Source organism: Rhipicephalus microplus, chromosome 8, assembly GCF_043290135.1.
Source record: "Rhipicephalus microplus isolate Deutch F79 chromosome 8, USDA_Rmic, whole genome shotgun sequence".
NCBI classification, from domain to species: domain Eukaryota; kingdom Metazoa; phylum Arthropoda; class Arachnida; order Ixodida; family Ixodidae; genus Rhipicephalus; species Rhipicephalus microplus.
In genome coordinates, this window is record NC_134707.1 from 77,014,701 (window position 1) to 77,303,058 (window position 288,358).

Below are 288,358 nucleotides of genomic sequence, written 5' to 3' on the forward strand. Positions count from 1 at the left end.
TTGCTCGCCTTTTTCAGCACCGCTAGCTTTTCGGTGAAGTCTTGAAGATACAAGATAATCAGCCTATTCGAGCCTGATCTTCCAAGCCTATGAATCCGGGCAACAGAAGTGCATTTAACGCCGAGCTTGGTGTGAAACGTTTCAGAGACGACTTTCTTTTTAAGATCAGATTCAGTTTCTTCCGGCTGTTCTGGGATACCAAAAACAATCAAGTTTGAACGTCTGCCTCGATCTTCAAGATCCGTTAGCTTTCGGGCCTGGCATTCATTGAGTTTGTGTAGACCTTAAGAAGGTTGGCCAGGTCATCTAATTTTGAATTTTTAGTTTTCATTTCAGCCACATGGGTCTCGATTTCTAAAAGACGCCGTGTGCTCTGCTAACATGTTTTCCGTTTTAGTTGTAAGGTCTGCTACCTCACTACGGAGAGCTTTTTGACCCTCTAAAAGTTTAGACAGCATGTCTTGGTTGGTAGGTCCGGGGTTTTGTTCGACATCACCACAAAGTAGTAACCGAAGTGCACAAAAACAATCGTATGCAATTTTACGACACTGCCGTGGGCACGGCATAACAACCAAACAGCGGCAATCGCTTCAAAATGAGCTGTGCGCCTACTAACCTGCACAAGGCAGAGGAAACGTTTAGCCATGTTTTCATGGATTTCGCCGTGCCCACTAAGGGAGGGTGGGTTCCAGGTGTCTTTAAGTAGTCGATGATCGGATGACGTCACATACCAAGCACTGCCAGGCGGCAGCAGCTTCGGGATGACGTCACATGGTTCTACATGCACATGCACATGCATGCGCCTGCGCGAAAGAACATGTATCCGCTTTAAATACCTTTTCTTATTATTAAACCTTCAGTTGTGAGAACAAGCGCTGTCCTTGTCAGCCTATTCTGTCTGTCCGTTTTTTTAGAGCGCTTCAACAAAATTTTAAAAGTCTCATATGACGCCCACGTACTCTAATTTTAGCAGCACCAAGAGCAGTGCAGCAGAGCAGTTTAACATTTGGGAAAACAGTTTCAAGTTTTTGTTTTAGGACAGGCAGGCAGGAAAAGAACTTCAGTTGATCCAGAGACGATGCTCACTCCCCCTTATAGGGAACATCGGCGGTCCGCACTCACAACGGGACGGGGATATTCATCTTCTGCACCATGTCATGGGCTCTCTGAATAGCCTGTCGCTGGTCTTCCTTCTCGACGCTTGTGAGAAGAGATTGCTGGTCCTCCTCCGTTGAAGGAGACCCGGGGCTCTTGCTCATGGCAGGACATGGCCACAGAATGTGTTGCAACGTGCAACGCGGGTTATCACAGCGAGGGCAGCCTGGCTGTATATCATTAATTTATTTAGAGCACTTAAGGAGATAAGTGTATGCCTAAGTCTGTAGTTCACGTAACGTGATAGACTGAGCTTTGTTTAAAGTTGGATGCGGGAGCGGTAACTTCCGCCGTTCCAAGAAGATTATCTGCTTCCCGACACACGTTGGCCGACACATCCAGGAACCACGCTTAATGCCAGTGAGTGTGCGCACTCCCGGGCGCGAGACTTTTCGTTCCACGCCGGGAAGAACCACTCGGGGGCAGAGGACATGCTTTTGTATTACCGAGATCCGCGCCTAACTTTTCAAGAAACATGTTTCAGGAGACATAGTTTACGATCGAAAAGCACATGAACAAACGCTATCAGTATAGGTATTCAAGGGTAAATTTGAAGTCACACCAATGTACTTGTAAAAGCTTACTTGTTGTGGTGGTGAAGACCCTAATATACAAATATACGCCATCGGATTTCATTGACGAGTTACTAGACGGCAGACACATTTGTTCGTGTTGAGACACATTTCCCACTTTTTACACCATTCTTGTATATTGCACAGGCTAGTGTTCATATCGCTGTAATCGTTAGTCAACCTGATTGATTTGAATGTGCAGAGACAATCATCTGTAAACAATTTGATATCTACACCAAGGCTGATTGCATCAGGAATGTCATTACTATATAATAGAATAAACAGAGGACCTCACACGCCAACCTGTGGTGCGCTGAAAGTGACAGGAAAACAGCCCGAAAGTTGGCCCTTTACATCAACGTATCGTTTCTGGCTGCTTAGATACACGGAAATCTAAGAAACAAATATTTCTGGTTTATTTATGTTTCTACGTTTGAAAATCAGTTTACTACGAAGAACTTTATTGAAAGATTTACAGAAATATAAGAAGAAAATTTGTATCCTACCCTGTCTGTCAATGGTTAATGCAAGGGAATGAAACATTGTTACGAGTTGAGCTTCAATGGACAATCCTTTTCGAAAGCCTACCACCTCCTTGTTTTCGAAAGTATCCACGTGACTGGTACACAGTAGAAAGTCTATTACAAACAAATACTTTTAAAACTTATACTGGAAAGAAGTCACGTCGCAAAAGTGAAGGCAGATATCCGCCATCTTACGCAAGGCGATGTACAAGTCAGCGTGCAGAGAAGAAAGAAATGTGTTTTTTTTTCATCTGTAATGGGACACATGACTAAGAAATCTTAGCGCCACAGAACGGAAACAAAAGAAAGAAACGTAGACAACACGAGCGCTAACTTCAAACCAAGTTTATTAGGAAACAATTGAAACAATTGAATTATTGAAAGGCACACCGACATCCCACTTGGCATTACATTGCCGTCAGTGTGGCTGTACTCCAATGTTCGATCAAACAGCTGTGCTATTCCGTCACAGAGAGCAGTTAACCCGAGAATTAGTTGAGGCCTGCTTCATCCGAAAACGTGGCGAGAAGTGCGTGAGTCATCCGTCTGTACTCCTTCACGATAAAGAATTTTCATTCCTAATGAGCACGTTTTCATAGTTTCACCGAGGTAAGCATGCGCAGTTGGTGTTACATTTTTCGTTTGTAGGGTTTTTCGGGGGGCTGTTAAGTTTTTCTAAGTTTTCTTGGTTCCATTTACACATGCGCGTTTACCTGTTTATTTCCTGATATTACATTTTTTGTTTTTGTATGACGTTGTATAACAATATATGTGTAAAAAAGTAGGCGTGAGATTTCTGTGATTTGAGTTCGTATATATTCATGTGTGTTTCCTAATAAACTTGGTTTGAAGTTAGCGCTCGTGTTGTCTACGTTTCTTTCTTTTGTTTCCGTTCTGTGGCGCTAAGATTTCTTAGTCATGCATCGTTACCAACCTGCCCAACTCGCCGCACTCATCTGTAATGGGACTTTAATATTTCTAGATTTTCTGACTAAACGGACGTCTTTCTCTTCATTATTTTCATAAAATAAACTTGAAAACGTTGTTAACTTTATTTACAGATGTACAAAAAGGAGAGTTTGGCACCTATCAATTAATCACTTGAAATAACATCTAGCATTCGCCGTCCCTCAATGACAGAGGCTCTATTGGAAGGCTCCAGAAATTCAGACCATCTGGTGACATTTACGCCATGACAACGCCCAGCACACGGACCTCCAGCATTTTCTTTTCGTCGATGTGTAAACACTGAGGCCGACATACAAGCCGTGACCTCAAAGTCAGCAGTCGAACATCATAAGCATTGCGCCAAACATCATCACTTACCAGTTCTCATTCGGATATATTAGTTTTGTTCGAAACAGCCGTGAGCGTGTGTCTACCACTGCCACCATCCATCAATATAACAACAAAAAGTAAGAACGTGAAGCGACGCTGTGGGGGAGTACTGACAGAATAAGAAGGAAAATTAGCAAGGTATAGAGCGCCACTGTATCGCGATGGAAGGTTTGCTTACCCTTCATTGAGGAAACGAAATCCGAGCGCTGTACAATTCAGCTTTACCTAAAGGCAAGCGAAACACTTCTCCACACCATCTGTAGCAGTTGTGTAACGGGTCGTTTTCATGAAATAAAGCCTTGTACAACCCGGGATAGGAAAAGAAAATGTGCAGCATGGGGGGGGGGGGGGAGCTTTAAATCTTGATGTCAACTTATGCTACAGTTTCGGAGAGGATGTTTCAGGTATGTTTTATATGGGTGACTTTTGAAGGAACTTCAACGTCAGGATCGGAGAAACATATTAATACAGATCTTCAAAATGTCTGAAATCTGGAGATGGTGATTCTGGTATACAATGTGTTCTATACGTAGCCAAGTTTGAAAATATGCCAACACTCTCTATGATGACGCGACGAAATGCATGTTGTTTTGCATCATACAATGTAGGCGCAAGATTTTCTGGAAAAAAAGTGCACACCTCTTTGCAAAACGGCATATTACACAGTCTATCACTTGATATCTACTCAGTATATTTCTTTGTGGCTTACTACAGATTCCCACGCTATACTAGAAAGTTCCACGTGACATGGCCGCTTCCGCGCTGTATATATGGCTGCGCACCCAAACGTTCCCTGCGAAAAAAACCACAATATTTTACCGGGTGTGCTGGCTTAGCAGGGCGATGGTGATGGATGAGTGGTGACGCACGTTTCTCTAGTGGTAACGCAAGCGATAACCGTTCCATCCGTTCATTGTTGTCATGAATTGTAGCGAGAGAATTGTGCCGTTTGTACGTGAAGCTGCAAAAAGAAGGGAAGCTGTAAAAAGTTAGAATTCTATCAAACTTCGTGTTCATGAAAGAGCGACATTATTGTTGACTATGTCATAATTTTTTCCGAGGTTGTATGAGCAGAAGCTCTAGAATGAGTGAAATAAAAGCTTGTCTTGCTCCACCCCCGCGAGCGCGCTGAAAGTGTAGGCGAGGAAACATACGTCATCTTCGTTTCCTCTGGCCCGCAGCAAGTGTTTTTTTTTCTTATCTTCAACCAAGGCCTCTATGACTAACCCATGACATGACGTTGCCCGAACTAATCGAAGAGACCACGCTTCAGCAGTATTGCTGTTGCAGATGACGTGCAATATTGTGAATGACGTAATTGTGTTCTTTTGGCGTCTCAAGAAGCGCGGCGGCCACAGCCACTCTTTTTTCACCAAAAAGTGCTATTAGTGTTCACTTTTGAGAACTCTCACATCGCTTTTCTTATTCAGCAGGGATCAAACTGTTCTTACATGCTCCGGTGTCATTTTTTTTAGAAAAGTGCTCGATCTTTCCTTTAAGGAGTGCTATAACTATGGTGCGCATAGGTGTGCGAAAGGGCATGTCACGTGGCATTTATATGCGAAGCATTTGTTAGGAAAATACGAAATATTTCAGTGTTTCTATCTATCTATCTATCTATCTATCTATCTATCTATCTATCTATCTATCTATCTATCTATCTATCTATCTATCTATCTATCTATCTATCTATCTATCTATCTATCTATCTATCTATCTATCTATCTATCTATCTATCTATCTATCTATCTATCTATCTATCTATCTATCTATCTATCTATCTATCTATCTATCTATCTATCTATCTAGCCACCTATTCCATCGTGCTCTTGTGATCGACTCCTTAATTTTGCGTAGACCAAAATTAGTATGGAGGGTAAGAGAGTTTGACGAATGTGTTTGACTGGTTACGACATGAGTAACAATAAAACCCCGTCGCGTACGCTACCAAACCTTTTCGTCTAGCCACGTGCGGCAAATACCCAGATACAAAGGGCCGTGCTATGTGCGTATGCGCCACAGGTAACTCAAAAGTTAACCCAGGAATGGAGACAACAGACATTTGTTACTTAAATTCTAGAGTGGTAAGAACGACTGAAACAGGCTGCTTTAACGCATTGAACGCAAAAAATAAATGTTGTGTGCCAGCAGAAATCGCACCCAAGCATTCTGCGTAGCAATACCACAGAGCCACGCCAACTCTCGAAACTACTTTCGAATGAGATTCCAAGCAGGCGTGATGCTGGAGAAACTTCAATTGTGTTTTCAGCACGTGTGTGATATTTACGTATACAAATATCACATATATATTCCTAGGTGTCCCGTCGGGTTGACGTCAATCGTACGCCCCGCCGCGGTGGTCTAGTGGCTAAGGTACTCGGCTGCTGACCCGCAGGTTGCGGGTTCGTATATCGGCTGTGGCGGCTGCATTTCCAATGGAGGAAAAAATATTGCAGGCCCGTGTGCTCAGATTTTGGCGCACGTTAAAGAACCCCAGTGGTCGAAATTTCCGGAGCCCTCTACTACGGCGTCTTTCATACTGATATGGTGGTTTTGGGACGTTAAACCCCACATATCAATCAAACGTCAATCGTACACTAGTTTAAGCATCAGTCGCTGTAGTTGGTTTGCGTAGCACAATCTAGGTCTACTGTCCTTGCAAGCTTATGCGCCAGAGATCAGCTAAACGCGATTGGTAATACCCCTGTTGTTGTTGTTTGAATCGTTACGCAAATATAAGCACCTGATTAGATAAACCATATGTGACTGCTCAACACATGTCGTCGTCGGGTACATTCGATAATATGTTAAGCGTTATTTCATAACGTTGATCTCCTGAAAAGAAAAACACGCGATAGCCACAAAGTGACTGATTGTCAGTCGACGAATCAGTGTTATTCCTCAGTGTTGTCCTAAATAACCCGTGACATAGACAACTCACGCTTTTAATAGAGTGCCGAGTGGTGTACAGCTATGTACAATGTTTCTTGGTCATATAACTGGTAGTTGTGCTGAGTTGTGAATATCATTCCGCTTTCATTATTGCTGCTTTGTGGCATCAGATACAGGGAAGACAGGCTAAAGTTTGCGCAGCGCCATTGGCCACCCAAGATAGAGCACCGGTCGCTCGAACAGGCCATGCTTTCTGGGTTTTCCCATTGCGCGCCCGGAAAACGTGTTGCTTGAGGTGCTTATCCAACACCACCTAGACTTTTTTTCAGGCCTCCGCAAGCCTACGTGACGTCATCAGTGTGAGATCTGCTTGGAAGCTGGATTCACTCAAATGACCGGCACACGTTCGCGTTTTGTCGTTCCGCGGCCCAGTTGCATTTGTAGCATTTTTTTTTCTCAGAGATTTACACCCAGAAGCAGGCCCACGGCCAGGGGGGAGGGGGTGAGGAGGCCCCCTCACCACCCCACGAAATCCGGATGGAGGGGGCTGTTTTACTGAGAATAAATAGTGAAAATAGGGGTTTGTCAAGGACTTCAACAGGTGCCCCCGCACCCGAAAATTAATTTTTTGGCTACGGGCCTGCCTAGAAAGAATTTTTGTTAGCAACAGGTGTAAATGTTATAGACCCCGAAAACTTTTTGATATTTACACCTATATTTACAATTGTAGCAGAACCTTGTGATGAGCTCATCGTGCAATGGAGAAGTTCACACCTAGCAGCAGAGCAGTGGTAACGGGAAATGAAAATAAGTCTACTGGCTATAATACCACACGTGAGAAAGTGTGCCTCAGTGAGTTATGATTATACTGAAGTAAGGCGCGTTATTGGACTCGTTGGTTTATGTAAAGTTTTTGAAGGCATTGGAGGGTCTATTTTGCATTTCAGTAAATGGACCTGAAGATTTGTGTAAAAACAAGACTGCATGTTTTACTATATAAAATGCTTTTAAAAACAAACCAACAATGATATAAAACCATTGAACGAGGATTCATGCGAAGTTTTTCACATATGATATTTTCATAAAAAGTAAAATAAAGCAAACATGACATTACCTGTAAAATCTTTTCAACACTTAGTTGACTTATTTTCAGTAGATGTAATTGAACACACACGAAATGGGTTAGATATAATCTATTTAAATCTTCCAATGATTGTTCCACATAACAGCTCAAGTGCCAAAAGAAAGGCAATGTTCACAGCAAAAGGAAAAATGTGACAATACTTTAAAAAATTGTGGAGATAAAGCTTTTAACATTTTTAAAATGATCTTGTAGAAGGTGTTGAAACTCGGAGCTCAAACGATTTGGCTTTATAAACACAAACGACACATCATCAGTCATGTGCGAGAGATTACGCCTGGAGTGTCTTCAGTTTCCGTTTAGCGGCTTTGGCTTCAGACAGCTTGTTATTTTCTCGTTTGCAAAGGTTGTTTAACAAAGTGTTGGCTGCTGCACTAAGTATGTACCCCATCACTACATGTGGCGTATGGCCATTGTCACAAACATCAAAGTCTTCATTCCACTCAAGGAAGATTGTTGTCATTGAAACAAGCAGTTTTTTCTGCTTTTCGCAGGCATAAAATTTGGCTGCGTGTTTTTCACTTGTCAGTTTCTCGAGAACAATATTCATCATCAGTACGGCGTTCACAACGACGGCTTGGGGAAACTTAAGTCCACCTCTTGTGATACTCGTTATGAGCTCGTCTGCCTCAGTTATAAGAGTCCTACTCTCAACAACTAGATTCTCTTTACAGAATGCACATTTAAGCTTCTTGAGTGCAGCATGTGCGCAATAACCAGCGACATAAGTTGTAGCTGGAAGTGTGTGCTGCTTTGCAGCAATGTCCTCTTCTCCAACTACAATCTGGAATTGCTTTAAAGCATCACGAAATTCATCAGTGGAGGCACATAGAGGAATCTCGTCACTCTCTGGCAGCTCGAGGACCTTCTGCAGCCTCAATTTGTGCTCCGCTTCATACATATGTCGTACGGAGATATGGTACTGTGCGCCACTTAACTGTCGGTACCTGCCAAACCTGTCTTCAAGGCAGTCAGACTGGAATTTCCCAAGTAAGACGTACCTGAATCCAAGCTTTTCAAGGCAGTAGCCTGTCACCTGAACAAGAGCAAGAGACGTGTGACGCAATGAATTGTGCGTCTTATGACTGAAATGACCAGTGTCATGCTTGAGGCTTTTTCAGTAGTCGAGCCAACTGACTATTTTGTTCAAAAACTCAACTTGGGGGCAACAAACTGCCTCTATGGGCTCTTGTAAGTCATCTCGAAGGTGCCTCCCTTTATCCGGCGTCTTAACATTCACTATGCGCCACCACATTACGACAGTGCTGATAAAATCGGCTGTGCTTTTGGCATGCTGCAGTTCTGCTGCTTGTGCACTGTTGAGAGCTGCGATTGTGAAACTGTTGAACATCTTGAGAACAAGTTTTATGTTTTGTCGCTCTAAGTTCGAAAGTTTCAGTGCCTTCAAAGACAATGTTGGAGCAAGTCCTACAAGCTCGTTTCTTTCTCTCTCATGGAGCTCTAGCAGCGTGTTGAATGAACCTGTTAGCACACACGGCTTGTCAGGTAGTCCATTGATGTCTAGAAAAAACATACATTTACCACTGTTACGCTGGTTAAGCCAATTGTTTCGTATGCATTTTAAAACATGAACAGCATCTAAAATAAAAAACAGTGGTCTTGATTGGTCTGATGGATGCTTGTAGACCGTATCAACTTTCTGTGGCTCTGAAAAAAATGACATTGCCTTCCCATTGATGGAGTTGTTGTCTGAAACAACCGCGATTACTCGAGAGCCTGTTGCCTCCAGCCCATTAATGAGCTCACGAAGAAATTGATGCAGCTGTATTGCATCTATTTTCACCACTGGAAGGATGTGCACTACGTCTTTGCTTGACGACAGGAGGCTTTGAATCATAAACACATATGCAGTTCTTGCTGCGTTTTGACTGTTTGTGGCCATTCCTACTAGACCACCACCTTTGTACTCAATGTAGGGCTGCAGAGGAATTTCGTCCATGACAAGCGTCACAGTTTTTTTTGTGGTCATCCATTCCTACGGCCAGCTTCTTTGCATACGACAGAAATAAAGCATCTTGTTGCTCAGAGCATGGGTTCACACCGTATGACCCACAAACACGTCTAATTGTGTCGGGATGTGGAAGTTTCAACTTTGATGTGGACCTAATACATCTGTACGCATGTGGAGATATTGTGAACACAAGGCTAGCAAATACCAGCAAGTCCACAGGGTATCTCGAAGTTTTGCTCAGTAAAATGCCGACTTGCTGTTTTACGAACTTGACAACTTCCACTTGCCACTCATGTGGGAAACTTTGTGACGCTAGTTCATCCAGTGTTTCCACTGTCTTCTTCATAACAATCTGCAAGCATTCTTCGCTGTCGGAGAAGCTTCCTGCCAAACTTTGCACAGCAATAAGGACCTTGTCGATTTCCCGCAGATCACACAAATAAACAGGAAGCACGAGGTTCCCAAGCTTGTTAAGCTGCACGTCACCAACGAACACTTTCACAATCAAATCAGCTGACACTGTCACAGAAAAACGCACAGTTGGAGCTCCTTGAGAATCGAAGTTTAGGAAGAGGACTTTGTCCCGAGTAACAAGTTTTGTCCAGAAGGTGTTTGTCTGGAAACTTGTCAGAGCGGTGAGCAAGTCTTCAAAAGTACTGATGTTATTCTTTTTCTTCTCTTATTCGTGAGCTTCAACGGACTGCCTTATTGCCTTCTGTAGCGATTCTCCTTCTAGACGAAGCCGCTTCTCTTCAGGGCCTTCCCGGACAACAGTAATGGGACGAGAAAGATACGAAGGGCAGTTTGGAAATAGGCTCGGAATAGCACCAGACTTGAGTCGTCTCAGCTGAAGAGGAACTTCAAGTACTCGTCCGGTTGTCTCATGTTGATAGGTCGACGTGGTCAAAAAATCACTTGTATGAAAGTGCTTCTCGTACACCTGAAAAAAAAGAAAAATGAAACAGAGCTTATAGCACAAAAATCAAGCAAGAAAAAGTTAGCGTACATTCGTCAACTACATATCAGAAAATGTGGCTGTATTATTAGGCATTATCATAGTAGCAATGCCTTGTTAGGCGACCCAACAGGCGAGCACTGTTTATTAAATCTAACATTTGATCAGGCGCTGCAGTCCGTTTAGAGCGACTCGGGCCATTAGCTAGGCGTGAGATTGAGAGGAAAGTACCTGTTTGTCAAGACTGGTCGTGCGAAAACAAAAATTAGGCAAACAGCACGGTTAGTAATACTGCGTGTCTCATGTCCTTCGTAAAATATGCTGCAAGTCTCCCGAACGCATAGCTCACAAATAATGAAAATTGAAAGGTTTTTCGTTGCATAGCTGAGTGAGTTTACACATACGTACCACAGTGTACTTTGTGGGCGCAAAATCCTTGCGAGGGATCGCTCTCGTCCATGCGGTTTTTCGGTCGGCGTCCATCGGAAACCGATAGACGCGCGCTTTAGGTCCATGAGCATAGTTAGAGTTGCACCCCGGTGCACAGCAGCATCCAGGCATATTGCGTAGTTTGCCCAACCATGCTCACACAGCACAAGAGAAAGAAAGAACAGCGTGAGCGGTAACAAAATGCAACTAGCCTACAACCACAACAGCCAGCAGAGCGAGCGAGCACGTAAGATCAATGTGGCCAGACGCACTGTCATGCGCTGCCAACTTCGCTCGGTTGTGCACAAAAATGTTTAAAGCGTGAATAAATCAAGTAAATAAGTACATCATTTGAAAGATAGAATATTGCTAAGGTTTTTTTTGTTAGACAGTAGGTAATAATTTCCTACAGTTTGCCTACTGAAAACTTGTTTCGAAGCAAAAACGATTGTCTGTCTATTTGGCGAACAGAAGCCGCAAGCCATTCCGACATCATCCAGTCGAGCGTTGCTTTCTCACAGATCTCACAGCAGTGACGTCACGCTGACGAGACGGAGGCTTGCCGAGGCCTTGAAAAAAAATCTAGGTGGTGTTGGCTTATCTCGCGTGTAGCACGCTGGGGGCTCCACTCCTTCGTCATCCTGAAAAGCCGGCTCAGTGTCAATAGATTTTCGGTGGGTTCTCACCGAGAATTTAACGTACAGGTCTTGCAGACAACACTCGCCGGTAAGTTAGCATGCTGAGGTAATGCGATGCTAGGATCGAAGTCATGAGTTCGATTCCCGCATACGCCAGCAGCATTTTCACGGGATCGATCGCAGTAACAATGCGCTCAGATTTTGGTGCAAGAATGAAAGGCAGAGCGTAACGGTGTTGAATAATTCACGTGTACGTTGATAGGACGCTTATCTAGACAGAAGAGACGCTCGGTGTGTGTGCACTCTCTGTTCATTGTCGTCGCGCCTTATACCTCAAATAGATTGAGGTGCGTGTTAAAAAATAAAAAAAAAACCCTACGGTGGCCACAATCAATTTGGAGTTTCACACCACGGCGGGCCTCCTCATGATATGATGGTTTTCGCACATGGAACATTATTTGCATGCGCCCAAGTTGCGGGCGATATACAGCTGCTGCTATGAAAGCGAGATGAATAAAGAACCAAGGTAGATATAAAATTTTTCATATTTTCGCAATATTCAATGACGTTATCAGGGGCAAATCTCGGCGTAACTAAGAAGAAGCTCGATTCTTGTGGGTATTGTTTGATATGACGAAAACATTGCGAGCTATCAAAAAAAAAATATCAACATTCGAATCAGTGAACATGCTGCGTGATGAGACGTGAATATTATTCGAAATGAAACATGCGCAGCAAGAAACATGCAGGGTCGAAGTGGATATATAATACTTCTTTGTGGGCATTTTTATACTTTCAAAAGACCTGCGAAAAATCCAAGGTGTCATTTAACCTATGATACAACCTTGATAACATCCGATGAAAACCTCGGCAAAAGTGAAACTCTTATGAAACTGAACAGTCCACATTGAAATGGTGTCATACAGTCAACAGAGAAGCCGTAAGTTTAGTCTCTTCACACTGACCTCCTGATAAGTTTACAGCTGCGTGAAGAAGTTAGCATTCCATCAATCGAAATTTGAACGCTATATACAAATGCACGTGAAAACGTGGTGGTGGTTTGCCGACAGCTCCGAAAAGACACCAATGCCGCAGCAAATGCGCAATTTTTACAGGCAACATACAGATAGAATTCGCGCCGACACCTCACCTTTAATGTGATAGAAAGGCGGCTGTTCACCATCGACATGCGCATAGCGTGCATTCACTCAAGGACATCGTGTTTGACTTGCTTGCTCCCGCAAAGGTTGTCAATGAATCGATCTCAGTTCTGATAAGATTCACAGCGTGAAAACGCTTTTAGAACCTTTTCAAACTTTCGGAGCGAATCACAGGTGACGTTAGATAGATAGATATGATAGATATGTGGGGTTTAACGTCCCAAAACCACCATATGATTATGAGAGACGCCGTAGTGGAGGGCTCCGGAAATTTCGACCACCTGGGGTTCTTTAACGTGCACCCAAATCTGAGCACACGGGCCTACAACATTTCCGCCTCCATCGGAAATGCAGCCTCCGCAGCCGGGATTCGAACCCGCGACCTGCGGGTCAGCAGCCGAGTACCTTAGCCACTAGACCGCCACGGCGGGGCCACAGGTGACGTTGCACGTGCAGTGCGACCAGACAACAGCGCGTGAACAGCGCATGGACGTGCTGAGACAGTGCAGGCAGAAGTCGGGAGCGGGGTACCGAACGACCGGTTTCCGCTACAAAGGCGGCCAAACGAGCGCGGCGCAGCGACTCATGGCCGAGGTTGGGAGGTACGTAGCCCGAAGTTGTCAAAGACGCTTTCTGGGCATGTCCCCGTGCTGATTGTTCGTTGTATTCAGCATACGAAATCCATCATAGAGCATATCGAGCCCCGTACTATGTACTTTATACTATGTACTTTCGGGCTGGCGGCCAGACACGAGGATGGTGCTGGACAAAACCACCGTGGTGGTCAGGTGGTTGTGGTGTTGGATGATTGACCTGCAGGCCACTTGTTGTAGTGAATGGTGAGTGCGATGTCTGGGGCGTCATTTTCGGTTTCACGTGCTAAATTAAACAGACTTCATCACCCCGCTGTAATCACCGCTCACCGCCATTCAGAAATTTCAAAGTGAGTTGACTACTCGTAGGAAGTACTTGAATTCGCCCGTTTGACTCAGCCACTTACTTTCACTGGTTCAGAAGTTATTTGTTTTAATTTCTTTACTAGCTGTCAGAATTGAGGTTTGTGCGCATCTGAAAACGCCTTCTGTCGCAGTAAAAATAACACCGCTGGTAGCACGCAAATACCTCTTCCTGAATTTTTTTTCAATAGTTTATCTGTTTTCTGGAACAGCCTGCATGCTTATTCTGATAATTTACAAAAAAATAGTAGTGATTGTTTTGTCTTCGAAAAGAGGGACCTCTCCATTTCAAAGAAAACTTGTAACAACAGGCTCATTAGGTTGAGTTGGTACTGGAAGAAAAAAAAAGAGTTGTGTACCATGTTCTGGAGGAAAACAGCGACAAATTAATCGAAGGTGATTGTCGTCTAGGTATTAAATTAAACAGAATCAAGACAAAACGCGTTTTGTTAAGACGCAATCAAAAGCATGCGCGCAAAATACTCAGCGCAGTAGTCAGCGAGGCTTGTGGTTAGTCCATCAAAAGAGGTACATAAAGGTTAGCAATGCATATTATTGGTCATGAGGCAAGTAATAGTGATATATAAGTATTCGAAGGACAGGTTGCTACGACACTTTCTCGGGAGTTTGCTGTCGTGTTAGGTTCTGAAATTTTTCTTTTCCTTTCTTCTGTGCCTGCTTGTTCTTTCTTCTCTGTGCTTTTTTATTTCATTTTTATCTCTGTTTTTTCTGACTTCGTTCTCTGCCTCTGTATTCACTTCTCTTTCTTGCTTTTGCTGCCTTCATCATCTCTCTCTTTATCTCTCACTTCCTTTCATTGCATATTCTTTTTTACGTGTGCATTGGTTTCTTTCGGTTTCTCTATTTCTAAATATTTCTTTAGCATGCCTCACTGTCTTCCCTCCTCTTCACCGCCAGATCTCTCCAGCTTGCACTAACTTCCCTCTCCCATCCTCTAAACACACTCTACTTTACAAGTCCATATTATGCATTGCTACGATGTCTGTATATTCAAGTTGTTAGGACGCCCGCCTCCGAATTGAGAGTTGGAAGGTTTGAATTACGCCTAATGAATGATACCTTTTTCGACAACAACAGCTCGTTTTCTACTCCTTTATATCTACTTCCTTCACTATTTCTCATTTTCTTTGAAACTGTACTTGTCCTGTCACCTATCTGGGCGCGCCTGACAAATAACGGCACGTGTTCTGGAAGAGAAGCAAAAGTGGAAGGTGTATAAAGATGCAATGCAGAGAGGGCATGTGAAATAAAAAAAATGATTATCCTGTTTCCTAATGAAAAATTACGTCACACTTTAACCGCTTGGCTGTTAGAATGTGCGCAAGTGGATATGTGTACATTTTGCCACGTTCCATTTCTCAAGTTTTGGGATCACCCCAAAACACTACACAGTTCTCAGCGCAAAATGCTCGTGCAGTTTTCGAGAAGCTTCCGGACTTTAGTAGGTCATTTCGATAAGATCACGCCCACTCTGCGAACTGTACAGATTATTCTGGAACCTGCGCCACCACCAGCGATAACGCTAGAACATTCGATGGCAAAAGTATTAATGCCGACGCACCTCGGCGCTTTTGAGTGGTTGATCGACAGCCGACGGTATCTGTGCAAGGCTGCTTTTGTAATCGGACTTTCCGTTTGCCGGGCACAGGTTCGCCCAAATTAACAGTTAAATCCCACCATAAAGTCTCCTGTCTTCGACCACGTCAAGACCCCGTGACATCTGGTGGAGGTGCTGCTTCTTTCATGTACCGAACGCCCCCGTCAAGCCGTGAACCCAGCCCACGTCGCGTACAAGACACCGACGCCAACCAGGAGCAGCGAACAAGCCGCCGACAGCAAAGGCTACCACCGGAGTACGGGCTTCTACATGACAAGGCGCGCAAGTCAAGGCCATGACCGCGACTGCAGCGACAATGACAACCGCAGCGTCCCCGCCCACGATGGTCATGCATCAACCCAGGGAACCAACAATTTTCAATGGGTCAGCGTTCGAAGACCCGGAGTCCTGGCTAGAAACCTGTGACCGTGTGGCCGCCCTCAACCACTGGGACCATGACGAAAAGCTCCGTCGTGTGTTCTTCTATTTGGAAGACACCGCAAGGACCTGGCTCGAAAATCGGGAGTCCACGCTCCGGACGTGAGATGTTTTCTGTGGCGCAATCCTGCGAACGTTCGCGAGCGTCGCTCGCAAAAAGAGGGCCGCTGCTTTATTAGAGACCCGGGTTCCGCTACCAAATGAAAATGTCGCCAATTTCACAGAAGAAATGACCCGACTATCCTGTCACGCTCACCCACACATGCCTTAGGAGAAGAAAGTTCGTTTCCTCATGCGAGGGGTCAAACAGGAGCTCTTCACGAGACTGATACTGCACAAAAGCTTTCTGTACTGGTGTGTCCCCGCAAATATTGTAACGCGCCCTTATTTGCGTATCTAAGTGTAGGCGATTTCAATCCACACAAACCCTCAGCGCCACTCACTGCTGTGTGCACAGGTTTCGGCAGGTACGGAATTGTTTCTGCTTGTTCTGTTAAGATTACCAACAGGACGAGACTAAATAATTTTAGTCCAGAACTTAAGTGAGCTAAAGTAATAACACTTGAAGGACAAGTTGCTTTTGTGTAAAACACCACGCGTTCAACCTATTGCGACATTATCGTTGACCGACTGTCTTGCTTGCCGCTTTAGCTGAACGTTCAGTTTCCTCCTTTGTTGATGCATATTCGTGCGAAAAAGCGTTTCGTTGTTACCGGCTACGAACAAAGGATCTGGTGAATGGACCCAACCCTTAATAATTCTATTGCTTACAAAAAAACAGAAAACCAAGCCCACAGCTTGAGGAATACAACAAGGGCTTTTTACGGCAATGGGTTAGCCATGGTTTTGAATTGAAACGAATGTACGCACACTTGCCCAATCAGAGAGCCATGGTGGAAAGGACAGCCACCGCAAAGACGACCATATTGTACTCGGTCACAGTCATTATGGTGCAGCCCTAGGAGCCACCGACGTTCAGTAAGTCGTCGTTTGCAAACGAAGAACTGTAGCTGGAGACGTATGAAGAAGTAGCAACCTTCAGGAATCGAAACGTTGAAGACGGCTGCATACGATGGCGTCACGTGCACTTCCAACTGGCAGACATTGTGGGGATGTCGTTTGAAAACCCGGGATACATCGTTTAAACCTGGTATATTTTTGGACGACATTTCTAAACACCGTCGCGTTCAAGACTTGTAGTGGAGAGTTTTAGAGCCCACAACTATGGCTTTCCTGATAACCATGACTTGGTTTCTTGACGTAACCCTGCCATTTCAAAGGTGAAGCACCTTAAGTCCCGCGTTGTAGTAGCCATTGCAAGTACTTAAAAGGCTCACTAGATGGCACTGTGGTGCTTGCTCCACTAGTACTAGGTTTGATGACTAGATGGTGCTTCGGCACTCGCTCTACTTCGATGCATGCTCTCGTGGGATAGGAGACCACGTGCGCTCTTGCATCAAAATGCGTTCGCTCTTGGCGCGCTTCCTGTTTCGCTGGCAGTCTGTGTGTTTCGAGTATAAAAGACGAAGGTAAAGCAACGGAGCGGAGGGCTCGGAAGACGGCTGCAGCGCGTGCTCACCGTCTTTACTTCATGATTGACTGTGCAAGATTTACGGAAGATTCACGGTTTACCGATGTGCCTCCGAAGCTTCGCCCACTCATCATCGTTCACTCAGTTGATATGTTGGGATTTTTTTTCCTATTTACATGGTCGTTTCATAGCAAATGTCTAGTCAGCACCTGTGGTTGACAAGCGGAGCAGGCTGCCGTATGTTGCCGTCATCGTTGGACGTAAACCAGATAAAACAGCTTATACGTTAGCCCTCTGTATTCTGCGTTCATGCCAAACAATGGTCTTTTTTTATTTTAGTTCTTCGAGAGCCCTGATGGTGATATTGAAGGATGCAGTAGGGATCATCAGGATGCTCTCTACTGCTCAACTGAAGGAGAGGTGACGGAGCATCATCATTTGCTAATATATAAGGAAATATTTCAGTTTAAGACATTTAGGAACGTTTTGAAAATTACCTTGATTTTAAATTAATGATCTTTAAAACTATTTGAATGTTCTTGGTTGTTTTATAGCAAAATAGCGGCGTTCTAAAGGCGACGTGTCACTAAAGACTAACCAATTTCTTAAATTTACTGCTACACCCCGCTACGACAATCCATTTGGCCCGCAGTGCATCAAGCATCGTCTAAGGAAAGCATGTCCCGCATTGTATGTCGACAACTTGAAGCCACGGCCCCATTCGTGCCTCACGGCGGCTCTGGAAAAGACAATGGTCTTACGGTTTTAGTAATAAAGCCTGTTGGACATAGTGACGGAGCGTATAAACAGATATTTATCGCAGCTTTCACTACTGCAAGTTTTTCCATTTCAGGTTTCTGTATAGGTGTTTCGAAAATGCATGCCGCACTAATATTTCCCTTTATGTCGCTTTGAGCTTATTTGACGTCACGCAGTAAACGAGGTTCCTACATGTTAGTTCCATCCCAATGCGACCGCTAGGATCTGTATTGCTCACGCAGCTTTTTGGTCAGCAACTGACCCTCTGAGACGCTGGGTGATAGCTGTAAATAGGAGGCCCCCAAGATTGGGCTGCTATGATCTCTCAAAAAGAGTGTGGAGAAAACAATGAGTGTAACAAGCACAATTAGTAGGTGAAATCTGCAATTCTTTAATCAACTCTTTCTTTATGCATTCATTCCAGCTAGTTTTTTTGTTGATTTTCAGATTTTCGCAGATCAATATCCCAATTCATACTTGTGGTCTGTCAATTCCCGATGACAAGGAAAAGAAAAAGAGTCCTGTGAGGTTAATGACATGGTAGGTTTTTGCTATCATCCTGAAATTTTCATTTCACAAGTTTTGTAAGACAGTTGGTTGGTTGGTTGATTTGTTCCAAAATTATTTGTGGTCCTGCAAGGCGCACGTTACACGCATCGGGCGACCGCCACGTTGGAACCGTTAGGCCAAGCCTTTCGGCCGCTCCACCGGCCTGCTGGACGGCCCAAAGTGTGTCGGCCAGGAGCGAGCTGTGTAGGACCACCTTGTAAGACAGTTGCCCAGTAAAATTTAATTTGTACTATAACTTGAGAAGTCGCGTATCATTTTCAGTAGTACTGCAGAAATCTTGTGTTGCATCTGTTACTTCTTTTACAAAAGATTTGGTTCTCACCAGAGAAACGTCTAGTTCCTGATGTAGTGCTGTCACGTTCATAAGTAGTAAAAATAAAAATGTTATTGGGCTACGCATGGATATCTCTTGAACAACAGACACAGCGGTGACTTACAGACAATTACCACCATCATCATTAACACACTACATCCGAGAGCTTAGGAAGGTAAGCATTGAAATAAACACCATAATGTCACATTTGAAAAAAAGGCATATAATTTAGATTTGTCGATGTTAACGCTAATCAAGTTTATCTAGCAAATCAATGAGGGTTCAGTCAGTACAAATGAAGACCAAGGTTGCTATGTTTCTCCTCAGCATGAAACTCGTTTAAAATATCACCCAGTGAAACATTCGTGATATTTGTATGGCAGTGGTGCAAAAACGTAAAAAAAAACACCTTGGAAAAATGACAATTGGTCTGCTACAATCACATCCACTGTGCAAAATAATTAAACAACATAGTCATCACGTACATAAACGTAGTGAAGAAATCGACAATTGTTTTCAATGAGGGTTGTGACCAGCAGTTTGAATTTTACATGCCGCCATTGTACATATATTTTCTGCTGTAGATAGCAAAGAAGCCCCTACTGCTCTAGCAATCAAGCGCACTTGTTCTTGAATAATTTAAAGATGATAAAAAAAGAGCCATGAATAATCTCTGTGGAAAGGTTGCACTAGAACCAAGTAGGAATACTGGACATGGCATAGCAAGAACTACACTGGGTCCCCAAAGATGAAGTGCTCACGCGTGTGAGACTTGAGAGGAGCCGATGGCTTAACCTACTGCGCATTTGGGGCAATGATGCCCCAAATGCGGACACAAGCGGCCTACTTGTGAACACTTGATGGTGCTGCTCCCAGTCTGAGAGGCACGAACACTTCAACTCGGGGACTCTAATAATCCGCCTTCGAGGGTCTGAAGTAACGAGATGAAGCAGCAGGAATGTAAAAAAACAGTTATTACATTGAGAAAAAAAATGGACTGGTATATACCAACACAGGGAACAGACGGGGCCAGGAGGTGTTCATGAACGGGAGGAGCATTTCCCCCGGTCGTGAAGCAGTAACCTTTCTAACTGCATAAGAAGTATTAACAAATGTAATGGTGTGTCTACCATTCACCCGATGAAAACATCAGAACAGCAACAACCATGATCGCACGCCGCTCTCAAGCTTTCTCTCTTCCCAGCCCTCACCGGGCGTTTCGTAATGTTCCAAGCATGTGCTACATACCAATCGGTAAAAAAAAAACCTGCTAGACTTACGAGTGCAAAATCTAGCAACGCCATACAACATGCTGAGCGGTTGTAAAGGCTTTGCTCTCACGGTAAAAGCTTGTCATAGCTGCTGCAAGCTCAGTGCTGGAAGGGCTCAATAAAGCTATCAATACGGACAAACCGCCAAAGCTGCTTAGGTTGAAAGTGGCGCTACTGACGCAAAGCGTCATTGGGGCGAAGGTATCTGAAATTCTGCGCGAAAAATTGTTTCATTCTCGAACCATTAACCTAAGAGTACTAGCAAACGAAAGTAGCACCGTCAGTTCCCTCTTAGACGTTTGTATATACTTCTCCACTATAAGCTTTGTCCATCAAAAATGGTTTCCCGCAATATTTATTATTGGAGGCCTTCAAAATTTACTTCAATTCAAGCGATGCTGCAGCCACATGGTGATGTCGGGTGAGGTATGGCAACGTGACGCCATCATTCAGCGTGCCGTAATGTGACGTCATAGTGGCGTCCCTATTTTCACAATCAGTGAGGTTAGAATTATTTCATTGGGTGACGTCATTTCATAATGATGTTTGGTCACTTGGAATAAAGGTGATGGTAACTTCGAGTTTAACGAAGCAACTAAAGGCATCGACTTAAAATAGTTGATGCCTTCATTCGATTTGTTCAGTGTCGAGTGAAATGAAGAAAGAATGATCTGTGTTGTCATTATACCGTGTGCTTATCTTGGCGATGTGGGATTGTATTTAAGGATAATTAATTATTACTTACCCGCATTGCAAACTTTTTACAGCCTTATATGCTCATATGACTAAGAAACGTGTTACTGTAATTATGAAAGATTACCAGCATATACATATTGACGCGTGTGTACTGGTGGACCAAAACGACAATAAGGGGATTTGGCGGACACCAGGTAGTGGAGCTCTGGCTGATAGAAGATAAAGAAGGCGATCGTGCCGTTCGGCTGCTGAGAGTCGCTGTGTCAACGTTCATCTGCCTTTGGTTCGCGCTGCACCGCGACACTGGTGGAGGTGCTGGGTAGGTATTGCCTCCTCGTCAGAAGTACGGTATTCGTAAAAGTGAGAACGGGCTCCATGGAAAGAGGCGTCCTCCCGGCGTGGTATGTATTCTTCGTTCGCACGTCGATCGTCAGACCATGTTCGAAGCTGGCGGAACGAATCATTGCGGTGCCAGCAATGACGGGCAATATGACCTGCGCCTCCGCAGTTAAAGCATAGTGGACGTCGATCGATTGTGCGCCATGCGTCTGTTCTTCGGAGCGGTGGACGTCTGAGCCTCCCTTCTTGCGACGATGTCCATGGTGCTGCTGTGGACGCCTGGTGGTACGTCGGTTGGCTTGGCGGTCGGCTCAGGGTCTGCTCTTGCCGCGGTGACCAAGGGGCCGTCGGCACTGGGTGATATGGCGGCGATGTACAAGATGGTGAACGTCGCAGAGCATCGGCATAGCTCATGGGACGGTGCTCGTCACCAGGACCAGCGGTAGAAAAGGCGTGGCGGATTTCGTCGCGTACCAGTTCAGCGACGGACGCAACGGGGGTTTGAGCAACTGGATTCCGGAACTTTTGAAGTTCTTCGCGAACTATCTCCCTAATGAGGTCTCGCAGGGAGCTTTGATCCTCAGGTATGGCGGCAGCATTGATTGGGGCGCTGCTAGACATTCGATGATACTGCCTGCATCGTTGATGGAGCGCCCGCTCGATAGCCGTAGCCTCCTTGATGAAGTCAGCTACGGTACTTGGAGGGTGGCGCAGTAGCCCGGCGAAAAGTTGCTCCTTAACGCCGCGCATGAGGTAGCTCAACTTCCTATCTTCGCTCATGTTCGGGTCAGCTCGACGAAAAAGACGAGTCATATCTTCAGCAAACATAGTAACGCTTTCATTGGGTTTTTGAACCCGTAGCTCCAACAGCTGCTGCGCACGGTCGCGTCGATCGACATTGGTGAACGTATCGACAAGCTGTTGTCGGAAGTCGCCCCAAGTTAACAGACTGGCTTCTCTGTTCTCATACCAAATTTTCGCACCACCGTGAAGGTAGAAATAGGCGCGCGAGAGCTTTTCTTGTTCAGGCCACAGATTAATCTTGGCGACACGCTCGTAGTGCTCAAGCCAGTCGTCCACGTCCTCATGGGCGCCGCCACTAAAGTGATAGGGAACCAGCGGTTGAAAGATGGTTACCTGTGAAGGCTGTGTTGGCAGGGGGCCTTGGGGCGCCGGTTGCGGACTGGCGTTGGCCATATGGAGAGGTAATCGGCACTTGCGAGGTTCCGTAGAAGGCGTGAACTCTGGAGCGAGGCCTATCAGCCGCCGACTGAACCGGTGCACGGGAGTTGCAATGGGTGACAATGCGTCCGAGCTAGATGAACGGCTCCCAGTGGGAGTATGGAGCATTGGAGTATGGGGACAATATGATTGAGGGATTAGACACTTTTTTAATTGCACCTACGGGGTAAACTACTAAAGCTCGCAGGAGAGTACGCCTAGTCATCGAGCAAGGACGTTAAACATTGTTATAGCTGTGAAAGACCATTACACATTGGTCAAGCTTTCTTATACCAATGTGCCTTAAATATCCAAATACTTCTTTAAGCACACGCTTCACTTTCTTGTTACAACGATTCTAACGACAAAAGGATCAACCAGTTATTTTTCTCTTTCCTCGTATTTTCGTCATCGGCAATAGCTGTGTGTACCTATCTGTGATTATTTATAATAACCGCTATCTCTACTTTGCTTCATTTCAGTCAGCCATTATTTGTTTGGCCTTTGGTTAACTCATGAAGGCAGTTACGGAGATCTGCAAGATATGCACTCTATTTTAAAAAGCAGTGCCTGCAAGTGGGAAGAAAAATTTGCACAGGCTGCATTGACATCTGTATCGCTTGGACGATAAATTGCGCTTCTTGTAGTGCGAGAGTACTCTAATGGCAATTGATCCTGAATGGTGTACGGCAGTTTTTTTCACGTCCTTTACAAGAGTACCAGGAACATCGACACTATATCTATCGAACAACACGTACAGAAACAACTTTTTGTTAAGTCTTGATGCATCAATTTTCGGCGTTCTAGTCTGCCATGTGAAGAGAAATAAAAAAATGAATTGAATTCAATGAAATGTGGCATAATATTTTGGTAACGCCAGATGGACATTGACCAGGCAGACCAGTTTGCCAGGCCGCCATGGCAGTTGTTGTAAGGCGAGCACGCCCAGTGACATTTCACGGTATGCCGCTGCTGCCTTTATTTTCTTTCTTTATTTGTTTCTTTCTGTACCAGTACAGAAAATGGAGCGAAGGCAAAATGCTGAATGCCTGACCAAGGCCCTTTGCTCCAAATACAGTGAAGCAAACAGGCTGTCATAAGAATTTTGCGGGATACAGAAAAAATACAAAAACATACAAAATACAAAAGGTACATGTGCAAATACTGTAACACACACAACAGTAATAAAGTGTTATTTCTAGTAAACAAATATATACATAACCATCGCAATGTTTTAAATACCAGTTAGATATAAGTTGCAAGTTCTCATAGCTATTGCAAAAGATATACAAAAATAACAATATACACAAGGAGGCACAGGAAAAACAACACACACATAAAAAGCATCAGATACTACTGAGCCAAGAAGGACACATAGAACGATAGTCAAGAAAATTCAATGTTGTTTTCAATCAGTGCCATCCTGATTGTATGCTTAGAGACTGTACAACTTATATCTAGAAGGCTGTCGATTTTGTTTAAAAACGCGGGTATCTGAAAAGATGAGTGTTGTCGTCTGTAGATCGTTCGAGTCTTCGGAGTCATTCTAGCCTAAGTACGAAAATTGTACAGAGAACCACGAGAATCGAGCGAATGATAGAGTCTATTGCGTTTTATGCACTGAAATAACGTAAAATAGTAAATCTGGCTTGCTTTGAGCATGCGATATTTCGAAAACAGGGGTTCTGTCCGCAAGTCAGGTATAGGGCCACAAAAATCTTCAAAGATTCTCAGAACCCTCTTTTGTAGAATAACCAATTTAGCATAGTTCATTAGTGTTGTAGTCTCCCACATAAGCGCGCAGTAAGAAAGTCGTGAGTAGAAGAGAGTATAATAAAGGATCTTTTTTAGCCACAGTGGTATGAAAAAATTTAACCTGTATAAGCAGCCAATACTTTTACTTAGTTCTGACTTTAACTTTGCTATATGCTCATTTCAAGATAAGTGTTCTTGAAACCAGACACCTAGGAATTTCTGGCTGTTAACTTGTACTAATATGTGGTCCTGGTAGGTAATAGTCATATTAAAATTTCTTGGTTTATTATCGGGGGCAAACAGCATGTACTCGGTCTTATTTGCGTTTAAGCACAACTTAGTAAGTTTTAACCATGACGAGAGTCTATTAAAAAACATTCACGTTCCCTTCATGGTCGACAAGTGAACAACCCTCAAAAAATGTTTGTGTCGTCCGCGTAGTTTGGGGCAATCTGGAATGTGGCAAAGATCATTGATATAAATTATAAACTGGAGGGGACTCAGAATGGATCCCTGCGGCACTCCTTTCTTGACCACGACGTAATCTGATTGCACGTTATTTATGCTCACAAATAGGTATCAATTTGCTAAATCGCTTTTCAATAGGTCGAGTGCAATTACTCGTATACCACATGAGCTTAATTTATGCAAGAGGATGTCATGGCATATGGTATCAAACGCTTTACGCAGATTTATGAATAGCCCAACTGTATGTAATTTTTTCTCAAAATTCCCTATTATGTGATCTTTTATGTGAAGTAACGCAAGCTCTGCAGAGATGTGTTTCTTTTTTGAAGCCAAATTGCGCATTATTTATAACACTGTATTGAAAAACTTCCTGGAGCTGCTTGTTCAATGTACTTTCGTAAACTTTCGATTGAACAGGTAGCACTGATATGGACCGATAGTTGGTCATGTCTTTCGGATTGCCGCCTCTAAAGATAGGACATACGCGAGTAATTTTCAGCTTATATAGGAAAATGCCCGTGGTGAAAGAAAGGGAGCAGATAACACAGCGGCCACGTGTTTTATCGGCACAGGTTTTATTTCGTCGTACCCTGCTGCACATTTGTTTTTTTTTATATTCCTAATACTTTTTTCAACTTCAGTGCATGTGACAAGGGTTAACACGATTGTATGGGCAATACTATAATTATTTGACAACAGATGTAGAACCTCACCATCGATGTCATCTTGGGTGTCACAGCATGTCACGAAATACTTGCTGAATGCTGTTGCTGCATTACCATTACTAAGCACACCCGCTTCTGTCTCTATGGAAGTTACATTGCTGCGAGGTTTGGGACCCAGCAGGTCTCTGACCTCATCCCAGATTTTCCTTGGGTCATTGCTTATTCTGCTGAAAACATCTGCGTAATAGATTATCTTGGTTTGTTTCAACTCATAATTAGGTTGATTTCTGTACTTCTTGTATTCCTTTAGCATATTCATGTCGCGGGACTTGACAAGCACATAGAACATGCGGTGTTTCTTCTTTATTTTTTTATGCAAGGCATTGGAAATGCATGGTTTTCTTATTTTTTGCTGTGTTATTTCTTCAGAACCTTCGGAAGCGCAATATCGTAACTTTGTTCTAGTTTTCCAAAGAATATCTAATACGCATCGTTTGGGTCTCCTACCTGAAGCACACGCTCCCAATCCTTTTCAAATATTGTTGACAAAATAACTCCAGCGTATGATCATTGATTTAACGGAATAACATCTTTTCATTATTATTAGCTTGATAGCGATCACTTGATATAGGAAAGGCTAAAAAATGGGCAGATGATCGCTTATTTCTAAGGAACGTGTCCCAGCGACACACGACAAAGAGCATACGATCGTGATGCAGATATCAAGCAGAGTAGTCGTTTCAGCCGTCACTAGCATGGCTTTTGTGATAACGTTTTCACAAGCAAAGTAGTTCATAACCTCTGTTAGCTGTCGAGCTGAGGCATCCAGTGAAAGCATGACGACGTTTACGTCACCCATGATCGCTAAATCTAAACCCGAATGGCAGGAATAATTCAGCAAATTTTCAATCGACTCCAGAAATGCTGGCTTGCTACCTGTGGGTGGCCTGTAGACCACGGTTATAAGTGCCCTAGACAGGCGCATCATTAAGCATTCAATGTTTTTGTTCACACGGGAAAATTGAGGAATAACTTCATGGTTAATTGTATCCTTGACGTAAATGGCCACACCACCTCCTTGTCCTTCAGTACGCACAAGGCCATTATATGTATAACCTTGAATATAAGGAGGATCTTCGCCAGTCGTTAGCCAGGTTTCCGAAAACATCAGTACATCAAAAGCAAAAGAAAGCCGAGAGAAATCCAGCTGATCTTTTTTATTACGTATGCTGCGTACGTTCCTATTAAACAATGTTAATCGTTTGTGAGCGTCGTGCAGCAGTGATTGGAAAGAGTCAGGCTCATAATAGCACACTCTTGCCATTTTAGTAGTGTTTCGGCAACATAATAACCCCTAATACAGTTGTCATTAATCTAATCAGCGACAGCTGTACTGTCACTGACAGTCTCTGCTGTCATTTTACTTAGATCGTTGGTAGTGGCTATTCTGAGCACCTGCGAACTTTCGTTTCGACGATCGAATACCTTCCCATTTGTTGTCCAGACAAACTTCCACTTCATCTTCCTTTTACGTTGTATTGCGGCCCCAAGCAGTTGTTTGCCATTCCTTGTCAAGTGTTCATTTACGTACACTGGGGATGACACTTGACTTCCCAGTACCACACTGTCGTTTTAGGTTTCTTTTCCTTGCTTAGCAAGGCATTCCGTTTAGTTCTTCTCGCAAAGCGAACAACTATGTTGCTTACATCATGCCGAGAAGTGGGCACTCTATGGCATGTGTCAACATCATCCTCAGAAATTTCTTCATGCACAATAACTCCAATTTTATTAACAGCCTCGAATGGTTCTATATCAGCGGGAACGCCCTTGATTTCCTAGTTATTGGAACGCTGGTACTGCTTGACCTCTTCGACCCTGCTCCGCAGTTTGGCATGTTTCACATTTAGCTCCTCGTTTTCTTTCAGTATCTGACTGAGGCCCTCTTTGAGGTCGTTTATTTCTTTCAAACTGTCCTTAATCTCTCAGAGCTCTTTTCTTATTCCGCGGCGTAGGTCGTCGATGGCCTTTGCCGTGTCACGCGAATCCTTCGCCATCGTACGGTGGGAACAAATTATATGCAATGCACTCAGGCAGAGCTGTAATAAATAAAAAAAAACAAAAAACAAAGAACTATGTCCGGCGGCAGTGCACAAAGGTAAGGATAAAATAGCGGCTACAATATTGCCGAGCACGTTTATCTCACCTGCAAAAAGGTGTGTCTTTTAGTGCGTATTTCCAACGTGCACTGCTGCCGGACTGCAGAAGATGCGATGTTCCCGCAGGCTTTATCTCTCAGAGGGACACGATTGCCCTCTGGTGACGACGTTATTGCAATGACGAGATCTTGCAGTCTTGATTACAGAGCGGGCGACAGTTGTCCGCCGGGTCGTCGATTTCTTTGGTTGCAGTGATGTCACAGAGTTGCGCAGATGCTCGCAAGAAGTGCCTGCAAAAAGGTGTATCTTTTAGTGCGTAGTTCTAACGTGCACTGCTGCCGGACTGCCCAATGACCCCGCCGAAGACGCAGCGCTGCCCCGTGGCCTCCGCTTCTAGCGCACATAGCTATACCGTGGAGTTACGGCACAGCTTCGTGACCCCTAAAGGTATTGAAGGATTCTGGTAATAAAATCTTAAGCTAAACGTCCCAAAACGGCGATATGGTAATGAAGGATGCCGTAGTGGAGAGCTCCGGAAGTTTCGACCACCTGGAGTTCCTTCACGCGCATTTAAAACTAAGTACACAGGCATCAAACATTTACGCCTCCATCGGAAATGCAGCAGCTGCATTCAGGATTTGATCCCGTGACATTACGGTTAGCAGTCAAGCGCCATGCCCTTAAGACCACCATGGCAGGGTCATGGTGTTAGTTCCGCGCACGTGGAAAAGTCAGTGTAAGCGGAGATTCAACGTTCTCAGGAATGCTTGTACCCCAAGCAGATGTCGCCAACCCACTTTGCACGTGCACGTTATGTCTTCACGCTGGCGTGGCGCATCGTGATCTGAGGGAGAGTTTTCTCAAGCTTACGGCATTATCTATAGAAGACAAGGTTGGCAAGTGACGAGGCAGTGACATACAAAGATTGATAAACCGAATCAAGAAAGAATAAAAAAAAACAGGTGAGTGAAAACAGGCTGAGAATTTAGCGACCGTTAAGTAACCAGCATGCGGCCATTCAGATGAGGAACAGACATGGTAGTTGGAAGAAACAGACTGGTAGAGCATGGAGCACACCTACAACCGCCCAGTCCGGCAGTACATGTTAATTGAGAGGTCTTCTTTCTCTCGCGCGAGCGCCTCGTACTGCTTCATTATTCGTCTAGGGACCCTAGTGAGAGTTCTCGCTACTTACAAATTTTAACATTGCCATCGTTCTTTTTTCAACATCAATCTGCGAGCAGGCCGAATGAGACCGATTGCCAGTCATCATATCTGTGGATTGCAGCAAGGCCCGTCGCACATGTGTCAGTGACGTGCTCATAGTACAGACGCTGCAAAGAGTTTTGCTGGCTATTTCTACGCAAAAATAAAATGAATTCCTGGGAGCCACCCTCACACACAATCTGCATTGCAGATTGACCTTTCTTCGGCAGTGTATAGGATGCATTCGAAAACATAGAACATTGTTCACATACATCATGCCATTAGTGTTGGCTACTTGGTGTATTAGTGTGCACTGCAAAAGGTCTAGTGCAATCCTTCGAAGCTTCTCAGCCACATCGGACCTTTAAATAGATATATAGATTGTTGCCAGTTTGGCAACATCATTCAACGCCCACGTTTTACCCACTCCTAGGTACGAAAGTAGGTACGTCTATGCATATTTATGCCTCGTCAGGTCCTTCACGTTGTACGGTTAACCTTTTAAAAACTGTCAATCAATCTCCGGCATGGGGATGCCCTTAATCTTAGCCACTGCATTGACAAGAAATACTGGTCGCAGCAAACGCTGCGAGAGAGATACTTTCATGCATGTGTGTAGGCAAGCGTCACGCAATAAAGCATGCCGCATTTCCTGCAAATAAGAACGCTTGTATTCCTTTGTAAGCTTACTTTGCTTCACTTGGGCATTCATCTGGCTTGTAGGAGCACAAAATTTCATGACCTTTCAATCATTGTGTAAATCTGACATATCTGTACAGAGATTCATGCCTCTGAATAATCATTTTTGTGTTTTCACGTTTAAATTCACGCACACAGTTCTAAATATTTCGGTTGAATCAGCGTAGTGTACAGCCAATCTTTACACAGCCGCGGTAGTGTAGTGGCTAAGGCTATCGCCAGCGGACCCACCGGTCACGGGAAGAAGTTCCGGCTGCGGCGCCTGCATGTTTGGTGGAGGTGAAAATGCTGAAGGTCCGTGAGCTCAGATTTGGCTAGTGCATGTTAAAAAACCGTAGGCGGTCGAAACTTCCGGAGCCCTCCACTACCGCGTCTCTCACAATGATATTGTGGTTTTGGGACATTAAATCCCACATATCAGTCAACCATAAGATTTGGCTATACGTTAAAAACTTTCAGGGGGTTGAAATTTCCGGAGCCCATCACTGTGTCTCTCGTAATAACGTGCTGGTTTTGAGACGTTAAACCTCACATATCAATCAATTGAAGTCCGCATTGATGACAGTGGTTACGGAATAGGCGCTGTGTTGGCTCGGTGACAACATGGGCAGAACCACGTGATAATTTATGTATATGTGGGGTTTAACGTCACAAAACTACCATATGATTATGAGAGACGCTGGAGCGGAGGGCTCCGGCAACTTCGACTACCTAGAGTTCATTAACGTGCCCCTAAATCTCAGCACACGGGCCTACAACATTTCCACCTCCATCGAAAATGCAGCAGCCGCACCCCTGATTCGATCACGCGACCTTCGGGTCAGCAGCCGAGTACCTTAGCCACTAGACCACCATGGTGGGGCAGAACCACGTGACAGCTTGTGCGAGCAGCATGGTGTCCCCCTCGAAGCAGAATTATTCAATTATGCAGCATGAATGCCTAACGCGGGTGAGGGGCCATGAAATTTCGCCTTCACTTATACGTCCAACCAATTATACTTCTCACCGATCACCAACTCTTTGCTGGCTCACCTCTCCTAAAGATCCCACAAGTTGTCTCGCTGGCTGAGAACTCCGCCGCTAAGAGTTTCTTACACCGTTCTGAATGAGTCAGGAAGACTGTACTAAGATGTGGATTGCCTGTCACATTACCCTGTGGCCGACTGGGACTCTACAAGCACTGATTTTGTTGACTACATCCTTTCCATCTTCAAGCTGCTTCATCTCGCTGACGAGTAGAGTCGCGACCGGTTATCAGCCGCCTAATACAACATCTCAAATCTTCATCGTGTTGCGCTTCTGTTCACATGTTTAACTTACATGATCACACCCTATACCATCGTAACTCATCGCCCACCGGTCATGATTTACTTCTGGTCATACCGAAGCACTAGCGCTCCACAGTCCTCCGCGAGCTCTATGACGCGCCTACTACGGGTCGCCTTGGTGTCTGTCGCACATATGACCGTGTGCGCCACCGCTTCTACTGGCCTGGCCTTTCGCGCTCAAGACGTCATTAAGTCAACGCCTGTGAAATTCGCCAGTGTCGCCAGAATCTATCTAGACCCCGTGCCGGGTATCTTCAGCTCATCGACATATCATCGGAGCCCTTCTTCCGTGTCAATTTGGACCTTCTTGGTTCCTTCACAACATCCGCCTCCGGAAACAAGTGGGCCATGGTTGCTACAAATTACGCGACCCGCTGTGCAGTTACACGAGCCATGCCAACAAGCTGCGCTAAGGACGTCGAAGATTGTCTACTAGACGATCTCATTTCAGCGCACGCAGCCCTGCGTCAACTGCTGACAGACCAAGGCCATGTGTTCCTTACTAAAGTGGTGACGATATCCTGCGTTCCTGCTTCACCCAACATAAGCTCACGGCATCGTACCCGCCAGACAAACGGGCTTACAGGACGCTTAAACCGAACCCTGACGGACATGCTATCCTAATACACCAACCATCGTGACTGAGAACTTGAACTATCCTACGTTACGTTCGCGTACAATGCCTCCCGGCATGACACTGCTGGGTTACTCGCCATTTAACTTTTTTTTGACGCGAACTTGCATTGCCGTTGGATACCTTCCTGCCGGTCACTGTATTTGACAATATGTCCTATGAGCTCATCTTATCTGAGCTAAATGACGTTGGTTGTGGGCAAAAGATAATGACTACGTTCGTTCTTTCCTAACCTCTCGCACTGCTACAATAGGCCTAGGAAATGCACCCTGAGATCTGTTTCCTGTGCCCAATAAAGGCACACCACAAGGGGCAATACTATCGCTTCTTCTTTTCAATATCGGCATGAGACGCTTAGCAAAACACTAGACGGCGTTTCAGGGCTAGGGTACGCATTCTATGTGGATGATATTACTCTATGGGCCAACAGCGGCTCTTTTGGACAAAAAGAGTAAATCCTACAAGACTCAGTGACCGCTGTTGACGACTTCGCTTATCAAAGCAGAATGAGCTGTGCTCCCGGTAAATGTGAATTTACTAGAATGCGAGGCAGAGTCCACCACATTCACGAGCTGGTCAACCTCTTTCTAGGAGACCACAAGATAAAAGAGGTACAGAAAATGCGAGTCCTCGGACTTTGGCTACAAAGCAACAAACGAGTGGGCCGCACAATCAAAACTCTCAGAACAACGGTGAAGCAGATCTCCCGTATGATTTATAAAGTCCACTATCACCGAAGAGGTTTCAAGGAAGCTGAGACGCTCCAGCTGGTTCAGGCTCTTGTCATCAGTCGGCTGACATATTCCTTTCCAGGAGATCAATAAAACTGGTTGAAAGGCCCTAGATGCGTTGATCTGAACATCGTACAAGGCGGCTCTTGGCCTATACCACTTGGAACGTCCACAGAACATCGCGAAGGCCTCGGTTTACAGAATTTATATGAGTAGTTACGCACAGTGGGGCTCATTTGTCAACAAGAACGGCTTACCTTAACCACCACTAAGAAAAAATTGCTATGGCGTGTAGGTTACCCAGCTCGTCTTCAGTATGGGTAAGAGGAACTGGAGTCCATGGCTAAACAGCTACTGAAAAAGATTGTAGTATCCCCTATCTCAAAAAAAACATGAGCCCACGATATCACAAAGGTCGTGGGAGTTCACGAGCTCACAAGGTACAGCGGCAATTCGTGAACAATCTGGACACGGTACACACAGATGTCGCCCTATGCGGCACGAACAAGTACACGTTTGCAGTCGTAGGAGCAGCCCCGGGTCAGGGCCTTCTGATTTGCGCCACGGCTTGAGCCGCGTCCACGAATAACGCTGAGGCTTTAGCTATCGCGCTTGCTATTAAAGCTAAAAATATTCTGGGACAATCGTTCCTTATTCTCACCGATTCTATGGTCGCATGTAGACTATTTCTCACGGGAAGACCACCACACAACACTATTCGCTTATTAGGACCAGACCTAATTAATGCAGAACCGTGCTATCATCTCGTGCCCGGGTCAAGCAGACCTCAATGGCAATGAGAACGGAAGGCGCAGCTCATGCTTTAACGAACCGAGTGGCCTACCACTCCGACGATAGCCCCCTTTTACCGCGAGATATCCTTGAAAACTAACTCTCTCGAATACATGGTTACATCGAATTCGTAGCTTATGCGCCTTCATTGGAAGCGTTTTTCATTGCTCCGAGAAGCATGATACATGCCCCAAGAGTTACGTATCTTCCATGAATAATTTTTCATTACCTTACTTACGTGAACCAATTTCCATGCCTGGGCGCCGAGATGAAGAGTGGCATCACGCTTTAGAAAGCTTGCACAAGTGGGCCCACAAAGCAGGGCCGCACGCTGTTGCACATTGTCTGCTCAAGAACACATCCTCAAACAACCATCCTCATGGCTTCAGCCCCACGACGTTTTCTTACGCTAACTGGTAGCGTTTGGACCCTTCTGGACGCCACTCGAATTTTTTTACAGTGTCAAGTTACTGAGTAATGGTATCAAAGTTTTCAGAACTCTCGTGTAACCACAGATTTAGATAAAGACTTTCAGCTATGCCATAAGTTTCTAAAATCCTCACAGAGAGCAGAAAATTTCTAGCCCAGAAAAAAACACAGGCATATCTACGAAATAAGTGATGTGTGGGCGAAAATAAATCTTATGGTACATAACGTCTAAGTGGAATTTACCGTCTAATATAAGGGGTTTGTGATTGCAGGTATTTTACATTGTTCAGTCAAAATCACACTTTGAATTAGTGCATTGCTCAACCTTATTTAGTCTCACATACACACATTTGGGTCACCCGTGGCAAAGGCTTTACAATCACTATGACAGTGGACAGTGAACGTCGACGACAAAGCTAGTTTCCATGGTCCACAATGTGTGCCTTGAATTCGCCGACAAGTACAGAGAGTTTGTACGTCTAGGTGTTCTATATTGTCCCAACTGGTTATATTGTCTGGTTAACGGCACAGGTGGTTTTTTTTAATGCAGGCTGTGATATCAATGTGCACACTGGTACATTGATGAATGGCGGACAATCCTTGGGTCTCAAAGAGCATAGATCGACCTTAATAACTAAGTGGATTGGTGGATGCAGAAAGTACATCTTGATCCGAATGGGCTCCGGCTTGTCCTAAGTCACTCCCATGTCGAAAGCGAATGGTCAAATGTATCTGCTGTGTTGTGGGCTTCTCAGACTGCTCCTAGCGATTTCGCCGAGTATGGGCAATATATTGTTACGAGTAACTTATTTATTAAATTATATACGATGGACCGTGCTCGGCGAACAAGATGGCGACAGTTCATTAACAACCAGCAACCGACGTCGTCGTTCTTTTTCTTGCAGCAAGGATGTACTGGCTGTTGTGTATAATAACCCCCCGGCGGTGGAAGCACCGTCTCGGTGCTTGAGCAACTTGGATGCGGTAGAAGGAGGGTGATCAGGCTTGAGTCGAGCTATGTGCACGGTGTCACTCGAAGGTGACGATGATGACGTTGGATTGGCTGGAACGATCTTGGATGTAACGTCAGTCACCTGGCGAACGATGCGGTATGTTCCAGTGTAGCCTGACAGCAAATTTTCCGAAAGACCTACACGCCGAGTGGGGGACCAGTGGAGGACAAGGAAACCCGGTGAAAAGTGCACGTTTCAATGATGGGAATCGTAGAGCTGTCTTTGGTGCTCCTGTGAGGCCTGCAGACGGCTGCGGCCGAGTTGGTGTGCGTGGTCGGCTTGTGCGATGGCTTTGCCGGCATATTCAGTGACCGAGGGCAGCAAGGGGTCAAAGGGTAAGGAGGGTTCTCGGCCGTATAGAAGATAGAATGGCGAATAGCCGGCAGTGACGTGACGTGGCGAATTATATGCGAACGTCACAAATGACAGATGAAGGTCCCGGTCCTGGTGGTCGGCCACTATGTATTAAGAAAGCATGTCGGTTATGGTGCGGTTTAGGCACTCAGTAAGACCGTTCGTTTGCGAATGGTAAGAAGTGGCAAACTTGTGCTTGGCAGAGCAAGAGCGCAGGATTTCATCAACGACAGCTGATAGGAAGGTCCGGCACTGGTCAGTGAGAAGTTGGCGTGGAGCTCCGTGTACTAAAATAATATCATATACCAGAAAGTCCTCCACATCGGTTGCGCAACTCCTCGTAAGTGCTCGTGTGATAGTGTACCGTGTCGCATAGTCAGTGGCGACAGCGATCCATTTGTTGCCTGAGCTCGAGATTGGGAATGGACCAAGAAGGTTGAGGCCAACTCGAAAAAAAGGTTCAGTAGGAATGTCGATCGGCTGACGGAATCCAGCTGGTAGGGAGAATGGCTGTTTCCAGTGCTGGAAGGGCTCACAAGCAGTGACGTAGCGTCGAACAAAACGGGCAAGACCAGGCCAAAAGAAACGACGACGTACACGGTCGTATGTGCGAGAGACGCCCAAGAGGCCACCAAAGGACCGTCATGAAGCTGGTTGAGGACAGTCGCACGAAGATGGGCTGGTATGGCAGGGAGCAAGTCATGGCCATATGGATTGAGGTTACGGCGATAGAGGATCCCGTCTTTGACCAGGAACGTTTGTAGAGATGCGTCGCGAGGCATTGACTCAAGCTTGTCAATGATGGTTGAGTAGCTGCGTTGAGTAGCTGCGTCACAGACAGAAGGTCTGGAAAGGTGTCGGTATGGGCAGCTTCTTCCGCAGGGTACCGTGATAAACAATCTGCATCTTGATGCGACCGCCCTGTTTTGTACGTTACGGTGAACGTGTATTCTTGTAAACGTAGGGACCAACGAGCGAGGCGTCCTATGGCATCCTTGAGTGAGGCCAGCCAGCAGAGCGCGTGGTGGTTGGTGAGTACCCGGATTGGACGCCCATGTAAGTATGGGCGAAACTTAGCATCTGCCCACACAAGAGCGAGACACTCACACTCCGTGATTGAATACTTGTGCTCGGCCGTAGATAGCAGTCGGCTTGCATATGCTATAACACGGTCATATCCGTGTTGGTGTTGCAATAGCATTGCCCCTATACCGTGCCCACTAGCATCAGTGTGAACCTAGGTTGGAGCTTATGGATTGAAATGAGCTAAAATCAGCGGTGTGCTAAAGAGCGTCGTGAGCTGGGAAAAAGATGAGGCTTAATAAGCGCCCCAGAAAAACGGGGTGTGCTTCTTCAGGAGGTTTGTGAGTGGGTGTGCAATGATGGCGAAGTCCTTAACAAACCGTCGAAAGTAGGAGCACAAGCCCACAAAACTGCGAACGTCCTTTGTTGACTTCAGAACAGGTAAGTCCGTGACGGTACGAATTTTCTCGGGATCCGTGCGGACTCCTGCGGCATCGACGAGGTGGCCAAGCACGGTTATTTGACGACGAGCGATGTGGCATTTTGAAGAGTTCAATTGAAGTCTGGCTCGACGAAAAAGTTCAAGAATCACCGATAAACGATCGAGATGAGAGTAGGATGTGGGCGAGAAAATAATAACGTCGTCTAAATAACATAACCAGGTTGACCATTTAAACCCTTGGAGCAATCAGTCCATCATTATTTCTAATGTGGCCGGCGCATTACAGAGACCGAAGGGCGTAACTTTGAAGTGATGAAGGCTGTCAGGAGTGACGAATGCGGTCTTCTCGCGGTCCATCTCGTCTACAGCGATCTGCCAATAGCCAGATCGAAGGTCGATAGTAGAAAAATACGTAGCACCGTAAAGGCAGCCTAAGGCATCGTCGATTCTAGGCAACGGGTAAACTTCTTTCTTCGTAATTTTGTTGAGATGCCGATAATCTACACAAAAGCGCCATGTTCCTTCCTTCTTTCTGATCAGGACGACAGGAGGAGCCCAGGGGCTACAAGAGGGCTTGATTATGTCTTTTTCAAGAATCTTTTTGACTTCCTGCTGTATGACTTTACACTGGGACGCGGAAACACGGTATGGACGTCGGTGAATGGGACTCGCGTCACCAGTATTGATGCGATGAGTAACAACACTTGTTCGGCTTAAGGCCGTGCTAGAGAAGTCGAAAATGTCACTACAGCACTCCAGGACGTGACGGAAGGCTTCCGCTTCATCAGGAGCGAGGTCTGACGGTACCATGTGGTCAACGTTGACACCCGATGAACGTGATAGAGTTCGTTCATGGTCTGAGGTGCAGCAAACATCCACTATGAAGGGATCAACCGTATGGTTTTGTAGGGCAGTAATTTCAGCCAGGGAGATACCTTGGGGAATAATTTGGGCAGTGAGGGCAAAATCGACAATAAGAAGGCATGTGCGGTTTTCAACAATTGCCAAAATGGCGTGCAGAACAGCGACGCCATGCGTAAGCATCACGGCATGAATTGGTACCACCATGTAATCGCCGTCAGGTACAGGTGGCGTAGAGAAGAGGTCGATATGCGTAATACAGTTAGGTGGAAGGCGTGCGAAACCAGTGCAGCAAAGAGAGAGAGAGAATAAACTTTATTGGGTTCCAGCATGCGGGATTCCCTCCGGCCGCGCAGGGCGTGGGGTTCACCCTATCTCACGTTACACTAGAAGTCCTAATGTCACGCGGGCCTAGACCTCAAGGCCTTCGTGCCCCGTCGCCGCTCGGGTTACTGGGGGTGTCCCCCTTTCGCCTTTGCAGCGCCAGTGCGACCTCGAGCTGCCGGACGGCCCTTCGCTGGTCTTCTGGGTCCGTAGACCCCACACGCTGTTCTACTTGCGGCGGTAACACCGGACCGTCCGCGCTGTCTGCGTCACATCCCCAGAGTATGTGAGCCAGGGTGGCTCTCGCGCTCGCGCACACACTGCACATTTCACTCACGTAGAGTTCGGGGCACACGTGTCGCGCTAGCGATGGGGTCAGCACAGTCTCGGTTTGGAGCTGGCGCAACCTCACCGCCTCCCACCGGGTAAGATCCCTGTGCGGAGGCGGGAAGCCACGCCGTTGCTCCCTGTACCACGCGAGGATGTCGCCGTAATCGAGCAGCTGCTCCTCGCCTTCTTCTTCGGTCGCCGTCGTGTCTTCGGAGGCGGGCGCGGCCGCGGTCCGGCACGTGGCGAGACCACGGGCCGCGGCATCCGCCTCCTCGTTGCGGTTCGGAGATCCTGGTATCAGGTCCCTACCCATGTGAGCCGGGAACCATTTTAGCGTCAGCCTCGACTTGGACTCGTCGCTTGCCAACGCCCTAGCAGCCGCCCCGCACACGGCTCCGCGCGAGAAGCTACGGATGGCCGTCTTGCTGTCACTGAGTATTGTCCGCACGCCCGGGGAGCGCGCCGCCAAGGCTATCGCCATCTCCTCGGCCTGGCTCGCGCTCCGCGTACGCACGCTGCATGACGTGACGATCTTGCCCGTCGTTGCGGCGACCGCCGCCGCCACGTAGGCGTCCTTGTTCTTGACTTTGGCCACGTCCACGTAGACGGCGCCCTCGTCGTTCTGATGTTGCAGCAGCAGCGCCCTGGCTCGCGCCGCTCGTCGTCCCTCGCTTTCGCCGGGACCCATGTTCTTTGGCAGCGGATACACCACCAGTGCAGCAAAGACGGCTTTGGGGTGGGTTGGTCAGATCAGAAAGTAGAGGCATTTCAAGGTCAAGACAGCCGGCTGAACAATCTATAAGGGCCGAGTGAGCGGTTAGAAAGTCCATACATAGAATTGCATCATGAGAGCGATTTTCTATAATGTTGAAATGAACAGCAGTGCTTCTGTCGGCGATAGTCACACGGGCAGAGCACATGCCAATAATGACGGCAGTTCCCCCGTCGGCGACTCGAAGGGCTCAGTTCAAGGTGGGTGTGATAACATTCTTAAGCCGGCAACGAAGAGCAGCATTCTTTATGGACACATGCGTGCCGGTATCGATCAACGCGCGCACAGGTACATTGTCTAAAGTAACCTACAACAGATCCCGGGTGGTCGGTAATGTTACACGAGGATTTTTTGCAAAGGTCATCGTCAATGCAGCTTCATCTCCAGAAGCTGCACTGCCTAGTTCTCCGGTCGGGGGCGCTGCGAATAGGTTGGAGAGGCAGGACGGTGTTGTGGGGGCGAACGAGATTGACGGCGAGCAGGAGGTGGTGAGCGGGCGTAGCGAGGTCTCGTCAGAGGTGCGGCAGAATCAGAGGATGTGGTCAGCATAGGGGAATCAAAATCAAATGGTGAGGGTGACTGGAGAACACAAATGGCCTGGGTAGGAGGCCCATAGTGTGCCGGCGGAGCCCTGTGATTGCGGCAGTGGCGAGCAATATGACCGACACGTCGGCAGTTGAAGCATATAGGCTAGTCGTCCAGTGTACCCCATTCAGACAAATTCGAGAGTAGTTGCAACCAAAGCGATGAGCGTAGGCACGACGATAAAAAGGCTCGGCAGAGTAGACTGGTTGAACGGGGTGTAGGCCGACGTTCAATAATTCTTGACGAACGACGGCTTGTATCAAAGAGGTAGTGGTCGGTGAAGGATCAGACGTCGGAAATTGAGTAGCTACTGGTTGAGCTGTCTTGACCTCGCAACAAATTATGCGGGTGAGGCTGTCACATCGGGGAACTGCGCTGACAGCGTCATCGCAAGAGGAAGCAGCAGCTGTGTTCGGCAGGCGCATGATGCCGTGGGTGACGTGGCGGGCTTTAGCCTGTTCTAGACGGCAGCATTGTGTCAGGATGTTGTTGATGCTTGTGACATTATTAAAACCAGCAGGTTGAAGGCATCGTCAGCAATCCCTTTGAAGACGTGATTAACTTTTTTGTCTTCCGACATGCGCTGGTCAACCTTGCTACAAAGCGCCACGACGTCAAGAATGTATGAGACGTACGATTCAGTAGATGTCTGGGCGCGAGTGTCGAGTCTTCTTAGCAGTGAGCTGACGACCAGATGAATCGCCGAAAAGATCACGATCGTTTTGAAAAGACCCCAGCTTGTGATTTCGGCTTCATTGGTTTCAAACCATGTCCGTGGCGTGCCGTTGAGCTAGAACACAACATTGGCGAGCATGAGCGTGGGATCCCAGTGGTGGGTAGCATTGACCCTCTTGTACCGGTGCAGCCAGGAGTCAACGTCGATGGTACCGTCAGCAGAGAAATTGCCAGGATCCCGCAGGGGTGGCAGGGTGACGTAGGTTGTCGACCCGGCTTGAGAGGCTGGTGGTGATGAGGCACTGGCAGTTGAAGTAGCCGAAGAGTCCCCGGTGTTGCGACCGCTGCGCGTCTCTATCGAGGTACGGGAGTCGTCTACCTCCACCAGTATTGTTACGAGTAACTTATTTATTAAATTGTATACGATGGACCGTGCTCGGCCAACAAGATGGCGACAGTTCATCAACAACGAGCAACCGACGTCGTCTTTCTCTTTCTTGCAGCAAGGCTGTGCTGGCTGTTGTGAATCAATATGCTTCCTGCGTGACCATGTAACCCAGCGCTACACCAAAGCGTGTTCTCCAAATTGGGTATATTTGCCCATAAAAAACGTACAATATTTGGCTGTATCTTTAGATAAAACTTGTCATTTTCTAGGCAATTACTCATATGTACAATTGTGTATACATCAGCGGCTAGTGGCGAACATTTTTGTTTATATTTCTTGCGCCCGACTACTAGTGGCACTAAAACGATGGCAAGAACGGCTAATTTATTCATCAGTTTGGTGAACGGCTGTGATGTTTTGACGCCTCCGAAACTGCACACTTGCTACGTCTGACATACATATGTCTTCATTTCAGAAAGATTGGATCGGCTAGGGCGTGTCCGATAAAATGAATAGCTGGAGCTCTTGCCGACAAAAGAATTTATTCACACCGTGTGTGGTTATCATATAAAAGATATGTCAATTCACATAATATAATTGAAAGGCATTTGTGTCCTCGTAGCTTTTTCGTGCCTCACTGCACGTTTGGTTGTAGAGTACAAGTGTGTGTCCAGTACAGTTCTCGTTGAAATAACCACTGCAGCCCTCTGTAGGACCATAGTGAACTTGGTTATCATCAACGTAGAGTTCACACACTGAAAGTATAAGAAAGCAAATATTTAGCTGTTTATATTGTTCTAAAGTGTTGATCCACACTGAGTTACTGTAAAGCGGCCTATTTTCATTTTCACCCTTAGTATATCAGGCTGCCAAAATCTGCGAAGCTTCCACGAGGCCGCACACGGCTTGAAAAGCAAAACTGGATGAACCTAAACACTATAAGTCACATATAAATTCTTCTTAGATTTTAGCAAGGAGATTCAACTTGTTTCTAGGTGTTTTGCTTTTTCTATGCTTTAGCCGGGTAATACTAGGTTCTTTATGCATTGATTGCCAGTGGAGAGACGTTAGAGTTGCCGCAGTCGCACAACCAGGGCACACAATTTTAACTTCAGAGAGAAAACGACACGCCTAAACGAAGCGCTACCATCACTTCCATCACTTACAGATACTTTTGCTGCTATTTCGACTAAAATGAGCCGATAGATGATGGTTGGTGAAGAATAGACAACGCTTGGTAGCAGCTATTGTCGGCCGACCACTGGGTGCGCAAAGTTAGACCCTGATTAACAGCCATTTACGCTGGGTCGAACGTTTTCTGCCATGAATCGGCAAATGATAAGCAAAATTTTGCCCCCCCCCCCTCCTATTGTGAAACCAAGTGCTTTGGGTACCAGCGTGCCCCGCCGTGGTGGTCTAGTGGCTAAGGTACTCGGCTGCTGACCCGCAGGCGCGGGATCGAATCCCGGCTGCGGCGGCTGCATTTCTGATGGAGGCGGAAATGTTGTTGGCCCATGTACCCAGATTTGGGTGCACGTTAAAGAACCCCAGGTGGTCGACATTTCCGGAGCCGTCCACTACAGCGTCCCTGATATACATATGGTGGTTTTGGGACGTTAAACCTCAAAAATCAATCAATTGGGTACCAGGGCTCAGTGCCGTGCCTGACTTAAGGCCCAGTACGGCGCTGGACACTGGAACGTTAGACCACATATTGCTGGGAGGCGCTGGGTACTCTGCGCAAAAATGGCTTCACAGCGTTAAAAAGGGGGTGCCTATTCGCCATAAGTAAGTAAATGTAAAAGTGAGCGAAGTGATATAGCGCGCACCGACCTCCGTAAGGCCATGGTTTCCTAGCTACCATCAGTGTTGCCATTGGTGATTACTTTGCGCCAAATTGGCAACTGTAGGATCCCGCCTGCATACGGAAATATCAAGTTGGCGCAATGGCTACTCTTTGGCTATATAGAACTTCTGTTCTTGGCAGTTAACAGCCCATTTTTTAACTACCATCACAATTTTGTGGCGGTTACGGCGTTTGGCTGCTCATCTGAAGGTCATACCATCCATTGTGGATGCAGCAGTCTGATGTCGATAGAGGTTGAATGCTAGATGTCTGTGTACAGTGCGATGTGAGTGCACATTAGAGAGCACCATATGTCGAAATATCTAGAATCTTATAGCGTGTATTATATGATATGGTGGTTTTTGGAGGTGAAACCTCCAATGTTGCTTGTTTTCGTAATTGCAGGTAAAAGAAGAAGAAAACCGCGCACAGTTTTGAGCCTTTTGGGTCGCGTTTGCTGATCCACGAGCTTGTCCTCGCCAAACAAGCAAACTGGTGTGCGTCAAGGCACCCCAACGCAATGCGCGGCGGACCTGCAAAGATGAAGCTTGAAAATTCGTGACTTGCACGACTTTCTTTTTTTCACTGCACATAAGGTACAGCATGGTTCTTTTTGCAGGATTTAGATTAATGTCGAAGTTTATCAAGACGCTCAGCTTTCTTATCTAAAACCAGAGAGATAAACGTGCCTCTTTTGCTAAACTGGTGTATTTGAAAAACCACTATTTTGCAAAGATCTGTCAGGTGATAATGCATTAGTTGACCGGTAGGAAGTAGAATAGTCCAGTCCAAGGTATGGATAATAAGAGTTGAATCTTCGTCATTACTGCTTAAACATTCTCTCGCTCAATATATACTGATGGGTTGGTTGTTGAGCCATTACTTTTGAACAAACAGCGCATAGAAGAATACAAAAAACACACATGCACAAAGGATGCTAGAACAAGTGACTGTGTTCCTGTCATTCATGTGCGCGTTTTTATATCTTCCTGTGCATTGCTCGTTTATAAATTGATAAACGTAATGTTTGGCTTAGCCGCGCTGTTATAATATCCAACAAAAATAGCGAAGGCTCTCGAATTTCATCACCTTGGCCCGGAGACCCAAACGTGCATCGCTGGGATGAAGTGATGTAATGGTAACGTGACGTCTTGGAACATGTTTTCAAAGTGATGCCGCTTCAGTAGACCGGGAGCGAGTACAGAAGCAAACAGTAAAGATTTTAATCTGGGAAACACCGGCGCGCTGCATGCTCCTTCCCTCCTCAGGTTTCACGTCAGTGGATGTGTTTCATATGAATGGATGCTCTGAGCAAGGACGACGTTTGGGCAATAGGGTCGCCACCAGACGGCGTGTTAAATGGTTGAAGTTGACTTCTACTATTGGAAACGCATCGACTAAGGCACTAATAATGCAGGTCATGCTCGCAATGCATTACTTCACTTCACTGCCCCCAGACAGCTATACCGCCTCGGTCACATAGAGCGCTAATAGAAGAAACTGTGAGATACAAAAGAAACGTTCGTAAAACAATCTGAAGTGTGTGCCCTTAATGCAGTGTGTAACATGCCCGGCACCTCTGTCTTCCTAATTTTCTAAAGACAATAGTCTTTCTTAGAATACTTAAACGCAGAAATTTCAGTCTGTCTCACTGTCGTTCTGTTTCTGTCCGTCAGTCAATTCAGCCGTCCGAGTGAAAGTGTAACCCCTTGCTGAATGACAACCCATCTTTATTTCATGGTTGTGTTCATTGTAGTGAAAATTTTCAATCAAAGACAATTATTAGGCGTATTTGGGCGCAAAATCATTACGGGTTCATTAGGTTGTGTGGTACTTTATTTATAAAGGTACATAATACTAATGAACACAGTTTCTCACGCAGCGTCGCCAAATCGAACCTATGACCAGAAAAACGGGTGTATCCTACACTTCCCTTAAAGCTACACGGCGCTGCTGGTGCTACTAGTGGCTTTACGTTCTGAAAAATTTTCGTTTCTTCAATTCGCTGCTACGGATCACATTCATTTTTCACGCAGCGCCTACTCACCGATTTTCTCGCGCAGATTACCAGATAACCTGATGATTGTCATAGCGCGAGAGCGGAACGACGACCAAGGGACACGAAGAAAACGAGCGCTAGTCTTCTTCTTGTCCTTTTCCCCTCGTTCTGATCTCGTGCTATAACAATCATCATGCCATACCAACTAGCCCAAACCACCACGCGTCAGATGACCATTTTATGCTCTCTCTCCAGACAGAGAAACTGTGATCTTTTGATGACCTTTACCAGTGTAGCGCGAGCAGATACGCCGCCATTTTTTATCGTCTGTTTTACTAACGTACTTCCCTGACAAAACGTGTCATTCAATTCAATTCTTTATTTGCAATCTGTGAAACATACAGAAACATCACCACTGGTTGCACCGATAGCCGAAGGCTAGTTGGGGGTCCGAAAAATAAATAACTAAGGGTTTCATGTACAAAAAAGATGTATCACACGCATACAGATAGTTATCGTGCATCGTTAATTTGCACGAGTGAAACAAAGGGAGAGTGAAAGTGTCGGTGAATGCACGATTGTTTTTAACAGCTCTAACTTACGAAAACAGAAATAAACAAAGCAGATTGTTGCATTATTATGGAGGTTAAATATGCATGACTAATACCGAAAACAAAAACCTAATCATTGGGTGACAATGGTATTTTTAAACGATTTAACAAGTTTCTAGCAGACACACTTGCATACATACACACACACACAAATGGCATCATAATTGTTTTCGTTGATAAACATTGTTCTGTGTAAGTAAGTATTTCATGAGAACTGATGAAAAATTATTCGACTGTTTGATTTCTGCTGGTAGTTTATTCCAAATTTTTGGCCCTGAAAACTGCAGCAAACGTTGTTCGTAAGTATTCATCGTTGGAGGAAGATTGAGTTTTCCATATGATTGATTTCTGGTTACACGACAGGATGCGCAAAATAAAGAAACAGGAAAAGGCAGGTTGTTTTTGACAACAATAAAAACACACGTGGCAATTTTTAATTCGTGTACCTTATCATAAAGCAAAATATTCATTTTCATAAACAAAGGCATACTGGGCTCATTGTGGCAAGATTGGGTTACGATTCTAAGGGCTCGTTTTTGAGGTTTGCGAACAGGTTCAAGAAACGTTTTATATGTCGTACCCCATGATTCATTGCAGTATGAGATGTGGCTGTGAATGAGTAAAAAATATAAAGTACGCAGAGTATTGGTATCAAGATGATGACGTGCTTGTGAAAGCGCGTAGCATCCTGAGAAGAGCTTTGTACAAACTGCGTTTATTTGCTCTTGCCAGTGCAGAGTTTTATCAAATATCACGGCAAGATATTTAAATGAGCTGGCTTCGTGAAGTTAAAATTCATTTATTCGCAAATCTAGTGATATAGGAAGCATGATATTGCTGCGTGATCGAAACACTACATATTTAGTTTTTTTGACGTTTATAGTAAGTTTGTTCTTCACGAATCAGTCACTTGCTTTATTTACACTTTGTTTGCCTAAGTTTGCAGATCTTGATTGTTGTCCGCTGATATAACACTACAAGTGTCATCGGCGTACATATTAACTTCACTAGTGTCTAAAATATGTGGGAGGTCATTAATATATAATGAAAATAAAAGCGGCCCTAGGACGGATCCTTGAGAGACTCCAGTGCGCATATACTTTGGTAATGACGTAATATCGTTCATTCTAGCCACCTGCACTCGCTCATGAAGGTAGCTAGTGAGAAGATCTAATGGGCCACCGCGATAACCATAATGCTTTAGCTTATGTAAAAGTAGGTTGTGATCAACCGTATCGAAGGCTTTTTTCAGGTCCAAAAATATGACACACACAAGTATATTACTTTCCAAAGATACATTAATTTTTTGAGTTAGCGTTAACACAGCTGATGAAGTAGAGTGATTTGGGCGGAAACCATGTTGCTGCGGGCACATAACCTGATATTTTTCAATGAACTTGTGGGACTGGCTGATCAGAATTTTTTCAAATATAATATTAGTGGTACCGAGCAAGGATATTGGCCTTAATTAGAAGGGTCATTGCGGTTTCCGTCTTTGTAGACAGGGACAACCTTAGCAATCTTCAGCTGAGATGGATATCTGGAACAGCTGACGGAGTGATTGAATAAGTGGCATAATACTGCTCCTAATACATCTATATTTTCTTTGATCTTTGAACCTAGCATGACAGTGTTGAGTCATTTTTTTAGCTTCCTCTAGTATTTTGTCCCGAACTGATCTGGACGTGAACTTCACTACTACGTTTGGGGTCGTATTGCCTTTTGACGGGACGCGGTGAGCCACGTCAATGTCACCGTCAGAAAGTGGGACGCAGAAGCAACATGCGACTTTTTCGACTGCTTTGAGGACATCCTCATTTTCAGTCTTAGGTATACCTCTTAATTCGAGGTTGTTACGCCTACTGTACTGATTCAATTCAATAAGCTGCTGTTTTGTTTCCTGCAGCTCTTTGTTTAGTCTTAGATTCTCTTTCTTGCATTCAGGGCTTTGGTTTTTTAATTCACCGAGCTCAAGTCGAAGGCTCTTCATTTCAGTTCGGTATTCTTCAAAGCTTTCGTTCATGAACCCGACAGATTGCCTGATGGAAGTGAGCTCAGCTTCCATCGAGTTATTTGTCGCATCCATTTTGTTCATCTCCGTCTTTAGTTCATTGATAGCTTCAACAAATTTAGAGGTCATCTCAATAAGTACCTTCAATATCTCTTTAATGCTAGCTGGTGCCTTTTCAGCCATGGCTTTAGAAATATCTAACAGAGAGTCAGATTTGCCAGAAGCCATTTCAGTGGTTATCTAGACACACTTGCAAAAAATTCACAACAGAAATGAGCATATGCTACAGAACACACTATGGTACACTGTGGCAGCAGTGACAGCGAAAACTTCTAAGAAGATTATGAGCGTAAAAGAATAGTAGGCCAAACTGTAAGATGAAGCAGGAACCGTTTATCGGATGTGCAGTCGATGCTGTCACCGCTGCGTAATGTCGTGTCCCGGCCGCATTGTGTCTTTATAGGCTGCTTCGTTGGTCACGAGGTGCCGATTTCAGCGACGCCTGAGCGGGAGTGATCACACTTGCGCAGTGATCCTGCTCTTGTAGCTCGTCACCTTTGTCGTGGACCAGTTCACGCAGCGATTCTGGTGCGGTTTTCGTACCCTGGTCGTCCGTAGATCTGTAAGATGACGCAGAAACCGTTTATCGGATGTGCAGTCGATGCTGTCACCGCTGCCTAATGTCGTGTCCCGGGAGCATTGCTGTCTTTATAGGCTGCTTCGTTGGTCATGAGGTGCCGATTCTAGCGACGCCTGAGCGGTAGCGATCAGACTTGCGCAGTGATCCTGCTCTTGTAACTCGTCTCCTTTATCGTGGACCAGTTCACGCAGCGACGCTGATGCGGTTTTTGTACCCTGGTCGTCCGTAGATCTGTAAGATGAAGCAGGAACCGTTTATCGGATGTGCAGTCGATGCTGTCACCGCTGCCTAATGTCGTGTCCCGGGAGCATTGCTGTCTTTATAGGCTGCTTTGTTGGTCACGAGGTGCCGATTTCAGCAACGCCTGAGCGGGAGCGATCCGACTTGCGCAGTGATCCTGCTCTTGTAACTCGTCTCCTTTATCGTGGACCAGTTCACGCAGCGACGCTGATGCGGTTTTTGTACCCTGGTCGTCCGTAGATTTGTAAGATGAAGCAGGAACTGTTTATCGGATGTGCAGTCGATGCTGTCACCGCTGCCTAATGTCGTGTCCCGGGAGCATTGCTGTCTTTATAGGCTGCTTCGTTGGTCACGAGGTGCCGATTCCAGCGACGCCTGAGCGGGAGCGATCAGACTTGCGCAGTGATCCTGCTCTTATAGCTCGTCTCCTTTATCATGGACCAGTTCACGCAGCGACGCTGATGCGGTTTTTGTACCCTGGTGGTCCGTAGATCTGTAAGATGAAGCAGGAACCGTTTATCGGATGTGCAGTCGATGCTGTGACCGCTGCCTAATGTCGTGTCCCGGGAGCATTGCTGTCTTTATAGGCTGCTTCGTTGGTCACGAGGTGCCGATTCCAGCGACGCCTGAGCGGGAGCGATCCGACTTGCGCAGTGATCCTGCTCTTGTAGCTCGTCACCCTTATCGTGGACCAGTTCACGCAGTGACGCTGATGCGGTTTTTGTACCCTGGTCGTCCGTAGATCTGCAAGATGAAGCAGGAACCGTTTATCGGATGTGCAGTCGATTCTGTCACCGCTGCCTAATGTCGTGTCCCAGGAGCATTGCTGTCTTTATAGGCTGCTTCGTTGGTCACGAGGTGCCGATTGCAGCGACGCCTGAGCGGGAGCGATCATACTTGCGCAGTGATCCTGCTCTTGTAGCTCGTCTCCTTTATCGTGGACCAGTTCACGCAGCAATGCTGATGCGGTTTTCCTACCCTGGTCGTCCGTAGATCTGTAATATGAAGCAGGAACCGTTTATCGGATGTGCAGTCGATGCTGTCACCGCTGCCTAATGATCACTTTATGAATACTAGCTTAGGACGCTTCCGTGTTCACATCAAAATGCCTCAAAATAAGTATTGGTGTCCACGAAATCACAGAGTTCCCAGCATTACCAAGCGGTAAATCAGCCATTGAGTTCAATACCAAAAGCAGAAAACAGTTTCTATATATATATACTCTTTCATTCTATGAACGTTGCATAATAGGCGAGATTTAGGGTTACAGTATAATGTTGTGGACTACCTGGTTATATTTCATTGAGAGGGAGAAAAAGAGAAAGTGATAATTTATTGGAAAGCCGAAAGGTCAGCCTGAGCTTAGGCGCTCTAGCTTATAGCTTTTCAAGCATTGGTGTCACATTGCCACTCCCACGCAACAAACAATGAACTAATATTTATCGGTGACGACTGAGCAGTCAATGCCGCTTTCAGCAAGAGCACAGCATTGCCACCACCAAAGATTCAAAAGTTGCAGGTTTCGAACATCCATATGTAGTATTTGTTATTTCATTCTTGGATTTCCTATTTCATCTTCAGGAAGGTCAATTGAATAAGAGTTGCATTGATTAATATTTAAAAATGTAGTAATGTCAATCGAAGTTTGACGTCACCAAATATTTCCGATGAAGCCAGAAATGTTGTAGGCCCTTGTACTCAGATTTGGGCGCACGTTAAAGAACCCCAGATGGTCGAAATTTCCGGAGCCCTCCACTGCGGCATCTCTCATAATCATATGGTGGTTTTGGGAGACTAAACCCCGCTATCAATCATCAATCAACCTCACCGGATTTCGATACGATATATAGAAGACAGCAAAGTGAAAGAGTAACGGAAATGGAAATTTCAACCACTGGACTATGAATAGCAGGGTGGGAAAGTTGCTTTGCATTCATCGGAAATATAAGCAGCGTGAAAGACACATTGCATAAATATGTATAATGAGCATGAGTCCTGAACGCGTGCCACGCTTACTGCTCCTTCGCCACCTTGATAACGGGCATTATATATATATATATATATATATATATATATATATATATATATATATATATATATATATATATATATATATATATATATATATATATATATATATATATATATATAAGGTATGGGATATGGCACAACGGGAGCGTTGTCAACAAGGATAAATATATTTATTTCCCAACAGTTTCGGGAGGGGACCTCCCTTCATCAGGGGATATATGTATATATATATATATATATATATATATATATATATATATATATATATATATATATATATATATATATATATATATATATATATATATATATATATATTGTTACTGTGAGCGCTGGCTAAGTACTTCATCTTCATCTGTATGACAAAACCATTGTAGTGATCATCATCGTATGCCACGTGGGCTCGTGCACCTGGATAAAAGATAATAACCTGGTTACTGCCGTACTGGACGTGGTCTCATAAGTGGTGGAGCGTGCTTTGGTTCCCACGTCCTCCTGCTCTACCCGTCACCCCTGGAGCTCCGGTCTAGTCGGCGGTTGTGCCCTCAAGCAACAGCGATGGCAGAACTCAACGCGTCCGCTGCTGCAACCGCTCCTTCTCAGCTACTTAGGCTTCACTACACCGTGAGTACCTCTCACCGTGAGTACCTCTCACCGAGAGCCTCTGGTATTTTGTGGCCTTCGCGGCGAAGACGTCGAAGAATGGCTGGACAGTTATGATCGAACCAGCGTGTGTAACTTGGCAGCAGGGACAGCCTACGACAGGGACGCTTATTGCTGTTGTTTTCCCAGGTGTTCGAGGCGTACAGTGGCTGACTATCGGCGTTGATAGCGGAGCGTGCTGCATCCAGCGCCTTGCGGGAGTGCCGCGCCGACCGACCGGCTACTTTTTTGCGCCCGGCACCATACCACGTGGCATCGGCCACCCCTGGCCCTTCAAAAAGACAGCTGCAACGCCTCCCTCGATCACTTGACAGCAGGGACAGCCTACGACAGGGACGCTTATTGCTGTTGTTTTCCCAGGTGTTCGAGGCGTACAGTGGCTGACTATCGGCGTTGATAGCGGAGCGTGCTGCATCCAGCGCCTTGCGGGAGTGCCGCGCCGACCGACCGGCTACTTTTTTGCGCCCGGCACCATACCACGTGGCATCGGCCACCCCTGGCCCTTCAAAAAGACAGCTGCAACGCCTCCCTCGATCACTTGGCAGCAGGGACAGCCTACGACAGGGACGCTTATTGCTGTTGTTTTCCCAGGTTAGGCATTTGCCCTCCTGTTTTGTATAGTTCATTCGCTATCCTAGCGCTGTCTCTGTTGCCTATTTTTCAAAGTTTGTACTTGTTTTGCCCACTGTTGAATCTGTAACTTGCCCTTTAATCATGGGTACTGAGTTCGCGGACTTCAAACGCGACATTCGGAAAGAAATCAGAGAGTTAAACAAAAGCCTTGAATACATGAACAAAGACTACGAAAACATAAAACAAGAGTGCGCTGAAATTAGAAAGGAAAACGCTGCTCTCAGGGCGTCCCAAGAGGCAATGCAATGTGAGATAGACCGTTTGAGAAAGTTGGTGCACGAAAATTCCACGCGCCTAACTACTCAGGATCAATATTCTCGAAACAAAAATATAGAAATTAAAGGGATCCCACGTACCCCTAATGAAAACCTTGTGCAATTGCTTGCCAAAGTTGGTGACGCCTTGGGGGAGCCAATAAGTGAACAAGACATAGAAATATGCCACCGTTTGCCAGCGAGGAGTGCCACTTCGCAAAGTAACACGGCACCAGACCCAGGTGTTGCAAACAACGAGGTACGCCCTCAAGCAAGCGCTGTTCCCGATCGGGGTAGCAAAGCAGGCAGTGATGCCCCCATGAATGAAAACATCGTGGTTGTTTTCAATCGCCGAGCTAAGAGGGATGCCATCGTTAAGAAAGCAAGGAGAACTCGATTCACAGCTGAGGAACTGGGTTTCACAACTAAACAGTCTGTGTTCGTAAATGAGCACCTTTGTCCCCAACTGAAAAAATTGCTGGGTATGACGATTGCTCGGAAACGGGAAATGAACTGGCGCTTCGCGTGGGCAAGTGGTGGCAAAATATTTGCGCGTGAAACGGAAACATCTCGTGCAGTTCAAATCACATGTGAAGCTGACTTGCACAAAATGCACGCGGCCACTTCAAGCAGCCACGGGGCATCTAGCATGCCGTAGGCTTATCTGATTAGCACTTTTCGTTTTTTCGGCGCGACCTTTTTTTTTTCTCTTTTTCTTTTTTTCCTTTTATTAAAATGGCGATATTACCACGTGATGTCAATATACCTTACACTAGTGGATATTGCAGTATCATGCACTTAAATGCTCGCTCAGCTCGCAACAAGCACGATGATATAACTACGTTTCTCGACGAATTCTCGTTTAAATTCGACATCATCATGATTTCTGAAACTTGGTACACGTGCAATGATGAGGTACTATGCTTGCCAACGTATAAATCGTTCTTTTTAAACAGGCCCTCTCGTCGAGGGGGAGGTGTTTTGCAACTAATTGCTGACCACTTAGTTTGCAGCCTTCTCTCAGAATTTTCAGCGATTACACCAGACTATGAGGCATTATCACTAGCATGTCACAAGTATGTATATGTGGTAGTTTATCGTCCACCTGACGGAAAAACAGAAGCGTTTTTTTCAATTTCTTGAAAATCTGCTTACGTATGCGTGCACTAACAAGTTGCACATTATCATAGGGGGCGACTGCAATATAAACCTTTTACAGCAAACTGAAACCACTCGTAACTTCCAACTACTACTTGATTCCTTTGCGTGTGCTAATATTATTACTGAACCTACACGTATCACTTTAGATACTGAAAGCCTTATCGACTTACTTATTACAAATGACATAAGTGATTCAGCCGTATCTGGAACTGTTATTGCCGATATTAGTGATCACTACCCTATATACATGTTTCAAAATCGCAACGAGTATCTTAATCGTGCAAAAGTATCAACTCCAGAATCATACAAAAAACAGGAAATTAGTGACAAAACATTAGACACTTTTAGGCGTGAAATTGCGCAGATTTGTTGGGATCCTGTCTATAAATCAGTTAACGCTAACGAGGCGTATGAAATATTCATGTGCCTGTTAAGAAAAACTTACTATAAGTGTTTTAAATATAAAACTGTCGAAACCCTGAAGAAAGGTCGGAAACAATGGATGACGCGAGAATGTCTGGAAATGATTAAGAAGAAAAATCTTCTGTACGCAAAATTCGTGAAAACAAGACACCACAACGATCTTTCGGAATTCAAGCGGTATAGAAATTTTGTAACGAAGCAACTGAGAAAAACTAAGGATGCGTACTATGAAGCTCTCTTCAAGAGGGTTAGCACTCGTGGCGACGTGCTTTGGCGAGAAATAAATAAGCTTCTAAATAGAAGTTGCTCTCGAGACAACGCACTTGAGTTAAACATAGATAACAAGATAGTAAAGGGTCAAGAACTTGCTGATAAATTTAACGTGTACTTCACAACGCTGGTGTCCTCTGATTTATCAAACCCTTCTCGTGCCTGTAATAGTGATTACAGGGACTTTCTAGGTGTGCCAAACATGAGCACTGCATACTTTTTAAACACAACTCCTGAAGAAGTACTGTCTGTATTTATGTCACTAAAGAACACTACTGCTCGGGACATAGATGACCTACAAATTAGACCTATTAAAGCAGCACTTGATCTTTTGTTACCTGTTCTTACCAATCTGTTTAATATCTGCTTATCCACGGGAGTTTTCCCAGAAAAAATGAAGCATGCGAGAGTTAGTGTCTTATACAAATCTGGTGACCGAAATATTTTTTCTAATTATCGTCCGATCTCGATACTTCCTGTTATATCTAAAGGGCTAGAGAAAATAATATATCAACGTGTCATGTCTTTTTGTGAAAAGTACTCTATATTATCACCGCATCAATTTGGCTTCCGACGGGGCATGTCCACGGAACTGGCTCTCCTCACACAAGAAGAACTCATACTTAACTCATTTGAAAAGAAACTGTTAACATTGGGTGTTTTTATTGACTATTCCAAAGCGTTCGATAGAATCAACCACGAAGTACTCTATGCAAAATTGCGTCATTATGGTCTTCGGGGAACCCCACTTGACTTTCTGAAATCTTATTTATCACAAAGAAAGCAATCTGTAGTTATAAATGACAGCCAATCCTCCCTACTAACCATAACGTCAGGTGTACCTCAGGGCAGCATATTAGGGCCCCTACTGTTTAATATTTATATAAATGACATAACAAGTGTCAGCAAATATGTGGACTTTATAATTTATGCAGATGACACTAGTATATTTTTTCATGGTAATGATTTAGGTAAGCTTGCAGACTCAGCCAACAACATTCTTAACGACATCTTCATTTGGAGTACTGCAAATTATTTAACGATCAACACAAAAAAATCCAAAGCTGTGGTATTCGCACCGGTTCAGAAGGCTGTCTGTCGTGGTTTGGATATATATCTCGGGCCCGAAAAAATCGAGGTTGTCAAAGAAGTTTCATCCTTAGGAGTAATTTTTAATGAAAATCTTAATTGGGATGAACACGTTAATAAAGTAACTAGAAATATAGCTAGGACGTGTGGTGCTCTCTCTAAACTTCGACAGATACTTCCAGCAAACATTAAACTTTTACTCTATAATACGTTGTTTTCATCTCACATAAACTATTGTAGTCTAGTGTGGGCAGATACATCTAAAGCAAATCGGAACAAAATATTTTTACTGCAGAAAAAAGCGATTCGTCATATTGCAAACGTACCATACGACGCACATACAAGTCATTTATTCAGAGAATATAAGATTTTACCGATCGATCACATACACAGTTTCAACCTTATTATGAAATACAAACAAAGCTTGCTATCAAACAATGCTTGTTTTCTTAAACTGTGTAACCTCAGGAAAAATACACAATCCTATTATGACATTCGGAAAAGGCCTTCCTGGTTTGTTCCTTATTCGCGAACTAATCACGGTTTGAGAAGACTTGAACACTGTATTCCAGCTTGTTTTAACTTGTTTGAAAATAAAAACATCGACATCTTTAATATACATAAAAAACAACTTAAGAACCTTCTCATCCAAAATGGCGCCGTGTAGTTTAGCATCTTCTAGTTGTCCGGCTACAGTACTATATGTAAAAGAAACACCCTATAATAGTGCTTGTGTAACATGGCATCGTATTATGTTTGCTTTCTTTGACATTTTTTTTTTCGTTGCTTTTTTTTACGAGTAAAACATACAACATTTCACTCGTCAGTGTTTCCCTTGTGCATTAAAACTCGTGCTTTTCGCATACCCAGTGTTGTAAACGTTGTATAATCATTTTGTAATACTTTGGTAGCCGTTTAGCAACGTGTGCATTGTTTCATGATTGGCCGCACGCTGTTTTCTTTTGTTTTTTGTTGTTTTTCTCTCTATGTGGTTTGCTTATTTTATGTAAACCTGAAACTCATGTAATTTTGATGCATTTTCTTTTTATTTCCTAATTTATTGAAGTTTTGAAAATTGACGTCAAATTGTTTTTTCATGTTTTGTGCTCGGCTGATTTTGTAATGCCAAGTGAAAAGGGGTAGGAGCCTCGTCAAGCTGCTAATATAGCAGCTTTTTGCTCCTATCCTTGCGTTTTCTTTTTCGCAACTCTGTGAAGAAAATGCTCAATAAAACTGAAACTGAAACTGAAACTAATTATCGAAACGAGGCGCACAAACTGCGCTACGTTCCTTTTTACCTTGATGGTGTCACTAAAACCTTGTATTACAACCACGAGAGTGATTTCTGCAATTAGTCGGCCTTCACGGGGCATCTCTGTCAGGTATTTGGCACGTCTGCAGGATGCTCTGCGGTAGCGAAACAGAAGCTCGCAACCCGCATCCAGGGGGACGACGAATTATATACGTCCTACATCGAAGATGTTCTGGCTCTCTGCCGCCGAGCACAAAAGGACATGACGGAGGCGGAGCACATCCGACACCTACTGAAAGGTATCAACTCTGTGGCCTTCAATGCTCTCGTTATCCAGAACCCAACTACCATCCGGGACGTCACAACCATATGTCAACGCCGGGACACGCTTTATTCCACGCGCCTTTCACACGCTTCCTGCGACGCTTGCTTTACCGGACAGCATGAATTGCGAGCCCTTATCCGCACAATTGTCAGAGAGGAACTTCACGGCCTTATTCCAGGCAACCCAACCATTGCGTCTGTCTGCCCACCTCCTCCCAACCTGCGTGATATGATAAAGGACGAACTGGCATCAATGACAAGCGCTGCACATGCCCCGTCTCCTGTGCGCTTTCCGGCGCCTTCGTACGCAGAAGTTGCATCACGGGCCCTGGCAGCAGTTCCAACCGTGCCTGCGGACATCGGATGCAACCATTTGGCTGCGATGGCAACGCAAGTGCCAAGGCCACCACACTATTCTACAAGGCGTCCTCCGCGCCCCGTCTGCTTCTACTGTGGCTTAAGGGGTCATATATCCCGCTTCTGCCGCCACCGTCCGTAGGATGAACGTCGTGGTTATCTAGCTTACGAAAGAGACTTTGTCCCGAGACCCAATGAATACGATCCCGCACCGTATCCGTCCACATCCCGTCGGTCGCCCTCCCCTCCATGGTCTCTAGCTGGACCTCATACTTCTCGTTCATCTCGCCGCCGCTCCCCATCACCGTTTCGGCGTACGTCATCACCCCTGCGTCCCGCGCCGATCTCTCTGGACTCGGAAAACTAGAAGGTGCAGTTTCTGGAGGGCAAACTGCTTGTCGAAACGTTACAACTCCTCCGTCTCGCCCAGCTAATTTACTGCCTGTTTGTGTGCAAGGTGTTTTTGTTGATGCCCTTGTAGACACTGGAGCCGCCATTTCGGTAATTGACCGTGAATTGTGTTTTCGCCTGCGTATAGTGCAAACTTCTTATTCTGGTCCCATGTTATGCGGAGCTAATGACAGTTAAATTTGCCCGACGGGATTGTGTACTGCTCGTGCTCTCATTGATGGAATCCGTCATCACGTACAATTGGCTGTGCTGTCTTCGTGCGCTCATCAGATAATCTTGGGCTGAAACTTCTTGTCAGCTGCGTCGGCTGTAATTTCGTGTGGTCGGCCCCTCATTCGTATTACGGACACTGAGCTTTCTTCTGCTGCCGACCTTTCGTCACACAACCTTGTCACAGCTGCGGATTTCCTCCTGCCTCCCGGACAAGAACGTGTCCTTACGATCAAGTCACGAGACATTCTAGATGGTGACGCTGTGGTTGTTCCTTGCCAGCGCTGTATTTTTCGAGGGATCACCATCGCATGTTGTTTAGTGTGGTTCTCACGTGATCATGCAAGCATCACCGCCTGCAACACGACTCCAGAACCACTACTTCTGCCAGAGGGGACCACTGTTGCCAGCATTAACGAAGAAGCCCTGGTTTGTGTCGTCACTGGTTCATCTGCGTCGTCATTCTCAAAGTGTATGCCAGCTGAAGATCCATCTCCCGCTCTCAAGGCCACTTTGTGTGAACATCTCAACCCACCGCAAACTTATGCCTTACTAGCGTTATTAATGAACCACAAAACTTGCTTTAACGTTTGTTCCGATGTTCTGGGTCAAACAACAGTGGCCGCTCATCGTATCGACACCGACGGATCCTGTGTCATTCGCCGCCGCCCTTACCGTGTGTCGGCTTCTGAACGCAAGCTTAAAGAAGAACAAGTCAACGACATGCTCGCGCGCAACGTCATCAGGTTTTCGACAAGCGCATGGTCTTCTCCTGTCGTACTAGTGAAAAAAAAAAGGATGGCTCGGTACGGTTTTGCGTTAATTACAGATCACTCAACAAAATTACTCGTAAGAACGTCTACCCAATGCCTCGCATTGACGACGCTCTTCATACTTTACAAGGTGCTGAGTACTTTTCAAGTTTCTGGTTATTGGCAGATTCCGATGCATGAGTCTGATAAAGAGAAGACTGCGTTTGCTACGCCAGATGGGCTCTTAGAATTCAATGTGATTCCTTTTGGCCAATGCAACGCCCCAGCCACATTTGAAAGAATGATAGACACGGTACTGCGGGGATTAAAATGGAAGACGTGCCTTTGCTACCTGGACGACATTGTCATCTTTTCGTCCAGCTTCTCACAGCACCTGGAAAGGCTAGACGAAGTCCTCACGTGTTTAGCTAAGGCCGGTCTCCAGCTCAACACTAGGAAGTGTCGGTTTGCCAGTCACAGCACCAAGGTGTTAGGTCACGTTGTCAGTAAACATGGCGTTGAGCCCGATCCCGACAAGGTTGCATCTGTACTGCACTTTCCTATACCAACCACACCCAAAGACCTCCGAGCTTTCTTGGCTTGGCGTCGTATTTCCGCTGCTTTGTGCGTGATTTCGCTACCATTGCGGCTCCTCTGAACAATATTTTGACCACGAGCGCACCCTTTGTCTGGTCGGATGACTGCGAAGCCGCTTTTCACACCCTCCAGTGATGCCTCACATCACGGCCAGTGCTTCGCCATTTTGACCCTGCAGCACCTACTCTGCTACACACAGCCGCAAGTGGACTTGGCATCGGTGCTGTCCTTCTTCAGCGGAACCACGCTTTCGAAGAACAAGTCATGGCCTACGCGAGCCGTACTCTTTCACCTGCTGAGCGAAATTACAGCATTACTGAGCAAGAATGTCTCGCCATCATGTGGTCCGTAGAAAACTTTCGCCCTTATTTATATGGCCGGCATTGCACAATAGTGACTGACCATCATGCTCTGTTTTGGTTATCGTCTCTCAAACATTTGTCGGGACGCCTTGGCCGTTTGGTACTACGATTGCAAGAGTATGAATACAGCGTCACATATAGGTCGGGTCGACAGCACCAAGATGCCGACGCTTTGTCACGTTGCCCACTCTCGCAAAGCGCCGAAGTGTCACCTTCCATCTGTTCGTCCCCACCCACCAAAGTGACCAAGCAGACAGCTGCTAGTTCAAAAGCGTTCATTGCCTCGGCGGACCTTCTTTCGTCCACAGATCTCGCCTCGCTCCAACATGCCGATACCTACTGCCGCGCGATCATCGATCGGCCAACTGGCTTATCGCGTGCTCCTAACAGCCGCCTAAGACGACAACTTGCCCGTTTCAAGCTTCAAGATGGAACATTATGTCGGAAAATTTACCATCCTCTCGGTAACCAATGGGTTCCCGTCATTCCTCGCTCACTTCGTCTGGAATTCTTACAGGCGTTTCATGAAGACACGACAGCTGGCCACTTAGGGTTCCACAAGACTTACGACCACCTCAAGACTCGCTGCTTTTGGCCTGGCCTCTACACTTCTGTCGCCAAGTACGTCGTTTTATTTGCGTCATGCCAGCACCGCAGACGTGCCACGTGTCTTCCCGCGGGACCATTGCAACCGCTGCCATGCCCGTTCACTCCCTTTGAATTTGTGGGCATAGACTTATACAAACCTCTTTCGCTTATGCCAGCCGGTCACCGTTGGATTGTTACTGCCGTGGACCTCCTTACTCACTACGCGGAGACGGCAGCTCTTCCATCTGGTGCTACATCTGAAGTCGCCAATTTTTTTCTTCGCGCCATTATTTTACGACATGGCGCACCGCGTGTGCTTCTTAGGGACCGTAGCAAGACATTTCTTTCACATGTCCTTGCTCAAGTCCTCCAGGCCTCTAACACCATCTACAAGACCGCATGAACGTATCACCCAGAAACTAAAGGTCTGGCTGAGTGTTTTCACCGAACTTTGTCCGACATGATCTCTATGTACGTTCAACCGGATCACAAAAACTGGGACACTATACTTCTTTTCGTCACGTTTGCATATAATACTGACATACAGCGTACGACAAATTACAGCCTTTTTTTTCTCGTTTATGTCTGTGTACCGACTTTTGTTCTGGACACCACCTTTTTGTCCACACGTTCCGTTCCATCTGCATCTTTTCCGGAAGAGCTTGCTGCTCGCGTCGCCCGCTGCCGTGAAATCGCCCGCGCCAACACTGCTACCATTCAGGAGAAAAGAAAAATCGATATTGATGCAAAGCGTTGAGTTGTTCTGTTCCGCCCAGGCGACGACGTCCTTTTGTGGACGCCTGTTCGTGCACCTGGGCTCTGCGAAAAATTCCTTCACCGATATCTTAGTCCATACACCATTCTGGAACGAACATTCGAAGCCAACTATCGCGTTGCTCCTGTCACACGGCTCCTGATCATCGTCCCCGCCACACCGAGATCGTCCACGTCTCTCGACTCAAACCATATATTCGGCGTTCCAACCCTTTCTAACTTGCTGCCCCCTTTCGCGAAGGGGTAAAATAGTGGGAGCGCTGGCTATGTACTTCATCTTCATCTGTATGACAAAACTATTTTAGTGATCACCATCGTATGTCACGCGGGCTGGGTCTTTTTGGCTCGTGCACCTGGATAAAAGATAATAACCTGGTTACTGCTGTACCGGACGTGGTCTCATAATATATACATATATATATAATGTAATTAGGTTGTATAAGAGGGACTATTGATCAGCTGCTTGCTCGTAATAAGTTCACGTGCTACGTGACGCCAAACATGCGCGTAAAAGAGTGTTTCACACTCGTCGCTTGGCTTACAGATGGTGCTGACTGACATTTCTACTTCTAAATTCACATATAACCCCAAAAAAGTGGATGGAGGGAAGACCGCTGTGATAGCTCAGTAGTTAGAGCATCGAACGCGTTATTCCAAGGTCGTAGGTTCGAATGCTGCTCACGGCTGGTTATTTTTTCACCCACTTTTCTTTCTTCTTATTTACATTCTATTGGTTCTAATAACTTCCCCTATACATTCCTTGGCATTACTCTCTGTTAGATCTTATTAATATTGTGTGAAGACACGGAAAAACGAGCCCTTAGGTATACACTTCTTTCCCTTATTCATTAACGAGGGTCTCGTACTGGCGGACTTGGTGTAATTAGGTTGTATACGAGGGACTATTGATCAGGTGCCCGCTCTTAATAAGTTCATGTGCTACGTGACGCCAAACATGCGCATAAAAGAGTGTTTCACATTCGTCGCTTGGCTTATAGATGGCGCTGACTGAAACTCCTACTTCTAAATTCACATATAAACCCAAAAAAGTGTATGGAGGGAAGGTCGCTGTGATAGCTCAGTGGTTAGAGCATCGAACGCGTTATTCGAAGGTCGAAGGTTCGATTCCTGCTCGCGGCTGGTTATTTTTTCACCCACTTTTCTTTCTTCTTATTTACATTCTATTGGTTCTAATAACTTCCCCTATACATTCCTTGACATTACTCTCTGTTAGATCTCATTAATATTGTGTCAAAACACGGAAAAACAAGCCCTTAGGTATACACTTCTTTCCCTTATATATATATATATATATATATATATATATATATATATATATATATATATATATTCGTTACAGGTGTGTGTAACGTACGTTTCTAGAATAAAAAGGATACGAAATGGTGTGTCAGGTCATTCTATATTAGGTGTTCCCGGTCTTTCGATCATCTCTAAGCATGCTTGAAGATTCTGCGAGGCATATATGAACGTAAGAAGTAGGTATTGAAGCGTTATACGCCACAAAAAATTATGTTGCCTAGAAATCTCTTGAAACTTTGGGCACCCAAGTGTAACCGTTTTGCACTAAATAATTTATTTGTTATTACTAGTTTGAGCGACTACCACGAAACATTTTCTTCCTTAATTTAAGTCTGCTACTCGTTCATGACTATGATAAGTTCTTCATTTCTTAACTTCTTTTTTGCCCTTGCCGAAGAATTGAGATATGCTGCATATTTAGCGTTCTTTTTTCATTAAAGACACAGATTTCCGCCAGTAATATATTTACATGTTATCTTTCATGTGTTCCTATGTTAAAATAGTAACATGCTTTGGGAGCGACTGAACCAAAATTTTTGCCAGCACGTTGTGACGAATTTGAGAACTATAGCAACTTCACTCATAATGTGGCCGAATTTTCGCAATCTAACAGTTTAGCTAATATGGCTTATATTTTGTTACATAGCACAATTTAATTGAAATACAGGCAGAAAGTTTAGAAATAGTAGTTTTGTTTTGATGCAGAAGCTATTTTTTTCCCATCTGAACAACCACAAGTTAATTGGTGCCCTGCTCTAACTCACCTTCACTGCATAGCATGCCAGCACGATGTTCCTGTTTGAGTTTTCGGCAACAAATAATGCATTTCGTACAGCTGCTTGTCAGTTGTATGATTAATACTGCTGCTTATAACGTCGAAGAGGGGCAGCAGTGCTTATTTTATAGAACGGTTCCTTCCCACATGGACCAATTATGGGAATGTTATTTCAATCGCTTCACAGTCCCAAGGGGCAGAATACTAATGCAGTGAATGTTCTGCACGACCGTATGAACGTGTTGTGTTTGAGATTCGACAATTACCACACATGGTCTTGGTAATAATTAATGATAAAAATAAGGTGTACTTTCTTTAAACACTTTTTGCAGCGTTTCAGGTATATGCCTATGCGTAATCGTACCCACTGATGTGCATGAAGAAATAATTTATTTTAGGTGTACACGTTAGGGACGATTCGATATCGTGCGCATAAATGGCACCCGTTTGTTCTTAGAAACAGAACAATTGTTCATTACTCTTACACTCTCTAGAACATTCCCTGCATTTATTCCGCTATTTTGAACTTCCGACTGCCAATAATCATTCACCATGTACGACCACCCTGCCTTTTTTAACGCGCACCTAAATCCAAGCAATAGGGCCTCCATTATTTCCCCTCCATCGAAATATGATTTCCGCGGTCGGTATTTGATTCCGCCACATCAGAGTCACATCAGTCAAAAATTAAGTGGTACTGAAACAGTTGCAGGGATGTATTTCGTGACTGAAATATGCAATAGCTGCTATTTCTGCAACGCCTGAACAAACATCGAATGACCGCATCTAGTGAAAAAAAATGGGGGAGAAACAACTGGTATGAAGTATAGACGGACAGATGGTTGATTGATACGTGGGGTTTAACGTCGCAGAACCACTATATGATTATGAGAGACGCCATAGTGAAGGGCTCCGGACCATCTGCGCTTCTTTAGGATGCACCCAAATTTGAGCACACTGGCCTACAGCATTTTCGTTTCCATCAAAAATGCAGCCGCCACCACCGGGATTGGATCCCACAATCTGCGGGTCAGCAGCGAGTACATTAGCCACCAGACCACCGCAGCGGGGCAGACGCGCAGATGGAGACATCAGCGTTTATATTCGAGGGTGACAAAATTGCATTGACTTAAAGTTGATTCCTATGGCACTTCGGTACCACCTTGAATACCTTGCTGTATTGGCATGCAGAGATAACGATATCCTTACTTCTAGCTTGCTTGGTTGCTGGTTGTGCCTGCTTGTACAAGGGTATACGCTATGATTACTGGCAACTTAAGTCGTGAGGCAACGTGACGCAAAGAATGTCTTGCTGTACTTTTCTCTACCGCCCTGTACAAAACCGGGTACGAGCTTCTGCCATGCAGTACAGCCATTTGTAGTTCCCCATTGCTTGTTTGAATGAGTTTTGCAGTGTGCCACCTGCAATCACGTTGTCCTGCCTTGGCGTTCTTCTTGGTGTGTGCCACAACACCGACGTGGTTGCGAAACACCACCCTTGTCTCACTAAGGCGCAAACCAGCATTTATTACGCTCATGGGTGCCTATTCGTGAATTTATTATTTATTTATTTATTTACAGATACTGCAATCCCCATTGGGGATTTTAGCAGGTTAGAAATACAGCATATTATCGAACAAATGCAGGTAACAAAACGAAACAGGGTAGAACAAATACATGTTACGCGAACGAATACATTGTTTTAGGCTATTGCGCGTACAAAAACAAGCTCTATACAAAACATCAACGAAATAATAAAAAACTGGGCAAAAATAAATACATATATTGCCACGTTCCATTTCCCAAGTTTTCGTTATCGTCCCAAAACACCACACGATTCTCAGCGCAAACCGCGCCTGCAGTTCTCGAGAAGGTTCCGGACTGTAGTAGATCATTTCGATAAGATCACGCCCACTGTGCGAACGGTACAGATTGTTCTGGAACCTACACCACCGCCAGCGATAACGCTAGAACATTCGACGGCAAGAGTATAAATGCCAACGCGCTTCGCCGCTTGTCAGTTGTTGATCGAAGGCCGACGCTCCGTTCGCCGCTATCAGTCCGAGACTGCTATCTGTGTGAGACTGCTGCTGTAATTGGACTTTCCGTTTACCGGGCACAGGTTCGCCCAAATAAACAGTTAAATCCCAGCACGAAGTCTCCTGTCTTCGGCCACGTCACGACCCCGTGACATCTGGTGGAGGTGCAGCTTCGTTCATGTACCGGACGCCCCCGTCAAGCCGTGAACCCAGCCCACGTCGCGGAGAAGACACCGACGCCAACCAAGAGCAGCGAACAAGCCGCCGACAGCAAGGTCTCCCACCGGAGTACGGGCTTCTACAAGACAAGGTGCGGAAGGCCAAGGCCATGACCTCTACTGCAGCGACAATGACAACCGGAGCGTCCCAGCTCGCGATCGTCATTCATCAACCCAGGGAACCACCAACGTTTCATGGGTCATCGTTTGAAGACCCGGAAACCTGGCTAGAAACATACGACCATGTGGCCGCCCTCAACCACTGGGACAACGAAGAAAAGCTCCGTCGTGTGTATTTCTACCTGGAAGACACCGCAAGGACCTGGCTAGAGAATCGTGTGTTGTTTTGGGACGACAACAAAAACTTGGGAAATGGAACGTGGCAATATGAAAGAGGTCATAATGAAAAATATTTAACAGTTGTTTGCAGCAAATGAAGACAGTAAAGGTCTTGTAACTTGGGTATTTAGTCAGGTTATTCCGCTAACTCACCGTTCTTGGAAAAAAAAATATTTGAAACAATTGTTTTTTGCGCTGAATTGAGTAATTGTTAGGCGATGCTTCTGTCTTGTGGCATACTCGAAATAAAAAGTAATTATATCAGATATGCTTATATTGTACTGTTTAATAATAAGTTGAAATAAAAATTTTAGTTGGGAAGCACGATTGCGATCCGTAAGTGCATGAAAGTTGGCTTGTTTTAGAAGTTCTACTGGAGAGGTACGGGTAAAGTTATTGAAAATAAAGCGAACTGCCTTGCGCTGCACCTGCTCGAGTTTTTTTTTTATGTTAGCTTGCGTATAGGGGTCCTAACTAATAATGGCATAGTCAAAGACTGGAAGTATAATTGTTTTATAAGCTAATGAGCGTGCGGAAAATGTAGACAGTTTTAACGCCCTCCTAAGAAAAAACAATTTACGGCAGGTGTTGGCGGTTACTTCATCGATGTGTAGATTCCATTTTAGGTTGTTAGTTATCCACAGGCCCAGGTACTTAAATTCTGTTACCTCAGATAGAGAAACGTTGTTAGCTGTGTAATCGAAACTGTGCTTATTCTTTTTGTGAATAATGCACATGAAAACAGTTTTCTCGAAATTTACCGACATGTGCCAATCTTTGCACCAGGCAACAACCTTTTGTAATGCATCATTTAGTAAGATTTGATCACTAGGACTATCTATTTCGCAGTATTAGACACAGTCGTCAGCATAAAGTTTAATCTTAACAGGTATATCTCTTGCAAGGCTATTTATAGAGAGCAAAAAGAAGGGAGGCCCAAGAAAAGAACCCTGGGGAACGCCAGAGTCAATGGAAAGCTTTTCAGAGTCATGATTCTGAAAGCTAACCAATTGTCTACGCCCAGTAACGTAATCTGAAATCCAATTAATTAGTCTAGGATTTTTAAGTATTTTGTCTAATTTATGCAGTAATTTCTAATGAGAGACTTTATCGAAAGCTTTCGAAAAGTCTATGAGTATAGCGTCTGTCTGTTTTCCGTTGTTTATATTACTTGCAAAGTCATGTACTGTTTGCACCAATTGGGTTATTGTTGAATAGCCTTTACGGAATCCATGCTGATTGATTGTTAGAAATTTCTGTTTTTCAAGGAATTCCAAAATGTGTTTGTGAATGATGTGCTCCAAGATTTTGCATGCAGTTGAAGTTAATAAAATGGGGCGGTAATTTTTTATGTGGTGCTTTTTTCCGGTTTTGTGGAGTGGCTTGATTCTGGCGATCTTCCAGTCGTCCGGCACGTGGCCAAATTGCAAGGATTTCACAAACAAGCCCTTTAAATATTTGGATACCCATTTTGCATAGCGTTTAAGAAAACAATTCGGGATGTCATCTGGACCAGAGGATTTTCCGATATCTAGATTTATTAATATATTAAAAATGCATTCCTTGGTGATCTGAACGTCAGGTATAGGAGGCAGGACGACGTCGTAAAATGGTAAAATGTCATCATCTCGAGTGAAAACAGATTTGAAATGTTCCTTCATTAGGATTGAAATTTCTTTGGTTTCATGAATTAACGCACCATTGACGTCAAACACATTGCACTGCTCAGACTTGGCGCTAATACTTCTCCAAAATTTCTCTCTGGCTGATGTCATGTAAAGAGGTAATAAATCACCATAATAGCACTGCCGATCACTACTAACTTGGTTTTTAAGTTGAAAGGTTAGTTCTTCGCACATATAGTTAATTTAAACGAGCGTCATGACTTTAGTACTTCAGAATCATATAGGTTGAAGTGCAAGGGAACTTTGAAGAGCCAGTGCAATTATGACCTACCGCGTTCTCCTCATCTATTCAGTAATATTCTCGAAACTGCACTTGGAATCTCAGTTTCAGCAGGTGAAATATTTATATACTTGTGAGTTATTTAACTTGCCTTGGTTGTATGTACGAAAACATTCATACCATTATAAAACGTGCCATAGCAATTGCTCCGAAAATTGCGACTGTCTGATTTCATGCACGCACCGCTGTATATGTACACCAATTTCTAACAATTCGCTTTAATTGAAATTTCAAAAGCTACGGCTTTCAGCATATCTGCGTTATTCGGTAGAGCAGCTAGTGCAAAATATGAACACAGTAATTCCTGGGAAAATGCAGCGGCATATTCATAATGCCTATCCTGTTTTGTTCCGTTACTTCCATCACCTGTTGATTGGTTCTCTACGGTGTTCAATAAAGTAGGCATTCTCGCCGACATTCCTGTAAGAACGCTTTGGTAACCGCCGACAATACAAGATACGTGGATAAAATGTGCGCCAAAAGTAGCTGCAGGCACCTTGCCGAGTACAGGAGCGCAGCCATCGTGGCTTTTAAAAGGTCTACTTTCAACTGGTTTGCCAAAATTATGATCACACTTCTATCGTTTTCGTAAATATTGAAGTTTTAAAATTAAAAAACAAATTTTCGGTACTTCGAAGCCTAAACTCGAAACGTAGTGACGAATGAGATGTATTTGGCACAAACCCACACCTGTTCATGTGAAGTGCCCGTGAGGGCGGCCTGGGGCAGGGTAAACGGTTGCGTAGAATCATGATTGCTGGCTCATATGCCATGGGGCAGATGACAATTGCGGTAACTTTGAGAGAAGTTCAGCAACAAAGTTGAGACAAAAAAAGGAGTCAGTCAATTTGACCTTGCACCTAAAGTATTAAATAGCAAAATCAACCACCGTATGGCTCCTGTGAGGGCATTTACGGCGTAGTACAACCATCACCACGAGTATTCTCATCACGTAGCACGTAAGGGTGTCCCCCACACTTCAGCCCAATGTTCCGTGCCTGGGTGAACCTTGAAAACTTATCCATATAACATTAAGGTTATGGTGCGGGCACTTCCATATTTCAACGCGATGGTGTTGAACTGGAATAAAAGCTCGTTTGTAAGGAAAACTGAAAATGAAAGACCAATTTATCTCGTGACTTCTTTCTCATACAAAACAGCTTTGCAGAATCGAGCTCAGTGCGAAGACAGTTTCGGTTGTACTGGTTGATGAAAACAATAAAAGATATTGGTACCTGTCAGGGTATAAAAGTATAGTAGCTAAATTGCCAAGTACGGGAACTTTAGTTTTGATATCACCACCATCATCATCAGCAGCAGCAGCCTGACTATGTCTACTACAGGACAAAGGCCTCTCCCATGTTCCGCCAGTCAACTTGGTCCTGTGCTTGCTGCTGCTAATTTATACCCGCAAACTTCTTAATCTTGTCTGCCCACCTAACCTTCTGTCTCCCCCTAACCCACTTGCCTTCTCTAGGAATCTAGTTAGTTACCTTTAATAAGCAGCGGTTATCCTGTCTATGTGCTAAATGCCCAGCCCATCTCCATTTCCTCTTGGTAATTTCAACTATGATATCCTTAGCCCCGGTTTGTTGCTTAATCCATTCTGCTCTCTTGTTGTCTCTTGAAGTTGCATATATATATATATATATATATATATATATATATATATATATATATATATATATATATATATAAGGGAAAGAAGCGTATACCTAAGGGTTCGTTTTTTTGTGTTTTTGACACAACAATATTGAGATCTAACAGACGGTATTGCCAAGGAATGTACATGGGAAGTTATTAGAACAAGTGGAATGTCGATAAGAAGAAAGAAAAGTGGGTGAAAAAACAAGAAAATAACCAGCCATGAGAAGGAATCGAGCCTACGACCTTCGAATAACGCGTTCGATGCTCTATCCACTGAGCTATCACAGCGGCCTTCCCTCGTACCACTTTTTTTTTGGGTTTATATGTGAATTTAGAAGTAAGAGTGTCAATCAGCTCCATCTATAAGCCAAGCGGCGAGTGTGAAACACCCTTTTATGCGCATGTGTGGCGTCACGTAGCACGTGAACTTATTACGTCATCAGGTTAGGTTGTCATTAGGTTGTATACGAGGGACTATTGGTCAGCTGCCCGCTCGTAATAAGTTCACGTGCTACGTGACGCCACACATGTGCATAAAAGGGTGTTTCACACTCGCCGCTTGGCTTATATATGGCGCTGACTGACACTCCTACTTGTAAATTCACATATAAACCCAAAAAAGTGGGTGGAAGGAAGGCCGCTGTGATAGCTCAGTGGTAAGAGCACCGAACGCGTTATTCGAAGGTCGTAGGTTCGATTTCTGTTCACGGCTGGTTATTTTTTCACCCACTTTTCTTTCTTCTTATTTACATTCCACTTGTTCTAATAACTTCCCCTATTCATTCCTTGGCATTACTGTCTGTTAGATCTCATATATATATATATATATATATATATATTTAAATATATATATATATATATATATATATATATATATATATATATATATATATATATATATATATATATATATATATATATATATATATATATGTCTTGGCTTACAGGACAGCGTCCACCGAGAATCGGCAGCCGAACAAGATGTCTGAGTTGCCTCTCGCGCAAGCGCCTAACGCACATGCGTCTTCTTCATCTTCGCTAAGTGCCACGTTTGCTCCTGTCGATGATGCACCGTAACATCACACCCTGCGGCGGAAGCGCCGTCACGGCGCTTAGTACGGCGGCGACGAACGAGGAGGGTGATACGGTTTCAGTCTGGAAACGTATACAACGTCTGTCTGTAGTGAGGTGGTCGAAAAGGCATTGTTTAGGGGTGCGATCTCGTAGCTCACGTCACTAAGTTGTCGTAACACTTGTAGGGGCCATGGTAGTGTGATAGTAGCTTCTCTGATAAGCCGACTTGGCGGTTTGGTGTCCAGAGAAGTACCAGAGACCCCGGCGAGAAGTGCACGCTTTGGTGGCGACTGTCATAGCGGTCTTTTTGCTGCGCTTGCGACAAGTGCAGCTGATCACGGGCAAGCTGACGGGCTGCATGGGCTCGAGAAACGACATCGCTGGCGTACTCAGTAGACAAGGGGGCAGCCGAAGGAAGGAGCGTGTCAAATGGTAATGCTGGATGACGGCCAAATAGCAAATAAAACGGCGAATAACTAGCTGTGTCGTGCCGTGAAGAATTGTACGCGAACGTGACAAAGGGGAGTGCTTTGTCCCAGTCACGGTGATCTGGCGAAACGTACATTGACAGCATCTGCGTCAGCGTTCGGTTCAGACGCTCGGTCAATCCATTTGTCTGTGGATGATAAGCGGTGGTAAGCTTGTGCTCAGTGGAGCAGGCGCGGAGAATGTCATCCACAACACGTGAAAGAAAGTACCTTCCTCGATCAGTAAGCAGCTGCCGCGGAGCGCCATGATGAAGAATGACTTCATGCAAGAGAAAGTCAGCGACGTCAATGGAACAGCTTGTCGGCAGTGCTTTAGTGATGGCAAAGCGTGTGGTGTAGTCTGTGGTGACTGCAACCCATTTATTTCTGGAGGTGGACGTAGAAAACGGGCCCAACAGGTCAAGGCCAACACAGAAGAATGGTTCCGTCGGTATGCCATAGGGGTGTAGGAGGCCGGACGGTAGCACAGAGGGGCGCTTGCGGCGTTGGAAGCGGTCACAAGCAGTAACGTAGCGAACCACAGAACAATACAGTCCGGGCCAGAAAAAGCGATGTCGCACACGATCGTAGGTACGAGAGACGCCTAGGTGACCGGCTGTAGGTACGTCATGTAGTTGTTCGAGAACGCTGGTACGCAGGTGATGGGGAAGCACGAGTATAATTCCGGGCCATCATCGTTGAAGCTGCGACGGTACAGAATGTGGTCGTGCAGTTCGAACAGGCGAACGGAAGGGTCTGTTGGAGCAGAGGTCAGACGCTCGATGATGGAGAGTAACGACGGGTCACGTCGTTGTTCGGTGAAGATATCACCCAAAGCGTGGATGGAGAGAACGCAGGGGTCTGAATCAAGGTCTGTCAAGTCGGGCGTTTCAACCGGATAACGTGACAAACAGTCTGCGTATGTGTGGAGGCGTCCCGACTTGTAGTGGACCACGAATAAGTATTCTTGCAGACGGAGCGCCCAGCGACCAAGACGTCCAGATGGGTCCTTTAGCGATGACAGCAAGCAAAGAGCGTGATGGTCCGTAGCAACGGAAAAAGTTCGGCCATACAGGTAAGGCCTGAATTTCGCCACGGCCCACACTAAAGCTAGGCACCTGCCGAACTTTCGTTCGGCAGGTGAAAGAAGACGACTGGCGTAAGCAATAACGCGGTCCTTCCCGTGCTGTCGTTGGCCAAGGACCGCTCCAATTCCATGGCCACTGGCATCGGTCCGAAGCTCTGTAGGTGATGCTGGGTCGAAATGGGCCAGTATTGGCGGCGTAGCCAGCAGATGGATAAGAGCCGAAAAGGCGTCCGCTTGCTCAATACCCCATGCGAAGGGAACGTCCTTCTTTAAGAGATCAGTAAGCGGTCGAGCGATGTCGGCGAAGTTGGGGACAAATCGACGAAAATAGGAACATAGCCCTACAAAACTTCGGACGTCCTTCGTTGAGCGTGGTTCAGTAAATTGTTGTACTGTTCGTACTTTTTCGGGATCTGGTTGAACACCATCGGCACTGACAAGGTCGCCGAGTATGGTGATTTGGCGACGTCCGAAATGGCATTTTGCAGAATTGAGCTGGAGAGCAGCTCTTCGAAAAACATCCAGAACGGCTGACAGACGTGTTATATGGCTGTCAAAGCTAGGTGAAAAGACGATGACATCGTCTAAGTAACATAAGCAGATGGACCACTTATATCCTCGGAGAAGGGAGTCCATCATGCGCTCGAAAGTTGCCGGCGCATTACACAGTCCAAACGGCATGACTTTGAACTGGTAGAGGCCGTCGGGCGTAACGAAAGCGGTTTTTTCACAATCCATGGGGTCGACGGAAATTTGCCAATAGCCGGTCCGAAGGTCGATAGACGAAAAGTATTGGTCACCATGGAGGCAATCGAGGGCGTCATCAATCCGAGGCAAAGGGTAGACATCTTTGTGGGTCACTTTGTTTAAATCGCGATAGTCCACGCAAAAGCGCCAGCTGCCATCTTTCTTCTCAACGAGCATGACTGGGGAGGCCCAGGGGCTGGATGAGGGTTCTATTACGTCTTTAGTAATCATTTTAACCACTTCATTTTGAATTACTTGGCGTTCCTTGTTAGATACGCGATATGGACGCCGCCGTATAGAACTGGCATCACCAGTGTTGATCCGGTGAGTCACTGCAGTTGTTTGGCTGAGAGGGCTGTGGTCAAAGTCGAAAACGTCTCTATATGATGTTAGCAGACTATGGAGGCTGGCAGCTTGCACTGCAGTGAGGTCGGGAGCAATAATCTTGTTAATGTCATCTGCAGGCAGAGTGTAATGGCGGCCAAGACAGGGGGTTGTAGTATCGGTGTCCCAGCACCTCCACCCAGCACCTCCACCTAATGTGACGGGGCGAGGTCTTGGCTGACGATGGCTTGAACCATGTTAGCAGTGAGTGCGGTGGTGTCACTTGCAGCGGTGTGAGCCGGAGCAGAGGCAATGGCTTCAAGTTCACGCCGTACAATTCGGGTCACCTGATCCGATGAATCTAGAGGTGGTGGCTGTGTTCTTGCACGGTCTTCGCAAAATGATGTTGCAGCCGTATTCGGAAGGCGGGTAAACACGCTGTTAATCCGCCGGCTCTTCACTTGCTCAAAGCGCCGACATTCTTTTATAATGGCGTCCACTGTAGAAAAATTTTTGCAGATGAGGAGGTGGAATGCGTCATCCGCAATCCCCTTAAGAATATGCCCGACCTTGTCAGCCTCCGGCATCTCGGCATTGGCTCTGCGACACAACGACAAGACATCTTCTATATAGGAGACGTAAGACTCGGTCGAGGTCTGCGCCCGAGACGAGAGCATTTTGTTCGCGGCCATTTTTCTTCCAATCGGCTTTCCGAACAGGTCCAGCATTTTCTCCCTGCACACTGCCCAACTCCCGAGTTCTGTTTCATGGTTCTCATACCACGATTTGGCGGTTCCCCTAAGATAGAATAACAGGTTTGCCAGCATAAGAGTCGGGCCCCATCGGTATCGAGTACTCACACGTTCGTACTCTGCCAGCCAATCTTCAACGTCAACTTCATCTGGATCACCGGAATCACTGAACGTGCCAGGATACCGCGGGGGTTCGAGCACGAAGGTTGTGGTCGCAGAAGGAGATGTAGTTACCGCATCATCTCCGGCCGCAGGAACATCAGGAGCAGATGCAGACGCCATACTCTCCGTCATCGTTGTGGAATGACCCTTCAAACGTCGGCCGTTGCGAAGTTTCGTTGCGAGGCGGTTACCCCGCACCTCCACCAAATGTGACGGGGCGAGATCTTGGCTTACAGGACAGCGTCCACCGAGAATCGGCAGCCGAACAAGATGTCTGAGTTGCCTCTCGCGCAAGCGCCTAACGCACAGGCGTCTTCTTCATCTTCGCTAAGTGCCACGCTTGCTCTTGTCGATGATGCACCGTAACAATATATATACCACTTTCCTTGCCATCGTTCGCTGATTGGTCCTCAATTTAAGCGAACCCTTTGTATTGTAAGTCTCCAGGTTTCTGCTCCGTAGCTAAGTACCGGCAAGATGCAGCTGTTATATGCCCTCCTCTTGAGCGATAGTGGCAATCTACCTATCAGGATTTTAGAGTGATTGCCAAAAGTGCTCTACCTCATTCTTATTCTTCCAGTCACTTCTGTCTCGTGGTTCGGCTCCGCAGTTATTACCTGTCTTAAGTAAACATAGTCTTTTACAAATTCAAGTGCACTATTACCTATGCGAAGTGCTGTTCTTTTCCGAGGTTTTTGTACATTACTTTTGTTTTTTGCAGATTAATCTTGAGACCTACTTTTCTGCTCTCCTTGTCTAACTACGTAATAATAAGTTGCAATTTGTCCCCTGAGTTACTAAGCAATGCAAAGTCATCGGCAAAGCACAGGTAACTAAGGTACTCTTCATTAACACTTATGCCAACTGTTCCCATTCTAGGCCTCTGAAAACCTCCCGTAAGCAGGTGATAAATAGCATTGGGGAGATTGTATCGCCCTGCCTTACACCCTTCTTGATTGGTATTCTGTTTTTTTTTATGAAGCACTATGGTAGCTGTTGATCACCTGTATATTTCTTCAAGGATGTTTACATATGCTTCGTCAACGCTCTGATTCAACAGTGTCTGCATGTCTGCTGATATTTCTACTGAATCAAACACCTTCTCGTAATCTATGAAGGCTATGTATAGTGGTTGGCTATATCCTGAGCAGTTCTCTATTACCTGATTGATAGTATTAATGTGGTCGATGGTTGGGTAGCGGGTTTGAAATCCTGCTTGTTCCTTCGGTTCATTGAATTTTAACGTTGTATTATTATGTTAGCAATTGCCTTTGTAAATAGCTTGTATACTACGGAGAGCAGGCTTATCGGCCTGTAAATATTTAAGTCGTTATCATCTCAAGTATCATGTATTAGGATTATGTAAGCATTCTTCCACTGCGGAATCAGGGCGTCGATGAAGTATATATAAGCATCCTGGAAGAAATCTACAGGGAATCAACTGCTACTATAGTGCTTTATAAAGAAAGCAACAGAATACCAATCACGAAGAATGTAAGGCGGGGGGACGCAATCTCCGCAATGCTATTTTCCGCGTGCTTACAGGAGGTTTTCAGAAGCCTAGAATGGGAACAGTTAGGAATAAGAGTTAATGGAGAGTACCTTAGTAACTTACGCTTCGCTGATGACATTGCATTGCTGAGTAACTCAGGGGACGAATTGCAACTCATGATTACGGAGTTAGACAAGGAGAGCAGAAAGGTGAGTCTTAAAATGAGTCTGCTGAAAACGAAAGTAATGTAGAACAACCTCGGAAAAGAGCAGCGCTTCGAGAGAGGTAATAGTGCATTTCTATTTGCAAAAGACTATGTCTACTTAGGGCAGGTAATAACTGCGGAGCCGAACCACGAGATTGAAGTACCTAGAAGAATAAGAATGGGACGGAGCACATTTGGCAAGCACTCTCAAATTATGACAGGTAGATTGCCACTATCCCTCAAGAGGAAGGTATATAATAGCTGTATCTTGCCAGTACTTAGCTACGGAGCAGAAACCTGGAGACTTACAAAGAAGGTTCAGTTTAAATTGAGGACAACGCAGCGAGCAAAGGAAAGAAAAACGTAGGTGTAACTTTAAGAGACAAGAAGAGAGTAGAGTGGATTAGGGAACAAACGGGGGTTAAGGATATCATAGCTAAAATCAAGAAGAAGAAATGGACATGGGCCGCACATGTAGCTCGTAGACAGGATAACCGCTGGTCGTTAAGGGTAACTAACTGGATTCCCAGAGAAGGCAAGGGGGTTAGGGGGAGACAGAAGGTTAGGTGGGCAGATCAGATTAAGAAGTTTGCGGGTATAAATTAGCAGCAGCAAGCAAAGGACTGGGTGAACTGGCGGAACATGGGAGAGGCCTTTGTCCTGCAGTGGACGTAGTCAGGCTGATGATGATGATGATTATGAAGCATTCTTCCAAAATTCTGGCACTCTTCCCTTCAGGAGACACCTCGTAAACAGAGTCGCTATAGTTTTTCTAACACAATCTGTCCTCAATCTTTCAGGAGATCTGGTGTTAGCTGATCCTCGCCAGCCGCTTTGCCTCTTTGCATGCTCTTCAAGGCTTTTCCGACTTCTTCTATCTTTACTGGTGGGGTGTCATCTGTGTTACTGTTATTTCTAATAATAAGGTCGTGGTTGTGCTGGCTACTGTACAGATCTCTGTAAAACTCTTCCGCTAATTTGACTATCCTATCTATATTGGTAGTTACTTTGCCTTTCTTGTCTTTTAGCCCATACATCTGGTTTTGGCCTATTCCAAGTTTCCTATTCACTGCTTTGACGCTTACTCTGTTCTTCAGAGCGTGTTCAATTTTCTCCATGTTATACCTTCTTACATCAGATACCTTACGCCTATAGTTATGATATATCCAGTTGTAAATCAGTTGTTTTCTGAAAATACTGCTTCAGAGCTGTTTTGTCATGAGTGCATAGTAATTTCAGCAAACGCGTAGAACTCTCCCAGCACAGTAGTATCCCGCACTCCATGAATGTAAAGAAAAAACTCTCTCACCTGGAACGAATACATTTGTATAATACGTAGATATAAATACACAGCAATTCGTTTCATTGTAGACAAGATCCATTTTGTTGTATGGTTCTTGATGTCTCTCTATAAAAGAAAAAAAAACTGACTTTTAGCAATTTACTCAATTGATCCCAGAGATTACAACCTCATTCAGTGCATACTCTGAGAATACGTCCACATTTTGTATGCCGAGTTTCACCGTGCACCATCACGGTGCATTATTATTTTATTATGGTGCTATAATATGGTGGCACATGGAGTATTTTGGCGTATGATGAATGCGGGAGGACTACGGGGTGGAAAACGGCTTTGTAGCGTCAGAAACCATAGTGCCGATCTGCCACACTAACATAATTGTATTGAAGAAAATGCAGAAAGCATCAGTGATTGCAAAAACTGCAGCGAATTAGAATTCAACATGCTCCCAGTCGAGTACTTTAACCATTTCATTTTCGAGACAAGTATGCTATGCTGGCACATGCTGTAGCTGTTACAAAATGATTCGTAAATACAATATTCAACGTTTAGCTCCAATTTTACATGTCGCACACTCCGGACCGACGTCATCTGCACCTCCTACTAATTCCTGCATATATATAAACACAAACTACTTCTCTCGGTAACTAATGACTAGAGGATGATAACAACAGCGCTAACATTGTAACTACTGACAACTCCGAAAAAAAAATCAAGTGGACTGAGAGGCAGGTACAGTTTACCGGCTCTAACTGTCAAATTTAGCATCTGTTTCTGATTCTTTCCAAAAGGCGGCATGGGTTGAAGCTCTATGTCGCCTCTAAGCTCATTGGATAAATACGCGTCAAAAATTGATTGAATATTGCAATGTTTTCGCGCAAGGTACAGCGCAGCCATGCCCTGTAGTTCTATTGTTAGCGACTGCATAAAGGCTGAATCAAAAATGAATGCAGTGCGCGGAAAATATTATGTGGTCATTATGGTTAATTAAGGCATATAAATTGACAATGCTAAGCTCTCAATTGCAATTCAGAATAGTTCCAGTGAGTGCGACTGGCGGCGCCTATGACAAGAGGCACACGTTTACTGGTAGCGCGTCACACCGATGCGCGTCGCTTCTTGCGCAGTTACCATACACAAAAAAATGCTTCATTTGGGTTAACGTATGCCACAGCCGTGCTGCAGTCAATCGTACTCGACGAAATAATGTATTTTGCAATGTTTGAGGGTAAATTAGAATGGTGAAAGTCATGCTTGCAAAGGCTCATCTCGACGCATTGCGAAGGTGAAATTTTGTTCAATTCAGCATCCTACGCACTTTCGCTGTCCACTTGAAGTACAGCTGAGGGAACTGAGTGTGCGAGAATTGTCAGACTAATGTTTATAGCGTGGCGATACCCAGTGGCGGCAGGAACCACAACTTTCATGAATTTTTATTACTATCCAGTATGACAAAACTTGCGTTTGACTTTTCAAAGAACCCTTGAGCAACGTCAAATTATGAAATACCTAATGGTATAAAAAAGAAAAGCTTACAAGAAGGGTTTACACTGAGAAAGAAAGCTGAAGGTTAAAAAATATAACAGGCATCAAAGCAACTCGAAAACTGCGCTGTGATGTAACAGTTTTGCTGTCGTTGTGCACAACGACGTCTTGAGTCTTGTAAACACCACAATACAGCAAACATCCCGGATTTCAAGTTCACGTGTGAATAAAATATAAACTTTTATGGCTGCTGTGCCTCACAAAAACTGAGGTGGTTTTTCATGTAGCGTAAGTGAAAAAAATGAGTGCCAGAATGCGTAATTATTGCCGTTGGCTTCTTTTGAGTGTAAACATATTTTCTAAGAATTCAAGAGGAAAACATTAGAAATAAATTATTTTGCATACTGCCACGGGCTTTTCCATGATGTGACCATCATCATGAATGATACAATATAAGCGTTGTTCACTGTCGCAAAAAGAGAAATTTATGTTCGTTGTGCCTCCCTTTTATTTCAAGACATAAGGAAAGCTTATTAAATAGCTTGCTTTTCAGGATTTCCAAATGTTTGATACAATACGGCTGCTGCGCCAAAGGCGTTGCAAGATTCGTAAATTTAAAAAACCTTACAAGCCTCTTTTGTAGTACTTCACTACTTCAGTCTTATGATACTGAGAAATCGACAAGTTGGTACTGTTTCATGACAAGCTGTGCAACACCCATTCAGATAAGCGTGGAAACAATAGGCGCCTTTTTAGTGTCCACCTATATTTTTAGGCGTGAGTGTTGTGCAGCCATTCACGAATTTGTATTACATTCCAGTATGACAAAACTTTCATTTGTCTTTTCAAAGAACCCTTGAGCAACGTGAAATTACGAAATACCTAATGGTATGAAAAGAGAAGCTGACAAGAAGGGTTTACATTGAGAAAGAAAGCTGGATGTTTAAACATAAAACAGGAATCAAAGCGATCACCAATCAGTGAGCACCAATCGGTGCGTGCAGTTTCTCTGAAGCTGAGACCAAAGGTTTACTGACGCTTGACACCCACCTGTAAAAGCCCGAAACACCAGCATTCACTGAACAACCAAAATTGATACCGGGCTGAAATGAATTAGCGAAAACATTAAAACGAAAGGCAAAAAGACGAGACATATCAACTCTTGGGTTATTTGTCGGGTTATCATTTGTACTAATGTATCTCAGCCAGTTATCAAAAAACTATTCTCTAAATAAGTTTCCCTGCCGTAATTGATGCATATGAATGCTCCGGATGCTCTACTGGCCATGAACCGCGTTCACGAGGCGCGAAATGCCTCATGACGTACTATACGAAATGAAAACTCCCGTGTGGCGTCAGGAATAAGGTGTCAATCAACAGCAATAATGTCTTCTGCCCCAAATAGGCAAAGGAAAGAACATCAGACCGAATAAGTGCGCCACCTTTCAGAAAAACGAGAGCACTTACGTGTATAGTTAAGGTCCACTCGGCCAAGGTCTGTGTTGTTCGCAAATGTTCCATGGAGCAGAGTTTTAGCCCTAGATGATAATATCAGGTCATTGTACATTAGGTATACACACTGTGACTATATGCGCAACAAAGACATATCAAGTATGTTTCCTTTGTTCACTACGTCCAGCGTCTCAAATTCATTCCAGCTCCTGGGCCGTATTGACCAAACGTAGTCCCACAAAGAGCCCAGACAATAAACGACAGGGAAGAGGGCGGAAGGACGGAAACGCAGGGGGGTTGCGCAACATATTATTTAACGTTGCCACTTCAACTATCACATAGCCTGTCCAATACATAATATATGGCTTGCTTCTAGAGCAGATTTGGCATCAGGTCCTATTGCATGCCCATACAGATCTATACAATAATTAAAATGTGGACACTGATCACAACGTAGTATACAGTTTTATCACGATAGCGTTAAAGAGCTCGTTTCACAAGAATGCCGGTGTCAGCTTCAGTGTCTAAAAATCAAGAAAGATGCCTAAAAATCAAGAAAGATGCAAATAGAATAAATTATAAGGAATTATATGTCTGAGTGGCCATCGTAACCGGGTCGTTTGCGTGGTAAGCGGCTGTTCTGCCACACAGCCAGGCATCTGCTTGTGTATACCATGAGAATAAATTCATATGCTTGCAAATACAGTGAAATTTACACACATGCTTAATAAACACACGTGTCCTGTATAAAACTTCCGAACATGACATAAAATATTGCAGTAATAATCCTTGGTACAAGCGCTGATTGTCATCGGGCGTCCGATCATGTGGTTGTCATGACTTTCTGGTATAAAGCCGGTCACCCACTACACAAGGAACACATGTTACTGCGCCTATTTTCTCAAGGCAACGTAAAGTTGTCTCTAAACCTTGAAAACTGAGTTCCATGCACGAAGTGCTTGAAGTACGCACTAGTGGCAGGATATTGCTATCGCGTTTAACTTAAAGGCGAAGCTTAAGGTCCCCAATTCTTTGTTCCACAGTTATGTTTCTTAGCACAAGGGGACGGCTTCTGTGTAGCTTACTTGCAGAAATAATTATTAATAGGCAAAAATAATGTAAGAACCATCTGGCATCTCCAAGAACTGTCACGGACAATGACTGTCACGCAGCCAGCGGGCCGCAAACGAGACGTCAACAGGTCGCGTGTTTTGTCCTCTAGTACTAGCTTGATAGTACTTGGTTACACTTGTTTTAGCCTGGCCCCAATGTGGCCTGTAGTTTAAGATTTTATACAAGCTTGACGAATAATGTACGCTACACCTTCCTGCTGAAATATTTTTGCTGTATTCATGGATGTCTCCTACGAAGTTTTTCCCAGCCCTGTACCTTTTAGCTGCCACAACACAATATGGGTGCTCCACCGACCATTTCAATGAATAAATATTTGCCAACATTGCCAACACGTAACTCGCACGTATATTATTAACTGAAATGGCACGTCGTAAGATTACTCTTTTAGCACGTATGCCATTTACATTGACTTAAATACCAAACTCACCGCACTCTTGCGCCCCTTTGAACAATTTGATGGATACCAAAACAGATATATAGGGTATTAGTGTGTGACTGACAGGAATAAGACAGAGAGAGCAATGAACTTTATTTGGTCCAGGCTCCTTGTACTTCAGCTCTAAGGTATGTGGCGTCCTCAGTCAAGGTAGCCATGGGCTTGGACGGCGGTGGCATAACTAAAGAGACGTAAAATTAAATTATGATTTTATGTCATCTGCAAAATAATCTTTGCTCCCGGGTCTTGGTGCTTTCGGGGCCGTTTCAATGTATGGACGTACACATCGATTCGTTCAGCGGGACATATATGCGTAAAACGAACATGAATGAAGGATTCAAAGATGCCAATTATCATGAAAGTACCATGAATTATATGCCACAAGCATGGTCAGCTTGTGGGCGTGTAGTTAATGGGGTATTGACATTCGCTATTTTATTGTTTCATTGTTTTCGGGAATCACGCACAACAGCTGTCAGTATAACGCGGTGCAGGTCATGCCTTAGCCTTTACAATGCGTCTCAACTGCTTGGAATTGTTGTGTGAAGTTTACCAGCAGGATAAAAATACAGAACCTTCTTAGGTACGTTAGACGATTACCAATCAGAAAGGTGAAATGTTTACCGCTTTTGCATTAAAGATGACGTATTCCGCCGATGCTAACTAGTGATGGACAATGACTGTGACGGCCGCTTGTGCTTTCTGTTACTTTGAGCTGCTTAGAGGTGCAGCTTCACCCAACGAACAGTTCAGTCCCGGACAGGTGGACTTCCACCTTCTTCCCCGTCACTACCACATGCAATTATATACAAAATTGGAAATTTCGGGCCATAAGTAGGTATGGAGGAAAAATACTGACAGGCCGTAACCATAAAAAAGAAAGACATGGTTGACTACTTCTTCAATTATTTGCGTTAAACATTGTTCTACATTGAGCTTTTTTTTTACTATAAATATTCAACTTTTTTGTTGAAAGACGACTTAAAACGAAAAAAAAAACTTCTATTACAGCAGAAAAAAAAGGGAGATACGTGCTAAAAGCAGGTGGGAGGGGCCCACATAGTCCATGCCAGTGGAGCCCTAAACTAGGGACCCCACCCACCTTTCACACCCAAACGTGCCCAAACGCCTGAATTTCCGTCGGGAAAAAGCTTGGTTCCACTACTCAAATTAAGAAATAAGAAAGTGCGTCCACTTTTAGCGGTGCGAGCGCAATTTAGCAGCTCCGTTATGAAAAAGAGCTTGCCGAATCAACCTGAAATAAAGAATTTCAGTTCACCTGCGAGTACGGCAGCAACTACTCAGAGTAACATAAAATCTGTAAATTATTCGCCCGGAAATCTTGTTGTGCTGTCGAATATTTCATGAATTGAAGGGTTCGAATGGCGACAGTGCATCGACGTATCAGCAGCGCACGCCCTTCATTGTAAGCAGACCCCCACTAGCGCGTCCAAAGTATGCCTCCACGGACACTGCCTTCCCTATGCAATCTATTTCAAACTTCAGAATTTCATTTTACCGAAGATTACAGATAATAGGGAACCTTTCGTGCTGTGAGGGGCAGAATTCTGATAGAGGTGAAACACTGGATGGTCATATAGGCAGTGTACGTTAAAGGGACACTAAACAGCAAAACAATGTTTTGTGCCTTAGTGAAGCACGATTTCATCATCCCGAAAACGCCTCTTTTACCACTACGCGACACTAGGTATGCGAGAAAACGCGTGAAAAAAATGGAGTTAGAGATTCTACCTTGAGATTCCCACACCAACCACCGTGAAATCAGAAATTTTGAAGGCGTCTAACGCAGCTTCTAATCGATAAATAATAAATTCATTGTCATTTTTGGGTGTCATAAAGTCGGCGCATAATTTTTCAGTCATTTTGATCAACCTAATGTCACGAAAGTGCGAAAAATGTGTTTTCATGTTTTTGACGACATGAGCAGAGATATCAGAGCAGAGATTAAAAAGGAAACTTCGACGTTGCTTTTATCCACTACTATTGAATTTATGATATATATTGTTACGGGGATTACAAATACACGGAAGAGAGAAACGAGTGCATTTGGAATGTTTACAGGTAGGTGTGACACCCCAGGGCTGCAAGGATCTCACGCACCGAATCCGCTTCTTCTCCATCGATGCGTCTACGATGGGGTGGACCCATGCCCACTGCCTCGTAACATCACCCCCGGCGGACGAAGCGCTGTCACGGCGCCGCTAAGTCAATTAGGACTGGCAGTGTAGTAGTGTTTTAGTCGCGACACATAAACAACATCAGTAGGTGGTGTGGCAGAAGATGAGTGTGGTTCAACGAGAGGGATGAGGCAGTCGACGTCGGTGACCTTGCGGAGAACTTTGTAGGGCCAGGTGTATCGTGGAAGGAGCTTCTCACACAAGCCTTCACGCCGATGCGGCGTCCAAAGTAGGACAAGAGAATCAGCAGGGTAGTCAACGTCGCGGTGTCAGTCATCGTAGCGAACTTTTTGTGAGGCCTGAGAAGCAGTGAGCCTAGTGTGCGCAATTTGGCGAGCGATGCGGGCTCGAAAAGCAACGTCCTGAGCATACACCGTTGGTTTGGTAGTATCAGAAGGAAGGAGTGTGTCAAATGGCAAGGCAGGGTTGCGGCCGTACAGAAGAAATAACGGAGAATAGCCGGCGGTGTCATGCCTTGATGAATTGTACGCAAACGTAACGTAGGGGAGCGTTGCGTCCCAGTCACGGTGATCAGCAGAGACGTATATGGACGACATGTCTGTAAGAGTTCAGTTGAGGTGCTCTGTGAGACCATTGGTCTGGGGATGGTAGGCAGTAGTAAGGTGATGTTCGGTAGAGCAGTTATACGGAGGATTTCGTCGATAACTTTTGCGAGGAAACAGCGGCCACAATCCATCAGAAGCTGGCGCGGAGCCCCATGTCGCAGAATAACGTCATTCAGTAGAAAGCTTGAGACGTCTGTAGCGCAGCTACTTGGCAATGCGCGAGTTATAGCATATCTGGTCGCATAGTCAGTTGCGACAGCGATTCATTTGTCGCCTGACATGGACGTTGGGAAAGGTCCAAGCAAGTCGAGGCCGACGCGCAAGAATGGTGCCGGGGGAATTTCGAAAGGTTGGAGCAGGCCAGCCGTATGGAGAGCAGGACGTTTGTGACGCTGGTAGCGCTCGCAAGCAGTGACATAGCGGCACACAAGTTTATACATGCCAGGCCAAAAGAACCGATGCCGCACGCGTTGATAGGTGCGTGAAAAACCGAGGTGTCTTGCATTGGAGCGTCGGGCAGATGTTGAAGAATGGTGGCACGCAGGCGTCGGGGAATAAATAACAAAAAGTCCGGGACATCAGGCTTCATGTTGCGGTGGTACAGAATTTCGTTGCGGAGGACACATTGGCGGAGCGAAGGGTCAGAATGTCCTGAAAATACTCGCTCAATGACCGTCTTGAGGGTTGCGTCCCGGCGCTGCTCTGTGCCGATGTCGCGCAAATCGAATATGGCGAGCACACAAGAATCGCTCTCATGGACGGCGAGGCTAATAGAGTCCACCGGATAATGCGAGAGATAATCGGCATCTCGGTGTAACCGGCCAGACTTATAAAATACGTCGAAGTTATACTCCTGGAGACGTAGAGCCCAGCGACCTAGGCGACCAGTTGGGTCCTTGAGCGACGACAACCAACACAGAGCGTGGTTGTCCGTAATAACTGAAAACTCCCGCCCATACAAGTAGGGGCGAAATTTCCCTACAGTCCAGACCAATGCAAGACATTCGCGCTCCGTTATCGAATAATTTCGCTCTGATGGGGAGAAAAGACGGCTGGCATACGCAATAACACGCGTTTGGCCCCCCTGTGTGTATAGCGAGGACGGCGCTGATGCCATGAGCACTAGCGTCTGTGCGAACTTCAGTCGTCGTGGACGGGTCGAAGTGAGCAGCTGGATCAGCGTGGAAAACGCAGCTGCTTGGTCTTGGCCGCACGAGAAAGGTGCATTCTTTTTTAGAAGATCAGGGAGTGGTCGTGCAATTGTAGCGAAATTGCGTATAAAACGTCGGAAGTACGAGCATAAGCCCACAAAACAACGAACATCTTTGGTGGTAGAAGGCAGAGGAAAGTTCTTGACAGCGCTAATCTTTTCAGGGTCCGGTTGGATGCCAGCAGCACTGACACGATGACCAAGGACCGTGATTTCTCGTCAGCCGAAATTGCACTTTTTCGAGTTCAGCGGGAGTCCCGCTCGACGAAAAATGGCTAGAATGGTCGACACACGAGTCAGAAGGCTTTCAAATGTTGGGGAAAAAACAATCACATCGTCGAGGTGGCAAAAGCAGATGGACCGTTTATATCCACGGAGGGGAGAGTCCATCATGCGTTCGAATGTTGCCAGGGCGTTGCACAGCCCAAAAGGCATAACCTTGAACTAATAAAAGCCGTCCGGTGTGACAAACGCAGTTTTTTCACTGTCTAAGTCGCCGACAGAAATTTGCCAATGGCCCGAACGCAGATCTATAGATGAGAAGTATCGCGCGCCATGAAGACAGTCAAGGGCATCGTCGATTCGTGGCAGCAGATATACGTCTTTGCGGGTTATCTTGTTCAAGGCACGGTAGTCAACGCAAAAACTCCAACTGCCAGCCTTCTTTTTGACTAAAACAACAGGTGACGCCCATGGACTTGAAGAGGCCTCTATGACTCCTTTGGAGAGCATCTGCTCGACTTCTCGTTGTATGATTTGGCGTTCGGACTGGGAAACACGATATGGTCGCCGTCTAACAGGACTAGCATCGCCGGTATATATTTGATGACCCGCGACGGACGTTTGACCTAAAGGGCGGTCATCGATGTCGAAAATATCTCGGTAGGGGGTCAGAACGTGGTAGAGTTGTGCAGCCTGACAAGGCAGAAGACCAGGGGCAATCATCATCACGATTTCATCGGTAGGTGCGTTTGCTCGGCTGGCTGCAATAGGAAACGAACAGTCTTCAGGGTCTAATGCCACGATGTTACATGCATGAACAACGGGAAACATGGCCCAACGAAATGCCTTGCAGGAGAACTTGGGTCGAACTAATAAAGATGATAAGCGGAAGCTGAACGTAGTTTTCCACGATAATTACGATGGTATGCGGCACAGCAACTTTGGCGCCAAGAGCACATCCACTAATGGAGACACTATGTATTCACCGTCAGGAAGAGCTGGTGATATCGTTAAGGCCACAAACGTGGTGGCTTGCGGGGACAGCTGAACATAATCAACAGCGCACAAGTGGTGTGACGGTGAGGATGGCACAGCCCCAAGTCGAGGCAGTTCAAGTTGGAGAACGCCGGTTGCACAGTCGATGAGAGCGGCAGGAGTGGACAAGAAATCCAATCCAAGAATCAGGTCATTGGGGCACTGCTCAGTAACTGCAAAGTGAACGGATGTGGGGTGATCAGCGATTGTGATGCGTGCTGTGCACATTCCTGTGATGGCAAGACTTCTTCCGTCGGCGACACGAATAATGCCAGAAGCAGCTGGTGTGAGAATTTTCTTCAGGCGGCGACGAAGTCGGGCACTCATCACAGAAATATGCGCCCTGGTGTCAATAAGTACAGAAACAGTCAGGCCATCAATGTCTACGTCGATTAAATTTCGTCGTGTCAGCAGTACAAGGAGATGATTTTAGGTAGGTATCGAAGATGCAGCTTCACCTCTAAAAGCTGCACCGCTTAGTTTCTCTGATGAGAATTGAGCGGGGAGGTTGGGCGTCGTCGTAGAGGAGAAGGGGACGACGGGCGACGTGCAGGCGGCGAACGAGAATGATGACGTCGAGGCGACGGTGAGTGGCTGTGCTGCGTATCAGGGGCATCGAAGGGTGGAAGGCAGCGGTAGCTGTCGGGGATCGGCGCAAGAGGCTGGAAAAGGGGGTAGCTGTCGGCGTGGCGAGCAGTGTTATACTGTGTTCGGGACGAATACCAATGGTTGCGGCTATACCGAGCGACGTGCCCAATATGGCGGCAGTTAAAGCAGATCGGCCGATCATCCATCCTTCGCCATTCGGTCAGATTGCGAGAGCGTGGAAAAGACCGTTCCTGGGGCGGTGGCCTGGGGCGAGGTGGCGACCTTGAACGGAAGCCAATAGGTCGAGACTGAGCCATGGCGCAGACATCGAAGCCCAAATTGCTGAGTTCTTCCCGCACAATCGACTGTACCAAGCAAACCTGAGGTACTTGCGAATCGACGTGGCCGTTGTTGGGAAGAGCAGGTGTAACTGCTTCGATTTGCCGCCGGACAATTCGCGTAATTTCAGACGCCGGTGAAGACTGCCGATGAGAGGTCAGTCTATCTTCGCAGGAGGATGTCGCAGCGGTGTTTGGTAGTCGAGTGAATGATCTTGAAATACGCTTCATTTTGGCCTGTTCAAAACGCCGGCATTCCTGAATAATTTCCTCGACGGTCGCGCAGTTCCGGCACGTTAGCAGGTTGAATGCATCGTCCGCTATCCCCTTGAGGACGTGGGCAACCTTATCTCGACTCCGGCATCTCGTTGCCGACTTTATGACATAGAGCCAGTACGTCCTGTATACATGAGATATACGGCTCTGTGGACGTCTTAGCACGTATAGACAGCTCCTTCTTTGCAGCCGCCTTTCGACAGATGGGCTTCCCAAATAAGTCGCGAAGCTTCTCCTTGAATGTGTCCCAACTGCCGATCTCCTCCTCATGGTTCTCGTACCAGACTTTGGCCGTGCCTTTCAGGTAAAACAGCACGTTGGCCAGCATGAAGGTCGGGTCATACCGGTTGAGCGCACTGGTACGTTCGTAGTCGGCTATCCAGTCGTCAACATCAACTTCGTCCGTACTACAGAACGTTCCTGGATGTTTCGAATGCGTCAGCACGAACGTGGGTAAGGGTGGGGCCTGTGGATGCGTTGCCGTGGATGGTGCAGGTGTTGCCGAGGCCAATGGGGAGGTGGCCGTGGGATCAGTCTTGTGTTCCATCACGGAAACTCGAATTTGAAGACCACTGCGGAGCTCTGTTTTATGGGGCTTCGTTATCGAGCACGTCCACCAATTTGTTACGAGGATTTCAATTACACGGAAGAGAGAAAGCAGTGTATTTGCAATATTTACAGGTAAGGTGTGACACCCCAGGGCTGCTAGGATCTCGCGCGCCGAATCCGCTTCTTCGTCATCGATGCGTCTACGACGGGGCGGAGCCATGCCCACTCCCTCGCAATAATATATATATATATATATATATATATATATATATATATATATGTATATATATATATATATGTGTGTGTGTGTGTGTGTGTGTGTGTGTGTGTGTGTGTGTGTGTGTGTGTGTGTGTGTGTGTGTGACGCTATGATGAATGGGAGACGTGGTTATTCCATTCCATTCTCACTCCTTCCTCCTCGGCCTCTACCAACCATCGCTTTATACGTCACATGATTCCCCCTCCCCCCGAAAGAAGGCATGGATTACGAACGAGAAAAAGTAAACAAGGAGAGGTTAAAAGTCACAAATGCCACAATTCATAATCGGTTCCATGCTTCAGGGGAGTTCCGTAAACTTTCAATGACTTCAGGAGATAGTGCAGCAGTCCGGTTTACGCAGACGTTCTGGTGGGCGAGGCTGACTGCGGCGTTCCGGAGAAGATAACCGCGTCCTGCACAACTGCACTGACAATGACACGGCTTCAGCAGCTGCGAAGAACCAACGAGGCTGGTTGTTCTTGTAGAATTTGAAGGTCGGACGTCGTAGGCACCGAGTTTTATGTCGTGGGTGCTGTATTTTTTGCCGTGGCTTAGACAGAAGCATTGCTTGAAGCTTGGGTTCGCGAAAACCGAAGTTGATGATACAATGTCTGTGTACCTGCAATTTGCAAATGGTAAGTCTCTTTCGTGGTTTTCTGTGGTGAAGCTAAAGTGTGTTTACGGAAACTTCCTGGGACATGGAACAATCTTTCCTTTTTTGACTGTGTTCACTTTTAAATCGTGGATGTTCAGTTTATAATTTCTGTTCGTCTAACGCAACTTCTTTCTGGAGGAGCGGGAATCCTGTGACGTAAGAAGGCAGAAAGGTCTTTGGAGGCTCTAGCAACGCCGTTTTTAATAGACGCTTCTGGTACAGGGCAGTGCTTGAGAGTTGATTCTTCCAAGCCTACTGTGTTCGTTGGACTCTTAGGTGGCTGGGAACTCGACGGCGACACTGACAAATGCTTGATTTGGTCGGATTTTGCTTGGGATTGTTTGTCTGTCTGCGCAACTTTGGAGGTTGACTGTTCTGACGCATGAATATGGACGGTAGACCCTGGGCTTGGCTGAGTATGCTCGGAGCTTCTCCGCTCTATTTCGACCATAGTGAACGCGTGAGACGCGAGGTGGGCGTTGTGAGCAACCGAAGATCCACGCCACGGGAAAGCCGGAGGTTGATCAATGCGTGAAGGCTGCTTTTGACTGTGACGACCGAGTGCGGTTGTCTTTGGATGGTTGGTGACAAGCAAGTCTTCGTCGTAGTCGTCATCGTATTCTTCAAACCAAACGATCATTTCTTGTTTGATCTTTTCCCATGACTCGTCGTTTTGAAATATGTGGGTGAGGTAGAATTTGAAGGCCTCACCGGAGACGTAGTCGGTAAAACTGGCGACCATCTTCCGTTCCGACCATGATGCAGCGGTTGCGTGGAGCTCGAACAGGTCGAACCAGTCTTGTACAGGTCCATTGTCCGCTGCTCCAGTGTACTTGGGAGTGGGAAGGTCAGTCGATGATTCTGTCATGGTGCTGGTCGCTGTGTGCGGCCAGGTGATGATTCCGTAGTCGATGTATGGTCAGGGCGTCTTGTGGAGAACTGCAATGATGATGAGACCTTGATGAAGTGGCTGGGAGGTCTTCATCCTGTCGACTCGTGTGACGCTATGATGAATGGGAGAAGTGGCCTGGCTCATACGCCATGTTTATTCCAATCTCGCTTCTTCCTCCTCGGCTTCTACCATTCATCCCTTCAGATATATATATATATATATATATATATATATATATATATATATATATATATATATATATATATATATATATATATATATATATATATATATATATATATATATATATATATATATATATGTGTGTGTGTGTGTGTGTGTGTGTGTGTGTAACGCTACGATGAATGGGCGACGTGGCCTGGCGCATACCCCATGTTTATTCTAAAAGCACTTCTTCCTCATCTACTTCTCCTAACCATCGCTTCATACGTCACACGATTCCCCCTCCCCCCGAAAGAAGGCATGGATTACGAACAAGAAAAGTTAACAAGTAGAGGTTAAAAAGTTACAAATGTCAAAAATTCACAATTGGTCCTATGCTCCAGGGGGTTCCGTAAACTTTCAAAGACTTCAGGGGAAAGTGCAGCAGTCCGGTTAACGCAGGAGTTCTGGTGGGCGAGGCTGGTGGTTGCGTCCTGGATAACACAAAAACGCTTTGGACATGGAAACAGATGGAAATACAGCCGGTATTCTTGCAAAGAACGAACGAGGTTGGAACGCTTTGCAGGATTGAATGTTTCGTAGGCGTCGCATTTTTTGTCGTGGGTCATACAAACGTCGTGCATGCAATTTGCGCGCCCGTTGATCGTGGCTGATTAGGCGCTGCTTGTGTTCCTGCAGAGCACAAGCGGTTGTTTTGTGGCTCTTGGGGAGTTTACTATGGTGATGACGCATATGTTCAGACCGAAGGCGCAATCTTGAACACTGGTGCGGAAAAGTTTCTTGTCTTTTCTTTCTGCGAAGATAGCTCAGATGTGGAATCAGTCTTTTCTTTAGTGTATGTTGATCACGACACTCTTCAGGCCGCAAGTATCCTCGCGATGTAGTTTTAATTGTTCGTTGCCGACGTTGGTGTGGGCGTTTTAGCTGTTGGGGTTCCTCCTGTTTCTTTTGTTGGCATTGCTGATGTTGCACTGTTTGACGAGGTGGACTTCCTTTGGAACCATGAGCCTGCTTTTTTTTGTAGGTTGACGTGACCAGCAAATAGTTGATACTTGTTAGGGTGTCGCGATTTGAGTCAGGCAATGAAGATAGTGCGCCAGAATTGGCAGAAAAATCTGCTGAGGCTGTTGCAACGCCATTCTTGATGGGCGTTCCTGGCACAGGGCAGAGCTTCGGAGTTGATCCTTCCGAGTCTCCTGTGTTGGTTGGGCTCTCGGGTTGCTGTGAACTCGACGGTGACGCTGCGAGAGGCTTGGTTTGGTCAGATTTTACTTGGGGCTGTTTCTCTGTGTCCGAAACTTTGGAGGTAAGCTGTTCTGACGCATGAATGTGGACGGTTGGCCCTGAACTTGGCTGAGTATATTCGGAGTTCCGAAGCTCTATCCTGACCGTAGTGGGCGTGTGAGACGCGAGGTGGGCGTTGTGAGTGACGAAAGAGCGAAGTGATGTAAAACCAAGATTTTCACTCTTCGAGTAGTCATGACGTTGTTCGGTATTTTCTTCATGCGTCAGCTGGTCTACCATGAGCAAGGCGTCCTTATAAGGCAAATGGTGAGCGTTAGGAGCGCTTGAAGAACCGCGTGATGAGAACCCAGGTGGTGGACCACGTATGCCAGACGAAGAGTGAACGGCATCAGGTGGTTGGGCAACGTCTCGGGTCATATGCTGAAGCGATGACTTCGCAAGTGCCGACTTTGGTGCAGAAGGGAGGCGCGCTCGACGGCTGTGTTTTTCCCAAAATACGCGTTGTCGTCTGCCACTGAACTCGTGTGCCACTTCGTCTTTTGTCAGAGGTCGAATCTTGTTGTGCGTTCGAATGGTTGAAGACTGCCTGTAAAATTGACGACTGAGTGCAGTTGTCTGTGGATGGTGGGTTACAAGCAAGTCTTCGTCGTAGTCGTCATCGTATTTTTTCAACCAAACGATCATTTCTTGTTTTATCTTTTGCCAAGACTCATCGTTGTCGAAGATGTGGGTGAGGTAAAATTTAAATGCCTCACCGGTGACGTAGTCGCTGAAGTTCGTAACCATTTCCCGTTCCGACCAAGATGCAGCGGTAGCGTGGAACTCGAACAGGTCGAACCAGTCCTGTACAGGTCCATCGTCCGCTGCTCCGGTGTACTTGGGAATGGGAAGGTCGGTCGATGATTCTGTCATGGTGCTGGTCGCTGTGTGCGGCTAGGAGATAATTCCGTAGTCGATGTATGGTCAGGGCGTCTTGTGTAGAACTGCGTCGATGATGAGACACTGATGAAGTGGCTGGGAGGTCTTCATCCTGTCGACTCGTGTAACGCTACGATGAATGGGCGACGTGGCCTGGCGCATACCCCATGTTTATTCTAAAAGCACTTCTTCCTCATCTACTTCTCCTAACCATCGCTTCATACGTCACATATATATATATATATATATATATATATATATATATAAGAAGAAAGAAGTAAGAAAAGTGGATGAAGAAATTACCAGCTGTGAGCAGGAATCGAACCTACGACCTTCGAATAACGCGTTCGATGCTCTAACCACTGAGCTATCACAGCGGCCGTCCCCTCATCCAATTTTTTGGGTTTATATGTTAATTTAGAAGTAGGAGTAACAGTCAGCGCCATCTATAAGCCAAACAACGAGTGTGAAAAACTCTTATTCGCATGTTTGGCGTCACGTAGCACGTGAACTTATTATGAGCGGGCAGCTGATTAATTGTCCCTCTTATACAACGTAAACACACCAAGTCTGCCAGTACGAGACCCTCGTTCAATGAAATAAGGGAGAGAAGTGTATACCTAAGGGCTCGTATTTCCGTGTTTTTAACACAATAATAATGCGATATCACAGACATTAATGCCAAGGAATGTACAGGGGAAGTTATTAGAACCAATGGAATGTAAATAAGAAGAAAGAAGAAAGAATAGATGGCGCTGACTGTCACTCCTACTTCTAAATTAACATATAAACCCAAAAAAGTGGATGAGGGGATGGCCGCTGTGATAGCTCAGTGGTTAGAGCATCGAACGCGTTATTCGAAAGTCGTAGGTTCGATTCCTGCTCACAGCTTGTAATTTTTTCATCCACTTTTCTTTCTTCTTTCTTCTTATTTACATTCCATTGGTTCTAATAACTTCCACTGTACATTCCTTGGCATTACTGTCTGTGATATTTCATTATTATTGTGTTAAAAACACGGAAATACGAGAACTTAGGTATACACTTCTCTCCCTTATTTCATTGAACGAGGGTCTCGTACTGGCAGACTTGGTGTGTTTAGGTTGTATAAGAGGGACAATTAATCAGCTGCCCACTCATAATAAGTTCACGTGCTACGTGACGCCAAACATGCGAATAAGAGTGTTTTCACACTCGTTGTTTGGCTTATAGATGGCGCTGACTGTCACTCCTACTTCTAAATTAACATATAAACCCAAAAAAAGTGGTTGAGGGGACGGACGCTGTGATAGCTCAGTGGTTAGAGCATCAAACGCGTTATTCGAAGGTCGTAGGTTCGATTCCTGCTCACAGCTGGTAATTTTTTCATCCACTTTTCTTTCTTCTTTCTTCTTATTTACATTCCATTGGTTCTAATAACTTCCCCTGTACATTCCTTGGCATTACTGTCTGTGATATCTCATTAATATTGTGTTAAAAACACGGAAATACGAGCCCTTAGGTATACACTTCTCTCCCTTATTTCATTGAACGAGGGTCTCGTACTGGCAGACTTGGTATGTTTAGGTTGTATAAGAGGGACAATAAATCAGCTGCCCGCTCATAATAAGTTCACGTGCTACGTGACGCCAAACATGCGAATAAGAGTGTTTTCACACTCGTTGTTTGGCTTATAGATGGCGCTGACTGTCACTCTTACTTCTAAATTAACATATAAACCCAAAAAAGTGGATGAGGGGACGGCCGCTGTGATAGCTCAGTGGTTAGAGCATCGAACGCGTTATTCGAAGGTCGTAGGTTCGATTCCTGCTCTCAGCTGGTAATTTTTTCATCCACTTTTCTTTCTTCTTTTTTCTTATTTACATTCCATTGGTTCTAATAACTTCCCCTGTACATTCCTTGGCATTACTGTCTGTGATATCTCATTAATATTGTGTTAAAAACACGGAAATACGAGCCCTTAGGTATACACTTCTCTCCCTTATTTCATTGAACGAGGGTCTCGTACTGGCAGACTTGGTGTGTTTAGGTTGTATAAGAGGGACAATAAATCAGCTGCCCGCTCATAATAAGTTCACGTGCTACGTGACGCCAAACATGCGAATAAGAGTGTTTTCACACTCGTTGTTTGGCTTATAGATGGCGCTGACTGTCACTCTTACTTCTAAATTAACATATAAACCCAAAAAAGTGGATGAGGGGACGGCCGCTGTGATAGCTCAGTGGTTAGAGCATCGAACGCGTTATTCGAAGGTCGTAGGTTCGATTCCTGCTCTCAGCTGGTAATTTTTTCATCCACTTTTCTTTCTTCTTTCTTCTTATTTACATTCCATTGGTTCTAATAACTTCCCCTGTACATTCCTTGGCATTACTGTCTGTGATATCTCATTAATATTGTGTTAAAAACACGGAAATACGAGCCCTTAGGTATACACTTCTCTCCCATATATATATATATATATATATATATATATATATATATATATATATATATATATATGACGAACAACAAGCATTCAGAGCATTTCAATCCATCTATCTATCTGTCTGCCTTCAAATGATCTCGTATTTGCTTCCTTCTCTTAAAATAGACCACAGGTTATGTGGGAGGGTAGGTGTTTGACAAATATGTCTGGTGGATCATGTCATCAATGACGTGAAAATAATGTCGTCTACATTCTCAAAACTTTTTCTCTATACCCGTGAGGCACATGCGCGTACAGCATGGACCACCGTATGTGGGTACTGCGCACACGTACACGTAATTGAAAGCCTATATATTCGAAGGAGTGGCGATAAAGCAAATTAGTAATTCATCACGAGAGCATTGAAGAAAAACTGGAGTTGGTAGCGTTGAGCCGACAAGTGAGAAAAATAAATATGAGGGTCTGAGAAGGAATCAATCCCGAAAACTCTGCGTGGTAGTCAGGTATCAACAAGAACTAGGTGAGATGTCAAACCTGCTTCGGAAAAGAACGTTGAGGTAAAATACAGACTCTACAGGAAACTGTCCCCATCGGCCTCGAGCACTAAAACCTATAACCATTCGGGTTCCGCAATGATAGAACAATACTCGGCTTTCATGTGGCGTCCACGCGCACTCGCCACAGAATGCTGCCAAAACTGCTGGCATGGCTTTTTGGGTCCCTATTGCGTTGCAGTAATGTACTTTCACACTAAGTCAAGTTGTTGGCTCATGGCAACAAAAATCCCAGAAGAAGAGGCATTGAGTACGATGCTACCAGCCCGCAAGAAAGCTAGCGCATCAGCCGCACGCCGCACAATCACACTCTCAAATGTCGATATACAAAGATGGTGACACCATCTGGTAAACAAACCTGCGAACGCTCCTTTTCGCGCGCACTAAATTGCATAAATAGCCAATGGGTTTTACCTAAATGTAGTTGATGTAAACACATAATACAATTTACATTTGTCTATAATACGTGAATACACTTGTTTATGATATATACTGCGAGAATTAGAGTGTTTTAAAGTTATATATTTAGCCCTTTTTTAAAGTTTTGTAACGGCAACTATGACAACGTTCCCAGATGCCAGCGCTTGGGTGGTTATAACTTTCCCGGCTAAGGTTTCCTATAGAGTGTGTATATTACCTCTACGAAAAAAAAACATATACAGGCCTCATATTGGTGAATAGTCAATTGCGGTTGCAGTGGTGGCTATCAATTTTCATAAACATAACATATGTAGTCCTATGAAGCATGCGTATCTTCGGGTTGCCGTCGACTTCATTGTAAGGGCCATCTACCGAGGTTCTTCTCAGTATCACTCTAGGGATCCCTACCTCGCAATAAAGAGCGCAAAGTATCACCTTACCGCTTTTGGTTTTGGTAATACCCATGTTACTGTAGGTACTCTTACGCTACTGTAAACAACTTGTTAAATAAAACATACGATACTCCTGCACAACAACTGTATGTAGAGTCATTCCATGATGTATCACTTATTAAAAGTATTACAGCTCCGTCGTGGTTCCACAGTCCGCTCACTTGGCATAGCGTGGATTCTAGTAGTACGTGAAGCATGCCGAATTTTCAAGACCGAAGATGTTATGACTCAAGTTGCAGTTTCGGTGCTGCACATAGAGCGTGCGTGTGCATGTAATGCATGTGGGAGTGCAATATGGAGCGGAGTGCGAAATTATCATTTTATAACTGTTGACAGTCAACGTGTATTCCACTACGCATTTTCGTACTACGCCTCCATTTTGTGCTGAATTTGCAATGTGTTTATACCACCATAATGCAACAAGAAAATATGTATTTAAATGTTTAAGTTTATTAGCGCATTCTACCTTTGTTCATCCGTCAATGAGTTTTATTTAGGCTTTCCCCTTTGGTAGGGAAAATCACAGTTGCTGTCATGCTCAGTGCAATTAAGTCTCTCTGTAAACGACTACAATTGTATGACCTGGTTCCATAGATTGTGCTGATTACCAGCTTGTTCACCCGTTTATGTTTTCATGTTCATTTGTTTGCTAAGTAACTAGAATTTGCTTTATAACGGTAGGGCTTGCTGGTGTCGCTTCAAGTTTTCATGCAGTGTTGCAGTAGAACTCAAACGTTTCTTAAAGTTTTTCCCCAAAATGAAGAATAATTAGCCTTTTACAGGCCACAATCACACGAATAAACTAAAGCACTTTCTTTAATATTTTATCCGCATTACCCCTTGTGAAGTGCAGAATAACACCTCTTAAATTTATGCGATAGGCACAGTATTCGCAATAAACACGGGCTTTTAGTGGCGCGCCATGCAATCCAAGATGGCTGCGGGAGAATAATCAGCCATGCACTCGAATAAAGAAAAAGATAGGGTGCTCGAACCTACGCCCCGTGCCGCTTTCATCGGATGAACTCTTGATCATCAAATGAATGTATATCAGACCAAAATACTTTCCCAAACGATAGCACCTGTTAAATGCTTGCTGCCTCATATCTTGCCGCAGTGCGAAGGCTGGTAGGGTCTGCTGATCTACCGTGCATCAACGATGCCTTGTGTAGTCTTGTACGTGCTACGGAAACCAGCGCTAACCAGAATTTCAAATATCAATTGAACGGCACTCCTGGATGATTTTTGCCAAGCCTGCCTGACGAATTTCCCGCAGCAGTGAGCCATGGCGAGTAGAGCGCCGTCGGGGCTGCACGGGACTGAATGCTTAACGTAGTGATGTGATTTGCAAACATATTACGCCGTCGTAATTGCTTGCACTGCGAGCACCCTAGAGTTGCTGTAAAATATGTGGCCAACTGAACAACCGAAACGGCTTGATGAACTCAGACAGACGTTTATAAGCGCCCGAATGAGCGCAGAACGTAAAATGATGGCTTCTACTCCTCTTCTTCTTCAACAAGCCCACGAGCTCTCTTGCACTCTGGCGCCAAGCTCGTCCTTTTCTTCATTCAGGCTGAACGCGGGAAATTTAGCACATTCCTGTCCGCGCAATGGTGTCTCGTCTGGACGGTAAGGCTCCTTCGGGGTTGTATTCTCTATATAAAAGTCTTCTGTGTGTATCTGCTTTTGTTTTTTTGATGCGGCCTTTAGGTGTCTGCACTGATTCTTTCGTTGCCTCAGCGTCTCTCACCACTTAGCATGAAGGCTGATGACTTCCTCTCCTTCTAGTTCACTAACGAAGGCGATTAGTTTAACGGGGCTATTAGCAGCAGCTGCATCTTTGGTTTCAGCTGCAGCCGTCTCTTGCCAAAGTGATTGTGATAAGTGAAGTGCGCGTTTCGTGAAGTGCGCGAGTGCAACCAGTGTTCGGTTTAAAATGTGCGCGAGTGCACCGACAAAGGAAAGAAGACGACGACGACCGATGGTGTGGACGCGCGCTTTCGCGATGTATTCGGTGAGGAAGACGATGGGCAGATGAGGCGCGTGAAGTTCGGACCAATGAGAGGCCCCCACGCTGGTTTGGAAGAAGCCCGAACGAAGAACGGGGCAGACGTGGCCGGGACGCGACGGAGGCAAGCAGGCTACCAGGGCGCGGGGGTGGCGGCCGACTTCCTGAGGCAAGGCTGCTGCGGGCTCCCACCTGGTCGGGCACCCGAGCATCATCTATCGTCTGGCGTTGGCCAGGCCGCTCGTCGTCTGGCGTTGGCCAGGCTGCTCGTCGTTTGGCGTTGGCCAGGCTTCTCACCATCTGGCTTTGGCCAGGCTCGTCCCGTTTCCAGGGCTACGTCCCAGCGTCGGAGGACGAACGCTGAGAGGTTACTGACCTTGGTGCGCCCGGAGCTACCTTCAACCACGAGCAACGCTTAGACCTCTGATCTACCTTGTCTGCACCTCATCGCATCAACCCTCGCCGTCAACAAGAGTGCCGCGACCGAACGGTGACAGTCGCTTTTGCTATTGCGGAGCTTACGCATCTTTAGCATTTCGCGGTCACTAGGTTAATTTCCCGTCGAATTTGTGTGCATTGTTTGTTTTTCCTCTTATTTCTATCTCTTTATCTAGTTTATTGAAAATATATTTAGTTGTTTTTCTTGTGTGCATAAACGGTCTCGTGTTCTCTTTACCGATGTGGGTTGTCTCATCGGTTTGTATGCACAAGAACCTACACGAGAGCTTGTGGGTTGACTAGCCTCGTGACAATTGGCGTCCGCTACGAAAGGACGAGATTGTTTATGCAATTAAGGTTTTTTACAGAAGGAGAGAAAATGACTACGTCTGATTTAACGGCGTTAGCGATACGCATGGGGCTAGAGGGCGATGAGTTGAAGGCATGGCTTGATGAGCGTGAGGCACGAGCTCGCGAAGAAAGGGCAGCTGAGCGAGAGGCAAGAAAGGAGAGGATGGAACAGGCGGAGTTGGAACGAAAACTTGAGGCCGAATGCCAGAAGATGATTCAACTGCGTCTTCAACTTGCTCAGGTGGAAGGGGCCAGGGGATCCACGGCGTCGGACCATGGTCGACAGGTGCAAGAACCGTGTAACATTAACCCGCACAATTTCATACCCGGATTTAATGAAAACCGCGATGACCTTGATGCTTATCTCAAGAGATTTGAGAATGTGGCCACCGGTCAGGAATGGCCTAAGGATAAGTGGGCCACGGCACTGAGTCTGTGTCTGAGCGGAGAAGCTCTAAAAGTATTTGGTTGCTTGTCTCCAGAAGAGGCACTTGACTACGAGAGAGCCAAATTAGCATTACTGCAGCGTTTTCGTTTCACGGCGGAGGGCTACCGGGAGAAGTTCCGGCATAGCAGACCTCAAGATGGAGAAACAGGCAAGCAGTATGCAACCAGGTTGGCAAGTTTTTTCGACAGATGGGTGGAGATGTCCAAGACAGCGAAAGAATATTCGTCTGTTCGAGATCTCATAGTAGCTGAACAGTTTATCAATCAATGCCATAACCGCGTGACGCTTTTCCCACGTGAGAAAAATTGTCGTAAGCTAGATGAAATGGCCGAGGCTGCGGACAATATTTTAGAGGCCCAACGACAGTCAAATTTGTTGGTTTTTCGCGACAAAACGGAGAACGGCGCCGCAGGAAAATGCGGAAGTACAGCGGGGAAGTCACCCACTCGATGTTTTGTCTGTGATAAAACAGGTCACAGGGCAGCAGAATGTCGTGCTCGGACAAGATCATACTGTGACTACTGTCGCAAAACGGGGCATGATATTAATGTATGTACCAGAAAGCAGAACGTCACGAAGAGGACTTCTTGTATCTTGTCGCCAGAGGAAAAGGCAGAGGTAGTGAATGATATACCTGTGGACAAGCAGGAGGAGAATATGACCAGTGCGGTAAATACGCAGCCAAAGTCGGAAAAACATCCGATGCCAGTGCTGCAGGGCATTATATTCGGCCAAGCTGCTTCCGTCCTACGGGATACAGGAAGCAATACAATGGTGGTTAGGCGTTCTTTGGTGCCAGATGAAGCACTGACAGGAACCACGACGGCCGTGTTCTTAGCAGACGAGAGCCGGATCACGGTACCAGAGGCGAAGGTGGAGATTTTTTAGGCATATTTTTCAGGCACGTGTATCGTGAAATGCATGTCCTCCCCGCTATATGACATCATCGTTGGCAATGTGCCAGGATCTCGTGCTGCTGATGACCCTGACAAGAAATGGAAAGAAAAGCTGGCTGAAGGGAACTTCACTCCGAACGGCGTAACCGAGACCTTGTATAAGAAGAAAGAAGACCATCGTTTAAAGGCATCACTTGGTAGTATGGAGAGCACGAGTGTCCGGCCGGATTCAGCTGCAGTTAGCGTCAGAAGTTTGAAGATGAACAGGAGGGAGCTCGAGAGGGCCTAAGCAGAAGGCAAGACCCTGGAAGCTTGCAGGGGCAAAGTAGGGCAGGTTTTTATGGCAGAGGATCGACCTAGTATTCCTTTGTCATGGAGAAGTCATTGTTGTATCGAAATTACCGACTATCCTCTGGCAAATTGATACATCAGGTCGTAGTTCCTCTCAAGCTGCGAAGTCAAGTGTTGAAGATGGCCCATGAGACTTTGATGTCCGGGCATCAAGGAGTAACAAGAACGATTGATTGGTTGTTAGGTTCATTCTATTGGCCAGGGGTCCAGGAAGAGATGAAAAGATACGTGCTGTCCTGTGACACGTGCCAAAGAATGTATCCAAAGCACAAAGTAGGAAAGGCTCCTCTTGGGAAAATGCCCCTGATTGACACTCCTTTTGAGCGCGTGGCCGTGGACATTATTGGACCCTTAAAGCCGGTCTCAAATAGGGGCAACAGTTATATACTGACCATGGTCGATTTCGCTACGCGCTATCCTGACGCCATTGCTTTGTCGGCGATTGACTCCGCGACTGTGACAGACGGGTTGGTCGAAATGTTTTCCCGCGTTGGATTTCCCCACCAAATCCTGTGCGATCAGGCCTCGTGCTTCACGTCGGACCTGATGAGAGAAGTAAACGATCTGTTGGCAATCAAACATATGAGTTCGACGCCCTATCATCCCATGTGCAATGGTTTGGTAGAGCGATTTAATGGGACTTTGAAACAAATGCTGCGCAAGCTATGCCAAGAGGATCCAAAATCATGGGATCGATTGCTTGCACCACTTCTATTTGCATATCGAGAAGTTCCTCAGGCCAGCATGGGGTTCTCTCCTTTCGAACTCATTTACGGGAGATACGTCCGAGGACCACTCAACTTGTTGAAGGAGCTGTGGACTGGAGAAAAGATTGAAGAGGAGGTGAAAACGACCTATGGATATGTCCTCGATCTCCGGGATTGTCTGGAAAGAACTCTAAAATTAGCCCATGAGAACCTGATACGAGCGAAAACGACTCAAAAATATCACTATGATCGGAAAAGCAAGAGCCGTCAGCAGAAAGTTGGAGACCGAGCTCTTATTTTGCTTCCTACAACAGCGAATAAGTTGTTGATGGAATGGAAAGGGCCGTTTCCGGTCATTGGGAAAAAGGGCGACTACGACTATTGGCTGGACTTGGGGCATGACGCCAAACTTTTCCATGTTAATATGTTAAAACGATATGAAGACCGGCAACCAGACACAATTCCACGAACAGCATCTTTTGTGGTTATGAAAGAGGAGGAGACAGATACCCCTCTACCAGCTTGCACAGTTAAGCCGACTGTGGGTGTAGAAGCGATTCCGTAATCTAGGTGACGGTGAGTGGCGACACCGCGGACCCCGAGCTCCCAACATAAGCTGTGCCCAACCGTGGCGAGGTGTTTATAGGTGAAGGGTAGAAGCCGTAAACGGTGGCCGTCGGAGCCTTGGTCAAGCTCCGGCCGATGGGCTCCCTGCCTGTCTACCAGGCAGGGAGCTCCGGGACCTCTCTCGGCATCAGGGTAAACCGAGCGACGAAAGTACCCCCGTTCCCTGCTTTTCAATCTGTCACATGGCATTTTCCAAACCCCCCCCCCCAAACGTGATCGGCCCCCGAAAAGGGGCCGCACCGAAGTTTCTTTCCCACCACTACCTAACTTGAGTCCTCCCAAACCGAACAACTTTCCTCGCTTCATGGTGATGGAATCGGTCGACCAATCCAAACCTCTTTCTTCACTGTCGGTATTTCCTGTGTCAAAGTTTCTTGAGAGTGTTGTTGGAGAGTCGTACAAGGCCAAAAAACAACGAACTGGTGAAGTCCTTGTCGAGCTCAGTAGACAGGACCAGGCCGACAAACTCCTTGCTCAAACCCGCATCGCCGATTTCGCCATTCGAGTCACGCCCCACCGCAGCCTCAACAGCTCCCAGGGCTTGATTTCGGAGCCAGATCTGGCAAACGAGACAGAGGCCGACCTCCTTGAAGGCCTGCGAAACCAAGGTGTGACGGCAGTTCGGCGCATTACCATCAGAAGAGATGACAAGTAAATACCCACTAGGCACATAATCCTCACATTTGATCGGTCCAATCTTCCAGATTATATTAATGCAGGCTTTATCCGGTGCTCCGTCCGAGCGTACATCCCGAACCCGCGGCGCTGTTTCAAGTGCCAGAGGTTCGGGCATGGTACTAACTCGTGTCGGGGCCGAATAACCTGTGCCAAGTGCGCCCAACATGACCATCCCACTGATAATTGTAGCTCTCAACAACTTCTCTGCATCAACTGTCAGGGCCCACACGCGGCGTACTCCAGAAAATGCGAGAAGCTTCAATTGGAAAAGAAAATAATAAACATAAAGGTCACAGAGAACATCATCTTCCCGGAGGCGCGAAAGAGGTTCGCCTCTTTCCCTCTGGGGAGGTACGCCGACGCAGCTCGCCGGGGGGCGGAGCGGCGTCTTGTTTCGGCGGAGACCCAGTACCGCGAGTCGGACTTGGTCCCGCCCCCGCCCCCCCCCCCCCCCTGGGTTGCCTCTTGCAGCCCAATCTGTCGCCACACCGCTTGCTGAGGCAGTAGCGAATGTGGTGCAAACCAGTTCTGTCGGGACCGGTGCCGCTCCCGCCTCGGCCTCCCCGTCCTCCAGTGCGTTGGAGGGTGCCTAGATGATGGAAACCGCGGGCCCCGCACCGGATCCCACCGCCACCGCACCGCCCGTGCCACCTGTGGCACCCCCGGGGGTGGCGGCTCAAACGAAGGGCTCCCGAAAGGGGGCCAAGTCCGGGGGGCCCGGCTCGACGGGCACCCCTCGGACATCTGATGATGACATGGATGTCTGGCCGTTCCTGCCTGCCACGCAGCGCAAGGAGCGGCCTGTGACGGCCAAGCCTCCAGAAGGGCCTAAAAAGCCCAAGCCAAGAGTAACAGCCCCGAAAGACGACACATGAACACACACAAACACACACACTCCAGTCATTCTTAAATTCAAATAATGGGAACAGAAAACATAATCCAATGGAACTGCAGAGGCCTCCTTAAAAACCTGGACGATGTGTATGAGATTATGCATGACAGACAGCCAAGTATCATGTGTCTCCAGGAAACCCACCTTAATTCTAAAAACACAAATTTCTTAAATAGGTATATGGTATTCAGAAAGGACAGGGTTGGCTGCACCCACTCCTCAGGAGGTGTTGCTAATATCGCACTGAAGTCATTAGCATGCCACCCTATCTCTTTAAACACTGTCCTCGAGGCTGTAGCGATCCGTACAATAATATTTAATAAGTTGATAACGGTATGCTCCGTTTACATCTCTCCGGATTTTTCACTTGTGAGCTCTGACTTCGAGGCACTGGTCGACCAGCTGCCCGAACCGTACATCCTCATAGGCGACCTTAATGCGCACAACCCTCTTTGGGGCTCCTCCAGAACGGATGCCCGAGGTCGCCTAATAGAGAAGTTTCTTACATCCTCCGGATCATGCCTTTTCAACAAAAAACAGCCTACATACCATAACTTAGGACACAATACATACTCGCATCTTGACTTGGCTATTGGTTCCGCAGTTCTCTTTCCATGTCTTTAGTGGGGTGTGGGCACGGACCCATATGGTAGTGACCATTTCCCCACCTCATTAACGTATCTAGGTACAGGCCCGAGCAGTTCATCTTCCCATAAAAGGTTTAATGAATCAAAAGCAAACTGGAGCACATTCACACAAACATCTCAACTACACCACACATCCATAGAACACCTACACGTGGAGGAAGCCGCCCAACTCATCACGGCGCACATCCTTGACGCCGCCGAAAAGTCCATTCCCCTGGCCTCCAGTGCGTCCTGCAACCCAAGGCGGCCCTGGTGGAACGAGGACTGCAGGCGGGCGCGACAGGCCCAGAACAAAGCGTGGGGTGTCCTTCGCCGGTACCCCACGTCGGACAACCTCATTTCGTTTAAACGGGCAAAGGCTTTTGGGAAGCGAGTGCGTCGTGAGGCGAAAAGGGACAGCTGGCGCACCTTCCTCACTTCCATCAACTCATACACTGACACACACAAAGTCTGGACACGAATACGCAAACTAAAAGGACAACAGACACACAGCCTGCCCCTGGTTAGTACAACAGGGGACACACTGGAAGACCAGGCTAACACACTCGCACAACACTTCCAACACGTGTCCAGCTCAGCACACTACACAAACACTTTTATGAAACACAAAACATCTGTTGGAAAAAAGCCCTTACACGACAAAGAGAAATCGAACAGTTCTTACAACTCTGAATTCACTCTCTATGAGTTGAGGGCTGCCTTGAGCACGTGCAAACCTTCAGCTCCAGGTGCAGATAAGGTTACATACACCATGATACAGCACCTACACCCAGACACTCTTGAAACACTCTTACACCTATACAATAAAATATGGCTTTTGGGGCACATTCCTCGCTCTTGGAGGGAGGCCATAGTAGTAGCTTTCCTAAAGGAAGGTGTGATGAGTGAAGAAAACGACAATGACGGAAGTGCGGGGCAAGGCGCGTGTAATGTGCGCGTGAGTCAGCGAATCAGCCGATGACCTGTGGTGGCCCATAGAGGTGGCGCGCCACGATTGGGCCACGGGCGACCATCACGTGGCAGTGGGCTGTGTGGCTGGGGACGAGCCAGAGCAGCGGCAGACGGGAGACAGCGGGCCGAAGCGTCGGACGCAGGTGATCCAGGTTCCGGCCAGGGAACGCGGCCGTCCACGCTACTGCCGTCCAACTACCAGCTGGGGCGGCGTTGCCGGCACGAGTACTGCATCTCGGGGCGCGGCCTGGCCTGCTGTTCTCTTCCTTGCCGAGGGCATCGCGGATCTCGGCGAGGCGTCTCCGCGGTCAGCCGTTCAACACAGCGATGAACGTGGCCTGGCTAATGGTCACGGTTGCGTCGAGCATCGCGTCTCGGCGCACGCTCTTCGCTGGACGGGCTGGCCATTCCCCGCATGGAGCATCGCGTCTCCGATGCGGGTTGACTGCTCAGTAGTCGCACCCATGCCATCAAGCGCCAGTGTCACCAGAGCGTCGCACTTCGGCAAGGGACGAGCGAGATGTTCTGCCGGGCGAGACGCGGGCGTGTGTACGGAGGACCATGGAGCTGGGCGAGGTTCAGGGTGGCCGAGGATTCAGATGCCAGGGGAGTTGCTGCCTGAATCGAGGATCGCCGAGTGGTGCCGAGCCGTACCGAGCGACGCGCCAGCCTCGGAAGTGGGCCGCGAGCTCACGAGGTGCGCACCCGAGGGTACCTGGCTGTGCCCTGGCCAAGGCGACGAACGCCGGTGAGTGAGCTGCCACACCGCAGCTGTAGCGAGCAGCATTTCAGCACGGCACAGACAGTGCTGTGCTGGCCAGAACCCGCACGTGGAACCGCTACGCCCGAAAGGTGATCAAAAGCTTGGAAACGAGGTCCGAGGTCGCGCTGGTCAAGGCATCTCCGCCACTGCAGCTCGAGAGTTGAGGCCACGAAGGCAGACGAAACGGTGCGCCGCTCGAGAGGACGAGTTCCTGGCAGCGTTCCTGAGCCGGACGTGAGACCCGTACTTGTCGGCCAGGTCGAGCTCCGGTGTGTCTGTTCAAGGTCCAAGGCCGAGACCTGCCGAACGGCTTCTGCCTGGGTGCAGTGGCCGGGAGCAGGTTCGTGGGCGAGGCCTACCGGGTGTGGTCCTCGTGAGCCGTGGCTTGATCCTGGACCTCCGGAGTTGCGACCCTGACTGCTGGGTTGGCCGCGACGTCCGACTCAACGGCGCTGCACACGGTAGCGTATCCGTGCGTCGTCAGCCGTTCCACCCATGCCATGAAATAAAAAGTTTTTGTTAATCCTTTCTCGTCCGCTATCAACAAACATAGTGACGAACGTCCCCTTAATCATCACAGAAGGGAAGGACCCTTCCTCTCCTGCCAGTTATCGTCCCATTGCCCTGACTAGCTGCCTGCGTAAGCTCTTCGAGAAGATAATAAACAGGAGACTTGTGTACTTTCTCGAGTACAACGGTCTTCTCGAGGGCTGCCAGGCAGGCTTCAGGGCGGGGCGATCTACCAACGATCAACTCGTTGCATTCGAGGCATATGTAAAAGATGCTTTCCTCCACAAGCAGTACTGCATGACAGTATTTTTGATTTAGAAAAGGCGTATGATACTGCTTGGAGGTATGGTATCCTCATTGATCTCAAGTCTTTTGGCATTTCGGGTAACATGTTCAACACGCTTGCCAGTTACATGTCCGAAAGAACGTTTCGCGTGCGTGTTGGAACTGCACTATCTAGAGTTCATGTTCAGGAAAATGGAGTGCCACAAGGTGGAGTTTTAAGTTGCACCCTTTTCATTGTGAAAATGAACTCACTAAGGAAGGCATTGCCACCGTCGATTTCCTGCTTAATTTATGTAGACGACGTACAATTATCTTTTAAGTCTTGTAACCTATCTGTCTGCGAGCGCCAAGTACAGCTTGGTGTTAGCAAGCTAGCTGGCTGGGCAGATAGGAACGGGTTTAAATTTAATCCGGGGAAGTGCACTTGTGTTCTTTTTTCTAAGAGGCGTGGCATCCGGCCGGATCCTGACATTCATCCTAATGGTGTGTCAATTCCCGTCAAAAAGGAACACAAGTTTTTAGGAATAATCTTTGAAGAAAAGCTGACATTCATCCCACACATAAAACAACTAAAACATAAATGCTTAAAAACACTGACTATCATGAAGGTTCTCTCGCACATTTCTTTTGGTGCTGACAAACAACTTTTATTACGTGTTTTTACCAGCCTAATAGGTTCGCGATTGGACTATGGTAGCGTTGTTTATGGGTCAGCAAGTAAAACATCCCTCAAAATGCTGGACCCGGTACTCCATCTGGGGCTCCGCCTGGCGTGTGGTGCATTCCGGACTAGTCCGGTCGAAAGCCTCTATGTGGAGTGTAACAAATGGAACCTGCAACGTCAGCGAGCATACACAGATCTCCTTTATGCTTTTAAACTTTCATCCATGCCTCACCATCCTTTTAAATCAGTTTTTTATGATACGTCCATGACTGAACTCCTTTTAAACCGACCATCGTTCTCTGCGTCTTTCTCCTACAGAGCTAGAGAGGAAGCGTCAGAGCTTTCTGTCTCTTTTCTAGACACCATCCAAAGTTCTCCAACAGATTTTATAGCACCATGGCATCTCCGCGCTGTCTTATGTGACACATCTTTTACACATATAGATAAAAACCGAGCTCCCACATGTGCTATTCTGCAGCATTTCTTGCATCTGCAGCATAAGTATCAATGTGCTGAATTTTATACGGACGCCTAAAGAACTGCCCCCTCTGTGTCCTGCGCTGCGCATGGACCCGGCCTTAGTGTCACTAAAACGCTGAATAGTCATACTAGTATCTTTACCGCAGAGGCGTATGGTGTTCTTCTTGTTGTTAATCATATACTTCAAAGCGACATCTCACAATCCATTATCTATACAGACTCCCTCAGTGTTGTGCGGGCACTGTCGTCAACAATGCCTTCGAAAAACCATGTTGTCAATCTGATTGTCAAAGCTGTTATGTCTGTGTATGTACGCAACCTTGAACTGGTTCTTTGTTGGGTCCCTGGCCACTGTGGTATAGCCGGGAACGAAGCAGCGGATCGAATGGCTGCTGCTGCTACACTCCTAAATACAGTAGACATAACCACACTACCCTACACCGACGTGAAACCACACATCAGACAACAACTTCGTAAAACATGGCAAACACACTGGAGTGAACAAACAGACAACAAGTTACACGTAATAAAACCACATTTGGGACCATACACCGCCGACGCACGTAATAGATACACTGAAGTCGCCTTGGCCAGATTACGGATAGGGCACACTCATGCAACGCACTCGCACCTTCTCACTGGGTCTCCAAGACCTCTGTGCAGCAGGTGCGGAGAGGCCCTATCCGTGATCCACATCCTGATACAATGTAAGGCACTTGACACAACACGACGCAAATACTTCCCACAACTACACACGCGACATATTCCACCACACCCGTCACACTTCATAGGAGACGAAGCACTGTTTTCAGTCAAACGCGTTTTAGAATTTCTTACCGACGTGAAATTTTTACCTCTCATTTCTTATCATGCTTGACAACCTGGCCCTTTAGACCAGTCATCTTCCATTACGTTGTGTTTTACTTTGTTTATTTTTACTGAGATGTTCTTTTACTTCCTTGTCACTTTAATGTAATCACTTCTGTTTGGCGCTCTTTGCCCTTAGTCGGCCTTGCGCCATTAAACTCTAAACATCATCGTCATAGAAGCGATTCCGATCGGCAGTAGCTTAGAAGAAGACAAACGTACAGAACTTCGGAAGATTCTAACCACCTACCAAGATGTATTCTCTGAGATACCGGGAAAGACAAATCGGTTGGAATGCCGACTTCAATTGACGACCTCTGAACCGATCAACACACCACAGTATCCTTTGCCGTTGGCCATGAAGGAAGTAGTAGAACAAGAAGTTCAGGACATGTTAAGACTGGGTGTGATTGAGCGATCCCATTCGCCCTACAATTCGCCCTTGGTACTTATTAAGAAGTCGGATAACACCTATCGCACATGCGTCGACTTCCGTCGCATCAACGAGATACTGGTTTACGACGCTGAACCCATACCTAGGACCGACCTAATGTTTACAGAGGTGGGCACAAATAGATACTTCTCAAAGTTTGATTTCACAAAGGGGTATTGGCAAATCCCACTTGACCGGACATCGAGGCCAGTAACGGCATTCTCAACGCAATCCGGTCATTTCCAATTTATATACATGCCGTTTGGCATAAAGACAGCTTCTGCGGTGTTTACGCGTCTAATGAGAACACTCCTACAGGGCCTTGAAAATGTAGTCCACTACATCGATGACGTTCTCATAGCCACGAACACCTGGGAAGAGCACATAGACACCTTGCAACGCTTGTTGCAGAAAGTACGGGAGTCTGGCTTAACCATCAAGCCTCAGAAGTGCGAAATTGCTGTGGAGTCGATAGTCTTCTTGGGACATCGTCTAGGAGGCGGGACTATTCAACCTGTGGAAACTACGGTTGGCGTCCACGGCAGGTTCTTCGTTCGGGCTTCTTCCAAACCAGCGTGGTAGCCTCTCATTGGTCCGAACTTCACGCGCCTCGTCTGCTCATCGTCTTCCTCACCGAATACATCGCGAAAGCGCGCGTCCACACCATCGGTCGTCGTCGTCTTCTTTCCTATGTCGGTGCACTCGCGCACATTTTAAACCGAACACTGGTTGCACTCGCGCACTTCACTTATCACAGTGATCCAGTGTTGTCCTCAGGTGTTGGTTTTCTGTCCTGCGAAGCAGTACGTAAGCCTTGGCCTCAATGTTGTTAGCATTGGAAGAACATCCGTTTTTGTGTCTGAGCAACAACAGGTGCTTTCCGATCCACTCAGTGGCAGAAAGTTCTTGAGATAACAGCCGATCGTGTGTTCGTGCTGCTTGGGAAAGACTCTGCACACGGCTGTCCGGATTCACCAACTGCATCTATCTTCCTGTCGTCTCCTTGTGAAAGCAATCAACACCATGTTCTTGCTGCTGCTTTCTTTTCTGCGACTCTACTTGGTATAGTTTCACGTCCACCGGCTGTATCTTGAGCATAAGGGGAATATCAGGTCCAGTTTCTCCTCACGCATGCAACCACTCGCGCAGCCCGTCAAACTCCTGATTCAATCTCTTTACTTTGGAGTCCCACTTCATCTCCAGGTTGGTCTGTCCTCCTTTCCTTGTGGGCTCAGAAAGTTTGCAATCAAAGTTCTCACTATAAGTTTTTTTGTCAATAAGCAGGCCTTAAAGTTCCTTCAGCATGGTTGCATGGTCTTTGTACTCCTCGTGCACCTTCGATCGCTGCTCGGTCTTCGTAGTTTCTATATAGGTTCTCTGCTCATTCACGTTTCATTGAACTTCTCGCTCACTCATGCTTCTCTCCTTTAAAAATCACTTATGGTTAGCATGAAATGCAGGCTTCGGACTCTCACTTGCTAGTACGAACACGCTCTTCGAGTTGGGTCTCATGGCACTGGAGGCTTCCTTTTTGCTCGCAGATCATTTTGCACAATTCTCTGTGATTGACCTTGTCTGGTCGAGTCATCTCCACGAATCGGGAGTCAAACTTCGTTGATAGTGACGGTTTGGTGCTCCCTTAGAACTTCAACTCAAACTTTTTTATGGCAGCCAGTGCGTTCTGATTTCCAGTTATGAAGAGCTCACCGCTCATGTTGTCTTCACGTGCTCTTCGATTCAACTTTTCTGGGTCACCCATACTGGACGCATGACGAGCTCGGCATCCTGAGCATTCGATTCTACGCCTACAATCCTTTGCTCAATGACCTCTAGAAACGCATTGAAACAACTTTATGTCTTCCGATAGAAGCTTTTTCTTCTCTAATTTTGGCAAATCCACACTGCATGATTGCGTAAATGCTGCTTCGATTTACAGAACTTGCAAATCGAATTTGTAGGAAGAACACAAACTTGACAGTGAAGCACTGATGCTGTTGCGGTCGCGTTGTGAAAGTGAGGCGGATCGCAAATTCTGGGATAAGCCACCTCATCGAATCCTTTGTGCTCCTGAAAGTCGCTCCTCTCGACGCTCCCCACCTCAATACTGAGAAACTGCAGAAGGCGACCATGTTCCATGACATGCTGAACTTGAACGTTGTCGATAGTGGACCCTGCAGTTTCTGTTCCGAAAGATCTACAGTAGGCAACAACAATGACATGTGGCAAAGCCCTCAGCGGCAGGTCACATAGCTTCGATGAGAAAAACGACCTGCTAACATTAGGAGCCTCCAAACCGCGAGTGTTGTTGAGCACTTAGTTGTACCGCTTGCGGTGTTTGGTCACTTCGATGGACGAACGCACTGGAGTAAGCCTTCGAAGCCTTGAGAAAAATTCCTGCCCCAAGCGCTTCTTGTCACCTAAGCGTGATTTCAGCATGACTAAGACGTCTTGCCAAGAATCTCATTAAGAAGCGTCAAATCAAGAAAGTCTCAAGTACAACAGACAAAATAGAACTGGCAGAGCTTTCGAAGTTGATTAATAGGCGTAAGGTATCCGACGTAAGAAGGTATAACATGGAGAGAATTGAACACGCTCTGAAAAACGGAGGAAGCGTCAAAGCAGTGAAGAGGAAACTTGGGATAGACAAAACTCGGACATATGCACTAAGGGACAAAGAAGGCGAAATAACTACCAATATGGATAGGATAGTTAAAATAGCGGAGGCGTTTTACAGAGATCTGTACAGTAGCTGGGACAACCACGACTTTAATATTATAGGAACTAGCAGTAACCCAGATGACACCCCACCAGTAATGATAGAAGCAGTCAGAAAAGCTTTGGAGAGCATGCAAAGAGGCAAAGCTGCTCGTGAGGATCAGGTAACATCAGATCTGCTAAACGATGGAGGACAGATTGTGTTAGAAAAACTAGCCACCCTGTTTACAAGGTGTCTCCTGACGGGAAGAGTACCAGAGTCTTGGATGAACGCTAACATCATCTTAATACATAAGAAAGGAGATGACAAGGACTTGAAGAATTACAGGCCGATTAGCTTGCTCTCTGTAGTATACAAGCTATTTACAAAAGTAATTGCTAACAGAGTAAAGAAAACTTTAGAATTCAATCAACCAAAGGAACAAGCAGGATTTCGAACAGGCTACTCAACAATCGACCACATTCATACTATCAATCGGGTAATAGAGAAATGCTCAGAATATAACTAACCACTATACATAGCCTTCATAGATTACGAGAAGGCGTTTGATTCAGTAGAAATATCAGCCGTCATGCAGGCACTGCGGAATCAGGGCGTCGATGAAGTATGTATAAACATTGTTGAAGAAATCTACAGGGGATCAACGGCTACCATAGTGCTTCATAAAGAAAGCAACAGAGTACCAATCAAGACGAGTGTAAAGCAGGGGGACACAATCTTTCAATGCTATTTACCGCGTGCTTACAGGACGTTTTCAGAAGCCTAGAATGGGAACAGTTAGAGATAAGAGTTAATGGAGAGTACCTTAGTAACCTGCGCTACGCCGATGACATCGCATTGCTGAGTAACTCAGGGGACGAATTGCAACTTATGATTACGGAGTTAGACAAGGAGAGCAGAAAGGTAGGTCTTAAAATGAATCTGCCGAAAACGAAAGTAATGTACAAGAACCTCGGTAAAGAGCAGCGCTTCGAGATAGGTAATAGTGCACTTCAAGTTGTAAAAGACTATGTCTACTTAGGGCAGGTAATAACCGCGGAGCCGAACCACGAGATTGAAGTAACTAGAAGAATAAGAATGAGGTGGAGCACATTTGGCAAGCACTCTCAAATTATGAAAGGTAGATTGCCACTATTCCTTAAGAGGAAGGTATATAACAGCTGTATCTTGCCGGTACTTAGCTACGGAGCAGAAACCTGGAGACTTACAAAGAGGGTTCCGCCTAAATTGAGGACGACGCAGCGAGCAATGGAAAGAAAAATGGTAGGTGTAATCTTAAGTGACAAGAAGAGAGCAGAGTGGATTAGGGAACAAACGGGGGTTGAGGATATCATAGCTGAAATCAAGAAGAAGAAATGGACATGGGCCGGGCATGTAGCGCGTAGACAGGATAACCGCTGGTCATTGAGGGTAACTAACTGGATTCCCAGAGAAGGGAATCGGGTCAGGGGAAGACAGAAGGTTAGGTGGGCAGATGAGATTAACAAGTTTGCGGGTATAAATTGGCAGCAGCAAGCACAGGACCGGGTTAACTGGTGGAACATTGGAGAGGCCTTTGTCCTGCAGTAGACGTAGTCAGGCTGATGATGATGATGATGATAATGAAGGCGTCTTCACAGCATGCTTCAGTTGTAAGTAGCCCCGCAATAGCTGCCGCAGCATCTCCTTTCAAAAACAATCTCCCTCAGGTAGTTAAACTTCTCGCTAGTTGTTATATTGCCATTGCGGTTGATCACCTGGTCGAATTGTTCCCAGAATGAGTTCCACGTGCACAAGTCACCTACGAATGGAATAATAGTCACTTCGGCATCTTGGCTCCGAGTCGGTCGGCCCGTACTATAGACGCCAGTACATCGTGAACTTCGATAGGCGATGACATCGCAGATGTTTCACTGTGCTAGCGTCACTTGTTCTGGAGCTCGGGTAAGATGCGGGTCGCGTTGTCTTCATACTCATTTGGACTGGCATACTCCAGTTCAGATGCTTCATCACTTACATGGCTCTCGATCTCCTTAATAATCTTGTTCAGCTCTTCCTTATTGCCTTTGAGCCTCTCGTAAATCTCGGCAATCGGTTGCAGTGTCGAGTAATTTTTATCAAGTATGACGCTTACCTCTTGCGTGAGCTTATTGTTTGGGCCCTTCGAATGGTTCTTTTACCTTGAGCTTGACCATGGTGGTCAGCTATTTGGTAGGCCTCAGTAGTTCGTGGCGGTTGTTCCAGTCGGTAGCCACCAGCGATTTTCCTTGACGGTAGCTCCCGGCTGTCGCCTCCCGGGTTTATCGGCACCGAATTGTAATGTATGTGGCCAACTGAACAACCGACATGGCTTCAAGAACTCAGACAGACGTTTATTAGCGTCCGCATGAGCCCAGAACGTAGATTTCGATGTAGATCTTTAACTTGTGGCTCACGCTCACCCAAAAATGGTGGCTTCGCCTCCTCTTCTTTTCCTGCAAGCCCACGAGCTTGTCTTGTCTTGTCTTGTCGCCTTGGATATCTTGGCTCATACCCACATGGGGGATTGGCCACACTGTACCTCATAATAGATCATTTTTTACAACGCTTGCTAAAAAAGAAAGAAAAATTAGATAGGAACAATAATAATGCACCTTAAAAAACGTCAAAAAGTGCAGAAGAATACGATAAACCAGAATATTGTGAGGAACCGGTTTATTCAGCCAAGCTCGAGCTAAATCACGCTGGTGATGATATTTTCAGTTGAAGATGTACATGTGATGATGATATCAAAGAGAACAAAGAGTCATTCGCTTGTCGCGCTCACAACATATAAAACAAATTAACAAGAATGAGAAAGGGGGACAAAGAATTGGATAGATCTGGCAGTACCACTAGCAGCGTATCCTTCCGGTTGCCTGAATGAATATATGTAGCGCTGACAGAAAAGCACTGCGGCCCACACTCAGCTGACTGGCTCCAAACAATAATAGGGTGGATGTATTGACTGGCAATCTGAGCATACCAATCGGTCTTTCAAGAAGTATTCGTCGCAGTGAGGCAAAGCGGCGGCATGTGAGAAGAAAGTGATCTATTGTATCCGGTTCATTGCAAACTGCACATAGGTTAGTTAATGAAATTCCTGATTTGTTGAGATAAAAATTTAACCGAGGAACTCTACAGCGAAAGCATGCAAGGTTCACCTCAAGAGCTCTGGGACGCTGGCACCAAGCTCGTCGTTTTCTTCAGTCAGGCTGAACGTGGTAAATTAAGAGTTGCTTTTTTACCAGAACACAAGCGTTTAACTTCCCATTAAATAGCGCTTGTGTTGCATCCATGATCAGGCTCCAACAGTGCGCAATTCACAGCCCTCGGATGTGTCACATTTTATTAGCGCTACCACCACAAGGATATCGAAAAAGACATGCGAACGCTTTTCGCAACGTCTAAATTGTAAAAATTTGTCGAACAACAGCGTTGTTTGGACGATACCAGTGAAGTCAGCAGAGAAGCATCAACTTTAGTAGGAAGTGAACGTTTCATTACTCTAACCATTTCGCTTTGCCGATCGAGTGTGTTGGGAGCTTGCGGCGCATCGTAGTATCCAATGTAATTGGGCTGCATGCAATGCACAAGAAAAAACATGCTTTTACTTCGAGTTCACTGGAGGATCCTATACAAGAAATGCAATTAAGGTGACTTACAAGCGTGAAAAGACATTAAAGCATGAGGAGACGTGCAGTGCAACTCGCTCCTCGTGAGTTAGCAGCTGATCGTTCATCGTCACTGTCCATCTCGGTGCGTTTTACGTCGAGGTAAAAATCCTCGACGTCAAGACGGTTTTTTTTTGGGGGGGGGGGGCATCACTGCTGAAAGTAATCTAAGGGATCCTCTCCACCAAACGACTTCATTAACACCAACAACGCGTCACTCACCACGCGTGCAAGACACCAGCATGGCGTCGCTCACCACGTTTATCTGGGCGCAGGTAAGACTTCACTCTGACACCCGACTAAAAGCGAATCGCTTGCATTCTGCTGCCATCTATCAAGAAACGTAAAAATCAAAAAGCGCTGCGTTGGCCAAGGCTTGGAAGAGCAAATCATGACCCTGCGCTACTTTCCGCGTACCCTGAATGTTAGGGGATTCATACACTACAAACGCACTGACGAATGTTATACGCATGTAAAACAAGGAGAGTTTCAACGACAACGGTCAGACGAAAACGCTTATCTATCCAACATGGCTGAAGAAAATCTCGCGAATCCTATATGTGTACTTTGCGGGCTTGTTTGAATGTGCGAGTGTCCACGTATTTTCACGAAAACAACATGTCTCGTAAGAACGAAGCAGATTTATCGCGTCACGGAGTTTCCGGTATATTCACTTAGTCACTAAATATACAATGTGGCGTGTGTTCATTCCTTTTTACGCGTTAACACTGGGTCTAGATTAGCCAAACAAGGGAGAGTCTGCCTACTGGTCATCCTCGAGAGGATGCTCCTGAATTCCGCTAGGTGGCGCAACAATCATTGAACATTGGATATGCAATGGGGCCGAGTACCTAAGGGAACACGAAATATACGTGACGACTAAAGGTAACAGGAATGCAGCGGTAATGAAAAACAGGGCACTGTGGAATTACAATAGGATTGATGTTTTGAGAGGAATATGTAAAGGGGTCATGGTTCTTGGTCTGACGTTCGGCAATGCAGTATTGCGCATGAGATCAGAAGTTCAAGCAAGATTAGAAATTAGGCAACGTGGAATAGGTAGGCTTGACTTAGGAGCTCACGGGAATTCACCAAATCAGGGAGTACAAGGTGATATGAGATGGACATCATTTGAGGGCAGGGAAGCTAGCAGCAAGATAAAATTTGAGAAGCGATTGAGAGAAATGGGGGAGGAGCGTTGGGCTAGGAAGGTTTTCAGCTACTTGTACATGAAGAATGTCGATACAAAATGGAGGAAGCGAACCAGGAAATTGACTGGTAAATACTTAGAAAACAGCAGGTGGCCAAACCAAAAAGAACTATCGGTTAAGAAGAAAGTGAAGGAAGCTGAGACCAATATTTGGAGAATCGGCATGATTAAGAAGTCCGCACTAGAGAGCTATCGAACTTTTAAGCAGGAAATTGCGAAGGAAAAGATCTATGATAATACTCGGAGTAGTCCTCTACTGTTTGAGGCTAAGACAGGAGTATTGCCAACCAAGACATATCGGGCCAAATACGAAGGGGTAGACACGGTATGCAGTGCGTGTGGAGAGGAAGAAGAAACTGCCATATACTCGATAATGTTCTGTAGAGGGCTTCACCTTATAGTTCAAGATGATGGCGCAGAGTTTGTCAAAGCGCTGGGGTTTAGGGACATAGAGGGCAAAATAGACTTTAAGCGGGTAGAATTAACTACAATGAGGTTATTTAATTGGTGGCTAAAGCCAAAGCACGAGTGAAAATTAGACCCTTCACTGCAAAGTACGAATCCTCAACCTCACTATTTAAAAAACATCTAGTTTTTGGTTCATTAGGTATTACGGCTTCGTGGCGCTAGCCACTGCCCGATCTATAGGGTACAGCCGTATCCATCCATCCATCCATCCATCCATCCATCCATCCATCCATCCATCCATCCATCCATCCATCCATCCATCCATCCATCCATCCATCCATCCATCCATCCATCCATCCATCCATCCATCCATCCATCCATCCATCCATCCATCCATCCATCCATCCATCCATCCATCCATCCATCCATCCATCCATCCATCCATCCATCCATCCATCCATCCATCCATCCATCCATCCATCCATCCATCCATCCATCCATCCATCCATCCATCCATCCATCCATCCATCCATCCATCCATCCATCCATCCATCCATCCATCCATCCATCCATCCATCCATCCATCCATCCATCCATCCATCCATCCATCCATCCATCCATCCATCCATCCATCCATCCATCCATCCATCCATCCATCCATCCATCCATTGCGAATAGTGACCTTTTTGTCACTAAAACACGTTTGTAAATTATAGTCAGTATAATTTGCGACCCGGTAACTTCGCTAATGCAAAACAAGGCTCATAAATTATACGTACCATCTGTTTCGCACCCCTAAACTTTTCCTTTCCATCCATAAAAAAACGTCTTCATTGGTAATATTGTGCTTCAGAAAAAATATGCACCGCGTTTCCACATTTCTTTCCCGTCGTTTCACAGGTGCTTTTTCAGTTGAGGTCGACGTAATGTTCTGCTTATAGAGCCATAATTTCTTAGTGGTATTGAATACCTGTGTAGAAGCACAACAACAAAATTATAACGAATCAATCCAAAAACGAGGCTATATGTTACCGAGCTTGTGATGCAATCGCACGCTTCCATCAAGCGACTACAAAATCAGAAAATGCACACTCGCTAAAGGTTTTATGAAACTTTCTTAGAGATCCATCGAAAAAGAGAGCGCATACAAGGCATTAGGACACTGATATTAGCGTAATGAAGGCTTAGTGAATAACACTTTACGTATCATTCATAGAGCCGCCGTCTGCTCCATTGCGTCCCCATTGCGGGCAAATGTTTTTTACCGATTACGATACTGCATAATGCAAATTTTGGGTGCATCTTCGTGTCGAGGCAACGCCAACTGTGTTTGAAATCTTGGCTTTCCCCAAAGCCTCGAGTACGCCATAATTCGTCATTTTTGGGAGGTAGAACTGCATGAACTACGACTGTATTCGCCTTTCTGTGCATAAGCAATGTGCTCGCTAGAGATCTGTATGTGCACTTTGTTGATGCTATTCACAAGAAGATCCACCAGGAAGATGGGCGAATACGTGTGTCTCACTTTTAAATGATTGCAAAGGCTGGTGATAGACGAGCACGTGTACTACCACGATGCGTCGCGATGAGCCGCGAAGAACACCGAAAAGCAAAATCAAAGAGACGTTAAGCGGTTAAGGAACACTGACAGTCGTATGACCATTTTTTGTGTATATTTGAGGCACACGGCTTCATTTATTTCTAAACTTAACAATGAAATCCTATTACTGGTGGTAAAGTCATTGGGCTATTTTATTATGCGAACCAAGGAGAATTAAAAAAAAAGGGGACAGCATATCCACGGAGTGACTGATGGAGAGTGGGGCGAAGCATTCGCCCGTCCATTCGTTTACCGTCCGTCTGTGGGACCGTCCATGCGTCCATCCGACCGTCCGTGCGTGCGTCTGTTCTTGCGTCGGTCCTTGCGTTCGTCCATGCATCCATTTTGCGTCAGTTCATGCGTTCATCCATGCATCTGTCTGTGTGTCCGTTTGTCCATCTATTCAACACTCCAAGTACCACCATCTCGCATCTTTTCATCATATATTCCCCTATAGAAGCACCACCACCCAGCGGACATTGCAAGGACTAAACGAGAGGTGGCCCACGCACACTTTCTTTGGGGCTTGCGCTTCGGGTCTACTTCCGACCTTTAACAACCTGGAGTTCATGGTATATACTAGTTCACTGTATTCATGGCACTGCGACCCAACGCTCGCTAAACCTTTCTGAAAATAAGGAGGTTACACCCAGCGAGTATAACGTAGCAACCATTTTGTGTCAGATAGTGCTCAATGTACGTGCCATTGGCTGCTAATGGGGATCGCAGCGGGCGCGTTAACTAAAAGTCGAATGCTCCCGTCTCTCATGCCACCTTATCAGCTATTGGCATGTATGTAGAGCACTATCTTTTATTGTTCAACAACGCACAGAAGAACTCTCACCGGCACCACCTTTCAGGTCAAAATGTTATACTTGTTACACACTACAATGGCTACGAGGGTCGAACGGGAGCCGCTATAAAGAGCTTCGCCCTGTTCTCGTGTTCCCTCGTTGTCGTCGTTAGCGTCTCAGGGTGTCCCTGGGCTGGCAGACGCGGGTAATCGCAAGCCAGCCCCCGAAAAAGGCGCTAGCCTTCGACGTAGGCGTCGGCGATGGGACTAGTCCTGAAGACGTCGTTGACGCGACGTCCTCAATAGTAGGAATCGAAGAGGTCTACTGTGTACAGCACTTGGGAGGCCGGAATTACCAAGTCACCGTTTACAGTGAGGCCGCTCTGCCTCAAATCGTCGACGCGTCCCACCTCATCATCAGAGGAGAGCGCGTTGCTGTCGTACCCTTGGGACCCCAAGTCACCCAAGTCACCGTAATGTTCCAGCCGTGCCACGTCCCCAGCGAGGTCCTCGCGCAAGAATTGTCACCATATGGGAAGGTGCTGCACATCAGCAGAGGACTCATGCGGTCGCGCCCAACCGTGACCACTGGGACGTGATTTGTCCGGATGGAAATGAAGACATCGTCGCCGGTGCCCAACTACTTCAAGGTCACGGGCCATCGAGTGACCTGTGACTACAAACGGATCCAGCGAGTGTGCCGCCGATAAGGAGACAGTGGGCACTTCCGCATTAATTGCACAGCTCCGTTTTGTGGAAGGTGCGGCGTTTACGGCCACGACGGGAAGGGCTGCTCGCTGCCGTGTCGCCGTTGTGGTGACCCGCATGCCACCATCGCCTGCACCATCAGGTCATCGTATTCCGAGGCGGCCTCCAAGACTTACCCGCCACTTTAATCAGGCAAGAATAAGGACGTCGTATCATTTACGCCAGGCCCAAATATATGCCAGGATGAAGTTGGGTGCATCACAATGCTACACCAGACGCCACACCAAACGCCCTCAGCATCTCCAGCCAGCCCCGACCAGGCAGCCCCTCAAGGTACGGATGATCCATCTAGCGGCCCGCGAACAGTGGTGGTTCCCACAAAACCACAAGTCGAGCCCTCTCCAGAGGAGTCGTCACTCGGCGAACGCGTCGCGGATGCTGACGTGATATCTGTTGCTCACCCCATGGCTGCCCAGTCCTCTGTTAGTCCTCTTATCATTGAAGAGTCTTTGTCACAAGGTGACGAGGTTTCCATCAACGAGAACTCGAGCAGCACTAGGAGCGGCAGGGCCCTGCAGATAGACACCGACGGCACCCCAAGCGAGATTAGCCGGGACGGTTTTGACAAATTTGTGCCATCTTCAGTAAAGAGCTTCGGCACCAAGTGCCACCGAATATCCTGCAGCGACTCGGAGGCCCTTAGCAGAGACAGAAGTCCCCTGCGGACTTCGATGCGGCCCCTGAAGCCCCGCGGTTCCGGCGGGTCGCTGGTCGTAAGAAGTAATTGAGCTGCTTGCGGGGCACCCGCTCCCGCGTCTGTCAGAAGTGTGAGTCTAGTATCCAAATTTGTCTTTATTTTTTACGATGGCTACCGCATTGAATATTATTTCCTTCAACGTAAAAGGTTTTCGCAGTTCGGTAAAGCAGGCCGAGGCGATTAGTGTAGCCCGTGCTGAAAATTGTGATGTTTTATGCCTGCAGGAAACTAATTTCTGTTCACTGTCTGACGTAAGGGCTTTTAAACAAACCTTTAACTTAGATTGCTATTTTTCTTTCGCTACCACTCGTTTTACGGGAGTTGGCATCATTATATTATTTCGGGCTTTATTGAGAGGTAACACGTTGTTTATGACGGCGTCGGTAGAATTATTGCTCTAGATTGTACTTACTTTTCTTTTCAAATGAGGATACTATGTGTGTATGCGCCTGCACAAACTTGACAGTCTAACAATTTTTTTGAAATTTGGATGTTTTTTCCTAGACGGTCATCATGTAATTCTGATTGGAAACTTTAATTGTATGCTAAATACGCGTTGCGATGTACAAGGTCCTGGCTGGGGTCGGTCTGCTTGGAATTCACGTGAGCTGCGACGCCTTGTCCAGCATTTTTCATTGCTGAATGCGCATAATGTCATGCACGGGAATACTTATGTTTGGACATGGCGCCGCGGACACTCCTCCGGCAGACTCGACCAGGCTTATATTTCACGTGCTTTAGAGACGTTTGTCTCCGACTTACGTGTTCCGCCCATCCCACCTTCGCCTGTGCACATCTCTGACCATCGTACAATTCTCTTAGAACTAAAAATTTCATTTTCTTTTTCGGAGAAACCATGGAGTCTTGCTGTTCGCATCCTCCAGGACGCGTGCTCTCGGTCAAATTTGTCCCGTGCAATACGCGTGTCACACGCTGCGTCTGATTCATTTGACTGGGATGCGCTTAAAGCCCAGTGACACCTGCACTGATCACTTGAAGGGCGTTCCTTTCGTCGTCGCGCATCTGGGGAACTGGCCGATACTGCGGCGAAGTTACGCATCGCCTTGCGCGCTGAAACGCCGTCTCCCCTGATGCGAACTTGGCAACATGAATTACGAGAACGCTTCCAGCGTTTGATTGCCGCCTCGTCTCTGGCGGCAGCTGCATGGCGTTGTAGGCACAACCCTAGTGCCCACCCCGAGGTGCTACGATATGCGAGGCAATCGTGTTTTGGGCAGTCACGATCAGCTGTTTTTACGACCACGCAGTCACCACCTACACAGCCACTTCCTACGCGTTATCGAGCTCTCTTTCTGGCGCTTTTTGAATAGATGTCATATCCGGTGATGTGGACAAACTGTGAAATAATACCGCCTATGCTTAGAGGTTTGCCTGGCGTTCCTCTACAAGCTGCTGATTCCCTGCACGTCCCTCCATCAGTCGATGAGGTAAAGGCAGCACTACAATCCATGAAACAGGGGACAGCCCCTGGGCCAGACGGGTTTCCTGTTGAAGTTTACGTGTCATTTTAGAATGAGCTCGGTACTGCCTTAACCACGGTTATCCGGCGATGTTTCGAGGATGGTGTCTTTCGATCAAGTTATAGAGATGGACGCATTGTGCTTATTCTAAAAGGTAATGCTTCCTTTGTTATTCCTGATGATTGGAGACCTATCACGCCTTTTAACATTGACTATAAGCTATTCGCGACGCTGATCATTCAACGCTTGAAGGCTTTGTTTAACACCCTGGTGGGTCATCATCAGGCTTCATTTATGCTTGGACCAAAAATACACAGCTTGTCCTTTACCACCCGGGATATCATTGCCTATACTCCGTCGCGATCTGCGCGCGGTCTCCTGGTGTTTTTAGACCAAGAGAAAGCATTTGACCGACTAGAGCACACGTATATCTTTAAAGTGCTCACAGCCCTTGGTTTTCCTGGTACTTTTGTTGAATTAATTAGACATACCTACTCTAATATAAAAAGTACACTATTTCTAGAAGGTTGGGAGATTGCTGCATTTTCTATTACAGGTGGGGTCCGTCAAGAATGCCCCTTGTCTCCTCTTTTATTTATCCTCAGCCTTGAGCCATTTTTTGTGTGCTCTAGAAGCGGATTCGCATGTCCGGAGTCTTGCGCTTCCGGGCAGCAGTGCCGTGAAAGTCACAGCTTTTGCTGACGACATAACCCTGTACCTTTCAGATGAGATAGTCTTTCACATAGCCTGCATTTATTCTTTCAGTATGGCGACATTTCAGGTGCCACGCTAAACATCTCTGAATCCCGGCATTTGTTCATCGGCTATCCTAACTCCACACTTAGTTGCAAATCTCTGCCGGCTGCGTCTCTTCGCATTTTAGGAATTCTATACAACCACTACGGCGTTTGTAACTCCGTTTGGTCAAACGCCCTCGATGAAGTAAAACAAAAAATTGAGAATGCCCGGGAATTCGACTTCCCGCTTCTTGAGCGGAGGTACCTTGCGCATACTGTGTTCTGCGGTCGCATTTGGTACCTTTCTCATGTGGAACAGCCACCTTTACGCATCGTGACGTCATTGCAGTGGCCTTGTGTTCCTTCTTTTGTTCTGGTTGCACTGAGCTGATTTCTCGTGCGTCGTTAGAACAGCAGTGTTCCCAGGGAGGTCTTGCTTTCACTTCGGTATCAATACGTTGCCAGCTATTGGCCCTGCGCTTCCTGTTGAGCCTCGTACAAGGAGAGGGATCCCCCACCCGAACTCTGGCATATTATTTTCTAGGCACTCACCTTCGGTATTTATTGCCTAATGTGCGCCTTATTCGGGGCCCACAATCAGTAGTACTTCCTTCATTTTATGCAACAGCTGTCGCGTTTCTTCGTCAAATCCAGTCGACTTGCCCTGAGTTAGATTTGTTAGACAATCCTATCGTTGACAAAATAGCCGCTTTGTTGCTCCCATTAGTTCCTCCGGCACGCCACACCCGCTCTAGTCATGTGTCTTGGAGCACGCTGACGGCATCAATCCTATCTGGCCACCTCCGGGACTTCATGTGGCGGCTGAGGTGGGGCGTTCTTCATACCCTCGACCACCTAGAAAGGTGGAGAATAGTCCAGTCTTCAACATGTCCAAACTGCTCCCTACAGAAAACAAGTCAGCAAGTTTTAAGACAATGCTTCGTTGCTCGTGTCTTCTGGAGGGCTGTGCATGCAGGATTTGGTGGCCTTGGAGTAAACCGCTTTGTTTTTTCTGGACTTTGTTCTCGAGGCCGCTTTGCCTGCCTTCTCATTGCTGCTGGTGCCTATTGTCTTTGGCGTAACCGTTGTGAAGCTGTTGCAGCAGGTCGTCGCCGCCGGGCTCTCTTCCCGACTTTGGAGCGACAGTACAAAGAAATACTATCTGTTTTGTCGGAGGAACTCTTCTTTCTGGGTGAGGAGGAATTCCTGCGACACTGGTCCTGCCGTTTTGTGTTCGTCTGTGAGAGACGTGTAAGGCTTGTTTTAAGGCCTGCCTGGTATTAGTAGGTTAATCTTTGTTTAATACTCATACAAATACCTTGTAATAATATGTAAATATCTGACATATAGATCTCTACATTTTATTTGTGTGTTCTTCATTTACCATATATTGTGCATATGCAGACATTGTTTTTGTAACAATTCCTGTGTAGTTGGGTATGTTGTGTTCCGTTTACATATGTAAACATATCTTTTCGTAACAACTTTCGGTGTGTCCGTGGATGTTGTGTTCTGTCGCAATGTTCTGTTGGATTGTAATAAATGTTCACTGTCTGTGAGAATAAATTTCTGTAAACACATATTTGCTCGAGTGGAAGCTCCCGCAATGCCTTGCCAGCAGAAGTGAAGCAGATTTTGCCACTGCCAAAATCTCGGGAACATGTTCTTTTCTGATAGTGCCCACTACGATATCAGGTGGCTTTAATATGTTTGTGTAAATTCTACGTTAGTTCTATACTGAAAGATAGTTATTCTCGATGAAATAACCCACAGAAACGAGTATGGGTTACTGAATTTCCCAAGAACTTTGCCTCGAATTAGAGGCTCTCTAAGGAAAACTAGTAATGCTAAGACGCACTTGAAACACTATGTGACCCGAAAAAGTTTTCACATTACAATCATGGGGCATGCGAGGGAATCGCTCTGTTCGTGCTCGTGTTCCCTCGTTGTCGTTGATAGCGTTTCAAGGCGTCTCTGGGCTGGCGTACGCCCGTAATGGCAAGCCAGCCCCCGAAGAAGGCGCTAGCCTTCGACGTTGTGTAGCCCTTGACGTTGTGGGACTAGTCCCCGAGGGGACTAGTCCCAATGACGTCGTTGACGCGACGTCTTCAATAGTAGGGATCGAGAAGTCTACTGTGTACAGCACTTTGGAGGCCAGAATTACCAAGTCACCATTAATAGGGAGGTGGATCTGGCTCAAATCGTCGACGCGTCCCACCTCACCATCAGAGGAGAGCGCGTTGCTGTCGTACCCTTGGGACCCCGAGTCACTCAAGTCACCGTTCTGTTCCTGCCGTACCGCGTCCCCAGCGATGTCCTCGTTCAAGCATTGTCTCCCTACGGGAAAGGGCTGCACATCAGCAGAGGACTCATTGGGTCACGCCCAACCGTGACAACTGGGACGCGATTAGTCCGGATGGAAATGAAGACATCGTCGCCGGTGCCCAACTACCTCAAGGTCGCAGGTCATCGAGTGACCTGTGACTATAAAGGGATGAAGCGAGTGTGCCGTTGATGTGGAGACAGTGGGCCCTTCCGCATTTACTGCCCAGCTCCGTTTCGTGGAAGGTGCGGCGTTTATGGCCACGAAAAGAAGGGCTGCTCGCTGCCGTGTTGCCGTTGTGGTGACCCGCATGCCACCGTCTCCTGCACCATAAGACCGTCGTATTCCAAGGCGGCCATTAAGAATTACCCGTCACTTCAACCAAACAATATTCAGGACGTCGTATCATTGACGCCAGGTCTGGATATTTGCTAGGACGAAATTGGGCGCATCACAACGCCACACCAGACGCCACATAAACGCCCGCAGTGTCTCCCGCCAGCCCGGTCCAGGCAGCCCCTCAGGGTGCGGATTATCCATCTAGCGGCCCGCGACCAGTGGCGATTCCCACAAAACCACAGGTCGAGCACTCGCCAGAGGAGGCGTCTCTCGGTGAACGCGTCGCAGATGATGACGGGATATCTGATGCTCACACCATGGCTGCCCAGTCTTCTTTTAGTCCTATTATTGAGGAGACGTTGTCCCAAGGTGACGAGGTTTCCATCAACGAGGACTCGAGCAGCACTAGGAATTGACAGGGCCCTGCAGATAGACACCGATAGCACTCCAAGCGAGATCAGCCGGGACGGTTTTGACGAGTTTGTGCCATCTTCACTTAAGAGCCTCGGCACCAAGCACCACCAAATATCCAGCAGCGACTCGGAGGCCCCCATCAGAGACAGAAGTCCCCTGCGGACTTTGATGCGGCCCCGGAAGCCCCGCACTTCTGGTGGGTCGCCTGGTCGTAAGAAGTGATTGAGCTGCTTGCGGGGCACCCGCTCCTGCGTCCCTCAGCACTGTGAGTCTAGTATCCAAATTTGTCTTTTTTGTTTACGATGGCCACCGCATTGAATATTATTTCCTTCAACGTAAAAGGTTTTCGCAGTCCGGTAAAGGAGGCCGAGGTGATTAGTATAGCCCATGCTGCAAATTGTGATGTTTTGTGCCTGCAGGAAACTATTTTCTTTTCACTCTCCGACGTTAGGGCTTTTAAACAAAAGTGTAACTTAGATTGCTATTTTTCTTTCGCTGCAACTCGTTTTACGGGAGTAGGTATTATTATATTTAATCAGGCTTTATTGAGAGGTCACCCCGTTGTTTACGACGGCGTCGGTAGAATTAAGGCTCTAGATTGTACATACTTTTCTTTTCGACTGAAGATACTATGTGTGTATGCGCCTGCACAAACCGGACAGTCTAATTATTTTTTCGAAATTTAGATGTTTTTTTTCCTAGACGGTCGCCACGTTTCTCTAATTGGAGTTTTCAACTATGTGCTAAATACGCGATGCGATGTACAAGGTCTTGTTTGGGGTCGGTCTGTTTTGAATTCACGTGAGCTGCGATGCCTTGTCCAGCGTTTTTCATTGCTGGATGCGCATAATGTCATGCACGGGAATACTTTTGTTTGGACATGGCGCCGCGGTCCATCCTCCAGCAGACTCTACCGGGCTAATATTTCACATGTTTTAGAGACGTTTGTCTCCAACTAACGTGTTCCGCCCATCCCACCTTCACCTGTGTACATCTCTGACCATCGTCGGATTCTCTTCGAGCTAAAAATTCCATTTTTTTCGGAGAAACCATGGCGTCTTGATGTTCGCGTCCTCCAGGACGCGTGCTCTCGGTTACATTTGTCCCGTGCTATACAGTTGTCACTCGCTGCATCTAATTCATTTGATTGGGATGCGCTTAATACCCAGTGGCGCCTGCACTGCTCACTTGAAGGGCGTTCCTTTCGTCCTCGCGCATCTGGGGAGCTGGCTGATACTGCAGCAAAGTTACGCATTGCCTCGCGCGCCGAAACGCCGTCTCCTCTGATGCGAGCTTGGCAATGTGAATCACGTGAATGCTTCCAGAGTTTGATTGCCGCCTCGTCTCTGGCGGTGGCTGCATGGCGTTGTATGCACAACCCTTGTGCCTACCTCGAGGTGCTACGCTATGCGAGGCAATTGTGTTTTGGGCAGTCACAATTGCCTGTTTTTACGACCACGCAGTCACCACCTACACAGCCGCTTCCTACGCGTGATCGAGCTCTCTTTCTGGCGCATTTTGAAGAGATGTCATATCCGGTGATGCGGACAACCTGTGAAATAATACCGCTTATGCTTGGAGGTTTGCCAGGCGTTCCTCTACAAGCTGCTGATTCCCTGCACGTCCCTCCATCAGTCGATGAGGTAAAGGCTGCACTACAATCCATGAAACAGGGGAGAGCCCCTGGGCCAGACGAGTTTCCTGTTGAAGTTTACGAGTCATTTTAGAATGAGCTCGGTACTGCCTTAACCACGGTTATCTGGCGATGTTTCGAGGATGGTGTCTTTCCATCAAGTTTTCGAGATGGACGCATTGTGCTTAGTCCAAAAGGTAATGCTTCCTCTGTTATTCCTGATGATTGGAGACCTATCACGCCTTTTAACGTTGACTATAAGGTATGCGCGACGCTGATTATTTAACGCTCGAAGGCTTTGTTTAACACCCTGGTGCGTCATCATCAGGCTTCATTTATGCTTGGACCAAAAATACACAGCTTGTCCTTTACCACCCGGGATATCATAGCCTATACTCTGTCGTGATCTGCGCGTAGTCTCCTTGTGTCTTTGGAGCAAGAGAGAGCATTTGACCGACTGGAGCAAACGTATATCTTTATAGTGCTCACAGTCCTTGGTTTTCCTGGTACTTTTCTAGAATTAATTAGACATACCTACTCTGGTATAAAAATAGCACTAGTTCCAGAGGGTTGGGAGAGAGAGAGAGAGAGAGATAAAGATGCAAGGAAAGGCAGGGAGGTTATGTGGTTGGGAGAGTGCTGCCTTTTTGATTACACGTGGTGTCCGTCAGGGAAGCTTATTGTCTCCTGTTCTATTTGTCCTCAGCCTTGAACCATTTTCGTGTGCTCTAGAAGCGGATTCGCATGTCCGGGGTCTTACGCTTCCGGGCAGCAGTGCCGTGAATATCATAGCTTTTGCTGACGACATCAACCTGTACCTTTCATATGAAGATAGTCTTTCACATAGCCTGCGTTTATTATTTCAGTATGGCAACATTTCAGGTGCCACGCTAAACATCTCTGAATCCCGGCATTTGTTCATCGGCTATCCTAACTCCACACTTAGCTCCACATCTCTTCTGCAGCCGGCTGCGTCTCTTCGCATTTTAGGAATTCTATACACCCACTACGGCGTTTGTAACTCCGTTTGGTCAAACGCCCTCGATGAAGTAAAACAAAAAATTGAGAACGCCCAGGATTTCAACTTCCCGCTTCTTGAGCGGAGGTACCTTGCGCAGACTGTGTATTGCGGTCGCATTTGGTACCTTTCTCACGTGGAACAGCCGCCTTTACGCATCATAAGGTCTTTGCGGTCTGCCTTGTGTTCCTTCTTTTGGTCCGGTGGCACTGAGTTGGTTTCTCGTGCGGCGTTAGGACAGCAGCAAGAGAATTCATGTTCCCAGGGAGGTTTTGCTTTCCCTTCGGTACAAGTACGCTGCCGGCTATTGGCCCTGCGCTTCCTGTTGCGCCTTGTACAAGGAGAGGATTTCCCCGCACGAACTCTGGCATATTATTTTATAGGCACACGGATTCGGTATTTATTGCCTTTTGTGACCTTAATCGGGGTCAACAATCAGTAGAACTTCCTTCGTTTTATGCAACAGCTGTCACGTTTTTTCGTCATATCCAGTCGGCTTGTCCGGCGGTAGATGTGTTAGACAATCCTATTGTTGACACAACAGCCGCTTTGATGCTCCCGTTAGTTCCTCCGGCACACCGCACCCGCTGTAGTCTTGTGTCTTGGAGCACGCTGACGGCATAATTCCTATCTGGCCACCTTCGGGACTTCATATTGCAGCGGTGGTGGGGCGTTCTTCCTAGCCTTGGCCCTCCTCGAAAGGTTGAGAATGCTCCAGTCATCAACATGTCCAAACTGCTCCGTACGGGAATGAATTCAGCTTGTTTTAAGACAACGCGTCATTGCTTGTGTTTTCTGGAGGGCTTTGCATGCAGGATTTCGTTGGCCTCGGAGTAAACCGCTTTGTGTCTTCTTGATGTTGTTCTCGGGGCCGCTTCGCCTGCCTTCTCATTGTTGCTGGTGCCTACTGTCTTTGGCGTAACCACTGTGAGGCTGTTGCAGCAGGTCGTCGCCGCTGTGCTCTCTTCCCGATTTCGCAGCGACTGTACGAAGAAATACTATCTGCTTTGTCGGAGGAACTCTTCTTTCTGGGTGAGGAAGAATGCCTTCGACACTGGTCCTGCCCTTTTTTGTTCGTCTGCGAGAGACGTGTAAGGCTTGTTTTCAGGCCTGCCTGGTATTGTTAGGTTAATCTTTGTTTAGTACTCACAAAAATACCTTGTATATACTATGTAAATATTTGACATTTAGATCTTTATATTTTCAATTGTGTGTCCTTTGTTTACCGTCTATCGTGCATATGTAGGCATATTTTTTTCTAACAATTCTTGTGCATCTGTGTATGTCGTGTTCCGTGAACATATGTAAACATATCTTTTTGTAACAACTTTTGGTGTTTGTGTGGATGTTGTGTTCTGTCGCGATGTGCGGTTGGATTGTAATTGATGTTCCCTGTCCGTGAGAATAAATTTCTCTAAACAATTGCTGAACGGTGGTCTTTTATCATGCCCCTAGTAAGTTGGCCGCCATAGCTACCATCTTTCCAGAGGCACGGCTTCACTTCTAGGTGATGATTTCCACTCCAGCACACGCATCTACCGAAAGTAGTGTTGCCAGCCTCCACAGCGCTGTACCTGATGTATGAAATAGAGAATAGTCACGGTGAAACGGCGTTAATTGGCACAAGTAGTAGTTGCACAGCAGGTATATTGATGCAGAAAGCGGGCGGCAGCAACGGACTCAAGAATCACAGCCCTCGGGGCAAACGCTCGCGCTTGGCTCCTCTCGCTAAAAGTGTGACCCACTGCGGCACATAATCTTCTTTCTCTCTACAATACCCCGGCGACGAAGACGAGCCATCCTGGCAAGTCAAGGTGACGAAAGTAGGAGTGGGTCGTGATAGGGCTTGAGACGACTCACGTGGACAGTCTCACGACAAAGGCGTCGCCTGTTTGTAGATGGCGTGACCGGCTCGATCACGTATGTTACATGAGGTCAACGTTCGACCACGCGATAAGGACCGTGAAACTTGGAGCCAAACTTGGAGGACAGACCTGGGGATTGGAAGGGCAGCCGGAGCCAGACGAGCGAGCCCACGGCAAAAGTCTCGACTTGCTGGTCGTGGTCGTGGCGGTCTTTTTCGAGTGCTTGCTTGTCCAAGGTGAATAATCGGGCCAACTGACGACACTCTTCGGCATGGTGCAAAATTTCAGAGAGAGGGTTGAACTCTGAGACGTCGGGACGATACGGCAAAATGATGTCAAGGGTGGAGCATGGCTCACACCCATATAAATGAAGGGCGAGAAGCCTGCGGTTGACTGCGTCGCGGTGTTGTACGCATGTCACAAATGGAAGAATAACAACCCAGTTTGATTGGTCGGAATTGACATACATTGCGAGCATGTCTCCTGGCGTTCGGTTGAAGCGCTCAGTTAGACCGTTGGTCTGCGCGTGGTAGGCTGTAGAGGTGCGGTGCAGCGTGCGGCATGCCCGAAGGAGTTGTTGTACAACTGCGAATAAAAAGACACGCCCTCGACCACTCAGCAGTTCACGTGGTGCCCCGTGACGCAGTACGAAGCGTCGCAAGACGAAATTGGCTACGTCACGTGCACCAGCCATAGGTAGTGGAGCTGTTTCAGCATACCTCGTCAGATGGTCGAGGTTGCTGGCATACCTCGAACAATAATCCATCGATTTCCAGTGGCAATGTATGGAAGGGGACCATATAAATCAATTCCAGCGCGGTCGAAAGGGTGCGCCGGACACGGTAGAGGCTGTAATAATCCGGGTGAAAGGGCCGCTGTCTTTCGTCGCTGGCATAATGAACCGGACCGAATGTATTTTTGCACAAAGGTGTATATACCACGCCAGTAGTAACGCTGGCGGATCCAGTGATACGTTTTTAACACACCAGCGTGAGCATGTTGTGGGTCGGCTTGAAAATACACACAGATATCAGATCGCATGTGGCGTGGTATAACCAAGAGCCATCCGCATGGTAGTTTCTGTGGTATAGTGGCGCATCCTGTATTTCGAAATGTGTGGCTTGGCGGCGAAGAGCGCGTGGGTACGCAGACGATGAGGAGTCGGAAAGATTGTTGAGGAGAGATTTTATCCATGGGTCTTTCCGCTGTTCAGACGACATGCTTGAGACGGAAATGGGAGCGATTGAAAAGTCCGAATGCAGGTCTGCGCTGAATCTCACTGGTGATCGTGAGAGGGCGTCCGCATTAGAGTGTTTTTGTCCGGAGCGGTAGATGACACGAATGTCGAATTCTTGTAGGCGAAGAGCCCAACGTCCAAGGCGACCTGAAGGATCTTTTAGTGACGCCAACCAACAAAGTGCGTGGTGGTCTGTCACAACGTCGAAACTCTGTCCGTACAAGTTAGGACGAAACTTGGTCAATGCCCAAACGATTGCGAGGCATTCTTTTTCAGTTACGGAGTAGTTCATTTCCGCTTTCGTGAGGGCGCGTTTGCATATGCGACGACGTACTCTGGAATACCGGGCTTTCGTCTCGCGGGTACGGCTCCCAGACCAACGCCACTGGCATCTGTGTGCACTTCAGTGGGGGTACTTAGGTCATAATGGCGTAGAATCGGTGGGGACGTAAGCAGGTGGCGCAGTGTAAGGAAAGCTTCGTCGCATGCCGGGATAGAGTTAGAAAGATTAGCTGGACCGTTCAGTAGTTGTGTAAGTGGGGCTATTATTGTTGCAAATTTGTGGACTAAACAGCGAAAATACGAGCACAAGCCGATGAAGCTCCTAAGTCCTTTGAGTGAAGTCGGCTGCGGAAAGTTGGCTACCGCTCGAAGTTTGTCCGGGTCGGGGCAAATTCCATCCTTTGACACAACGTGACCAAGTTGGCGAGTCCCGAAGCGGCACTTCTTTAGGTTAAGCTGCGGGTTTGCCTTAGTAAGGCACTGAAGAATTGTGCGCAGACGGTCCACGTGGTTAGAGAAAACAGGAGAAAATACGATAACATCATCAAGGTAGCATAAGCATATCTGTCATTTAAGGCCGCGCAAAACGCTGTCCATCATTCGTTCAAACGTTGCAGGGGCATTGCACAGACCGAATGGCATAACCGTGAATTCGTGTAGGCCATCCGGCGTAACGAACGCTGTTTTGGGACGGTCACACTCTGCCATCGGAACCTGCCAATAACCTGAACGTAAGTGCAGCGACGAAAAGAATTCGGCACCTTGTAGACAATCGATAGCGTCGTCGATGCGGAAAAGAGGGTACACATCTTTCCGCGTAATTTTGTTCAGTCGCCGGTAGTCGACACAAAATCTAATCGAACCGTCTTTTTTTTTCACTAGCACAACAGGTGAAGACCAGGGGCTAGAAGATGGCTTGATGACATCGTGCTGAAGCATATCGTCCACGTGCTCTGCAATTACACTTCTTTTCTTGGGTGATACGCGGTAGGGGCGTTGCCGCAAAGGAGGGTACGTTCCAGTGTAGATTGTGTGAGCGACAGTGTTAGTTTGACTCAGTGCCTTTTAAGGAAGGTCAAATGAATCACGGAATTTATGCAGAAGGGTTATTAGCTGGTTCTGTTGATCCAGAGGAAGCTTGCTGTCGATGGAACGATCGAAGATATCCGAGGAGTAGTCATCCCGCGAAAAAGGAGAAGTAACAGCGTTCAGTTGAAGTTGCTGGCGAGTGTCGTGGGACTCAATAGGCACAATAACGTTGTCATCAACAGGAAGAACATAGCCCAGTGTTTCGTGAGCTCTTAAGGTGAGAGGGCGTGACCTAGGATTGCAAACGACCATTCCGGAAGTATCTTGGTGAGGTGGCGGAATGGCGCATGGCAGAGACGTACCGAGGCGCAGACTGAAAACGTCAGATTGGGAGAACACAACGCAGCGTTCAGTTGAAGTTGCTGGCCAGTGTCGTGGGACTCAATAGACACAATAACGTTGTCATCAACAGGAAGAACATAGCCCAGTGTTTCGTGAGCTCTTAAGGTGAGAGGGCATGACCTAGGATTGCAAACGACAATTCCGGAAGTATCTTGGTGAGGTGAAGGAACGGCGCATGGCAGAGACGTACCGTGGCGCAGACTGAAAACGTCAGATGGGGAGAACACAACGGTATAGCCGGACGATTCAGTGCGATTGACGGGGACAACGATGGCACTAAGAGGGGGAACATCGATGTCGGAAGCAACAAGAAGATTGCCAAGGTGAGTGAGCTCATTGTCGGTAAATGGCGCATCAGAAAACACAGAAAATTCCACCTGCACTCGAGCGCAGTCAATTAAGGCATAGTGGCGTGACAAAAAATGCCATCCAAGTATCACGTCGTGGGAACAAGTAGCCAACACGAGAAACTCGATGTGGTACAGGACGTCCTGAATGATTACTCTCGCTGTACATGCTCCAACTGGTCGAATAGGTTGTGTGCTCGTGGTATTCAGCCATACGTCGGAAGGCGTCGTCGTTACTTTTCGTTTCGAATGGCAGAGTTTTTGACTCATCACAGATACGGCAGCACCCGTGTCAACAAGCGCAAGAGTTCGTAGACCTTCAACAAACAGTTCCAGAACGTTTGTGGGGGACGGGCGAGGACTTCTACAATGCGACGATTTCGCAGCTCGTGCCTCCGGAGCTGCGGCAGTCAGTTTTCCGCCTCGATGGGATTCGGTCGGCGACGCAGCGGGGACGGAGAACGGTAGCGGCGTGGTGAGGATGAGCGACGGGGACCGAATGGTCGGTAGTCAGCAGCAGGGTGGTGGTCTACTACGGATGGGGACGGGTCGCGTTGCACTGATTGTCGGTCGTATTGACGGGGCATTTCTCGTTGCGCGTTGTACAAGGCCGGGAAAGAGTCGTCAGAGTACCTCGGAGCTGCAGCCGCGCCCGTTGCGAAGCGCCGGCGACAGAAGCGCGCCACGTGACCTGGATATCCGCATGCATAACAGATTGGACGATTGTCAACTGTGTGCCAAGGGTTTCCGTTATAGCGCTGTTGTGTTGCTGGAACTGGCGTCGTTGGTACTCGTAGAGGCTGGGGAGTCGGCCGAAGTGGAGGTCGTGATGGAGTAGCAGCAACAGCAGCGTAAGTCAATGGCGCGGCGACAGGTGTTGTCTGAGAGACGGGCGGCAGTGCCTCAGAGACCTGCGCCTGTATTACCTGTCTGATGGCGGGCGCGAGACGCTCAGAAGAGGGTTCCGTTGCCGGTTGATACGACAGACACGGAAGTTGTCGGGCCACCTCCTCGCGCACATGTCGTTTTATTTCCGACATGATTGTGTTGTGGTCTCCACCTAGGGTCAATGCCGCGAGAGTTTCGTCGGTAGCCACTGGCCGCCGTGTCATGACCCGTTGTTTGCGCAATTCCTCGAAGCTCTGGCAAAGAGTGGCGAGTTCGAACACGGTACGGGGGCCCTTGGCCAGCAGCATCTGGAAGGCGTCGTCGTCTATCCCCTTCGAGATGTGTTTGATCTTGTCTGCCTCGATCATTCAAGGGTCAAGGCGCTTGCACAAGTCGAGCACATCCTCGACGTAGCTTGTGAAGCCTTCCCCCTGAAGCTGTACGCGTCGCCGTAGACGCTGTTCGGCACGGAGCTTGCGTACCTCGGGGCGACCGAATACATCAGTAGTGCGTAGCTTAAAAGCACCCCAACTGGCGAATTCCGAGTGGTGGTTGTTAAACCAGAGACTCGCTACCTCTTTCAGGTAGAAGGGTACATATTTTAGCTTCGATCTGTCGTCCCACTTGTTGCTTGCGCCTACCTTTTCAAATGTCGACAGCTAATCTTCCACGTCTTGCTCATCGCTACCGTCAAAAAAAGGTGGATCGCGCACGCGTAGCGCAGTGGGCACGATGACCATCGGAGGCTGGGTCGTACCTTGCTGGGTGGTTTCTTCAGCCATTTCTGGGATGGCAGGTAGTTTCCTGTTGCGGAGTTCCAAGTTGAAATACCCCGCACCTCCACCACTCTGAAACGGGGTTTATTGGCACAAGTAGTACTTGCACAGCAGGTCTATTGATGCGGAAAGCGGGGGCAGCAACGGACTCAAGAATCACAGCCCTCGGGGCAAACGCTCGCACTTGGCTCCTCTCGCTAAAAGTGTGACCCACTGCGGCACATATTCTTCTTCCGCTCTACAACGGGATTATAGCTGTTAGGCGCATTGGTAAAAAAATTTGACGTATCTAGTGCTTATGTTTGGTTACGTGATTTTTACTCACACGACTGGTTTCTGTTGGGCATTATGTGGCAGCTTTGACGTACTATATTTGAAGGCACAATCTATCCTTCAAAATTTTTTTGCTAATTTTGGCGCAAATGAGAAAATTGTTCATCACATCGGGTGCAACGAGCATGCTTTCTCCCCATAAAAAATAATTATAATTTGAACATCATGATGAAGTAAACGAGAATGACCACTAGCGTCATCCAACAGTGATGTGGTAATTCTACAGGTATAGGGCAAGAAATTATGGCAGCTTGATTTTTCTGCTTTAAAATAAAGACGTATATTTTGAAATTGTTTTTTACAAGCTTGAGGCAGCTTTAGGTTACGCCACAGAAAAATGGTTGCTTTCTTTTTTAAGCGTTCTGCAGGCCTGTTTTTAAACGGTGGAAAGAGCAATCACGGCGACCACTGCAACTCATAACAACAACAACAAAAAAGTGTGCGTGTGCCTTAAACGACCACTGAGGTCTTTGTTTTAATAATAAACGCATTTAGTGGAGCCTGCTAAGACCACATGCTATTTCAGTTTTCAATTGTCGCCGGCAATACAATTAGCATCACTTCCACCGGCCAGTGTTTCGTGCATTCTTCCCACCAATGGAAGAAGATGGAAAGCTGATCGAAAAAATTTGAATCAGAGCTTTCTACACACTTTTAAATAAAACTGCTGCAATGTTAGACACTTCTGATGGTACGCTCTTTATTGTGGCGCAATACACAAAAGCAGTAAAGGATGGTAGTCCTTTTTAGTCATACAGCTTACTGCCAATAGGATTTTCGCGAAAACATATCGTGATTGTATAACTTCTACAGCATAACACCTTATTATTGGAGCGCAGTACAAGATCACATAAAATGACGTATCAAAGGATTGTGGGACACGTACATACAATAAACCACGTAACAAATAATCACGTGACATATTGAAACCCAAGGACGTGAGATTCTGTAACGACTAACGTAAAAAATTCTCACCAAAACCACGTGACCCGCGGAGAATGGGCAGCTGATCGAAACCAAACAATGGTCAAATGTTATCATACCTCTAACTACTAGCACTAAAGCGTATTTTTAATTTTAGAAAATGTCAATTATTTGCCTTAAAGGTGTAGCAACAATTCCATAGCAACAAATTAGAAATTCACACAAACAACAAACAGCTAGAATCTTACTGCGCCCTGCTCAAAACCACAATACGCAGGAAAAAACACACACAGAGCCAACGGTTAGCCTAACAATTAGCTTGACATTTGAAGCACGCTACTCAAAATTAACTACTACTTTGGCTCGTCTGGCCAGCAGCTCACTCTGTTCGCAAACATGGCCGCTTCAGCAAGCAAATTGAGTTTCCTGTGGTGCATAGATTGAACACGAACTGTGCTGTACACAATTCTCTTTCAAGAAATAGGCACACGAGGATCGCTTCCATTGGTAAAAGTAAAAGTACGAAGCGCACATACCCATTCCGGCTAAACATTTTATAGTACACAAAAAAAATGGCAGCATATCCATGGAGGGAATGATGGAGAGTGGGGCGAAGGATTCGTCCGCCCATGCGTCCGTCTGTGTGACCGTCCATGCGTTAGCTCGTGCGCCCGTCCCTGCGTTCGTTCATGCATCCACCCCTGCGTCTGTTCATGCGTCCATCCATGCATCTGTCTGTATGTCCGTTCGTCCATCTATTCAACACTCCAAGTCCCACCATCTCGCATCTTTTTTTCATATATTCCCGATATAGAAGCACCGCAATTCAGTGGACATTCCAAGGACTAAACGAGAGGTGGCACACGCACACTTTCTTACGGCTTGCGCTTCGGGTCTACTTCCCACCTTCAACCACCTTGAGTTCATGATATATACTATTTCACTGTATTCATGGCACTGCGGCCCAATGCTCGCTGAACCTTTCTAAAACCAAGGAGGTTACGCCCAGCGAGTATAACGTAGCAACCTTTTCCTGTCAGATAGTGCTCAATGTACATGCCAGTGGCTGCTAATGTGAAATGAGAGACAGGAGGATTCAGCTCTTAATTTCTTACGGCTTGCGCTTCGTATCTGCTTCCCCCCTTTAACCACCTCGAATTCATTCATGGTATATACTAGTTCATTGTATTCATAACCCTGCGGCTCAATGCTCGCTAAACTTTTCTAAAACTAAGGAGGTTACATCCAGCGAGTATAATGTAGCAACCCTTTCTTGCCTGATATTGCTCAATGTACATGCCAATGGCTGCTAATGGGGATCGCAGCGTGCGCGTTGACTAAAAGCCGAATGCTCCTGTCTCTCATCCTCCATTAGCAGCCATTGGCATGTACATTGAGCACTATTTTCTATTGTTACACAACGCACAGAAGAAATCTATCACCGGCACCACCTTGGAGGGCCGATGTTATACCTATTTCGCGTATGTGCCACTGGTGGTTAAGTTCTACGAGGGACGCACAAGCCACGCCATAGGGAGCTTTGCCCCTAAAATAGCGTGACCTGCTGGGGAACACCGATTACATCTTGGGATCCAACGGGCTCGAGGATATGAAAAAAATGTGGGACTCAAGGCCGCATGCACAGGACGCAAACACTCTTGTACTCTTGCGATCACCCGTTTGAAGACGCCGTATAGCTGCTGCTTGCGGGTGCTGCAAGTGTAGTGAATAAATCATTGTGAGAACGATGGCTATAGTATAACTTTCCCAAAGAACCGTGCTCTCGGCTTTGTGCGTACTGCATACGTTAAAAAGTTCTCAATTTTGCTGCAGTGTTCTGTTTTAAACGAGAGAGTAGTAAGTCATGCATGTAAGTTTATGCTCATAACGCCCGTAAATTTTAAAAAGTACGTTCCCACTGAAATATACAGTGAATATGGCTATAGCTTACATAATACTAGGTGCTATACGATAGCTGTCTCAATACTGCCTTCTTTATTGATGCTTAAATTCAGACAAATCTCGGATGACCCGTATGTTCTTCGCCTTGCACTGATATTTCACAGCAAAGATTCCACTGGCATTTCGAGTCCATTGAAAGAGAGCTGCCACGGCCGTGATGGAAGTCCCGCAAGCTTAGCACCGTAACCTCTGTTCCGCCGCAGCGGTTCGTGAAGTCCGAAAGCTGTGAGATCCGACTGCTTAACTTCGTAATTGAGCTTTCGATTCCCGGACGCGCTGCTGGGTTTCGCCGCACGAATACCACGTTGCCAAGGTTATTCAGGGAATCCATCCTTGCTTGTTCCCCTGGGTGCTAGCAATTAGATGTGGAAAATGATTTCGTGTTTCATTTTTTCGCACCAGGCAATGAAATGCTTTCAATAGCGGTGTTAGTAGTCGTGACATTGGCCATCCACATCACCAACGTCACGCCATCTGCGACTTCATATTGATGTATTGACTATAGATATCACGATACGTATCAAAAAAGTGTCATGCTTCCGTTCAGGATTTGGAGATTCAAATAATCCTAATTTAAGCTATCCTCCACGAAATGTCGTCACACTATGCCTTCCTAGCCCCAAACCTTTCATGGCACAAATTGAGATTGAGATGAATTGCGACTTTAGTTTCAGGTTACCGTTCAAATCAGCTGGGTAGACTCAATAATGCTTGCTTAGGGCGTAAACAAAAGAAGCTTGCATGTCATGGCATTCATTACATGGTGACACAATATAACCCTAGTGGTGACCTAATTACGTTGATATGCACCACAATATGCGACGTATGACGTGTATGTGTGACAAGATTGTAGCAGAAGTCATTGCGTAAGTATATTCGCGACATGAGTGCCACGTAATGTGAATGGTAGAAATCGCATGACGCAGACGTTACGAAGCAGTAGCAATCGTTTAGTTAAACTGCGCACATGCGCTGGACAAACGTTTCAGAGTTACGTGCATGTCATCACATCAGTAACAGCCAATGACAGACCGGTAGAGTACAAAGAATCGAGGGGCACGTTTTTCTGAAATATACCTAATGAAGCTAACACGTTAGGACGGCAAGAAATGCACAGGGTGCATCTTTTATTTTGTTGTTATCAGACGTGAAGCCACTAGGCGAAATGATATCAAATGAAAACGGTCACGAAAATGATTTTAGCGCAAGAGGGGGCGTAGTCTGCCTCCGTCAAATGGCACCTGTGACGCTCTCGCAATTCAGGATAAATATTGATGTAATAAAGCATGTAAAAACTTCACAGTAAAAATGAAAATATAGCAATACGAATATATTTGTATATATTTATACAGTAATGCTATCTGAAGTGGCACACTGTACAGGCTGCTTCTCGCTAATCTAGGCTAGTATTGACTGCAACCAGCTAACAACAGTTAAACACTGCTTGCTGTTACGTAATTATCGCGCATGCTATCTGGTAACGCCAAAGTCTTTACTCCCTCTCAGCGAACGTTGGCTAATACAGAATAAGTAAGATTAGCACAGTAAACGTCGGCCGTATGTCGGCTTGTATAGTACACAGTAAAACTTTTTACACCCTTATGGGTGTAAAAAGGGTGTTTTACAGATTTACACCCTTTTTGAATGGATCTAACACCCTTTTCATTGCTCGTACACCCTCAGAGAAGGGTGTAAGGGGCAAAAGGGTGTTATTATGCCGTTCGTGAGGGTGTTGAAGAACAAAAGGGTGTACACCTATAATTGTTGCAATAAAAATTGTTCCGTTTAACGTCCCAAAGTTGTCATATAATCATTAGAGACGCCGTACCAAAGGTCTCCAAAAATTTAAACCATCTGGGGTTATACTTAAGGTGCACATAAGTCTAACTAAACAGGTCTCGCACTATTTCTCGTCCGCACCAAAAATGTGGCCGCCGTGAGCGGCCGGGATTCGATCCTGCGACTTGCGGGTGAACAGTTCAGCACCATAAGCACCAGACCACTGGCGCGGGAGTGCACGTGCAAGAATCGAGCTGCATCTATGCTTGCAAATAAAATACCACGCATAGCGCAAGTAACGCCTTTCCTATAGGATAACAATGTCGTAGGGATGAAAAAAATAAAGTAAATGATTGAGGCATTGGCAAAATTTTACAGAACACTCTAAGAATAATTGAGAAAATGTAAGAGACTAATTTTTCTCGCCCTGTATGATTCAACATGCTTTGCCACTTTATATCGTCCACATTATATGTGAATGAAAGAATCGGCTGTCACGATCTACGAACAGCACATATTCATGTGTAAAAGCTATTGAGAAAAAAAGCTTGAATTTATTACAAAAACCCTTGCTTGGTCAAAAGCCGTTCGAGTGTAAGTCGTTTTCACAAGATTATCGAAGACGACACGTGCTTGGTCGAAAGAGAAAACAATGCACAGTATACCTTCTGCAACCTCGCGGGAGCACGGGAAGTGATTCTTTAGGTCAAGAAATAAAGGTCAGAGCATGGCATGGTCAGTGCACGCAGCGCCTTTGCGAAGCGAAGGGGAGAAGGGTACGAGAGGAGGGAGAGACACGCCTCTCGCCCCCGCACACACACACACACACACACACACACACACACACACACACACATATATATATATATATATATATATATATATATATATATATATATATATATATATATATATATATATATATATATATATATATTGTGGGACACTGTGACCAACGCCGTAAAATTTGTATTTGCTATCTATTCAGTTTGACATCCCTTCGGGGGGGGGGGGTGTATGAGGTGATCGGCAGGGGGCACTGCAACCCCCGTCTAGTTACAGTGCCCCCTCTCTATTTCTCCATGTACCTATAGGGATTCACATCGCCCCGTAAGTGACCAAGGGCCGCCCCCGCCCCCCTACCCCCGTGGTGGGCACGCCTATGCATAGGCACCATCAATCATTGCAATAAAATTTTGTGTGTAAATGTGTGCGTCAACAATAGTATATTTCGAATTCAAGAACATGAGTGTTTTAGGTGATTATTACAGCTGTTGTTCATTTGTTAAAAATGCATTGTACCTGCAAGCGTTTCAAACTTCCCGCGCTAAATTTATTCGTAATTTTGTTTGTTCGTAGAGACAAAATTATTTTGCCCCCTTGGTTTTTATGTTATATATATTTTCTTTTACTTTTTATACTTAAATGCATCACTGAAGCATTTTAGAGCATCATTTTCGTCTGCGGAGCTGTAACCACGATTCTTGTTCGGGCGTGTTTGCTCGCTGCCGTCGCTGGTCGGGCGCCTCGCAGCTGGTCGGTTCTGCATCAATTTTTCTCGTTTTTTGAGGTGTGCTTGTGCGCTGCGTTTGTGTTTTGTGTTCTGCCGGTGCTGCCTATTACGAAGATGAACTCTACTCAAGCGAGGACGTGTGGCGTCGCATTTTGGAACACTCGCCAGGTACGTACCACATTCCTGCTGTCGGCGCTTTGCCAACACCGAGAGCGTGATAACGACGCCATGCTACGTTTTTCGTTACATGTGGGCGATAAGTGAGGTTTTTTAACGTAGCTAACCTGTTTGTGCGTGTCATTTCATCAGGATTAAGGCGTTTTTGTGGGAAGTTGAGCGTGGGCGAGCTTTTTCTTTTGATTCAAGCATGCACATGGCGTGTGTGAAGCACATGGCGCGTGCGTGCGCAGTGGGAATTCGGCGGCGGGTTTGTGCGAGTTGTGACGGCGCCGGCCTATGTCGGCTGTGATGTTGGCAGGGAGCCCTGCTCGTGATGGACCAATATTTTGGTTAAATAATTGTTGGGCCAAGACGGCGTTTGTTAGCTGTAAGGGTTGATTACGCCTAGGGCGCGTATGTTTCGATCTCTCAACTTGAGGATTTTTTTTTGCATGCCTGTTCATATTGTGTGCTACAGGAGTCAACGGGTTCATGTGTTGTACGTTTCATATGTTGTACGTCCAAAACAGTTTGAAAACAGTTTTATATGTTGTACGTCCTTTTTTTAAACTGCTATCAGAAATTGCTGCGGGTAGCCGAACATATGCCGGTATATGCATCCACGCCGGCTCGCATCTTTGAACTACCGTGTTACTCGAGTTCGCGTGCTGCATGCTGCCTCGTGTTAGATACGGCTCGCAAGGCTTGCACGTATGTACGCTTTGGTGTTTATATAGCCCGTTTAGTCAAATCTGAGCTTACGTTATACACCCGCAACATAGGTGGCCTGGTGCGTTCGGAACCCATGAATTTTGAGCCGTTCGTTAAATTTGAACTGCATTTCCGAACAAAATTTTCATGGCTTATTGGGGTCGAATAACTGTAGCTTAAATGTGCGAGCCTTAATTCGATCAGTATAGCTCATGCGGTTGAGCACATTTTATTTTATCCAGCTTGTTTTTGCTATGCTTAGAATTCATTATTTTGTGGTGGTTTATTAAATATTGTATGTGCCTCGCCCAAACTTTGTGTTCAAACTTTGCTAAGCACTTTTACTTGTACGAACAGTAAGGACCACGACCTCCAATGGCATTTAATAACAGATTACAAGCTTATGCCCGTCTGCTTAGAAACACACATGAAAACATTGAAAAACCACACACTGGCCACGAATAAAAGCACAGTCTTTGTCACTTGTGAATAGGGCTCCTGTGTGGGGGCCAAAACGTCATGCTTTCAATTGGGATCAGCATGTTGTTTTAATTGGCTTCACATCAGATGACAAGCTTAGTAAATTCTATAGGCATGCGCTACAGTTATAGAAGGGATCTGCGGTGTTTGGAGAAACGAATAGATTATTTAACGCTCAAAACTAGCAATAATGGTATACATCATAGTATGCATACATAAGGCATGCACATGTTACTGTGAAAATGGAAAATTGGACAATATGTTCATCTGACAATCATGAATATAGACTGCATGTTTCCAAGTTGTTGGCATTGACGCAATTACACAACTTCAGAAATCAGTCTCATCAAATGTTTATTGTGTATTGCTAAATCGTGACCAATGCCTTCCAGTATTCTTGTTACTGAGATCGTTGCAGAAGCTTGCATGCTTTATTGGGATGGTATTTAGCTCAAGATGGGTGCGTTGTATTAGCATTTCCACAATCTTTTCCATTATTCATTAGATAGCGTGTATTGAGGGGTATGTTAGGGATGAGTGAGGGGCACTGCCTTTTTAGCCACCTGGAATCATTGAATTAACAGCCATAATTTAGCAGTAGACAATAGTAATTTAGTGAAACCAATTTTCTACGTTATCGGCATAATCCTCCTAATGTAGGCAGCCGGAAGAAAGTTACATTAGTTGTGTTCAAACTAAAATTAGTAATTTAATTTTATGTGTTACCACGAATGGATACTTGATCAAAGTGCATACCGTCATGTACGCACTGCCCTATTAATGAATTGGCATGTATACGCACTATGCCAGAGCGCTATTCAAGTATATTTTGTTACACAACTGTTATGTGGAAAATGCATATTCTTTCGTAAGGTTGCAGCTAAGTTCGCCAAAAACATTGAGGATGTTTTTGATGTATCATGTCTGGTTTTCGTACAACCTACTCTTTTAAAACACAACGTTCCAGTTTATTCTAAATAGAGTTCCAAATTGTGCTTCGCTAACAAACACATCAGTAAATTGTTTTTTTGTTTCTCTTGCAGCCTATACATGCTCGTCGTAGGAAGAGAGTGTGGGAGACGTCTGGACTAGCCCATCATCAAGGCTGGCTCGTGGAAAATTTGACTGCTGGTGCACATCAGCGGCGCATGGCTTCTGTTTCTTCTGAAAAGCGAGCTGCAGAGAGCCACCTGGTAGCTGTATTCAAGGAGCACAAAGGTTCAGAGTGTTCAAAGTTAACCCTTTTGTTTTTTCTTAAAAGAGAAGTCAGCGCTGTAAGTTATGTATGTAAAAGCCACCTCTGCTGATAGCTATGTATCCAGGAGGATGCAATGTGAGAATAATTATCACTGTCAGCGGTGCCATTAGGTTTTATTAATCAACCTAATGGTTACCGCAGCAGGAGATCATGTATGTGTTAAATATTTGAGCCAGTCACATTTCTACATATTATATTATCACTTGTAAGAGTTCTAGCATGCCTGTGCTCAAATACTTTGCTGGAAATTTAGTTGCGACTTGCATTATGTGTGCAGGACAGTGAGGACTAGCACAGACTCCGATTTCATGCATTTAATCTTACCGTGGGTGGAAGGCATGGGCAAACATTAAAATGGTTACTCTTGCTATTCGCTGGCGATAGCAAAAACCGACTGCTCGTTCCGCTATGCAGGGATATTTTGCTGAACCTCGCTGCCTTGCATGCGTAATCATGAAAAGCAAAATTAAACTTTCAAACGGGATATCTAGGAGCATAAACATAATCAAAAAAGTTTTCCAAGTGGGACTGTGTAGAAACACGACTGCCTCCAACTTTTTATTGCAAACATACCTGCTTATTTGCGTTACTAAAATTTCAATATTTTTGGCTGATTGGGCAGATGACAGCATTACTTTATTACTTTGTGTCCCCCTGGACACAATCTGCCAAGGTGTTTTTCTGTTCTTAAGGCTAAAATTCAATGTAACTAGGCAGCGCATTTATGAATGTGTCAGTGCTACTTACTGAGCTCCTTATTGGATATTTTGTTTTTTCCAAGATCTACTGAGTGAGTTGCTCGCCAGACTTGCATGTCATGTTAATTGACGCCTTATGTGCAATTGGCCATTTAAAAACACTTTTTGCGTTGTGATAAAAAGTAGCACATTAATGATTTTAGCTTCAGTGTAACCTTCACTGAATATTCTATTTTAATATATTTTTGTTACCGTAGTAATTTCATTGCCTTTGGGAAGTTCAATTCATAAGTGCAATCAAGTGTTTTTCCACTGTCATACTTCATCATACCTAACTTTGCCAATAGCAAAACATGTCGGATATTTTACAGTGATACATACTCATGTTTAACATTGTTAATGATAACTGATAGAAGGCATACCAGAATATTGTAAAGTGAGTCCTTGGATCGGGGGGGTTGAATGGTGAATTTTTTCAACTACATAGTAATATCTGCTTGCTTTATTTCATGTCAAGTGTAATGAGAATAATATTTACCGAGGTTAACGTGTTAAAACCACGATATAATTATCAGGGACACTGGAGTGGAGGGTTCCAGATATTTTGACCACCTGGGGTTCTTTAAATGCATCCACGTCTAAGCAGACAGGTGTCGTGCATTTCCTCCTTAATCGAAATTGCAGCCACCACAGCCATGGTTTGACTTTGTGGCCTTCAGTTTAGCAGTCAAGGGTTACTTGAAGCGTATATTAGTTGTGGGCTGTGGTCTTGCTTCCATGATGCATCTTAAGTACAACAGTTTGGTGCCATCCAGGCATCTCTACTAGTGCACTGGTGTTGTATTTTTGCATTCATAATTTACTTCAATATTTAAGTATTTTATCAAGATGCATTTCTGAGAATCTCTGCGAAGTGTGTGCTGGTGTTTATTACATTCCTAATTTTTTGCAAGAGGTAATGATTGTTGCATGTATTCTGAGTTAGATATGAAGTTACGAATTTTCCTTCTTTTATACTTTGTAAGAGTGTAAAGCCCAACAAGTCACTCTGATATACTTCGCATATTGTACATCAGATGGCTAAATTGTGTGTGCAGAGCTTATATAAACAGTCCATAGTGTTTCGAATGCCTTGAAAACTGCCTTAGGATCAGAAAAAACTGTTGTGAAGAGTGGGATAGTCTGGGTGAACAATGAAAGTTCCTCAGATAGGCTGGCTGACGTTTCGATAGGAGGACTTATGTTCGTGAAAAGTGCCTTTCCTTCTCATCCTTGGCATGTTAGCTTTAAGGGGGTTATTAGAGACGTCATCTCCTGGTGGTGGTGCGTGTCCTTGTTGGCAATTGCCGTCGAAAAAGAAAAAAAACTAGAAAGCAAACAAGTGCAGTCCTCACTTCATTTCAATTCACAACGTTCGCGGAGGGTAGAGAAAAAAAGGGAAGCAAAAAAGAGGAAACATGCAAAGTAGGAGCGGTGGGCTGCCGCTACAGACACGAAAAAAGCAACGAGCTTGAAAGTTCGAAGCCAGCAGACGGTCCCCGCGTTTGGCCATCACAAAGGGTTGCCGACGATAAAGGCCTATGCTGTTCTCGAACATCTATGAATGGGACTCATAAGAAAGCAGTTACAAAAAGGAGCGAGAGAGAAGCAGGCGGCTACCTTTAAATGCTAAGATGTCAAAGGTAAGTGACACCAGATGTGTTCGGAAGAGAATGTGTTTAATTGGGAAAGTCATTGGTTAAAATATGCTTTCACTATCCCCGTAGGTGGCCCGCTCAACAGAATTGCCTCGAGAATTTGGCGGCATGTTGGCAGAGAAATAGAGAAATTCAGAATGCAAAGGAAATAAGCATCAACTAGAGAAACACAGAAAGAAAGGAAAAAAATGAAAAAAGGCGGGTTGGAGGTAGATGACACGCTAGCGTTAACAGACGAAGAAAGGAAAAAAGAGAGCAGAGAAATTTGTGGCTTGGCAATGACTTAATGGTGCACGGTAGGAGTGTTTTTTGAAGCGACAAAAGAGGAAAGAAAGCGTGGATGGTTTGCTAGCATTATCCTACTAAATGTTCACAGCGTTTCAACAAGTGTTTACCAATCATTGGTAATCATACAAAAGCATATCTTTATCCCGGTCAGTTGTCAGAAGCGTTCACAATGCTAGCTGGTGCTTGCTAATATTCGCTTGCGATGGATAGCTATTCGCTGATTCCTGCTAACACTGAAACTCTGTTTAATCGTGCGTGCTAACTTGGTATATTAGTGTTAAGGTTGTGCAGCATGGCCTCACGTTTGCTCACTTCGTCAGTAATGGCCCATATTCACTGCGTGCGAGTGTTGCCTAATCAATAATGCTGGCTAGTGTTTCCGGCAGTGGCTAGTCTTTTTCATTGGTCGGATGTTCTTGCCTAATGCTGTCGACGCTAGCGTACTACGACTCTCGCTGAAATATAAATGTAATATTATAGCTCTGCTGTTAAGGCACTGCCACTTACCACTTATTGTTGCGAAAATAACCCTCAGAAATTCTGAACCATTGCTACTTGCGAACATTCATTAATACACGCCGTAGCATGAATGTTTGTTCAGTGAAATCTGTGTCTGTGCTCAAAAATCAGCGCTAATGTCTCAATTTTCTACGAGAGTAGACATGTCCATGAACCTGATAAACAGCCGTGAGTCACGCAACCACCATATTTGCAGATGAAACATCCTTCCCTTTCGTAACACCAAACGATGCAGCTTTCCAAGCGCCTCAATCATGCATGCGCATGTCATGGCCCCTGAAGGTGGTCTAGATATACCAGAAATTCATGCGCAGTAACCGCTCTGCTAGCGCCTCTATTATGCATTTGTTTACTCTAACTGCAGCCTAGTAAGGGCACCATCGCACAATGATTCTGCAGGCATCTGCGTTTAATTCGTAGCACGCCATCTTTGGGACAACCACTGCATGAATCAGCACAAGTTAGGATGAGCCAGTATAATTACTGGTCTATAAAAATCATTAGACGCACATTATGTTGCAATGTCAAGGCACGTTATTCCTTTCTGTTGTCACGTGTGGTAAGAAGCAATGAACGTATCACGACGTGCTGCAGAAAAATGCGTTTTAGTTTGAAATGATGATTTCGAGGGAGGAATATAGCGGCTCTGTTGTTATGTGCGTATACCGACAAAGGCGCGCGGCAAAAATTGAGCTTTTGTTTCCTGCCAAAGATGTGAACGCGTGTGAGCGCTTCCGCGATTGATCTGTTCGAAAGTGAAATAACCTACTTGGCGTCACGCACGTGACCAGAAATCTGACATAATCTTTTTTGTTTGTCTGTTTCCGTTTCCATTTCTGGAATGAAACTTTCAATGGTACTCAATAAACAATTGTATCGGGCCAGTTGGTAAGGATCCATCTTGCTAGGAAGCGCAGCCACTATAACAAAGAACACACAACACAGTCCCTTTTCTTTATGTCCCAAAATGGCATGATTATGAGAGACGCCGTCGTGTAGGACTCAAGAAGCTCCGTCAACGTGGGTTTATTAACCTGCGGGTAAATTGGAGTACATGGACATAGAGCTTTTTCACCGCCATCGAAAACATGGTCTCTACAGCAGGATTGGATCCCGTGACGTTAGCGCCCGTCTTCCCGTCACGTTTCTTCATTGTGTGTTTGATGTGTTTTTTTCTTTCAACTTTTGCGTTATACATTTGGAACAATGTGACTCTGCCAGTTGTATGTAGTATGACACTACCAAATCTTTCAGAAGTGATTATGCAGCGAGTGTGGAAGCCGTGTAAATTGGCATTGTTCTACTATAACAATAATTTAAAGCATGCAAAGAGGCATTTCTTACCGTCACAATAGGAAGAGTTTCGGTCACGGCATCTTCCGTTGGCACTGCTTGAGTCGCAACAAAGACTTGTTTGCATAAAGTCAAGGTTACAAAGATGACAACAGACAGAAAATAGCATACTTTAAATGAGAAGCCCATCATTTTTTTCACCACTCAATAGTACAAGAAGCACTTCGGAATCGCCTTTATGTAGGAATCCAGAGTTAAACGTCACCACTTAAATACCATTTAAACGTCCAGATTGTCCTGTCGTCTTTAAGAACGCTATTTGGAAAAGAATTATACCTATATTTGTTTGTTCATTTATTTATTTATGTATTTATTTATTTACCATACCTTGAAGGCTCTTCTTAGGCCATAGGAAAAAAAGAACAATGAGAACGTATACAGTTTAACTATAGACTTGGATACAACTTAACAATGGCACTGATACCTAAGACATTGATTACATAGGAAATGTCGCAAGTTAACTGCACATCAATGTAAATGGCTATGATGTGATGCTATGTGTAGTTACAGTGCAGTGGCTCTCAGAATACCTTGCTCTTGGTGACTGAAACTATCATATCAGGAAAATGATTCCACAGTGAAATTGCCTGTGGCAAAGACGACAGGTTATATGCGCCTGTTTTGCCAAAAAGACGCATCAAGCAGCGGTGACTTTGCGTACGTGCTCACCAGTGATCTGGTGTGCGCAGAGGGAAAGGAGATGTCTTCGTGCAATGAATATACCTGTGAAACAACGCTAGGAGGGCTATCTTACGGCGGATTTCTAATGACTGCAACTCCTACGTTCCGTTTTCGTACTCGCAAGTAACGAAAAATACATTTATGAGCTGGAATGCTCATTTGACGGCACTACTAGAAAACTTATTGGCAAATTTTTCCCATATATGCCATTCTAGCCTTTCTTCCTGACGTGTCTCTCGAATAAGACTACCGTATTGGAAAGTGACCATGCAAGTCATTCATTTCAGAGTTATGATAGTGCAAATCTTATTCTGAAGTGGTTGTCTTGAATTTGTCAATAAGGGGTATCTACGATGTCATTATCATTGATTTTTACTGTATTACTACTACCTTATTTTTTCCACTTGATAATTGAGGCAGCGCGTAGACTTCGTACTCCCTTCACTTATAATAATTCCCTTCCCATAATTGCTGACTTAGTGTGACGTGTCAATTCGTAGGGAAAAAGAATTAGAAAGTGTTTAGTCATTTGAATATTCATTTGTACAATTCAGGAAATTGTACATAAACATCGCATGATGAAATGGCAGCGCATCCACGAATAGACATAGAAGGGGACGACAAGCACGCAGCGCTGACTCGGGAACAATTTATTCATTGAAAATCAGCGTGCTATAAGCCAACATCACGTACCTATTTCCCGGTCAGTCAAACTGAAATAAAGTGTGAATCATCCCTGGCTGACAAAATATACCAAAAATCTCGACAACATTGAAGTCGTGCATAAATGTATATTTTGAAAGTTACAAACATGCAGCCTTATACATGGTTAACAGATGCGCGAACAAAAATGCAATACTGAATCATCGGTTACGCGGTATATATGAAGGGTTCTTGACTGTTTGTATGGCTTGAACGCAGTATAGATTCTGTGCTTCTCTTGGCCTGACTATTTTCTTCAGTTCTAGTTCAAGCGAAACCTGTGTGTTCATTACTAGCTCATGATAGGCTTCTCCAGCAATAAGAAATTTTCTTGTAAGTCAGTGCTGCGTATCTGTGGCGCATGCCTTCTTTGTGTATGCTGGGAATCGCACCATTCAAAATTGAAGTACAACAGTCCAAGTTCCTGTATGTAAAGTACAGGCAGATGAATTTTCAAACATTTTAAATACTCAGCTTTCACTAAGTTGTTATCGTTCACTGTCTAGCATTTGGGGAAGCTTCCCATCACTTTGCTTGGTACGTTTGTCTTATGCGCGTCGTTTGTTGAGGTGCACGGTGAAAGGAATTCTCTGCATCAACAAACTTTTCTTCTAGTCAAACGGCTCATCACAGCAAAAGGCACGAAAAGCAAATGAAAGTGCATAGCGAAGGTGATTTCTATCGCATGAAAGTTTATTGACAGAATCATCCATTATTTGAACAGAAATGGAGGCATGAACAAAGCCTTACCAGCATATGTCGAGCATCTATACTCGGCGACAGCATAGAGAAAGAAGAAGACAAGAGCGGACAATCCGCAAAACCTGGCCTCGGGAAGTGCGTCACGACTACGTAACGAACTAAGGCTCCCACCAAACGTCAGAGGGCACAAGCGCAAAAAAAAAAACACAGTTATAATCAATGCAACAGAATTGTTTTCACAAATTAATAATTACACGCCCAAATTTGGTATGTTTTTTATATATAAAAACGATTTATTCAACACACCTTACGCGATTATTTTTCTTCAGCCGTACTGTCATAAACACCATCTACCCAGCGACAAGCCCATGCATGACTGACAGCGAGAAGCTTTCGTCGCTTTCGTCAACGTCGGCTGCGTCGGCCTTTTCGTGCGTGAGATAACAGGTGAGGTACGTTTTCAAGCGAAGCTTGTTGAATGACATGTTGTTGGTCTTGTTGGGTCATTTTTTCAGAAAACGGTTACGCCTGCGCGAAAAAGACACCATGCAACAAACATAGAAAGATGCACACACACACGTTGCGCTTCGTGTGTGCGAGTTTGTTTCTTACGTGGCGTCTCATTCACGCAGTTGTAACCTTTTCCTGAAGCTTGTAAGGACTGGAAGGTTCGCTAAAAAGAAAGTTTGTGGCTCTATGCGGCAGCTAGACGGGAACATTGTGCAACGTATGCAGTATAGCAAAGGCGGCACGGCGTCAAGCCGAGGCGACGCGTGCTGCGTCTGCCACGGACGCGAGCGTCTGTGCGCTGAGCATAGCTGGGCAGCTAGGTCGTAGGCTGGGTGCAAAATATTGAGAAGCGTTTGCTGGGCCTCGCATGCTTCACGACGCATTTCCCGAAGGCTCGAAACGCGAATAATTCTTGGTGTGCCGGAGGCAAATCTGGACTAGCCAAGTGGCCATCATCTTCGTTTCTTCGCTAGCCTTGTGCCACTAGTGCAAGCTGCCCACAAATTTTTTTGACGTTTCCAATATAATTTTACCGCACAAATTTCAACTACGATTTTTCTTCTCAATGTACTGCTGATACTGCGTACGCACGAAGGTATTCTAAAGTTCCCAGGCCGCGATACCATTGCATTACAAGGGATAGCGGCCTGGAAACTTCTGAAGATCTTTGTTCGTGGTCTTGACGTATATCTTTGTAAGTCAGAGTTTTATGGGTCAGAGATGTATCACTGGTTTTGTATTGTGCATCGATTAGCTAATCATTCAAAGGGGTTTTCTGGTACACTTATGACGTGCACATATCGTTTTCGTAATTTGACAGCGAAGCATCCACTTACTAACATTTTCAGACCACGCTGACGCCATGCCGTCCGGCGGTCCAAGCTACGGCAGCTACTGCTGTGTATCGTGGTGCTTCAACAATGGCAGAACCCACAAGAAGCCTGGGACGAGTTTCTTCCGCGTACCACGGGACGGCAGGTGTGTTAAAGCTTTTCTATGGTTTGCATGTCTGTAGGCTTACTGTTCGTACTTGCTAAGTGAGGGTAACAATAAAAAATCACTATTCAAGCACTTCCCCTTTCAGCTGATAGTTCATTGCCAATGCAGGATGAAAGCATGGATGCAGTATGCTGGACGCGGTGATCTCCTGAGTAAGCCGGCCAGCCTATTGTACGCAACGTACAGGGTTTGTAGCGTCCATTTTACTGCTCAAAGTTTCATGGGCCCTGGGCACACAAGGCTTACAAGAATGGCTGTTCCCAGTGTGCAACCAGCTGCACCATGTAAGTGATTGACTGAAACTCAAATATGTGCAATAGCAGCCACTTGTATTCAATTAGTGGCGACAGTTAACCGTGAAGATCTTTGTAACCGATGGAGAAACCTCACTACAGAAGTAACACTTGGAAAGTCTTAAATTCTGTGAATTGTGGGCTATTACCTTCCTAACAGCAGCTTTACATTTCTGTCATTTTTTGATGCTCTGGACCTGCGCAACTTGTTTTGAAAGACTTTAAAGGACTATTTCACGTTATCTTCAAGCCTGAGTGCACATGTACGTATACCTTTCATCAGTGAAAGCTGCCACTGTTGATAATTCCAAAAATCACAAATTACTTGTTTCCTAGTTGGTGCCGTCTCTTTTCTTCCACGTTCGACCAATTTATGTGTTTGAAAGAGCTGTTTAAGTTTTCCCATGCTACAAGCTTTGTAACTTGTACCAACTGCACATATATGCAGGTTCTCTGAGCGTCGCTTCAAGTAGTGACTGTGACATGGCTGCAGAAGCTGCACTGCAAGGTGCGGATGAGCTTCAGTTTGTGTTATTTTAAGCCTCTTACTGACACATTGTCGTAATTTTATCTCTTCAGGACCTGCGGTAGAGGCTTCAAAAAGCGGCTCCCACACATTGAGGTGCCCCGATGAACAGGGTGCGTTCAGTGTCGCGATTTCTTTTTTTTTTTTACCCAAATTGACTGTTGACCAAACCTCTGCAGGTGGCAGCTCCCTTGTAGCTGGTGAAAGAATTTCTGCTGATTTCGTCTTGCCGGATAAAACCTTAACCAGTCGTTCAGCTGTCACAAAAGGAACTTGTGTGGCCGGTAAGTTGTATGTTCACTTCAACACCAGAGTGGATTGATATAGAGACTTCCGCAGGCCGCTCGCAAGATTGTTCCGACAGCACTGTCCGAGGCACTGAACAAGCTTCACAAGACCCTCCAGAAGACGTTTCCGCCAACAGCTCCACGCCTGAGTGCCTTAGAGAAAATGGTGACTATGCTTTTATTGCAGCAGTTTTTAATGTGCTATTTTATGTTTAGGACATTCTGAGGAAACTATCCTCAAAAGGACACTACGTGTGCACTTACAAAATGTAAGGGTGGGCTCTCAGTGATTTTCATTTTTTTTGTGCATTGTCAACATTGTGAATGGTTTGTTTTCAGGTAGTGGAATCGAAAACTTTGTACCACAGAAAGTTGTGCACCTTGGGTCTAAAAGAGCGAGGAAAGTGCTCGTATGGGATTAGTTGTTCTTCGCTTTTACATCAATTTTTTTGTTTATTGCAGTGCGTTCCTGTGTGCCAGCGACAATGTCTTCATCAATGAAGTACAAGCAAACCATTAAACATCTGCAAGCCAAAGTAGCAGCACAGCGGAAAGCTATCAAAAGACTGCAGAGACAGCCTCACCAAGCACCGTCATCGACTTCGAAGGCCCTTGAAGTTATCCGACCGCACGTCACCGAGGAGGTTTTTAAACTTCTTTCTGCACATGTTCGCTTGAGGCCCAAACGCAAGGGCAAGCGGTTTCCCGTGTGGTTCAAGAAATTCGCTCTTCACTTAAACTTCCGAGGTCCGCGAGCATACCGATTTCTGGCTCCGTATTTTTCTTTGCCCTCCCGGCGTTCATTAAGGAGGTGGCTAGCTAATGTAAAGATGACTGCAGGCATAATTCCAGGAATCCTTTCTTCCATTGCAACAAATACTCAAGCTTGGAATCAACGGGACCGAGTGTGCGCTTTAGTCTTCGACGAAATAGCACTCAAAAAGAATTTGTACTATGATGCTTCAAGAGACGTTGTCCAGGGTTTTACAGATGATGGCACTCATCGCACTTCAACCATCGCTGATCGAGCACTGGTTTTTCTTCTTGTTGGCGTTTCGAGAAAGTGGGTTCAACCGGTTGCTTTTACTATAGGGCACACATCAACACCATCATCTGTTATGCATAACTTGCTGGTGTCACTCATTTTGGAGCTTAGGAGCATTAATATTGCAGTGAAAGCAGTCATTTGTGACCAGGGCAGTTCAAATGTAAGTCTCGCTAACCAACTAAGAGTGACTGTAGCAAAGCCTTTTTTTGAAGTTAATGGTGAGCGGGTATATTACATTTTTGATGTTCCGCATTTAATTAAAACAACGCGCAATAATGTCCAAGCACACAAGTTATACATTGGGGATGACATCGTTAACTGGTCGCACATTGTAAGCCTTTACCAATCCTCACATGAGTTGCGGTTGCGATTGGCTCCAAAGTTGACTGAACGGCACGTTCATCAGAAACCTTTTTCTAATATGAAGGTCAGCAGAGCAACTCAGGCCCTCAGTGCATCAGTTTCGATTGCTATCACGGCAATGGTGTATGCGAAGGTGCTCCCTGCCTCGGCCATCACTACAGCTCAATTTTGTGATCATATGGACAGGATTTTCGATGCCTTGAACAGCTCGAGTAAAAAAAAGAACTTCGCAAAAGCTGCGGCATGCAATCATGAAAAATGATTCAGAGCTGATTGACTTCCTCCGAGGCCAGCTTCCCTGGATTGCATCATGGCAGTTTGTTGGTAGACGTCAACCACAAACCATCGTAGGTTGGCAAATTACAATTCAGGCAATTTGTCAACTATGGGACGACCTCTCCAAAAATTACAATTTTGAATACCTGTTAACACGCAGGCTTCAACAGGATCCTCTGGAGAACATATTTGGCCACATTAGGCAAAAACAGGGTTGCAACACCAACCCCAATGTAGCACAATTTATTTGTGGCCTGAAGCACATCTGCATAAGAAAACTCTTCAAGCTGTCAGAATACGGAAATGTCGAGGATGATGAATGTGATCTCCTCCAGGAGCAGCTCTCGCCATTCTCCCTCACCAGTGCGTCTCTTGTGGATAATGAGGAGTGTGCACAGCCACAGCCTGACGACTTTCCCGCTCTAGACGATCTCTGCGAACTTGCGACAAACATTCACTCCCATATTATTGATGACTCCGCTGCATATTATGTAGCTGGTTTTCTCATCAAACACTTCCTTCGGAATGCATGTGACGGTTGCAGTTGCCCACAGTTACTGAAAGACGACAGTGAGACCCACCAGGGTACCCACCAGTATTTCACAATGCTCAAAGCATACCACGTCCCCAGCAAACTTTTTGGGAATCTCATTGTGCCATCAGAAGCAGCTTTTGCATACGTACAACAACTTGAATCTCACTTTCTTGCCATAATTGAGGCCACTGCACATCACATGAAAGTGTGCGATGTTTTGTATCACCATCTGTCAAGTGTTGGCGATTTCCATTTCTGCTCTGCTGGGTGTCGCGCTAAGTTTCTGAAAATGTTTTGCCGGGTTCGTTTATGTTGGCATGTGCGTTTTGTGAACCGAAACTTAGACAGGGTTAGGTTCCAGTCTTCAATCTCGGGCATGCAGCTTGACAAGTTCAAAGGTTAGCAATTAGCGGCGGGTTTACACTAAAGTATTCGAGTTGAGCCGAATCCTGCAATAGCTTTGTTATGTTATTACTTCGTTACAGCAGACTTCATTATGGTCTTATATGCTTATATTCAGTTCAACTGGACTAACCACTCCTTCGTTGCATTCATTGTTTTGGTTACCCGCTATGAGGAGTACGAACACACTGTATTCGCTCGAAGTGATTTGCATAACCTTAAAAAGAATGTTGTGTACCCTGTCTGTATTTTTTGTAGCAAATACGGGCGAACTGTACACTTTACTGTGGGTCGCTTGGTCACTGTGTATGCTTTATCTCTCCAGCTCAAGTAATATATCGATAACAAAACCGCTTGTTGAAATGTCTTCGAGCGGGTAAGGAACACAGTATGAAGTGGGCATGGTTCATGTTATCACGCTTTTCGTATTTTAGCTTCTCATCAACCTCCTCATCTTGCCCATCAAAATTTTCAAAAGTATACCCAAACTTGTAGCGTTTGATGGGGCTGCGGACGCTGCCATTTTATTTTTATATAGCTTGTGAGTGATAACGTACGATGTAGAGCCTTTGTGAAAAATAATGAGCCAAAGTGGTTTCCTTCTGCTATTTATTAGCCCTGTAATACCGCTCTCGTAGCACCAATTAAAGTCCACAATTCTGGATAAAGTGATGACTACAATCTATTTTAGCTCGCAAGCGTCACAGCAACACCCAGACGCAAATCACTTGGGATCTTAAGTTTTTGATGAAGGCGACGCATAACAAAAGCCACAAGACCTGCCAGTGTTGTAGCATAAAGTTTGTCTTTCACGTAGTGAGCAAGCTGCAAAGCCCTACCTTTCTGAGGACAAGCAGGCATCAAGTCTGCTTTTTTTCATTTTGGACTAGCTGTTCTTAAGCACAGCCAGCACACTGCACCTTTGCCTTTCTGCTATATTGTGTCGTGTGGTTTCTGTGCGCTCTTTTTTTCTATGCATTATTTCGGTTAAGCCCAGGCGTGATTCGCGACTTCATTGCTGTGTATATGTCACTTCTTCCTTCATCAGCATTGTGCGCTGTGTTTTTGCCATAGATCCTTACTTACCCACTGGCCCGGTGTGTCATACTTCACCAGCTTCTCGGCTTCTGCCAACTCTAGCGATGTGTGCGTTGTCTGTGTTCTCTATGTATTTGTTACAATATTTGTTACAATTTATTTGTAAGGCGAGATGCATTTGTTGTCTACCTTTGTCATATTGTGCTTTTTATATTCTCATACTCTACCTTGCCTTTGAATAAAACATTGCGGATGCTCTGTTTCTTTGACTGATATATACATTGATCACTTGTTCCAAAAGAAAAACACAAGCGCGATGAATAAAACAATAGTGAATGATCATTACCTGCATCTCTTTTTATTATAACTTAATCAAAATAAAAATTACGTCACGACCGATTCGCACGAACCACTGAACAAAACAAAACAGGGAATCGCTAAATCAAAACGACCTACAAAAACTATCCATTTGGGCGATGAATAGTGGTCTGAAATCATGAACTTTCGACATAGCCAAACGTCGGTTATGCTAAATAATTCAAAATTTGCGCCAGTGAAACCGAAACCGGAAGCGCACGCCACTTGCTCTCATCAACCACTAGGTGTGCTAGAGTCGATTGGGCCGCTGGGGTCTACGGGAGTGTCCACTCTTCACCTTTTTTTTTATTTCTCTATGGCGACAGCTTTTCTTGACAGCACTGTGGAAGCTATAGAGCCGAACCGCCTGCATGCGCGCGCGCCAGGAAATAGTACATATTTTATTTTCTGATTCTAATAGCTACATGGCCCGAATAAATAAAACTTTCTTCATTATAAGGATAGAACAAGTATGGGACGCTGTTCATGGAAAGGAGTTATCGTGCATCCAAGTTTTTTTTCCTTTTTTATTTCTTGGACGGCACCACGTTTTCCGCACGCCGGCTGCGTCTGCTGCTTGCTCTTGCAGCGGCGAGCACAGCATCAGCCGTGGAAAAGCTGTTCATCGTTGGGACGCGCCGTCTTTTATACATCACGCATCGAACTTTCCAGCCTTCACTGGTGGCCGCGCAAGCTCTGAAATAAGCTTCACTGTTCGCGTGTTGCGCGCAATCTTAACAACGATCTACAACAATTGTGAGGCTTTTCGAACACTGAGGCGCAGTCTGCGCCGATATTGCTGACAGCCTTTGAGGGCGTAAACCGAATACAGCAAAACTGAAACAAGACAGGCCCGTGGCCACATCGTGCCGCAACCGGCCTTTCATTTCGCCTGTACCAGGGCTCAATACCGTAAACGTTAACATTCGATCACGTGTGGCGCGTACCCGTATATACTGGGCTGAACACGGAACCTAAACTTCACTGTTATAAAGGCTGAATAATGCTGGGAAAACGTTCTGAACAAGGAAAAATTTTATATGTACCAGTATATAAACAGCACAGTAACTAGCTGCATGTATGCATTCTCATCAATGTTTAACTCTGACGTTCCCATTTTGCATGCATACATTTTGCTAAACACACTAGCGCAGCGAGCAAGCGAAAACCGAAACTGGAACCGAAATCGGCTGCAAGCTGCCGGACCACTTGCGTAGTAACACAAATGTGCGGAGGCCCCGCCTCCGTAGCCTTCGCTCCAATGTCAAGAAAAGCTGTCGCCGAGTATAATCAAGTATTTAACCCATACAAATGCTCAGCATTAGGGAGAGCTTTTGGTGGCTCGCTTGCGCACTTGTCTTTCGCTTTTATTGTTTCAAATGGTTCGGCAATAAAAAGCATGATCTGGTCCTTGTGCCTCATAACAAAATCGATTTTGCTCAACTCTCCTGCGCAACCTCACTGCCTAAAATGCAGACAAATTTAAGTAGGCGTCGGGAATCTAAGATAACTAGAGTGCTCAGTTAGGCAGACGTTCAGACATTGCGCGTTCGACCGATGCAAGCACGTGCCGCTCAACGGCGCTGTGCATAAGTACGCCACCCCACTGGCATAGTTCATCAGGCATCTACAGTTTTTGTAGAGCTTATTTCACTCCTGGCAGCTGTCCGCCTATGCTGCCTAGTTTCATGAACTCTTGTGGAGATAAGTCCTTGATTTTAGCAGTGCGAAACCCCAATTTACGTTCTAATTGATCGCTGTTGTTTTGTATTTGTGTAAATGAATAATTTATATTTGGCCTTTAATGTCCCAAAACTACCATATGATTGAGAGACGCCGTAGTGGAGGGCTCCGGAAATTTCGACCACCTGGGGTTTTTTACCGTGCACCGAAATCTGAGCACATGGACCTACAGCATTTTTGCCTCCATCGAAAATGCAGCCGCCACCGCCGCGGGGATTCGATCACACGACCTGCGGGTCAGCAGCTAAGTACCTTAGCAGGTCAGCGCGGTGGGCCCGAATTGGGGCAAAACCAACTGCAGGTAGTGAATAGCAGCTATATTTTCCTCCTGTCTGAGGGCAACTGCGCTGCACATAGACCCTCATTTTGCTCCAGTCTCAAGCGGCAGAACAATCCTCGTGAAGCGTAGGAAGGGAACAAGCGTGGCGATTGTGCCACTTCTGACTGGTCAACCTGGTGCAAGAAACTCTCGCATTGAATATGGAAACATTTTAAAACTTACTAAACACACGACATGGCCGAACAATTCTTGGCAATAAATGAGCACATTAAAAAAATTACACAATCTCCTACTAAAAGAAACGATGATAACATGTGAAATGAAACCGTATGGGTCGCCCCAAAATTTCGTTCATCACGGCACCTTGCGTGCCCGATGCTAACGCGTCCTTGCAAGTGGAGCACAACATGAATTCACTGTTGTTTCTGTTGCCGTTGCTCGTCGCGAACTCTTCTTGGAGCACGCCACACGAGTGCATTGCCACGCCACGCGGAAGCACGCGGGTTCATTGCGCGTGGTGGTGGTAGTGGTTAGAGGAAGGTGCCCAATTTCTGTAGGCCAGAAATATGTTGTAGAGATGGCTAGATGCAGTCTGTATGACCTTAAATGTAAATAAGAGTGCAGTATTGATATTCCCGTTATCAGGTCTCATCTAAATTTCAATATGTTTTAAACAAGAGCCCATTCCGCAGGTGGAATCTCTTTAATATTTGGGAGTAATTTATAATGCCAACCTAAACTGGGCTCCCCACATAGAAAGCATGGCATCTAAGGCACAACGCCTCTTAGGAATTTTTCGTAGACTGAGCAGCCGTCGATGTGGTCTACGCAAAAGCACAGTGGTGATGATATTTTAAATGTATATGTGACCAATGCAAGAATTTGGGTGCGTATTGTTCTCAGGTGGCCCCGCTTACAAAATAAAGTTTCTGGTTTTGCTTGAACAAGAAGCCTTGAGATTGTGCTTAGGACTTCCTACGTTTTTAACAAAACAATGTTTTGTATCAGGAAGCACGATCACCTACATTGCCTTGCCGTTTTCGTATCCTAACGATGTATACGTTTCTGAAATTTTATAGCTATGCGCCAAGATGATCTGAATATGCTTTTATAAATGACCCAGACACCTTTTTTCTTCCCCATTGGCCACGGTTTCGAACACCTCAAATTGCGTTTGTTCAGAAACAACTAGATAGGATAAATGTAAAAATTCGATATGTGATTGCGGCGCAGGTTACAAATTAAAATCTTAAGATAGAATTTGATGAGAATTTTGCCTCAAAGTCCAAATTACAATCCTATAGAGTCTTAAATAGCCGCCTGCAGGATTATCTTGCACACGCAGAAACGAATAATATTATAGCCACAGATGCTTCAGTAATGGATGAAAAGACAGGTGTAGGTATATACTCCCATTCGCTTGACTGGTCTTTTTCATTAAGATTACCGGATTTGAAACCAGTTTTGAATCTCAACTGTTGGCAATAGTTCTAGCGCTGCGAAAGCTACCTTTGAATGCCGATAACGCGATCATAATCATGGATTCCCTGTCAGTATGTACGGCGATTACGGCGTCAACCAAATCGATGGCCTTAAAGACGCTCTTAATGCTAGTCCCTCCTCAGCTGCAGCTACTAAAATTAGTATGGGTACCTGGTCATTGCGGCTTAGAAGTAAATGAAATCGCCGACTCTCTAGCACGAGCAGCATTGGAAAAGCCAGTACTATCAGTCCTTCCCGAAGTGGCCACTATAACTGCGACAAGATACAGAAAACTTGCGCTTCGTGCAGACGCTATGGGAGCAATAATGTCAACACCAGAATTTAATCACATAAGATTTCCGTGGAAAATCCATTGGTGTCCTACAAGACAGTTGGAAACCATAATAACCAGATTTTGATGTCGTGTCCCCCCGTTAAATTTCTATTCACATAGGGCTTGTCTGGCGATATCACCGCTATGCAACTTTTCTTCAGAATCAGAAACAATAGAGCACGATTTTTTATCATGTCGCCGATACAAATTGCTCAGGAAAACACTCTTACTCCTCCCATTCACTAGCCTGGGGCTGAAATTTACAATAGAAAATATATTTTTCTTCGGTGCTTGCGATCTGGTCTTCAGCCACGAGAACGTTTTCTATGCAGTTTGCAAGTACCTTAACAAAAGTAAAAGAATTCAGCTTTCAGTTGCGTGAATATTATTTCTGCGAAAAATTCCGACATACACAAGAGCTTTGTTTAATCATGCTGATTCCTGTTCAAGGTAATGAATGATCGTCTGATCTGAATGAGTGGAAAACAACTATTGCACTCCTTTCATCCTGCCTAGGGTGTCTTTTCTTCTTTCTTTCTTTTTTTTCTCCGGTTGGTGGTTTCGATATTGAATTAAAAAAAATCTTACTGAATTAAATCATTGATTCTTGGCCGATCCCCCTGAGTGGGTACGAGCCATGGCTGTGGAATCATCATCATCATCATCATCTGCAGCCCAGTAGGGAGCACCGCGCAGCGCCTGCAGAATCTTGTTCGTCGACGCCATTAATAACGCGTTTCTGATGGAGTGTAAGGGGAAGAGGCCGCATTCGCTTACCCATTCGCTCACGCAGGCCCGAACGGGCTAACGCATGCGATCATGCAATTTCTAGAGCAGAGAGGACCACGGGAAAGGACATACAGAGGGAGGGGACGCTCATGCGCTGTAGGGAAGCAGACACCAGGGGGGGGGGGGGGGTAGAGGGGAGAAAAGGAGAATGTGTAGCCAAGGAGAAAAGGTGGAGGGGACGCACATGTGGGGTAGTGGTGATCACGCCGCACACCTAATTCAACTCCACCATCAGCTGCTTCACATCTAAAAAGAGGGAATATAACGCGACGCTATCAAAACGCATTATGTCGGCCCAAGGCGTCCTATAAGTGGACGAGCACCAGTAGCTTTCATTGCTACCGTTGGCGTTCTGTTAATAAACCTCCGAGGTGAGCAGGTAGGAGTGTGCCCAATGACCGTACTTCAATGAACAGCCACCAGGTGGTATACGTAGATGTCTCGGCAAATTCGATTGCTTGTGAAGTCATGATGCAGAAGGTCACGTGTTGGGCCAACCCTGTTTGTTTCAAAACGGGTTGGCTTGCCAAGGATGACTGTGCGTCGTGATTTCTCTTTATTCTTTCCCACTTCGTTTACAATATTTTAATGAGCTAAATATTTTATAAAAGAGGACTAGTGGACATATGGGGGGGGGGGTAATAACAATAAAATATCTTAGGTTCTACGTCCTTAAACTACGATATGATTATGAGAGACGCCGAAGTGGAGGGCTTTGCAAACTTTCACCATATGGTGTTCTTTAAGGAGCACTGATACCACACAGTACACGGGCCTTTACCATTTCGCATCCATCGTGAAATAAATCAGACCAGCAAACCCAGTTGCTCTACAACTTTAAGCAAAGATCAGAGGATTTCGAAGAACCTGGCTCAGTAAACTGAAACATGTAAATATAACCTCAAGTACCAAGCGCTTATAGTGGTGTGCTTCTATGTCGTGTATATTGTTTTTTGTAGATTTCTTTCTTCTGAATGTCTGGTAGTCGTCACAAAAGGCATTTAGTCGACAACAATTGGGATCTCTATGAATGTACTCCGAGTGAGGTTAGTATCAATACGAAAAGTTCATTAGACACGTGGCGTATAACGAACTTCCAACAACGCTGCTAACATAGGCAACGAATTAAATGGTTCACACTGGCATAGAATCGTAAAATACTACAGCCAAGTCACCTATATCGAGAAGAAAGAAAATAGGACGCTTTGGCATGCGACGTAACTGCTGAAAACTAAATATGCTAGCCTACCATTTATATAAGGGTATCACGCTTAGACTACTTCATATTTTCACGCGATAGCTTTAAGCAGCTCGTTTCACGGAAACCTTACGGAACTTCGCCCACTCATCATCATTCATGCCATGGATATGTTGTTATTTTTTTATCGGTCGACTGTGACCAAATAGCGATACTGTGCGATTACTTCATCGTATCACGTAGTAAGGACGTCACGATGTCGTCATTTACTCTGAAGGCATGTAACGGCACAATGACGTAATTTATGGCGGCCTACTTTGTGGCATGTTACACTGAGATTTGGGGTGCCCTCGTTCTACTAGCAGACCCACACTCATTCGAGTATCATGTGTCTTTTGACCTACTTTTATTACTTTGTGTCCATCGCTTCTGTTGATGTCAAAGAGAGTGAGAAGCTTGTGCGCTGTGTTTTGAGGTCTCGCCAAGTCTCGAAAACTTATTAGGGAGTTTAGAATAGCTCAACGCGACCCCTTGCAGTGCGGTCGATGCCACTGCACATGCGTCGTAACGCGAGTCGTCGTTCGCGTTCGTAGCCCGAACGCAGAAAATTCGAAATAGCGTGCGGCAATCGCGGCCCGTGAGGCCCGCGAAGCGCCGTGTGTAGCTTATGTGCATTTGTGTTTGCTGTCTGGGTGAAAGTCCCTAGACTTTTCCCTAGGCAGAGCAAACGCTATTCGAAAACTCATATGGCGCCCACTATGCCTGCAACGCTCGCAGTGTCTGCAAACGTTGTTCTAAAACTACCTAATAACTCATTAGGCTATGCTTTCATCGTAATCGCGATAGTAACCGGGTCTTGGCAGATCTTCTGAGAAGCTGTGCACAATTTATGGTGTGGTTGATGCTGCTGTTAATGATGGTGAAATATAGCACATACTTTTTCAAAGATTTAGCAGCTTTAAACAAGCCACTCGATGCGCATGTCACAAGGTAAAGCATGACAGTAGAAAATATTTCATTCAAGGTATTATTTCGCTAGCCTTCGCACTAACTATGGGCGAAGTGTTTCTTTTTTTTCTTTAGAAGTGAATACAGATGCTCTCACCCTCACCATCTGATACTCAGAAATAAGGTGCTTATCACCAAAGCTTTGTGTATCAACCAGCTGTACTTTGCGATTGTTCAACGACCTTTATTCCTTATCTGCCCAGCGCCACACTTAATAACAAGTTTATTTCTAATGGAAGGCAGTTTCTGGTTTTTAATTGGGGCGCTTGCATGACCTACATCTGCTGAAGCAAATTGAATTGTTTACACGATGATTGATGAAGATTATACTGAATGATAAAGATTGTGACAGGGAGCTCATTGACTGAATAAATGGAGTTTAACAAAAAGTTATGAAAAAATTCAATGCTTTGTTAAGAATCATGTGAACTTTACTGTATTGTTTTAGTTGCTGGGTACATTGATTCCTTTAATTGCTTGATGACCAGATATTTTTTCTTCGTTGTTGTAGAGCAAAGCTATTGAGTGCAAAATATGTTGGTTATTAAAAACAAAGTATTTGTACTGAAGCAAGTTTATTTGCGAACGAAGAAAGTCTTGTTGAGTAAAACATTTTCCTTGAAACATTTTGAATAAAAATATTTACCGCATTATTTCTGGTAGTAGACTCAATAACTCACTATTCACTGATATGACACTGCACTAAATTATTCTTCCATATCTTGTTATAGTGATTCCGTTGGTAAAGAGGTTATCTGTATATGCATATCCTGACACTGTCTGAAGCTTTCACCAGGAGTGACTTTACTTTCAATGAAAATATCACATGACAAGCAATGAGTCGTGTTACTGTACGTGGATCGATAGGTAATTGTCCTTATAATCATGTCATGGTGTTTATGCCCGCGGAGCGCGTTAATCTTTTATTTTATTTTTTGAGAATGCCGTTCGAAGCAAGAACAGACGGCTGCCCAAGTTTATTGAAGGGAGCATGTGGCAAATAGGGTTGGGCACAGCGGAAAAATCAAGCGACAACATTTTTTTACAGATAACTTATCATCCCGATAATTGTTTCTGCTGAAAAAAACGCGCAAGAGAGCTTGCTGTAGCAAGGGTGCTCTAAATATAACTGTCATGTATATATAGAGCAAATAATGCCCGTAACGACTCAGTTATCATACGAATGGTTGAATCAGTTACACATTAAAAAAAACAGAACACGTATTTCTTGTTATATTTCCAAAAATATTTCGCTTTTAAACGGTAGTTATTTTCATATTTTAAGCGGCCTGCTTTGCCTATTTGATAATACTCAGCACTTGATACTTTTTATCCACCCACGATTTTTGAATGATCATTTTTTTCCGTGTTGATAAGGCTAGGTTTAAAAGAAAGCCTATGAAAGGCTGCATAGACGCCTTATGAATTGCGGTTGGAGAGTTATATGGTTGAGGTAGAAAAATTATATCTGAATGGTCTTTAAAAAGAACGAAGTTCAAACTTGAAGAAAAAAGTTGCAAGTACTTTTGCTATATGCCCACCTTTGGTACAAACGGATCCTGCGAGCAGCTTCCAAAAGCTAGCTCGTTGAAAATTCTCGTGGACCATTTTTTAGAGACCAAAAAGTTCACGCGTTACATGATGTGTTTTGGAAGTTTGGTTATGAAGATGAAACTTCACCAAGCAGGCTAACTCTACTTGAGGAGCAAATATAGAGTAAGTACTCATGCTTGTAGAAAAATTTGCCCAACATACCAATGAGTGGTAAATGTGCTCTAGACTTGATGATTTGATGCCAACGGAGATTGAGGTTAGTTGATAGGCTAATTGAAAAGTGATAAAACGTTGCTTAAGCATGTGGCATTGTCACCATGTTGAGAAGACAGCTGGCACATGCCAAGGTTCACCAGCTGCTGCGGGTCAATATTCCGAGGTGTGTTTGCTCCAAAAGGTTACGGCCTAAACTGCGGAACCAAAGGGAAAGGAAGACAAGAGGTACCATTGACGAGGTGACATTATAAGAACTGTGCAGTCTACTTTTCAATGAATATAAACATTGGTGTTTTCCTTTTGATGCGCGTGAATAAACCGAAATGGCTTACAGACGCTGATGGATATAGACAGTGTCGTATCCATGAATGTCGTTCTTCAGGGTCCATTGTCAGTAAGCAAAACTACAGCTTGTGGCTGGTGACACGTATGAGAGTAGTGAAGCCGATAGGGCAAACAATGCGCCCAAGACATTTCTGCAAAGACACCGGTAGAATAACCTTCCAGATTCTAGAGTGTTCACCAAAGGCTAGGTATGACGGCGAAGCGAGAAAGCGCGCCGGGTGCGCTCAGCTTCATCTTGTGCTTCATCTTTTCTCAGTGCCTGAATTGTGGGAGGACTTCATTGTTAACGGAGAGCGTTCTATCGAGCACATTGATGAATGACGCTATCGATTGTTTATGGAAGCGCTCTATTGTCTTCTTTCTCGTTTGGTCTTCCAGAAGCAAGGCTTAGCAAGATTCGTATAGTATAGCCTCCTTCAAGCCTTCAGCGATAAATGAATAAAAGGTGACTTGCGCGCTAAGTCACGATTCGTGGAGTGATGGTACTCGCTCAATGGTCATGCTGGAATCGCAGAAAGTGTGTACTAGAGCTTCAGGCACCAGTCAGTAGTATGCATGCGGTACTTTCGTCGTCACACATTCATCGATAAAACTTGCCATAGTCTTCGTAATTGTAACGAAGCTTGCGTTCCGTGCGGCGAGCAGATGTACTGTACAAAGAAAAAACTTGCCCGAGGGCCCATATGATGACTTTTTTAATCTATTATGCTTTGAAATTTGTGCGACAGATTGACCCACGTTGAAGGTAAAATGGTGCGCAGAGGTGAGCAAAGAATAAAAATCCGTACATTGTAAACAGTCACGCAAGACTACGTTTCAGCTGAGTTTGAGGGCACATTTCACGTTTTTTTTAAAGACGATAGTCTTTCTTGGGGGACCTTCGACGCAAAAAGTTTGCTCCGTCTGTCTGTCTGTCTGTACATTTTTCTGTTTGTCTTCCCTTAACGGTACCCTAAATGGCACCAAAGTGACAAAAAGATACAAAGATACTTTAAACGCCCGATCTCATCTGCTGTAGCCACCAATATTGCTCAAGGTATAGCGTTCATACTTGTGCGATTCTCGAATAAAAAGCAATAATTGCGCATATCTAAAGCACCATAACACACGCCTATGTTATGCATGTGTATTTTTTACTAGAAAAGGCATACACAAATAATTTTAAGGATCGTAGCCTTTATAACGCTGCGCTGGCCATGTAACGCCTACACGAAACGGCAAGTGTTTCCAACGCTTTGCTGAGACGAGACGCGATGGTGGCACCTACCCATCGCCTTGCGTTCTACACCTTATCACCTCAGAGACGGGCGCGTCTGGCGCGCGCCCTGTTTTCCAGGATAACTGCCAGATAGCGCTCATGTCTCTCGTGTGACGTGACTTGATGCGCACGTTCGCCTCCGCTACATGCTCGAGGCACTCTAACGCAGCACCTCTAGAATACCATTCAGTAATTAGGAAGCTTTAGAATAGCGCACCGCGAGCCCTTGCGGTGCGGTCGCTGCCACTGCGCATGCGTCGTAACTCGAAGTGGCGTTCGCGTTCGCGGACCACACGCAAAAAAAATTCCGCCATATCCACGAAGTGAATGGTGATGAGTGGGCGAAGCTCCGGAGGCAAACCTGGTAAACCATGAATCCTCTGTACATTTTGCCCACTCGATTTTATTACATCGCTCCCCCTAGCGTACGTCGCCGCACTAAATCGAACGATTGCCTTCAACCAATGACACGCGCCATATGTGACATCATTCCTATTTTATAAGATCTCGCGTCTTTCATCAACTACAAGTACCGCTTTCTAGTTTATAACATCTTGCATCTTTTCATCATCAGCTACAAGTACCATCATCTAGTAAACACTACAAGAACTAAACGAGACGTGGCTACATACAGGAGACGGTACCGCCATCTAGTGAACACTGCAAGAACTAAACTAGAGGTGGCTACATACAGGGGACGGTACCGCCATCTAGTGAACACTGCAAGAACTAAACTAGAGGTGGCTACTTACAGGCTACAGGGGACGCACAGCCCACGCCCTAAGGAGCTTCGCCCCTAAAAAAAAGCGAATTTGCGTGTGGTAATGGCGGCCTGCATGTGGTCCGCAAGCGCTGGTTTCGAGGCTACGGTGTCGAGGCTACGGTTCGCAGCAGTGCAAACGCTATTCTAAAACTCATATGGCGCCCGCTACATCCGCAACGCCCGCAGCGCTTACAAACGGTATTCTAAAGCTCCCTATTGTCTTGCGCAGAACATTAAATAAACATTTTGTTCACTCTCTCCAGACGCAAGACTATCGTCTTTCGACGACATTTGCGGTGTAACATGTAGATACAGGGCTGTTTTTTTTTTGTTAAACATCTCTTGAAAAGCTTGAGCTGCCATTGAATGCGCCGCTATTCACGATGACGATAATTTTATGTTTTCGACATACGACTAACTTTGTCCATATATTGGCTCAGTTCTAACATTCCTGTGACACATATGTTCCAAAAAATGTGACGAATTGCACTACTTCTGACCTTCTACTGTGAACCATGTTTATATAGATTGCTTGGGTGGTCTTCGAGCTTGTTCCTGTTAATGATGATGATAATCTTCTAATTTAAACATAGGAGAAACCTCAATCGTAGCAGGTCTGCTGTAAAATTCTGATAGCGTGTTTGCGCCACCTTAATTTGTCAACTCCTACGTTTTTTCAGCCTTTCTCGTTAGGCAATTTTATATATTTTTTGTAATCATTCAGTGCATGGCTATTCGTTATGGTGATTATTTTTTTCTCTACTACACATAGCGAACTTTTACCATAGGAGCTTTAATTGTTCTAAAAACTTCGGAGGGTAGAAAGATTAATGGCCAGTTGGTCGGGTTTCTCAAGCTGAAGTCTTGAAGACATTAGGCTTATTCCAAAGTACCCCTCTGGTGTCGCATGTTGGGTCCCACATATAAACTAAGTTCTCCATCACTATAGCACTGCTGCTCATACTATTCACGTCGTAGACAATATCTAAACGAAGACCTTTCATGAAATCAAGACTTTGCTGAAAGCTCGTTTGTTCGGTAGTAATCATGTTCAAAAAGAAAAAAATAAGACACCACAAAAATATGCTTCTACAGTGTGTGTTTTTTTGGTGCCTTGTTTTTTTTACGTATTGAGTGCCAGTCAATACGCATAAACTGCAATTTGCGTTTAGAATTCATCGAAAAACCTACATGTGCGTACTTGTCGAAAAGGAATGCAAGTTTGTTCTATACTAAAAGAAAATCTGAAGCAAATGCAACTGCTGCTGCATTTTGACTACGCCGTTGAAAACAGCATCACCGCTTTGGCAGGTGTACACACGCGGACCTGGTATTCTAGTGGCTACTATCGAGACAGCATGTGTCTGTGTTGCCTCAAGAAAGCAACGACCTTGGACAGCGGCTGCATAAACAAATTAAGAAGACTTAACGGAAACTGTGAAGACACTAAGAGCATCAGTTTCATCGTTGTTTGAAGCGTTAAATAACACGATCAAAGGTATTCTAGAGCACTTTGGCGTCAGTGTGGGAACACGCTGGATGAACGCCGTAAGTAGAAGTTAGTTAAGCAGCAGTTCTCCTATCAAAACAATTTGCTTTTTCGTACAGCCACACCGACCTGCTGTTATGTATTCCAATGCATGGCTTACCTTTGATATATGTCACCCAAGTGAAGGCTTACTTAAAGAAGCAGTGCCTTGATAAAATGTCTAATGCAAAAGCACACTTTTAGATTAGTCTTAAATTACGAGCACTTTTCTTACCATTATCCTCACGTAATGCCTAGAGTGTGTAAAGCAATTTTGCGATTACTCTATCTTTTTTTTAAATATCTCAGCACAATTACACTTCTTCGAAAAATGGAGCGTGTAATTTTCGCACATAAACCTTTTTTCCACGTCTATTCTTCACTCCTCTTCGACAATAAACGCACAGCTTACACTCACTGTTCATAGAAAGCTGAAATTGAAGGGAATTATTTCCGAAATGTTTTGCGAGGGTTAGGCTTTTTCGGATGTCGCTGGCTTCACTAATGTAGCTATAAGTCAATGAAATGGATCATACGTGCAGTGTGCATTTGCACTTCGTAAGAGTATTGAACCTTAATGCTCAGTTGCCTAGTTTTTGGTGCCAGATCAATGGGCCATTTAGTTTTTATTGGCATTATACCCCCACCTAGCTTGAGGTGGCGTATAGCATAGGGTAGGTACGATAAGTCAGTGTTTTTATTTATTTATTTTCTTTTTTAGCGTGCAAGTTTGACATCGTTTTTTGTATTATGATGTTATGTTGCGAGTTGGAGCATGCTCAGTAACAATGTGAAGTGCGTGAGCTGACCAAAGCTTGCCATTGAAAGTATGAGAGGTAGTTTTGGTCCTGTGTAAATAGGCATCATACACCTTGTATATTATAAAACCTAATGATGCAAAGTAGAAAAACACATTCATCATAACTTGATTTGAGAAGGCGTAACAGCACATGAAAGGCAGAAGCATTATTCTGTTGAAGGTCGCAAGGTTCAATGCAATATTAAGGAAATGACAAGTCAATTTTGTACGGGTCTCTTAGACTGTGTGTTGTTATATTTTGCAAGAAGGGTGTTCTGAAAATGTTCAATTTAATGCATTACAATGCATGCGCAACCTTCTGCTTTTAAACGTTACTGAGAGCGTAGGACGATGCCACTATATTTTGTTCACAACTATTAAAATTATTGTTTCACGCAGATTTGTATGTCCTTTAGAGCTGAAATATAATTGAGAAACAAAATAATACTTATTCGGAAAATTCGCATGCTAGCTCCAGTATCTTGAGTAACTAAATACTCCAAGCATTGGTGAAGACATATCACGACCACCTCAATTTGACTCTAAAGTAATTATCGAGTGCAGTGATAATCAAAGCAGCAGTGTTTGAGCAAAGTCATAGTTTTCAGACCTTTCTTATAGGTCACTCAGCAGCACTTTCCAGCACTTATCACTAGGAACGACTAAACTCTGTTAATCACAGACTACGCTGCCTTTGTTAAACAGCTGGTCTTTTTGTACAAACGCGGTGAACTAGTGGCTACAGTAGTCGGCTGCTGACCCACAGGTCACTGGATTGAATCCCAGCTACGGCGGCTGCATTTTCGACACAGAAACAAATGCTGTAGGTCCGTGTGCTTAGATTTGGGTACATATTAAAGGACCCCAGGTCATCGGAATTTTCGGAGCCCTCCACTACGGTGTCTCTCAAACTCATATGGTGGTTTTGGGCCGTTAAAGCCCACATATCAATCAAATCAACCACCTGGTCTTTACTAACATTTGCCTAAACTCATTTGTACACGAGTTTTATAGTTTATTTATTACTAACTTGTTCCCGTCACAGACAAGACAAAAATCGGCGACCTTTTACCTCATTAAAGAGGTTTTTGCTTTCTAGTGCACCGCGCGCGTCCTACGTTCGAAGAATTTAAATGTTGTCCCACTGTAGAAAAGATGACAAAATCAGGAAAATAGTGTCGGCATTCGTTATGTGCTTCTTCTCATATATGCATTATGATAATCATTATCATCCGTCTGGGTCCCAGTTCTTATCTTCACTGCGTGTCACCCCAATCATCATCGGGTGTGTGCACGCTCGGTCTCGGACTGCCCGTTCGTTGCTGATCCCTCGGGCTGAATAAACGCTGTCTCAACCCAGACGTCATAGTAGTTATTTTACACAAAAAAGAAATCCTGTCTTAGCCTTCAGATTCGTTTTTCAATTTTTCTACATATGATAGAGAAGTTGAGTACTTCCGCTTTGAAGATCCAGGACTCAACCAGAGGCTGACGGTGATGCGACATATAAAAAGAGGCTTGGCGATTTTAACAGACATAGTTCTAAGCACACCGGTATTTACGAAAAAATGTTTGAGGCAGCAACACAGTTGCACTTTTTACAGGCAGCGTTCGTCTTCATAGGACTGCGTCCAACCTCGAATGAACCGAGCACAGCCGTAAGTCTTGCACTTCAGACGGACAAGACTCTCCCTTCCCGAGGGTACGCTTTTTCTTACGAAGCAGTCTCTCTTGGCTGCTGCTGGCTTGTGATCTCAGTGAATGCCACCCAGAAAGGGGGCGTCACACCATGGTGACGCGTCAGTGACGTATTTCGGACAAGACCCAGCATCCATACAAATGTGTAGGGAGCATGTCTCGACGGAAGCGTGTCTCGATCAAGTGGACCAAAAAGGTATTTTATTAGACTAAGAGCAACTAAAAATGCTTTGGAAAACTTAAGCCCTCTGTGCTCAACTAAGCGTTGAAAACCCTTCACCGCGACAACACACGCACCAAGGCACTTGCACTTGAAAGCTGTGGATGGTCTATATGACAACAACCGAAAATCACAGAAAATCGCGAATCATCTATTGGCCCGATCCGTTCGTTCGTCTGTCTGTACGCCTGTCTGTTCATCGAGTGAAAACTCCAAGCACTGCCATCTCGCATCTTTTCATCATATAAAAGTACTGCCATCCAGAGGACATTCCAAGAACTAAACTAGAGGGGGCTACCTATTTCTACTACAACATAAATCGGGGACGCATGACCCATGGCTTGAGGACATTCGCCCCTAAAACACCCTTTAGGACTCCTAGGACCACCTGAACCATATGACAAAGTGATTTGTCAAGTCAGGCACACTCCTGTGATTACGTATGAAATATCATCCGTATGTCCAGAACTCTATGAAAAGTTGGGAAAACTTCCAATCATTTGCCGGTGTACAGAAAGGCATGCAGCTTATGTCTTGAAAATTTCAGGTTCCTTCAGATGAAAATTCAGCGTCAGAAGAACAAGCATAAAAACAACGATGGCAGAGTTTCTGTGACTCGATAGGCACCTCAAGCACTTTGTACCCTGCATGGAGAACTCTCCAAAGCATTCCTTGCCATCCACAACAGCCATTTGCTGCTCTGGCAGTATGAACGTCACGGACAGCAGGATGTTGTTGATTGATTTTATGACAAGACAGTTGATGACATCTCTGTGTTGACCGGCGTTTTGTGACATGAAGTTACTTTTGCACAAGGTCAATATGTTTACCTTCTTTCTTCAATGCAAGCACATCAAAGAGCAATCAACATTCGCCAGTGCTTGTCATGGTCAGGTCGAGCTGAACGGACCTATGCTGTCCTTCGTCACCAAGGCTCGAACGAACAAGCTGACATCCTACTGAACCATCGCACAGGCAATATATCCAATACATAGGCAGTACCTATGGGAAGCAGATAAGAAGGAAATACAAAGACTGCAAGAACAAAAAAAAAAGGCTTAGGGAGTATACTTCCACAATAGTACGCTTCCCAAAATGTTCTAGAAGTCGTCTGGAGCTTAACAAAGCGCCGACACGCGTAATTGGTTTAGCCTAGCACGGCGAACGCAAAATTTAACAGAATGTTTTGTTGGGAATAACAAGCATCTTCACGACGCAGCAGGCTACTGCGTATTCGTTGAATTTTTCTGTCTCGTCCCACCGTTCACGAGAGTTGCGTTTTCTTGCTGTAGACATCAGCAATCATTCATCGATAGTGAAGTGTAAGGGACAGCTTGTCTCTTCAGTTTTCGTGTGCGATCAGACCTACTGAAACTGCCTATTAGATGGACATAGTTTTTTAGATGACGACGTCGACAACATCGTAGAACTTGGCAAGCTTCAAAACAATCAATCTTGAAAGGAAAAATCATAAACTACACTGTTTTTCTACTTTGAGAAAATAAAGCGGAAGAAGGTTTTATTAGCACAAAGGGAGCCTGCCAAGTTGAATAAAATATTCAATTACAATTACAATATTCAAATTACAATTCTTCGCCATAACCAACACTTTATTTTCAAGTTTTAGGTATATAAATTGATCGCATCAAGATTTACACTCAGTGATAAGGTGCAGTTCAATGTTTTTTGTGTGTTTTCTTCATCTATGTACTTGCTTGCTGGCATTTTCACCAGCATTATTTTGTGTATTTTTATTTATTATATTGTTTCCAATGTTTCACATGTTGTGACTACTGTTCAAAAGGTATATTATATTCTTTTTCTCAAGGTGTATTTACAGTTTGTTACTTTTGTAGCCTTTGTGCGACATGTACTTTTTTTTTACAACTAATGCCTGCTTATGGCTTGCAAAGCAGGCTGGCAGTAATAAAAAATAAACAAATTATGAAGAAATGGCACACACGAGCAGAACGAAAATTGATGATACAATCACTACTTTCAAGCCAAGTCTCAATGAGGCAGAGGGTGCCCTTTTCGGCCATACTTGTAAAAAGAAAAAAAAAACAAATCAACCACAGCAAACGTCCAGGCAACCATTCCCTTTGTTTGAATGATAACTTTGCCACCTGAAGGTATTCCCGTGTCACGCCAGAGCTATTAAACCTGCTGCACCGTAAAATTAAGATCACTATGCATTGCCATATAATTCATTATATATCAGTGCCTTTGTCTAATTTACTTCTTCAATATGAGAGAATGAACAGAGGCATGTGCATCTCGAAAAGTTCCCTGTAGGATATTAGCCACGAGTCGATATAGTTTTTCTGTTGTTTCCTTTACTTAACCTATATGTTACTCCATATGCCACTGTTTACGTCTACTTTCGTGGTTCATTCACCACGACAAAATATGTCTTCAGATTTATTATGAATCGGTCAGTGACCGCAGCGAAAATATTGCCTTCGTAGGAACACTTTGAGAAATGTGCTTTCTATTTTCCGAACTTTCATTCCAATATGGAGACAGAAAACTCATTCTTTCAATGCTTCTCCAGTGCAGGACTACAATGGAAAGTCCACAGTCAATATGTACGAAAACTAAGTCACAGTATTCTTATTAAGGGATTTGTTGTTTGTACTCCTACAGACGCGCAAGAGGTCATCAGCGTTTTTCAGCATTTCAAACTGAGTAAAAGCGAGGACATAGATGGCTTAAAATTAGAACGTGTAATATACATTTTAGATCTTATATGCGCCTGCTTAGTACATACTTATAATCTCGTGTTCACCACTGGGCTGTTTCCTCAGAAAATGAAAAACGCTAAAGTAACGGTTACTTATAAGGGTGGGGACAAAAGCAATTTAGGAAACTACAGACCAATTTCTATTTTACCAGTTTTCTGTAAGGGGTGTGAAAAACCTATTTTCATTCGGATATCAAATTTCTTTAATAAACACAACATTATTACGCCGTCACAGTTCGGTTTTCAGTCAGGTTTCTCAACTGAAAGTGCCTTACTATACCAAAAGAAATTGATTCTAAGAAATATAGAAGCAAAAAAACTTGCCCTAAGAATATTTTTAGATTTCTCGAAAGCTTTCGATAGAATAAACCATGATATTTTGCTAGAAAAACTTCACTATTATGGAGTTCGCAGTACCGTTTTAGCTTTAATAAGAAGCTACTTATCTAATAGGAAACAATGTGTATCAATCAATCGGGAGCTATCATCATTCATGAACGTGAAAAATGGTGTACCTCAAGGTAGCATTTTGGGACCCCTATTATTTAATATTTTTATCAACGATATTGTACGTATTGACAGCTCTGTAGCCTATGTAATCTATGCGGATGATACTAGTATATTTTTTTCTGGGGAAACGGCTGATGACCTCATTGTTTCTGCTAATTAAATACTAAATAAAATATATGCCTGGACTGTGGCTAATTCTCTACACATAAATTGCTCTAAAAGCAAGGCTGTACTGTTCCGTGCGAAAGCCAGGTCATTTAAAACGCCTCACAAGCTAATACTTAATAACGTTGAAATTAAACTTTGCCAAACAGTTAAAACTCTCGCTGTACATTTTCACGAACATATGACATCGAATTACCATGCATAACACATATAGTCACAAACTTTTTAATGTTCTAGGTATGTTGTGTCGATGCCAGAACATACTACCTGTGAAAAAAAAAATAATAGTGTACAATGACCTTTTTCCTTCACATTTACACTATTGTCATCTGGTCTGGTCTACAGACTCTAAAGCATTTCTAAAGAACCTGGTCGTGTTACAAAAAATGCCTTGCGGTGCAATGAAGGTGTATCTTATAACGCACACACTGCTTCAATATTTGCAAAATATAAAATTTTAAGAATTACCTGTTATTACGAATACCAGCTTCTGTGAGATTTTAAATCAGAAATACGCAGAGGAAGTATTTTTTTACGCACCTTGGCCACCTTGCAACCAAATCCTGCCAGTCGCGTTACTCGCTGTACGGAGACTTGGCACGTACCTTGTCCCCGCACAAACTATGGATTTGAAACACTACGTTACCGCCTTCCAAGTGTGATGAACAAATGGAAACTAACAACTCATAGCGTATATTGTCTAGCGTATATTGTCTAAAACTGAAATGTTAAATCGGATGTGCTGATTGTGTTGTAAATGAATGTTGGGTGATTTCTCTAATGGTTATTCAGTTTTTATTCTTTCATGCATTGCTTTGTTATGAATATTTTTGTGTGTATTTTAGAGTTGTGATTCTATTATTCGCTGTCATGGGCCACATGCGTGTTTCTTTTTGTATTGTCGCTTTCCGCTGCCTGTAACCTTTGTAACTTTTTGTAAATTTGTAGTTAAAATTTTTTTCTGGCTGAAGGGGCCAGTCAAGTTGTGAAATGCAGCTTTTTCTCCTTCGCACCAAACCATGTATACATTGTATTTTCGTGTACTTGTCACGTGGTTGAATAAACTCAAACTCAAACTCAAACTAAATACGTGAAGAATAATTTCTGGGCTTGTTCAGCCATCCTACAAGCCGTCGCTGAATATCAGACAAATACTTTTTCGTATAAAAAGAAAAAAACACATTTGCATACTTATTAGTTCTTCGTTAATGAACCGTAGGTCGTATTTCTTTATTACAAGAGACCTGATTTCGAACCGTTATTTCACTTTGTTTCTCTGTAATAACCGTTTTTTTCTTCCGTTTCATCAGCATAAAAAATTATGAATTATATCAAGTTCCTGACAATGCTGCGGACTATTCTGCTTCGGAAATTACAAATTTAGAGCACGAAAAATTTTGAATGGCTACAGTTCTGATTAGAATAACGTTCTAACCTCAGGCGATAAGCATAAAAAAACGCTTGACTACAAATATGGTTGCGTGACGTTGCGGCAGACCACTTATTAAGGGTAGCCAATATGCGAAGATCGGGACGGGTTTTCTGAATAATGTAGTTGTCACGCGGGCACTAAAATCTAATCGTCGAATAACTGTAGTAAACTTGTAATTCGCTCAGATTGAAGTGAAAAGAAACATACTAGAAATGTAGCGGTCGGACTGTCTGGTGAATGCAGACAAGACAAAGCATTCATAGCTCGTCTCATCTATTTCCTACTCGCTTTTGCTTTTGTAATTTGTACGCTGCCGGCCCAAAATTAGAGCCAGGAATGCCACGATGTACCTTCGAAGTCAGTAGTGAATATTCGGTTCCGAGTCATATGGGCTGAGGAAGTGCTGCCTCAGTGTAACAAAACGAGCGTTGGTCACAAGGATTGAGTGGCTTTGAACCAGTGTTCAAGTCTAATAATTGGCGTCGCTGACTGAGTTTATCACTGCATTAGAAGAAGCAGCTGATTCGCCGTGTTTGCCACATCGGGTCATGGTAGGAACTATAAAGAGCGCAAATTTGGGGCATACCAGTAGGCGTGCTCCAGGTGTGCTTTGCGAATAGCGGATGACTAAAACGCTGCTCCAGGTTCTAGAGAACGACCAGTTGTTAGAAAAATGAGAACAAGTAGTTCTACAGAAAACAGCGTGTCTTGTGCTATCAAACAGCTCGTAGTAATAGGACAAAAGCGTAGTTATTGGAATTTTTTGTTAGAGATAAAAAATATCGAAAACTATATGTGCTTCTTCCTTATGTGTAAGTTAGGCCAATTTTTATCATAATCGTGTATTTAGATTACATCGTGTTGTCCGTGGTGCTTGTTTGATGAAAGTCTCGTAAAATCACGGAACACAAAAACGAGGCAGACACACAAACCATTGAAAATAACAACAGTAACTTCAGTGAAGAGAAGCAGTCAGCCACAAAACCTCATAACGCATTCGAAGCCCCTCAGTATCGCCCACCACGATACTGATGTGCAAACGTCCCTTAGGATATTTTTTATCGATGTCACCCGCTGAAAGAAAAACATAATACACAATCATCGTTCTTGCCATCATCGCAAAACACTGAATTCTTTGTCAATGAGTGCATCCACCACTTTATCGTGTCGCATACCTTTGCTGGCTTTGATTAATTGATAAGTAGAATTTAACGTCCCAAAACCACCATATGATTATGAGAGACGCCGTAGTGGAGGAATCAAGAAATTTCGACCACCTGGGGTTCTTTAACGTGCACCCAAGTCCGAGCACACAGGTCTACAGCATTTTCGCCCCAATCGAAAATGCAGCCGCCACTGCCGGGATTCGATCCCGTGACCTGCGGGTCAGCAGCCGAGTACCGTAGTCACTAGACCACCGCTGCGGGGCATTGCTAGCTTTCCTTCAAGAAACATAAACATATGGCCCACACATTAATTCTTCGGCGTCATGGAGCTTCTTTGATCCACAGTTCACGGTCAAAAAAGCGTCATTCTGGTCGACGTCATCATACCCCATCCAGCCCTTTTTGTTTTCAAAATCACTTGTCAACGACAGAGTGCGCTGGCAACAGTGAGCTTGACACTCGCCACCGTAATGTATCGGATCGCGGATTGTTCATGTTACGCTGTTCGTGCTCATTTCCCCGAGTGCAACTACTTTTTCCTTCAGTGTTTAATGCAGTAGGCTCGTACATTCAAGCTCCACAGTGGCAAGCACATACACAAGTGTGTTTTCTGGATTCGTGCGTCATGACCACTTGCCCCTTGACAAGCGCCTAGACAAAGTTATCGGTAGGTGCCTCCCGTTCACTGAATACAAGTTCCACGAGCGTAGCTTTCACCTTTCCCAGGATTTTGCAGTGGGAATTGATAGAAGACTACGAGCTTGGCAGCCGAAGCATGATGTTGTGCGCTGATATTTCTTGCCTTCTACTCATGCCGCTCTTATCTGAACATTCCGCCTTTTCGAAAAGAAAAACAAGGAATGAGATTAGTATTCACTAGTGTTTATTGCTTGGAGGACGCTTGAGCTTACTTTGCAAGAGCTGAACACGACAGCGTAATCGGTCCCCGGGCGTATATCTTTTTCTTTCGCTAAAGACTTCGACTTCTCGTGCATTCATCAGCTGCGCCGTACGGAAACATCGTCCGTGCACTTAACAGGGGTCGTTGAAGATTACCCTCTAATGCCTATATACTACAAGTACATAAATGCTGAATACCCACTGCGTCAACGTACTCTAAGATACAGTTGCGCAGTACCCCCCTTGCCGTAATTCTTCCTTTTGCTAATCAGTGAAGGACCCAGAACTCGTTGTTTAAGCACCAGGCGAACCTATGCCGAGTTTCTCTTTGTGGATGGTTCTGATGACAAAGGTAAGAGAAAATGTATCGGCACTTTGTAATAGGTGGGTCTCGTATATCACGTGAATAAAATTAACTTCGTGTTGAGTACTAGACGTGCGGAAACCACCAGCTAGCACTAAGCTGTCATGTATGACAAACACCACTTTGAATATGGTGACAAACTGCCATTCGGAACTAACTAAACGTGCAAACACTCCACCGGTGAAGGTTTCTTTGTATGCGGTAAACGGCGAGGTTAACTAACTGAATTCCCAGAGAAGGTAAGAGGGTTAGGGGGAGACAGAAGGTTAGGTGGGCAGTTGAGATCAAGAAGTTTGTGGGTATAAATTGGCAGCAGCAAGCACAAGACAGACGAGGAATAAAGAGGCGCCGCTTTAAAAAGCTGCGCCCCCATAGTTCAGTACCAAGTACTCAAAATCGTTAAACATTTTTTTCTAAACAGACAGAGTTAACTGGCGGTACATGGCAGAGGCATTTGTCCTGCAGTGGACGTAGTCAGGCTGATGATGATGGTGGTGATGATGATTATGATGATGATAATGATGATGATGATGGTGATGATGATGATGAAACGGCGAGAGTGCGTTCTGTGGGCGCCACGGCTCAGGGCATGTTTTCATCATGATTACAAGGTAAGCGATGGCTTTGCACTACGCTGCTGCGGAATGTCATGAAATGCCTATAAAAAACCAGCGCTGCAGCTTCCGTGGTCACTCTGACATTCGAAGCGCGCAAATACCAGCCACTCCCCCTGACGTAATCCGTTTGCAGAACCTATTTGCAGCGCCATCTCGAGAAAGTAGCTTCAAGATAAAGGGGTATCTAGTGACAAAGTAGGCCACACTGCAGTACCGTGGGCGTAAGGGCTGCTCGTGCCAAAATCTAGCACAGAAACGTGTGAGCGCTCGTCGCGGTATACACTGCGTCCGCTTGTCGGGACTCTCTTCCGGGGATCCATAGAGAAACATACTTACATTAAAAGCGGACACTCCCGTAGGGCCTTGCGGCACAGCTACAACGCTGCTTTTAGCGCCACTAGTGGCTGGCCAGACCCGATATTGTCTTTTGCATAAATAAAAAAACAAAACTTTTTTTTTTCATTTTAAACCTGGGATTTGAGCCCACACCCCCATTCTCCGAAAACGAGTGTCTTTACCACTAGGCTACACACCTTTATTTAAAGAAAAAAAAGGTTCACACACCCATCCGTGCACGAAAGAAATACATCTGCAGCACATCTAAACCACCTGATTTTGTGCCCTTTGTGCAAAATAAATGCAGACAAACAACACTTTCCAGTCAAAATTTACTGATTTTTGTGGTAAAGCATTAAACGTTCCTAGTAGGACACGTTGTAAAGCGGATGAGCAAAATTGCACAAATCAATAGTTTCTTCTTTGCAAATATTTGATGCCAAACTTATGTTTTCATTGACCTCCTGAGGCGGCTATTATTTGCCGTGACATAAGTGTGGATGCGAACATGAGAGCCATCTAGCAGTTGGTAAGAGCCTATCTTGCTGGGCCGCGAAGACGCTGGAGTGGCCACTCTTTATATAGTATGTTTCTCTATGCGGGGCCCCTTATCACCGCGCCACTTACCTAGCTTTGGGGAGCTATTCTCGTGGTATCCAATAGGCGACCAGTGAAAGAGCGAGGGATTGTGGTATTCACCGTTTGCTACCGGCTTCCAGCTCGAGCAGAGTAGACAACGGCGAACTACTCCGCCGTAAGCCTCAGATCATTCGAGATCCGCGGGCCCGATTGCCCGTTTATCTTCGTCCTGCTAAACCATGGTCCGTTGTTCAACTGTTGGCTGCTCCAAACTAAGCGAAAAAAATGCAAACGGTGTGTATCGGTATATATCGATTGCTATGAAACCAAAAAGAGAAAATGAGATGTGCCGCAGCTGTGAAGAGAGCCACAGCGACAGGTAGCCTTTGGGTACCGAACTATGGAGCCAGAGTGTGCGAACACCATTTTAGCGCAGGTAAGTGTGTATTCCGCACTGATCAAAAGCTTACGCACGCATTCGCTGTGAAGAATATATTAAGAAATAAATTGTCGCATAGGCGTGCCTAGCAAAGATATTTTGGGAACGTGCGGGCGAAGCCTACCTGCCATACGAGGTGAGCGCTGGCGATTGCCCCCATATATATGACAAAAACGCGAAAGCTTCACTCAAGAGTGAGTCAACACGAAGCGCTGGACGAGTCTGTTTGCGTTTATCTTGGTCAAACTGTGCGCCAAGATTGCACACAGAAGAAGAGGTGCGTTAAACAAGCACAGGGTTTCGATTCTTCGGCGCCGTCTATGTCTGACTGCATTGTTTATGCGCCACCATGCCACGCTGCTTGAACAACATCAGCGTTCAAATAGGCATCTGGCTTCAACTAAGAAACGCATCCTAAAGCGCACTGAAGGCTAGAAAAAAAGATATCAACGTGCTCGATAAGTGCTGGGCTTCATGCAAATGAACTCTTAGCACACAATGAAAACTGTTTTCTGTGTCGAATGATCTGCTAGCCAAACTGACAGTACACCCGAGCAGCACAAAAGCATTGCAGTTCATTTTGGTGCGATAAAAGAGTTTCCTTACAGCTCATGGCTTTCATAGCTTGCCATCGTCGCAGTCATGGTTAGCATAAACAAAAAACCAACTTGTAAAGCACTGACATTGCACTGAGAGGTTCTTTTTTCAATAGAGCGGTATACAAAAATGCGCGCGTGCCGCTGCTAACCCACGAGATGCGTCGAACCGGAAGCCGTGGTGTCCCACAGTTCCCTGCGATTGCCACCTATTCGTGAACATACACAATCCATCGGAGAGCATTTAGTTACGCACAAAAAAAGCTGAGTCGTGACGTCATGACACGCTTCACCACACCATCACATTGAACCCACCAGCATATTTCCAGCGTCGAAAGAAACTAAGTGGACGAAGTGTAGAGTAACAGAACTCTTGAAACTTGGCAAGTCTCCACTTGCGCATTAACGTTTTGAGAGGTTTGCAGAGCGATGCAGCGAATGGGCACATACCTTGCATGGGCGTCAGGCTGTTGGACAGCTGCGTTAAATCTAATTCATGAGCTAACGTGATTGGAGTCCATGCACGGCCTCAGAGATGTGCGTCAAAATGCAGATCTCGGGGAGGGGGGGGCAGCATTTCTTGTGGCAAAACGGATTCCGTCTTTCTCATTTGTGCCGATAGCTGTGAAAGCTTTCACAACTATCGTAGCGTCATTTTGAAAGCGTTCAGAAGAATAACGCTGCGGAAAAAAAATCGGAAACAGGCGGTGCGTTCCAGTCAATTAGGGGAGGCCAAATTGGACATGTCCACGAATTTCACACAGCGAGAATAGCTCCCTTGATGTACTAAACTCATTGTCACCGTCATGGTCAACTTGCGGCGGGCACACTCTGCAGAGTGGGGCGCATGTTTCATTCAGGTGATAAGAGTACGAAACGCTAGCATAGATAGCTGTAAAAAATAGCCGTGAAAAAAATTTTTAAAATTAAACAAAAATGTTATGTGCAAAGTGGCTGTCACAAATACGCGACTAATTTCACTCGGCTACCCCTAATACTGTATTTTTTTTTCTTTAACTCTCAGCTATAGATAGATGGAATGATGGAATACCCAATATATATATATATATATATATATATATATATATATATATATATATATATATATATATATATATATACACTGCGTTGTCAATTGTCCGCTTGCGCGCGTACAGTCGTGCGTGATATCAAAGTTATCCCACTAAAGTCGGCGTGCCTAATGCGCCAGGGCTCTTGAGGCGCGTCTTAGAACAGTGACAATCAAGATTTTGATTTACTTCTCTCATTGGCTGTTCCAACCTTCAAAAATCGTCCCTATGACAAACTCAACACGCTTCCTTTTAATTTTAGTCTTATATTTGCTGAAATTACGTGTATTCTTCTGAGGCTCTTATCTCCGCGGGTGACTACAAAATTGCTGGCAGAGATGTGTTAGTCCTCGTGCTCGGCATTGCATTGTTTAAACCGCTTCCTCAGACGGGATTGATGATGTTTGATGTTTTGTGGCGCAAGGGCTGGGACTGATCGCTTTGTAAAGAAGAGCGAAATGAGTGAGTGAAGCTTGCGTTATGCATTGCTCTCCTCGAGAGAGCATTCCGAGACGTGGCGCTGTTGTAGCTCCCTGTGTATGCTCGCACAAAAACCTTCAAAGGACGCTCAACTGTACAGCGGGGGATTATGAACAGACGCTATTCCATATCGTATACTGATATGGGGCGTTGTTACTAGTATCATCATTGGCCTTGTTTTATTTTCCAAACACTCATAACATGGCACATGGCACCGAGTACCCTACACTTCATCACCACTATGCATGGTGGAAGTGATGGTAATGTGCATCTTGAGATCACCACCAGTGAAGAGGCGCTCGGCTGTTCTCGTGCTGAAGATGAGGCCATTTCCGTTCTGGACACACTCGACCAAGGAACGGATGTCTCGCATACTGCCCTCAAATGTCAGCCGCTGATCGGATCCACAAAGGTTTAGCTGGTACTGAAAACGTGAAGCGTCCTTGCTCGATCCTACTAGCACAACGACCGCGAAGAACTGCTTGAAAGAGGAATTTTCGTTGATCCTCTTCAAGGTCACCAGGAAGTCGCGCCCATGGCACGTCTGAAGCACGAACCAGGTGAAGTTCTGCACTTTGTCGAAGCCTGTAGCCGTGACGACCACGTTCTCCCCTGCGCATTTTTGTGCATCATAATGGCCGCTTGCTTGCAGGACCAGTGTACGCAACAATCATGCACCCTGTTTCGACTGCTTATGAGCTGTGCCGCTCACATTTTACAGCATCTGCGGACCGGAGATTCTCCGTAACACATGTAGGTACTATGACAACAGTTTGTTAAACCAAAGTTTGAATGCGTATATTTCGACTGTATCAATATCAAAATATTTGCAACAACTCCGCCGAAAGCTATATGTAAAGTAGTCTATGACTGGTTCGAGTGCTCCATGGTAGAAACAAAATTTAGTTTACTTTTAATTATATCAAGAAGCACTGGACTTAGTGGGAGTCCGTTCATGTTTTGTTCGGTTATATGTTTGTCTCACTGTTTCCTTGGATGTTTGGTTTGGGTTCTTACTTAGTTGGTTCACCACGCAATTCCTCAGTATGATGTAATGAGAGCCACCTACAGCACACCATACAAATAAAACATGCTCTTGTTTAGGTAATTGACACAGACGTAAGTGAGCATTGAAAAAAAAAATAAAACACAGCCCGCTGTTCTGTTACGGCTGATCTACTGTCTGCCTTTCCTGCTGGTATAGCTATATGTCACGTTAACCACGGACACGTGTGAACAAAACAGCACAAACATGAACGTTTTTGTTGCTCTGTTGCCTGCTACTCCAGTTACGTCACGTGTTTTACTATTTCTATTGACCTATTCATTCCAACTACCCAACTGACCAGCGTCTAAGTTTCAAATTTAACCCCCTCCCCCCTCCGTGCTCCCTCTGAATGTTTTGCATGGTTTTATAATTCAAGTACAAATACAATCGCAAATGCAAACATCCATACTGAAATGTTCAGCGACTAATGAGTTAGTACATTTGTTGCAGTACTTCACCTTGCATTCTTGGAATGAAGCTGTGCTTGCTAAGAATGTGGTCAACAAGCTTTTCTGGCCGTCCTCTCCAACTGCAATTATCCGCTCCGAGCACGCAGAAACACGGCCTGAAGTGCACGGAGAGAAATCATCTCAGAGTACATCACGGCCGGAACATTTCGTGATGCGCCGAAATCACAAACTGGGCGGTTAGGCTAATGTGTAAAGTTCAGGTCAAGTCAAGAAACTGAATGTTTAGGGCTTGTAGATTAATATGAACTTTCTGTAACGAAGGTTATGTCTGACATTCCAAGGTAGATATTAGAAGAAGGTGATCACTAATACCATACACATTCGTCCCGCAAGCGACACCTAAACGTAATACTGGCAGATGCCTTAGGTGTAAGGTTGGGTGAACAGTGAATTTTAAAACATAATTGTATATTGGTACGAGGGAAATACTATTCTGATAGTTTACCAAATCTAAGGCAACCATTTTCAAAGCAACACAGAATCCAAGCGCTATCATTTTTCAGACGGCCCGAGAGCTCCAGGTCATTTCCTTCGAAACAACTACTCGTCGCTTCTAGAACATGAATGTTACTATTACTTTTAGTTGAATAAATATACCACAATTATGCGAGCTATGTGAACCGCAGTAACACAGCCCTAAACGTACATTGTAACTGCAGGTCGGAATGCAACAGTAACTTCCGTATTCAAGAAAGACCTTTTTTAGCAGGTTTTCAAGGAAACGAATACATAGATGTTAAATATTATTCATGAATAGACGGCGACACCAAGAGTTTCAAGCGAAAAATGTTTTCGTCCTGTGATCAATATAGTGTCTATAGGCACGTAAAATATTGAGTGGCATAGCATGAGTGCTTTGATGACTAAAGCAAGAAAGGTGTCCTGTTATGTTGAAATGTTTTGTTTACTTCAGGCTTTTACCTCTGCTTCTCATTCAAAAATATTTTTGAACACTTGATCACTTCACTAGTCGATATGAGAACCGAACAAAAAAAAACTGTATTTGATTCATTATTCTAAATTTTCTAATACTCGCATTTACCTACTATGTTTGTAATATGAAGCCCAAAACTCATTATAAGAAAACTTTTCATGTTGTATTCATGATGATAAAATAAGACGAGCTAGGACACGCTTGCTTACCCGTGTGGGCACGTCATTTCGTGCGTCTGCTTGGCTGCTAATGCGAGAGTGGCTGAGCAACCCAGGGAATGGTACTTGCAGGGGAACATACTTATCTCCGCCATCTGGTCCAACGCCAGATTCCGGTTTATGCCTGCAAGCAGAGTGCCAGAAATTGAACATTTAGGTAGTTCAACATCTCGCATTCAGCACAAACACAAAGCCTTGAAGAGTTGAACATTTATCATGCTCGATTTCTTCTTTCCCAATTTTCAACTACTGTGGCCTCTACGCTAATCGCACAGAGGTAGGCTTGCTATGCCGATCTATCCACTCTATTACCATATCCTCAGACATCACATCCTTAACACTGGGATCACAGCTGCCATATGGTAAAGAAGAGCAGTATTCCAACTCCACCGACTGAGTAAATTGAAATAAAAGAAAATGGGGTAGGCTAAAGCCTCACATGAAGGAGTTTACCGCGATAGCGATGTGCTGTTCCGAGTGCGTACTTCAAACACGTGTTGCATGAAACCTTTTTGAACTGCCTATGCACCCACTACGTGGCCTCAAGGAAATAGGTGCAGTAGCGTGTGTGTCTTTTGTGGGGGTGGGGGGATTAGCTTTAAAAGACGAAGCCATTATAATAATCGCATGTTCTTACACACGCTGGGTGCTTGTACCATTTATTATTACTGCAATATTTCATGTTGGAATGTGAAGAATGTGTACAAGAGGCGTGAGTTTCAAATGCATGAAAAGCTACTTTCACTGCATTTCCAAGCAGAGGAAACTTTTTTCACTGTACTCACCAGCAGAAGCGTGGCATTGTAGCAGAACATTCACTTGTCATACAATGACTCGGGTTCAATCCTCACTTGTACCCAAACGACCCCTATTCAGTCGCCACTCCGAGCCCGGATTCATTAATTGATTTATTTTATTATTCGCATATTTATCGACTTTTCGGTCACGCAAAAGATGATTTTTCACTCACAGCCAACGACGCTGACACCAACATTGACGCCGCCACCGGAGTTATTGCGAAATAAGCCTTTTGACGCTATCGCGTTGAAACCGTATGCTCTGTTGTGGTTTCGCCGAAGGTGGTTCGCAAGATAAAGACGTAAGTTTTCTGTCTATTAATCACTTTTTTTGAGCTTTCAGCACCTAATACCAGTATAGTATTGTCACTCCTACAGTCGCCGTCGGCTTTGACCAGGGTCCATTCTGGCAGAGCTGGTAGAATAAATACGGTGGCTCAATAGCTCCATAAAGCAGCAACCACTTCCATTCTCCGAGAATAATCATGGTTGGGTGTTGCCTAGGACGACATTTTTATTCAAGAATATTGGCCAATAATGCAAGTGTTGCATTCCGAATGAATAGAGGCGTTAGATTTCTCCTCACGAACAACCGACTCCACATGTTATCATAAATGACTATTGCAAACGAGAAAATGATAGATTTATCTGCACTAAAGTGATTTAGCATTGAAATATGTAATCCACATCCAGCGTACCTTGTTGACGTACTTTAGGCCGACCGTAAACCGCACAGCTTGCTTTATTACATTCCAGTACGACCTTTGGCCAAAAGTCACTATCATGAAATCATATTTCGACATCAAATTATTGCCACTTCGCTGAAAGAAAAAAAAACTCGCTCCTCTGCATCTATCATAAACTTCGTTACACCTTCCGACACTTGGGCGACCTGCTTCTTTTCCCGCCAAACCGCACTTCCTTCCGCCTGACAAACTTCCTCAGTCTTCGCAGAATTCAAGGCTCTACTAATTCCTTCAACAACTTTTTGCCATCAGCTATTGCAGAATGAAGTGGTTCACCTGACCTTTTCGTAAATGAACCACATCCCATGAAATTTCGAAGCGAACTTACAAATTTATTGAGAGCCTATTGGTAATGTTTCTCAGTTTTTTATTTAATTTTTTTTGTTCTTTTAGCGCGATATTCTCTCTCTGTAGTTTTAATACCTTGAAAATTCACCTCGTTCGTTTGTAAATGTCACTTTTGCTGTATTTCCCTAATTAAAGACTGCATGAGTGTATTTTTATCCTCTTATGTATGCTCCCCTTTTACGTAGTACATCGACAGGGCCTTTTAAGGGTTAATAAATGACCAAGACGACCTCTATAGTTCAGTCTGGACTAGCAGATATTTATGGAAAACCGGCAACTGTTGGAGAGAAATAAAACTCATTGCTCCTGGTGTAGAAAAAGTTCTTCTTTCTAGCTCGAAAAAACGTATGTTCATGACTATCATTGCCCTAATAGCACTGCGAAGAATCGAGATTCAAAACACCGTGCAACAGTGAACAAACTCGAATAATGCTTTCTGCGGACAAGTGCGGGAAGACTTCTGGGAGAAACGGTTCGAGTATCGTTCAAATTTGATGCAAACTTCAATGCGCTATCAAGTAATTTTATATATATATCAGTTCATAAAGTGGACATTTGTACATATAGAAGGTATAAAATTACATTGTGAAGCACGAACTAAACTCGTGTGCTATATATTGTAATCAATGAACCAACCGATCAATCAAGTGAAGAAGACATATTCGCTTATTCGTTCCGTTTATGTAAATTCGTATGCCAAGCATACGTTCGAAGCATGCGGTGCTCTTTGTGCTCACCTTTTGGTGCGTTGCATATTGGGCACCGGGAAACGCTTTGCTGGCAGCGGGTGCACAAATGATGTCCGTTTTGGCACTGCAAGATGGGTGGTAGTGCGTAGTCTCCGCACACCGGGCACTCCAAAAGTCTTGACAAGCTTGCACTTGCCGTCGTCGTCGTCGTCGTTTGTGTCGCCATTGTCGCGAATGCGTTGGTCACGGAGGCCGTCCTTTCCGGGGCTTCTAGGACAGCAAAAAGAGCGCAACAAAATGCGCTATCAAGCCTTCTTCAGAGAAAAAGCTTTGCTAGATGATTTTTTTAACACTCTGAGTAACTACTCCAAGCCCACTTGAAGGGCACTCGCTACATCATGAATGACCAACCTTTTCATGGGTAATGGGAACGCATACACACTGTCAATACTCGTCGTACTTTGGAGAAACGTTTCTCCCGCTACGCACTTGCAAGGGATCATGTGCCTTTTGTTGACGTCATGTCTGATGACTATGAAAAAATTATTCCTGAGGGTTGTGTAAGGGAGTGTGGCAGTTTGCGCTGGTTGGTATGACATGACGATAGTTATAGCACGAGAACAGAACGACGACACAGAGACAAGAAGGACACGAAGGACACGAGCGCTCGTGTCCTTCGTGTCCTCCTTGTTTCTGTGTCGGCGTTCTGTTCTCGCGCTATAACAATCCTTTTGTAAGGGGTTGGAGCTTTTGGCCACCCACTCCTTACGCGATTTGCATTATGTGACGGCTGGTTGCCTGTATGCTATTCTAAAACGCATCATTACACATATTAGCGTCATTTCTCACCCTACATACAGCCTGTCTCAGCTTCCAAATGAAATATAAGCACTGGCGTAGCTCAGTGATACCTTTCATTTTGAAAGCAGAATACTCGGAAGAATACTCGGGTGCTGCACGAGGAGCTCTGGTTGGAATGCCATTCCGTCCTCGGTATTCTTTATTAAAGACTATAGTCTTTCTTGGGGACCTTCGACAAAAATATTTTGGTCTGTCTGTCTGTCTGTCTGTCTGTCTGTCTGTCTGTCTGTCTGTCTGTCTGTCTGTCTGTCCGTCTGTCCGTCTGTCTGTCTGTCTGTCTGTCCACCCTAACGATACCTCAAACGGCACCAAACGGCCAAACCCATTCGAAGTGCCCAACAATATTGCTCAATAGTTTAGCATTCATTGTTGTGCGATTGTAAATTAAAAGCAATTATTGCACATATCTGAGGCGCCGCAACAACGCTTCGCTGTTTTTATGTCTGCCTTTATACTAGAAGAGCCACACACAAGTAACTCTAAGGATTGTAGCGTTTAATCGCACTGCGCTGACAGTGCAACGCAATGCTCAAAAAAGGTGTTTCCAACGCTTTGCTACGATGTCACGGTGGTGGCACCTACCCGTCACCGTGCGTTCTACACCTTATCACCTCCGAGACTGGCGCGCATCTTTCTCCGCGCGCTGCACGCCTTCGTTTTCGAAGATAACTGCCAGATGGCACTTGTGTCTAACGTGCCTAGATGCGCTCGTTTACCTCCGCCACACGCTCGCGGCACTCTAACGCAGCGCCTGCAGAATATCGTTCACCGATTTTCTTGTGCAGAACATCAAATAAATCTTTTGTTCACTTTCTCCAAACGCAAGACTATCGTCTTTCGATGACATTTACAGTGTAATTTGTGGATTCGGGCCAATTTTTATATTGTTTTTTTTTCTTATTCTGCTGAATAGGGGTTATGTACACCAGCAGTGGCAGCGCCAGTGAACTACAGCGCCAAAAACGACACTGTTGTGATTTCACGACTGCTTTTGTTATAAAACTCACAGTACTTCTTAATGTAATCGCGTCAGGTCCCTTCAAGGCGAAAGCAATCAGCTTTTCCTTCTCGCCAATGGACAAACACTCCCTTTCCGAAAGCCTTTCACACCTATAGAATGCACTTGCACTACTTCAGTGATCGTAGGTATTGCAAAGGTAAGCCTCTGGGATCGGCCTACCTTTGGTCAGCTGCCGTCATTGTGGAATGACGTCATCGAGTGCCGGCATAGGGACATAAATATTATGCAACATGTTTTATGAATCTGGGACGTCATTAGGACATCGTCGCGGGTTTTTTCTCCAAACTGTGTTGACCAGTTTGCTTCAATGGGCTGCTTCGTGCTACATTGTAGGCGACGAATAGAACAGCGCGTAGCACGGGACGAACGAAAAGGAAACACAAAACGTGGTGGATTAACAACCCAGGTTGTTAGTCCGCCAGGTAAGACCCAGGATATCATTCCTGCACCGTTTTTACGTTCCCTTTTCGTTAGTCACTTCCAAAACGCTCTTTTAGTCGTCGTCTACAATACTGTGTTGCAGCTACCCACAGCCAATTTTTGCATCCCATGGGCATCTATGGCTTCGTAAGGCACAATGCCTTATGAAGGCACAACGCAAAATGTTATCTGTGACGTCGAGATTTCACTTTGTAGTCGTATCAGGTTTGCGTCGCGGAAAGATTCCATTGCTTTTTTCTCTGTTTTTGTCTAGAAAAAGTCTATATTTAGGAAAACGAACCTTAATTACAGTCGGGCAGTAAAACTCTGATACATACAGTTAATTTTGGACATCTCAATGTACTAATAGCGCCATTCTATTTAAAAAAAGCGAACTGGTTTGAGTTGATATTCGTCCTGTCGTCCCAAGTGATTCAACTATATGGTTTGAAAGCCACAATTGTTCGCTTTTTTATTTTTTTCAGGTTAAGACTTCTATCAGTGACCATGTTCTAGTGTTCGTTTATACAGGAAATTTTAGATAGCGCCTTTAAAACAATTAGGTTTTTACCATTTTTACAAGACTACATAACGACACTAATGCTGCGACCTTTTTCACACATGAGTGCTAAGACGAGAAGGAAATGCTTTGCCTCAACTATAGTGGCAACTAAGAGAATAGCTGGTGAAAACTACTTAATAAAGTTTTCAGGTATTGACTTCAGGACGGTTTACACCGCAGAATTCTAGGCACTGAGCATTTTCCACATTCGCGTTCTATAGAACAAACCAGAACTGCACGTATTGCGGGATAATCCAATTCAAACATTCAGGAGGATATTGAATCCTAAAGAGCTCGGTAAGCTAGTTAGAAGGTCACCGTCAAAACGCGAGACAAAAACATCCTATGTTTAACTCACTAAATTTGAAAGGAAGCGCGTTGCGACGATGTTGGAGTACGCAGAAGCAAGGTGCTGCAACCGCTAATGGTATTTTCTTATAGCCAGGAACGTTAATTTGTAATTGTTTCAAATACTTAGGTTTTACTGTTTGCTATAATCTTGATTACCTAAACAAAGGGGAAGTTGAAAACAGCCTTAAGGAATACTCACCGACTGATCGAGCAAGCGATTACATAAATTATCAGTTTGCTCTTGCCCCATGTACATGACCACGCTACGTATGCATCATGCAGCCACAACAACACCGGGACTCACCATCAGACGCGCGATACACTGGGCAAAAGACAGCGGGCCTGCAGCAGTGGCGGCACATGTCAGAAAGGTGATCACGCTCCATCATGGGAACCAGCGGGGACTTCTGGTAAGCGAACCAGTTAAGCAGGCTTCGCATCAGGGCAGTCTGGAATTGAAGTTAGCGTTTCATTTAGTGAACAACTCCGCTTGCTAGTGTTTCTGAGGCCGTTGACAATAACAGAGCTAGAATTGTGGCTTCGCCATCGCCTCGCTCCTTATTGGCCTCGAGGACACACCGTGGCGCTACATACGTGATGACATCACTCATAGGATGCTGGGTTGACTTTGTCTACTAGAACACTTCATTTTCTGCGCTTTCGCTGTTGGCACCATGCGTGCTTCCCTTTGTATTGAAGCTCAGTGCTTAAAGAAGCAGTAAGATCTGATAATACGGGCAAGTAAACTACGAATCGGTGCCCCCGGTGGCACTCTTGTGTCTGATTTGAATCGTAAAATCGTGACTAAGATCCGGTGCAGCCATCGCGGGATGTTATAAGTGATGTCGCGAAAGCAAAGCTGCCGTATTCCACAACACGCATCCTATCAGTGACGTCAAAACGACCGCAGCACTGGCCTCTCTAGTGGAGGCCCTCACGGCCAACAGACTCTTATGGGTTTATGCAGCCCTTCCGATTAGCTGAAAGCGTTCACACATCTCGACTCGTCAGTTAGGCCGAATGTGGATTGGTCTGTGCGGTCTACAGTCGAATAATACATACGAACTGCACCCACAGAACCTGATACGCAGCCGTTTACCTGCCCATAAAGCTGTTCTAATTGGTTTATGCTAAGTGCGTGGCTCCTTTTTCACGTCAGTCTCTCTATTACATATTAAATACAAAAACTTCACGACGACAACTTGAAATCGCTCGTTTCTTAAAGTCATGATGTCATAATTATTCACAACCTAAACCAACAACCCTCTGTTTACCAGCTAGAATCAGCGAAGGAAATCTGAACCTTCTGGGGAGAATGCAGTGTCTGAGCCACATGTCAGGAATTTTATTGTCCTGAAATTGAGCAAACGCAATAGTGTTGGGCATCATTTTCAAGCACGAGTCAGTGCACCTCTGTAAAGAGAATCGTGTTGCATGCAGTCAAGACGAGCCGTTTCTTGTTCGAGTGTTCTCTCTCCACATCTCTTTTACTTTGGTCATTTGACTTCATGCTCAATTATTTCCACTAATATTTCTAATTGACTGAAGTGGACTGATGCGGCATTCGTTATTTGGCCAAGGCTTTGATATGGAGGTATTCGACAACGTTCGACAAATGTAACCTTTTCTTATGAGTACACATCTGATGATGTCATTGAACAGCGCGATGTTCGTTTATCACGCATTTGTGTGTAATCACATCTGGCCGGCCGGGCGACATTTCACGAAAGTGAGAAAGAATCTACGCACGAACTGCTCTTACTGGGAATTTACAGGCAAGACAGCGTAAAGAACGATTCTCGAATTGGGGAATGAGCCGGCGGAAAGGGGATACCAGTGCATAGTATAGTGCATTGGTCATGTTTGGAGCATGTCATGGAATCCTGAAATTCGACTCAAGAATGAAGACTTGCCTCCAGGAGAGTAGATTATTGTAATTCGGGCACAGGTGAAAAGTTCATTCTCTGACGTCGAAAATTATGCTGGAATATTCGCGACCTATTCACAACTGAAGATATAGTTCACCTACAAATGAACATCGTCAACTTCGAATTGTTTGGTCACTCCAGCGTTCAGCAACTGCCTTTTATTGCTTATTCCGAGCCTTCGCGCTTTGGGGGAGCCAAACCGCCCCTCAATTTCTTTCATCTACCCCAATCTGTACTACGCCCAATCTGTACTACGCCATCAAAACAATAATGAATCGCTATAGAACGTAAAAAAAAAACAATTTAGCTGCCGGAGTGTAGCACCAAACTGCAATCCATATAATACTCCGTTTTACAAGCAGCAGCTGGCAGTATTGCCAAATCTACCGCTCACCCGTTCAATCGGAGCTGAAAAAGCAAAACAAGTTCTCGTTAAAAGTGTTTAGTGGTTCAGAAGTGTTGTTTTTCAAAACTACAAACACAGAAATTGAAAACCTGAGTAGCATTGATGTATTAACCATACAGTGTTTTAATCATTTGAGCAATTGTTAGAGTAAGTTCACCTGTACGGATCTCTGCTGATGCTTGTTGTGGGGCGGTGATGGCTGCCGCTATTTGGCAACATCAGGACGCTCAAAGGATGTGTCTCCAGTATTGCCCAGGCCCGCAATATCTGTCGCCAAACACCCATCTATTGAGTGTGTGCGATTTTCCCAAGCAGGTGAAGCATATAGCTGCAGCGTTCCACTTGAGTGCGGCGGCGGTGATTCACTTATTAGAATTCCCATGAAGAGGACGGCAAAACTTACCCACGAGAGCAAACGAACGATTTATCCATAAAAATACAGCAGGATAACGTGTGCACAGCCCACCACTGAAGAATGAAAAGAAGGAAAAACTTTTTTCCGCAAGGGTTTCGGACACAGGTCATGAGCTCGATGGGTGGGGCCCCAAGTCCAGCGCTCCCCTGGCTGGCATCGCCTGCCCTACATGACACACAAGTGAAAGCTGTACCTCTGGGTCAGAGCTGGTGAGCTGTGCCTCCCATTGCTCGAAAGTATTTGAAAGCTTGTGCTGACCTGACCTTAAAAAGCATCTAAACTCAGTGGTCGGTTCAGGCATCCCCACGAAATGTGGTAGAGCGATGGCGAGCTGCCTAGCCCTGGACCGGCATGCCCATACAGCGTTTGAAAAACTTTGTTTTATATTTGAAGGTTGGAAAACACTTCCGTTTGAATTCTGCGGAAGTCAATCGCGTCCTCTCCTTCTAATGCTTTGTGGGGGGGACACTGTACCTTTGCGGCGTGCCTCACTGGTTGGCAAGCATTTCGCGAGACACCATTCTGGATGGGTTGTTATCCTCCTTGTTAGCTTCTTCCTGGAGTGTTTATAAGGATTGAAAGCACTGTCGAGGCCGCGCTTGGTTTGTGAGCCCTCGAGCAAAAGCATCGTCACTTTTGTTTACTTCCATGTCTGCGTGTCCTGGTCACCAGATTAGCCTGTATTTTTCGGGGCGAAGCTCCTTACGCCGTAGGTCGTACGTTCCGTGCCGACGTCATAGTAGCCGGTTTTCAAGGTCATGAAATTGCATTGCATATCAATAAAAACGGTGTCACAGCACATCCATGGAGTGAACGCTGATGAGTGGGGCGAAACGTCTGTCAGTCGATCCGTGCGTCCGTCAGTTCATGCGTCCGTCCGTACGTTTGTTCGTTTGTCTGTCTCTGTTTATGTCCGTTCATGCATCTGTCCGTGCGTCCGTCCACTCGTACGTCCTTGCGTCCGGACAGACGCTTCGTCCCACTCATCATCCTTCACTCTGTGGATATGCTGTGTTGTTTTTCGTCAATCTTCCACCTAAAATTTGCTCATTTTTATCGGAAGGTGGCCTTCTAAATAAAAACGGCACGCTTCCTGCAATCGGAGATGATAATTGTCTGCAGTTCATCTCTCTGTTCCGGCGCTGTGATTGCAAGGGCAATGCAAAACTTCTGCCTTGGCGATTGAAGATGTGTACAGCGATGCAGATGTCGCCATGCTGTTATCGTTGCTAAGTACTGATGCTTCTGACCGTTTAAAATTATACCTCGAAGCGTCCACATACAAAATATTTGATTTGTTTTTTTAATATTTTTGGAGTCAACGCACCCTCGCCTCTCTGTGCTTTCTGTTTGTTTTTACATCCATGTTCTTGGGAAACAGCAAGGTCTCGATCTTTCTGCAGATGGGATCCGGGATTTCTACAAGAATCTCGTCCAGGTTCTGTGGGTATGGCGGGCAGCCCACCCTAGCGACTATCGTTCTGCCCTCTTTCGTCTGGCTCAGACGATTTTTCTGCGCAGTCGGTATCGCTGTCTTTGGCTTAGGGTGCGAGTTACATATACTGAGGTCCAATAGCTTTTCGGTTGGTGTGCTTACCAGTAGCCCTAGGGCAACTTTGTAGGCACCCCTGATTATCGACTCTATGGTTTCCTTTTTTATTTATTTAATGCGAGAAAAAATTACACTGCGTAACCTTACACAGTACGAGTGCCTTACTAATCTAATTGTGTTTCCTACCTTCAATCCCTGTTTGTGGCACGTTATTTCTGGGGTCATTCATGCAACTTGTTTCGCAGCTGATTTTGATATGTTTATATGTTCGCTCGTTCATTACTATGAACATAGTAACCTTACCAGAATACGTACGATGTTACATCACGTACGTTGACACCTTCTATGTGTGTTTTGATGCTTTCATTGTATCTTTTTCCGCGTGCCTTGATAATTTCATATTTGTCAGAGGCGCAGCTGAGCCCGTTGACGTTGGCAACCTTTTTAACTGCTGCTTCGGCCTCTTGAAGTGTCTGTTGTTTGCTAGCCAGAGATTCACGCGTTGCCCATAGGATGACATCACCTGCGTAGAGGGTGTATCCCAACTTTGGCACAGAGAATCCTCACGACTACAAGCTTGTACAACCAGCTCCAGGCCATCAAACGCGCTGATGAGGTGGCGACCCCTCGCCACTTCAAAAACCGTCAGCTGCTTTATTAAAGTTGCTTACTACTTCATACAGAGCTCGCATGAGTCCTAACATGACAATAAAAAGCAGGGGAGAGAGAATAGCTCCTTGAGGGGTACTATTGTTTGGCGTCTCAAAAGTGTTCAACGTGACTTGACGTACGCCTATTGAATCTCACCTCTCTGTGAGCAAGACCTTCATATAATTGTTGGCGTTTCCCTACATCCGATGTTATTTAATTCTGTTAGGATAACCGTATGCGAGATATCGTCGAATACTCCTTTTTGAATCAAGGGCTACTATTAGATGTTTTCCTTCCATGGCTATAAAGCTCACAAGTTCCTCTTGTATTAGGAGGAACGCGTCTTGAGTGGAGAGGCCATAGTGAAAACCCAGCATACAGGCTGGAAAAAGGCCATTGTCCTTTATGAAGTTTTTTAGCCGATCGCGAAAAATCATTTCTAAAAGCTTCCCCATGCATGACGTCAAAGATATGGGTCTGAACGCCTGCACGAATGGCTTCTTCCCGTGTTGCAGTATTGTAATAATTTTTGCTTTTTTGAATTCATGCGGTATTTTCTCTTTGACCCAATAGTTGTCATTAAAATGGTTTGTCAGTGCCTCTATGACCTTATCGCTAAGGTTCCTTATTGTTGTATTTGTGATTTGATCTGCAGCAGGGGTAGACATTCTCTTGCCTGCAGCCACAAAAACCTTTTCCTCGGTTATTGGGGCGCCGAGTCTGTCATTTTTGCACGAGTGAACTGCATTAAAATACTGCAACTATTGGTATTCTCTCCTGTTTATCTGTAACTTCTCCTCCGTACCCGGAAACTCATGCAATATTCTTTGTAGTCTTCTACTCGTAAACGATTTTTTTTCTATGCGTGAAAGAACGGTATGCTAGCCGTCCCCCATCCAAGCAAGAGAGAGACTCAGGTCATCGTCGTTTTTTGTTATAGAGAGACGCGCCGCTGGACGCTCGCGCGTCATTACATCGTTCCACATTTGAGGACACGCTACTCGTGTCCTTCGGTTCATTCTCCGACACCTTGAGATGTGCCATGAAGGTCTTCGTCGACGTACATGCAGACCAAGAATTGCTACGCATAACTTATGCACTCATGCTCAGTAGAAACAGAGGAATGGGCGGACCTCCGTTTTCCTCTGCGCAAGGCATAAACTCTGAAAGGAATGTTAAGTGGCACTCACCATTTTACTCGGTCACAAAATGTCGGAGAAAGTCAGCCGTGTTGTGAGCCAGTCGATGCAGCCACACCCGTCGCCACACCCCGCAAGTTTTAGGCCGCGTTCACACTGAGCATTCCGGCCGCCGAAAGTGCTCCGAATCCGGTTCGGCGGCTGCGAGATCCGCCGAAAGCCCTCTCCGCGCGGATCGCTCTCGGACCGATTTTTGCGGCGTCTGCCGCCGAGTCGGTCACCGCGGACCAATAGGAGCGCTAGTCAAGGAATTTTGAAAAATTGCGGCCAAGCCCTACTCACTTTTATGCCGCAGTGCACGTAACTGAATGTTGAAACCAATGGGAGTTTAACCTACCCTGTGTCTACTTCGCCTCCGTATTTCGTGAAAGAGGTGACCGAGCTTGATGTTGGCGTGACCGAGCCTGTTGTGGTCTTGCAGAGCAAAACGAACCCACCAACGCCGCTGGCGTCGGTGGTTTTTCTGCTCTTCGTGCATCACAAGACAGCCACTTGCCAGCAAAGTAAGCAGTACTGTCTTTTCTTGTTTCTTGCGTACGACAATCGTTGAAGTATACACCACCTGATAGCGTAGTAGCGTTTGCGAGCCGCGACAACAACCGGGTTACAGCGCATCCATCCCGCGTTCGCCCCGTGGTAGATGGCATATTCGGCGGTGCGGGGCGCGTCCAGTGCAACGACGCTGCGTTTCGGCGGCAGGGGAATTTCGGTCGCTGTATAAAGCGGATGTTTCAGTGTGAACTAGGCATTAGGGTCCCGGCGCCACGGACTGACGCCGGTGGTATGGTGAGCTGCATTCGTGCTCGTCGTGTCTTCCAATGTTGATAGTTTCTCATGAAGCCGGTCCAGGTCGCAGATTCTGGTATCCTTCGAATGTTCGCAACTTCTCATAAAAGATGACGCACTTTCAGAAGATGTGAATGAAATTTCTACATGAAAGCGTTTCAGAAAGCGGAGCGTGCTGTGAGCATGTCCTCTCTTCCCTACTCCACTTAGCGGACCTCAAGGAGTATTGTGCTCGAAAGGCCGTGGTCGGGCAAAGAGGCCGGACAAGTTTGACATGAGCGTCTTCTGGAGACTGGTGCATAGCTGCGCTTTGAGATACGTCAAATTATAACTTTCGCCAAGGTGGAATGGCACTTCGACGAGTACGAGACGCTACCGACCGTTTTTATAACCACATGCAAAGGTTGCTGACGAAGATCGATTCCATACTCACGGACATCTTTTCTTGGTAATGAAAGAAAATCGACAGAGGCACATGTACCCCTAAGCCATAAAGCCCGGTGTGTCATGCGTTCTGTACTGCCGTGTAAAATGATGACTGAGCATGATGAGTGTTTCATAGCGAGGAAGACGCCACTTGGCATTTTAAGTGCCCGTAAAAGGTGTGGCTTTCTCACGCGCCTTTTGCCATAGCTGATTGATGCCCCTGACACACGGGCACCCTGAAGTCCTTTAGACAAGGGGACATCTTTCGGAAAGGCGTTCGGGCACAGTGACACACAACGAAGAAGTAACACCTTTCCGGCAAAGATCCTTTTCGCAAAGGCAGATCCCACATCTACTATTCTGGCAGGAACGGAGTACTCTCGCATACAGTGTGCATAATTTATCAATACAAGAAAACATGTCGCAACACTGCGGTGCCCTGTAAGTATTTTTTTGCGCTGAGAAAATGTTTTCATTTTCAGCAGCAGTGCGATTTGTTCTAAAGTGAAGGCCTATAGTCTGTCTATACTCTCAAACGCCTGCATTACGTCACTAGCGCGATCATGTTAGGGTTGGCAACGGCAGTTGCTGCGTCGGGCTCACTCGAAAACACTGCTTAAAGTGGCCATCGCCTAATAACGGCAATGTGTCTTCGAACCAGCATTCGTTGCGCACATAGGCCCGACTTTCGCGGTTGATAGCTCGGGGTGACAGTGCGGAAGCAGTCAAAATGAAGCTGTTCATGACGAGTCTTTGTTTAAGGCTCATGAATCCTGCCTTCGCAGCGTTTAGCTCATCTTCGATGGAGCCGAGGGCGACAAGAGTCAGGCCCACCTCAACTGTTGCTTTATCTCTGTTTCTGCGCTGAGACATCGCAGGACCACGATGAAACGCGGCACGCCGTCACTGACCCACACGGAGGAAGGAAAAAGGTAAGGAGAGGGCATGCCCAGCCGGCGCAGGGCGTAAAAAATGTGGCGGAAATGACATCATGGCGCCCATATTCACTAGGCGCAATGGCGGCGTTGCTATGGTTACGTGTTGTGCAGTGGAGCTGGTCTAGCAGTACAGTGTACTAGAACTAGCAGTGAGCGGCCGTGGCTGGCGGCGGAATGTGTCCCTCCCCAGGTCTCGTGCTGAGCCGTGGCAGACAATATCCGTGCTCTGCGTCGCGTTATTGGTTACGCAGTGTTCTCCTGGCTGTTACATTACTCTTAGCAACGTTTACAAATCTCTTTGTCCATCCCGGGGTTTCAACAGTGCGTAGAACAAGTGCATATCCATGTGTCGTGCGGCGGATAACACGGATGAAGCAGTTAGTGTTCAGCGAAATTGCGTTAGGCACCATGACGAAGCTGAATGAAGACGAACGCCTTGCAGGTCAGTGGCGGTTGAGCAGTGCTCCTGCTTGTGAGAACGGACGACGCTGTAGAGCCCATCAAGACGCCGTGAGGACCATGTGCACATACGTAGTTTCGTGTTGTGTGTGTACAGTAACAACTTGCATGTGCGTATTAAAACACCTTTTCTGTTCCGCTTGGTACACTCTCCACCAGCATTGCATGTAATCTCAACGTAACAGCACAGCCCACGTGCTTTCCGAGCCGGAGTGGGAGTCGCGCCTTCTGCTTCGCATTCATATGTAAACAAGAGAGGAGAATTTGCCTAGTCAACATGGCCGACTTCCGGCTTCATCGCGGCTTCACAACGAGTGACGTCAGGGCCTCTCCTTACCTTTCCTTCCTCCGTGCTGACCCAACTGAATGCAGCCATGTAAAAAGCACTACAAAAAAAACAGCAAAACACCGACTGTTCACAGTTGCCAGACGAACTTAAGTTGCTGCTAAAAACGCAAAAAAGCAAAAGAAAATTACAGGTATGCGCAATATAAGCCACCAGACAATAAAAAAAACGGTTTTATGCTCCGGCGTCGCTGATGTACATGCGCAGATTCTTTTATTATTTCCAATCTTGCTGCTTCCACAAACAGCGCCATTTTTTCTGCAGCGTTCTTCTGAGGCACCGCCTAAAGCAGTAGTCCGGTGCCGTGTGTCATCAGCGCCACTCCTTTCTGCAAATGGTCCCCTTCGGCGACAAAAGGGGTTTACTTCAAAGTACTTTACTTTTGCCCGTGTGTCACGGGTATTATTTCGTTCAAACTACGGCTGAGGTCAGCACGTTCGTGACGCGTGAATGCGCTGGCCACAGCGTTCTTTTTGTATTTCGCTTTATTTGCAGCTTATAAAAATGGTATACGTGAGAATTAGTTCATCGAAAATAATGCAATCGGGGTTTCGAAGACGATCTCGAACTTTGCAAAACACATACCTTGCCTAAATTCAATATTTAGTAATTTAGTCAAATAACTTTATATACCAGATTAATTGACTACAAAAAAAGTTGTCTGTAGTGCCCAAGGTTGCTGTCAGGAATGTGCAGCTGATTTCACTCGGTTACCTCTACGAATGCTTTTATTATTTTTTTTGTTTTAAGGGGGGGGGTGAAAGCCAGTATAAATAAAAAATTCGGCTCAGTTTCATTGGTATGGTAGTCGGCCATTCCAATACTAAACAAAAGAGATCATAAAGCTGCCAAGCACCATCTGGTACAAAAATGAACATTTATTAACACAGACGGGGTCACCCATTCATTTCACGAAAAAGCGTAGGAACATACCTATGTAACGTGCTCACTCATGATTGGCTGAGGGTACCTGTACCTTCAACAGCACGAAGTGCAGATCGATACTTGAAAATTTAGGCACCCACTTTTTGCCTTCGAACCAGAATTTTCTAGTTTTATCTGTTATCTAGAAAATTGTGTGCCCTGAAGATGCTGTAATGTAAACAACACGGTGACGAATCGCGCTCAGGTAAGCGCACTCGTATGGAAGCAATGGCCATCACATCCTACTAAAGTAGCGCTTTTTGTGATGCGCTTAATATAGGTATCTTTTCTCGCACTTTCTGTAACAACCTTCTTATAGCGATCTAGGTCACTGTTACGACAAAGGCGCATTAAGATTGAGCAGCCTGTTCAGCCTTAGTTAATAAAGAAACGAGAGACTTACCTTACCGCCACGTCAATTGTTGATCACAATGATGATGATGACGACGAATGCACAACCATGACTCATAACCGCTCAGTGGGATTGGCCAGAAATTCATTACGTAATTTGGGAACGCAAACTGTTCTTTTTCTTGACCTCTGACCTCGCACCAACTCTGTTGCGATCTTCCTCTTTTTCTGAGTAATTTTGTTGATGCACTTTGATTTCAACTTACGCACTACAAGCTCATCGACAGAGCTTCCGAGATGGCAAAGGCCACAAGGGCTCCACCTTCAACGGAAAACATTTTTGAAATGAAGTGTTTCATTCATTCATTCATTCATTCATTAAGCATATACATGAAGACTGTTCAGAAATCAGTCTCAAAAAGTAGCTTAAGTGAAAGAAGCAACGTTAAGAGGAGGATGAACTAACTGAAAAACAAACAAAGCATAACTATTCTTAGGCATTGAATATGATAAAAATTTATTGTGGTATAACTGATCTAGACCTTCTGGTAGTAAACTAAAAGTATGTTTGGGTTAAGTCTATGCACAGTTTTCCATTAAAGCTGGCATTTTGCAAGAAATAGCAGCGCTATAGCGGGATAAAGACGAGAGGACACGAACACGGTGCTGTTTGCATTCACTGGAAAGTTCGCCTTTGCCAGGTTAGCTCTTATTGTAACTCTGGCTTTGGAACCCTTCAGGGGTGTAAATTCTATAAAGCTGATGCTTGTGTTTCTTCGTGATGAACAATGCTTTATTGCTTTCTGAAAAATCATGCAACCGTTACTACATGACGGTTCGCTTTGCGCAAGGGCTTGAAGTACAGGCAGTATATTGTTGTAATGAAATTTGCAGAAGCAGATATCAATCATTTATTTCTCAAGTATATCGACGCTTGTCAATGCTTAGACTAAAGCAGTATATAATATTTTATTTTGTAACAATATTTTTGTAAACAACATAAACCATACATTTTCATGCGACAGCGTACATGTTGGATGCACTTGCGAAACCAAAACCGAAATAGCCCGCAAACGCCCTAGTTGGTGTAACAACACATCTGCTAAAAGCTGTGCGCACGTAGCTTTTGTCGTATTTCCACAGGAAGTTTTCACGCCGTATACGCTCTATTTGTCGATTCATCTCTCCACTTTTCTCAAGATTTTCCCCCTCGCTTTCACAGTCATGCTACCTAGCCCTTGGCTAGGCAAAGTGTGCACCTGGTAGCAGACAATTAGGTTCCTGTTCACCCACTGTATGTTGCTCTTTACATCACTTGATTAACTGTCTCCAAGGGTCGTGATTCCTGTAGTAGTCAGAAGGATCGGTGCTCCTGTCTTACAGTCCCAACGGCGGTTGGAGATTGCGGAATGGCACGGAGTGAAGCATGGGAGCGTCTGTTGATAATCATCTGCGCCAAGTAACATGGTTTAGAAACCACGAATCACAGAGTGAGCACCGCTGTGACGCCGCTTTACTTATGGTGTCATCCATTGGCAGCATAGAGTTTTATACAATAATACCTATAGAGGAATCTGGCACTAGTGTCTACGCGGGCTCCTTCAGCGGCGCTTGTACCCCCTTGGGAATTATGGGAAGTACAGACTTCGGATCTGCTTCGAATAGATCACGTTCTTGAGATTTGCGATGCTTGTTTTCTGGGTGTAAAACAAGGTGATCTGAAGTTTAGTTGAAACCTGCTTCATTTTTTTTTCTCCGCAAACTTTATTGCAAATGGTTTTTTGTGACTAGACGATAGAAGTGAAATCTGGACAAATTTAACCACCAGGGGTTTGCATTGTTCTGCCATTGCGTTCCAGATTTGGCATCAAGATGTTATGAATTATTTTTTACAACATTTCAAAACATTCTTGTTTTGCCCTCGAAAGTACGCAAATCTGTTCTTAGACATAACAGCACAGTGTTAAGTGAGTAACACTTAACGGTTTTTCTGCTGCGATGCCAGGTGCGTCTGTTCAAGTGGTCTGCCCCCAATGTACCTCTCGTTTTGTTGTGAAGTCAAGTCAGAAGAGCGTGGCGGTGCATCTACTTCGCGTCTCCGTCGTTTTGCAGTTGATTTCAACGAGTTTTGGCAAGACGCACTAACAACAAACGTGAACTCGATGTAATATCCAGCACTGCCATGGGACGCCACATCTATGCGCAGCGGTGAGTGAACAACGCTTCGCTTAAACTGTCGACCACGACTTATACAGCTCCAGCGTTGAAGTAAATTAAAAGGCCTAGCAGTTTTCCACTGCTTTGAACAACAAAGGTGCACTTTCAGTCCTTTGCACCCACCCCACTACCCACTCTACGCGAAGAACGAAACAGAAACTGTAGCGGGAAATCCGTAGACAGTTCACTGACTAACACGATCCAATCCGAAGTCTGTACTTCTCATAATTCCTTTGAGGGTAAACATTAGCAGCGCCAGATTTTTCTTTGGGTATTATTGAATGAAACTCTATGGTTGGCAGATTCGGAGCACTTCCGGTAATACTTTCTTGTGCTCCATGCGGAGTAAGTCTATTCCTTTAGCGGATCGAGAGTGCTCCTTGTACGTTCCATTGACAGATCTGCAGCAGCTCCGTCATGAGATCCAGTCCGCAAAGCATTTTTTCTACTCCTCGAAAATCGGTGGATTCAACCAGTGGTCGCAAGCGCCCCGTGTCTTGAAACAGTGCCAACTTTGGGCTCGCCAACGGACGCCACTCACGTCGGTTGCGCCTCGCGTTGGAGCTCACGTTTTGCTGGCGTAGCATCGCTCTGCCCAGCATGCCCGCTCATGCAAGAAGAGAGACGCGCGCATCGCGTTCCATTCTGACTCTGCCATTTGCTTTAGGGGGAGTGCGTGTGTTCCATTGGTAGATTCCCTTCTGTTGCCCTCCGCCAGAGTGGAGTGCTCCAGCGCAGAGTTCGTGGGCCACTTCGAATCCGCCAATGGATGACGCCATGAGGTTCACGTGGCGTGACCTCACGCCTACAATACTGGCGCTCTGGTGGCTGACAAACACAGTGACGTCATGAATAATCTTGCGAGCATACATTAGTGGATGTTTCGTTCTATTGAATGAAAACCCAAACTTGCACGGGATCTGTAAATACAAAACGTTTAACCTTTGTTAAGGACGATAGTCTTTCTTGGGCACTTCGACGCAAAAAATTCTGATCTGTCTGTCTGTTTGTCTGTCTTGCTGTCTGTACATTTGTCTGTATGACCACCCTTAACGGCACCCTAAACGGCACCAAAGGGACCAAACGCTACTCCAAACGGCCGACCCCATCCGCAGCGCCCACCAATATTGCTCAAGGTTCAGTGTTCATACTTGTGCGATTGTCAATTAAAAAGCATTTATTGCGCATATCTGAGGCACCATAACAACACGTCAATATTATGTATGCGTATATTTTACTAGAAAATGCATTCATAAGTAGTTCTGAAGGTCGTAGACTTTATAACGCTGCGCTGGCCATGCAACGCTTGCACTAAACTGCAAATGTTTCCCACGCATTGCTAAGACGAGACGGTGGTGGCACCTAACCGTCGCCTTGCGTTCAACACCTCATCACCTCAGAGACGGGCGCGTACGGCGCGCGCTCTGTTTTCCAGGATAACTGCCAGATAGCGCTCGTGTCTCACATGTGACGTGACTTGATGCGCTCGTTCGCCTCCGCCGCACGCTCGAGGCACTCTAACGTAGCGTCTCCAGAATACCATTCACCGATTTTCTTGCGCAGAACATCAAATAAGCGTTTTGTTCGCTCTCTCCAGACGCAAGGCTATCTTCTTTCGACAATATTTGCGGTGTAACATGCAGATACGGGGCCATTTTTCTTTCTTTCGCTTTTTCGCGTGACAGCAAGACTAATCTGTACCTCATGCATGCAACGCAATACTTCGGCTCCCGTACGCTCACTTCATCTTCTTCTTCAATTCAGGTGTAGCTTTAAAGTAAGACAGTACGCCCTTTATTGTAGCCAGCTTGCTTCTTGGGTTACTCTAAAGCAATGGCTAGAGCCACTGGGCTACCACCTTGTTACTTAACCTTCATAATCATCCTGGGAGACTGCGCTGACCAGCTCGTAGCCGCAGGAGCAGCCTCAGCAGAACCAGCGGGCACGTGATGTGGCGCGAGCCAATGGGGCCAGCTGCCGCTCCAGACAACGAGGACAATCCTTACGGCCTACATTAGAGTAAACTAGAAAATGTATAGTTCACTATAGCTTATATAAATTAATGTTTCTCTCTCTTTGGCGTGTTTCCGTTATGCTTTTCGGAATTGCCTACGTGAAATTTTGTAATTTATTGAAAAGGAAGTAGTCATTTTTGAAAACCACCCTGCCACGGTGGTCTAGTGGCTAAGGTACTCGGCTGCTGACCCGCAGGTCGCGGAAACGAATCCCGGCTGCGGCGCTGCATTTTTGATAGAGGAAGAAATGCTGTAGGCCCGTGTGCTCTGATTTGGGTGCACGTTCAAGATGCCCAGGTGGCCGAAATTTCCGAAGCCCTCCACTACGGCATCTCTCAAATTCATATAATGGTTTTGGGAATTTCAACCCCACATATAAATCAAATCAATCAGTAAGTACATCGTAAGCAGATTACTTTTTATTTGGAGCCTAATTTTGGCGTTAATATTTCTGTACAACCGACTTTTCTCTCTGTGACCTTATCAAAACAAGTCATGGCAAACTACTCATTTTCGTCTGCCATTGTCAGTAATAGGGCTTTCGAATTGCCTTAATAATTACGCTGATGCATTACCTCCAACTTGAATTGCTGCCTCTGACATCACTCTCTATAGCGCTTCGTGGATTCCATGCGTGTGAGGTGGCTGAACTAACCACGCTTCTTTTCTCTGTTGTGTTTTTTTTCTACTCTTCTTTTGCAGCATTTTTGGAAGCTGGATGATGAATTAGAACTCCTTAGTTTTCTACCAAGACATAATTATCATAGCCATCTCTGCGATAGCGATTTTAATCTGCCTAAATATTTTCATGGTTTGGTGCTTCTATATGCGTATGAAGATGGTATTCATTATATCCAAAGATCAAATTGTCATTGTGAACAATCGGTTTTAAAAATGCTCTCTGCTAGTGTTCCCCCAGTTGTAATTCATTTCATTTGTTGGAGTTCTTCCAAACATGGCGTGAGCAACAAATGAAACTGCGTAGCGTTAGTTGTCAGCGGTTTCAATCGAGCCGGAACGAATTTTTCAAAAACTCTGCAGTTCCAATATCAATATTTCTCCCACTTTTGTTATGCAGATGAAATTACTGATATCATCACCCAGTTGATGTTTCGTTACGGCCATTTTGGGGCTCATGATAACCAATTTTTGCCTTCCCGACACTGCCACCTTGTTTTAATCCTCTCTCTGGGGCGCGTTTACACTTCATAAAACGCTTTATATCAACACGTATTGTAACTATACACGAATTGAGTACGCATATTTCAACAAAAAACGTCCATATAGTCAGGATTCCGGCGTAGTTTCTCTTTCGAGCCCAGGCTGGGACGGACAAACTAAAAAAAAATGCACTATCTTCCGCTCAAGGAAACCATGCATAAATGCGAAGTGGCGGGCGCTCACGCTTACTCTGCCAGCGACTTTGATGCTGCCACTCATCGTGGTGTTGCGCAAGAGAGAAACCTGGGGAGGCGAAAGCACACAGTGATGTACAAATGTCTAATACGGGAACATGCCGATGGCTGCTAAAGGGCAACGACCGACAGAAGGCTCCGATTGGACACAGGCACCCACAGTCAGCATTGAGTTAACGTGCACGCTGTGAATCTGTATTGTTCAACAACGCACCGGGGAAATCTCCCACCGTCACTGTTTTAGATGTGGAGGTAATATACACTACCCACTAGGATCGAGTAGGTTTATGGTTGCGCCGAGAATCACTTTCTGATAACCGCGTCTGCTTTCACGAAACCATGGAACAATTGGCGCCTCTTTTCTTTTTTGAGCTCGTTTTCAAAGCGACATCTCTATATCGCCAGCAGCTCAGACGTATTCGAGGATGAACTATTTTACGTATCGAAAACAAGATATCATAAAGAGGCAAGCCGCAAGACTACAGGGTAAATCGGGCCACCTGGAATTTTTTACGTGCACCTTAGCCTACATGAAGTGCAAGGCGCGACGACGACAACGAACAGAAGTTGCGTACACACTGAGCGCCAGTTTTCTTTACATAGAGTGTCGTTCCGCCTTACGTTTCAAATATGCTAAGCTAACACACCATCCATGCCACTGTTACGCCTAAATGTAAGCCCGCTGGACTACATTTCGCTTCCGTGGAAATGCAGCTGGCGTATGCGGGAACCAAACTAGCAACTTTGATCTTAGTATCGCAACACATCAGCCTGCTAACTCGTTGGTCAGTGTTGTTTGATAAATATATAAGTGTACACGCTCAGCATGAACACGCAACCTAAAAGAATTGGAGAGCTCACGATGCGTTACTTTAATATGTGGTGTATTAAGCTAATAACTCCACCACTGTCGTATTACAAATGGTTGTCTCGAAAAGCCAGTGTTCAAATCGACATCTACAGCGGTTTTCTATTTGTTGTAGCTTTAGTTTACAAGCGTACTTCCCTTTCATATGACTCTGGCCTCCGGCCATCACGTCACCCCCCCCCCCCCCGGTTAATTGTTGCTAATACTGTGCACGACAAAATATTCTTCAAAGTAGCAAGACGGCGGAAGTATCAACAAACGGCCGTAATCCACTCTTGATTTCATTGCTCCCCGTACTGTTTTACATCACCCCCCCCCCACCCCGTTAATTGTTGCTAATACTGTGCACGACAAAATATTCTTCAAAGTAGCAAGACGGCGGAAGTATCAACAAATGGCCGTAATCCACTCTTGATTTCATTGCTACCCGTACTGTTTACATTAGAAATGGCAGAACTTCACGGGAGTTTTCAGCTCTGAGACATCTTAAACTTTTGTAGCAGCCTACAATGCAGCAGGAGTGTGTGCCTGCTTTCCAGAATGCTGAAGGAGCGGCGCCTATAGAGTGTCAAATGTGACATAAAAGTCACAAGGAACACGCTTTCCGTGCTCGCGATATGAAAATCAAGCAAACGTGAGCGTCCGAGTGACCGGAGCTTTACTCTCCCTCCACCAGGGCGGCGGACGGCGGCGCTGCGCAAAGTAGAACCTATCTTGCCTATTAACTCTTACATTTAACACATCTGGATGCACCAATAAATCGCTGGTGTGGAATCAGCGCTCTTAGTGGGCCACCATTGTCTGTTGTAGCTTACAGTGCATTCACCCAGATATAGACATTGAAGTGGACACGCCACGACGCTCACGTTCAACTTTCAACATCATTGCTTGGCCCATACGCAGTTATTTTTAAAGACGATAGTCTTTCTTTGGGACCTTCGACGCAAAAATTTTGGTCTATCTGTTTGTCCGCCCTTAACGGTACGGTCGGCACTCCAAACGACAACAAACGATACGGCAGACGGTGGACCCCATCCGCAGTGCCTACCAATATTGATCAAGTTTTAACGTTCATACTTGTGCGATGGTCAATTCGAAAGCGATTATTGCGCACATCTGAGGTGCCATAACAACACGCCGATATTTTCTATGTGTGGTTTTATACTAGAGAAGGCACACATAAGTAATTCTAGGAACCGTAGCGTTTATCACGCTGCGCTGACAGTGCAACAAGATGCTCAAAAGGGCAAGTGTTTCCGACACTTTGCTAAGACGACACGGTGGTGGCACGTACCCGTCACTGTGCGTTCTACACCTTATCGCCTCCAAGACGGGCGCGCATGCCGGGTGTTCTTTTTCTAAGATAACTGCCAGATGGCGCTCGTGTCTCACGTGTTACGTTACTCGGTGCGCTCGTTCGCCTCCGCTGCACGCTCGAGACACTTTAACGCAGCGCCTCCAGAATACCATTCACCAATTTGCTTGCGCAGAACAACAAATAAACGTTTTGTTCAATCTCTCCAGACGCAAGACTATCGTCTTTCGACGACACTTGCAGTGTAACATGCACATACGGGGCCAATTTTTTATAAGGCATTATCAGTGCACCCGACTTGAAGTCGTGCTACTTATCTCCAGTAACATTCCTTCGTTATGGTACACTTTTTGACTCACGTTTGCGTTTTGTATTCCACCAACGCAACTAATCACAATGTCATTTTTTGGTTTATCTCATTGCAACTCCTCCGGTGTATTGAAAAGCATGCGAACTTTTACACGACCGCCTTCATGTCGTCTACGTGCATTTCATGCCTTTTCTAATGGCATATCTCTTTCAGCCGAGCATCGTTCTGTGGTGGGGAACATAAATAATTATCACCGTAAATCGCGGACGTTCTTTTTTCCTCTTCTCTCTTTTCTGCCCGGCTCTGCACGTGTACGAATCTACCAAGCGTGGCCTGCAATAATTTTGATGAGCGGGATATTAATAGCAGAAACAGACGACGAAAGATAGTAAAGAGAGAAATACTTTGAAAGTGAAAGAAACTATTGGCCCTAAAATAAATTTTCACCACGAAACAGAATTCCAGCCCGTGAGCCCAAGGTCGCAAGGTGACCATTGTAACCACTCAACTATGCAGGCACACCGGCATATCAGCAAATAGCATTGCGTAGCATATCTTATATAATATTATCCGATGTTTTGCGTCCCGAAATTGAGATATCATTATGAAAGGCGCCATGGTTTCGGGTTTCGGAAATTTCAACCATCGGGCATGCTCTAATGGGCACTCGCATCAAACAGCGTGCGGGTCTCGACCATTTCGCCTACGTTGAATTTCAACTGCCCTAGCCGGAGTCGAACTCTTGACCTTCGGGTCTCCAGCCGAGCAGCATAGGCCCGGATTCACCGCGGCGGATCATTTCATAGCATATTATACCAAAGAGTTGGAAAAGTGAGAATGCGCGATGTGAGAACAAGGAGTAAGTTTATGAGAGTAGGTGGTGAAGTATCGCATAGAAAGAGACAGAGAGAGAACACTAGAGTGAAAGAAAGAGACGGTGAACCCAAAGAGAATGAATTAGACTGAAACAGAAAGAGAAAAGGAGCACAAAGTATGGAGAGTGAGCAGAATAACGAAAAGAAAGACAGCATGTAGAAAAGAATCAGAAATTAAATGATGAAGAAAAGTCTTAACTCGTGGTCCGAGCCCGGTGAATGGTCCAGGCCGGAGGGTTCTTGGAATTAAGGTCCGTTGCACGTTAAGAAACACGCCTTTATAAAAAAAAACGTCTTCTCCCTCTGTAGTGAAAAATGAAAGAGTGAGATGTAAAAAGACGCACAAGTACAGACAAGGACGAAGAACAAAGTCATTTAAATAGCAAGACACCGTTTGTTTCATGCCCGATCCCCCATCGTGGGTTGTGCCAGGATAACAGGGGCAAGTAAGAAAGCAAGGATGCCAACCAGCTGTGCACGCTTGCTTTAAGCTTGCTACCATTAGTGCGAAGCTGCCTACATCTTAGTTTTTTGTCATGCCTCTATCAACAATGAATTGCATGACGTTCGAACACGGGATTCGTTGGGGTCTAGACAATGCCATATGTAATGTGTGGCAGTCAACCAGTTAGTTTAAGTCGTATGCTGAGTCAACTTCCTCAGGTATCTAGGCTTCCCATCTATAAAGCGGTCATTCAAATTGTTTTTAATAAGGCTCCGTTGAGTGGATTCAGCACAGACGCTGTCACAGAAGGACAGAATCTTTATACCGGTAAAATCAGTGTGCGTTTTATGGGTACCAAATACTGATAACACTCTGCGCCCACTAATTATCATCATGTACTTACCAAAGTCGAGGTTGAAACGCAATGCAGTCTTCAGCGTCCTATTTTTAACCCATGAAACAATTTGCATCTATCTTGTGCGGTTAAACATTGTTCTTTTCATTATGATAATGGTTGACATTTAAAAGTTGCAGACCCTCGATAATATTACGACTGACGCCATAGTGCAGTGCTCCGGAATCTCGGACCTCCTGGGTGACCTCCTGGGGGTTCTTTAACGTGCATCTTAACATATGAACACACGCCCCTAGCATCTTTGCCGCTACCGAAAATGTTGCCCCTGCATCGGGCAATCGATCTTGCAGTCGCGTGGTCAGCATTCAATCACCTTAACGACTGCCCCATGGTGGCGGGTAATGCTCTACTTTCTCCGAAGCTTCAATGACGACGGATTACACCGTCCTGGGACATTCGGCTTTATTGGCTACCAGTGACTTCTTTAAGGACAGCTTGTTTCCCGAAGAATTTAAAGCAAAAATGGTCACAGGCAAACATTAGTTAGCAAACACGGAAATTGTTCATGCAAGTTTCATTATCAAGTTTGGATTGTGAATCGAAATGGTGAAATGGCTATGGCGTTTAGCTTTTAACACGCAGGTCCCTGGATTGAGTCCCAGGCCCAGCTGCCACAGTTTTATTGAAGCGATATCCCTGAAGGCTTAGTGCTTAGATTTAGGAGCGTGTTCAAAAGCCCCAAGTATCCGAAATTTCTAGCACCGTGCTCTACGGCATCTCTGACAACCACATCATAGTTTGTGATGTGAAACATCTACACTTATTCGCGTGGTAATTAATTGAAATATTTCACAACGTGTTTTTGATTCCAGTCTCAGTAATGACAACTGTAGTCTACGTACAGGCAGTTTCATTTGTGTGTCTGCGTGTTTCATGTACAACAACAGCAAACAGCCAGACGCTATGACATATCGGACATTGAAATGTATTGTTACAGTTATCATTTCAATTTTCATGCCATTCTTCGACGACGTTTACAGTCGTTTACGCTGCTCGCCCACAATGCAATTTTTAAGCACCACACTATGGCGAGGTACTGATGGTGACGTCCATTTTGAGACTCCCACCACTGCAAAAGTGCTCGGCCATGCTGGTGCTGAAGATCAGGCCATCTCCGCTCTGGGCACTCTCGAACAGGGAGTGGATGCCTTTCATCCTGGCCTCCAAGGTGAGCCGGTGATTAGATCCACTAACCTGCAGCCGGTACTGAAAACGCTGCGCATCTTCGCTCGACCCCACAAGCACAACGACGCCGAAGCAGTGCTTGAAGGAAGAATTTTCGCTGCTCTTTTTCAGCATCACGATGAAGTCGCGGCCGTGGCATGTCTGAAGCGCGTACCAGGTGAAGTCCTGCCCGCTGTCGAAGTTTTCAGCTGTGACGCTTGCGTTCTGTTCTGCGCCATCGTTTACATCAAGAACAACTTACATACATGTCCAATGTACATGAGCAAAGTTCGCCCTGTTTTGATTGCCTGTAGTCTGCATTTCTCAAACCCAACAACTTTGTAAGCTGTACATCTATGTGCGTCCCTACTGGAAAAAAAACGTCCACCATAGGAATGGTGGATTATGGTGGTGGAAATGCAGGTGGTACATGGTGTATGGTGGAGCGGATGGTGGATGGCGTGCTCCAGCTGCAAATGCTGGAGCACGAAGCAGCGTCAGAACCACCGTGACGAGCTGCCATTAAAAATAATAAAAAATATTTTTATAAAAAACGAGGTAGAAAGCACCCGTTAAAAACGAGACAGCCTGGAATTGAACCTGCCACCTGCGGATTTCCAACTGAGCACACTATCCACTGCGCCACGCCGACAGATGGCAATTTTGGTGTTAAAGAAGTAGTCAACTAACAAACTAACTGTTCAGTTTTGTTTGTCGCTTATTTGAGATGAACGGGATCTGCACCTTACTGACATTTGCACATTTGATAAACAGGACCCACTGCTGCCTGTAACGATTGTCACTGCGATATTGGCTACAGCGCTATGTTTTTGTTACAATTTACAACTGCAAGAAAAATAAATCAGTGAACTGAGCAGCAGGTGGAGTTTATCGGCGGTTACTGTCAAGTTAAATATTTGTTTCTCGCTCCTTCCAAAGGGCGTTATCTCTTCAGCCTTTATGGCGCTTCTATGCTCATTGGATAGATACGCCCGCACAATTGAGTGGGATGTTTTTCGCGAAACGCACAGCGCAGTCGTGCCAGCGCACCGCCGTTGCGCTGTCGTTAGGAACAACTGCATAACGGCTTGGTCAAAACGAATGCAGTGCGCCAGAATACGTTATCATATTGGTTAAGTAAGCCTACGAATTGACGAGTCTGTGTTCTCGCATAAGAGCCAGTGAAGTGCCGGTGAGTGCGACCGGCGGCTGTCGGTTAGGGGAGGCGTACATTTGGTAGAAGTGCTGCAAGTGCGTCACAACGATGTTTGTTGTTTCTTGCGCGGACACCGTACATAATAAAAAAGACGTTATTTAGAGGTAATTATCGCACAGCTGTGTTGTATTGTCATTTTTATTCGTCAAAAATGTGGATTCTGAAACACAGAAGAGCCGATAACACTTGTACGGGCTCGGTCGGTATGACTAACCTTTGGTGGAAATCATAATGGTAGAACAGAAGGGTAAAAGTCAAATTCACTGGCGCTCACCTCGACGCATATCGAAAGTGAAAGTTTATGCATTTTCGCCCGCACTTAGTTAACTTTAAAAAACAGCTTAAGCATTAAAGTGTGCAATAATTTCAAGAGTTCCGTTTCAAGCATGGCGACATCAAGTGACCGCTGTGTTCTGCTCTAACATTGAATGGGGCAATTCCGAAGTGGAGCCCATTTACTTCTCGACAACTGCGCGCCGATGTAAAACATTTATTGTCACTGTTCACAGTGACACCTCTAGTCTTCTAAGCATCACAACAAAGAAACGCATTGCGGATGTCAAACTGGTGTAAGTACGTGCGTGAAATGTAAACATATTCACGGCCACATATTCTACGCTCCACAAAAGTTGAAGCGTTGTTGACACCACAGGAGTAAAAAAATAAACGTGCTAGAAAGCGTAATGAGCATCATTGGTTTCTTTTGACCGTAAACATATATGTCTGCGCATACAAGAAAGAACTACAAATAACTGATTTGACATATTGTCATGTGTTTTTTCATCACGCCACCATCATCCAACAACTTCCATAACGCCACCGTTATCCACCATGCTCACCATGCCTTCCACCAAGCATGTTTTTCCTCGCCACCATCAGCCGACATTTTTCCCCGTCAGCGCCATTGGCTCACCACCATCTGCCACCATTTTTTTCCACTCTAGCCGTCATCAGCCGGCATTTTCCACCGTCACCACTATTGGCTAGCCACCACCACCACCATCTGCCACCATTTTTTTTTCATTCTCGCCGTCATCAGCCATTATGCCCACTACAATTCCCATCATATCCACTAATATTTCCATCATATCCACTATTTTTCCCACCATATCCAGCAACGATTCGAGCATCCACCAACCCAGGATTTTCAATAGGAACTTAATGTACTAGTTTACATATCTCACGCAATTTTCACCACCTTGGTTGGTTAAACAAGTGTTTCCATTCAAAAGAATCTGCCTCACATGTATCTGTTCATTTCTAAACGTTAAGAAAGAACGGCTAGCCACTGGATATGTCCGCACTGTTCTATATATACGTAAAGTAGTCCGTAGGGACTTCGAATGCTATATTTAAGGGAAAAACTCGTTTCCTTTGGATTTTTTATTTAAGTTTGCCTGCCGTTTATTCTCGTACTCATTTAGGCTAGAATCAGCTGTCTGTGGTACCGATATATTTCGGTAACCGTTTATAACCATGTTCACAAAACAGTGCCATCGATTCACCCTAATTAGAGCCACCAACGCTGCACCAGACAAAGGTAAACATTTTGAGTTTGCACAAATTTTGTACTAAAAGGTTAAGCGCGAAATGGAGTACTAACATGGAAACCTAGAGCACCACTCTATTTCGGCCTCTCTAGTGACTACGTTTTTGCATTTGACAATAGGAGCGAGTACATTTCTAAGGTCAATAGATTCAGTACGTTTTTTGCGGTATTCACCTTGCATTCTCGGTATGAAGCCGTGCGTGCTGAGAATGTGATCGACAAGTTCCCCTGGCGGTCCCATCCAGCTGCATTTGTCCCCTCTGAGCACACAGGAACACGGCCTGCAATGCACAGCAAGAAATCATTTCAGAGTAGATTACCGCAAGTTCCCTTCCAGAGTTGCTGAAAGCGGAAACCGGGGGACTAGGCTAGCTTGTTCAGTTCAGGTCAAGCCAGAAAACTGAGATAATGGCATTTGTTCGATCATGTTCCTTGTCTCACAGTGCGAGGTAGCGATAACGAGTAGACGACGAAGAAGGAATTCATGCATCACACCAACAACACCAACACGTTCCAATGGCAGATAGACGACAACATGTGTGAGCTAAATATTTGAGGATCTTCATCTACGCACTACAGTGGAAAAAAGTCATGTGCACATAACTTCAAAGATGCGCTTTGACGTTTCTAATGGTTATTCACTTATATTGCGTGTGTGCCAAATGACTTCAAGATGGCGTTCGGGGCGTGTGACCCACAGCAGGCATGGTCCTCAAGATCTAGCACTCTTCATCTACATAACGTAGTCCACCACAAAAGTTACGGTTCAACTCGGTAAAAGATATCTTCATGAATATCTGCACTCGCACGAATATTAAGAGTGGATGTCTTACTAAGTCACATCAACAAGGTAATCCTCAATCGTTTGCTTGTGTCATCTGTTAGGCAAGAAACCAGCACATACATTTCATATGGACATGCGTTAGTAAGTGTAAGTAAACTTGCATACATAAATAATCTCCTAAGAACAATACACACGGTGCATTTATGTCAGTACATTTCAGAATGTGCATGACGCAAACTGATCCACCAAGTATAGTATGTGTCAATGTGTCTGTGAGAACCGATGCATGAGACTCAGACCCAAGAGTCTAACTACATCCAAGGTCAACGGTACAACATAACCAGCCAGCGACCATCTTTGTAGCTCGTGCCTACCACCCCTTCTTCCTTTATTTGTAACACACTCCCGCGGCCGCCAAAGCTGCGCACGTTTAAAGAAAGCTTTGAGTGAGTCTGCCAGGATGGGTTTTGCAGGGAGACGATGAAGGGCTCGCCAATTACAATCTAGCTTGGGGAGGCAGCTTGTCTTGCGGTGGGAAGTCATTCATTACTGCTGTAAGGTCCGTTAGATTTCGCGGTCACGTTGCGTACCATATTCTTGTGGGTTTTGCCCTATTTGCTTCGCTTGCAGTAGGACGAGTCTGACTTTGGCCTGTTTCCTTAGAATAGTGCAGTTTTGCAATAATTTCTGGGTTCCCTAGGATGTTCTTGGCGTTCAACGTCAAGCTTCTCCAGCAAGTGCGCGTACATGGTCTGCTCGACAACGTCGAGTTCAGGTGGTCCTGAGCGTGTGCTTGGTTCAAAAAAGTGCATCCGCGCTGGATCACGATTTTGGTATCGACAGCCATTCTGCTTCCTCGCTTGACAAAGATGATGATGATGCCGAAGCGTCCTGATTCTGTCGGGCAGTGACCTCATTAAGGACGGGAATTTCGGCCACGTCCGAAGGCAGTGGAGATTCGTCCGCGTGCTCTTTGACCCGTAGCCGACTGTTGTTGCTGTCCTGGCGTCGCAGACGATGGCGTACACTGATTTGCCGTTTTCGAATGCATGACTCCGAGTCATTACGGCGTTTTCGAAGACTTCAATGCGAGGGTCTTTCGACGACTTGTCGATCACGCTATGTCCCTCTTCGCGAGAGTCCTCGTTTCCACCGGTTTCTAGCGTGATGCACATGACATAGCACTACAGCTGTATGGTGTGGCGATCATACATCCAGCGCAGGTCTTTCGCATCAGGCGCCATCTTCTTGTGATGTTCGGCGGTGTCGATTGCAAGTGGTCATGAGGTGCAGACACTCGGCTGAGTGCAGCTCTTAGCAGCGCTGCAGCTCGCTGTCCCGGTCCTCTACTTCCTTGCGCTTGATGGAAAAGCAACTCGATAGCCTGCCACCGAATTGAGCTTGCGGAACATGTAGGGCGAGAAGTAGTGCTCCACGTACTGTTGCTTCTGGAGCAAATCCTGCTCTTTCTCTTTGACCCTATCTATCTCAGGCCGGTGAGGTCAAATGCCCGGGGAAATTTCTAATGAACGCCGGCTCTGGTGCAAGAGCGTAAAAAGGTGACTACCATGCGCCATGACTTTTCCAGGGGGTCGAAGAGCGATGACGTGCGTGCTGTTTTGCGAATAGAGTATGGCGGTGCACAGGCACGCTTCCGCCGGTGGGTTAGAGAGGCGAAGGCGAACTCTGGAAAATAGTGTCACTCGGCGTGCTCGCGGGAAATTATCTTCTCGTCCTCCTACCGAGAAGCTTTCGGCAGATCCCGCTCTCTAGGGCACCTGCCTCCGCTAGAGTGGGCGGGCGGCTCCTTCATCTCGAGACGCTTCTTCATCTCAGGATCTTGAAGACACCAGTGGTGTTAATAGGCTTTCAGGGCGCCTTCGAAAGCGCGTGGCATGCACGAGGATTCAGGTTCTTCCTAGAGCGCCGCGTGCCTGCGAACTTGTACCACCTATTTTGGACATTCTTGTAGCCGCATTCGGTGGTCTTCAGGTCAGATTCTGGCGAACTGGTTGCCTACCCCTCTTTGGGGAGTCCACGGGGGTCCTCGCTTTTCCCGCTGCTACCTAATGCCACCAGTTATGAACTTGTGTGCCTTCCCTGCCGCCAGGGCTTACGATCCAAACGTACGCCGGTGATACCACCATCGCCATCCCGGCAGACTCCCAAGAGCACCTAGAAGAGGTCGGGTCTGCTGTGCCGAGGCACGTGGTCAGGTGGGCTGTCGAGGCGAAGGTTATCCTCAGCACAGAAACGACACACTGAGTGTTGTATTCTCACGGGCATCGGGGTATGAGGAAGTGGTGCTCATCAACACGTGGGAATCGAGATGACAAAACTTGACCTACGAGGATTCTTTACGGATTCTTGGAGTTGGTTTAGATACGCGTCTCTATTCCTTTAGTCATGCTGAATTCTCAGAAAGACGCAACTACTAATAACGAAGATAGGGACCTTAGCTCGTAGGCAGGGTCAGGTGGCCTGTGTGACTCCTTGCGTCCCAAGCAAAAGGTAACATTTTATCACAGTTTTATCTTACCCGCCATCACGTACGGTTCGTTGGTCCGGTGGGACGAGTTATGCCCAAACTGTCGCTTCAAGTACCGTGTCATCTCCCTGCCACGCGCTTCTCCTAAACCTGATAGGGGCATTCAGGACAACGCGGACGGCGGCGCTTCAGCTGTTAATGAGAGCTCCGCCAATCACTCTAGAGCTTGACAGAGCTAACGCGGAGTTCAGGCTGCTAGTCTCGCGTCAGCCGATTTAGTATGGGGAGCTGTCCTTACGGCCTGACCACGTCTTTCTCACTCTGGGCGTCTGGCTGGACCATCCCGCTGCCAGACACGCCTTCCCGTTTCGTAGGCTCGCGCGGTACGAGGAGCGGAGGATTGCTCGCAGGCAGCGAATACATGTATGTATGGATGGGTCGCACACAAATCTTTTGGCAGGGGCGGCATTCGTCGCGCTGGGCCTGAGCGAGCGAATCTGATTCGATAGACAGCTATCATATCGACCACGCCACGAGCACGTACTGCACGGAAGTCATCGCACTAATCCAGGTGTTACGTTACATAGAGAACAAGGGCTCGGCCGCCACATTTCGTGTATACACTGATTGCTTGTCCCTGCTCCCAGCACTCTCAGGGTTCCGGATTACTGACCCCACAATTCAAGGAATAAATATCCTCTTACGGAATATTTCCACCGTCACCTCAATTGCGCTCTACCACGTGCCACGTCATTCGGAACTTTTTAGCGATGAGCTAGCGGATACTCTCGCTGCACATGCGGCCCGATCGGGCGACATGAGGCAGGTTCCCCTGATACCGAGGGTGGTCTGCAGTGCCTTGAGGAGGCAGGAACTCCGGCGTTGGGAGCTCGACTGCAGGGAGGATAACGCTGACCCTGACCTATTGAAATAGGTCCCACACGTCTTGGACGCACCTCTTTGGTTCCCACCTAACAAAGCCCTCGTCACCTTCCTAAGGGGGCATGGTAGGTTTAACTTCTATTTGCACTGGTTTAACCTGTTTCCGGAGCTGCTCTATTCTTACAGTTCAGTTTGCGATGAAACTGATGACTATCTGCTTGAATACCTCCTAACCAGAGATCTGGCCACACAAATACAGTCATGCGCTAACTACAAGCAGAACAGGAATGCATTTCTGCTACAATACGCAAAGAACCACATGCTGCTCATTAAACTTGTTAAGCTTGTAGGAGACACTATTTCTGACGTCAGTTGAGTACGTAGCCTGCGAAAATCTTCTTGTTATATTGGCATGCCAAGACGCAGGGAAAAACCAGGGGGTAGCGGACAAATACGCACCCGCATGGTTGGGATGATGTGGAAGTAGAGCTGTCCTGTACGCCATACACTGGAGAGGGTAAGAACCTCGGCGGCCTCTGCCTCCCGCATTGTCCTTGTCTGAGCACACGCCACAATTAAGCCATGACATCATCTTCGCTCTGCGGTGGCCTACTGGCACCTCACTACCATCCTTTTCAACGCATGAACTCATCCGAACTACTAACACTGCGGCCAAGAGGACTGGCGGCCCTGTGTTTCGACTGAGGCCGGGCAGTGTTTTTTTTCTCTTCTATCTTACTTTTCTTCGTTATTTTGGTGTTCGGGCAAGTCCGATGGGTGAGGCGGCTAGCAGACAATATCGGCCCCTCGAGACCACTTTCTTCTACTTGAATTCCACTTGAATTTTGAGGAAGCTCATGATGTCTTTCACTGGGCTCTTTGAGATGACGTAAGTTTCTCTGCTAGCATAGCTTCCTTTGCCGTTGCCGATAAAGGATGCTGAGGTCAGGAGGCAACACCTGCAAGAGGACGTGCCGCAGCACTATGCAATATTCTCCTGAAGACTCTACGACCCCTTCTAGGGCGTTGGTGTAGAAGGTGGCTTCATCATATAGATTTGTTAGCTTGGTCAGGCCAGCGGAACTTCTGACTTGTTGGACTGACAGCAAACTGCCGAGATGGTCATCGGCTAGCACATCGCGACCGCCGAAGTGGTTCAACAGGATTTGAATGACGACGTTATAGTTCACTTCCGCCAGGCAAGTACCTTGAATGGATGACTTCGCTGCTCCAGTCCGGTATGTTACTAAGTATTTGAACTTATCCGTTTTTGGGATCCAGTCTTTGTTGTGGAAGCTGGCTTGAAACTGGTCCCAGAATTCTTGTCAGTCACGTCGTTCACCGGAGAAACTCAGGATGTGCAGCTTGGGCAGTTCGATTCAAGACCACATTGCTGGACTCGGAAGATCGGATGGAGGCATGGTCGCGGCGGGCTGTGATTTGCACGCAAAAGGGTCACTGCGTGGAGTGGTTGTGACGGCGACTGATAGAGGTGGGGTTGGTGGCCACGACTTGGTCGCGTGGGGAACTCTTGCTTTAGCGCAGTTGATTCTACCCTGGAACTCACTGGCTGTGGTCAGGTCCGCTACCAACTCTTCGTTATGAAGAGTGGCTTGTATGTCCTTGTTCAAGTGACCTTGGCATTTGTCGCGACGATGAGGGCGAGTTCCTCTTGGAGCTTCTCAACAGGAGTTGACAAGTCTTCTAGCAGGGCATCGAATGATAATAGGTGTTGCGTAATGGCTTTTAACACAAAGTGGTGCTTGGTGATGAGTTCATCCATGGACGAGAGTCGAGAACCAGATTACCGGGTGGCTTTCAGCACCAAAACGAAGTGTGAGAAATGAAGAAGACCCGGACCCGAGCATCTAGTTATGGCAAGTGGGCTAGCCAGATTACGTCGCTGTAGTTCATGCCCGCTGACCCCCCTTGCTTCATTATTTATAACAGTATCTATGCAAGCGCAATGTAACTTCCACTCCTGCAAAGCATTAGAAAATCAGGGTGCATAGCGCATCTTTCTGGGGCAACAATTTCAATGCATCTAGCCTACCGGTCCTTGCCTAACCGGCGCGTGTTCGATTGATCCAACTTACGAATTGGGGAGACCCTGTGAGGGTCTTAGTGCAAACCAATTAGCGGGTATTTTTGTTGAGCAAAACAATTTCTTCAGACATGACATTTGTTCTTAGTCTTTACAAATGCGAAAAACACGGACACCGATCAATAGAAGGTCGCTATTCATGATGAGCTCATTACTAAACTATTCGCAACGGGTGGACAACAATCAAATGACCTCACATTACGAAAATTACAGCAGATGACATTTGGTGTAAAATTACAGTTCTCGGTGCACTTTTTGCTTTGTGTACACCCGAAATTATTCCCCCGCCTTGGAAATCACCCCGATTATTTCACTACGGAGTTTCTGACAACCTAAAGTATTTGGGGACAATGAAGCACAATACCCAAAATAAACAATATAAATATGGCATGAATTGATGCATACTTCGAAAGCTTTACATATTATTTTATAATTGTAATCATTCTAAAGATAACAAGCACACAACTTGTAGTGAAAAAATTGCAAACTTGATGTTTGTAGTATCAGGAAGATAAAAGAACAGCTCTGCCACGACCGCTCACCCATGTTCGCATGACATCTCATGCTTCTCCTTGGTGGCTATTGAGACAGTAGCTGAGCAACCCTGGAAGTGGTACTTGCAGTTCAACAGATTCATCTCCGCCAGGTGGTCCAAGAACAGGTTCCTGCTTCTGTCTGCAGGTAGATTACAAGGGCTGCTGCAGTATAGTGAACTTTGCGGTTTTCACCTAGTGTTTCAGTGTCGGTTTCTACAGCAAGTGTAAACATCTCCCCTTTTTATATCCAATTACGAATTATGTCATCTTTAAAGTATTTATGCTGACTCTCGGTGATCTTGCAAGCCTTCTGCACCTAGCATCAATTTGCTCTGTTTTCCGATTCGGTAGGCTTTGCAAAGCTTATTTTACCACAGTTTGTGTTTCTATGGCTTCTATATTAGATGCGTTATTTTCACGTGATTGCGCTTTTATTAGACTTCTTAGTTACGTCCCAAGTTTTAGCAACCCGTCACGTAAGGACGATAGGACGATATGACAATATGAGACAATATGATGTCATGGGGTATAGAACCTTACAAACAGAACGAACCGCCCCGCGCTTCTCATTCACTGCTATACTGGCTCCAGGCCGCCATGACAACTAGAGGTACTGGTTAAAGCTAAGTGCTTAAGGTTAATATATATCTACCAAAGTGGCCGGGTGGCGGAGGGGGGGGGGGTAGCTGCTGAAGCTCAGTTGGTAGAGACGCGTAATTTGATGCTCTCATATTCAATCCCTGCCCACGGCAAGTTATGTTTTAATCCACTTCGATTTCTTCTCATTTATTTATAATTACTGCTAATCACAGCTCAACAAACTCAGTCATTAGACACACGTGGACACACTCATACTCATATCTAGCCGCAAATGTGAGTCTGAGTACGTCTGCTTGAATAATATTCAGCTGAGTTTCAATTCCAGACAGTCCGGTTGACGAAAATTTGCGTGATTGTGAGTCCGAGTGAGTTCGGCTCAAGAGAATTTCGATGGGTCCGAGTCAGAGTTAGTACAAAGCACATGCAAATTTATTGAGTGAGTCTCAGTGAGCTCCTATGGTGTTTTTGTTTTTGATCTACGGTCCTGTTTACTTATCTTTAGCATTGCTGTCAGCCGTATCTAGATTCACGTTATTCCCGTCTTCTCGCATGTGGAGGGGGTGCCTTGACCTCCACACACCAACTCTGGAGACTCTTGATCAATTTATTCTTTGTTGTCTCTTTCAAGAAAAGTTACATTACTGGTTTGTCAGTACTCATACATCGTATTCAAAGGTGTACTATATGAAAAGGCGCCAAGAATAGCACACGTTGCTTCAGATATCGGCGTTAAAACTCATTGACAACGCGGTCAAAAAAAAAAGCTCATTCTCGGTTAACGCACGGATCAGTCTACTTACTCGGACTCGCCGAGACTCAGAACATGCCGTGAGTTTGAGTCTGAGTAAGTGCTGGTGAGCCATGTATTGTTCAGTTCGAGTCCGGTTGAAGGAAACTTTCGTGACTTTCTGTCCGAATGAGTCCCACTGAGGAAGTTTTGCGAGTCATAATGATAATTACCTCTAAGGACTAAATTTATGTCGTCAGTGAGTCTGAAGGAGTTTCCCAAGTTTTGCCGAGCCAGACTGTGAATTAACGTCTCCTAATCATTCATAAGCATCATTATCTGTTAGCTTTTATTACAGGGTGTTGATATGTGTGCGCCATCATCAAAGAAGTTTAAATATATTAGCCTATCAAGCAAACATTGCAGGCGAAGAAAGATCATCCAATGGACAGCGTGTAGTGCAGAATCAAAACGTCTGACATGTTTCGGTACATTCACCGACCAACCAACCAAGCGAATACGGCACAAGTTGAGTTATTTGTTGCCCCCTCTGTATTAACACTCTGAGTTTGTATTACAAGCATTCAGCACCGTGCAGACTCACTTTTGGGCGCGCGGCAGATTGGGCAACGGGCTACCTTTCGCCGGCAGCGGGCGCACAGGTGATGCCCGTTCTGGCACTGCAGGATGGGCGGCAGCGCGTAGTCTCCGCACACCGGGCACTCCAACAGACTTGGCAAGCTTTCAACCGGCGTCGCCGTTGTCGTTGTCGTCTGGGCCGGGATCGCCTTAAATACGTTGGCCACAGGGTTCATGCTTTCCAGGGCTTCTGCGACAGGAGAGAAATCATGCTTAAAACGGGTTAGCAAGCCTTCGTTGTCAATGCTGTTTAACTGACAGTAAACGTGTATTATTAAGGCGAAAGTTCTAGCGGCATGATGAAACCGAAAATTTCACCGTCAGTGGTCACCGACCCGTGGCTTCGGGGACGAATTGTGAAAACAAATACCATATATTATGAAATCATGGCACCATAGACGTCAGACTCTGCGTAATGTACCCTGCGACAAGCCACCACCAGCGGTCCCATCACCGCCCTGGCCATAACTCGGTAGGGGCAAAGTGAGCAGTCTGCAAGCTAATGTGCATAGGACACTATAGAAACTCCCTGTTTAATTGTTGTTGACATGCGGTTTCTTTAAAAAAAGCACCTGTGAGGCTTCTATCAATCTACCATCTCTTCAGAGAAGTAGAAAGCTAATGAAAGTCAACTAAGGGTGCAATTCAAAAGATGTTTTAGTTACTTCGCCGTGATGCAACTGGCATGTACAAGCGAGCAGCCTCGCATGACAAGGAGTATCGAGGCAGCTACTCTGACGTGCGTTCCGTAAAGCCTAAATTCGTTAAATTTGGACATACACATAATTGAAAAGCGGTGGAGTACATACACAAGTCATGTATTTTAAGATCAGTGGTACGAAGCTCACTTTATTCGGCACAAATGGCTCCGGAGATTTTCGTCTTTGACGTTGCGTTTTCTATCCATCTCTCGCTTCCCGTGCGTGGGACTGTTTCACTACGCACCCTCGCACGTCCTGTTGACAATTGTCTTCCGTTTGTATATATTGGAAATGGGGATGCGTGAGTGACCAGTTTCTCGGAATACGGCAATAGGCATAACCGAGGCCTCCGAGATAGCTCCGGCATTCGCGGAGACCACGGGCAACAAAAATTTCAACCTTTCGCGATTTATTTGTATGGCACTCGTGCTGTCATTTGAATTGAAAGTTTATTTGCCCTGAAAAGGCCTTACAAGAGCAGGAGCAGAGATTAAAGACTATACAGCCTGACAAAGGGCCTCTGCTCCTAAATACAGTTTGGCACGCAGGCCGCAGACCATCTGCATATCTAAAGAATATTTTAAATGTGTTATTGCACAAAAATACAACAAACATTGGCGTAGTCTCCCTACGAAGTGTGAAATAAACAAAAAAAACATTTATCACAAAGCAACATTTCAGCTGAACTTCATTATTTCGCAACAAGAAAATACAAAATGACATCCTCGTAGCATATTGCAAAATATTAAAAATCAAAGATATACAAAGACAAAATATTAGACAAAATATCAAAAATCAAACAAACTTCAGATAGCGTACTCAATATCATGATGCAATAGTGTGGTTTTGATAAAGATGGTAAAGCTGAATTACGATTCAGAAGAGTAGATTGCTAGAAAACTGCTATTTAAAGCCGTAGGTTTGAGACTTGGCCCTGCCATGGTGGTCTAGTAACTAAGGTACTCGGCTGCTGACCCGCAGGTCGCGGGATCGAATCGCAGCTGTGGCGGCTGCATTTCCGATGAAGGCGGGAATGTTGTAGGCCCGTGTGCTCATATTTGGGCGCACGTTAAAGAACCCCAGGTGGTCGAAATTTCCGGAGCCCTTCAATACGGCGTCTCTTATAATATTTTATTATTCATTTATTTATTAAGTACCTGCTTCGCCATAAGGCATTACAGCAAGGAGGGTACAGTACATATGATCAAACACATTAAAAACATTCATAAAGCATGGAAAAAATTATCACTTGATTCAATAGAGACTATTTCCTGTGGCAGAGTGTTCCATTCTCTTATAGTGCGGACAAAGAAAGAGTACCGAAAAGCGTCACCCCCAAAAGGAATCTCGCGTATTTTTAAGTGATGATCGCGTCTTTGAGAAACATAGTTGGGGTGTTGAAAATACAATGGCCTGATGATTCCTGTTCTCGAATGATAAATGCTATGAAAGAATTTTATACTGAGGTTTCGACGACGGTTTTCAAGAAGATCCCAATTTAATGTTTTTCTGCTCTCTGTCACACTAAGTATCCTGTCGTAATTTCCAAGGACAAATCGAATTGCTCTATTCTACACTTTCAAGTTTATCTGGAAGTTCTTTAGTATATATGGTGGTTTTCGGACGTTCAACCCCACATATCAATCAACTTTGAGACTTGAAAAGGTAACGTATGTTTGCAATGCTGTGTGCTGACAACCAGTTCAGATTGCGGGTAGTGGCGGAGTGAGCGATCTTTATCATCCGCGTCACTTGGTCTGCATTTAACTGTTGCACATACGGCAGGCATCTCGGTCAGAGTTGCTGGAGAGCTTGGTAGCCAAGGGTACCAGGGTTCTGCGTCAAGGCTACTGAAAACAGTAACAGGAGACCTAGATCATCTTTTCTGACGTGACCAGCTGAGGAGAACTCGAGTCATTCGTTTACGCAACATGTTCGCAACTGCCCATATTCAGTGCTGCCACCCATCTGTCTCGCGCGATAGGTACCAAAATCAGTAAAACTGAAGTTGTTGAGATCTGTGGCAATTGACAACGTAACAGCAGCGTCGATGGAGGCCTTTCTCCACAGCGCGCGGAGCTGTTGCGTCTGCTCTAGCTTTCACCGTCGTCCTAGCAACGCCGTCCAGTAAGCACTTCATTGAAGTTCGGTTGCACGTCCAACAAGCGGATAGAAGTTCGTAGCTATTTTGCGGGAGAGAAAGCGACAGCTCTCATCATACTCACCTTCAGACTCGCGAAACACTGGACACAACGCTGCAGGCTTGCCGCAGTGGGGACACATGTTATGACTCTTATCACGCTGCATGATGGGAACCACTGGGGACTCCTGGTAAACGGCCCAGTTGAACAGGACGAGCGTCTGAGCAGGCTGAAAAAAAATTTACAATTTTTTAGTCAAGAACAACTCCGCCTCCGTTGCTAAAAGAGGTTGTTGAGAAATGAAACGTCAGTGTTGTGGCAATGTCTTTACCTCGATTCTCATTGGCATTGCACTAACACAGCGGCACTCGTCGGCGACGCCAAATGAGGGTCGGCCTATATAATTACAACGAAACAGTGCATATTAGTTTACCTTCAGAATAAGTCTCTTCCTAGTTCTATATTGATAGGTACAAGTTTTCTTTTTCTCTGTCATTCTATATATCACACATAGGAATTCAAAACTGGTCAATCCTGTTCCAACCAGAGGTTTCGGAAAGGCATGATTTCGTAATGTGTGATACGTTTAATCAAGAAATACGTGCCTATAACTTGAACTAGTGGAAATGAAGTGCGACAGCGTGGTAGAATGAATCCCCTGAGACGCATGTAAACAATTAGATGTTGCGGAATTGAGTAAAGTCAATAGTTTTGTTCATTTTTTGAAACAAGACATAGTATACGCCAGACATGTGAATCGACGGGTATACAGTCACAAGAACAGTTGAAACATTGCGTTCATTTCGTCCACTTGGTTTTTTTTGGTCATCTTGCAGCATGCACAATCATTTCCACCAATATTTCTCGTTGGCTCATGTAGGCTACATGCGGTACCGACAAAAAAATGCGAAAAAAGCCACATGAGCCCACATGTGGGCTCCTGTGACTCATGTGGGATGCAGCCCCTCCAATTTACTCATAAGATCAATATGAAGATATTGAACAACGTCGATAGACGGAGCCATTTCGCAAGAGCATGATACACAAACTACAATTGGACACTGCTTTCCTAGCGAAACTTCTTGAAAGGCAAGTTATAAAAATTTCTACCATCTCCCGCTAAAGGCGGGCCATGTGTAGATGCGAAGTAGCGGGCGCTAACGCTTACACTAGCGGCGACGTTAACGCTGGCACTCATCAAATGAAAGCCAAGATAGACGCCCTTCACTAAAGTGAACTCGAACCAATAGATGTTATTTTAATTCATTATACACTTGAGTGAATTCCGAACGCGCGATGCAGTGCCTACATAAACTGGGTGGCCAGTGAATGGTTGCGCAGCGTGAGCAGTCGGTTTCTTACTAGCAGACGCTGCCTGCGTCGGCCTTGCGAGGCGACAGAGGGAGATAGAAGCGACAACTTTGCGGGTGTCTACCTGGGCCCGCACGAGACGCGAGCATGGGCGTCTCGAATACGGGACGCAAGCCGCGAGCATGCGGCACAAGACGCGTGGCGTGGGCATGCACAGTAGGGGTGTACGGAGGGACAGCGTTACACAGGCTAGTGAAAGAGGTGCTTCGCATCTAAAAGGGCTTTGATTGGTCCTCACTGATCATCCGCAGAGATGACAACGTAACACGCAATTCACGAATTGCATATCACCTGGCAGAAGGGAAATATCAGCATTTATCCTGTTGAGAACAAGTTACCAACTTACAACTTTGGTTCTTCTAGTGGAGTCACTCTGCATTCCGACAGAAGAAAGCTCGGCCACTCACTAAGATAATTTATCTGAGCGCTGCTTACGTTTAGCAAAGCGCAAATGTAGCGTCCTGAAACATTGCAAGGAACTGCACAGATTTCACGGTTTAGTGAGCGATTTTTTTTAAAGACACGTTCAACTTGAATGCACTTTCACCTCCGATCAATGCACTTCGTAAGCTGAGTAAAAAAAACGCGCGCTGTTTTGAGCATGCGCGTTTCGTGCCTTCAACCGTGGCCTCCGTCACTAACCCCCGTTCTCAAAAGCGCCCCTTGACTTCAACTTGATTTGAAAACCACCTTCAATGCCCACCTTAGGCGTTCCCGAGTCAGCACAAAAGCGCAAACGCGCTTCTAACGTGCTGCATTGAAGGTGGTGGCAAGTTATGTTCAAGTCAAGGAGAGTCATAGAGTACCGTTGCCAGAACCGCGGCCCGCACAAATCGAGGAATCCGCGTCTGTTCAGCGTCTCAAGAAGCCTTGTGGTTAAAGCCTTCTATTTTCGCTAAAAAAAGCTGTTTGCGTTAGGTTTTGAGGATTATCGCACCTTTCGTTGAATCCTGCAGGGGTCAAACTGCCCTTGCATGCTAAAAAAATTTTAATGTGATTTTGTTTCTCTTTGTGGCGATCCTCGTAAACGCTTTCAGGCGTTATTTTCTTCTCTGGGGAGGCAAACCACCTATTAATTATTTTTTTTTCGTTTCTTCAAATTAGTACAACGCCAACAAAAGAAACAGACTCTTCAGTGGCCAGATTGCGCACCAAACTTGAATTCATTTTACATCGAAACTCAAAAATGCAGGAGCTTACCCCGTACGTTCGAAGGAAAATTTCGTAGCTTGATATCGTATTACGATGTGTACCTTGGCGATGCTGTAAATAATGCAAAAGTGAGCATGGTGAAGTAAGCACAGCCGTGTGAAAGCAATGATCGTCCTATTAGCGAAGGCTTTTTTGCAGTGAGCTTTATACAGATTTTTTCTCGCGCTTTCTCTAACAAGCTCGCTCCTTTTTACCACAAGCACAGATTCAGACGGGACCACTCATTCAACCCTAATTACAAAGAATCGATAGGCTTACCTTAGGGCCGCGTCAATTTTCGGTCACACCAATTGTATTACTTCTTCTTTTTCTTCTCGTTGACCTGTGACTTTGAGCCAACCCTTCGGTATTTTTCGTCTTCTTCTACATAATGCTTTTCATGCACTTTCATTCCATTCAACACAAGCACCACATGAGTCTCGGTCGAAAATCAGTATTGAGGAGCAGCACCAATGGTCCCCTCAGCATGTTTACCAATTTCGAACTGACGAGTGCAATTCATACACTGGGCATTCCCGGCTAACGTGTGGCGAAATTTAGAATGCAAAACCCCATGGTAATGAATTGAAGGGCCACTCACCCGGCCCCTTACCAAACATTAGTTAAACAGTTGAAGTTGTTGGTTGTCCGATGAGGAACATTTTGCCACAAAAACGTTTGAATTGGTTAATTACGAGTGCACAAAACAAGTTTTTTGAAGCGGCGCGAAACGAGGATGAGAGGAGGCGAGCTCGAAACCCTTGCCACTCCTCTGTGAAGCCTTCGCAAGCCAAATCTCTTCCTCACCTAATCTCTACCGACTCAATGGACACCTGCCGTGCCTTCACTCGGGGTATTGTCATAGAGAAAGAAGAAGACAAGAGCGGACACTCTGCAAAACCTGGCCTCAGGAAGTGCGTCACGACTACGTAACGAACTAGTGCTCCCACCACACGTCAGAGGGCGCAAGCGCAAAAAAAAAACACAGTTATAATCAATGCAACAGAATTGTTTTCACAAATTAATAATTACACGCCCAAATTTGGTATGTTCTTTATACATAAAAACGATTTATTCAACACACCTTACGCGATTATTTTTCTTCAGCCGTACTGTCATAAACACCATCTACCCAGCGACAAGCCCATGCATGACTGACAGCGAGAAGCTTTCGTCGCTTTCGTCAACGTCGGCTGCGTCGGCGTTTTCAAGCGTGAGATAACAGGTGAGGCACGTTTTCAAGCGAAGCTTGTTGAATGACATGTTGTTGGTCTTGTTGGGTCATTTTTTCAAAAAACGGTTACGCCTGCGCGAAAAAGACACCATGCAACAAACATAGAAAGATGCACACACACACGTTGCGCTTCGTGTGTGCGAGTTTGTTTCTTACGTGGCGTCTCATTCACGCAGTTGTAACCTTTTTCTGAAGCTTGTAAGGACTGGGAGGTTCGCTAAAAAGAAAGTTTGTGGCTCTATGCGGCGGTTAGACGGGAACATTGTCCAACGTATGCAGTATAGCAAAGGCGGCACGGCGTCAAGCCGAGGCGACGCGTGCTGCGTCTGCCACGGACGCGAGCGTCTGTGCGCTGAGCATAGCTGGGCAGCTAGGTCGTAGGCTCGGTGCAAAATATTGAGAAGCGTTTGTTGGGCCTCGCATGCTTCACGACGCATTTCCCGAAGGCTCGGAACACGAATAATTCTTGGTGTGCCGGAGGCAAATCTGGACTAGCCAAGTGGCCATCATCTTCGTTTCTTCGCTAGCCTTGTGCCACTAGTGCAAGCTGCCCACAAATTTTTTTGACGTTTCCAATATAATTTTACCGCACAAATTTCAACTACGATTTTTCTTCCCAATGTACTGCTGATACTGCGTACGCACGAAGGTGTTCTAATGTTCCCAGGCCGCGATACCATTGCATTACAAGGGATAGCGGCCTGGAAACTTCTGAAGATCTTTGTTCGTGGTCTTGACGTATATCTTTGTAAGTCAGAGTTTTATGGGTCAGAGATGTATCACTGGTTTTGTATTGTGCATCGATTAGCTAATCATTCAAAGGGGTTTGCTGGTACACTTATGACGTGCACATATCTTTTTTGTAATTTGACAGCGAAGCATCCACTTACTAACATTTTCAGACCGCGCTGACGCCATGCCGTCCGGCGGTCCAAGCTACGGCAGCTACTGCTGTGTATCGTGGTGCTTCAACAATGGCAGAACCCACAAGAAGCCTGGGACGAGTTTCTTCCGCGTACCACGGGACGGCAGGTGTGTTAAAGCTTTTGTATGGTTTGCATGTCTGTAGGCTTACTGTTCGTACTTGCTAAGTGAGGGTAACAATAAAAAATCACTATTCAAGCACTTCCCCTTTCAGCTGATAGTTCATTGCCAATGCAGGATGAAAGCATGGATGCAGTATGCTGGACGCGATGATCTCCTGAGTAAGCCGGCCAGCCTATTGTACGCAACGTACAGGGTTTGTAGCGACCATTTTACTGCTCAAAGTTTCATGGACCCTGGGCACACAAGGCTTACAAGAATGGCTGTTCCCAGTGTGCAACCAGCTGCACCATGTAAGTGATTGACTGAAACTCAAATATGTGCAATAGCAGCCACTTGTATTGAATCAGTGGCGACAGTTAACCGTGAAGATCTTTGTAGCCGATAGAGAAACCTCACTACAGAAGTAACACTTGGAAAGTCTTAAATTCTGTGAATTGTGGGCTATCACCTTCCTAACAGCAGCTTTACATTTCTGTCATTTTTTGATGCTCTGGACCTGCGCAACTTGTTTTGAAAGACTTTAAAGGGCTATTTCACGTTATCTTCAAGCCTGAGTGCACATGTACGCATACCTTTCATCAGTGAAAGCTGCCACTGTTGATAATTCCAAAAATCACAAATTACTTGTTTCCTAGTTGGTGCCGTCTCTTTTCTTCCACGTTCGACCAATTTATGCGTTTGAAAGAGCTGTTTAAGTTTCCCCATGCTACAAGCTTTGTAACTTGTACCAACTGCACATATATGCAGGTTCTCTGAGCGTCGCTTCAAGTAGTGACTGTGACATGGCTGCAGAAGCTGCACTGCAAGGTGCGGATGAGCTTCAGTTTGTGTTATTTTAAGCCTCTTACTGACACATTGTCGTAATTTCATCTCTTCAGGACCTGCGGTAGAGGCTTCAAAAAGCGGCTCCCACACATTGAGGTGCCCCGATGAACAGGGTGCGTTCAGTGTCGCGATTTCTTTTTTTTTTTACCCAAATTGACTGTTGACCAAACCTCTGCAGGTGGCAGCTCCCTTGTAGCTGGTGAAAGCATTTCTGATGATTTCGTCTTGCCGGAGAAAACCTTAACCAGTCGTTCAGCTGTCACAAAAGGAACTTGTGTGGCCGGTAAGTTGTATGTTCACTTCAACACCAGAGTGGATTGATATAGAGACTTCCGCAGGCCGCTCGCAAGATTGTTCCGACAGCATTGTCCGAGGCACTGAACAAGCTTCACAAGACCCTCCAGAAGACGTCTCCGCCAACAGCTCCACGCCTGAGTGCCTTAGAGAAAATGGTGACTATGCTTTTATTGCAGCAGTTTTTAATGTGCTATTTTATGTTTAGGACATTCTGAGGAAACTATCCTCAAAAGGACACTACATGTGCACTTACAAAATGTAAGGGTGGGCTCTCAGTGATTTTCATTTTTTTTGTGCATTGTCAACATTGTGAATGGTTTGTTTTTAGGTAGTGGAATCGAAAACTTTGTACCACAGAAAGTTGTGCACCTTGGGTCTGAAAGAGCGAGGAAAGTGCTCGTATGGGATTAGTTGTTCTTCGCTTTTACATCAATTTTTTTGTTTATTGCAGTGCGTTCCTGTGTGCCAGCGACAATGTCTCCATTAATGAAGTACAAGCAAACCATTAAACATCTGCAAGCCAAAGTAGCAGCACAGCGGAAAACTATCAAAAGACTGCAGAGACAGCCTCACCAAGCACCGTCATCGACTACGAAGGCCCTTGAAGTTATCCGACCGCACGTCACCGAGGAGGTTTTTAAACTTCTTTCTGCACATGTTCGCTTGAGGCCCAAACGCAAGGGCAAGCGGTTTCCCGTGTGGTTCAAGAAATTCGCTCTTCACTTAAACTTCCGAGGTCCGCGAGCATACCGATTTCTGGCTCCGTATTTTTCTTTGCCCTCCCGGCGTTCATTAAGGAGGTGGCTAGCTAATGTAAAGATGACTCCAGGCATAATTCCAGGAATCCTTTCTTCAATTGCAACAAATACTCAAGCTTGGAATGAACGGGACCGAGTGTGCGCTTTAGTTTTCGACGAAATAGCACTCAAAAAGAATTTGTACTATGATGCTTCAAGAGACGTTGTCCAGGGTTTTACAGATGATGGCACTCATCGCACTTCCACCATCGCTGATCGAGCACTGGTTTTTCTTCTTGTTGGCGTTTCGAGAAAGTGGGTTCAACCGGTTGCTTTTACTATAGGGCACACATCAACACCATCATCTGTTATGCATAACTTGCTGGTGTCACTCATTTTGGAGCTTAGGAGCATTAATATTGCAGTGAAAGCAGTCATTTGTGACCAGGGCAGTTCAAATGTAAGTCTCTCTAACCAACTAAAAGTGACTGTAGCAAAGCCTTTTTTTGAAGTTAATGGTGAGCGGGTATATTACATTTTTGATGTTCCGCATTTAATTAAAACAACGCGCAATAATGTCCAAGCACACAAGTTATACATTGGGGATGACATCGTTAACTGGTCGCACATTGTAAGCCTTTACCAATCCTCACATGAGTTGCGGTTGCGATTGGCTCCAAAGTTGACTGAACGGCACGTTCATCAGAAACCTTTTTCTAATATGAAGGTCAGCAGAGCAACTCAGGTCCTCAGTGCATCAGTTTCGATTGCTATCACGGCAATGGTGTATGCGAAGGTGCTGCCTGCCTCGACCATCCCTACAGCTCAATTTTGTGATCGTATGGACAGGATTTTCGATGCCTTGAACAGCTCGAGTAAAAAAAGAACTTCGCAAAAGCTGCGGCATGCAATCATGAAAAATGATTCAGAGCTGATTGACTTCCTCCGAGGCCAGCTTCCCTGGATTGCATCATGGCAGTTTGTTGGCAGACGTCAACCACAAACCATCGTAGGTTGGCAAATTACAATTCAGGCAATTTGTCAACTATGGGACGACCTCTCCGAAAATTACAATTTTGAATACCTGTTAACACGCAGGCTTCAACAGGATCCTCTGGAGAACATATTTGGCCACATTAGGCAAAAACAGGGTTGCAACACCAACCCCAATGTAGCACAATTTATTTGTGGCCTGAAGCACATCTGCATAAGAAAACTCTTCAAGCTGTCAGAATACGGAAATGTCGAGGATGATGAATGTGACCTCCTCCAGGAACAGCTGTCGCCATTCTCCCTCACCAGTGCGTCTCTTGTGGATAATGAGGAGTGTGTACAGCCACAGCCTGACGACTTTCCCGCTCTAGACGATCTCTCTGAACTTGCGACAAACATTCACTCCCATATTATCGATGACTCCGCTGCATATTATGTAGCTGGTTTTCTCATCAAACACTTCCTTCGGAATGCATGTGACGGTTGCAGTTGCCCACAGTTACTGAAAGACGACAGTGAGACGCTTAAGGGTACCCACCAGTATTTCACAATGCTCAAAGCATACCACGTCCCCAGCAAACTTTTTGGGAATCTCACTGTGCCATCAGAAGCAGCTTTTGCATACGTACAACAACTTGAATCTCACTTTCTTGCCATAATTGAGGCCACTGCACATCACCTGAAAGTGTGCGATGTTTTGTATCACCATCTGTCAAGTGTTGGCGATTTTCATTTCTGCTCTGCTGGGTGTCGCGCTAAGTTTCTGAAAATGTTTTGCCGGGTTCGTTTATGTTGGCATGTGCGTTTTGTGAACCGAAACTTAGACAGGGTTAGGTTCCAGTCTTCAGTCTCGGGCATGCAGCTTGACAAGTTCAAAGGTTAGCAATTAGCGGCGGGTTTACACTAAAGTATTCGAGTTGAGCCGAATCCTGCAATAGCTTTGTTATGTTATTACTTCGTTACAGCAGACTTCATTATGGTCTTATATGCTTATATTCAGTTCAACTGGACTAACCACTCCTTCGTTGCATTCATTGTTTTGGTTACCCGCTACGAGGAGTACAAACACTGTGTATTCGCTCGAAGTGATTTGCATAACCTTAAAAAGAATGTAGGGTATCCTGTCTGTATTTTTTGTAGCAAATACGGGCGAACTGTACACTTTACTGTGGGTCGCTTGGTCACTGTGTATGCTTTATCTCTCCAGCTCAAGTAATATATCGATAACAAAACCGCTTGTTGAAATGTCTTCGAGCGGGTAAGGAACACAGTATGAAGTGGGCATGGTTCATGTTATCACGCTTTTCGTATTTTAGCTTCTCATCAACCTCCTCATCTTGCCCATCAAAATTTTCAAAAGAATACCCAAACTTGTAGCGTTTGATGGGGCTGCGGACGCTGCCATTTTATTTTTATATAGCTTGTGAGTGATAACGTACAATGGAGAGCCTTTGTGAAAAATAATGAGCCAAAGTGGTTTCCTTCTGCTATTTATTAGCCCTGTAATACCGCTCTCGTAGCACCAATTAAAGTCCACAATTCTGGATAAAGTGATGACTACAATCTATTTTAGCTCGCAAGCGTCACAGCAACACCCAAACGCAAATCACTTGGGATCTTAAGTTTTTGATGAAGGCGACGCATAACAAAAGCCACAAGACCTGCCAGTGTTGTAGCATAAAGTTTGTCTTTCACGTAGTGAGCAAGCTGCAAAGCCCTACCTTTCTGAGGACAAGCAGGCATCAAGTCTGCTTTTTTTCATTTTGGACTAGCTGTTCTTAAGCACAGCCAGCACACTGCACCTTTGCCTTTCTGCTATATTGTGTCGTGTGGTTTCTGTGCGCTCTTTTTTTCTATGCATTATTTCAGTTAAGCCCAGGCGTGATTCGCGACTTCATTGCTGTGTATATGTCACTTCTTCCTTCTTCATCAGCATTGTGCGCTATGTTTTTGCCGTAGATCCTTAGTTACCCACTGGCCCGGTGTGTCATACTTCACCAGCTTCTCGGCTTCTGCCAACTCTAGCGATGTGTGCGTTGTCTGTGTTCTCTATGTATTTGTTACAATATTTGTTACAATTTATTTGTAAGGCGAGATGCATTTGTTGTCTACCTTTGTCATATTATGCTTTTTATATTCTCATACTCTACCTTGCCTTTGAATAAAACATTGCGGATGCTCTGTTTCTTTGACTGATATATACATTGATCACTTGTTCCAAAAGAAAAACACAAGCGCGATGAATAAAACGCTAGTGAATTATCATTACCTGCATCTCTTTTTATTATAACTTAATCAAAATAAAAATTACGTCACGACCGATTCGCACGAACCACTGAACAAAACAGGGAATCGCTAAATCAAAACGACCTACAAAAACTATACATTTGGGCGATGAATAGTGGTCTGAAATTATGAACTTACGACATAGCCAAACGTCGGTTATGCAAAGTAATTCAAAAGTTGCGCCAGTGAAACCGAAACCGGAAGCGCAAGCCACTTGCTCTCATCAACCACTAGGTGTGCTAGAGTCGATTGGGCCGCTGGGGTCTACGGGAGTGTCCACTCTTCACCTTTTTTTATTTCTCTATGGTATTGTTTCACAGCACACACACCGAATTTTTAACACCGCATTCCACACGCCACACAAGTTCGGACTTGTCTGGACCCCTGGGCACGCCTCTCTCCCCGGCCATGACTGCGCTCATGCAGCTACCCGAGCACTCACTAACCGAGATCCGGAGGAAGAGCTGTCCAACCCAGATGAGGAGGACACAAACACGGAACTTCTAGGATATCGAGACACTCTCGATACTATAGACGAGAACGCATTCGGTACCCTCCACCACACCACCACACCACAAGCTCACACTAGAAGATGCAACTGCGGTGCGTCAACTGCAGGCGAACACATTTCCGAACCTCTGTTTCCTCCACATCCTCCATCCCACTTCTTACTCTCACAAATGCCCTGGCTGTGGAGCGGTACCGATGTTATTTCACGTAACGCTGGAATGTCAGCGTCCGCCTGCCAGGGGCTCTGCCAACTCCTCTCCTATTCCTACCCTACAAGACTGGGAGGCAATGCTGCGTGATGAAAGCCCGAGTGGCCAGCAGGCGCTGGTTCGGCGGGCGCGGGACGCAGCAGAGGCTGTTGGAGCTCTGGGCTGAGAGCCCCACCCGACATTTTTCTATGACTGAAATAAAAAGTTTCTCTCTCTCACCTTCTCCGGCATTCGACCAAGAGGTCATGTGCCCAGACGCGCCCAACAAGTCCAACCCCCGAGCACGCGAGCGGCGTTGCTTTGTTGACCAGCGTTATTTTGTGGTCTTCTGCCTGTTTCTTCGCGATGGTTTGGAAACGCTGGCTGAGACGTGGTAGGATAGACGAGCACAGTAAGTGCGCGAACGCATAGGAGCGTTCCACGGTGGTCATCTGCTCCATGCGCTGACCGCGGAGACACGAACGCATGGGAAACGCCGACACATTATACCCGCATCTCGTTGCGATTCGGGGAAGAAAAAATGGAAAAAGACGCTCACATTCTCTTATTGCGTCTCATTATTAAATGCGAAGCATTTCTTAGCGAACTTCGGCAACATTGAGCGTATCTATCTATCTATCTATCTATCTATCTATCTATCTATCTATCTATCTATCTATCTATCTATCTATCTATCTATTTATCTATCTAGCCGCCTACGACTTTTAGCTCCCCTGGCCGTTTCGATAATGGTATCAATACCAAATTTCGTATAGCATAACATAACTGTATGAAAAACGTATTTGACTAGTCATAACATGAAAATCAAGGCATGTTTGTCATAAATGTCATGATTTACATTTCATGGTCCTGCAGCTCTTGCGGTAGTTTCGTTCACATGACACGTTGTAAAACTGGTATCGTATGGCATGATTGCACTGCGAACACAAGCAACAGGTCCTAACACGAGAATCCCGGCATGCGTGTCATGTAACAACATGACTAAATGCCACGCTCATGATTCGCTCGTGACCATTTCGCTAGCGTTACATACACCAAATTTGGTATTTCAGTACGTTAATGAATGACGAACGTATGTGACTGGTGCGAACACAATAACCATAGATGCTTGTCATGTGAGAACATGACTACAGGCCATGCTCATGATGCGCTGGCAGCCGTTTCGCTCGATTCACCTATACCAAATTTTATATATATATATATATATATATATATATATATATATATATATGTATGTATATGTATATGTATATATATATATATATATATATATATATATATATATATATATATATATATATATATATATATATATATATATATATATATATATATATATATATATATATATATATATATATGATGTATGAAGTGATAGTTGGTAGAGGCCGAGAAGGAAGAAGTGAGAATGGAATAAACATGACTCTTTAGCAGCAGTATCCATGGGTGGGCCCACCATCCCAGCTTTGCCAGATGCGGCTTACGTGACAGCGCTAAGGTTCCGAAATGCTTGCCTGCAATGGGGAAAAGGTAATTTGGATAAATTCAAAGATTTCAAGCGTTTGAGCTATTGCTGGAATAAACAGTGGTGTACTGTATCTCGCCAGTTAGAGGTCACTTATACCAGATTGCGCTGTGCAGTTCCACAACTAAATTATTACCTTAACAAAGCTCGACTCAAGACCTCACCGCTATGCATTTGGTGCAACGAAATTGAAACAGTTGAACGTTTCTTTTTATTCTGCCATCGTTATTCTTATCAGAGAAATAGATTTTTAGTGGCCCCATTAGAAAACTAGAACTACAAGTGAATCTACCAGTAATTTTATCACTTGGCGGAACTTCATTTGGTTACTGCCACAGGGATGTATGCTCCACTGTGTTTGATTACATCAACGCAACTAAAAGATTACCGTGCTAGTGAACCTCGACCTTTTCAGATGTTTAGTTTATAATTCTTAGTTATGTCTATCAAAAACAAGAGATGATTTGACCGCTTGCTCAGCAAACATTTTTGTTTTTTTGGTAGTATTATTTTTAAAATACTTTTTTAGATTGGTTTCATTTTCATTTTAGTTTCATTTAAGTATCCTGCCGCCCGGTTCTTGGCTCATCCCCCTCTGTGGGTGAGCGCCATCTATAAGAGGTCATCATCATCATCATCATCATCATCATCATCATCATCATCGAGCCAGTCACGTCTCCCAGTCATCACAGCGTAACACGATTCCACATGGCGTATGAGCCAGGCCACGTGTCCCCATCATCATAGCGTCACACGAGTCGACAGGATGGAGACCTGCCTGCCCCTTCACCAGTCACTCATCATCGACGCAGTTCCCCAGAAGACACCCTAACCATACATTGACTACCGAATCATCGCCTAGAAGGACAACGACCAGCACCATGACAAAACCATCGGCTGACCTCGACATCCCCAAGTACACCGGATCAGCGGACGACGGACCCGTGCAGGACTGGTTCAACCTATTCGAGCTCCACGCCGCCGCTGCATTCTTGTCGGAACGGGAGATGATTTCAACTTCACTGACTACATCTCCGGTGAGGAAATTAGGTTTTACCTCCCCCACATCTTTGAAAATGATGAGTCCTGGCAAAAGATCAAAGAAGAGATGTTCACTCATTTTAACGACTATGAACAAGACCTACTTATTGCCGACCATATGGAGAAAACAGCACACTATCGTCAATTTCCTAAGCAGTCCTCAAGCATTCGAAAGCCCAACGCGAATCGACAACTGACACAAGACGAAGTGGCACATGAGTTTACTTTCAGAAGATCATGCGTGTTTTGGGAAAACCTAACCATCAAGCGCGCCTCCCTTCTACACGAAAGTCAGCATTTCGAAAGTCCTCGCTCCAGGATATGACGCGAGGCGTTGCTCACCCACCTGATGTTCTTAATTCTTCTCCTCGCATACGCGGCCCACCACGTGGTTTTCCATCACCCGGCTCTTCAAGCGCTCCTATCGCTCTCTATTTGCCTCATGTGTATGCCGCGACCACGGTAGATGACGTGACTCTTCACGAAAATACCCTGTCAAGCCGTGCTCCTTTCGGACGGGTTCATTCATCACCCTGTGGTGCACACACACCAGACAGTCGAAACAAAGCAGACGGCTCGGACAAATCGAACACCGTACGCTGCCAAGCGCAAAAGCCCTTATTTATTTATTTAATTAATTATTCAGGTTACCCCTAAAGGCCCTCTAGAAGAGGGTATTACATAAGGGGGGGGCCAATGCAACATAGTTTACAGCAAGATACAGTGCAACCTGACAACCGCAACAAAGCGCAAACCGTGAATACGGGCAGCAATTGCATGGCGTTATACAATAGTTAAAAAACGAAAGAAAACAAAACAACAAAAGCAAAACAAAAATATTTAGTTAGTCACCGTAGTGCGCATGAGCTCTGATAACTTTACCGAGTCTTTCTCGGTGGCGATATGTGCAGGCAAACTGTTCCACTCAATAATAGTGCGCGGGATGAATGACTGAGCGAAACGAAGTGTGCGAGATAGCGGGCGTTTGACTTTGTTAGGATGATCACGGCGGGGAAAGAGTGAACAGGCGGGTTCAAAGAAACTGTCATGTAATGATGGGTGATTGTAAAGTTTGTGGAAAAGTGATAGGCGTGCATATTTCCGACGAATGGCCAAATCCTCTAGCTCAGCACGGTTTTTTAAGTTAGTTACGGTGGAATAGGTAGAATAATCTGGGTAAATGAAACGAGCAGCTCGGTTTTACAAAGATTCAATATTTGATACGATGTAGGCTTGATGAGGATCCCAAATGGCGCTGGCATATTCTATTTTAGGGCGAATTAAACTGGTAAAAGCAAGTTTTTTTAACTGCGATGGAGCCTGATAAAGATTTCGTTTCAGTAACCCGAGAGACCGGTTAGCAGCTGCAAGAGTGACTTCTATATGATGGTGCCAAGATAGATTCGATTGAAAGTGGAGACCGAGGTACTTGTAGGTAGATGTTAACTCAAGTGTCATATTATTCGACGAGTATTGACTAGGAAAACGTGTAGCAGCGTTAGTAAAGGACATGCGCTTTGTTTTAGAAACATTTAACGACATAAGCCAAGTTTAACACCAATGATTAATTTTGTTAAGGTCAGATTGCAAAGCTAAGTGGTCAGAATCAGAAGAAATGTTACGGTATATTACGCAGTCGTCCGCGAAAAGTCGAACGTGTGAAGATAAAGAATTCGGTAGATCAATAATGTAAACGAGGAAGAGTAGAGGACCAAGAACACTGCCTGGAAATTGTTGATCGCAGACGCTGTTCACGAAAAGACGCCATCGCTGAAATTCAGGCAAGAACCCAGGGATATGCTGGTGTTGCAGCCCGACATAATGCAACTTTAGAAGCTTCTCTTTCAGTGTCCATTGCAGACATGATTGAAAAAGCGATGGAGAAAGCTATAGATCGCCTGGCCTCCACCCTTTGTGACTCCTTATCTCATATTGTAGCCACTCAGTTGACGCAAATATATGGGACACCAAGAGATATGAAGGATACTTCCCAAGACAACGTAACTCTCCCACCAAGTGAAGCAGACGCAGAGTCATCTCCTTCAGGGGTACAGGCTGCAGGGCCCTCTTGTACAGACAACCAGAGGATAGGTGAAGACATACTAGAGGATGATCAGGATTATGATGATATGGACATGGACATCAAATCCCTAAAGCGCACTCGATCCCCTGTCTCCAAAAATACTGGCTCTTCAAAACATTCAAAAAACAAAAAATACCAGAAGGAGAACCTATCGAAGAGCGATTTTCTTAAAGACAGCATTTTAGATAAGGTAGTTGCCGAAACAATTCTGTCAAAATGATAGGTTCTATCAAAATTCTTCATTGGAACTGCCGATCTATTCATTCAGCTAGTACAGATTTATTGTATTTATCTTGTAAATTCAATCCAGACATTATTGCACTGCAAGAAACGTGGCTGTCAGCACATAATTCGTTTTACCTACCTAATTTCCGGTCTTTTCGCCTGGATCGCCCATCCAAAGGTGGAGGTTTAGCGTTCTTTGTCAATAATAAAATTAGTTCAAAGATCAAAACTTCGTACAAAAGTATATCCCCCGAATGTGAAATTTTCGCTTTAGACATCACCTTGCCTGGATGCTCTCCCTTCTCTCTGGTAAATCTTTACTTTCCTCTGGGTGTACAAGACACGCGATGTTTAGACATGGCTGTTAGTTCGTGGTGCACAGAAAAAATTATGGTTGGAGATTTTAATTCTCACCACACTAGTTGGGGTTTTAGGACTGATCAATGTGGACAACGCTTGTGGGACTGGTCTATAGACCATAATTTATCATGCCTCAACGCTAGAACTCCCACATTTATCCGAGACCGATCCCGCTCTGCCTTAGATTTGAGTTTTATAAGCTCGGGTATTTCTAGCGTATCTTGGACTACTCTAGACTGCGCCACCAACAGTGACCACTTACCAGTACTGTTTGAAATTTCTTGCCCCATTATTCCATCTCACTCCCAAGCTCGAACCTTTATCAATTATTCCAAATTTAAAAATGACCTAGAAGTTGCTTTGACTACCCCCACTGAAGACAACGATGAAAATAAAGCCATGAAATTAAGTGCGGTAATTAAAAGAACGTTCAAAAAAGCAGAATTTTCTATTGAGTCTGATACGAGAAAGCCTTGTAGCCAGTGGTGGAATTCTGAGTGCTCTCGTGATCATAGACGACGACAAGCGGCTTGGAAGCAGCTAATTCATAATCAGTCCCCCAAAAATTGGGCAGATTACAAGTTTATTGCTGCTACATTTAAGCGCACCGTGGCTAAAGCTAAAGAAGACTACGACAAAAAACATTTCGACTTTCTTTCCAAACCTAGAAATAAGAAAGCGTTATTCCGATATATGAGATCGCGCAAAATTCTGCCGTCTCTAGCTAACTCTGATTATGACAGGTTATCGACGGAAGAAATGACTAATTCGTTAGAGGCAATCGGAAGAGGTTTAGCTAACAGATTTTCGTCGACTTTGACAATCAACTGGCAAAAGTCCTCTATAAAGACTGACTACGAAAAAGTGACATTGTCCGAAATGTCAAGCGTAATTAGAAACTTACCCTCTTCGGCTCCTGGTCCTGACGGTATAACAGTTCCTATGATTAAAATTTTATTCCAGATATCACCCGGCGACGTCCTCAACCTTATAAACTATTCCTTAAGCAATGCCTGGATACCACATGACTGGAAAATAGCTAGAGTGATTCCCATATTAAAAAAACAAGGGTCAGGTTTTAACATTGACAACATCAGACCAATCTCTCTAACATCTCACCTGATCAAAATTATAGAGAGAGTTCTCAATAATAGAATAAAAGTTTGGATGGCTGACAAGCTAATATTGAAACCATTTCAAATAGGTTTTCGTAGCGAATGCTCAATTTGGTGTGCTCATGCCGACTTAGAGAGCCGAATACAGCTTGCCCGAAAAAGACGACAATACGCGGTACTAGTAACACTAGACATAGCTAAAGCTTATGATAGCGTTGAGCACTCAATTTTATTGAATTCTTTACACGAATGTGACTTTCCGCGTTATATTGTTGATTGGGTAGCAGAGTTTCTAAAATCGAGAGAATTTTATTGTGCAAAGGATGGATGTCACTCATCTAAATTCAAACAGCAACGTGGAGTACCTCAAGGGGCGGTCCTATCTCCGCTGTTATTCAATGTGTTGATGAGCTCAATTCCCATTGAACGAGATATCACTGTCTACATTTATGCAGACGACATTGCTTTTTTCGTTGCAGATAGTGACATTTATTCTTTGCATCAAAAATTGCAAAAGTACATGTATTCTCTTGAAATTTGGCTGCATTCAATTTCATTGTCTCTAAACATAAGTAAAAGTGCGCTCCTGGTGTTCCCTATAGCAGATTCTATTCAAATTTCAGTACTTTATAATCAGGAACCGATTCCACAAGTAGAGTCTATCAAATATTTGGGCATTATTTATAACGAGAAACTTAACTGGAGCCCTCACATAGACTATAACGTGGCAAAGGCACAACGAGCTTCAGGCTTATTGCGAAGGTTGAGCAACAGAAAATATGGGTTACGTAGACACACCTTATTAATGATATATAAAATGTACATGCGCCCAATACTCGAATTTGGGTGTATATTATTTTCGGGTGGCCCTACGTACAAAATTAAACCGTTAGTTCTATTAGAGCGAGAAGCGTTACGGTTGTGTTTGCGACTCCCCAGGTATGTCGCTATTAATGTACTATATCAGGAAGCTCGCATACCAACTATTCTTTGCCGATTCCGTATCTTAACAGTACAAACATACTTGAAATTTTACGGCTTATCAGCGAGACGGTCTGCATATGCCTTTATTAGTGACCCCGACGCCTTCTTCCTCGCTCACTGGCCACGCTTTCGTACTCCCCAGATTATTTTTGTACAAAAGAAACTTGAAAGCATAAAGGTGGATATCAGATCGGTAATTGGAACCAAAGCATTAAATCACAATATTACGATAGAATGTGATGAAATTTTTCCCCCACTATCTAAGTTTCAATCTTCGAGTTACTTAAATGACAGGTTAGAAGACTACATAGCTCATGCGGAAATAAAGAACATAATAGCCACAGACGCTTCTGTGAATAAAGAAAAGGCAGCAGTAGGAATCGTCTCAGATTACCTCGGTTGGTCATTCTCGGTAAGACTACCAGACTTCACTCCGGTTTTCGAAGCTGAGCTCCTGGCTATTATTTTAGCGCTACGAAAACTTCCTTCAAACGAAGAGAGTGCAATGATAATTACTGATTCTCTTTCGCTGTGTACTACTCTCACAGCTTCAGAACAATCAAGAGCTCTAGCGACATTACAAACATTAGTTCCACCTCATGTGAAGTTCCTGAAGTTAGTCTGGGTCCCGGGACACTGTGGCATACGGTTGAATGAAATAGCCGATTCACTATCTCGAGCCACACTTGATGGCCCTGTGATCTCGGTACTACCAGAATCGGAACACATAGTGTCGATCAGATATAGAAAATGGGCTATTTATACGGATATTATGGAAACTATTACTAAATATACGGACTATCAGCACCTAACATACCCCTGGAAACCTCAGTGGAGTCAATCTAAAAAGTTAGAAGTTATTTTAACCAAATTTCGATGTCGTGTCCCTCCATTAAACTTTTACTTGCACAGAGCTGGTCTGGCGATATCCCCCCTGTGTCCATTCTGTGAAGAAACGGAAACAATAGAGCATTACTTTATAACATGTAAAAACTATTCATTAATTAGGAAAAGACTTTTAATTGTTCCGTTTCAAGCAGTAGGTTTAAATTTAACTGCAGATAATGTTCTAAGTTTCGGTGCCTTTAGCTTGGGACATTGCCACAGGAGCGTATTCGATGCTGTATGCAATTTCATTCGAGAATCAAAGCGCATGTCATAATAATGCCTGCTTAAATATATTTCTGACGACACTTGTCTAATTTTGAATGAAATTTGCATATTCATTTGATTGTGACCGGGTGAGATAAGCTCGATTGTCTGGTCTACTCAAAATTTCTGTCTTCCACTGTAGTATTACCTCACCTTTTCTCTTCTTGATTCAATCTTCAATTATTTGTTTAGTTTAATATTCCTTTTTAGATAATTATTATTTTCTATTACATCATTAGTTTTTTCATTAAGGATAAACCTTTTAATATATCTCATATAGGATACTTCTAGATTTCATGGCCAATCCCCCATAGTGGGTATGTGCCAGTGCGAAGGGGCAACAACAACAACAACACTGCCTTGGGGTACACCAGATGTTACCGGTAAAGAGGAAGAATAAAAATTCATAGCAAAGGTGAATTGAGACCTGGAGGAAAGAAAAGCTTTTATCCATGCAAGAACTATAGGGTGAATGTTAAGTTGTTCTAGCTTTAGTAGTAATCTGTGGTGAGGAACGCGGTCAAAAGCTTTAGCGAAATCTAAGAAAATGGCGTCGACCTGGCAACCAGCATCCATGGATTTATGAAGGTCGTGAACGAAACCGGCAAGTTGCGTGTCGCATGAAAATCCCTTGCGAAAACCGTGCTGAAAATTGAAAATGATATTATGACGTTCGAGATAGTTTATTACTTGAGTGTGTATGATATGCTCCATGAGTTTGCAAATGGTACTAGTTAAGGAAATGGGCCTGTAATTTAGCGGTGAGGAACGTTCACCTGATTTGAAGAGGGGAACGACTTTAGCTGATAGCCAATCTTGGGGTAGAGTTCCGGTAGACAAAGACTGTGAAAACAGAGCGCATAAGAAGGGGGTGATATTGAATGATATAGATTTCAGGATTTTATTATTTAAGCCTATATTATCCAAGGTGGAAGAAATTTTTAGTTTCTGTAAAAGGGACAGAACACCGGCCTCACTGATAACAATCTCCGGCATGACTGTGCTGCTGAAACTATGCAATATGGGAGCGGATGAAACGTCTTCTCTGGTAAAAACTGAGGAAAACGCCTCGTTTAAGACATCTGCGCATTGAGATGTGGGAACTGAAACACCATCGTTATTGCTTAGGACTATATCAGGATAACATTTGGGGTTAACAACGCGCCAGAATCTGCGTGGATTATTTGCAAGTATAGATGATAAATCATGGTTAAAGAAATGGCGGCGAGTAGATCTCAAAAGCGACTGATATTCTTTATCGCATTTTTTGTATTTCGTCCAAGAGTTAAAGGTATCCTTTTGGACGGCCTGTTTATATAAACGTTTTTTTGTTGTTGTTGTTCAACCGTCGGAGCTGCTGGGTAAACCAAGGAACCGTGCTTCGGGTTTTCACGGTGATGACAGGTATGAATTTATTGATGAGGCCAGTAAGTTTATTTATTAACAGCAACCAGTTTTCTTGAATGGTGCGCTGGAGGTGACCATGTATAAATTCTTCGTAAAAGGCAGACAATTCATTATTTATGCTATCGAAGTTACCTCTGTTATAGCACCTAATCGATTTGTTAGTTGATATTCTTTTGACAAGTGGGCGAATCAAGTTTCCGGTAATAATCGCATGGTCGGAAAGACCATAAAAAATATTAATGTTCGAGCAAACATCGGGTTCATTTGTTAAAATTAGGTCAAGGGTATTTGAACTTGTCACTGAGCAGCGTGTAGGAAAATTGATGAGTTGAGTTAAAGAAAAGTCCAGGCAACTCTGCAAAAATTTGTGCGCTTCAACATCACTTGGTGGAACAGTAAGGGCACTCCAATTAATGGCAGGAAAATTGAAATCACCGAAAATGATAAGTACAGCGTTCAGAAAACACCGTACGCTGCCAAGCGCAAAAGCCCTTCGTAGCGAACAGTGCAGAAGAAGCCTCCAAAGACCTTTCTGTAGATTCTAGTGCAGCACCTTCATTTTCTTTTGAGAATCACGACAACCCAACGACTACCAACTATTTGTTGGTCACACCAACTATAAAAAAAAGCAGGCTCTTGTTACTAAAGGAGTACCACCTCGACAGATTCTGCAACATCAGCAGTGCCATCAAGAGCTCAAAGAACTTGAGAAAGTACGGCAGTTACATCAAGCCCTACGACGAACATGAATAAGATCACAAGCAGATTTGCGGCTTAAAGATGGTCGTCAGGAACGACGCCAACTAAAGGAAAGACCAAGTCAACATCTGAGTCATATTCGTGGAAGAAAACGTCAAGGAAGTCTTCTGTACCAGATATCAAGGCATCATGTACAACCCTACCAACGGAAATACCACCACAGAAAACCACGACACAGACTGAACGCTACAATTTGCAAAATGCAGGAACACATACATCGTACATCTTTGGTTCTGGCAAATGCCAGCTGAAAGCAATGCTTCTCTCTCAGCCACAACACAAAATACAGCACCCACGACAGAAAATTCGGCGCATACGACGTCTGACCTTCAAAGGCTACAAGGACGACCAACCTCGTTCGTTCTTCGCAGCTGCTGAAGCCGTGTCATGGTCAGTGCAGTTGTGCAAGACGTAGTTATCTTTTCCAGAACGCCACAGTCAGCCTCGCCCACCCGAACGCCTGTGTTAACCGGACTGCTGCACTCTCCCCTGAAGTCTTTGAAAGTGTACTGAACTCCTCTGGAGCATTGAACCAATTATGAATTTTGACATTTGTGACTTTTCAAACACTCCTTGTTTACTTTTTTTACTTTTTTTGTTTGTAATTCATGCATTCTTTCGGGGGGAGGGGGAATCGTGTGACGTATGAAGCGATGGTTGGTAAAGGCCGAAAAGGAAGAAGCGAGAATGGAATAAACAAAGCGTATGAGCGCCAGGCCACGTCTCTAATTCATCATAGCTTCATATATATATATATATATATATATATATATATATATATATATATATATATATATATATATATATATATATATATATATATATATAGTGTGTGTGTGTGTGTGTGTGTGTGTGTGTGTGTGCAGCCACTTACGTTTGGGTTCTCTCCTGGTCACCCTCTTACCTTGGCATGAACCAAAATTAGCATGGGAGGGTAAGATGGATTGACGAATACGACGCGCTGGTCATGACATGAATAATGTAACAATCCCGTCGCACACGTAGTCAAACACTTCCCGCCAGACAGTCGCACATACCCATGGGCCAGTATGTGCTGCCACATACCACTGATGGGTGGTATGTGTCACAGGTGATTGACACCTAGTATCTACTCAGGAACGACGAGAACACACATGGGAAATTTTAAAGCGCCATCTTTAAGAAACGCCGGACATCGGTAGGGTCGACCCGACGAAAGCAAAGAAAGATGTCAGGGTCGCAGCTGGAATCAAACCCAATGATTCTGCGTGGCATTGAAGCATTTTACCAGAGAGCTACGCTAGGTCTCGGAACTACTTTTTGAATGGACACTAATCTTCGTGAAACGTCAATAGTGGTTGCAGTGTTGGCTACCCAGTTTTATAAACATTACATATGTACTCCTTTGATACAGCCGTTCCATCGGGTTAATGTCCATTGCGGTTATTTGTCATGCGCTGAAGTTGATTTATGTAGCGGTACCCAGAACCAGCATTTTCGCGAGCATCATCGCTTCATATCAGCTTCTGGTCTTGCTAATACGCATGCTCCAGTTGGCATCGTTGCACAAGTACACACAACTTGTTATAGAAAGATCGGCAATTCGTCGACATACGTATGTGCATGCGACGCATGTACATATATTTAGCGTCATTTCATGGCGTGTTGCTCAATAAAAACTTGCAACACTGTCACCTTCCTTTGGCATGCTTCGCATAACGTCAATTCCCAGGTACGTGGGATCTGCCGAATTTTCTTTTCGCTTCAAGATGGTGACACCACCCTGTGAAAAAGTGCATCGTGGGATGAAAGTGCGAAATATAAAAGGTGCGTTTGTCAAGCAGTTCGTTTCTGTGGCTGTGGTTCAGTGGTTAGTGGGCTCGTCGTTTGCTGCCGTGAACCAAGGAATCCGTCGATTTGATGCCTATTCGGGAAGCTTTAATTATTCTCCGACATGTGATTTCGTTCCTTGTTGCATGCCATTTCCGTGACGGAAATACGTCACTGAACTCTTAACGGACCCCGGCATGAAGCACATTTGTGCTAAAATATCATCTGCAGCAAGAGGTCAAGTGGACAGGCGCACATTTACCCAGTTAAGAAATGGTGTATAACAGTAAGAAGATGGTTTTACAATCACAAAAAAAAAACGCATCAGTAGTTACCTTTCTGGTGTCAAGGGGCATCATTGTCGTAACGCTGCACCGAAGTGCTGGCGAGGTCTGTAGTTTTTATCCATGCGTCACTCACAATATTGTGTGAGGTATAGACGTAATACCTGAGCAATATTATCAAGTTTGTTTCACTTAGATACATTTCTGGTTTGAAGTGCTTGGCAGATACAAAGAACATTTGGCAGAGGCGCATGCCCTAAGGCGCATGCCCTGATATCTGTAAGTAGAACGAGCACTGCTTCTATTGAGAAAAAACACTGATTTGTGTCCGTCGAATAAACTTTGCAACTCATAGACCGGCAATTTTTCTGTTTTCTCTCTCTTGAATGGTGTGTTGCACTCTGCGCAAGAAGGAACGATCCCAGAGCTTTCGATTGTCTCCTAAGTAGGTTCAGCGCATTTTTCAATACAAAACCTAACGGAACTATAACTATTATTATAAATAATAATAATAATAATAATAATAATAATAATAATAACCTTTATTGTCATTTTCAGTTGTACAAAACAAATAGGCCTGTCAAAGCCAGACAGTGGCTTGGAGGACTTGGCCCGGCACATCGGCAGACGAGAGATGACATATATATTTAAAAACTTTTCATGTAAACAATAAGAGAACGAATACATGTAACTTTTTTACGCTACATATAAACACAATAACAATCGAGAATCAAATTAGCGGAAGCAATACTACTTAAACAGCAGAAATTTGGAGACAAGCAGACAAGCATAGAAAAATTTTAAACATAATAAATTTTTATAATAATAATAATAATAATGATAATAATAATAATAATAAGAAGAAGAAGAAGAAGAAGAAGAAGAAGAAGAAGAAGAAGAAGAAGAAGAAGAAGAAGAAGAAGAAGAAGAAGAAGAAGAAGAAGAAGAAGAAGAATTCAGTAGCGAGTTTTTGCAGAAACAGTATGCTATTTGCGGGAGACTTCAATTCCCATCACGTTTCATGGGGATTCCGCACTGATTCATCAGGAAAACGGTTGTGGGACTGGACTAATCGGAATAACCTTATTTGTTGGAACTCCAGAGTTCCGACATTCGTTCGATGTAATTCGAGGTCCGTCTTAGATTTGACATTTGCTAGCTCAAGTGTGACAATATCGTCTTGGACTGTTCTTGATACTGCTACAAGTAGTGATCACTGCCCCCTGGTATTTGAAGTCAGCATTCTTTTAGTGACGGTAGATCGCCAGGTGCAAAGTTTCGTAAACTACTCTAAATTTAAACAGAACTTACAATCAACGCTGTCTTCCTTGCCCAATATGGAAGCAAATATGAAAGCTATGAGCCTTTGTTCCACCCTAAAGTGTACAATTAAAAAATCACAGTTCACTATATCTTCAACAAAGAGAAAATTCATATCTGCCTGGTGGAATGCGGATTGCGCCAGAGATTATAGACGCCGCAACGCTGCATGGAAAAAACTCCTCACCAACCAATGTCCGACTAATTGGAGAAATTATTTATTTGCTAAAGCTACCTTTAGGAGAACAGTTTCATTAGCGAAAGACAATTATGAAGAAAAACGGTACAGCTACTTATCCAAGAGTGCCAACAAGAAAGCTCTATTCAGATTTCTCCGTAATCGTAAAGCTATTACAGCACACGTAAATATTGACTCAGTTATTTTTTCTCCAACTGATTTGGAAGATACATTAACGGAAATTGCAAGAGAATTGGAAAAGAGATTTACATCACAAATCAAAATAAAGTGTGCAAAACCGTCATTCGGAAATGATTTCATTGAAGTAAGTAGAGATGAACTTGCGCACGTCGTTCGTATTCTGCCAAACACAGGTCCTGGACCAGATGGCGTCACTTCAGAAATGTTAAAAATATTATTCGACATCTCTCCTGAAGACCTCCTTAACGTTGTCAACTATTCACTTGAAAATAGTTGGATACCTCCTGACTGGAGACTTGCAAAAATAATACCGCTTCTTAAAAAACAGGGACTAGGAATGCAGATAGATAACATTAGGCCAATCGCTTTAACATCACACGTAGTTAAGTTAATAGAAAGAATACTTTACATTAGAGTTACGAAGTTCATAACAGATAATGCGATACTCAGTGCGTGCCAGATTGGATTTAGACCAGGTTACTCTATATGGTGGGCGCATGTTGATTTAGAGGCTCGTATAAAGCTTGCTCGGCACAGACGACAATATGCGGCCCTAGTAACCCTTGATTTAGCCAAGGCATATGACAGTGTTGAACATGCTATTCTTATCAATGTCCTGAAAGAGCTTACGTTCCCGCAGTACATAACAAATGGGATATACGAATCTTTAAAAGACAGAAAATTTTATTGCTTCCAACGAGGTGTTTCCACGCCGAAGTATAGCCAAACGAGAGGTGTTCCTCAAGGCTCTGTTCTATCGCCTGTGCTATTGAACATTTTGTTAAGTTCAATACCACAGAGTGATAAGGTACACGTATATGTATATGCAGATGATATCGCGTTCTTTGCATCTGACAACGATATTTATTCACTACATTCGACTTTACAGTGTTATTTGGCAAAATTGGAAACCTGGTTTCAGAAAATTCATATGAACCTGAACGTAACTAAAAGTGCTATAATAGTTTTTCTGTTGGACGCACCAGTTACTATTTCTCTTCAGTACCATCAAGAAATAATACCCCAGGTTAATTGTATTAAATATCTGGGTGTACTGTACGACCAAAAACTGAGCTGGCGTGACCACATTGAATATATTAAAATTAAGGCTACACGCGCTGTTGGAATGATAGGTAGGCTTGGCCACCTCCGTTCCGGTCTTCGCAGAGATACGCTAATCATGATTTATTGCATGCACGTTCGTCCGATTCTTGAATTCAGATGTGTACTATTCTCTGGTGGACCAGCATACAAAATAAACCCCCTCATTCTCTTAGAGCGGGAAGCCCTACGTAGTTGTTTAGGTGTGCCAAAATTCACAGCTAACAATGTTTTGTATCAAGAAGCTCGGATACCCACCCTTGCTTGCAGATTTCGTATTTTAACAGTAAACACCTATTCAAAATTTTCTGAATCCACTTTAAGAAGGCGACAATTTGTATTCTTTGCCGAGCCTGGTGTCTTTTTCAATGAGCATTGGTCCCGTGTATATAAACCCCAAGTGCTATTTGTTCAAACACTTCTAGATGCTTTAAATGTTAATATATTCGAGATCACACCATCTGTCAAACCAATCGGCCAAGTGCAAATAGAATTTGACGATATCTTCCCCATGAACGCTAAACACTTGCCCTCTAAATATTTGATTGGTTTATTAGAACAACACCTGTCTCAATTAGGTACTAATACAGTAATTGCAACGGATGCATCTATGAGTGGCGAGAAGGCAGGTGTGGGTATTTTTTCTCTCTCATTATTCGGGTCATTTTCATTACGCCTCCCAGAATATACACCAATATTTGAAGCGGAATTAGAGGCCGTTATACTAGCTATTCGTAAACTTTCTGCGACTCATTCGACAGCTGTGATAGTGACTGACTCGTATTTCGTGTGTTCATTCTTATCATCGTCGTCGACATCAGCAGTACTAGAGACTTTTAAATCATTAATCCCTGCAAACATTCGTCTAGTGCGAATGATATGGGTGCCAGGCCATCGTAGTATATTTATAAACGAGATGGCTGACAAACTTGCGCGAACATCTCTTGATCTTCCGATTGTGCCAATCATGCCTCCTACAGCTTATGTAACAGCAGCGAGGTTTAGAAAACTTCCCCTTCTTGAACACTCATCAAAAACCATGATACCGAATCCAGATCTCTCGCACGTGCACTTCACATGGAATAATAAATGGTGTCCCACGCGTAAATTGGAAGTCTTGGTAACAAAATTACGTTCCCGTGTACCACCTCTTAATTTCTACCTAAACAGGTCTGGTCTGGTGCCATCCCCTCTGTGCTCAAGCTGTAACGAACCTGAACATATCGACCATTTTCTTATCACATGTGACCGATTCAAAAATCAAAGAAAAAACTGCTTCGAAGTTTTATTCAGAAAATTAGGAATATCACTTAATACTCCCAATATTTTGTCTTTTGGGGCCACTTCATTGGGACACAGCGACAGGAACATCTGCGGGGCTCTCTGCGAATTCATATATAACACAAGAAGATTACCTTGCTGAGTCAGCGATCAGCTCTCGAATTTTACTAGTCACACTACCACTTAATATTTAGCTGATACACTGCAATGACTCAACTTTCAGGAGAATTTCATATAACGATTCCACCATAGATATTCAACAAATTCTGTTATTTCTCCCCCCCTTTTTTTCTTTTTTTTCTGACACTGCGCCAAATTAATTTCACAGTCAAAACACCGTTATCATATTCCCCTAATCTAGAAAATCTATAGGTATTTACTTGCATTAACCACCGGCTTCTTGGCCAATCCCCCTTAGTGGGTGAGAGCCACAAAAGAAAGGAACAAGCAAGCAAGCAAGGACAAGAAGAAGAAGCAAAATGCTCGCTTCAGACGTCACTCTTAGCCTCTCCCTCAGAGCAAGTATGTGGCACAGTGTTGAGAATTGAGTCAATCAATCAATCAGCTCAGAGTGTTCAAATACAAGTTCGTATAAAATGCATCGTCGTTTGCCGAGTTTTCTCGTGTAACGCCTCCTTCCTTTCTCATTACCATCAACACCATCTCTCTCCTTTTTTTTTCGCACCTCTTTATTAGCCAGAAAATAGATTCAGGCTGACCTCTCAATTTTTAAGACACAATAAACTTTTCTCATTCCTATGAAAAAATACACGAAAGCGTTTCGCTTGACTTTGCCGCTACTACGGAGCGTTGCTGCTAATCGGTGTAGCCCAGTTCTGTTGAAGGTTACTGAAACGGCGTACAAGAGCGGGTTTCTATATGAATCCTATACGCTGATGGCCATGTGGTAACGACTTAGGTCATCTTAGGGTGTGTTCCAATACTCACCGTAGACGGCTAAATAGACAGCAAAATGGACGGCGGCCATATCAAGTCCCATTCCAATTCTCACGTAGCCGGCAAAGTAGACAGCTTCGAGAAGACCACATCGTAGACAAATACGATGCTAGCTAGTTTGCTGTTTAAACAAGATGGCGACTGAGCGGATCGCTCAGATCAACGTTTCTAGACTAGGTAAGTTGCAAAACTCCCCGCGTCAGACTACTCGTCACACGGCGCCGGGACAGCTTCCGGTTTGGTGGCGCTGGCGGCGCAACAATCTTCCGCTAGCAGACGAAAACGCGTGGTCGTCGTGGCAAGACGCCGCGGCGGCCGTTCTGAAAGAGCATTGCCAACAATATAATATCGAGATTTGTTGTGCTGCTGCAGAAACCTAATACTGCGTAATACTTAGTGGTGTAAGGCAAATACAGTATAATTATGGCTTTATAAACTGCCCACAATAAACGATGCTTGATATATATAGCATAACATACGAGTCTGTCGGTTAGTTGCTAGTTGGTGTACGTTCGCAATAGATTTTTAGACGCGAAAAACCCAATTACAATGTCTGGCATCCTCTTTAGTGGCTGTGTTTTTCGGGCTTGAAAATAAATTACAACTATGTGGCGCAATCTTGTGGCTTTTGTCTGGTTAAGTAGTGAGCTTTTTTTTCATGTCAGTCACATTCTTTAGCAACTTAGACCGTTGGAAAGCTACGCGTGCGGCCATTTTCTTGAGCTTGTCTTCCCTCTGCTTCTTCTGGAGTTCCTTTAATAAAACCTGTTAACACAGCTGCAGCCAAAGCTTCGAGCAGAGACCGCACTTTGGGGTATCGGGGAGCACTTCGTAGTCATTACTCACGAGTCTGCCTGCAGACGCATTGGGACAACATGAACACACTTGCAGCTTTTCTATGTCCTCCAGAAGTTCTGCCCATTGGATGATGGTATCTGCTTTGCCAGGCGACTTGGCTAAGCGATAGTGACGGCTGCTAATGGTGACTATCATGTCTTCTGCGACGACAACGCATTTCTCCACAAATAGCACTCCTTTTTTTCTTTGAGCCCTAGAAACACCACAAGACGTTTTGTCTCGCCATTCTCAACAACGTTCCGCCAGCATGCAAAAAAAAAAAACGTTTTCTATGTCTTGAAGCGAAATGACGCCACTAGTTGACGGAATGTCGAGACTTATTTCACTGTCTTCAAGCTCAGTGCTCGGAGATAGTCTATTCGTTTTCGCCGATGATATTCTGGAAAATACCCCACTCCTATCATTTCATTTCATTTCATTTATTTATACTGTTAGCCCAGAAGTGGGCCGTTACAGGGTGGAAGTACAAACAATTATTTGCAAAAAAGAAGTACCGTACAGGTCTCGAGATAATTTCTCGGTATTATTGTGACCAGCAACTCGAAGTTATACATAACATACATAAATGGAACACACATGCGATGCAATACATACGCGCAGAACAGCACATGACGCATTTGAGGCGGCACTTTTGCACCGCGCTGAAGATTTGAAAGACAACTACTGCAGAATCATGCAACCAACAAAAAGTACACGTAAAACACACGCAAAACACACGCAAAAAAACACACGCAAAAAAAACATATGTCACTGTTATTCGGAAAATAAACGTTTTAGATTCTGTTCAAATGATGTAAGCGAGGAACATCCAATTATAGACTCTGGCAGCATATTCCAATCTTCAATAGCACGTGGAAAGTAACTGAACTTAAAGCAATCGTTACGTGGGACTAGGGGTGGTATATACATATTATGGCGATGTCTGGAGTGTTCTTGTGTGTTGACCTGGAAGTAATCTGAATAGTTTAGTTTAAAATGATTATGAATTAACTGGAAGAGGAATTTCAGACGCTCAATCCTCGTATCGGGCAGCTTTCGCTTCTTTGTCGCGGGCCCCGCGAAGAAGGTAAGCGGGCAAATTCGGGAATATTCGTGGAGCGCATCGTTCGATGAGGTCCCACTTTCTTCTTGCGATTTGTACCTTCTTACCATATGACGTGAGTGAAAGTCTTTAGGATGTCCTTCTCATGAAAGTGAATATCACACACAAGTGAAGTGCTGGGCAGTTTCTAATCCGCACGAGGAATAGCGTAGTCCCATACCTCTCGCTGCTCTGGTACACGTGGGTACAAAACAAATGTCGTGGTGTCTCTCATTTCCTGTAGCTACTCTACAGCCGAGAACGCAACATCCAGGCATGATGAAAACACGCAACACATTAAAAGCAGAACAGGGCGCGCTGAAGCACAAAAACGTTCACACAGAAAGAAGCCTCCACAGATATCGACGCACTGCAACATGCACAGCGAAGGACGTTACGGGAGTGACACGAGCGAGCTAGGTGTTCTGTGAGCGAGCATCCAGTGAGTGAATCTGGATGCGACAGCAGCGCCACATTTGTCGCTGGCAGCGGCCGCGCCACGCAACATCGCTCAGTTTTGCAACTTACCTAGTCTAGGAACGTTGGCTCAGATAGACGAATTTCGCCGGAATGATCGTATGCACACAAGCAGACGCTTCTCCAGAAGCTCATTGTGAGTAACGTTTAATTTTTTCAGATTTTAACACAAATAAAGCCACAAAATACAGCTGTAACATTTGTTTATTTTGGCTTTCTCTTCTCGACGCGAGGTGGCGCCTTGTCGCGTAAAAGTCGTCTAGACGTGTTCCCTTCATTGGAATTGCCTATCGATTCACTCTGCCCCAACTGATCTAACATATTTGGCATCGAAATTTTCTCCAGATATTATTGCACTACAAGAAACTTGGCTTTCAATGCATCAGTCTTTTCAATTAAATAGATTCAGATCTTTCCGTCTAGATTGTCCATCAAAAGATGGAGGTTTGGCATTTTTTTAATAATAATAGACTAAGTCTCAAAGCAAAAATTGCGCATAAGCTCATGTCACCCGACAGTGAAATTCTCGCCTTAGAAATAACCTTACCAGGCTGCATGCATTTTTTTGGTGGTGAATGCATACTTTCCTAAAGATGTAAAAGATACTCGATGTTTAGACACTGCAGTGACTTCTAGTTATCAAAATAAAATTCTAATCGGCGATATCAATTCTCATCATACGTGCTGGGGTTTCCGAACTGATCAATGCGGTAAGAGACTGTGGGAGTGGACAGCGGATAATAACTTGTGTTGTCTGAATTCCAGAACACCCACTTACATTAGTGATAGGTCTCGTTCAGCCTTAGATTTAAGCTTTGTGAGTTCATCACTCACTAGTTTGTCGTGGAGTGTGTGTGATTGTGCAACTAACAGTGATCATTTGCCTATATTATTCGAGATTGCTTGCCAAGTTATAATGTCAGGCTCTCAGACTTTAGTGTTTATTAATTACACCAAATTTAGCAAAGATTTAGAATCTGCTTCAGCAACTCATTCTGAAGAGCAAGAAGATAACAAAGCCATGAGACTAGTGCACTGATCAAAAGAACATATAAAAATGCGGAATTCATTGTGGAATCCGCAAAGAGCACAACCCATAGTCCGTGGTGGAACTCGGACTGTGCCCGGGATTTCCGGCGAAGAAATGGCGGCTTGGAAAAAACCTATGTATAACCAGTGCCCCCAAAACTGGTCTGATTACAAGTATCACGCTGCAAGTTTTAAACGCACAGTCTCTTTAGCTAAAGAACAATATGATAGAAAACATTATGATCACCTTTCAAAAGCTTGTAACAAAAAGGTGCTGTTCAGGTTCATGAAGTCACGTAAAATGATGCCATCTCCAAATAATATAGGGTTAGATTATGTTCTTGGAAGAAACAAAGAAATCCTTAGAAACCATGGCTAAAGGCCTGGAGTGTATATTTACATCAACGAACCCTTACGATCCACAAAAACCAGCGTTAACGATTGAAGTTGCTGAAGAGACAGAGGAAGAGTTAGCACAAGTGAAACAAGGTTTGCCCTCGTCCGCTCCTGGTCCGGATAGAATCACAACTGCTATGATAAAAATATTATTCAAATTGGCTTCAGAACAGATTGCTCAATCTGGTGTTCACACGCAGATTTAGAAAGCCGCATTCAGCTTGCTCGCAAAAAAAGACAACATGCGGCACTAGTGACATTGGATATAGCTAAGGCATACGATAGTGTGGAACATTCAGATTTATTAGACATATTAGAGAGCCACAATCTCCCAAAATATATATTGGCGTGGGTGGGGGAATTTTTGAGAGGAATAGAGTTCTATTGTTTTAAGGATGGTTGCGCATCGTCAAAGTGCAAACAAACACGCGGTGTCCCCCAATGCGCTGTATTATCGCCAGTTCTATTTAACATCTTAATGAGCACTATACTGCATTGCCAGGACGTGAAGGTGTTTGTATATGCTGATGATATTGCATTTTTCACTGCACATAGTGGCATATATTCTTTATATCAAAAGCTACAGATATATGTCAATATGCTGGAGAGATGGCTAGATGCAGTTTGCATGACCTTAAATGTAAATAAGAGTGCAGTATTGATATTCCCGTTATTCGATCCCATCTCAATTTCAATATGTTATAAACAAGAGCCCATTCTGCAGGTGGAATCTCTTAAATATTTGGGAGTAATTTACAATGCCAACCTAAACTGGACTCCCCACATAGAAAGCATGGCATCTAAAGCACAACGCGCCTTAGGAATTCTTCGTAGACTGAGCAGCCGCCAATATGGTCTACGCAGAAGCACAATGGTGATGATCTATAAAATGTATATGCGACCAATCCTAGAATTTGGGTGCGTATTGTTCTCAGGTGGCCCTGCTTATAAAATAAAGCCTCTGGTTATGCTGGAACGAGAAGCCTTGAGATTGTGTCTGGCACTTCCGAGGTTTGCAACAAACAATGTTTTGTATCAGGAAGCACGATTACCTACATTGTCTTGCCGTTTTCGTATCCTAACGGTTCAGACGTTTCCGAAGTTTCATAGCTATGCGCCAAGACGATCTGAATATGATTTCATAAATGACCCAGACAGCTTTTTTCTTGCCCATTGGCCACGCTTTAGAACACCTCAAATTGCTTTTGTCCAGAAACAACTAGATAGGTTTAATGTAAAAATTCGAGATGAACTTGCGGCGCAGGTTACAAATCAAATTCTTAAGATAAAATTTGATAAGATTTTTCCCTCTAAGCCCAAATTACAATCCTATAGGGTCTTAAATAGCCGACTGCAGGATTATCTTGCACACGCAGAAATGAATAATATTATAGCCACAGATGCTTCAGTAATGGATGAAAAGACAGGTGTAGGTATATACTCCCATTCGCTTGACTGGACTTTTTCATTAAGATTACCGGATTTCACCCCAGTTTTTGAAGCTGAGCTGTTCGCAATAATTCTGTCAAAGGTAGCTTGCTGTTCGCAAGCTACCTTTGAATGCCGCTAATGCGATCATAATCACGGATTCCCTGTCAGTATGTACGTCAATTACGGCGTCAACAAATTCGATGGCCTTAAAGACGCTCCTTATGCTAGTTCCTCCTCAGCTGCAGCTACTGAGATTAGTATGGGTACCCGGTCATTGCGGCTTAGAAGTAAATGAAATCGCCGACTCTCTAGCACGAGCAGCATTGGAAGGGCCAGTACTATCAGTCCTACCCGAAGTGGCCACTATAACTGCGACAAGATACAGAAAGCTTGCGCTTAGTGCAGACGCTATGGAAGCAATATTTTAAACACCAGAATTTACTCACTTAAGATTTCCATGGAAAATTCATTGGTGTCCTACAAGACAGTTGGAAACCATAATAACCAGATTTCGATGTCGTGTCCCCCCGTTAAATTTCTATTTACATAGGGCTGGTCTGGCAATATCACCACTATGCAACTTTTGTTCAGAATTGGAAACAATAGAGCACTATTTTTTATCATGTCGCCGATACAAATTGCTCAGGAAAACATTCTTAGTACTCCCATTTGCTAGCCTTGGGCTAAATTTCACTATTGAAAACATACTTTCCTTCGGTGCTTACGATCTGGGTTTCAGCCACGAGAACGTTTTCTATGCAGTTTGCAAGTACCTTAATGAAAGTAAAAGAATTAAGCTTTTAATTGCGTGATTATTATTCGTGCGAAAAAAATTCCAACGAACACAAGAGCATTGTTTAACCATACTGATTCTTATTCAAGATAATGTATAATTGTCTTATCTGAACGAGTGACAAACAACTATTGCACTCCTCTCATTCTGCCTAGGGTGTCATTTCTTTTTTCTTTCTTTTTTCTGGTGGGTGGTTTCGATTTGAAAAAATCTTTTCGAATTAAGTCATCGATTCTTGGCCGATCCCCCTGAGTGGGTATGAGTCATGGCATTGGAATCATCATCATCATCATCATCATCATCAATTTACGGACAGCATGGGCTGGGTGCTGTCTTCTAAGCAGTCTGCGTAGACTGTCTACATGCTGTCTAAGAATTCGAACACAGCCATGGGCATTGCCTCAATATTGCTTATGCGTTTCCTTCTCCCCTTCTATTTGGAACATCTCATGGTTTTGCCTTTTATTTCCCCACTACACTGCCGCTGCTACGGGTGGTTCCTGCGGCAGTTTTAGACCCAGCTTTCGCTTCGGTGGTAGAGGCCACGTGTTACCCTTACACAGGTTATACGCACCCTAGTTCGATTAACGCTTTCATGAGCCTTGTCAAAAGAAAAAAACTTTCCCGTTCTTAAAACCACCTGACACAATCGACACGGCAGCTTCCTATAATATTTATTAGAGAGAGCTCTTGCGCAGCGACTTTTCAGCCACCGTTGTACGGATGCGTAGTAAGCCTATTTACCTATGGTTCGTGCTTGCGGCTTCAAACATGCTTGTGGCTTCTGTTAATGTTGTGTTCTGTCTTTTTTTTTTCAGGTGAAGTAACAGATCGTTGCGAACCTGGTGAGCTGATTTGAATTGTTAAGACTGAAATGATCAAAGTATTGAAGTGGAACTGCTGAGCTTTTTGCCGAACTTCATCGTGCGACAAAGCCGATGCAGGCCAGTCTGAACCGAAAGAGTGAGCACTGCGCAAATCTACGTATTTCACGCCATCCCCGTGCTGGCTGAAGCGTCTCACGTTGCAAACCCTACAGGCACTATTGCCGCATTTCAGTCTCGTGTATTCTTAACAAACACTGTGCGTTCGACAAGCTCCTTAAAAGGGCTCTGGCTGATGCGCCAAAGCCGCTGTGCCGTAGCGATTGCGTCTGGTTCCGTAAAACTTTGCCACCGAGAAGTGGAGGTGGCAAACATTGTACAACGTACGACGTCAAGTCCCGTCATCGCCACAGTCTTTTAACACGTTCCTCTCTCACGGGCTCGCTGTGAGTGCTTGGCACGGCAGAATTTCGCACGCTCCAAATTGCACAGAGAAAGTCACTGAGCAAACAATTACAACGATGAATAGTAGTAATCAAAGGAATGCAGGGAACATGATGCTCTCTTTCTATCAAAACTAGTTCTCCGTCGTAATATTCTTCGAGATTCAAGTGGAACAGTGGACCCGTTCGCCTACAGCAGAGGATCAAGGCTGAAAGAGCCATGGCACAACATTGACCGAGCTCCCCTACTATACCGATACAAGTCCTCGCTTGGATTTGGATTCCATTGAATACTCCCGGCGTTTTGTCGAAATATTTTTCGCTACTTTTTAAGGGCCGCACCACATATTCACCTATAGTTCGCCAGTTATTTCGCTTGCACGCCGTAGCACTACTCACGTCATCAGGGTAGAGACAATGTCCAAGTGAGTCATCTCAAGCCGTTCTCTGATCATGCTATACTGACGGCACTTTAAAGCAAGCGGATGGCGTGCTTTATGTGTGGGTGGCCAATGTTACGAACAATCATCATCATCATCAGCAGTAGCAGCAGCAGCCTGACTACGTCCACTGCAGGACAAAGGCCTCTCCCAGTTGATGTATGCATGTGGGAGGTAGTGGCCGGATACTGCACCAGGATGGCCAATCCTTCTCTGGGGAGAAAGTGCGTTACTCACCGAAGTAACGAACAATACAAGGTCGCAAAGTAGCTACTAAAGAACAATCACAGCGTTAATTGTAGACACGCCATCCTAGCTTTCAAGGATCTTCAGTGCTTGACACCCGCAGTTTCAGTACGCGCTTCCTTGCATTCTGGTGTGGTTCTTCGGCGTGTGTACGTCCATAAACCACGTACCAACTTGGTGGCCAGGATGGAAATATTCATTGGCAGCAAGCGATTTTTTAAGGCAGGGTCCAAGTGAGGGCGCTCACGTTTAACTTGACCGTCCACGAGTGGGCCTAGCCAGGGTCGTCCAATTAACTCGTGCCTATTGTCGACATAATAAAGTTGTTTCGTTCATTCATGCACTCACTCACTGAAGTCTGTTAGCTAGGTCATTCAAGGATTACATGCATACTACAGATTCTTCAAACCTCCTTTGTATTAGCAATGGTGGTCAGCACTTAAAAATATTTACAAAGCTCTAGTAGCGGAATTAGCAACGCAATGCATTGCCAGTGAGTAGTTCAGCAACACCAGGCATGAGCAGAATCCCGCTTAACCAAGCAATCCCGCTTAACCGAGCAAGTATGGTGTACATGTGGCATATATCACTGGCGTTAGCTTACGTTTATGGTCGTTCACATTAACTGAATGTTATGTATAATGCATGCATGGGTGTGTTCCAATACTCACAGTAGACGGCTAAATTGACAACTAAGTGGACGGCGCCCATTTTGAGCGTTCTTCCACTTCTCCTGTAGCTGGCAAAATAGACAGAATGGAGAAGACAGCATCGTAGACGAAAATGGGGCGGGTGACTTTGCTGTCTAAACAAGATGGCAGCTCAGCGAATTGTTCGAATAGCTTTGATTTCGAGGCTCGGTGTGAGTAACATCAGTTTTTTTTCCATATTTGAAGACGAAATAGGGTAAGAGAATATGAGTTAGTCTTGTTTATCTCAGCTTTCTCTTCTCGACGTGAAGTGGCGTGTCGTCGCCTGTAGATGCCATTCAGACGCGTTCCATTTCGGGGACAACATGGGCTCGATGCTGTCTTCTAAGCTGTCAGCGTAGACTGTCTGCGATAGTGTCTACAATCGAAACACAGCCCATATGTGAATATATACGTACACGTGCACATATACCTAACATAATTTACATACAGGGAGTCCAATGTAAAGGCGTGACCACACGCGGGGTGCACAAATCTACTAAAGCGAGTATTTTACCTTTGTTCGAATTATTTTACGCTCAGCATGGTGCCGGCTACATTACACAAATTTATCACCGCACAAGGTGGTATGGCTGATGGAAATGTCCATGATGAGATCGGTGCCATTGCAGAGAAACCGCGCCGTGCTTAAGTCGAATAAAAGGCAGTCTCGGCTCTCAACGCACTCGGCCAATGAATAAATGCCCTGCGTCCTCGCCTCCCAGGTGAGCCGGTGTTGGGGTCCGGAAAGCTGGAGCCGGTAGGCGAAATTTCGTGCTTCCTGGCTATACCCCACGAGAGAAACAAGGGCGATGAACTGCTTGCAAGAGGAATTGTTGCTGCTTGTTTTCAGGACAACGACAAAGTCCCGACCTAAGCAAGTCTGAAGAGCAAGCCAGGAAAAAGCCTCTTCGCGGTCAAAACGCGCTGCCGTGATTGCGATGTTTTCGCCTGCGTGAGAAATTTAACAGCAACACCGCTCAATAAAAACAACGAATCTGCTTTTTCTAATTATGCCTCCTTATGCTATGCTTCCAGAGTACACTCAAAAACTCTTCTTGATGACCCTGGCTGCTTATCGTTCAGAATTTCTATTTTCCTTGATGTTGAATAAGCATTGGTATCATTTTGGCTAATTGTATGCTCTCGTGTAGACTTGGCAGCGCTGCGTATTGTGCCCGGTGGGTGCGGTTCCTCTCAATCCTAAGGTGGTGCTACACGGGAAAGTGCGGGATATCAATATAAAATGCACCTGCAGCGTTCCTTGCCATTCTAAATGTCCTTATCTTTCAAGCACAAGTAAGACAAAACTTAAATATGTAAGCGAATATGGACGCCCAAACTGAGCACTATATCCGGTCCCAACCCTTTCACGGTTAATGCTTTTTTCAGTCTCGTGACTGTCACAGCAAGTATGGACACAAGGAAAGTAAAGAACACAACTTAAACGTCGATGTTAGCGTTGTCTCGTTTGTTCTTTGGTATTTACACTTACTTTACCAGTCGTACTTATTATCTCAATCAATCATCGCAGAACTTTTTTGTAGTGTCATGATTAACATATAGCAAAGGTATTCTAGACGACAACGACCGTATAAATAAATATGGTCGTTGTCGTATAAATAAATACACTTGAAAACCACACTTGGCAACTCCCGCAGGTCGCGGGATTGAATCCCGGCTGCGGCAGTTGCAATTTTGATGGAGGCGGAAATGCTGTAGGCCCATGTGCTCAGATTCGGGTGCATGTTAAAGAACCCCAGGTAATCGAAACTTCAGGAGCCCTCCACTACGGCATCACTCATAATTATATGGTGGTTTTGGGACGTTAAACACAACACATCAATCAAATCAACACTTGGCAACTACACTTGGCGACCGCACTTCGTATCCATTGGGTCGACTTATTACTCCTCAGGTAGAAAAATGGCAATGAATCCGCGTGATACGTTGCAAATGTCGTGAAAAAATGAGACTTCTACCTTGAGGTGCTGCGTCAGATATGGGCGCCATCTGGCCGTGATGTCCAGATGCAAAAGCTAGCGTAGAACGGAGAGCCACTGGTAGGTGGCACAACCGTGTCCTTTTAGCAAAGCGTAGCAAACACGCGCTTTTTCGTTCCTAACGTCGCATTGTCAGCGCAGCGTAAGAAAAACTGCGGTCTTCAGAATTACGTATATATGTACATTACATATATATGCATCATATTTGCTTTTCGGTGTTCCAAAGCATCAACGCAGCCACCAGATAAAGATGACTGGGTGTTGAGCAAGGGCTTAAACTTTCACCGGGAGGCTGAGTCGTGCGAAATACAGACAAACAGAAAGAGAGACAGACCGAAATTTCTGCGTTGAAGTATTTCTAGAGAAAAAAACTGGCGGATCCCACGTACAGTGGGAATCAATGATATGCGAAGCATGAATGAAAAATGTTGATATGTCACTTTGAAATCAGCACAACAATATGAGGGGGAGGTATATGGTGCCGTACAAGGCTTCCGTGTCATGATTATCTCGTTTGGAAGTGTGGTTTACCTTCAACATCTATTCACCTCACGTGATACAAAATTTAGTATATGTAGAGCTAGCGAAACGGCCGTGAGCACGCTATGAGCGTGGTATGTTGTAATGTTCTTATATGACATTCGTGGCAGGATTATCCTGTTTGCACCAGTCATATATTTCGTCGTCTATTGACGTCACGTAACACCAAATTGGGTATAGACAAATTCCACCAGACTTACGTCACGAAAATGTGGTGGCGCTGTCTTGGTAGGCAAGAGACGCTCTGCCTACCACAGTTTCTGCTGCGTTTTCAATAGTTCATGTGGTGTTCTCAGTCAAGCAACGAGAAAAAAAACGGTATGTTGACGAGCTGCGTCACGGTTGGATGTGAGTCGCATCTCAAAACTTAGTTTTGTTTGTTGGCACGTGCACATCGCAGCCCTCATCGCTTATGGCGGAAGTTACGTGCGGACGTCGCTATAATTTTACCCATAATTCCGACATCCGCCTAGGTGTGTTTCCAAACATGGCATTAGTCTATACGTGGAGCTAGCAAAACGGCCGCGAGCACATCACGAAGGGTCCAATATACTCCAATGTAGCATTGACATTCGCGCAGGCTGGGCGCAGCGACACTACGTTATCAAAACGCGAGCACTCTATAGTCTGACGCCAGGCGCGACCAGCGTCCGTCAGCGTGGCCCAACGGCAACCGGTGCGAAATGCGACATGCTGCATTTCGCACCGATGCCATAGAGTAACATTACTCCATGCCATGGCGTTACTCAGGCAACACTGCGTCTCCTTCTTTTCGTGATGAACGGACGTCATACGTGCTGAAACGCACATGCGTCAAATTCACGGGGCAAATTTGGACAAGAACTTGGACAAACGAATTCCCCTGATTGATTGATACGTGGGGTTTAACGTCCCAAAACCACCATATGATTATTAGAGATGCCGTAGTGGAGGGCTCCGGAAATTTCGACCACCTGGGGTTCTTTAACGTGCACCCAAATCTGAGCACACGGGCCTACAACATTTCCGACTCCATCGGAAATGCAGCCGCCGCAGCCGGGATTCAAACCCGTGACCTGCGGCTCAGTAGCCGAGTACCTTAGCCACTAGACCACCGTGGCGGGACAAAACAAATTCACCTGTGATAGCAGTATGGGGTAACCAGACATCGTTGCCACTTTCGAATGACATGTTGCACACAATGGTACAGTGGACTTAATTGTTTTGCTATAAATAGTTTCATGTAGTCCATTCTCCAACTGTTCGAGTCTAGGTTGTCTTAGCTCTTCATATAAGTTGACATAATTGGTTCCCTTGTAAATAGCTTTCAATGCGTGGATTGAAGGCCTTAATGTTTAATGCTAGAATAGAAAGCCAGAGTCTAGCTGCTCCAAATAGGTGTAAACATTCATCGTTCTTTATCACCTTGAAATCTGCGAATAAAACCATGCGATCTAAGAACGTGGTCCACGAGTTGTCTGAGCGGTCCGGTCCACTTGCAGGTCTCCCGCCCGAGCACACAAGAAGCCGGCCTGAAGTGGAAGAAATCGCACCACAGCGCATCAATGAAATGTCGGTGGGCTGCCAGCGAAAACTGAATGTCTACTTTAAGTTGTAGGAAAGACGTGGAGCAACTGGGTTTGTGAAAACTCTGGTCGCTCAATTCGTATGTTTGTCACCACAATGTAGGTCAGAAAAGCACCACCTTTGCAGCAAATATTAAGCAACTGCACCGCTACTACTCAAAGAATACCTTTACGATCGATGCCTCATGGTTTCTGGCCAAGGGTGGTTGGATCACGTTTCTTAGCATTTCTCCAGCAATTATTCCTGAATGTTTGCAATGAAACATGTTGAAATCGTTTATTCCATGCAAAGAGCATTATAATATAGTTCACCCTCGTGTCTGAGCACGCAACGTGTAACCTAGTGTGCGTGAGTTTGATTCCAATCTTTCTGCTTTCAACATGCCTCGGTGAGTCAGTCACCTACACTGGTCATTTTTGTGACAGCAATGCCACCTGTTCTCTGGAGATGGGCGCTTTGAAACGTTGCTTTCAAGGACATTACCACTGTTCACTTCATTTGTACCCGCTTAATCTGCGGAGCTCCTGTAATACTCATTCATGTGAGTTATTTACCAATCATAACTTGCTATTATATCAGACGTACTTTCAGTTGAATCAACGCTAAGCGTTCTGACCTTGCCTGTTCGCCCAGCACACAAAGGAATCCGTTATCAAAGCTGCGACCTGCAACAACCTTCACTTAGTGCCTAGCCACTGCAGAAGTATCAGTTATGGGAACCACGAACATTTGTGCGGGGTAAAGTGTGATAATGAAGGTGAGAATAATAAATAAATTAATATTTATGGCAGCGTTGCTCACCCGTACTCGCAGGTCATCTCGTGCTTCTCCTTTGCCGTTATTAACAAAGCTGCCGTGCAGCCAGTGGAGAAGTACTTGCACGGAAACAGTGCCGTTTCAGCCAGCTTGTCCAAAGCCAGGTTCCGGTTTCTCCCTGAATACAAACATCAAAGAATTTATATTAAGTCAAAGTGGGATTATCTGTGCATCTTAACCTGGGTGGCTCTGAATATTAGGAGTGACCTAGCTCAGCTATGTCAGGATATACGTAGCTTGAGCAACCGACGGACGGATGGATGGACAGGTCAGCAAACAAACCATGTACGGACGGGCGAACCGCGGATAGATGGACGGATGACCACGGATGAATGAATGGATGAACGGGCGAACGAGCCACGGATGGTCGACGGACGAGTCACAGATCGACGGACGGGCGAAAAGAATAGCGAAAAAATTGCCCGCAGCTTCCCTCGGGGGAACACTGAGGAGGATGCGGACCTTATAATTGGTTAACGGGGTGTTAAAGTGCGACTTACTTGGGTCGATGGCTAAATTGGTTAACGTGGTTGTGAAATGGGGTGTTAAATTGCGACTTACTTGGGTCGATGGCTAAATTGGTTAACGTGGTTGTAGGAGGGGGTGTTAAATGAGTGAACACGTACACACGTATGCGAAAGGGCGGCGCTGGTCGAAGGGACGTCGATCATTGTGTTTGTGGATTCGTTGGAATTCATTTCACCGCGACCTTGGACGTCGACGCGCCGTACAAACCAACCGACGAGCGGCAACTGAGCGAGCGAGCGCCGACCTTGAGTATATATACAGCACGACGGCGCATGCACTGTCAGCTGTAGAATGTTCTCGAAGCGCGACGCCACATGCGCGTCCACTGGAGAATCAGGAGAATTGTAGATGTCGAACGCGGTGTGTAGAGGAGGAAGGGTGCACAGATGGTGGAGGAGTGAAGCGCGCGCGGTGTGTAGAGGAGGAAGGGATGCACAGATGGTGGAAGAGTGGGCGACGGCGCGACGGCGCATGCGCGCGCGTCAGCTGTCGAATGTTCGAGAAGCGGTGTGGACGGCGCGGACGACGCGGACGGCGCACTACAAGGCGCGAGTATAAGATGCTCCGCATCTAAAAGTGTCTGCGAGTAAAGTGGGCTGGCACTTGACTCGGGTAAGATCAACTTTTCTTGCCAATGAAGGAAATGCTACAAGAGCCGAACTGGGCATGCATGTGCCACCACTGAAGAATGTAGTCTCACATTGTGTCCGTATTTTCCATGTGAAGATGATAAAAACCACCACTTTTTTGTAGAGGATGTTGTTTTAAAGAGACGCAGCGCACATCAGTGGCATATTGTGACGGGGCGAGGTCTAGGCTTACAGGATAGCGTCCACCGAGAATCGGCAGCCGAACGAGATGTCTGAGTTGTCCCTCGCGCAAGCGCCTAACGCACAGGCGTCTTCTTCGTCTTCGCTAAGTGCCACGCTTGCTCCTGGGAGTCGATGATGCACCGTAACATCATTCCCCTGCGGCGGAAGCACCGTCACGGCGCTTAGTACGGTGGCGACGAACGAGGAGGGTGATACGGTTTGAGTCTGGAAACGTGTACAACGTCTGTCTGGAGTTATGGGGTCGAAGAGGCATTGTTAAGGGGTGAGATCTCGTAGCTCACGTCACTAAGTTGTCGTAACACTTTGTAGGGGCCATGGTAGTGTGATAGTAGCTTCTCTGATAAGCCGACTTGGCGGTTTGGTGTCCAGAGAAGTACCAGAAACCCCGGCGAGACGTGCACGCTTTGGTGACGACAGTCATAGCGTATTTTTGGTGCGCTTGCGACAGGTGCAGCAGATCACGGGCAAGCTAACGGGCTGCATGGGCTCGAGAAACGACATCGCTGGCGTACTAGTAGACAAGGGGGCAGCCGAAGGAAGGGGCGTGTCAAATGATAATGCTGGATGTCGACCAAATAGCAAATAAAACGGCGAATAACTAGCTGTGTCGTGCCGTGAAGAATTGTACGCGAACGTGACAAAGGGGAGTGCTTTGTCCCAGTCACGGTGATCTGGCGAAACGTACATTGACAGCATCTGCATCAGTGTTCGGTTCAGACGTTCGGTCAATCCATTTGTCTGTGGATGATAAGTGGTGGTAAGCTTGTGCTCAGTGGAGCAGGCGCGGAGAATGTCATCCACAACACGTGAAAGAAAGTACCTTCCTCGATCAGTAAGCAGCTGCCGCGGAGCGCCGTGATGAAGAATGACTTCATACAAGAGAAAGTCAGCGACGTCAGTGGAACAGCTTGTCGGCAGTGCTTTAGTGATGGCAAAGCGTGTGGCGTAGTCTGTGGCGACTGCAACCCATTTATTTCCGGAGGTGGACGTAGGAAATGGGCCCAACAGGTCAAAGCCAACACGGAAGAATGGTTACGTCGGTATGTCAATGGGCTGTAGGAGGCCAGACGGTAGCGCAGAGGGGCGCTTGCGGTGTTGGCAGCGGTAGCAAGCAGTGACGTAGCGAACCACACAACGATACAGTCCGGGCCAGAAAACGCGACGTCGCACACGATCGTAGGTACGAGGGACGCCTAGGTGACCGGCTGTAAGTACGTCATGTAGTTGTTCGAGAACGCTGGTACGCAGATGATGGGGAAGCACGAGTAGTAATTCCGGGCCATCACGTTGAAGCTGTGATGGTACAGAATGTTGTCGTGCAGTTCGAACAGGCAAACGGAAGGGTCTGTTGGAGCAGAGGTCAGACGCTTGATGATGGAGAGTAACGACGGGTCACGTCGTTGTTCGGTGAAGATATCACCCAAAGCGTGAATGGAGAGAACGCAGGGGTCTGAATCAAGGTCTGTCAAGTCGGGCGTTTCAACCGAATAACGTAACAAACAGTCTGCGTCTGTGTGCAGGCGTCCCGACTTGTAGTGGACCACGAATGAGTATTCTTGCAGACGGAGCACCCAGCGACCAAGACTTGCAGATGGGTCCTTTAGCGATGACAGCCAGCAAAGAGCGTGATGGTCCGTAACAACGGAAAAAGTTCGGCCATACAGGTAAGGCCTCAATTTCGCCACGGCCCACACTAAAGCTAGGCATTCACGCTCAGTGATGGAGAACTTCCGTTCGGCAGGTGAAAGAAGACGACTGGCGTAAGCAATCACGCGGTCCTTCCCGTGCTGTCGTTGGCCAAGCACCGCTCCAATTCCATGGCCACTGGCATCGGTCCGAAGCTCTGTAGGTGATGCAGGGTCGAAATGGGCCAGTATTGGTGGCGTAGTCAGCAGATGGATAAGAGCCGAAAAGGCGTCCACTTGCTCTATACCCCATGCGAAGGGAACGTCCTTCTTTAAGAGATCAGTAAGCGGTTGAGCGATGTCGGCGAAGTTGCGGACAAATCGACGAAAATAGTAACATATCCCTACGAAACTTCGGACGTCCTTGGTTGAGCGTGGCTCAGTAAATTGTTGTACTGCTCGCACCTTTTCGGGATCTGGTTGAACACCTTCGGTACTGACAAGGTGGCCGAGTATGGTGATTTGGCGACGTCCGAAATGGCATTTTGCAGAATTGAGCTGGAGAGCAGCTCTTCGAAAAACATCCAGAACGGCTGACAGACGTGTTATATGGCTGTCAAAGGTAGGTGAAAAGACGACGATATCGTCCAAGTAACATAAGCAGATGGGCCACTTATATCCTCGGAGAAGGGAGTCCATCATGCGCTCGAAAGTTGCCGGCGCATTACACCGTCCAAACGGCATGACTTTGAACTGGTAGAGACCGTCGAGCGTAACGAAAGCGGTTTTTTCACGTTCCATGGAATCGACAGAAATTGGCCAATAGCCGGACCGAAGGTCGATGGACGAAAAGTATTGGGCACCATGAAGGCAATCGAGGGTGTCATCAATCCGAGGCAAAGGGTAGACATCTTTGTGGGTCACTTTGTTTAAATGGCGATAGTACACGCAAAACCGCCAGCTGCCATCCTTCTTCTCAATGAGCACGACTGGGGAGGCCCAGGGGCTGTATGAGGGTTCTATTACGTCTTTAGTATTCATTTTGTCCACTTCATTCTGAATTACTTCGCGTTTCTTGTGAGATACGCAATATGGACGCTGCCGTACAGGACTGGCATCACCAGTGTTGATCCGGTGAGTCACTGCAGTTGTTTGGCTGAGAGTGTGGTGGTCAAAGTCGAAAACGTCTCTATATGATGTTAGCAGACTACGGAGGCTGGCAGCTTGCACTGCAGTGAGGTCGGGAGCAATCATCGTGTTAATGTCATCTGCAGGCAGAGTGTAATTGCGGCCAAGACAGGGGGATGTAGTATCGGTGTCCAAACCAGTAACGTTGCAGCAGTCAAGTGGAGATAGGGTGGCCAAAGACATGTCTTGCGGAATAACTTGAGTCAAGAGACTCACGTTTAGTAGTGGTATAACCACTGTATTAATAGCGACGGCGACAACAGTGTGAGCAAGGGCGACGTCTTGGGCCATCAGTACGTCAACTATAGGAGCGACGAGGTAGCCACCATCGGGCACATGACGTGAGCACGACAAAGTAATATATGTAGCAGCTTGCGGAGGCAAGGGAACGTGGTGACGAGAGCATAAACGGGGAGAATAGGCAGCTGGAAAATCGGCAAACTGCGGCAGTTCAAGCTAAAGAGCACCAGTGGCACAATCAATGAGCGCAGAATGACGTGACAGGAAGTCCAAACCAAGTATTAGGTCATGAGGACACATTTCAATGACGACAAACTGAACTAATGTAGGATGACCAGCAATGAACACACGGGCCGTGCACATCCCTTGAACATCAGGGGTCCTCCCATCAGCGACACGAAGCTTGTGGGAAGCGGCAGGCGTGAGCACTTTATGTAGGCGTCGGCGAAGGTTCGCGCTCATTACAGAAATGTGCGCTCCAGTATCTATAAGGGCAGAAATAGCCACACCGTCAACGTCAACGTCTAACAAATTTTGTCTCGTCGGAAGTGTCAAGAGAAGATTTGTGGAGGGAGTCGAAAATGCAGCGTCACCTCCGGGCGCTGCACCGTTTAGTTTTCCGGGAAGGCAGGAGCGGGGTTCATTAGGGACGACGGCCTGTGAGTCTGTGGTGAGCGAGACGACTGGCGACGTCCTGGAAGTGAATGCGACTGACGACCATGCGGTGACGGAGATCGGCTGTTGAACCTTCTGTAGTTGTTTGGCGGAGAGAGCTGCGTGGCAGACGCGAAGCGGGTGCTGTCCTGTCGGTAGTGAGGTTGAGATGAAGTCCGAGGTGGCGAGAACCAGCGGTAATTGCAGTAATGGACGACATGACCGATACGGTGGCAATAAAAACAAATTGGTCGATAGTCGACGGTTCTCCACGCAGCAGGGTCACGAGATCGGGCCGTAAACTGCTGCTCGTGATAGGACGAGGGTGGACGCCATGAAGCTCGCTGCGGGCTGGGCAAAGCGCACACCGAGGGAATACCTATGCTGGTGAGTTTTTGGTGGACGATGGCTTGAACCATGTTAGCAGTGAGTGGGGTGGCGTCACTTGCAGCGGTGTGAGCAGGAGCAGAGGCAATGGCTTCAAGTTCGCGCCGTACAATTCGGGTCACCTGATCCGATGAATCTAGAGGTGGTGGCTGTGTTCTTGCACGGTCTTCGCAAGATGATGTTGCAGCCGTATTCGGAAGGCGGGTAAACACGCTGTTAATCCGCCGGCTCTTCGCTTGCTCAGAGCGCCGACATTCTATTATAATGGCGTCCACTGTAGAAACATTTTTGCAGATGAGGAGGTTGAATGCGTCATCCGCAATCCCCTTAAGAATATGCCCGACCTTGTCAGCCTCCGGGATCTCGGCATTGGCTTTGCGACACAACGACAACACGTCTTCGATATAGGAGACGTAAGACTCGGTCGAGGTCTGCACCCGAGACGCGAGCATTTTGTTCGCGGCCATTTTTCTTCCAATCGGCTTTCCGAACTGGTCCAACATTTTCTCCCTGCACACTGCCCAACTCCCAAGTTCTGTTTCATGGTTCTCATACCACGATTTGGCGGTTCCCCTAAGATAGAATAACAGGTTTGCCAGCATTAGAGTCGGGCCCCATCGGTATCGAGTACTCACACGTTCGTACTCAGCCAGCCAATCTTCAACGTCAACTTCATCTGGATCGCCGGAACAGCTGAACGTGCCAGGATCCCGCGGGGGTTCGAGCACGAAGGTTGTGGTCGCAGAAGGAGATGTAGTTACCGCATCATCTCCGGCCGCAGGAACACCAGGAGAAGATGCAGACGCCGTACTCTCCGTCATCGTTGTGGAATGACCCTTCAAACGTCGGCCGCTGCGACGTTCCGTTGCGAGGCGGTTACCCAGTACCTCCGCCAAATGTGACGCGGCGAGGTCTAGGCTTACAGGATAGCGTCCACCGAGAATCGGCAGCCGAACAAGATGCCTGAGTTGTCCCTCACGCAAGCGCCTAACGCACAGGCGTCTTCTTCATCTTCGCTAAGTGCCACGTTTGCTCCTGTTGATGATGCACCATAACAATATTCATAATAATTTCACTTTATGCAGCATCATTGCGCATTTTTGCACTTGTGAGACATGTTCACCTCAATGTCAAAATGGCACCTTCGTCTTTGGGTGAGCGCTCGTCACCATCCAGCTATTTCGACAAGTCGCCGAAGAAACTTGTAACGTATTTCACTCGCGAATGGCTCTCTATAGGCACACAGAGTGAAGTGAGTGGTGTTATTAGTCGAACACGGCTGTCATTGGAAGCGCGACCCGAACCGGACTACTTGGCGGAAGAGTACATGTGCAGTAGCTCCACCCCCGCAGCTTTCCTTTCATCGTGAAACAAAGTTATTTGCGAGTATAGTGACTCGGGGAGCTTCCAGACCTTCGGTGCGACCGCTGTGGATTGTGCGACGTCACTGCTCCTCGCGCTTGCGCAGAAGTATACTTACCGTAAGCCATGCGAAGCTGCTCAACCTCGGCCAGTGTAGCTTGCGTTAAATAAACAGCACCACATGGATGGAATAGGCATCACACAGCGTCGTATTGCTACAAACCTGACAAAGAAAAAGCTACTTTATTTTCATACATATACGATGCATTTGTTGTTGATCATAAAGAGCTGAAATTGCGCACATGGAAAAACTACTCAAGGTTACAAGAGATTATTACGTCTACACTGTCTTAATAAGTAATTGATATGCGTGTTTTTACTATGTAAATAAGTGCTAAAATGCGTAAACAAGCTACATGGTCAACATACTGAAATACATCACGGCACTCACTTACAACTAAACTTTATTTGACTCTACACACACTTAAGTATTATCTATCATGTAGCCAAGTGATGACTTTATTTAGTTTTTAGGTTTATTAAATTCTCCATGGTGGTTTTCCAACGTCCTTCATGAGGAGTGGGTGTCAGCCTTCAAGTGTGCATGTAGTGTGGACAAAGTTTATTTGCAAGTAAGTGCCGTGGTGTTTTTTTTTTATTGCGCCGTTTTCCATGATCTTGAAGAGGCCGCTGCAGTGGCATTCGCTACGCCCTTATGGTCATCCCGTTCCATCATCGATACTAAGCACCATATTCACAAAACAACGTTGTCCTCATATTTTGTTTTGCTTTTTAGATTGTGTTCACTTTGCGCGCGTTATAAACGTGCAGATACGGTTCCAGGCGAAAAAAGATGGCTGCGATCCCACCCGGGAAATATGAGTTTCCAGAAAGGCTCTGTCAAACAACACGCATCCTTAGAGGGACGTATGTTTTGGCAATATTGTACAGTAGTATAAATAATAAATTTCTGGCCGCTGTGCCTAACTACTGGTGGTTCCGCGATCACTTTAGGCAAGATTAACTTCTTCCCTTCGTCAAGCAATGTGTTCACGCTGCTCTTCTGTTCTCTGCAAATTCCGACACATTTCATAAATAATTTATGGAATGAAATGAATGATTTACTGGACGGCTGTTCTTTTTGTATATGGAAGCGGGAAAGATACACGGCGAGAAGGAACAGCCACACTATGTCGTGCGCAGGTTTCGTGCGAAGTTCAAAGCAACTGCAGGGCAATCTTAGTTGGGAAAGCGTGTTAGTGTGGTCCCGTAGTTTGCAGGTACTCTATAAAACATGTGGTTTGGATGCCTCTTTTGTGCTTTCAGTTATTGAAACAAATACTGAGCTCTATGTTTCACGCCCGATCGCAAAGACAGATAGGACGTTTGCCTTGCATTGTTAAATGGCCCCTAAACGACACAAAAGTCAATATAGTAGTGGCGTTGAAAATGTGCAACAGTGTACAGCGAACGCGTTCGCGGCTCGTCTGTCCAGCTCTCCAGATCTTTTCCTCAGCGTTCAAGGTGAAAGCGCTAGGTGCGCGTGCATCTTCTTGCAGGGGACCTCGCATAGAGTTTCATAAAAATAACTAGAGGGGACACTGGCGCTGTGATCGTTAAGCGATGCATAAGAATTATTGGTATGGCATTGATTTGCCTAGTCTTCGTGCTTGCGAGTGGCGAACACTCTTGCGGCTTCGTTTATTGCTTAGTTTTGGTTTTGTTTAGAAGGATAGAACGAACCGTTTTTCACTTCGTGACCTGATTCAAAGTGGTAAGGCTGAAAGATCAAGGTAGTGAACTGTAACGGCCGAACATTTGCCGATTGTTGTTTTGTGACGAAGCAGCTTCAAGCCACACGAATCCAGAACGAACGTAAAGTACGAAGACAAGGCAAATCCATGTCACATACATAATTCCCACGTTCTATGAAGGGCTATGCGTTGCAGCTCTCATAGAGAGCAGCGCCAGAGTTCCCTCTAGCGTATAGTTAGGGCACTCTCTAGGATCTTGTGTTCAGGAACGTCTCTCTGTGGTTCGGGTGCCTGGCAATTTGCTTTTGCTCCGCAGATACGAAACGAACGCATGGTAGAGGTAGACTGTACTTCAGTAGAGGTGTACAGCTTCCATGCAAAAATAACTAAACAATTGAATTCGTTTGTGGACGGGGGTATCTCCTATTCATCAAGAGCCCTAGAAAGTGGAAACCGACAAGGACCACGTGAGATATCAATTGGGTTAGTTTATGAATGCACTGAAAAAAAAAGAGAACATTACGCGGACCATTCATTGAGCGATTTTATATTTAGCAAATACAAGTACATATAGCGTTACTGGAATAAAATAAGCCGTAGTTCTGAGAACAAAAACGTGAATTCCATCGTACTTACTGCCCCATGCACGTAGTTACGAGGGGTGTGCAATAAATGTACGCGACACCACCCTTTCTCACCTTTTGGCGCGCGACATAGTGGGCACCTGGACACGCTCTCCCGGCAAGTGGCACACAGGTGGTGTCCGTTCTCGCACTGCAGGATGGGAGGCAGCGCGTAGTCTCTGCACACGGGGCACTCGAAGAGCCACGCCAGTTCAGAGATAGATGTCGCGCACGTCTGTGCCTGGGTGTCGCCAGGCGCACCGTCGATAGGATCCATACTTTCTCTGACTTGGTGTACCGGACGGAAATCTGCATGACAGCGCCAAAAACAGGTAAGCAAGGCTTGTCGTGCATCACGACGTTGCCTTTGCTGTAGCAGTAGCGTCGTTTAAAAATTACCGCAAGGAAAGCAGAAGTCAGGAACAATACCTGGTGATAAGTAAGATACTTTCAGCTGTTACGTTCTCTTTAAAGTCGACTTGCAGTTAATATTGACACTACGTTGGCTTCGGAGTATTTGTGATACTTTCCGGAGCTTTGGTTTCTAGATTCATAATACGATTCAAATGCGTGTCGTAGCGGATCACTGCATAACATTTCACAACCTGGGAATACATGTGCGCCTAAATGAAAGCACATGTGTCTCAGGCATTCCACCACCGTCGGAACAATGTCACAGTAGCTTGGATCGAATGTACGTCTTTTTTTCTTGGGGGGGGGGGAGAGGAGGGGAGGGTCACCGAAATGACCTTGTGTTGTCAGGAACATGTACTACTAATCGGTTTTGTTTTTTATTACGCTGATGTGGGCCCCTTAATTTGTACAATCATTGTATTCCCATAAAAAAAGACTAGGCTATCAATCAAGATTCGTTAAGTATACGGTGTACGTATTTCAGGCAAGAACTCGCCAGATCAGTCATTTACAAAATTAACTTAATTGATTTTTTCTTCAGTTCATGAACCTCACACTATGAAAAAGACGCGTCCTCTGACTACCTTTTCGTTTGTCCAGCCTTGGCACGTACATGAATGTCTTCAAGTAGACGCGTGAACGTTTATTAGGAATCTTTACATTCTTGTGAGAAAATGGTGAGACCGACAGCAAGTCGTCACTTTTTAAAAATGCAATTCACGGTGTAAATTGGGGCTCGGAAAGCGTAACACTCTTTTCTCTCGTTTCCCATGAGAAGGCACTCTCTTCCCATACACCTAACTGTTTTCTATGTTCTTTTCTTCCTGCGATTTTTTCGTTTCCTTCCCCATCCCTAAAGGCGCTGAACCATACCCCTCGGTGGAAGGCAGAAAATAGCATCTTTTTTTCCATTGTCCTGTTTTTGTAAACTCCTCTCTCTGTTTCTATGTTTAAGTGCACGGTCATAAAAGAGATGATTATGTATGAAAGACACGAACTCAGAAGCTCGGTAGATTTCAAGCTGAACAGTCGTGTCGTCGGCGATCTCCGACGCCAGCGTAGCTCTCGTCGATCTGCCCACCGTCCGTGATCTTCTGGTGTCGTGTGGCTCCCGCCGGTCGGCGCCCTGTCATCTCACTCCTTGGACCGTGTCCCCCATTTTTCCTACGTTTTTTATCTACTTTCTTTCGGTCGTTCCGGTGAGGTGAGTGCTCCTACTTTACTTATCTTCCTGCTATTCCTTTTTGTCCCCCCTCCCCGATCCACTTCAAGCCGTGTCGCCAGATTAGGCAGACAGAGAATAGCTCCTTTTTCCCTTCCTTCAAGAACTATACGATGCAGCGCGGCTCGACTCACCTTCGGGCGCACGGAAGTCGCGTTAGCCCCTGTGACTCCACGAAGTGGGCGAGTGGGAGTCTGTTCTCGCGTTCCCTGATTTGAGACAGCGGCTGCTCCCTCCTCCACGGGTCACTGCAACAGGCGGGACACTGGGAGTGCTTGGACATACGTTCGCGTGTTGATATCAAGAACAACTGTCAACCACCAATTCAATAGCTTTGCGAGAAGTAGGTGGCCACAGTGTGACTTCGCACTCTTCTCCCTTCTCGTTGACTCAAGTAAGCCTTACTGCCTCGCAGATTCGCTCACAACGTCAACGCGTAGGCCCTCGCTGAGTTGGCCTTATATGTTTGCGTTTATCTTCATTTCGAAATGAGCAATAAATACAGGCTTCATCTACGGTGGATTTCATTTCACCGAGCAAGCCTATCGTTCCATTCGCACGCTATTCCACCCCTAGTCAACATACTTACTACGAATACATACTACGAATAAAAGTTTCATTGTTCGCGCTTAACTTCTTACGCCACGCTAAGCAATTATTTCCGAATCTGGGAGCGTTGAAAAGAAATTTCAAGCTTTTTTTCAGAAACAGGTTTTATCAGAGGTGTCTCTATAATAGGATCAACGCTCAAAATAGGCTTCATGCTATGGCTGTGAGGTAACGCAGTTTGACGGGTCACCTGAACTGTTCAATAAAATTGCATGTGTGGATAAGTCATCAGCAGACGCTTTGTGTAGCTTCAACAGCGTTCACTGTTTGCGGAGGCTATATACTGGCTTTGTAGCCCCGTATAGACTATTTTACCTAAGACACGTGGGCGCCACCATCTTAGGCTGTTAGGTCATTTTTTTCTTGTTTTGGTAGATAGCGATCTGAATTATTAAGGCTATGAAACGTCGTATGCACCTACTGAACTATTTTTGTGCATGCGTGTCTGAAATAACACTGCTTGTTTGGTTGTGTAAGATGCAAAACACAAAATATAACCGCCCATAAAGGCGGCACTGAAATCCCACCGTAATATTGCCTATAGTTCACAGCGCACAACTTATAGCCATTGCCTGTTCTTCACTCCTGATAGGTTCATACCGGTATAGATCCTCTCTGATTCACTCATAATGCAAACACAGAGCTATTCCACAATGTATCCTTATATGTTGACTTGGCGTAGCACACCAAGTTATTATTAGTACACCAAATATCAACTTTAGAATATTCTTACTTCTGATTCGCTCAGTGGCAGTGTTAGAGCAACACCCTCTCCTATCTTCCAAAGACACCAACATTTATGTATACTTCATTGGGCGGAAAGGTTGAATTCAAGCTTTAGCCCGTGTAAGGCCATCGGACGCTCTTATTTTCATATATATCGCTTTAAGCGTGGCAACACTTCAACCACATTTACCTAAATGTGAATTATCAGAAAGAACAAACAAAATAATTTGACACCGGGTTGTACTGGGAGCAAGCCACAGCCTCTCTTCAAGCTTTTCATCTATGCAAGCCTCCATTCCCTCTTAAAATTTCATCTTGCTAGAAATAAACAGGCTTTAAATGGATTCATTGAGAACTTGAATAAGGCATGACGTGCAACAATCACTGAGGAAATAGACAGTGGTCCGGCAGAATGTGAATTACTTTGCTTAGACTGCTTGATGTGGTTTATAGATTACGGCTAAGCCATGACATACTCAACCCCACGTTTGGCCTTCAATGTCCCTTGACGAAATTGGACACTACTTGTATGTCGCTCGACGCAGTGGCGAGATCGTCGGGGGTCAAACTCGTAATTGGGTTAGAAAATTTTCGAGCATTTCGTGGCCCACCGCACGACTTCAATGGTCTACCTCTAGGTTAATCGTACGCATTTCAATACTCAGTTGTTCATCCTGCAATATAACGCCGAAATCATCTTGGCTCAAGCCCAACATGTGTGATGACCCTACCCCCTTCAGAAACTAATGAAGCCTATCTCGAGGACTAAGTTGGCTCGTGTCCAAACACGCCGAATAATGCCTGCCTTAATAGATAATTGTGTTCACTCGTGTTCAAAACCGGCCAGGCCTATCTCCAATCACCTTAGCCTGCACCACCCCTCAAAATTTCAGTCGCCCATCCCCAAAGTATTGAACCCGGTAAAACGAGAAAAAACAAAAACACTTCAGCCACAGCCGGTAATTGCCTGAAGTGGTCCTCAGTTGAGCTTTCGCGCGATGTTACACTCGTTGGCGAAGCAAAATTGTGTCTCGTTGCTTTAGGCCAATTTCGAACACGCCGAACAACATTTCACGACAAATTTCAAACCAAATGAACGCATATTTTTATTTACCTATTTATTTATTTCTGTTCGTGTTAGTCAACAAACTTCGCTCTACTTATGGATTAACTCGGATGTGTCTGATTTCATTCCGTGTGTACGAACGAGAATTTTCAAGTTCGTTCCTTCTTTTGCGTCAACTAATATGACTTTCCTGCAATCATCACGAAGCCCTAAGCTGCTAGTTTCAGGATTATACTAGGATAATATAATAATTATCACTGTTGCTCTTACATGTCTCCCATGATCACTCTCATTGTCGCACTTTTCATAACCAGTTCAATATAGTGTTCTCGTTCGAGGGGATCATGCAGCTGATAGTTTCGACGTCTTCTCCAGTCTCCAATAAAGCAAATGTAGGACTTACCTTAGCGCCGCAAAATTTTTGGATCTGCCCGAATTTGTGGCTTAACGCACCCTCTTCTATTTCTTCTTCTTGGAGAAACTCACGAGCTATCGTGGCAAGATACGCACCCACTGAGGGTACGCGAGTCAATACTCAATTGTCAAGATGTCACCTAAATACAAATATGTAGATATAAAGCCCTTAAATGCGGCAAATATCAAAAAGCAAGTAAAAAGTACAGGATATTGTAACCAGTCTTTTCTACTGAACGACAGTGTGAAACTTAAATGACGTCAATGTTGACGGTGTTGTCCAAGAAGTACTCCTAAGCGTTTTTCTAAAAAAAGAATGTGCCAGTTATTGGAGCTCGAATCATTTACAGCATTTAAACATACATCACTTCATGAAAAATTTGTGCGTCTGTAAAAGCAGGCGTTTGGTGTGTAGTGACACCACGGACTCGAGTTAACGGGGGAGTTTTGACTCCCTCCCACGCCTAGCCGTGCGTGGCTTTGCCGTGTCCGGGGAAAGGGGGATCCTGGGGGTTGAGCCGACGCCGGGTGATCGGACCTTTAAGGCCCCCCTGAAGAGGCGACACACCCCTTTGGCCCTGGCTTCACGTAGACGGCACCCCTGGGCTGACCCACCCAGGGGAAACCGGCAGTAGCCTTTTCCTACATCTCCCTTTATACATCTTCGTCTTTTCTTTCTTCCAATATTTCCTGTCATCTAATTTCTGTTTACTTCCATCTTCCCGGCGGCAAGCGTTCACCTTGGGTATGTGCCCTCTCTAGGTCACATAATATTGGGTTAGAGTGGCTTTGCACAGCTGGTGCTGGCATGCCTTTTTATGATTGTGCTGCTGCGTCCCCATGTTGGACTCGATGGTGGGTGGCTGGCATGGCTGCCGAATTTATATATACTTTATGGCCTCTTTTTCATTCCCTAAACTGTGTGATCGCCCTCCCCCTAAGAGGGGGCGCACCGAAGCAACACTAAATGTCTTCATTAAGTAAAAGAAATCTTCCTGCGCTTCCACGTGATTCACATTGAAACACAGAAGGACGCAAGAATAATCTCTCAATTTACCGCATCAAAATGCCTCACCAATACCATTGGTACAGGTTATCAGGCTACAGGCATGGCTAATGGCGATCTTCTTCTCGAAGTACAAAGCAAGCCCCAGTACGAAAATCTCTCAAAACTCACTTCTTTCGGAACCACACCTGTCTCTGTCACACCGCACCGTTCCCTGAACATTTCCCGAGCGTAGTGTCTGATAAAGACCTAATCACCCTGACAGAGAGTGAGCTCCTTGAAGCCTGGAACGAGCAGCACGTAACGCATGTTCAGATAATTAAGATCAGGCGTGACAACAAAGAAACGCCGACAAAGCACCTCATCCTTACATTCTGCACAAGCACACCTCCAGAATATATTGAAACAGGCTAATTGAATTTAAAAGTCCGACCTTACATCCCCAACCCCCGACGTTGTTTTAAGAGCCAGCGATTCGGACACGGTTCTCAGAGCTGCCGTGGCCGTCAAACCTCTGCGAAGTGTAGTTCGCACGAACGTGCTACAGACAAATGTGAAGAAGCCACTACCCACTGCGCGAACTGCGATGGTGGACACCCCGCTTACTCTCGCACGTGTCCTACATGGAAACACGAAAAAGAAGTACTAACACTAAAAGTAAATGAACACATCATATTTAGGGAGGCGCGAGAGCGTCTACCTTTGCAGGGTCCTTCGTTCACGGAGGTGGCACGAAAAGGGGCAGTGCCACGAAAATCCACAGCGCCCACACGCACCACACAAAAAGGACGGGCGGCAGCGCCATTCACCCCCTCAGTGGAAGTAGCACAGGCTCTTCCGCCACCAAAAGGCTTCCAGGCCTGCGGACCTGAAGCACCAGCGCCTTTCGCTCTGACAGATAGCCCTAAGACTTCCGTGCCTGCACGCGTGAACCGCGAGCGGATATCTAGCACCTCGTCCGAGGTATGAGCACAACAGCAAGTCCAAAGGTGTCTTCGGCGACGAAGGACAGGTGTGGCTCTTTGGAGCGCACCATAAAGTTAAAAACCATCATCACGGGGCCTGAAAAGGGCTCCTGACTTAATGCAATACTTTTCAGTACATACAGCACTCATTTACACTCCTAATGGATACAGAAATATTACAATGGAACGCCAGAGAACTGCTTAGGAACCTCGACGATACCCAGGAACTCTTACACAAACATTCACCAAAAGTGCTGTGTGTACAAGAGACACACTTAAATTCCAGGAACACCAATTTTCTACGTCGTTACGTAATATTCGGAAAGCACCCCCATGACGCAGTAGCATCATCTGGCGGTGTGGTCAATATAGTTGATCAAAGCGTAGAATGTACACATTTACCACTACAAATATCTCTTGAGGCAGTGGCTGTTCGAGCAGTTCTTTTGAACAAACTTGTCACCATCTGTTCTTTTTACATACCTTACAGTAACATCTCGAAAAACACGAATTTCGGTCACTGATGGATGAACTACCTAAACATTATATGGTCCTTGGGGATTTGAATGCACCTAATTATCCATGGGGTGACTCTCGCTGCGATGCACGAGGTCGCCTAATCGAACAGTTCTGCTATTCTTCGTGTGCGTGTCTGTTGAATAGGAAAAAACCAACATACTTTAGCCTAGCCAACAAAACCTACTTATGCATAGATCTCAGCATTGTGTCCCCATCGCTTTTACCCTTGCTTCAATGGAAATTGATGAACACTCCTTTTGGAAGTGACCACTTTCCAATCATTCTAAGTACACCAATAGACAAAGGTCCTCCACATGTTCCAACATGGCAGACAGACAAAGCGGACTGGGCAAAGTTCAGAGATGCTACTCGCTTAAGTTGGTCGGGCATATGTCAATTAAGTATAGATGCAGCTATAGACTTTTTGGCAGCACTTTTTGTTGATGCTGCAACAAAGTGTATCCCACAAACTGGACGGTCGACCAGGCGACAAGTCCCTTGGTGGAACAGTGAGTGTCGGAATGCACGTAGAAAGCAAAATAAAGCATGCAAGCTGCTTCGAGACTCTCCGACAGCGGAGAATCTTACAAATTTTATAAACATAAAGTCTCAAAGCAGGAGGACGTGCTGACATGCCAGAAGAGAAGTTGGCACAACTTTATATCAGGCGTCCATTCATACACAAAGCAGGATAAAGTCTGGAACATGGTTAGGAGAATAGCAGGAAGACAAGTACATTCACTCCCTCTCGTAAACGCACTAAGTGACAGCTTGGAAGACCGAACAAACTTCCTCGGCGCACACTTCGAACAAGTGTCCAGCTCGTCACACTATAGTGAAGCCTTCCAAAGATACAAAACAAGAATTGAAGAGCAGAAACTAGAAAACAAATGTGCACAACATGAAGCACACAATCAAGTTTTCAGCTTAGCTGAGCTCCCAACATCACTAAACTCTTGCAGTCATTCCGCCCCAGGTTCTGATCGTGTGGTGTACGAAATGTTGAAAAACCTACCAATCGAAATGCGAAAGACCCTACATTGCTTGTGCAATACTATTTGGCTTTCTGGCACTATCCCTACTTCCCGGAAAGAAGGCATATATATTCCCATTTTTAAGAGGGCAAGGTCCCATTCGCAATTTCGAGTTACAGGCCTATTGCCTGCAACTCAAAATTTCGAAAAGTTGCTTTTGCAAACTTTTTGAAAAAATGATAAACTGCCGAATTGTGTATTTCTTTGAAACGAACAACTTGTTCGACCCAATTCAGTGCGGATTTCGATAGGGTAGATTTACCACCGACCACCTTGTCTGTATCGAGGCACAGATCAGAGACGCCTTCGTCCAAAAACAATACTTTCTTTCTGTGTTCCTCGACATCGAAAAGGCTAACGATACAACATGTTGCTTTAGAATATTAAGAGACCAATCCCACTTTGACGTGCGTGGCAGAATGTAAATAACACGTTCGATGCTCTAACCACTGAGCTATCACAGCGGCTTTACAGAATGTTTACCATAATCAAACGTTACTTGTCAGATCGGACACTCCGTGTCCGGGTGGGCAGTGTTCTCTCCCAAGCATTTGTCCAAGAAACAAGAGTGCCGCAAGGTGGTGCGCTTAGCTTCACACATTTTATTTTCAAAGTCATTTCTTCGCACTTGTCCATCCTTCAAAATACGCTTTACTGCACATATTTCGATGACGTGCAGCTTGATTTTTAGTCTTGGAATCTGGTCATGTGTGAGCGGCAGGTTCAGATTGTTTTGAACAAAGTCTTCAATTAGGCGGAAGAAAATGGGTTCCGACTGAGTGCACAGAAAAGCAACTGTGTTTTGATCTCCAGGAAGAGAGACATCCATTTCAACCCCGATATTCAACTACATGGGCGACGTCTTTGCGTTAATTCCGAACATAAATTCTTAGGCCGAATTTCGGACACCAAGCTAACCTTCATACCACCTCTCAAGTATCTAAAAAAGAAGTGCATAAAAGCCATGAATGTTCTAAAAGTGTTCTCACGCACTACGTGGGGAAGTGACAAGAACTGCCTGATCAATTTGTAAAAAAGCCTCATACGTGCTCGCCTAGGTTATGGGGCAGCCCCGCCGTGGTGGTCTAGTGGCTAAGGTACTCGGCTGCTGACCCGCAGGTCGGGGGCTCAAATCCCGGCTGCGGCGGCTGCATTTCCGATGG

General features: G+C 45.3%; 4 protein-coding genes, 2 long non-coding RNA genes and 1 other non-coding gene across 10 annotated transcripts; 2 read left to right on the forward strand and 5 right to left on the reverse strand.

Annotated features, from left to right (window-relative positions):
* Window positions 1-7,488: 7,488 nt before the first annotated feature.
* Window positions 7,489-11,312, reverse strand: LOC119173371 (uncharacterized). The gene is made up of 2 exons (XR_012885366.1): window positions 10,958-11,312; window positions 7,489-10,534 (listed from the first exon to the last, which is right to left on the reverse strand). It is a non-coding gene; the product is annotated as an uncharacterized LOC119173371 (transcript).
* A 29,341-nt stretch (window positions 11,313-40,653) lies between these two features.
* Window positions 40,654-176,363, reverse strand: LOC142769184 (uncharacterized). Of its 2 annotated transcripts, none has more exons than XR_012885698.1 (5): window positions 176,222-176,363; window positions 116,806-116,996; window positions 78,482-78,552; window positions 75,539-75,637; window positions 40,654-40,873 (listed from the first exon to the last, which is right to left on the reverse strand). It is a non-coding gene; the product is annotated as an uncharacterized LOC142769184 (long non-coding RNA). The 2 variants fall into 2 exon arrangements; XR_012885697.1 differs by lacking the exon at window positions 176,222-176,363 and adding an exon at window positions 148,321-148,464.
* Window positions 152,000-156,953, forward strand: LOC142769177 (uncharacterized). The gene is made up of 4 exons (XR_012885694.1): window positions 152,000-152,207; window positions 152,665-152,724; window positions 152,796-153,195; window positions 153,492-156,953. It is a non-coding gene; the product is annotated as an uncharacterized LOC142769177 (long non-coding RNA).
* A 7,450-nt stretch (window positions 176,364-183,813) lies between the features above and the next one.
* On the reverse strand, window positions 183,814-192,570 carry LOC119165888 (E3 ubiquitin-protein ligase Siah1). The gene is made up of 5 exons (XM_037417897.2): window positions 192,430-192,570; window positions 188,959-189,180; window positions 186,322-186,454; window positions 185,167-185,273; window positions 183,814-184,272 (listed from the first exon to the last, which is right to left on the reverse strand). Exons 1-5 carry the CDS (start codon window positions 192,563-192,565, stop codon window positions 183,884-183,886), a joined length of 987 nt encoding a protein of 328 aa, XP_037273794.2. The 5' UTR covers window positions 192,566-192,570; the 3' UTR covers window positions 183,814-183,883.
* A 20,739-nt stretch (window positions 192,571-213,309) lies between these two features.
* On the reverse strand, window positions 213,310-225,256 carry LOC142768624 (E3 ubiquitin-protein ligase SIAH1B-like). The gene is made up of 4 exons (XM_075870635.1): window positions 225,036-225,256; window positions 223,111-223,243; window positions 216,485-216,591; window positions 213,310-213,775 (listed from the first exon to the last, which is right to left on the reverse strand). Exons 1-4 carry the CDS (start codon window positions 225,244-225,246, stop codon window positions 213,405-213,407), a joined length of 822 nt encoding a protein of 273 aa, XP_075726750.1. The 5' UTR covers window positions 225,247-225,256; the 3' UTR covers window positions 213,310-213,404.
* A 6,124-nt stretch (window positions 225,257-231,380) lies between these two features.
* LOC142769185 (uncharacterized) lies at window positions 231,381-237,305 on the forward strand. 3 transcript variants are annotated; one of them, XM_075872168.1, is made up of 8 exons: window positions 231,394-231,699; window positions 232,611-232,740; window positions 232,870-233,045; window positions 233,503-233,562; window positions 233,634-233,693; window positions 233,759-233,863; window positions 233,919-234,032; window positions 234,329-237,305. In XM_075872168.1, exons 2-8 carry the CDS (start codon window positions 232,625-232,627, stop codon window positions 236,488-236,490), a joined length of 2,793 nt encoding a protein of 930 aa, XP_075728283.1. In that variant the 5' UTR covers window positions 231,394-231,699; window positions 232,611-232,624; the 3' UTR covers window positions 236,491-237,305. The 3 variants fall into 3 exon arrangements, with proteins under 3 accessions (XP_075728284.1, XP_075728283.1, XP_075728282.1); XM_075872167.1 differs by having other exon boundaries at window positions 231,394-232,740; XM_075872169.1 differs by having other exon boundaries at window positions 231,381-232,740; window positions 233,759-234,032; window positions 234,329-234,361.
* A 32,702-nt stretch (window positions 237,306-270,007) lies between these two features.
* On the reverse strand, window positions 270,008-279,497 carry LOC142768287 (E3 ubiquitin-protein ligase Siah1-like). The gene is made up of 2 exons (XM_075870246.1): window positions 279,296-279,497; window positions 270,008-270,144 (listed from the first exon to the last, which is right to left on the reverse strand). The coding sequence occupies exons 1-2, from the start codon at window positions 279,495-279,497 to the stop codon at window positions 270,008-270,010; spliced, it is 339 nt and encodes a 112-aa protein (XP_075726361.1).
* Window positions 279,498-288,358: the final 8,861 nt, after the last annotated feature.

What these genes read in the sequence shown, in the direction of transcription:
- LOC142768287 (XM_075870246.1), bottom strand. Translation starts at nt 279,497, where the DNA reads ATGGATCCTATCGACGGTGCGCCTGGCGACACCCAGGCACAGACGTGC. An exon ending in ACTATGTCGCGCGCCAAAAG is followed by an intron (nt 270,145 to 279,295) that starts GTGAGAAAGGGT and finishes GTTTGTATTCAG; the next exon opens with GGAGAAACCGGAACCTGGCT.
- LOC142769185 (XM_075872167.1), top strand. Translation starts at nt 232,625, where the DNA reads ATGCCGTCCGGCGGTCCAAGCTACGGCAGCTACTGCTGTGTATCGTGG. An exon ending in CGCGTACCACGGGACGGCAG is followed by an intron (nt 232,741 to 232,869) that starts GTGTGTTAAAGC and finishes TTGCCAATGCAG; the next exon opens with GATGAAAGCATGGATGCAGT. An exon ending in GAGGTGCCCCGATGAACAGG is followed by an intron (nt 233,694 to 233,758) that starts GTGCGTTCAGTG and finishes AAACCTCTGCAG; the next exon opens with GTGGCAGCTCCCTTGTAGCT.
- LOC142768624 (XM_075870635.1), bottom strand. Translation starts at nt 225,246, where the DNA reads ATGAACCCTGTGGCCAACGTATTTAAGGCGATCCCGGCCCAGACGACA. An exon ending in AATCTGCCGCGCGCCCAAAA is followed by an intron (nt 223,244 to 225,035) that starts GTGAGTCTGCAC and finishes ATCTACCTGCAG; the next exon opens with ACAGAAGCAGGAACCTGTTC. An exon ending in CTTCATACCGAGAATGCAAG is followed by an intron (nt 213,776 to 216,484) that starts GTGAATACCGCA and finishes ACGATGGCGCAG; the next exon opens with AACAGAACGCAAGCGTCACA.
- LOC119165888 (XM_037417897.2), bottom strand. Translation starts at nt 192,565, where the DNA reads ATGCGAAGCCTGCTTAACTGGTTCGCTTACCAGAAGTCCCCGCTGGTT. An exon ending in AATATGCAACGCACCAAAAG is followed by an intron (nt 186,455 to 188,958) that starts GTGAGCACAAAG and finishes CTCTGCTTGCAG; the next exon opens with GCATAAACCGGAATCTGGCG. An exon ending in CTTCATTCCAAGAATGCAAG is followed by an intron (nt 184,273 to 185,166) that starts GTGAAGTACTGC and finishes AAAAATGCGCAG; the next exon opens with GGGAGAACGTGGTCGTCACG.